At 42.5% G+C, this 288,358-nt stretch overlaps 4 protein-coding genes and 1 pseudogene across 17 annotated transcripts; 2 read left to right on the top strand and 3 right to left on the bottom strand.

Moving 5' to 3' along the window:
• The first annotated feature begins 17,280 nt into the window (after window positions 1–17,280).
• On the top strand, window positions 17,281–17,719 carry LOC309806785 (GTP-binding nuclear protein Ran-like; annotated as a pseudogene). Its single transcript has one exon. The product of its transcript is annotated as a GTP-binding nuclear protein Ran-like (transcript).
• A 5,754-nt stretch (window positions 17,720–23,473) lies between these two features.
• Window positions 23,474–29,373, bottom strand: AQP3 (aquaporin 3 (Gill blood group)). The gene is made up of 6 exons (XM_082616561.1): window positions 29,240–29,373; window positions 26,060–26,186; window positions 25,575–25,712; window positions 25,119–25,237; window positions 24,632–24,849; window positions 23,474–24,545 (listed from the first exon to the last, which is right to left on the bottom strand). Exons 1-6 carry the CDS (start codon window positions 29,345–29,347, stop codon window positions 24,377–24,379), a joined length of 879 nt encoding a protein of 292 aa, XP_082472687.1. The 5' UTR covers window positions 29,348–29,373; the 3' UTR covers window positions 23,474–24,376.
• A 9,165-nt stretch (window positions 29,374–38,538) lies between these two features.
• Window positions 38,539–50,736, bottom strand: NOL6 (nucleolar protein 6). 3 transcript variants are annotated; one of them, XM_082628404.1, is made up of 26 exons: window positions 50,541–50,736; window positions 49,275–49,481; window positions 49,070–49,186; window positions 47,474–47,653; window positions 46,967–47,135; window positions 46,614–46,748; window positions 46,373–46,536; window positions 46,166–46,286; window positions 45,901–45,959; window positions 45,717–45,818; window positions 45,381–45,496; window positions 45,034–45,211; window positions 44,754–44,876; window positions 44,051–44,199; window positions 43,824–43,899; window positions 43,444–43,584; window positions 43,182–43,299; window positions 42,946–43,100; window positions 42,691–42,854; window positions 42,145–42,297; window positions 41,834–41,931; window positions 40,928–41,052; window positions 40,716–40,805; window positions 40,143–40,337; window positions 39,925–40,026; window positions 38,539–39,753 (listed from the first exon to the last, which is right to left on the bottom strand). In XM_082628404.1, exons 1-26 carry the CDS (start codon window positions 50,592–50,594, stop codon window positions 39,604–39,606), a joined length of 3,441 nt encoding a protein of 1,146 aa, XP_082484530.1. In that variant the 5' UTR covers window positions 50,595–50,736; the 3' UTR covers window positions 38,539–39,603. The 3 variants fall into 3 exon arrangements, with proteins under 3 accessions (XP_082484530.1, XP_082484532.1, XP_082484531.1); XM_082628406.1 differs by lacking the exon at window positions 50,541–50,736 and adding an exon at window positions 50,237–50,518; XM_082628405.1 differs by lacking the exon at window positions 50,541–50,736 and adding an exon at window positions 50,164–50,235.
• A 7,949-nt stretch (window positions 50,737–58,685) lies between these two features.
• Window positions 58,686–151,338, top strand: UBE2R2 (ubiquitin conjugating enzyme E2 R2). Its single transcript, XM_082627988.1, has 5 exons — window positions 58,686–59,433; window positions 122,599–122,685; window positions 134,748–134,845; window positions 144,975–145,109; window positions 148,084–151,338. Exons 1-5 carry the CDS (start codon window positions 59,257–59,259, stop codon window positions 148,301–148,303), a joined length of 717 nt encoding a protein of 238 aa, XP_082484114.1. The 5' UTR covers window positions 58,686–59,256; the 3' UTR covers window positions 148,304–151,338.
• Window positions 151,339–152,646: 1,308 nt separating this feature from the next.
• On the bottom strand, window positions 152,647–284,288 carry UBAP2 (ubiquitin associated protein 2). Of its 11 annotated transcripts, XM_082627844.1 has the most exons (30): window positions 283,024–284,276; window positions 242,953–243,092; window positions 224,135–224,212; window positions 219,486–219,596; window positions 216,899–217,052; window positions 214,810–214,887; window positions 197,951–198,005; window positions 196,404–196,507; window positions 191,955–192,020; window positions 187,357–187,409; window positions 184,271–184,338; window positions 182,050–182,239; window positions 178,334–178,547; window positions 175,072–175,349; window positions 174,298–174,467; window positions 170,238–170,451; window positions 166,556–166,595; window positions 164,255–164,438; window positions 163,282–163,351; window positions 161,399–161,524; window positions 158,688–158,883; window positions 157,799–157,890; window positions 157,587–157,634; window positions 155,127–155,205; window positions 154,698–154,903; window positions 154,323–154,422; window positions 154,131–154,238; window positions 153,921–153,988; window positions 153,662–153,841; window positions 152,647–153,577 (listed from the first exon to the last, which is right to left on the bottom strand). In XM_082627844.1, the coding sequence occupies exons 2-30, from the start codon at window positions 243,049–243,051 to the stop codon at window positions 153,482–153,484; spliced, it is 3,525 nt and encodes a 1,174-aa protein (XP_082483970.1). In that variant the 5' UTR covers window positions 243,052–243,092; window positions 283,024–284,276; the 3' UTR covers window positions 152,647–153,481. The 11 variants fall into 11 exon arrangements, with proteins under 11 accessions (XP_082483970.1, XP_082483968.1, XP_082483971.1 ...); XM_082627842.1 differs by lacking the exon at window positions 161,399–161,524 and having other exon boundaries at window positions 283,024–284,268; XM_082627845.1 differs by lacking the exon at window positions 161,399–161,524 and having other exon boundaries at window positions 164,255–164,420; window positions 283,024–284,268.
• Window positions 284,289–288,358: the final 4,070 nt, after the last annotated feature.

The raw sequence follows: 288,358 nt of genomic DNA, 5'->3' as shown, positions 1-288,358 counted from the left end.
TGGAAGCCCTTCCTACTGATGATAATTCACATCTCTTTCTCCTCTTAACTTGCATACACTTGAGTCAAGGCCCCACTCTGGGCCCAGACAGGCTCTGTCCCACCTGTATATGCCTGTTCAGGAGGCTGTCCCTGAGACGGGGAGCTCGCTGAGGGCAGAGGGAAAACCAGGAGGCCAGAGTAGCCCAGGTGAGTGTACTGTCCACCAGATGAAGGAAGCTAGTAAAGCCCACCTACCCTGGCTCCTCATACACCATTATCAGCAAGTCAAGTCTTGCTGGGTCTGAAGGATGTCCTCAAGCTCCTACTATCTGCCAAGCATATCTGTAAACATTGATCAACTTTGTACATGCATTAATATTAAGAAACATCACTCCAAGTCTCGTTATCTTTCACGTCTGAAAATATGTCATGGTTAAAGAGTGTTGCCTCTGAAGCCAGACTCCTGGGTTCAAATCCCAACTCTGCCACTTACTAGTTATTTAATCTCTCTGGGCCTCAGTTTCCTCATCAGTAAAAGGGAGGCAATGAAGTGCTTGGGAGAGGGCCTGGCCTAGGGAAAGTGCTGAGTTTGCTGCGACTGTTCTCCCTCCCTCCACTAATCTAGTGCTTTATAAGGTGTCCCTAACAATCCAGTCTTCACACAACTTGCCAACATGATCTAAACACAGATCCAATGGGCTCTCTCCTGTATTCAAAATCCTTTTGTGGCTCCTCCTAGCCCTCAGGATGGTATCTGGCTTCTGAGCCCTGCTCACAAGCCCCTTCACACCTGTTCCAGTGCTCCAGCCTCACCATCTCCCCTCTCACTCTGCCCTGAATACCTGGACTCCCCGGGACCCTTTCTGCCTGAACCCTCTGTTCCACGGTGTGCTGGTAAATGCTTAACACCTGGCTTTCTAGAAATAATGTGTACTTCTATATATGTACACAAATTTATCATAAATTTTATTGGTACAAAGCTGTAAAATAGCACACAATTTACAAATACTACTAAAATATACAGTGTTCTTTATTGTAAATTCTACGGCATCAATTGCTCTATAGAATTCTCTCTTTGATTTTTGCCAACCCTTATATCTATAGCCAATCTATGGTTGCAGTTTATCCAAGATCTGACAAAATCACATCCTGAACAAATGCTTGATTACTATTCAATTCTGCAAAAAGTCATTCACATCGTTGACTAACGAGCATAGTTCTGACCTTAATGTTGGCTGATATTTTCATTTACATTAAAGAGTAAGACAAAAGTAAAAGAACAAAGACACGTATTTGAAACATCAGTCATTCACCAAAGATATGTGACCTTTTTTGCTGAATTGGATGATGGTCTTCAAATATTGGAAGAATGTTTCCTCAAGGCTTTGTGCTATTCACAACGTAATGGCCATAGACATGACAAAGTTTTATGTTTCATCTGCGTTAATGTTTTCTCCATCGCTTTTCTAAGTCTAGACCAGGGGTCAATAAACATTTTTGTTAAGGGTCAAATGGTAAATATTTTAGGTTTTGTAGGGCATACCGTCCCTGTTCAACTACTCAGCTCTGCCGTGGCCACGTGAAAGCAGCCACAGACAGTACGTAAACAAATGCACAAGACTGTGTTCCAATACAACTTCATTTGCGATCGCTGAATTTTGAATTTCCTCCTGTCACAAAATATCTTAACTATTAAACAATATAAAAACCATTATTAGCTCACAGGCTGGATTTGACCTGCAAGCTGTAGTTTGTTAACCCCTGGTCCATGCAATCAACAAAACCATAAATTAAGCCCTGATTTGTAGTGTTAGTCCATTTCAATGATACAGGGAATGCCCTGGCGGCCCAGTGGTTAGGACTCTGTACGCTCACTACCGAGGGCCCAGGTTCAGTCCCTGGTCAGGGAACTAAGATCCCACAAGCTGTGTGGTGCGGCCAGAAAAAAAAAATTTTTTTTTCAATGATGCAAATACTACCACCATGACTGATTATAAACTACCAACATAGGGATGAGCAGCCGTACACCATTAGGTAGTTCCTCCACCCAAAGATTCAGTAGATATAAATAACTTGAAGAGCATAAAATGTAATAACAATTAGGAAGTAATAAGTTTCATTAATTATTACCTTTGTTTAAAAATAATTTCTGTGATTATACATTTATACAATTTAATTTTTAATAATGGCTGTGTTTAACAAGTGGTTTGCCAAATTCCTGAAAACGTAACAATTGGCCCTTGTAAACCTATTGGACTGGCTTCAGAACCTCTGACTCTGTCTCTGAACCAGGCTGTCCCCCATGGCCTCCCTGGCAAACTCCCACTGACCCTTCCAGGCTCAGGGTCTACGTTACCTTGGCCCTGACCTCCCCTGGGCTTCTCTGAGCTCCCACAGCCATGTGGCCTCTCTCATATAGCCAGTAAAGGCAAAGCTACCTCACTTATTTTCCTGCCGGTTTTCCCCTGAGGGGAGACTGAGCACAAGGACCAACAATCTTGTTCACCTCTGAATCCCTAGGGCTTAGAAAATACCTGGCAAATAACAGGTTCTGGACAAATACTTGTGGAATGAAGCAGGGAAGGGCCGAGGAGCCTTGAGGAAGGAACCTGCAGCAAAGAAACAGGATTAGGGAGGTAGGCTGATGAGAGGGGCTTAATCCAGGGGTTCAGAATGTCTGGGAAGGCAGGGTCAGAATGTTGCCTAGTTGCTGTGGGCACCTTTGGGTGGGGATATCTGGTCAGGCTACTTATATCCTAAAGCACCACTCTACCCCCAACAGGTCCAGGCTCTCCACTCTCCACCTCACTCAGCCCAAATTTCAACGGAGTTTTCTCTTAGCTCCCCAACACTTCAGAAGGAATTTATAAGGGAGACTCCCTGGTCTTTGGTGACCAGATCAGGAAACACTTTGTCTTTGGTAGACGAGGACCAAGGAGATTCTCCCCATTTCACAGAGAAACAACCACGGTCCAGGGCTGGCAGGTGCCTGAACCAAGGCTTAGATATCCCAGGGCTTCCTCTTCAACTGTGAATCCCCTAAACCCTGGCTCAGAGCTACAGGCTACTTGGTTCCCCAGGTCATCCTGTCTATCTCCCTTGCCTTCGAACAAGACAGCTCTCTCCCACTGGGGCTGGGTGGAAAGACTTTTCCCCACCCTCCTGGGAAGCAGCCCAAGAAGAGGCACCTCATCCTCCCTGATCCACCATCACCTGCCCCCGCTGCAGTCTCACCTAAATCCTTCCTGCTTTCATGACACCGCCTTTCCTTCCCAGAAAGAGACCTTGGCTCCCACCTTAGAAGTGACCTCACCAAGGGATAGTTCTCCACCCCCAGCCCTTCCCCAACCCCACGGCAGAGCCAGGACCTAGCCCAACCCAGCTTGTATCTCTGCAGTTCCTTAGTGCTGTCACCAGGACAGGTCAGCTGACCTGCTGGAGCCACCTCTCCCATCTTTGACTTTTGCCTGAGATCCACCCTCGCCTACCCCCTCTCCACGACACATACACACACACCCCATCCTGGGGCCCAGGCTCCACTGTCCACCTGTCCAGACTTGCCTTCTGTCCTGCTGGCTGACACACCCAACCTAGCTAGTCCCCTGTGGTAGACTGTCTCACTCAGGTCAGTGAGAGGAGAGGTCACCAAAAGCCCCAGTGTTATGAGTGGGCAAAATGAGGCCCCCAGAGGGCCTTGAGAGTGTGGACCCTGAGAGCCGGCCCAAGGCCTCAGGGTGGGTTAGTGGCAGGGACAAGACTAGATCCAGGGCTGGATCCTATGCATAGTCTCCCATCCCTGCACAGGATGGCCTCCTTGCCATGGACAGCCAGGAGACTCAGAGGGTTCCCCGGAGGAAGCTGGGGATACGAGAGGAGTCAGAGGCCAGCGTCAATTCTAGCAGAGGACAACCTTGCCCTGCAGAATTTTGAGAAGTTGGATACCTTTGACATCACTCCCAGCTCAGTGCTGAGGGGAAGAAAACAGACCAGCTCACCCAGTAATCAGTGTTCCTTACCAGTGGCATACTACCTGGGGGTGGGGTGGGAGCAGTCCTCCCTGGGGACAAACAATAGGGGGTGCGAGACCTGCAGAGAACTGAAAAACAACCGAACTGACTAAAAGTCAGTCTGCTTATTATCAGCAGCAGCAGCAATTCTAAACAATGTCAATAATAAAAAACTCTTCTTTCAGAAAGAGTGGATCACTCACGCTGCCCCTCACTTAGTACACCACTGCTCCTAACTACACATTCACTCCCAAATTCTTGCCTATCAAATTCACATTATTTCCTAGATCATAAGACAATTTCATCCCCTTTGGAGAATTTATGGATCCTTCAAGGGCATCTTTTTTCTGAATGTCTACTTCTGAGCATCTTAAGAAGTATTAATCAGTTCCTACAAGGGTACTTGATTCATTAATTACTCATTCATTCATTCATTCATTCACTCATTCAACAGCCTTGGAAGACCTACCAAGTGCTGGTTGCCGGACGTGCCATGAAGAACAAGTCATAGGCCCAGCACTGGAGAGCTTACAAGGCATATAGGGAAGCTGGTGAGCAAATAAGAAGTCACAATGCAGAGATCAGAGATAAAAAGCACAAGGGCCTGTAGGAGTTGAGAGGAGGGGCACCTAACCAAGCTGGGAAGAAGCTTTCCTGGAGGAAGGGACATTCACTTTAACAGCTGAGATGTGAGAAAGAGTTAGTTAGCCAGGCAAAGGAGTGTGGAGCAGAAAGGATTGCTTCCCCTGGAGAGGAAACAACTCATGCAAAGGCCCAGAGGGAGCCTGGGAAATGCCAAGAGCAAAATTCTGTGTGGCTGGAGTATGGTGGGAGTGTGGTGATGGTAGAGAGGTCAGCCTGAGCCAGATCATGGACTGTTTTCTCCTTGCTCTTGAGAGCGATGGGGAGCCACTGAAGGGCTGTAAACAGGGGAGGGGCAGGGTAGGTTAGTGTATTAGAAAGCTCAGCATGGCTGTAGCTCAGAAGGCATGAATTTGGGGTGGGAAGAGTAAGAGTAGAGCAGAGAAACCGGTTAGGAGGCAGCTGCAGTAGTGAAGGCAGGAGATGGTAGTGGCTGGAACAAAGTGGGGAAAAGGTGGTTGGGCTTGTGAATGACTGACTCTGGGGGTATAGGAGCCTGAAGTGTGGAATGACTTTCAGGTTTCTGGCTAGGGCAGTGCTCCTCTCTGAGATGGGTACAAAGGAGGAGGCACAGGCTTAGTGGATCATCAGGTTTTATTTTCATATTGCTTTTTTTTAATGAAGTTTGCTTTTTTATTAGCATCTTTATGATGTCCTGATTTTATACATTTGTCGTGTTTCAACCTATTACACTCAATATTCTTTTGGTGCTCAAATTTTCCCATCTTTGGCCACTGGAAGTGTCTTCAAGTTGGTTCCAGTGTCATTTTAACGAGACCTCAGTAATCTTTTTTTAATATTAATTTATTTATTTGTTTTTATTTTTGGCTGCGTTGGGTCTTTGCTGCTGTGTGCGGGCTTTCTCTAGTTGCGGTGAGCGGGAGCTACTCTTCATTGCGGTGCGTGGGCTTCTCACTGCCGTGGCTTCTCCTGTTGCGGAGAACGGGCTCTAGGCGCACGGGTTTCAGTAGTTGTGGCTCATGGGCTCTAGAGCACAGGCTCAGTAGTTGTGGCACACAGGCTTAGCTGCTCTGCAGCATGTGGGATCTTCCCGGACTAGGGTTCGAACCCATGTCCCCTGCATTGGCAGGCGGATTCTTAACCACTACACCACCAGGGAAGCCCCTATTTTCATATTTCTGATAAGATTTTCTCAAATTCCCTCATTTCTTAAACATACCATCAAGTGTGTGAGGGTTTTTTGGTTTTATAGCTCAAGCCATCCCCCAAAACACTCTTTTTGTGTAAGGAGGTGTTACTCTGAAGAATTAAACTCAAAATCAGTGATGTAACATGGAAGAACAAATCTGAGTCCATATTGGATCTGTTTATTTTACTTTAACCTTTGTATTCTGTTGCTTTTGCTGCAAGTTAATCACTAAAGGGATGTTGCCTATAGCTGAACGTATACATAATGGCCAATCTCTAGGAATCCCGCCTTCCATTCCTGAGTTTAAGCTAAAATACCTTTGTTTAGGGACTTCCCTGGTGGTCCAGTAGTTAAGACTCCACGCTTCCACTGCAGGGGGTATGGGTTCGATCCCTGGTCAGAGAACTAAGATCCCACATGCCGTGCAGTTCAGCCAATAAATAAATAAAATTAAAACAAACAAACAAACAACAAAAAATAATCCTTTGTTTAGCTCACAGGAAACATCCTGACCAGGCCCACCTTTGAATGGCTGCAGGAAAGAAGAAATTAACACATCCCCTCCAGAGTCTGGCTGGAACCAGGAAATATTTGCAACAACTTCTCCCCTTTTTTTACTTCACCTCCTCACCTTCTCCTCTTTGGTCTATAAAAGAAACTGGCATCCAAACCCAGGCAATATGGTTCTTTGGGACACTAGTCCACCACCTTCTCAGTTTGCGGGCTTTCCAAATGGAGTCGCTACTTGTCTCTCAATTGATTGGCCTGTCATGTGGTGAGCAGTACGACCTTGGACTTGGTAACAAATTTTGGAAGAGCCAGACAGGAGCCCTGCTGCTCTTGGCCAGCCAGCCCCAGTTGGGGAATTTTCAAGTAAGGCCCAAGCAGCTGCTGGGACCACTTGTCCTGAGGATCTTCCCTTCAAAATTCTCTGAAGGAGCTCTAGCTGCCCCAGCACTTGACAGGTGGAACAAGGAATCAACATCTGGAAGCTAATGGACTCCATATAGTAGGGTAAGTCACTCCACTGTGTACAGCCGGAAACTTTATTACTCTCTGTTTGGGGATTTTTTCTCTGGAATAAGCCAAGCTATTGTGTAGTTGAGTGGGGTACCCTGCTGGAGAGAGGAAATAGTTGCTGGACTTTTACCCGATTTGTGAACTGGTTCGTTTGTTTCTTTAGATGCTAGCATTTGTGTGTGCCATTTGTGTTTTTTTGTCTTGTATTTCTGTCTTTAAAAGATGGGGAGGGCTTCCCAGGTGGCGCAGTGGTTGAGAGTCCGCCTGCCGATGCAGGGGACGTGGGTTCGTGCCCCGGTCCGGGAAGATCCCACATGCCGCTGAGCGGCTGGGCCCGTGAGCCATGGCCGCTGAGCCTGCGCGTTCAGAGCCTGTGCTCCACAAGGGGAGAGGCCACAGCAGTGAGAGGCCCGCGTACCACAAAAAACAAAAAACAAAAAAAAATAAAAAATAAAAAAATAAAAAATAAAAATAAAAGATGGGGAATGTTTCATTTATCCCTAAAGAAAGTCCTCTGGGGTGCATTTTGGATAAGTAGTCTGATTACAGCTATGAACCCATGACTAAGAGGAAGATGAACAATGTGTGACCATAGTACCTATAAGGATCTTCACAAGGGATTTATGCAGGATTATCTTGGGACCCTGTGTACCATGTACTGTCACTCTTGCCATGTTAAATATGTTGTTTGCGGTCTCCTGTGTCATTGGTCTGGAACCAACAGCTCTCCAAGGAGTCACATTGCATGGGGTTTGATTTGATGGTTCTTGTGATAGGTAAAACCCCAAGACCAAACTTGAGGGTTTATTTAGGGTTTTCTCTTTGTCCTTTGGGTTTTTCTTTTTTTTTTTTTTTTGCGGTACACGGGCCTCTCACTGTTGTGGCCTCTCCCGTTGCGGAGCACAGGCTCCTGACGCGCAGGCTCAGCGGCCATGGCTCACGGGCCCAGCCGCTCCGCGGCATGTGGGATCTTCCCGGACCAGGGCACAAACCCGTGTCCCCTGCATCGGCAGGTGGACTCTCAACCACTGCGCCACCAGGGAAGCCCTCCTTTCACTTTTTTATCCTTTAATCTTTCTAAGTACAGTACTCTGTTGACATAATTGAAAATAATTCTGTATAAGCTTATTTGTATAATGCCCTTTTCTCCTAATGCCATGATTATAGAATAATTATCAACTCTTCAGAACCATGATTTTAATAACAAAGAGGTAAACCATACTTTATTTACTCTATCCTCTATCATTGGGTATTCAGTTTGTTGCCAGCTTTTAAAATTTTTCTATTTCATTTTTTTCATTGGTAAATATACATTTGTATTTCAATGTTTTAATGGCATAAATAACCTTGCAATGAAGATCTTTGGGCAAAGCCTTTGTCTACATCTCCAATTATTTTCCCAAGGATAAATTCCCAAAAGTGAAGTAATGGGGACAAATAATACCAAAAAATCCAGGTTTATTTTAACCCTTTATATATTATTTACCTCTCAAAACCACCAGTTTTATGGTGTGAGGAAAGGATCTAATTATTGCTTTCCAGAGATCAGAAGAAGTGCTCTTCCTGTGTTAGCCCCTCCCCCTTCCCATCAGCCCCTGGCTTCTTCCACCTCCCTTGCAGAGTGGAAAGAGGAAATCAAGAGGTGACATTACAAAGCCGCCATTTTCTTTGCCTTAATCACAGCAGTGCTTTTCCTTGTTCTGTGAGTAACTGGCTTTCTCTAAGTGTCCTCACCTTCTGATGAGTAACTGGAAATGTGCTTCTCTGCTTGAACTTTGTCAGAAGTGCTTGTGCCAAGTCAGCTAAAAAGCCCTTGAGATGCTCAAAAGTAAATAAAATGAAAAGGGACACCAAAATACAACAGGGAATGAACAAGTTAATATGAGTATAGTACTTAGCACAGTGCCTGGCACTTTTAAGTGCTCAACAGACATTCACTGAGTCCCTACCAGAAGCCAGGCACTGTGCTAGGCTCTGGGGACCTGACAGTGACCAAGATGAACACAGCTACCATCCTCCCAGAGTGTCCCATCTGGTGGGCAAGACGATCCTAAACACATGATTATATGAATAAGTAGCTGATCACAAGTGTTAGGTGTCAAGGTACTGGGGGGCTATGAGAGTGTATCACAGGGGGTTAGGTAATAGTCTGAGGGAGGGAACATCAAGGAATTTTAAAAAGGGAACTAATAGTCTATTTATTTATTTATTGGCTATGCCACGGGGCTTGCGGGATCTTAGTTCCCAACCAGGGATTGAACCCGGGCCCGCGGGAGTGAAAGCACAAAGTCCTAAACATTGGACCGCCAGGGAATTCCCAATAGTCAATTTAATAACTGGAAATTTTAGGTCTCGCCTGGGTGGAAGAACTGCCAGATGTCACAGGTATAGGCAGAGAAGATTCAGGGCTTCCTGGTAAGGCCTCTACCTAGTATTCTTTCAGTACTCTGGGAATAAGTGCATGGCCCCAGGGTCCAGACAACATGGTGAAATGAAGCACCCCTGGCCAGAGCAGAGAGCAAAGGTAAAGAGCTTGGCAATTCCAGATACAGAAACCCAGAGGAGGCCAGAGGCTGGAAAGGCAGGAGCAAAGGCTCAGAGGTGGGCCCATGCTGAGAATGTCTACCCCAGAGGGGAAAGCCCATTTCGAGACCTAGGTGAGGGGCTGGAGACAGGAAGATGTTGATGACAGCGATGGGGATGGTAGAGATGGGCAGTGCTGGTGAACTAACCAGGGAAAGGTGGTGATGGTCCAGAGGACTTAGAGGTGATAGAGACTGGGACAGGTGGTAAGGGCTGTAGTGACTAGGATGACGAGGATGACAGGCACAGGTGGTAACAGTGAAAGTGACAGGGAGACGAGAATGGAACTAGCCAGTGGCAGGGTTGGGTAAAGGCCTTTAATAAAGAAGACAGTGTGGGTTCAGATAGCAACAGCCTTGGGCATGGGGCTGGGACAGGGATGGTGGCAATCTGGAGACGGTAACACAGTGATGGGAACTGGGTCGAGTGACAGCATGGTTAAGAAAGCGGCAGTGGTTGTGATGCAGGGATGCTGATGAGGGTGGCAAATGAGTGACAGGATGGGAGATGAGTGATGACAATAAAGGTGACCCGGGGTTGACACGAAATGTGGGAGGTGAAGATGTCTGTGCTGTAGAGACCCACCCTGCCCCCTCCCCTGGGCCTGTTTCAACATCAGAACTGTTTTCTAGGCTGCAGGTCCCATGACTCAGGACCATCCATCAGCTGCCCCCAGATAAGATCTCTGGGGCTTCCCTGGTGGTGCAGTGGTTGCGAGTCCGCCTGCCGATGCAGGGGACACGGGTTTGTGCCCTGGTCCGGGAAGATCCCACATGCCGCGGAGCGGCTGGGCCCGTGAGCCATGGCCGCTGAGCCTGCGCGTCCGGAGCCTGTGCTCCGCAACGGGAGAGGCCACAACAGTGAGAGGCCCGCGTACGGCAAAAAAAAAAAAAAAAAGAAAAAAAAAAAAAGATCTCTGGGTGCAGACACAGCCAGAGAGGCTGGCTGGGTCCCTTTCTTGGCTACGTCCAGGCCCATCAAGAAACCTTAGTGTTGCCTCTGCCTCCTCTGTCCTGGGCACACATCCACCCCAATCTGAGGTCCACCAAGAACCCCTAAACTCCCTCTCCTTGGAGAATACAGCTTCCACAGCTGTCCTAGCCGGGGATTTGTCTATTCCACCAGCTTCTTCCACAGCTGATTCTTCTAATGCTTTGTCATAACCATTCCCTGGAAGGAGAGAGAAAAAACGTGGGCTTCGAGGGGAGATCTGAATAATCCCATTCATTCATTTAGCAAATATTTACTGAACCCCTTGCATCATATGAGGTGCTAGCTTTTACAATCAGACCTGTGTTTCCCTGTCTCCATGAAGCTCAGTCTCGGGGACAGACAGGTAACTGGCAGTCACCATGGGGAGAGAGTTCTATTCCCTTGTAATGGAGGAGGGCAGACTGCTTTTTAAAACCTGAGGAGAGTGGGTCCCATTAAAGGAAATCTCAGGACCTGTACTAGTGACCCTTTTGCTCAGCTGAATACTTTACCAAAAAAGTTTAGAGCGTAGTGAGCCATCCAGAGGGAGAAAGTGAGGAGGGAAAGTAAGAAGAGAAAAAAAACCTGTGATGAGGCCAGAGGCTAGGATGCTAAGTAGGATAAAAGGCCAGTGAGAAATCACCACCAACGTGATTTCCAAGAACAGGAGTGCCTGATACTCAACTTGAATGTGTTGGGTTTGTGCAAAGTAAACTCCCTCCATCTCCCCAAGCCTTCAGCAGTTTGTTACTAACGTAAGACCTGCTATAAAAAGGGAATTTCTTTCTCTTTCTTTTTCTTTCTCTCCCCCCTCCCTCCTTTCCTTCTTTCCTTCCTTCCTTCCATCATCTGAATCTAAGACTGTTAGGAACCCCAGAAGAGAATCATAGAACTTCTGTGCTGGAACTTGCTTTGGGTCTCAGAACAGCCTGGTGCTCTTGACACCCAGGCCTCTCATCATACTCCACTTACTTCCCTGATCTGTTCACTGTGGCATCTGATCTCCTTCCAAGGCAGGGTCTGGCCCCCAGCTGGCTCCTCCCTGCCCGTTAGCTTGGTGATGGATGGGCTCACGGGGCCACTAAGCAGGAGACTTAGGAAGCTTCAGTTTCCCAGATGCTCCATGACCGGTATCCTACCCGACATGGCCACACCCAATTTCCAGTCTCATCTAGTACTCTAAGCTCCAGCCGCAACTGAATTCCCTCCAACTTTTCCAGGGAACCTGATCTCCTGCCACCAGGCTTTTGCACAAACCGTTACTGCTACCTGGAGTACCCCATCTGGCTGATTCCTTCTCCTTCTTCAGGTCTCAATAAAGAGGTACAGGGCTGGCTTTATGGACAGGTGACCTGGGCCTTAAAAGGGCCCTACACTTGATTTAATACTGTTGCTGTCTTGAAATTCTAAATAATTTTTGAATAAAGGGCATTTTCATTTTACACTAAGCCCCACAAATTATGTATCCAGTCCTGTAGAAATGTTTCGTTCTGGTAAAATGTCCCAATTCCCAATTTCACCTGTTTGATTGTATTTGTAATCTCCTCCACTAATTCACCTTTAAGTTACATGAAGACAGGAGCTATTTGGTAGGCTCTGGTTTCCCTTTTCCTAACAGTCCTCATTTCCATTTGGTAATCCATTTTGTTCGGGTGCAGCTGACATCTCTCTTGGGGCCAGAGATGGAACATGTGACTTAAGCTAATCCAATTAATTGGGCCATGCTTGTGACACAGGGCTGGGCATGAAACCAAGCTGGTCCAATCAGAGTGTGCCTCTGGGTATTTTCTGGAACTGTGGTGACAATGATGCTCCCTCTTCCCTGCTGGACATTAACAAGAAGCATGCAACCTGGAGCCAGGTATCTTGGATCCATAAGAGAATCCAGGTTTAGGGTGAGGCTGACGCCTTATAGAAGGAGGAGAGGAAAAACAGAATGGAAATGAGTGCTGGATCAAGCCTCACCTGAAGTTTTCCTCTGATTTTTCAGTTTTCTGAGCCAATGAATGACCACTGCTGCCCAAATCAGATCGAGTCAGATTTCCTCTTTTGTGCACCCAGATGCATCCTATATGATCTTGTATATATCTTGCTCATTATAGTAATCCTGGTATCTACCACAACCTGGCATGAAAAAGATCCTCAATAAATATTTGATGAAATAGTAAGGAAACAAATGAATTAAACCCAAGTCCTCTGGCAGAAAGACCAGAGGTACTACTTTATATATGAGACATTTCCAGGAGCTTTTCTGCAGAGTTTCTGCTGGTCTTCTTGATCCTGTATACCTTAAGGGACCCCAACAGGTCCCCATCTTTCCTGGCTAGGGCCCAAATCCCTGGGACAGGCCAGAGCTTAGTCACTTTCTGTTCATCCCCAAGCAGCTAAGCCTGCTGTGGCTTCTGTCTTCACTCAAGTGTCACTGGGCTTAGAAGCTTCCCCTGAGCCTGGGACCTAGGTCTGGACTGGTACTGACTGACCTAGTAGCTTCATGTAAGTCACCTGTACTTATTTATTTATTTATTTATTTATTTATTTATTTATTGGCTTAAACAATAAACATTTATTTCTCATAGTTCTGAAGGCTGGGGAATACAAGGTTTTTTAAAAATTCTTTTCCATTATGGTTTATTATAAGATACTGAATATGGTTCCCTGTGCTGTACAGTAGGATCTTGTTGTTTACCCATCCTATATACACTAGTTTGCATCTGCTAATCCCAAGCTCCCACTCCATCCCCTCCCTACCTCCCTCCCCCTTGGAAACCAGAAGTCTGTTCTCTATTTCTGAAGTCACCTGCACCTGAGACTCAGCCTCCTGCTCTGGGAGATGGCAGTGAGGATGTAGAGCCGTTGACTTCAGAGGGTGAGATGGCCCTGACTCCTTGGTTGCCTAGGATTCTAAACTTCTGTGACACAGACAGGCAGCTCTACCAACTGGAAATGGGGAGTTGTAGTCAATCCTGCTGTTCTCTTATTCAGCAAGTATTTGTCAACAGTTACTATGTGCCCTGCCCAGGCACTGGGACTCTCATTCACATTCTCTAAACCTCCTGCTTCCTGACCCCTTGCCCTGAAAATCTGGGTTGTGACCTCAACACCTAAAGGCTTCCCAAGCCCACATCCTGACCCCTGTGATACTCACCTCTCTACCTCCTGTCTCTGCACTCACCCACACACACACATCAGACTCATTGCACAGATGCGTGGCTTCTGGCGACCTGCAAGGAGGAGTGCCTTCGAGCTGGGTAAGTGTGTATTCAACTGTGAGTGAGTGTGTTGATGTGTACTTAAGCGTGCATGGCTGTAAGAGTATGTGTGTGTGAGGCCATGGAGGGGAGGTGTGCGTCAGAGTTTGAATGTGGAAGTACTGGGTGTACAAGAATGTATCTAAGTGTGTTTGAGCACCAGAGTGTGGATGAGTGTGAGTCACTGTCAGAGTATGAGTGTGCATGTATGAACATAGGTGGGTTGAATGTGAAGTGAGTGTGCCTGGGTGTGTTGGTGAGTGAGTGAGTGAGTGAGCGTGTAAATGCACTTGTGTGAATAGGCACACACAACCCCAGCCCCCAGAATTCCCTGGCGGTCCAGTAGTTAGGACTCCGAGCTTTCACTGCTGAAGGCACCGGTTCAATCCTTGGTTGGGGAACTAAGAAAAAATGCACAACCCCTCCAGTCCTTCACCAGTTACAGCAGACACACCCTCACAAATATGTGGGCACACCTGCACCTCTTAGGGCCAAAGGTGGCTCAAGCTATAAACCTTTAGTCCAATAAAGGGGAGACTTTGTTCACAGGCCGGGATCAGTTTCCCTTCCCTACCCCTGACTTGGAACTGGGGAGCTGACTTCCCTGGGTAGCTAAAGGCTACCTCTCCTAGGAAGGAGCTCCCTCAGACCAGAGCCTGCAGCCTGTCTCCTCGCTTAAGCCAGTCCCCTCCCTACTCCCCCCATCTCATCTGTTTCCTGCCAGGGCCTGGCAGTGACCCTGAGCAGAGAGGCAAAGGATGAGGGTGGGAGGCAGGACATTCCAGTTACTTCCTTGGCTATGGGGTGGGGGTGGGGTGTCTCCATGGAGATGAGCGGTGGACCATGTCCAGATGGTTATCAGGATTCCCAGAGTCCTCCCTTCCCTCACCCAGTCAGGCCTCCTTGGCTCTGAGCACAGTGAGGAAGCCTGGCAAAAGTCCATCACTCCTCAAGGGGCTTCCAGAGAAGAGACAGGGGCTAGAGTTCCTGGGAGTGGGCCAAGAAGACTTCCCAGAGCAAGGATCAGAGAAGCTGGTTGAGATGACTGCATCTGGTTTAAGCCTTTATCCCCAGAGAGTTCTGGAGACAGAGAAGAGTAACACCCACCCCTTCTCCACACCACAACACATCTGACTTGAAGGTATGACCAAGGCAGTCCAGGGAGGTGTCAGATTATTAGTCAGTTTTCAGCCTCTTCATAACCTCACCCCACTGGCAACTTCAGCTGTCCATAAGACCCCCCATTAGTGACCCCCAGACCTCCTGTCCTTCGGTCATATGCAGGATTGGGTAGGGGCACACAGACCCTCTTCCTCCTCCCAAAGCTACTGGAACTCCCGGTGCATTGGTGAGAGCTGGAAAAGACCCCCGGTGTCATGGTAATTGTCCTGGGAGCTGAAGCAGGATGGCAGTGAGCCCTGAGGAAGGATTTCCTGAGTAGCAAAGAAGCGAAGTTTGGAAACACAGATTGGGATTTTTGCTTCTGTCTTCAGCCACCCTGGGATCAACCCTCTCCCTCTAAACCCCTAATGCATCACTGCAACCATTCTCAACCTCTACCAGATCCCCAGAGCCCCACAAAATGGCGGGGTGCCTACCTCTCCGTTTCTCAGGAACCTGAGTTTTCTGGAGAAGAGCCAGGATGGGAAAGGGGCTCTGGTTTCATCTCCCCTGACTCCAGTCTTCCTAGGGAAAGTTGGTTCCACTTGAGTTGCAGGGATTGAGGCTAAACAACCAGGCTGACAAAGGTCCCATGGAAGCACCAAGCAGCCTGGAGCTGGAGGGGATGGCCTTGGACAGTCAGGTATCTCTCTCCAAGCCTGGCTTCACACTTTCTCTCCTCACCGTACACTGGGAGCTCACAAGGAAAGAAGCACGACAGTAATAGTATTATTATTATTCTATATTCTACAGCACTTACTGCTACATCTGGTGTTGTTCCATACATGTGTTAACTCATTCAATGCTCACCTTGTGCAACTTCTTGAGGTAAGTAGAACTATCTATTATCCCCATTTACAGATGAAGAAACTGAAGAGTAGAGAGGTGAAACCTGTCAGGAATCCAGCAGGAACAGTATATTGTCAGAGGGCTTCACTGAAGAGAGTTTAGGAAGGGACTATTTACAGAGGCGGGGCAGGGTCAAGGGATGGCCCAAGAACTAACAGTGGGCAGCCATTCCCTCCTCAACCAGAGGAGGTAAGAGGAGAGAGCAGTGTTACTGGATGCAGTGAAAGTCCTGGAAAAGGTGTGAATACCCAGACTTTCTTCCCGACCCCCTCACACCCGCCCTGCCTTCTGATTTCCTAGCTGTGCCTCGCACTTACCAAACCCACCTGGAAGCCAGAGAGCAAGAGGGCCCAGGTGACGCAGCCCACAAGTGTCAACCTCCCTGGGCACAGAGCAGGAGGAGACTGGATCTGGAGGAAATGAGACCACATGCCCAAGGGCCCACGTCTGGGAAGGGCTTGTTTGGAACGCAGGTGATCTGGCCCAGGAGCCCTGCTCCCTGAGATGTTGCAAAGTGCTGCCTGGGAAAGGGGTTCAGGGCAACCAGGTTGGGGACAGTAAGCTGAGTTCTAGTCCAGGCTTTGCTGCACTGCTCTGTGACCCTGAGTGAGACTCTGGGCCTCAGTTTCCCCTTTATGCAAGGTGAGTGCCTCTCTAGGAGAGCCACAGTGCCCAGACCAGGCAGAGTCTCTGTTCCCACTGCCATCCTCCTTCTGACCGCAAATAAGCCTGGCACCAAAGGCCAAGGCCCCAGGTGTGGAGACACTGAGTGCCTGAGGGGGCCACCCCCTGCTGCTGGGTGGACACACCCACTCCTCTGCCTGCTTAGGACTCAGACATTCTACTCAGTGTTCCAAGGTGAACCCCTTGAGGGCCCCAGTGCCTCCTTCTGATTTAAAAATATTTTTATAGTTTAGTTTAGTTTTTATTTTATTTTTTTAATTGAAGTATAGTTGATGTACTTTATATAAGTTACAGGTGTACAGTATAGTAATTCACAATTTTTAAAGGTTATACTCCATTTATAGTTACTATAAAATATTGGCTATATTCCCTTTGCTTTTTTTGTGTGTGGGGGGGGTTTTTTTTTTTGCCACACCGTGCAGCAGGTGGGATCTTAGTTCCCCGACCAGGGATCAAACCTGTGCCCCCTGCACTGGGAGCGTGAAGTCTTAACCACTGGACCACCAGGGAAGTCCCTCCCTTGTTTGTACAGTATATCGTTGTAGCTTATTTTATATGTAGTAGTTTGTACCTCTTAATCCCCTACCCCTATATTACCCCTCCCCCACCTTCCATCTCCCATCTGGTAACCACCAGTTTGTTCTCTGTATCTGTGAGTCAGTTTCTTTTTTGTTATATTCACTAGTTTGTTAGATTTTTTAGATTCCACATATAAATGATATCATACAGGCTTCTGCCATCTTTCCAGCCCTCAGTCAGACAGGCGTGGAGACGCTTCTAGAAGTAACATCACGATGGCTGCCCAAGGAGAACCCGAAGTTCAGTTCAAACTTGTATTGGTTGGTGATGGTGGTACTGGAAAAACTACATTTGTGAAACATCATCTGGTGAATTTGAGAAGTATGTAGCTACCTTGGGTGTTGAGGTCCATCGCCTTGTGTTCCATACCAACAGAGGACCTATTAAGTTCAATGTATGGGATACAGCTGGTCAGGAGAAATTTGGTGGACTGAGAGATGGCTATTATATCTAAGCTCAGTGTGCCATTACAATGTTTGATGTAACATTGAGAGTTACTTACAAGAACATGCCTAACTGGCATAGAGATCTGGTACAAGTGTGTGAGAACATCCTCATCGTGTTGTGTGGCAACAAAGTGGGTATTAAGGACAGAAAGTTAAGGCACAGTCAATTGTCTTCCACCGAAAGAAGAATCTTCAGTACTATGACATTTCTGCCAAAAGTAACTACAACTTTGAAAAGCCCTTCCTCTGGCTTGCTAGAAAACGGATAGGAGACCCTAACTTGGAGTTCATCGCCATGCCTGCTCCCGCCCCACCAGAGGTGGTCATGGACTCAGCGTTGGCAGCACAGTACAAGCAGGATCTAGAGGTTGCTCAGACAACTGCCCTCCCAGCTTAAGAGAAAGTGAAGCTGGACCCCAGCGTCAGAAGTCTAGTTTTATAGGCAACTGTCCTGGGATGTCAGTGGTGCAGCGTGTTTGCCACTTTACTGTATAGCTAAGCAGAACATGTGCTTAATCTTTGGGATGCTGAAGGAGATGAATGGGCTTCGGAGTGAATGTGGCAGTTAAAAAAAATGCCTTCATTTTTTGGACCTGCTTATTTAGGTGTCTTGGAACACAGTTGTTTCCTCCTTGGGTTTCAAATATAAGACTGCTACAGTCACATCACACCTGCACACACACAAAAAGTGATATCATACAGTATTTTTCTCTGTCTGACTTATTTCACTTAACATAAATACCCTCCAAGTCTATCCATTTTGTTGCAAAGGACAAATTTTCATTCTTTTTTATGGCTGAATAGTATTCCATTGTATATATATTTATATATATATACATATATGTAGTATATGTATAGTATAAGTAGTATTCCATTATATGTATATAATGGAATATTATTCAGCAGATGAATGAATTAAGATTAACAGATGAATGGATAATATATATACCACATCTTAATCCATTCATCTGTTGATGGACATTTAGGTTGTATCCATATCTTTTTCCATATCAATTGTAAACAATGCTACTATGAACATTGGAGTGCATGTATCTTTTAGAATTAGTGTTTTTGGTTTCTTCAGATATATATCAAGGAGTGGTATTTCTGGGTCATATAATAGTTCTATTTTTACTTTTTTGAGAAACCTCCATACTGTTTCCACAGTGGCTGCACCAATTTATATTCCCACCAACAATGTATGAGGCTTCCCTTTCTTTTTGGAAAAAACATATTTATTTATTTAGGCTGTGCTGGGTCTCAGTTGCAGCATGCGGGATATTTAGTTGCAGCGTGCGAACTCTTAGTTGCGGCATGCACGTGGGATATAGTTCCCTGACCAGGGATTGAACCCGGCCCGCCCCCTGAATTGGGAGCTTGGAGTCTTAGCCACTGGACCACCAGTCGCAAGGGTTCCATTTTCTCCACATCCTCACCAATGTTTGTTACTTGTGTTATTTTTGATGATAGCCATTCTGACAGGTATGAGGTGATAGCTCATTGTGGTTTTGATTTGCATTTCCCTGATGATTAGTGATGTTGAGCATCTTTTCACGTGCTGCTTGGCCATCTGCATGTTCTCTTTGGAGAAATGTCTATCCAAGTCTTCTGCCCATTTTTTAATCAGGTTGTTTATTTTTTTGATGTTGAGTTTTATGAGCTGTTTATATACGTTGGGTATTAACTCCTTATCAGTCATATCATTTGCAAATATTTTCTCCCATTCAGTAGGTGTCTTTTCGTTTTGTCAGTGGTTTCCTTTGCTGTGCAAAAGCTTTTAAGTTTAATTAGGTCCCATTTGCTCATTTTTGTCTTATTTCCTTTGCTTTAGGAGACTGATCCAAAAAAAAATATTGCTACTATTTATGTCAAAGAGTGTTCTGCCTGTTTTCCTCTAGGAGTTTTACTGTCTCTGGACTTTTTTTTTTTGTCTGTGTTGGGTCTTCGTTGCTTCGTTGCTTTGTTGCTGGGCTTTCTCTAGTTGCAGCGAGCGGGGGCTACTCTTCATTGCGGTGCACAGGCTTCTCATTGCAGTGGCTTCTCTTATTGCGGAGCATGGGCTCTAGGTGCGTGGGCTTCAGTAGTTGTGGCATGTGAGCTCAGTAGTTGTGGGTCGCGGGCTTAGCTGCTCCGCGGCATGTGGGATCTTCCCAGACCAGGGCTTGAACCCGTGTCCCCTGCACTGGCAGGTGGATTCTTAACCACTGCACCACCAGGGAAGCCCATGGTCTCTGGTCTTACATTTAGGTCTTTAATCCATTTTTAGTTTATTTTTGTATATAGTGTTAGAGAGTGTTCTAATTTCATTAGTTTACATGTAGTTGTCCAGTTTTCCCAGCACCACTTATTGAAGAGACTGTCTTTTCTCCATTGTATATTCTTGCCTCCTTTGTCATAGATTAATTGACAAAAAGTGCATGAGTTTATTTCTGGGCTCTCTATTCTGTTCCATCGATCTATGTGTCTGTTTTTGTGCCAATACCATAGTGGGGTTTTTTGTTTTGTTTTGTTTTGTTTTGTTTTGTGGTACGCGGGCCTCTCACTGTTGTGGCCTCTCCCGTTGCGGAGCACAGGCTCCAGACACGCAGGCTCAGCGGCCATGGCTCATGGGCTCAGCCACTCTGCAGCATGTGGGATCTTCCTGGACCGGGGCACGAACCTGTGTCCCCTGCATCGGCAGGTGGACTCTCAACCACTGCGCCACCAGGGAAGCCCACCATAGTGTTTTGATTACTGTAGCTTTGTAGTATGGTCTGAAAGTCAGGTGGGACATGATTCCTCCAGCTCTGTTCTTCTTTCTCAAGATTGTTTTGGCTACTTAGGGGCCATACAAATTTTAAGATTATTTGTTCTAGTTCTGTGAAAAATATCCTTGGTATTTTGATAAGGATTGCATTGAATCTGTAGATGGCCTCAGGTAGTATAGTCATTTTAACAATATTAATTCTTCCAGTCCGAGAACATAGTATATCTCTCTATCGGTTTGTGCTATCTCCAATTTCTTTCATCAGTGTCTTATAATTTTCCAAGTACAGGTCTTTTCCTTCCTTAGGTATGCTTTTCCTAGGTATCTTATTCTTTTTGATGTGATGGTAAATAGGATTGTTCCCTTAGTTTCTCTTTCTGTTAGTTCATTGTTAGTCTATAGAAATGCAACAGATTTCTGTATATTAATTTTATATCCTGCAACTTTACCAAATTCATTGATGAATGAATTGATGAATTCGGTAAAGTTGCAGGTGAAGGAGGCTCCCCACCTGACTTTCTCCTTCCTTTGCACTGCCAGCATTCCCAGGTGCACACCTCAGTGTCCCCACCTCCTCCCAATGAGGAGGCCAGTACCTTCACAGACCCTCCTGTGGGGGACCAAGGGTGTCTCTGGCCTCAGGGGTCTCTGTTCAGGGTGGAGTAGTCCCTCCTCTCCCCTCCCCACCCCACCCAATTCTACCCCACCCACACTTCCCCCAAGCCTGGGGGGACCACACCCAGGCTTTTAGACAAACAAAATCAAGGGGAAAGAGTCAGCAAGAAGGAGGGAGCTCATTACTAAGAATTAAGGAGGAGGTATGCCCTGGGGTAAGATAAGTGGGACTGGTCACTCAGACTCTCTTAGGTACTTAGGTAAATGACATGTTCTCTTAGAAGTACACATAGAAAGACCCAGACAAAAAGAGTCAGGCAGGGACAGAGACACAGAAAGAGACAGAGACATGGTCAGCCAGGGGCACAGACCCAGAGCCATACCAGACAGACTGAGAGAAAGATAGGTACACCCAGCAGCACCGAGAGGTGCACAGCTGCATGTGCGCACACACAAGCAGGCACACAAGGAAACGGAAACCAAGCTCAGGTTTCAGGGAGGTGGATTTCAATGCAAGCAAGTCAGAGCTTTAAGGAACCATGAGCTCCTCCAAAGATGGCTGTGGAGAGGACTAGCTCAGGAAGAAGGGACAGAGATGAGACGTGGAATCTTGATTCTCTCTCAAGTCCACCCTGGCAAACGGATTAAGCTACTTTCCTGAAGGAGATGAAGAGGTTTCTTTCTAGAACTTGCTATCAGACAGAACTGCTGGTAGGAGGCATATCTTAGAAGGGAGTAGGGGAGGTGGGAAGCTTCGCTCCTGCCCCCAGGGCTCATGCTGCTACTTGGCTTCTGTCACTGGGCAGCCAGGCCTTCCTCTTGCTCACTCGGTCTGACCTTCCATCCAACGTGTTCCCTAGGCTGCATGCTCCTCTGCTGTCTACACCTGTGGTGGCCCCCTCTTGTGTCTCCCTTCTATTCCTCCCAAAACCCTCCTCAAGTTAGGGCACGGCAAGCCATCACCCTGTTCTTCCTCCCCCCTCTCAGGAACTTCAGATTCGTGGAAGGAATCTGAGGTGGAAGAGGATATTAAATTCAATGACCTTTAAAAAACAGCCTTCAGATCTCTCCACCACCACCATCCCCCCTCCCCTGTTCTGCAGAAAAAAATCATTTTTTGACATTTATTGACTATTATCTTCCATTACCTCCTCCTCTCAATGTCTCCCAATTCACGGATGAGGAAACTGAGGTTCAGGGAAAGAAAATGACCACCCCAGTATCACACAGCTAGAGGGAGGCCAAGCTGGGCTTGAAATCCAGGTCTGACTATTTGTTCACCACTGGGCCAGAAGCCCTCCCACCACCCCCTGGTCAGGGTCAACTGCAGGAGTTGAGAATAAGAGAAGACAAAGGTCATGGGGCATGCTGGGGAGGATAGCAGAGTGAGGGTACCCAAAGCGGGACAGGTGTGGCTGCAGTGAAACTCTGAAGCACACATTCTCCTCCCATGGTTTGCCCTTTCTCCCCCCAGGGCCTGAGAAGAGGACACTCCCTCTGGCTCAGGTCCCTTCAACATTCCAGACACGCCTCTTGGGAGCTGGGGACAAGTGGGTGGAGACCTGAGATGCAACTGCCTTCCCCCAGCCCCAACTGCCCAGAGTCCAGGCTGTGCGACCCACCCCCTCTGGGCCATGGTCTCCTCATCTGTGAAGTGGCTGGGGAGCAAGAGTTGGCTTATCCTCTAAAAACCACAGTTCTCCTCCAGACCCAAGCATCCCAACATGGTTAACTCTGCAGGAGAGCTTGGGTTGGGGCCGCCTTCCCTTTTTATTCCCAGTGAAATTTGAGGAGGATTCGGTAAGGAAGGAGCAGGAGATGGGAAGGGGCACGTGATCTCCCAGCAGAGCTTCCCAGGCTTCAGTCAGGGCACCAGAGTCAGTCCAATCCCAGAACCCAGCCTTACAGGACACAGGGGTGCCTCAGACTGAAGAACTGAAGAACTGAAGCACAGGAGGCATGAGTGAATGCAGCTGTGGTCTCTGGGTTCAGACAACTGACTGTAGAGATGGTGAAAGAATGGGTAAGGCAGGGGTGACTTCCTGGAGGAGGTGATGGAGCAGATCAGGAGGATTTTAGTGAGTGGGCAGTGAGGTAGGAAGGCACGGGAGCACACAAAGTAGTCTGGGGTGGATGGAGCATTGTGAGGGGAGGTGTAGGTACCAGGGCCAGGTCCTGGAGGGCCTGACTGCAGGATAGAGGGATTTGAATTGTCTCTGGGTAGCGGGGAGAGCCGTAGAAAGAGGCCCACTTTCAGCAGGTGTTTTCAGAAAGATCCCTCTGGTTGCTTTGTGGACTGACTGGGGCAAACTGGAGTCAGAGAGGCTGCTCAGGGGGCTGTGGCCAAGGTCTAGTTGAAGGTGATAGAGCCCAAACAGCTGCGAAGTGTAGAAGGCAATAACAGGTTCCCGGTCTGATTGGTCTCTTCCAGCAACAGGGAGCTCACTATTTCTTGGGTAGCAGTCCTCTGCTTTGGGCAGCTCTGCCTGGGAGAAAGTTCTTCCCTAGGCCAGGCTTCAGCCTGCCTTCCTGGGGTAGTAGGTGGGTGCAGGGGTTGGGAAGATGTGATTCATTGTACTGGGGGGTCCCGGGAAGTTGGAAACTTGGGGGAAAGTGTGGGACGCCGAGTTCAAGCTGAGCTGAAGGAGCTCTCTGACCTGTGTGACTGACCCCTGCCCCTAGGGCAGGTTTGAGTACTACCCTCAGGGTGCCCTGGCTATCTGTGGCCAAACTCACCGAAGCTCTTTAGCTGGTGCCAGAAAAACAGCAGAGTGAGCAGAGAGATATTTACACAATTGGCATATATTTTATTTTTTTTTTATAAAAGGCAAAAGAGTACATGAGTTGAGGATTAAAGGAGTGAAGAAAAAAAAAAAAGGAATGAAAAGCCTATTTAGAGTCTCCCAACCCCCATCCCTAAAACTGTAGCATCTTATATACACACACACACACACACACACACACACACACACACACACACATATATACACTTTTTTTTTCTTTTTTTAAAGAGCAAATGTGAAACTTATGACCTGGACTTCACCCCGCCCCCCTAATGCCTCCATTGTGACAGAAACACATCACTCTGCTCCTACTTATGTATGAAGAGCCAGAGCTCCTCATCTGGGCTGTGGTCCCCTCTTCCTAGCCCTACTCATATTCCCACCCTACCTCCCCCAAAGCCTATAGAAGCCCCCTATGTAGAAAAAACAGCAGACACACACATACTAAGAAACACATGTACCTGGACCCTCCTCCACACGGAGCCCCTGAAACATGCAGACCCCTGGTGCTTTCCTCACTCATAGATAGACACAACACCCTCCCTCCCTCCGGGCCTCCCCCGCACGCCCACAGATAGAATCCTTTCCACTTGGTCCTTTGCCCTGAATATCTGGAAAACCACACACATGCACATGCACACATCTGCTGCCCATTCTCTCTCTTTGGGAGACAAAGGACTAGATTGGCCCTACTCCCTGTGCCACCAGCTTACAGACAGTGGCCAGCGGTCCTATTGGGTCCTATTTCCTTCGGGATGGAAAATCCTGAAGGGGGCTGTCTAGAGGGGTGGTGGTAGACAAGGAGCTTCTTAGCCTGGGAGGGTGGTCGTGAAGAGGGCTTCTAGGAAGCAGCCCCTGCACAGTCAAAGGATGCTCATGAGAGGGGGTGGGGGGGAGGCCCCCTGCCCATTCACATCTGCCCCTTGTGCTTCACGTGGGACAGCTTCACGTTCTCCTCATCGGTGGAGGGTGGAGGCGGTTCCAGGTGGCAGCCGATCATGAGCTGATACACGAGGACACCCGCAATGGAACCCAGGAGTGGGGAAACGATGGGCACCCACCACCAGTGGCGGCCGGTCCTGGGGGCAGACAGATGTGGTCAGGGACGCATGGGGCAGGGCAGAGGGGAGACGGGCTGGCGCACGCTGGCGGGGACTGCACTCACGTGAAGACTTCCGTGCCCCAGCCGGCAATGGCTGTGAAAAGGCGAGGGCCGAAGTCCCGGGCGGGGTTGACGGCGTAGCCAGAGTTGAAGCCCATGGAGGTGCCGATGACCAGGACCACCAGGCCCACAGTGAAGGCCTCCAGGCCACGCGGGACAGGGTTATTGTAGGGGTCCACAATGGCCAGCACACACACGATGAGGGAGGCTGTGCCAATGAACTGGGAAGTGGGGAGAACAGGGTGAGAAGAGCCCCCATCCACCTTCTGGCCCCTCCTTCCACCATCCAGCTTCCCTCCACTCTCAGAGTCTTGGCATCTCCCGTGCCCTGCTCTCCAGAGCAGTGGTGCTAAGACTTTTGCTGGTTAAATTTGCAGATTCCTAGGAATCTGCTCTAGATGAGGAGTCCTGTCCCCCAGCCAGCCCATGAGCAACCCAAGGCAGCCTGGTCCTCCTCCCTGAGTTCCTCTCACTCACCCCCAGCCCGTACCTGGTCGAAGAAGCCATTGACCATGTCCAAATGTCCAGAGGGGTAGGTGGCAAAGATGCCGGCTGTGCCATTGGGGCCCGAAACTATAAGCTGGTTGTTGGCGAAGGCCCAGATTGCATCTGGTCACAGATTAGATACCAAGTGGGTGAGTGCAGAGGCCTGAGCCCCATCTCCCCTCTCAGGCTGGGCCCACCCTCCCAGGGATCACAGGTGAGTGTAATTGCTGCTTTATTACCCTGGAGTCGGGGGTGAGAAGGTGGAGGGTTGGAGGGCCTGACTCCATGTTGCCCGACTCATTTCTTTCCCCTCATGACCCCCACCTGGGTCCTGTGCGTGAATGAGTCATAAGCCCGGGGCCTGGGCAGGCCCCAGCCATCTGTCATCGAAAGGCCTGGTGCCAGCAGGTCCCAAGCAGAGGGAGGGGGTAGTGGAGGAAGGCAGGGTGGGAAGGCTCACCATAATACAGCCCAAAAACGATCCCGGCACCTAGGAAGGCTCCCAAAGTCTGAGCCAGGGTGTAGACGAGCAGCTTGATCCAGGGCTCACGCGCCAGGAAGCACATAGCAAAGGTCACGGCGGGGTTCAGGTGGGCCCCTGGGCAGAGGGGAGATGGAACCTATTAGCCCCTGCCTGCCACAGTGGGGAGGCCAGGATTCCCCTGCCCCATACTCCCCCTCTCTGGCCCTGGTGAGCAGGGATGCAGAGAAGGGTTTCTTGGACAGAATGGTGTGTTGGACTGTGTAACAGACCAACTCGACTAATCTCTGATTCCAAGGTGAGAGTCGAAATTTCCAAGTATCAAGTTCTCTTCCAAGGACCCAAAGCTAAGCCCTGGCTATGCCCTGTTCTGAGGCGACCTCCACTCCCACCCTATTCTCCAGCGGGACACCTTGTGGGAATGCTATGGAGGGATGATGGCTGAGGGTGGGGTAAGGCCTTACCAGAGACCTGGCCAGCGATAAGGATGCCTAGGGTGACGGCGAAGCCAAAGGCCAGGTTGATGGTGAGGAAACCACCGTGGGTGCCCCGGCTGAGCACGACCTGGGCCACAGAGCCACAGCCAAACAGCTGTGTCAGGAAACAGAACAAAGCAGGGAGGGTGAGGACAAGTGAGTCTCACTCCAGAGGGCAGGGATGAAGCCAACAACCTCCCCCTGCCTTCATGGGGAGGACGGGAGGGCGGGAAGCCCTTTCCTGGAATCGAACCCCTCCTCCTCCTGCTGCAATTATACCCCGCAGAAGAAGCAGACATGCCCTCTTAGCCCCAATGTCCCAACTTTACTAATAACAGGGTCCTATGGAAGGGACTGGAAGCAAAGTTTGCAACTTCGAGCCCAGAAGATGGCTGAACCATCTCCACTGATTTTTCTTGACTCTCAGTAAGAGTGGGTGGAAGGGGACACTCTCACCTGAGCAGTTCCTCCCCCAGCCCTTCAGGTCTGGCCCATAGGGGTGGGAAGGCTCTCACTCATCCCCCACCTGCAACTGCCTCCCTCTCTGCCCCAAAGAAGAGCTGAGGGGGAGAGGGCACAAAGAAAGGGAGGAAGCCAGAAGTTCGTTTGAGTCCACTTCTCCTGAATCTGGGGTGTCAGAGTGCCTGCCTCGCCCTGCTCTCCCTCTCAGGATCTTCAGCCTCCTTGACCTGTTCCTGACCCAGAGCCTCCTCTCTCCACTCGCCCTGACCTCCCTGCCCTCAGAGGTCCAGGTTCCCCACTCAGATTTGGAGGTCCTAAAGACAGCGATCTGTCTAGTCTCACTAGCCATAGTCCAGGACCCCCAGAGCAGTGGAAGTGGGGAGATTGGTTCTAAGCTCTCTGCCGGAAATTTGGGGGGGGGGAGCGGATTCAAGAGGACTAAAATACCTGATGTCCTGCAAGTACAGAATGTGCTATTTGTGGGTTCCCCTTGTTCAAATGTAAAAATGTTTCTGTACTAGCTCCTCTGTAAAGAGCCATTGCCCTGAGCCCCCAAAGTGTCCCCCGAAGCTGCTCCAGCCCTGCCCCAGGTCTCCTCTCCCACCTCTCCATAACTAAAGTCTTTATGCCTATCCAGCAGAAAATTTCCAAAACCTGTGCTAAGGGCCCTCGTCCCTTCTAAAGGGTCAGTGTCCTGCTGTACTGGGTGGTTAAGCATTTTGATGATCATCCTTCACGAGGACCAGGAGATAGTGGGGAAGCCAGCAGCAGTGATGCAGGGCAAAGGTGTGCAGGCAGGTGAGAGCAAAAGTCAGAGAGTGTAAGTATGTATGTGTGTTGGAAGAGGCACGTGAGGGTCTGGGGCACCCTGCCCAGCTTGGCTGGCCCTGGCCTCAGCTCCTTGCCTGCCTGAGGCCCAAACCTGGCTCCATCCCAGGAGGCCTTGGAGGGAGAAGCTGTCAGAGCCAGTTCCACCACCTTGAGACTCATCTTCCTCTTCCTCCAGGCTCCCTCTCCCTCTCCTCACCTTACTAGGAGCCTCAGAGAAAGGGGCTTCCCTCACCCAAAAGCCAGCCTTGCTACTGCCACTGCAGGCTTTTGGTCCCCAACCCACAGAGGTATGCAGGTAAGCCCTCACCGACCACTTGGGCGTCTCCCGGGCCTGGCCTCTCCTCTTCGCACACTGACACAAAATGCCTCTTAGCCACCTGAGCCTGAAAGCCTTCACAGACATAACACCCTCCTTCTGTGGTCAGGGAGAAGCCAAATGATCCTGGGGCTCAGTGGGAGGCCTGACTGCTCCTTTGGGGGAAGGCAAACTGAGACTAGGGAGGAGATAGGGAGGCCCTTCTGTGAAGGGAAGACAATTTGCTCTGTCCTGGTTGCTCTCAAACAGGGGGCTGGACTAAAAATCAGACAGGGATGGGGGGACACAAGCCTCCAGGGCAGGAGGACAACAAGCATCTGCCCCTATTCCCTTCTTGGCACTTGGCACTGGAGGAGAAGAGAGGCAGATGACTGGGAGGTCTACTAGTCTGGGGAGGGGGTATGGATAAAGTGCCCCACCTGGCTTCCCCCCTTCCTGTTCCTGGAAGCCAGAGGTGAGTCCAGCTTTCCTCTCCCTATAGAATCTGCTCCACCACCACCACCCATTTGGGGTGGGCCATCCAGCCCTACTTGCCCCTAGTTAATCTTGCTAGTCCACAGGGGGCCGGCTGGTCTATGTTACCTAGGGTTGGAAGTGGGACACGGATGGGACACGGAGTACCCCATCCCCTGCAACGGAGCAAATGAACCCAGACGTAACCCAGAGGGAAACAGGTGTAACCACAAGAGTGGCCGAAAATCTGAGAGAAACTGGGACAGGAAATGGAGCCCATAACTGGTGTGTCTGTCAGACCCAAGAAGTGCAGAGTCACCCAGGAACAACCCAGACCCAAACTGGCATAACCAGGGCATAACTGGGACTGGGGAGTAACCCAGGCAAGGAAGCATCGCCCTCAGAGAACCTGTACAGTAACTCCGGCCCCGGGGAGTAAGTCAGAGTGCTTCTGCACGGAAGCTGACAGCATCTTCTGGGAGTTGCTCGGCACTAGGGGAGGAATTTTAGTGACACCACGTGCTTTGTGCCTGGGGCACAGCTGCCTTCCACCGCCTCCTATCTTCAGGATCCTCCCTCCTTCCCGCTTGCTCTTTGCTGTGTGTAGCCTCCGCCCTCTGCCCCCACCTGTGGCAAACTGTCCTTATGGCAGAGCAACTTTTGGACTTTCTAAGGCTTAATTATTCATTAGGGGCCAGGCATCCAAGACCCAAATAACCCAAGAGGGGCCCATTTGCCACTGCCTCCACTGCCTCCCAGGGCTGGGACTCTAGGAACCTGGGGAGCTGTGGAAGCCAGAAAGGGCTGGAGGTCCCAGACTGCAGAGGTGACTGCTGCCCCCAGCCTGTGGGCTGGGTCACTGGTGAGAGGGTAAAGGATCAGAGCTGTCACTGGGGCATAACAGCTGTCATTCTGGCAAGAGTCGGAACTGTCAGTCACTGAGGGGCTTAGCGCTATGGGCGAAGGGTGCTCCCGAAGGGGTCAAGTTGGGCGCGAGGGATCAGAGCTGGGAGAGGGGTCAAGGCTGTCTTAAAAAACACAGACCCTCCGGTGAACAGAGGGACTGGGAAGTGTGGGGCTGGAGAGAGACTTCTCCCTCCACTCACCACGAGGATGAGGGTCCCCAGGCACTCAGCCAGCGCCTGGCGAAGCAGCTGGTAGCGGATGTGGAGCATCTCCCCGCAGCGGGACACCAGCTCCTTCTGTCGACCCATGGCTGGGGCAGGCGGCGGTGCTGTCGGGCGGCGGACGCAGCAGCAGTGGCCGTGAGCGCCGAGTGGCGCCCTTTTTATAGGAGCCGGAGGCACGCGCCCCGCCCGCCGGCACCGCCGCCCGCCGAGCCGGGTGCCGGCCTCAGGAGTGGGCGGCCACCCCGCACTGCTCGCCTAGGGAGGCTGGAGGGGACGCTGGGTTGGGGGGACGCTGATAAGGAAGGTAGGGGTGTGTGGTGTGAGGAGACTTTAGGGCTGGTGTTGGCCCAGGGAGGAGGTGTCTGGGGGCTGAGACCAGACTGCGGGATTGTGGAGTCTGAGAGCCGATGGTGGGGTGTAGGCACGTGCAGGACGGGGGCTCGGGGGAAAAGGAGCCACCAAAGAGACTTCCTTGGGCCACTCGCAGTGAGCCTCGCTGCCATCCTCACCACGGTGGAGGGGAGAGGAGGCATGTCAGAAAGGAAAGGAACTCTGCATAATGCACTGTGGTGTCCTAAGTGGGAGGGAAACCCAAAAGGGAGGGGAGATATGTATAGGTATGGCTGATTCATTTTGCTGTGCAGTAGAAGCTAATGCAGCATTGTAAAGCAACTATACTCCAGTAAAAATCAGCTAATAAAAAAATTTTTTTTTTTTTTTAAAGAGAGAAAGGAAAGGAACTAGCCCCAGCTCTACACGATGGCTGGACCTGGCGTGTCCTCAGTCAGGGGCCAGGACGGAGGAGGCTGTGGGCCCCAAGGGAGAAGAGACCCTCTCAGAGTCCAGACCCAGGTGGACTCAGGAACACAGGTACTGAGTGCCAGCCAGAGTACACCTACCCTTGCTTCTTGTGCAGTTAGTACATGTCACATGTTGCATGTCTTGACCTGCTCCGTTCTCAGCTGTGTCCACACATGACACACTGATCAGTGTGATCAGTGCCTGATCACACTTTCTGGGCATTTTTCATGGCTTTGCTCATGCCTGTTGAACATGGCTGGGTTAACAGAGCTGTCACACGTGTACCTGCGTGCATCTTGCACATGGCTCCAGAGGCTAAGCTGCAGTTGTCCTGACATGCCACAGGCAACATGCTTGCTGGCAAGGTGAGTTCCAGCTGGTTTGTTTTTTGGTTTTTAATATTTATTTATTTATTTATTTGGCTGCACACTTGGGATCTAGTTCCCTGACCAGGGATCAAACCCCGGGCCCCCTGCGTTGGGAGGGCGGAGTCTGAACCCCTGGACCACCGGGCAAGTCCCGAGTTCCAGCTGCTTTTAACCCTCTCCTCTCCCACTCTGGCTGATCCCTGGCCAGAGGCAAGTCTGTCCCTTTAAGAGATTAAGCTGGCTGAACTGTGGGCGTGTCAGTCCCATCTCAGGGGAGGCATGGGGCAACCCTGTTCCCTATGCTGCATCTGATAATTGGGAAACTGAGGTCTGGTAGCCTGGGCCTTACTCCCACAGGACTGGGAGCAAACATGCCCTCACCCCAGTCTCTAAAGGCAGCTTTGCCAGGGAAGAGCACATTTTCCAAAGGGACTTAATCCAGGTGGGTTAAGGGCCCAGGGGAATTGTCCCTTGAGGAATGGCTGTCAGAAATGAGGGCTCCAGAGGCGACTCATGCCCAAAGAGATAGGGTTTGGCAACACACATAGGTAGATTCACAGGTGCACATGCCGGTGTGCAGCACACACACTACCCCCGAGGCTGGCAGCCACACTTGCCTATAGACCCTGAGCTTTGTTCACATGCTGCCGGGATCCCATTGCCCATGAGAGCCTAGCCATAGGCTCATATATATATGTAATCCCCACACAAGAGGTCCCCCATGACCCTTGGCCCAGGAAGAAGCACCGTACCCCCTGAACCCCACGGGCTGGGAGGGCCCAGGGTGAATCAGGGAGCCATCACTGAGTGCCTGCCGGAGGCCCCACTGCCCATCTGTGACTCCGGACAAAACCCTAGACTCCTGGTGCCGGAGCCCAGACTGTGGGAAGAGGGGAAAGCCCCCCACAAGGCTTCACTCTCTTCTCCCCACTCCCTGGTATGCTTGTCAGCCCCTCACTGCCCCAGGTGGGGCTGCACAGGGCAGGAAGTGGCAAAGTGGTTCCTCAACACTGAAAGAAAGTAGGGAACCCCAGCTGACAGAACCCCATCCTCACTCCTGCTGGTCCTGGGCCTGCCAGCAGCTGAGCCTGGCCTGGAAACCGGAGAAAAACAGGGGCAGCTCCGCCATCAGCAGGCAGAGCACACACCTCCCCCTCGCCCCATATACACATGTGTTTGCACTCAGTTCACACAGGTGTTCACATGGGCTGCACCCTGAGGGAGCAGGTCACACACATAACTGTGGATCTGTGTATCTTGCAAGTAGCATCTATTTACACATGTGCACGTACATGTACTCACACATGTGCACATGTGTGTACGTGCTCACCTATAATCCTGGGGCTGCAGCTCACCATAGAGCATCTTTGCGACCTCCCACTTCCCCAGTGGACGCAGTGCCATGCTGAGGCACATGGCTTGGCAAGTGGAACGAGAGCCAGTTCCCAATGCCCCCTCACCCCAAATCAAGGTCCATCCTTCAAGACCATGACCCCATATACTCCCACCAAACTGGTCCTTATCTGTAACTAGGGTGTACACACATGTTCATACATGTACACACCATGCATATTGGGATGGGTTAGGGTTGGAGCTGAGGAGGTATGGGTAGGGCTTCATGCTTCTTAGTGGGCCTGAGAGGACCCTGCCTGGAGGAGGGGGGAGGATGCAATGCTTTCCAAGGGTCCCTTATTCCTGTCAGCCCTCCTCGGGTCATCTGGGAATAAGAGGGGTCAGGGCCTGAGGATGCTTGTCCAGAAGCGCTGGGCTGGCTGGCCTGAGTCTGGGGGGCTGAAGCAGGACCTCATTGCACAACTGGATGCAGGTGTTGGGGTGAGGGGGCTCATTCTCATTGTAGTCAGTGTGAATGGTGCCCCCAGGAGCAAAAGATAGAAGGAAGCTCGGCTTCACAGGAAGAGCCTGAGCTTGGTGAGACAGGCCCTGACCCTGAGTCACCCGGCTTACCCAGAGCCATCTGGGCTCCCTCCTGTGCTTCGGGAAGGAAAGCCTGAGTACGGGCTGGAAGCCAGCCTGCCTGCATGGGAGCTCCAGGACGAGGCATATGTGGAGGCCCTATCTCCTCCCAACACATCTTGAGCAAGGTCTGTGTCTCACCTGTGCAGGAGGGCTGAGGGCAGGAGGGCTGAGCCCAGGAAGGGGACTGACAGCCGATCCACCCCATGGGAGGCCGTGACTCCTTGAGGTCAGAAGCTGGGGGAGTGGGTTCACAGGCAAGGGAAGGGCTGAAGACGCAAGTGCCAGCCTGTTGGACCAGAGGGACTGGCTGGGGCTCTGTAAGGGGTAGGGGTGGCACGCCCTTCAATTCCTGTCCCCCAGATTCTTTTTGCCTGTATGAGAGCAGCTTGAACCAGCAGAGAAGGAATCATGAGCCTTGCTGTCAGCAAGTGGAGTGGAGAAGAGTGTAGACATAGAAAACAAGTCATACTACAGTCCCCCTGGCCTCCCTGAACCCCTAACCTCTTCCCGAGCATTGGAGTGGGATGGGGGAGGGGCTGACCAAAACAGACAGACATACATTTTTCAAGTTTAGAAAGTACTTCCTGGGGCTTCCCTGGTGGCACAGTGGTTAAGAATCTGCCTGCCAATGCAGGGGACACGGGTTTGAGTCCTGGCCCTGGAAGATCCCACATGCCACGGAGCAGCTAAGCCTGTGCGCCACAACTACTGAGCCTGCACTCTAGAGCCTGCGAGCCACAACTACTGAGCCCATGCACCACAACTACTGAAGCCTGCGTGCCTAGAGCCTGTGCTACGTAGCAAGAGAAGCCACCGCAATGAGAAGGAGCCTACGCACCACGACAAAGAGTAGCCCCCGCTCGCCGCAACTGGAGAAAGCCCACGCACAGCAACAAAGACCCAAGGCAGCCAAAAATAAATAAATAAATTTATATATTAAAAAAGTAAATAAAATAAAAATAAATAAATTTATTTATTAATAATAAATAAAAAAATTTTTTAAGTACTTCCATTTGTGAAACAATAAATAAATAATTATTTATTTATTGTTTCACGAATGGGAGGAAGTACTCTTCCTCCCATTCGTGAAACAATCCCCAGAAGTGGGTGTATACTTTACCCTTTCACAGATGACAAAACTAACAGTTGGAGAGAAGTCACTTGCCATTGTGTTTTTTTTTTTAAATAAATTTATTTATTTTATTTATTTATTATTTTTGGCTGCGTTGGGTCTTTGCTGCTGTGCGCGGGCCTTCTCTAGTTGCGGTGAGCGAGGCTACTCTTTGTTACAGTGCGTGGGCTTCTCACTGCAGTGGCTTCTCTTGTTGTGGAGCACGGGCTCTAGGCGCGCAGGCTTCAGTAGTTGTGGCTCATGGGCTTAGTTGCTCCGTGGCATGTGGGATCTTCCCGGACCAGGGCTCGAACCCATGTCCCCTGCATTGGCAGGCGGATTCTTAACCACTGTGCCACCAGGGAAGCCCCCCCCCCATTAAGTGTTGAGCTGGATTCAAACGCCATGCGGATATGGAGGAGACGTGAAGAGGGCAGGGAGGCCAGGGAGCCACAGGTCCCTCCATGCTTCAGCACCCTGTCTAGAGTGTGCCCCACTCTTAGGCCACTGCTGGATGCTATTCCTGTTTCTGGGCCTTGAGAGTCGGGAGCTGGCTCTGGACAGGAACGGGGAGTGGAGAGCAGAGATGAATCACCCTCTTATGAGCGTCCCCAGACTGGGGGGTGGGCAAGCAGTTCCTCCTGCTGCACCAACAGTCACCCCCTGTTTCCAGGCAGACGAGATGGAGGAGAGCCTGTGAACACAAACCACACCCCGGGGCACCTCCGGCCAGATGTCCAGCTGGAACTTGAGAAAATCTACCTTTTGACCCATATCCTGGGGACTCTGTGTTCACCTTCTGGTGTCACCCTGAGCTGCCCTCGGCACTCTTTTAGGACAGCAGAGGGTCACAGAGAGGAGGCAGAGGAGTGGGACAGGAGGCCTAGGCCCTGTGCTGAGGAAGAGCCCAGAGCCACAGGGGCTGTGCTGATGCGGGCAGAGCCCTCCCGAAGACCCAGAAGCTCAGCTCCAAGCCTCGCTTGGCCACTGACCAGTCAGGTTGCCGAGCCAGCTCCCTTTCCCCGCCCCTCAGTTTCAGTTTCCTCATCAGTCACCTGCAGGTTTCAGGTGGAGTCCCCCCAACACACACACACCCAGGGCCCCTGTAAGAATCAGACAAGATTACGGATGTTTCAGGCTTTGAAAACTGTATTACAGTCAATGTAGAAGGAAAGGTTCATTCCAGAAGCTGCCTCGTTAATGAGTCACGTTTCCTCCTGTATGAATGTCGTGCGCATCCATGTGCGTTCTTGGCTGTGTATGCATGTACCCATGGAGGTCTGTGTGTACATGTGGGTGACCCTGGGGTTCTGTGTGCATATCTGTGTGTATCCCTGTCTGGGCTTGGCTGTCTGTCTGGGTTCAGTATTTATAAAAGCCAGAGATAGGAGGTGGGGATCTGTTGAGGAGTCTGGGGACAAAGTGACCTGGTACAACATGATGAGAGGGTTTGGATTTAGGATTTAGGAGGCGGAATGGGCAGGGCAGGTAGGCAAGAAGCTGAAGTTGAAGGCAGGCAGAATTGCGTAGACAGCAACCTGAACCTGGGTGGGGCCCAAGACAACTGCTCTCTGAGAGGCCTGTGGTCTGAAGGTGGCCGTGGGAGGACAGGTGGTGGAAGGCGCCGCATCTGGTGTTCCAGAAAGGTGATGGGTATGTATGAGCCCCAATATACTCTCCCCTCATCCAAGCCCAGTCTGGGTGCTAATTGCAGGGCAGCCACCCACTGCTGGCCCTAAGGGAGAGAAGTCTCAGGGGAAGGATCGAGAGGAGAGGACAGCCCGCAGCAGGAGATTCTGCAGTCAGACTTCAGGAATGACTTCCTGAGGGTCTCTAGACCTTGGGGCAGTGGAGAGGGAGACTGGGGAAAGGTCAGGATGTCATATCTATCTTTTTCATCCAAACCATTTGGTCATCAGGTGGAACAGGAGCTGGGTCTCAATGCCCCTCAATGACCCCTCAGTCAGGGTCCAACCTTGGCTTCGTCAGCCTCTAGGAGACCCCAGCTCTGTTCTGTGGAGGTTTTTAGTCTGGGAGAACAGAGGAGAGCTCCCAGACAGGGAAACAGAGACATAGGCTTGCGGTGGACCAGAGTGTTCATGCTCCCACCCGCTACCCCTATCCTTGACCTTGCTCCCCTGGGTCTAATAACAGCTTCATTCTGCTGCCTTGCACAGAAGGGAAGGGGCAAGACTGGCAGGCAGCCCAGGACAGGGGAGGGGCCCGGCTTTTCACTCCTCCCCGCCTCACTGGAGAGATCCAGAGCTCTGACCTCTCTACTCTTTTTTTATTCCTCATCACCCGACCCCTTAGCCCCAGGAAAGCCAAGGCTCAGAAGCAAGGCCTGCAGCCAGGATACATAGATTCTCTGTAACTCCCTGTGTGACCCTAGACAAGTTCCTACACCTCTCTGGGCCTCTTGCAAACCAGAAAATCCTCTCCATCCCTCTTCCAGAAACTGAAGTGGGAGAGGGAAGTGAGTCTCCCTCTGGGTTTGGAACACTCTTGTCCCCCTTAGTTCCCCAGGGCAGCCCAAGATGCCACCTTCTCTCTGCAGCAGAGAGATGGGCAGGCTGGCCTTTCCTGAGGAAGGTGGGGGTGACTCACGTGCCCCAGGCTTCTCCTCCCCTTTATCGCTCACCTAGATTAATCTGTGACTCACAAAGCAAGTACCAGATGTTGAGGGGGTTAGGTGCATATTTATTGGGGTGGAGGTGGTGGGCCTCAGACTAGCCCAATCTGACTTACTAGGTCAGGGACGGAGTAGCCCTCAGGATTTCACTGAATGTAACCTGCTGCAAGGACCCCTGGGCTTTGGGGTCTTGCTCTTTTTCTCCAAAGTAAGGAGCTGGGCAGAGGATAACAGGGTCTTCAGCTAAAAGGATTCTGATTTAGAGGAGGTTGTCAGCACAGCCCGAAGAGAGGACCCTTTGAGAATTCACTGAATGTGACTACATAGAGAGGCTTGGGAGGTCTGACAGAACTGGGGAAACTGAAGCCCCAAGAAGGGGAAGGGGAAGCCTTTATTTACAGCCATTTAAATTTACAGGAAGGAATCCAGAGTTCCTGCCTCCTGAGAGCTTTTCCTCCTGACTTGCTCTTTAAAAATAGAGCAGATTTTGCCTTTTACAGCAACCCAGAGCTGGAGGCAAAAACCTGCACAAGCAGACTAGTATATACAGATGTGCACACACCCTACTCCAACACACACAGAGCAGACAGATCACACCATACATCACACACAGCCTCCTGCCCCATCCATGTCTACCTGCAAACGCAGAGGCCCACAGGGGCAGACGCACGCGTGGCGGCGCTATAACACACATCCCCCTGCACACCCTCGCTCCAGCAGGAGTTCCTCCTAGGCTCCTGTCCTTCTCTTCCCCTGAGGTTCCAGCTCCTCATGTCCCCTCTCCCCCAAGGTCATGTTAGACCACACCAGCCCCCTCACCTACTTCCTAGAGAAAATCCAAGGAAAACAGGTTGGAGCAAGCACTGAAATTGGAGCCTAGACTTTGTGCTCCCCTCACCCCGCACCACAAGCTGGAGCAGGGAGTGCAGAAAGCATGGCGGATGTACCTCCTTGGGCTTCTGAGTCATCTGCCCTCTTCCCTTGCCACACTGGGCACCTGACAAAACCATTATCATGGCTTTTTTCTTTTCTTTTTTTTTTTTTTGGCCGCACTGCTTTGCTTGAGGGATCTTAGCTCCCTGACCAGGGATCAAACCCATGCTCCTTGCAGTGGAAGCATAGAGTCCTAAGCACTGGACCGCCAGGGAAGTCCCTATCATGCCCATTTTGTTTTCATGCCCATTTTAAAGATGGGGAGGTTGAGCCCAGCAAGGGGAAGTGACTTGCCCAGGACCACATGGGGAGGTAGCAGGGCCAAGGCTCATTTCCCCTGGTTGGGACTCTGGTATCTGCACTTTTTGGAGCCACGAGCTTACCTGGGGGCAGATTCCACGCGCTCCCTGCACTGGAGTTGTGAAGGAAGCTACGAGCCTGAAGCTGACCCTGGGATGAAACAGGATGGTTTGAAACCAGCCTGTACCCCCTGCCCCTCCCCAGAGTCCACGGAGGGACTGCCACATGTGAGGGACTAAGAAAAAGGAAAGCTGAGAAGCCAGGGACGACCACAGGGCTGGGACTGCATCTCTTGTATCTCACTGAAAATACAGCCTGGCACACTGAGGTCTGGAGTACGTGAATGAACGGCACAGGGAGAGAGATGGATACAGACCTCAGTTCACACAGCCAATCAGTGCATTCCCTATACTAATTTCAACCCCAGGCCAAGCTGTCCCATGACAGTGACAGGCAGGGACTGGCATCGGTTCACAAAGACTAACAGAATTGGGACAAAATTGGAAACCAGAGCTCCCATGTGTGGCTAAGCATCTTGAGGATGAAGCCAGATAGCCAGGCATCCAAGTCCCTCTACAAACAGGCCCCCACCTGCCGCTGAACTTGACCTCATTCAGAAAATGAGGATAATGAGGAAAAGCAGGTACTTCATAGGGCTGGTATGATTATATGATCAATTTCCTTATGTAAGATATGGAAAATAACGAAGGGTACCTTATTAGGCAGGCACTCAATAAAGCTTTTTTTTTTTTTTTTTTTTTGGCTGCATTGCATGGCTTGAGTGATTTTAGTCCTCGACCAGGGATTGAACCCAGGCCCTCAGTTGTGAGAGTGTGGAATCCTAATCATTGGACTGCCAAGCAATTCCCAACATCAACTTTTTAATTCTCAGGCCTTTCACCATCAAAACCCTACCCATTCTAGGCAGAGATCACAAATCATGATTCTCTTTTCCTTGAACTCTTCTGGTGGCCTGCCCTGTCCTCCACCTGCCTGGGCCAGGTGCCCCTTCTGCACACACCTGTATCCTACTTGGGCAGAGCACTGTACTAGGTGCCATGAAATCTTTTCAAATATGTTTCCTGCCCTCAAAGAGCGTACGTTTAGGAGACAAGGTCAAAACCATGTGGAAAAGGCAGACAAGCCAATGACATAAGGAAATTAAATGATTTAATTTTAAATCACAGTTTAAAACAAGAGAGGTTCATGCCACTGTACGTGACTGCAAAGAGAAATGAACAGGCAGTAATTGCTCTAATGTTTCAGAGGAGAGAAAGCGCACCTTAGGCTGAGGGCGAGGAAGGGTTTAAGGAGGAGTCACTGTTAGAGCTGAGTCTGGAAAAACAGCCAGGATTAGGGAGGGGCTGCTGGAAGGGGGGTGTGGACCAGGCTGAAAGGAAGCAGCACCCCCTCCCTCAGGGCACTGGGAGCTCCTGGAGAGCAGGTCTTGGGTCCCACTCACCTCTGCACCACCACTGCAGGAGCACAGAGCCTGAGGGGCTCAGACACCGGAGGCCAGGGCAGCAATCAGTGCTTTCTGCATCTCTCCTGGATGGGGGACCACCAGTCCCCCTCACCCCTTTCACCCACCCGGCCCCTTCCAGTCCTCTGTGCTTTTCCATGTCCCCACCCTGGGATGCAGTGGAACCAACACAGGTGGGCATTGTGCCCCTTCAATGCGGTGTATTCACCCCACGTAGCCCCCTCTCCACTGCTCAGTGCTGGTGCTCTGTGACTCTCAGGCAGTGCCACACCTTCTCTGAGCCCCATTTAAAAGGCCTGACAATGCACCAAAGGGCATACTGAGGTCGAGGCACACATCCTGGCAGAGGGGTGGGGACAGAGCCTCAGCCCTGGGCACAAAGCCTCTTCTCCGGGCTTCTGGGAGCAGCCTGGGAAGGAAAAAATAAAAAAGGCCCAGGCCAGGCTGACAAGTAGATGGATCTCCTGGGTTCATTCAGTGTCCCCTCTGAGCTGGCTCCCAGTCCTCTTCTGGTCAGGCCCAGGGGACTCCACAGGGCACCATGGCCCCTGCCCCAACGCTGGGGCATCAGACAGAAAATTGGGACAGGGCTTTGTTGGGAATGATTCAGCATGCTCAGGCCAGCAAGCCCTCCTTGGAAGGTCCATATGCAGCAAGGGTGGTCACGGCATTGACATCTTGCTCCAGAGGTCTGCAGTCCTGTTGTCCATCTACAGCTTGCTCCTGGGCTGGAGGTCACACGGTCCACCTCTCACTTCGGGCCTCCACAGCCTGGACCAGGCCTTCGCCCAGGATGGCAAAGTCCTCCAGGATGGCTTCTACATTGGGCACCATCACCAGCTCCCCACCTTGAGACACCACCATGCGCCCCTTTGTGTTGGAGGCCTGGGAGAATCAGAAATGTAGATTGAGGTGTCACGAGAGGCACACGCAGAGACACCAACACACGTTTCACACCTGCCACCGGGTCACTCGTGGAACCACACACAGACACGCATGCCCATGTAGAACACATGTACACACTCAGGAAAAGACAACTGTCACCAGCCAGCTCACCTTTAAGGGCTGGGGCTGGAAGCTGGTGGGCTTCCAGAGGACACCGATCACCTTTCCGCCATGCTGGTCATAGAAGAAAAGGGCCAGGTCCCCAAAGGCCTCCTAGAAAAGGGCAGGACAGAGACAAGATTACAGGTGGACACCTGAGAGCCACCTCCACGGCCCCAGCTCCACCTGGATGTTCCCTCCCCAGGGTCAGTCAGCCCTTGAGGACCTACCCTGAGCTGTGCCAGGTAGAGCTGAGGAGGATCGTAGCCCAGCACGGGCATCAGGGAGGAGGGCCCCGGCTCACTAAGCAGGCCCCGGCAGAAGGAGGCAGCTGGCGAGTCCACAGCCTGGCGGTGCCGGGGGATGTGGCGGGGAGACAGGTGGATCAGCACGTCGTACATGTCCAACGGTGGCCGGAACACTGTCTGAAGAGGGGTAGGGGGTGCTCAGCAGTGCCCACTGGGCAGCCGGGAACTGGACCACAAACCCCTCCACATGCCCACTCTGGTTCCCTCCTTCCCCTTTGTCTGACCCACCCATTATGGGCCCAAATGCTCATTTGAAGGCAGGAACAACAAGACCCAGCTGGCGGCAGCTTGGGTCCCCAGGAGGAGCGCGGGATAGAAGCGCGAAGCCAGGGCCCCGATTCTCCTGCAGGCTCCCCCACTGCCAGGCACCATGGGCAGCTGCAACGCCTTCTCTGGATCAGTCTCACCAAACAAGGGCCCCTAGAGCTCCAGACTTCCATGGTTCAAAGGCAGAGTCCCCAGAGCCTCTGGAGTCAGTCTGGGCCCGGGGCTTACCCTGATGTCCCCAGGACCCCGGGGATCCATTAGCTGCTTCTCTAGGATGGGCAAGGCTTCGGCTGCCAGGACCATGAGCTGGTGTAGGATCTGGGGGGCACACATACATCAGATAGGTCACACCTGACCACAGGTCTCTCATAGCTCAGGCTGGGCCTGCTTTTTCCTTGGAGGAGAAAACCACACATTTGAGAGCAGGAATGAAATTAAACCTGGGGCGAGGGTCCATCCTGTGTCCATACAGAGCTTTTGCGATCCTGGGGGGTAATGATGACCATGACGGGGAGTTTGGTCCGGGTTGCCAGGAAGACGCTGCGGATCTCCACCTGCTCTTCCGCTGTGGATGAGAGGGGTCTTGGGTCAGCCTACTCCTCCCCGCAGACACCTTCTACTGCCCTGGGTCCTCCTAGTGCACACTTAGCAGCTGCCCATCACAGGGATTTTCCAACATCCCCCAAATGGCAAAAGCGATGAAAGGGACACCGCATCTGCCTCAACTGGGCAGGGTGTTAAACTCCCAGCCTGGGACCAGAAGCAGAATTTTCCACTGCCTGGCACCCTAGTCTGGTTTCCGGGCCTGCACAAGCTGAGGCCTGCCCCTGGCCCCTTCCTACCCTGGGCTCCCACACACCTGGGGAATTAGAAAGCTGATACCTTCCTCTTTGCTGGGACCAGAAGCTCCTCATATTACAACCAGAAATCATCACTCACCGCCGCCCCCCGCACCCAAGAGGTCTGGGCATGTATTCTAGCCTGAACCGCTCCCTGCTCCCCACCGTAAGACTTCTCACCTGGTGTTCAGAGTCTCTCTTCCTCTTTCCTCTTCCCTTTACAGCCCCCCATGTAGCCTGCTTATCATCCCCAGTCCGCTGTGTTTCTGATCATCACGTGGACAAACCATATCTCTACAGTCTCGGAGCTCCCTAAAGGCTTGATTTGGTCCTCTTCCTCCTTAACAATTCCCTACCCCCAGGCAGTCAGGGTCAGGAGTGGATATCCGGGATAGGGGAGGCAGAGAGAAAACCTAACAGACGGACAGGGAAAACACGTGCCTGCCCTGTTCTACCATCCACAAAGGGGAGTTCCTGCACTAGTCCGACCCTGATCCTACCACTTACCAGTGAGCTCATCATTGAGGTTGACAATTAGGGGGTTGTTCTTCCAATCAAAGGTTGATATCAGGAAAAGGAACCGAAGGAAGCCCACCTGGGGGGAGCTGAGAGGAAGGGGTAAGCAAAGCATCTGGGCCAGCCACACATGCCCAGGCCCCCCACGGCCCGGAGAGCCTAGGGCCCTTGGTGTGGATTGCGGGGGTTAGAATCCCTTCTGTCCCTTGGTTCAGCCACCTCTCCCATGTGGACTGAAGCACGGGGGATGAAAGCTGGCCCCAGTGGAACTTCCTGGCTAGGGGAAAGGTGGAGGGAATCACCTGGGAGGGGTGAAGGGCTCAGGGTGCAGGAAAAGGGCAGCAGCCACCAGGTCCAGGCTCTCATCGGTGAGCTCCTCACCTAGGAGCTGGGCGCGCACCCACCGCTTGGCCAGCCGAGCCACACCCGAGAAGGCTGGGTGCTGTTGCTGGAGTCTGCGGGGAGAGGAGGGTAGTGGCCATGACAGTGAGGCCCTCAGGGCCCAAGAACAGTGTTTCAGCCCCGCTGCTGCTATTTACTCAACTTTACCCAACACTAGCCTCTGTGCTAATGCATTACACGTATCATCTCACATCTTCCTAATTAGTACCCCAAGAGGTTGGTCCTAGCATGATTCCCATTTTACAGATGAGAAAAATAAGGTTGAGGGGAGGGGGAACCCTGCTCAAGGGACACAGCCAGTGAAGTGGCAGGGCCAGGGTTCTAGCACTTGCCTGACTCCAGAACTCATCTCTCCAACCGGCCTTCCAGAGAGACAGATGGCCCTGAGAGCAGAATGGGGCCAGGAAAGGGTCTACAGACATGAGAGCCTGTGGGGGTGGCCATACCCATGCAAGGTGCTGGTGAGCAGGGGCAACTGCCTAGTGTCCCTCTCAAGGCAGAGGGAGGCGGGAGTGTCCCTCAAGGAGATGATCCCCTCGGGGCTCCGCATCTCCCTCAGGATCTGGGGCTCCCGTTGATAGGCCACACAAATCCGGAACACAAACCCATCCTGTTGGAAGAGGGGATGGCATGGGAGGCGGGCCACCCTGACACCCCTGTCCCCTCCCCCTCTGGGTATCCCTGCCCTGCACCAGCCGAACCTTGAGGACATCGGTGTGCGTGGCCGTGGCGCGGCACTGCAGCCCATGCTGCTGCGTCAGCAGCTCTGCCAGGCGCAGCTGGAAGGCAGCCCGGACCCTCCGTATGGCCTCAGCATCCTGTGGCCACTGCCCACTGCCCTCCAGGTGACATACCACTGTGGAGAAGAGTGAGAGGCCTCAGCCTGCGGCCTGGGGTGAGAACAGTCCCTCTCACCCCCTCGCAAGAGCTCCCTCACCAGTCATGGGCTCCACGTAGGCTGGACAGGGCTTGTCAGGCCGGGGCAACAGCGAGGCCCGCTCTTGCAGCTGTTCATAGAAGGAGTAGGCTGGCCGGACTGCAGTTGGTGGGAACACCTATGGAAGAAGCGGTGCTGAGGAAGAGGTCTGGGACTGGGAGGGAGTGCCCAGAGTCAAGAAGCTGGAAGGGAGAATACTGGGTGAGTGGAGCAGAGGTGGGTGTCATGAAGCAGAAGGAGCTCCCTGCCCCTTGCGCCTCACCTCAGTGTAGCGCAGCACTGGGTGAGCTCCCTGCACGGCAGACACGGTCAGCGGCAGACCTTCCAGTCCCCACAGCAAGCGGCTGAGGTCATCGTAGCAACGCACCGCAGCTGCCAGGGCCTCCTCACCTGTGCTGGAGGTCTGAGAGGGAAAAGAAAGACAGGAGGGCACGACGTTTCAGAAGAGCCTGACCCCCTGGGATACAGCCATGGCTCAGGCTGCTGCTGCAGAGCCAGGGAGCTCCCTGCTGGATGCTCTGGGAAGTGCAGCCTGGCTAAGGTGGGGCTCTCCACCCCCATCCCCACCCCCAAATCCAGCCACACAGGCTGCTTACTCTACAGTCCCTAGCCTTAACCCAAGCCCTGAACCAGGGCCCTTACCTCTTTCAGGCCTTGAATCAGTGCATCCAGGAGGCCACCCGTATAGTGGATACAGGTATCTGGGATGTCAGCATGGCTGGAAAATGGGCACAGGCACAGTGTGGGCACTGGGGGCCATGCCGAGAGCTACTGGATGTGGGCTGCTCACCCCAAAAGCTTGGGCCAGACCCTCCTAAAAGGCTCCCCAGCCCATGGCTGCCTCCTGGCATTCAGATGCTAACACTCACAGCGTTAAGAGATGAGTGACCACCTGGTGGGGAATAAGGCGCTTCTGGGCCATAGAGGCTGCCTCCCAGACCACAGCTTCCCGAATGGCTCCATCCTGGAAACGCCGAAGCTCAGAGCGAGATCCCCAGAACCGGCGGAAGTCAGCAGCCTGGGAAGAGGAAAGGGGTAGTGGTAGAGATCAACAAAGAAGGGCTCTGTCAGAAATCTCACAACAGGGGACTTCCCTGGTGGTCCAGTGGTAAAGAATCCGCTGTATACAAGGCAGGGGATGTGGGTTCAGTCCCTGGTCGGGGAAATAAGATGCCACATGCCATGAGGCAACTAAGCCCGCGTGCCACAACTACAGAGCTCGCGTGCCTCAACAAGAGAGCCTGCGTGCCGCAAACTACAGAGCCCACGCGCCCTGGAGCCTGAATGCCACAACTAGGGAGAAAAAACCCACACGCCACAACTAGAGAGAAGCCCGCGAGCCACAATGAAAGATCCTGCATGCCTCAAAAAAGATCCCGCGTGCCGCAACTAAGACCCGAAGCAGCCAAAAATAAACTAACTAAATAGATAATAAATAAATCTTGCAAAAAAGAGGAAAAAAGAAAGAAGTCTCCTGACAGGGCTCAATCCAGGTGGCATGAGGACGGTCCACTCCACTCCTTTCAATGCAAGACAGGACCAAATCACCCCTCAGACTCCAGGGCTCCTCACCTCAGGCTGGTCAGCCTCTGGACCCAGCTCGAGAACACTGGTCAGCCCCTCAGGCCGGAGGAGCAATCCCAGGGTCAGGACCCCAGAGTCTCTGTGCTTCGGTGGATCCTGGCTGATGTCCCACTGTAGGATGTAGAAAGGCTGAGCTCAATCCAAGCATCCCACAGCTTGGTCTGGAAACCCACTTTCTAGTGAGAGGGATGGTGTGTCTTTTGTATCCCTTGGGACCCTGGGTCCAACCCCCTCGGTCCCACAAACTCCCCAACCAACACCATCTCACCTCTGAGACTGGGGGCCGAGAGTGGGCCAGCAGGTGCAGCCGGGACCCCAGGCCCTGCTCCAGAAGGGTGGTTAGTGGGCCCAAAGCAGCTGAGACATAGTCCCCACCATGATCCTGCAGCTCTGGCCACAGCTTTAGTCGGTGACACGCTGCCTGCAGGCGACTCAGTGGACGGAGACTGGGGGGCAGAGAGGGACAATGAGGGGGAATCAGGTACTGCTGGCCCCAAGTATCACCACCCCCACCACCAGGATGATTTATCTGAGCACTTGCCTGAGGACCTTTGCCCCATCACTAGCCCCAGGGACACAGGACTCACTGGCATATCCTGGCACCCCGAAACTTACTGCAGTATGTGGTCAAAAGCCCGAATCATGGGTTTGGGAGTCATCAACAGCAACTGGAACCCATCGTCAGCTTTGCTGTCCAGCAACACCATAGACAGCCGTGCCTCATGCTGCACCTGGGGCCACAGAGTAAGGAGGGAACTCCCGCATGAGACCACCAGCACTGCACCCCTCCCCTCACGGAACACAGGGCCCAGACCTAGAGACGGGCCCAGACCCAGAGACGGGCCTGACTGAAGGTCTCTGGAGAGGAGTTTCTGGGATTCTGGTGCTGGCAGAAGGGACAGGGTCTGGGCTGGGACATCTGGGGAAGCCAGGAGTGGGCGACACCTGTACCTGGTGGCAAGTGGAGGCAGTGACATCAGCACAGAGGTTGAGACGGCCTGAGGAGTCCAGGAAGACAACAGGGAAGGCCTGGTGGAAGTCAGCCAGGGCCGGCTGGGAGGGGGAGAGAGAAGCCAGTCAGGGCTGGGCCTTAATTTCAGGATGCCTTGCCCAGACTCAGCACTGCCCTACTCACCAGGGAGGGATCTGAGCTGAAGCATAAACTGATCCCGTTGACCGTCAGATCTGTACTGGCTGAAATGAGCCAGAGAAGGTGGGTGTGTCAGAAGGTATCCCCCTCCCTAGGGACCCAGCCCTCGTGACACCCACCCTCCGGACAGGTGGCTGCAACTGCCTGCCTCTGGGATTCGGTTTGCTCATCTGTCTGAGGACCAGAGACCCGAACGACCCCTGATGGGTATGAGTGGGGCCCTTGGCCTTTCCGAGTCCAGCCGCCTCACCCAGAAACTGCAAGGTGCTCCTCAGGACCTGGTAGCCGCTCATGGCGGTATGGATCTTGTGTGTAGACACAAGGAAGGCAACCAGCATGGAGACAAGGAACCCACTGAATCCTCCCAGGCCCTGAGGGAGAGACGGAGGGAAAGGCCGGAGCTCAGAGCCAACCCACCACTCATTGAGACAGGGAAGCTGGGCCAGTCCCCACTCACCTTGTCCAGTTCCCGCTGCCGCAGCCAGACCTTCAGAAGTGCCACACCATCCTTCAGCCCAGAGGCTGAGCCCAGCACGGTTGACAGCAGCTGCGCATGGGACTCAAGGGTTGTGTCCTGCAGGACCCATGTGTTATAGCGGGGGGTGGGGGGCTCTGGGCTACCTGCGGGAGGAAAGGGGAAGTCATGAGAGGAGAAGTCCCCGCAACACCCTTCCCTCCAACTCCACCCTGATACTCACCATCCCCTGAAGGACTCTGCCCTCGGTACCAGGCGGTGCGCACATTGTTCTTGGACGGCAGCAGGCGGCACGGGCGGAAGAAGTCAGGTGGAGGGCATGGATGCAGACGGACAGTGACCAGACGCTCATCCTTCCCTGCGGGGAGATGGGAGATGCTGAGACCCTGCAGCCCCCTGGAGCCGGAGGAGCCCCTGCACCACCCGCACCACCACCCCCTGCCCCATTTGAGGGCCTTACACCTTTCTCTTCCAACTTGAGGCCCAAGCTTCTCACCTTGGACTTGAGGCCCCAGTTCCTCCCCCACTGGATTTGCAACCCCATACGGTGCCCTCCACCCAGTATATGCCTCCCACCATGCGGCCGCAGCAGCAGCGAGGGTTTCAGGTGGCAGCCATTGGTGTAGGAAAAGCGAACACTGCCAAAGAGTGGGTCTTGGGACAGGTGGTGAGCCAAGTGGGCCAGGTAGAGGGCACGCTTGCGGAAGTAGCGCTGGTTCAGCCCATCCTTGTCCTGTAGGATCTCCTGGAGGGGGTCAGGAGAAGAGAGAGATGGCCAGTCACTTAAGTCTTTGTTGTTGGAGAACTTGGGGGCCAAATGAAGCCAAGATCAAAGCTTGGCAACCTCATCTGCTGGCCAGGATGCTTAAGCCAAAGCTAGCAATACCACAACTCAGATGAGGAAGACGAAGGTCCAAATGGCAAATCTAAGCTCCCTCAGGACAACTGCAGTGGTCTGTTCTTTGGATTTAGAATTCAGATTTCAATGCCCCGGCAAGCGAGAGGTGGGAAAAAGAGAGGGATCAAGGGATTTGTAGGTGGTGAAATGGCAGACCTCTCCATTCCCCAAACTCTGAACCTCACCCTGGGCATGGTCAATGCCACATCCACATTGATGTCCGGCCGGATGCAGGTGCCCAGAAGGTAACTGCCCACAACAGTGACCTGGGCTGGGGGTAAGAAGCGGAAACAGCCCTTCACAGTATAGGGCACTTGGTGGAGGGGGACTCGAACCCCATCCTGGAGCCATGCCTGGTTGGTCAGCTGTGGGGACAGAGACAGTGACTTGTATTAATTTGATTGCCTTCCTAACACGTCCCCTTGATGTCTAGTAGACATCTCAAATTCAACATGTCAAAATGTTTGAAACCAAACTTCTGATCTTCCTATAAACATGTCTTCCCCATTAAGACAACTCCATACTAGCTGCTCAAGCTAAAAACATTTAAATCACCTTGACTCATCTGTTAAGAACACCCATTTCACTTTCAAAAGGTATCCAGACACTGACCACTTCTCTACTCTACCCTAGTCTGAGCCGTTTTCAGTGGATCATTGCACAATAGGTTTCCAACTAGTCTCCCTGATTTCACCTGTGTCCCCCTCCAATCTACTTTTTTTTGTTTTGTTTTGTTTTGTTTTCGGTACGCGGGCCTCTCATTGTTGTGGCCTCTCCCGTTGCGGAGCACAGGCTCCGGACGCGCAGGCTCAGCGGCCATGGCTCACAGGCCTAGCCACTCCGTGGCATGTGGGATCTTCCTGGACCGGGGCAGGAACCCGTGTCCCCTGCATCGGCAGGCGGACTCTCAACCACTGTGCCACCAGGGAAGCCCTCCAATCTACTTTTAACACAAAAACCTGGGTGAACTTTTTAATACTGAAGTTAGATCACAAACAAAATGCCTGGAGTTATTCCCCATCTCATCCAGAGCAACAGCCAAAGTCCTTGTTTTGGTGCACAAGGCCCTGCATGATATGCCCCCCTCCTCCATAACCTTTCTGAACTTACCTCCTTCTATCTTCCCCTCATTCATTCCAAGGAATGTACCAGACCTATTCTTTTTTTTTTTTTAATTTTTTAGTTTAACTTTATTTTTTTATACAGCAGGTTCTTATTAGTTATCCATCTTAAACATATTAGTGTATATATGTCAATCCCAATCTCCCAATTCATCATACCAGACCTATTCTTGCCTTTGAACCTTTGTGTTGGCTATTTTCCCTTCCTGGAATGCTCTTCTTCCCTTAGATATCTATATACCTGACTCACATTCTTCACACAAATGTCACTTCACTAAGGTCTACCTCAACCACGCTACTTAAAGTTGCCAACCACTCTCACCCTCTGATATTCCCATAATCCCCTTACCTTGTCCTTCTTCCTTTTTCCATAGTAGTTACCACCTTCTAACACTGCCATACAGTTTACTTGTCGTGTTCATTACCTATCGTCCATAAGTCTAACACTAGAACATAGGCTGCTTTGTTCACTGATGTACCCTAAGCACACTACTGCAAGACACGTGTTTGCTAAATGAATGAACACATAATTGACTGCACTCCTAGCTGAGACTCCTGGCAGTGAGAATGAGCTCCCTAGCACCCCATTCCCTTCAGAGAATAACAAGGCCCCTAAGGACCTCTTCTGGGCTTTCCAGTTCCCTCCACTACCTGCCTTACCTCTGTCTCAGGGGTTGAGGGCACCCTCATGATCCGCTGGTTGACCTTCCATAGGAAAGCATCAATCCGCTCTTTCTTCTTCTCTGACAGCCTCACTTCCTTCAGTAGCTCCTCTACCTGTAAGAAGTGGCAGGGGTGAGTAGTACTTCAGCCTCAGGGTCTCAGGCCCACCTCTCTAACCCAATCTCCAACCACCCAACGGTACCTGTAAACGAAGCAAGCTGGAATGGAACAGACTCTCAGTCTCCCGAAGGCGATTTAGCTCCTCATTGGTAGGCTCCTTGTACAGTTCTGCCCGGCTGAGCTTCACGGGCTGCAGGAGGCCCTCCACTGGAGAACCAGCCACCGAACACTTCTTTGAGGATTCCTTCTTCCCCTCCTTGCCTGTGCCTTCCAGAGCTGACACCATCACCTGTGGCCAATGAGAGGAAAAACCCAGAGTGACATCACAGATATCTAGCATCCACTGCCTGACGTGCCACCATGACAGGATGTGGGTAAAGGCTTTACCTGCTCTTGGTCTCTCTTGAATAGGAGTCAGATTGTGTAAAACTCAGAATAATTTTTACTTAAAAGAACATTACTGAGCTCTATACTGAAAACTCCTTGAGTTGAGGGTTCCCCATCTATCTGACAGCACAAGTTGCTAGGGGTAGTAGCTGACTGGGCCATGCACCAAGCAATGCCTCAGGTCCTTGTAAGTACCAGGAGCTTCCTCTTCTGCTGGGTTAATCCTGGGACTTTGCAAATGCCATCTCCACTCTTGCTCTATCCAAATCCTGCCAGGTTACACACACACACACACACATCCTGCCCCAGCAAGCCCTGACTATAAACTATATAAGTATACATTAAGTGCTCAATGATGGAAGAGCCTACTGACTCTGAAGGACACACTCAGTGAATCATCCAATCCTCATAATAATCCTAGCAGAAAACGGACACCCGAACGAAGCCCAGTGAGCTAGAGGTTCCAGTTGGTATGCCTAAACTGTGAGCAGGCTTCGAACCCTGGGCTGCGGGATCCCAAACCTTCTCCCCTACAGCCCTGGGCCCCGCCCCCCACCACGATCCCACACCCTGGAGAGCCTTACTGTAGCGCTCCAGGAGCGCCACCACGTGGAGAGCACAAAACTAGACACAAGAGGGAAGAAGATCCCGTCCAACCTCCAGGAGGACTTCGTCAGGGAAAAGACACAAGCCGCAGAAGGGGGTGGGTTTTTTTTTTCGGTTTCAAGGTGTAGAGCTAGCGAACAGAGAGAAGCTCAATTGGCTTTACTATTTCCATCCGGATAATGCCAAGTTCCATCTCCCTTAGCAAGCCATGATTGTCTCGGTATCCTGGGCTGGAAGCATCAGGGGAAATGGGGCTCTTCCAGAAGGGACCGTTCTCGTGCCCTCGCTAGAGAGTTGTTAGGTTCTGCCACCTCCGACACGTTGCGCATTCCTTCCTCCCAGATGGCTCACCCACCTCCGGCTCCCCGGCAGTTCCGCGATGCTGCGCTCCCTTATGTGCGGGTCCCATCCCTCCCGTACTGCTCCCGCACTTTGGGTTTAAAGTCCACTTGCTCTGCACAACTTCTTCCCACGTTGACAGAAATGCCCAAACCGCAGCCCAGATCGCCAGCTTTGCTGCAGAGAGCGGAAGCTAGCCTCGTGGCACAGGACTCCACCCAGTTCAAGAGCCATTGGGTGAGTGCCTGACGAGTCGCTTGTCATTGGTTTCTGTCACTCTCCAGGACCGCCCATTATGGGGGAGGGGCCAAATAGGGTTCTCCGATTTACGGCCTCCTTGCGACGCCACGCCTGAAGCCTGCTCGTAACTTGGCGGTCGCTTCCTTTTCCTCACTTCCTCCGTTTGGGTCGAAAGGGGAAGGGCGGGGCTAGATTGGGCCCTCTGGGGAGGGTTTGTTTACTTAACGCCAGTGAGTCCTTTTCTTTTCTCATCTTATCAATTAACCAATCTCGTCAGTTCTACTTCCAAAGTATATCTTGAGTTTATTCACTCTACTCTGTATTTACTGCCGAGTTCGGTGCGCATCACATCATCTTGTGCCTAGAATAATGTAACAGCTTTTTTCCAGTTTATTACATTTTCCAAGTCTACTGAAATGTTGCTATAATATTATGATGAACGCCCATATACCCTTCACCTACCCATCATAACTTAGTGTTGATGTTTTGCCAAATTTGTTTTGTCCTAATGGGTTTTTTTAGAAGCCTGAGTTTTATTTGTTTGTTTAATATTTATTTATTTATTTGGCTGCATCGGGTCTTAGTTGTGGCAGGCGGGATCTTCCTTGCGGCATGTGGGATCTTTCTTTGTGGCACGCAGGCTCTCTAGTTGTGGCGTGCAGGCTCTAGAGCACACGGGCTCAGTAGCTGTGTGGCAAGTGGGCTTAGTTGCCCCGTGGCATGTGGGATCTTAGTTCCCTGACCAGGGGTCGAACCTGCATCCCCTGCATTGGAAGGCAGATTCTTAACTACTGGACCACTGGGGAATTCCCTGTGTATTTATGTTTTATTATTTTTCATAACCATTTGAGAACCAAATGGTTCTTAAAAACCATACCTAAGTACTTTGGCCTGTGTCTACCAAGAATAAGGACTATCTCTTATGTAGTCATAATTCAATTATAAAATTCAGGAAATTTAACCTTGATTCAATGCCATTATATAAAGTCCATATTCAAATTTTGCAATTATCCCAATAATAACCTTACATAGTAGCATTTTATTTCCTGGTGCAAGATCAGGTATCTATTTAGTCATCATGTTTCTTTTCTCTCTCTTAAGCTGGAACATTTTCTGAGCTCTCCATTTTTTGTTTTTTGTGGATTTTTTTTTGTTTGTTTTTATTTTGACAACAGTTTTGAGGAATATAGGACAGTTTCATTTAATAACTTTTTCTTTTAATCTTTTTTATTGAAGTACAATACACATATAGAAAAATTCACATATCTCAAGGATACAGCTTGGATATTCACAAACTAAACATACACATGTAATCAGCTCCCAGAAAAAAAAAAAGCAGAACATTTCCTGCACCTTGCCAATCTCCCTTCATTCTGCCATCTAGTCACTGCCCCCCAACAGTAACCACTATCCCAACTTCTAATAGCATAGGATATTTTATGCAATGGCTTTTAAAGGAATTTTCACAGAAGTGGTCTTGTCCTTCTTCAATCTATTCCATGTGGTTACCAGAATGAGTATTCTGCAACTAAAATCCTATCATGCCACTCTCCTTTTAAAAACTCATCAGTGGCTCCCAATTGCACTTAGAATGAAATACAGACTTCTACAAGGCCATGATCAATATATTCCCTCACTTGCTGGCCCATCCTTTTTCTTGACACTCCACCCCTTGCTTGTTGAGCTCCAGCAACATCCACCTTCTTTCATTTCCTTGGTTGTATCAAGTTCTTTCTCACCTCAGAGACTTGAGCCAAGCTGTTTGCTCTGCCTGGAATGCTTCTTCTTGAATTTTTTTTTTCTTTTCATTCCTCAGCATTCAGTGTAAATATCATCTCTTTAGTTAAGCCTTCACTGATCATCCAACCTGAAATATGTTTTCCCTTATCTCTTCACCCCATTGATTTCCTTTTTAGCACTTTTAAAAGTGATTTTTGGTTGTTTGTCGATTGTCTATCTCTTTGTCCTTGACTGTGAGTCCATGAAAACAAGGACCAGGTCTACATGTCCAATGCCTAGCACACTATACATACTCAATAAATGCTTACTGAATGAATGAATGTGACCACTGTCAACATTCCAACCTTGTCTCTCATCATCTCCATCAAATTTTAAGTCCCCGCCATACTGAACTACTTGGAGGAGTTTCCCTAGTCTATCTTGCTTTCTTGTCCTGGGCCTTTGAACTTATTACCTTCTTTGCTAAGAATGTTTTGATTTTTTTCCACAGCTTTATTGAGATACAATTGACATATAACATTGTTTAAGTTTTAGTTGTACAATGTGATGATTTGTTACACATGTATTGCAAAATGATTATCTCAATAAGGTTAAAGTATTTAACATACCCTTCACCTCAAGTAATTACCATTTGTTGTTGTTGTCATGGTGAGAACATTTAAGATCCACTCTTGTAGCGATTTTCAAGTATATAATACAATATTTTAAAATATTGTCACCATGCTGTACATTAGATCCCTAGAACTTATTCTTATAAGTTATAAGACTGGAAGTTGGTACCCTTTAACCAACATCTCCTCATTTCCCCCACCTCCCAGGCCCTGGCAACCACCAATCTACTTTCTGTTTCTATGGGTTTGGCTTTTCTGGATTTCACATGTAAGTGAAATACTACAGTGTTTGTTTGTTTGTTTGTTTGTTCATTTTTGGCCACACCAAGCAGTTTGCGGGATCTCTGTTCCCCGACCAGCGATTGAACCTGGCCCACGGCAGTGAAAGATCGGAATCCTCACCACTAGGCCACCAGGGATCTTCCAGATACTACAGTATTTGTATTTATCTTTCTCTGACTTATTTCACTTAGCATAATGCCCTCAGTGTTCATCCATGTTGTCACAAATGGCAGGATTTCCTTCTTTATACCTGAAGAGTATTTTGATTGTTAAGGAAGGTTTCCTGGAGGAGATGGGGCTGGTGCTAAGTCTTGAAGCATGATTTGACTTTGAATTGACTGAGAGGAGAAAGCACCACTGTGGAAGTCGGAGGAAGACCAAAGGGGCCAGAGATTGGTCAACCATTCATTCCACACTGGATGATACTTAAGAAATGTCAAGCCCTGTGCTGTGTCAAGGATAAAGATAAATAAGACATGATGATCACAAGCCAGAAATCTGGAATAATGCTCTTGCGTTCACATTTCACAGGCTAGTCCCTGCTCTTACATTTAAAAGTAACCTCAGCGAGGCTCCTTCTGACCCTGCCTCCATTTATTTTTTTTAAATTTATTTATTTTTGCGGTACGCAGGCCTCTCACTGTTGTGGCCTCTCCCGTTGCGGAGCACAGGCTCCGGATGCGCAGGCTCTGCGGCCACGGCTCATGGGCCCAGCCGCTCCACGGCATGTGGGATCTTCCTGGACCGGGGCACGAACCCATGTGTCCTGCCTCGGCAGGCGGACTCTCAACCACTGCGCCACCAGGGAAGCCCCCTGCCTCCATTTAAAATTGCATCCACCCCAACAGTTTCCATCTTAGCTCTCCCAATCACCTTCATTAGTACTCACCAAAACTTGCAAGGTTATTTGTCTACTAATTTCTTGTTTTTGTCTATTTCTGTCTCAACCACTAGAATGTCAGCTCCATGAGGGCAGGACCCAGTCATTTGTGTCTCATTCACTACTGTATCCTTGGCATTTAGCACAGGGCCTGTCACGTAGCAGGCCCTCAATAAATATTTGTTGAATGAATGAATGGCTCTTTCTTAAGAGCAACTCAGAGGCTGGGCGAAAAAATGTAAACAAATAGTTGCAGTAGAGCACGGGGGTGATATGATATGTACAGATTGCTGTGGGCACATTAGACTAGGAACATTACAGCATGGTGGTTAAAAGTAGTCACACTAAAGTGGGATGGCCAACGTTCAACTTCAGGTTCTGCCATTCACTCACTAGGTGACCTTGAGTAACTTTCTTAACCTCCCTAAGATTTAGATATTCTAGTAATGACCATGTCGAGGATTTTTGTGAGAATTAAATGAGATTTACTGCATGTGAAGAGCCTGTCACATACTGATGCATAGCAAATGTTAGCTGTTGTTATCAAAGGAGGACTGCGGCTCCTTAAGAGCACTATTGAAGACTTACATGTATTAACATATGCAGAATGAAAAACAAAAACAAAAACGGTGGACTCTTTAAAAAAAGTCATTCTAGGGAGTTCCCTGGTGCCCTAGTGGTTAGGATTCTGGGCTTTTACTGCATGGCCCGGGGTTCAATCCCTGGTTGGGGAACTGAGATCCTGCAAGCCGAGCAGCATGGCCAAAAAAAAACAGTCATTCTATAAGGTCAGAATTAACCTTTATAAAGGAGATAACCTCCCCTCTCAGTTATTTCACCAAGATTTCCACATCTTTTCTTTCTGGAAGAAAGGTAATAGATTCTTTATAGGAGCCCTGGTTGGAGAATACTAGGTGATACCATAGAGATTAGGGGGTGAAGGTCCTGTTTTCTTTGCCACCAGAGGGCACCAGTCAGTCAAGTCAATCTCTACCTGTCGTGAAACTATAAGAAAGCTCTAGGAAGCTATCTCTGCCACTCATTCTTTGTGTTGTAAGTACCCACTATGCACAAAACATTATAGTAGCTTGTATATGGTTATGAGAGAGATCTGTTGTCCTTCTGGAATTTATAATCTTGAGCACCTGTGTCTGAGAGACCCTATTAGACACGGGGGGAGGGGTGGAGGGTGGGGTTCAATTTGTGATTTGTTGTTGTTGTTGTTACTGATTATCTTCCTGCCCTTGGCTGTGAGCCCATGAGAACAATTACTTAGTGTCTGTTTTGTGTCAGACAGTGTGCTGGTTGCTGAGGATCCAGGGATGAATAAGACACAGTTGTAACCTACTAATAAACAATGTCTTACCCGCTGAGATAAAAAGCCATGAGACAAGTTCCATGGAATTTGAGTTCCTCTGCCGTGAGTATGGAGTCTTAGGTACGCAACTCATTAACACACTAGGCTGTGAGCTTCCTAGATAGGTATATGTTTATTAGTCACCCATCTTAGGGTCATGGCATTGTGAATATTTAGTATGAGTTTGTGAGTTGAGCTGAGTCCAGAGACAGGCTTCTGGTCTGGGTGCCAGGTGTATGTTTCAGTGACTTAGGCTAGGGATCTGCCATCTTCTGGGTCAGGGTGGGGCTATGATGAGTTTATGTGGGTGAAATGCTTTGAAGATGAACTTTCTGCCTATTTGTCTACGCACAGCCTTGCTATTAAAAGTGTCAACATCGGGCTTCCCTGGTGGCGCAGTGGTTGAGAGTCCGCCTGTCGATGCAGGACACACGGGTTCGTGCCCCGGTCCGGGAAGATCCCACATGCCGCGGAGCGGCTGGGCCCGTGAGCCATGGCCGCTGAGCCTGCGCGTCTGGAGCTTGTGCTCCGCAACGGGAGAGGCCACATTAGTGAGAGGCCCGCGTACCGAAAAAAAAAGTGTCAACATCATCTCCCACATTTCCAGGTCAGCAATCTCCCTAAATTGAATGGTGGAGGAGGGGAAGTCAGAACCAGTCAAACACCATCCTTTGGGGAGGAGGGGCTGAATTGACTAAAATACGCTCCAATTCCAGTGGAGTTTAGTCTCAAAACTGAGGGAATAGAGTTGGGAGGCTAAGGAATGATTCTTTAAAATACTGAGAAAAAATAACAACAACAAAATGAAGGGGCTCTTTCATTGTGGATTGTGCATAGTGACTTCCTTCTAAAGAGTACAGTATAGAAAGGAGATAAAAAGAGTAACTTTACAGTGGAGAAAAGTGGCTGACCTATTCTGTCAGCCAGGTGACTGAGGTCAATATCAACACTAAGTCATGCTGATATTATGTGCTCTTGATATGATGTGATGAAAATATCATTTTACTCCTGTGATCTCCCCTTCAAAACCCCAAAACTCCAGTTTAATCATGAGAAAAACATCACAAATTCTAACTGAGGGACATTCTACAGTATCCTTGACTAGTACTCTTCAAAACTTTTAAGGTCATCAAAAACAAGGAAAGTCTGAGAAACTGTCACAGTCAAGAGGAGCCTAATAAAACATGAAAACTAAATATGGCGTCTAGGATAGGATCCTGGAACAGAAAAGGGACTTTAGGTAAGAACTAAGGAAATGTGAGTAAAGACTTTAGTCAATAATAATATATCAGGGCTTCCGTGGTGGCACAGTGGTTAAGAATCCGCCTGCCAATGCAGAGGACATGGGTTCGAGCCCTGGTCTGGGAAGATCCCACATGCTGCAGACCAGCTAAGTTGTGTGCTACAACTACTGAGCCCGTGTGCCACAACTACTGAAACCCGTTCACCTAGAGCCCGTGCTCTGCAACAAGAGAAGCCACCGCAATGAGAAGCCCGTGCACTGCAATGAAGAGTAGCCCCCGCTCGCCGCAACTAAGGAGAAGCCCTTGTGCAGCAACGAAGACCCAATGCAGCCAAAAATAAATAAATTTATTTAAAAAATAATATATCAATATTGGTTCATTAATTGTAATAAATGTACTACACTAATGTAAGATGTTAATAATAGGAGAAATTGGGTACCAGGTATATGGGAACTATCTGTACTATTTTCTCCATTTTTCTATAAATCTAAAACTGTTTTAAAAAAAAAGTCTGTTTAAGAAATGGAGGGGGTGGTATCCAGAAAATAACTTTGCCTTAAATTTTTTTAAAATAAAATTTCCTATTTATGGATCATTTACCATATGCCAGTCATTGTGATAAACTCTGTACATGGATGATCTCATCTAAATATTTACAATTGTTTATATATTAGGCATAATTAACCCTCTTTTACAGAAGCTGATGAAAAAGGAAGAGGTAATATAATGTAAATGGTGGAGCAGGGGTTGGAACCAGGGATCTTTCTGATCCCCAAATTCTAAGTGTACGGAACTCTCACAGTATCCTGGCTTTTCTAGGAAACGTTCATGGAGTTATCATAGGACATGCCTTCCAAAGAGAAAGGGGTATTCTAAATCATGGGGATTGAAGACCTCTACATCTCAATTCTGCCAGGATTATCTTAAAAGTCCCCCAGTTCTAAGTTGGACTTTCAAGCCGGAAAAGATCTGTAGGGGGTCAAAGTTCAACCAAATACGCCATTTGACAAATGGGTAAACTGGGGGATAGCTAGAGCGTTTGCCCCAAATCACACAGAAAAGGGCCAAGAACCCAGGTTCAGTCTGTATTAGTATTTCTCTCCTTATTTCTCACAACTTCCTTTGTAGTTAAGAAGAGAAGTAGAAACTGACCTATCTGCCTTCCCCATTTCTCGGATGGGAAACTGCCCCCCAACCCCCTAAGTTGGTGACACAAGGCTCTCCAAGGACACAATGGCAAGAGGACTGGACCTGCAGAAGAGATGTCAGGAAGCTTGTTTCCACCGACAAAACCCACATTGTCAGCCCATCCTTGTCAAGCACCTACTGAGTGCGGGGACGACGGACTGTGTGTCAAGGCGCGGGGGGCGGGGGGTTAGGTCTGCAGAGGATCTGGGGCTCGTAGGACGGCTGCGGGAGGCCAGTGGATACTAGTGGGGAGGAGGGCGATGACAGCTCTAGGACAGAGGTCCCTTCCGGGGCGCGCCTTTGGAACCGCGGCGTGAAGCCGCACGGCCGTCATTTTGGGGCCAAGGGCATCCCCTGCGGCCACCCTCGACCCCCACTGCCGCTTGACCCTTTTAGGGCGGGGGATACTCGCCGGAGTCACAAAGCGCCGCCACTGCGCGGGGCGGTGTAGAGGAGGCAGGGAACTGGGAGGAGGAGGAGGAGGAGGAGGGAGAGGAGGGCGGGGGAGGGAGGGGCGCGCGCACGCGCTTCGCGTCGGGCCGCCCGCCGCCGAGAGCCGCCCTCCCTCCCGACGTGCGCCCCTCCTCCCACTCTCCCTCCCTCCTTCTTCTCGGCTCCGTCGCTCCCGCGGCGCGAGGCGCTCTTGCTCTTCTCCTCCTCCTCCGCCGTCGCCCCTCCCCCCGCGCAGCCGCCGCCGCCGCGAGACCCCCGCGTGCCGCGCTCCCCCCCCGCCCTTCGGCCCCGCGCGCCCTTCGGCCCCGGCGGCCCTCGAGGAAGCGAGAGGGCGAGCGAGCGCGGCGCTCCCGGGCCGGCTCGGCCCCGTCCGCTCACCATCGCCGGCCCTCCGCCGCCTTCCTCCGCTTCCACCTCCTCTCCCCCCCCCCCGCCAAGTTGAGGCCCCCTCCGGGGGGGGGAGGCCCGGGACCCGGAGCGAATTTCTCTAACTCTCTCCACCTTTCCCCGACCCGGCCCGAGTGTGAGGAGAAGGGCCCGGCCCGGCCCGCGTCGTGTGTGAGGAGGAACCGGGCCGGCCCACGGGCCGTCTGGGGCCTGGTCCGGGCCGCCGGGTGTGTGAAGACAGGGGCCCGGTGCGGGCCGGCCGAGGGCGAGCGGAGCGGAGGGGAGGGGCCTGGTCCGGCCCGGCCGGTGCGTGAGGACTGGGGCCCCGGCCCGGCGCCGCCGTCGCCGCGATGGCCCAGCAGCAGATGACCAGTTCGCAGAAGGCCCTGATGCTCGAGCTGAAATCCCTTCAGGAGGAGCCGGTGGAGGGCTTCCGGATCACCCTGGTGGATGAATCCGACCTCTACAACTGGGAGGTTGCCATCTTCGGACCCCCTAACACCCTCTACGAAGGCGGCTACTTCAAGGTACCCCCGACCCCATCTCAGACCAGGCTTCCCCAGGCGGAGGCTGCAGCTTTCGGTAGTTTTCCCGGCCGAGAGTGGGAGCGCGGGTGAGCGGAGGGGGCTTCTCACCTCGGCAGCTCCCTCCCCCCATCGGTGGAGGCAGGAAGGCCTCGCTCGCTCACCAAGTGCCTTTTCTTTGTCATGGGGGCGGGGGCGGGAGGCCAGACTGCACCGGGAAATAGGAAAGCCTCTTTGGCTAGGGTAGTGGCTACCGGAGGAGGAGGGCGGTCTTTGTTTTGTTTCCCCAGCCGAGGGTGTACGGAAAGAGAGGTGGTCTGGCTTTCCCCTCTCGTCTTCCCATCTCTGCGCCGGCTGGAACTACCCCAGAGGGCAGAGTGACCTGCACTTATGGGATTGGACCTTTTTTGGGGTGGGGTGGGGGAGGGGTACCGGCCTGTCATTCCGGAGGCTGCCTAGTGGCCTGACATTTGGGGGGTTTGATGGGCGTCTTGCATATTGGTGGTTCCAGCTTCGCATTCCAGCGGACGTTAATGGAGAATAGGAACTCTAGGGGTGCTAAACAAGGGTGCCTGCGTTTTCTTGCCATTAGCCACTGGAGGGAACTGTAATTTAGCCCCCTTTCTGTCCTCGTTTTGTATTTACTTCAGTGGTGTTTCAAAATGCCCTTTGTCCTCACCCTGCCACCAACTTTACTGCCCCCGCTCCCCTCACCCCCCGCCTCCCGTGTAGAAATATCCACAGAGGGCGGGACATGTTATGTAGAGAGAGTTTCCCACTTTAGGGACACAAAATTGAAACCTTTCGCTCAGATGGTTAACTCTAGCAAATGGGGGGGTGGTCTTACGGATGAAAAGTATCGTCTGAGGTGGGATGGTTTCACAGAGTAGGACCGCTCCTTAACGACCATAGACATTGTTTCTGTTGTTTTCCAGGATGTTAGAACAGTGGTTATTATCATTCCTGAATCCAGTAGTTTCTTTATTCCAAGACAGATAACTTGGGTTTTTGTTTTTGTTTTTGTTTTTATTTTACCATTTTTTAAGGGGCAAACCACAGGTTGAAGGTCGAATGCTTTAAATGGTGGGGGAACAGAGAGATGAAAAGAGTGTTTAGGAATTCATTTAATTTTTTGTTTCCAAAATTAAGTAAAATAGGGCTGTGAGTCAGTCTTGGTTTGTTTCGAAGGGAGGGGCTATCTTGGCAAAAGTTTTAAATGAGTATCTTAGTCATGTAGTTAACGTGTATTTTTAAGGAGTACCCAGTTACTTTAGTTTCTACTCCTCTAAAGGTAGAAGCCTCAGTTTCAGGCTTGAAATTGGGTCTATTTTGTAGAAAATGTCAGGAATTGATAGGGGAATGTTTAATATTCATGTCTGTGATAGTCACTAAATACCTAGTTCAAAACATGTATTCAGTGTTTAGAATATTGTGTGTACCAACTGTATGCTTCATGTTTTGTGGTCACCATATGCTGTACTCCTCAGATGCAGATACTTGCAATATCTACTGGCTAACTTTAGTGAAATGAAGTTTAATTTCCAAAAAGTATCATTGTTTGGGACAATCAGTAGTCAAGATAAATGGATACTAGCTAGAATGATCTTACTCCTATGCAGTTTGTTAAAAAAACAAAACAACAACAAACTGTACGTGGAAGGACATAATGGGTTAAAAATTGTAATATTTTTGCTTAAGTAATTGGGAAGGGAGTGTGGTGAACCCTCTCAGTTTGGAATAGGTAGTTTGGAAGGAGGATTCCCTGTAGCATACACTGCTTTAAACTAACTGCTTTTTAATTTCAGTCTTATTTAAAAAGAATGGTTTGATCTCCAATTTTGTTGTATGTGTTAGATATCTTAATCTTTTTTTTACCTTTAATTGTGACATGTAAAAAAATATATGAAAATTCTTAAACAGGTTTAGTGTTTTAGTCTTGTGTAAGCATTTTGGTCAGTTTTGTTTCTTCTGCTTTTGGCAAAGGACTTTGGCTTTTTATACCAAAGTTCTTCGTTGGAAAAAGGCAAATTTATGGTCATGAGCAGTTAACACTGGTGATAAGTTTAAAACCATTGTTTTTTATTTCGCTGCTTTTGTGAAACAAGGCTTTTAGTGTTTTCCACTACAGCTGCAGTTAAAAGTTGGCACAAACCTTTCTGTACTACTGTTCTCCTTTATCAAATGGTGGTCCTTGACCATTTAATATAATTTATCAATATTTTCAAGTTAAACTCTTCTCTATTTTGCATTATACTTTCTGAAGGCAGTGGGCTGCCAGTCATTCTTTAAATTTTTCATAACGTAACTCCTTTACCTTTTACATATTAATAGGCTTCTAACTGATCTTTTTCATCATGAAATAGTTGGCTCCAGTCTGTTTTAACTTTGGCATCTGTTGTAGAGATTTGTGAGACCTGTATTTCACAAATTTGTTTTTTCATCCTATTTTTCTTTTTTAAATATCTTGAATCTGTATGATTCTTAGCTTGGCTGGGTGGGGGGAATCTAGATATATCATGGGCAAAGGTAGTTTTCTTGTGTCTGATTTTCTGCATGTTATAAACTCTTCTCTGGCTTCACTATCTTTTTGTCCAATTTCTTGATCTCATTATTCACCCAGTGAATTTCTTTGCTGCCCTGAATTTTTCCTCTGGTGTCAACCATTATAGCACATAAAGTAGGAGATGATTTAGAACACCCAGAACACGTCTGAACTTAATTTTGCTAATGTGGAGCAAGTTGGAATTTTATTATGTTACTGGAAGAATAACTTGTCGATCAAGTGAGCAGTTAGTGATGACTTTTAACACGTTCACCTCCGTTCCTTTAAAAAGAACTGTCTTTTCAAGTAAGTCCTGGTAATGCTCATAACTTAGTGTGGCTGCTTTAGTATAGAACCTCCTTGGAACTCCTGCATTATTTATCTAAATGCACAATAGCAGTGATTCTAGATACCAGAAAGTGAGAGTGACTCTTTCATGATATGAGTAACGTTAAAGTTTAAGTGATGCAGAATGTTTAAAGTATTGCAGTTTTTGTAGTTTTGGTTTTATTCAGTAATGTAAGGGAATGAAATATAGGCGTGTTCCTTTTTTGGATAACTCCCAACTAATAAAATTTAGGAAGTATTTGTGATATACTCAAAGTTTTCCTTAATAGGATCTTCTTCATCAGACTTACCGCTTTGTTTTATATTAAAGAAACTCTTCAATAGTTTTTTAAAATAAAGGACATGCATTATTTTCATTTGTTCTAGAGTAAATGAATGTATTCTTTGCATGCCACCCCCCACCCCCCCAAAAAAAAACCCACCGAACTACCAAACTTAATCTCTGTGCCTGGCGGTGGTCTTCAGATTATATATAGCACATTCTATTTTATGACTTTAAAATTCTTAACATACAGTTGTGTTTTTTTTTTTTTTAAATAAATTTATTTATTTATGTTTGGCTGTGTTGGGTCTTCGTCTTCATCGCGGTGCGCGGACCTCTCACTGTCGCGGCCTCTCTTGTTGCGGAGCACAGGCTCCAGTCGCGCAGGCTCAGTAGTTGTGGCTCACAGGCCTAGTTGCTCCGTGGCATGTGGGATCCTCCCAGACCAGGACTCGAACCCGTGTCCCCTGCATTGGCAGGCAGATTCTCAACCACTGCGCCACCAGGGAAGCCCCTTAACATACAGTTTAAACAGTTTTTCTAAGCAACTGTTAGTCTTTTTGGTGTAGGGATCCTTTTGAGAACTTGATAAATTTTCTTTGAAAGACAATGAGGACACAGAAAGTAGTTTGTATGCATTTTCAGATGGTTAACTAACCTGTTAAGAATCCCTCTTTGGGGACTTACCTGGTGGTCCGGTGGTTAAGACTTCGCCTTCCAGTGCAGGGGACAAGGGTCTGGGAACTAAGACCCGACACAGCCAAATAAATAAATAAATATTTTTAAAAAACAAAAAAAAGAATCCCTGTTTTAAGGGATTGGATTGGCAACTTTAAAAACAAAATTAAACACCTTTGACATTATAAAAGTATTGCTATTTTTTTAGAAAACAATTTTATGATGAATCAGTCTGTTAAAATTTTCTTAGTTTTAAGTTTTTCCTCAGTTGCTTTAAGAACACCTCTTAGGGCTTTTAGCTGTTACGTTTTCTGGAAGCTGAACTTGTCTTGAGTGCTGGGTGAACTAAAGCAACACTGTAAATGGAAACGTGGTTAAAGTCCAATGGTTTGGGGCACTAAATGCAATTTTAGTCCCCTATCCCCAGCCCCCACCTCTGGCAAATATAACACCTCAGTATTTCAGAGTATGCTTTTACTGTATTAAGTTGATTCCAAGATGCATATTTTTCTAGTTTCACTTCTCAAATTTGGAGTGAGTCCATGAAGTCTTAGAATTGCCATCAGCTAGCTGACACTTGTGACCTAGTTGTAAGAGACCCTTCCATTGAAATCTTCTGATAAAATCTTTTTAAATGCCAGCATCAGTGTCTTAAATTTGATAAAATAAGGATTATTTCTTTTTGAACCAAGGATTTGTGTCCTCAGTACTTTTTGCTGCTTATTGATTCCCCTTTTTCAGAGGTTTGTGTTCGTAAACAATATTTACCGAACACACATCAAAGGCGAAGCACTGTAGGAAGTGTCACTACCTTTTAGACAGTAAGGAAAAGTATTAGGACATTGATAACCTTAGAGCTTTTATGAATGATCTTCATAAAAATCTTTGTGCAGACTTTGAAATACAGAAATGTGAGGTGTAGGTGTTACTGACAGAATTGTAATGGTAATTAAAATCAGAGTTTTAAGGCCAGTTAGCGCATTGGTCAACATAACCACAGTTTGTCATGATGAAATGTTCTGTTCCATCTTTGCAACTTAGTGGTCCTAGTCTAAGGTTCCAGAAGAATCTGTTGGAGACAGGTGAAATAAAGGAGATCACCTAAGAAATTGGCCTACTTCTGCTAATATAGTTATGGGAAAATAACAGGAAGAGTTACAAATTCAGGGTTTATGACTACAGAACTCCGTCTTGCTGAAAGGTCATATTTAAACGTTTTAATTCTTTTATGTTCCTGAAATTCTTTTGGTCTGTTTCGTGTACAGCTACATAGATATCCAAATAAGACTGAGCTGAGCTTCTTTGAAAGTGTTTTGTCAGCACAGAATTAATTCATTTCAGCTTTATTCAGTGAGAAATTGTTATTCAGAGTTTATGCTTATGTTTCTTTAAACAAATTGATTCTGAAGTGAATGGATGATAGATACTAAATTGAAGACATAATTTGAGTTTGGATTGCCAAGGTTTGATTTTACATAAATATTCTTCCATATGAGAATTGGAATATTGAGATTTGGGAATATGTATTTAAGATAGAAAATGAATATCCACTTTAAGCACCTTTACTTGATTTGTTTTAATAACAAATATAAAAATGTTTTTGTTACAACCCAATAAATTAAATTTCTGTTGTAAACCTATTGGTAAGGTAAGTAGAATGAGCACTTAAAACATGCTAAAACTCTGAAGGCCGTATCTAATTGCAGATATACGCTACTATCCTTATTACAGTAATATAGATATTAGTAGCTAACATTTATTGAGTGCTTACTGTGTGCCACATACTTTAAATAGAATATCTCATATAATCCTCCTGTGAGGTGTGGCTGCTATTATATATATATGGAAACAATCATAGAGTTTGTTTAACTTGCTCGGGGTCCTCAGCTAGAAAGTTGTAATACCAAGCTGGACTACCAGACTGCTTGACTCTAAAGCCTGTGTTGTTCTCTTTTTTTTTTGCGGTACGCGGGCCTCTCATTGTTGTGGCCTCTCCCGTTGCGGAGCACAGGCTCCGGACGCGCAGGCTCAGCGGCCATGGCTTACGGGCCCAGCCGCTCCGCGGCATGTGGGATCTTCCCGGACCGGGGCACAAACCCGTGTCCCCTGCAATGGCAGGCGGACTCTCAACCACTGCGCCACCAGGGAAGCCCCTGTGTTATTCTCTTGGTGAGATCTTTTATCTCTCAGGATGTTGTTTGAAGGTATAAAAGTGGAGCTTTAAGAAAATAAAATTTATGGATGAAGAAAATAAAATTTATGGATGAGACTTCCCTGGCGGTCCAGTGGTTAAGACTCTGTGCTTCCACTGCAGGGGGCACAGATTCGATCTCTAGTCGGGTAACTAAGATTCCATATGCTGCACGGTGCGGTCCAAAAAAAAAAAAGGAAAAGGAACTTTATGGATCATTTGAAAAGGAACTATTTTTATTTTAAATTTTATAAGTTTAAAGGTCACAAGGTAATTGTCCCTTCAAATTATGGGGAGAGATTGTTATGACTTCAGCTTATAACTGTTAAATTCACTGGAAAAATTGGATTTGTTGTTGTTCTTGGACTACTTGGATTAGAGAGTAACAAATCATATTGCAGAAGGATTTTTTTTATTGGCAAATTGATTCCTTTAATAGCAACTTTCTCAATACTTTAAGGGAGAGTGGGATGGTGCTAGAGTTGAGAAATATGTCTAAAAAAAACTAATCTTGGGGTTAGAAATGATGATAAAACACCTTTGAAGTGATGGTGAGAGATCATAGCGGGAGTTAAATTTCTTAATACAATATTGGTTTATGCTTTTTTTAAAAATCTTTATTGGAGTATATAATTGCTTCACGATACCATGTTAGTTCCTGTTGCACAACAAAGCGAATCAGCCATATGCATACACATGTCACCATATCCCCTCCCTCTTGAGCCTCCCTCCCATCCTCCCTGTCCCACCCCTCTAGGTTATTGCAAAGCACCAAGCCGATCTCCCTGTGCTATGCTGCTGCTTCCCACCAGCCAACTATTTTACACTCCGTAGTATATATGCTCCTCTCACTTTGTCCCAGCTTTGCCCTCCCACCCCATGTCCTCAAGTCCATTCTCTATGTCTACCTCTTTATTCCTGCCCTGCAACTAGGTTCATCAGTACCATTTTTTTCCTTTTTAGATTCCATATATATGTGTTAGCATACGGTATTTGTTTTTCTCTTTCTGACTTACTTCACTCTGTATGACAGATTCTAGGTCCATCCACCTCACTACAGATAACTCAATTTCGTTTCTTTTTATGGCTGAGTAATATTCCATTGTATATATGTGCCACATCTTTATCCATTCATCTGTCGATGGACATTTATGCTTTTAAAATGATAGTGTCTTAATACTCTTCCAAGTATATTTAAGCACCGTAGGAAACTTGAGCAGTGTAAGGTTAAAACTTACTTTGTTGTTCTTTCAGTTGAGTCTGTTAACTGGTACTCCTTTTTTTTTTTTTTTTTTTAAAGGGAACGCTATTTATTTATTTATTTATTTATTTATTTTGGCTGTGTTGGGTCTTCGTTTCTGTGCGAGGGCTTTCTCTAGTTGTGGCGAGCAGGGGCCACTCTTCTTCGCGGTGCACAGGCCTCTCACTGTCGCGGCCTCTCTTGCTGCGGAGCACAAGCTCCAGATGCGCAGGCTCAGTAGTTGTGGGTCACGGGCCTAGTTGCTCCGTGGCATGTGGGATCTTCCCAGACCAGGGCTCGAAGCCGTGTCCCCTGCACTGGCAGGCAGATTCTCAACCACTGCGCCACCAGGGAAGCTCTTGTATTCCTTATCTCTGTTGACAGCATCTTTATTTATTTTTGGAACTATTGATACATGTAATAATTTGAATGAGCATTACACTGAGTGAAAAAAGTCAATCTCAAAAGGTTACATATTATATGGTCCCATTTATATAACATTCCTTTTTTTTTCTTTTTTAATAAATTTATTTTATTTATTTATTTTTGGCTGCGTTGGGTTCTCGCCACTGTGTGCGGGCCTTCTCCAGTTGCAGCGAGCAGGGGCTACTCCTCGCTGTGGTGCGCGGGCCTCTCATTGCGGTGGCCTCTCCCGTTGACGAGTGCGGGCCCCAGGCGCGTGGGCTTCAGTAGTTGTGGCACACGGTCTTCAGTAGTTGTTGCTTGTAGGCTCTAGGACGCAGGTTCAGCAGCTGTGGTGCACAGGCTCAGTTGCTCCGCGGCATGTGGGATCCTCCTGGACCAGGGCTCGAATCTGTGTCCTCCGCACCGGCAGGCAGATTCCCAACCACTGTACCACCAGGGAAGCCCTATATAACATTCTTGAAATGTCAGAAGTATAAACAAAAACAAGTCAGTGGTTGCTAGGGGGTTAGAGATGTTGGGGTGGGGGGAAGGAGGTGGATGTGATTATGAAGGAGGAGCATGGGGGAGATCTTTGTGGATGGAGTAGTTCTATAACTTAATTGTGTTGGTAGTTACACAGATCTACACAGACAATAAAATGACACAGAACTACACTCATATATTGTACCAGTGTCAAATTCCTAGTTCCGATATGGAGCTATAATTATGTAAGATGCAACCATTGGGGGAAGTTTAGTGAAAGGTACAGATCTCTCTTTACTATCTTTGCGAATATATGTTGTGAATCTATATTCTAAAATAAGATGTTAAAAAATTTAATCATCAGAGGAAGCCATATATTCATACGTTATTACAGCATCTTAAGATCATTGCCACAGTTTCAATCTGTTGTGTATTTGGATTTTCAAATTTAACAGTTATCTGCTTTTCTGTATTTGCTGCATGGGCAGCTGATGCTTAATTTGAGGGATAAATCCCTTGAAATAATTTGGATTATGTGGCTCATTTAGTGGCATACAAAGGATACAAAGATAAGTTAGATTAAGATATAAGGAATCTAATATTGAAAGGGTTTTAAGGGGAGAGCACTTACTGAGTTTTGAATTGATGAGTTGCCACTTTTCTTATATAACCACTTTTTTCTGAAGTTATTTTTTTTATTGGTAAATTGTAGAATAAGTTATCTTTTGAGGGAGGTCACATCCTTTGAGAACGATAGTCGTGTCCCCTAATTTTCCATGCAGTTTCAAGAAATTACTGATACCTGACTTTCTTCCTTAGATCTTAGGTGATTCAGTCCCTCGTCTAGAACATAGTGGTAAGGCTAGTGGCTCAATATGTGGATTGCTTAGTTCCTCTAGTTGTGCTTTCCCTTTCTGGAAGAAATTGGATTTTATTTGGGTTTTTCCATCAGTGACATTTTTCTATAGTTGCCAGGTTGCCTCAATTTAATCTAATGTTCTTGGTGACTGAAGGTTTAGCTAAAAATTAAGATTGAGTTCTTGGTTATATAGTAATATAGCAAATTAGGATCTTTGTAAAGGGCTCCTCTTATAATTTAAGTATTATAAAGCATTTAGGAGAGGTTAAGAATTTTGGAGCAGTGATAATGAGAGGCATTAGCAAAACCTGCTAGATATAGCAACCTTGACTTCTGTAGTCCCATGAAGATCAAGATTGCTTAATCTCATTTTGGAAAATCTAATGAATAAAACAAAACAATTAAACCCAGTTTTGTTTTAGCCTTACTTTTTAGAATATCAGAAGACATTAGATCTTTTAAAAGCAGACTAGAAGCGCATTTCAGAAGTGCAGAATTTCTTATAAAGTGGAGGATTTTGAAATACATGTTACAAATATTTTAATGGTTCTTGATACATTAAAGGAATCAGAATAATTAGAAAAGTATATTTTTATAGCTGTACTTGTGCTTTGATAATACTCTGCATGCATGCAGTTTGTTAAAGAATAATTTTGGTGACTTTTAGCCAAATATATATATATATATTTTTTTTTTCTCCCCTCTCCAATATATATAAAGTCTACTAAATATAAGATTAACTACATCTTGATCATTCTGTTTACATGTACACCTTGAATGAAATAATTAATTCTTAACAAGGTAGAGAGTAGGGAGGGAACTTTTAAAATAGGTTAAATTTCTGTGGCTTGTGAACTGTAACAAACAAGCTCCCCTGGGTTATTGTTCCAGCTACCAGATATGTCCTGAAGACTTATATGTCTGCATCTCTAATTAGACCTCCCTTGAGTTTTTGCCTGCCTAGTAGACATTTACACCAGTGTGTCCTACTTACACTAAACACTAAACTGAACTCTACCTTTCCCATAAGCCTCTTCTATATTAATTCTCCTGGATATTGGACATTGTCTACCTAGTCACACAGCCTAGAAGCTGGAAATCAGTTCAGATGATTTCTGCTTCCTTTTTCCACATATCCAGTTATTTTTAGTATCTCATGTCTCTGGTATTTAGCCCCTAATCTTTATTCCTACTCTCACCATGTAAATTCCCACTCAGTTGTCACTCACTTGGACTTTGACAGCAGTGTTTTGTGCCCCTTCAGTCTATAATGCCACCAGAGTAACCTATCTAAAGCTCTAATCTGACCTGTCCCCACCAAAAAACCCCACAAAAACAAAAACAAACAACTTATCAGTCCATCTTCCACAAAATTAAATAAAAATTCCTTTGTGTGACATATAGGGCCTTCATGATCTTGTTGCTTACTTTTCGAACTGTATTTTCTGTTCTTGCCCCATAGGTGGTCTTTGACAGTGCCATTGCCTAAGCTGTTACCTGTCTGGAATGCCTTTTTCATTTTTCAGTGTTTCTCGCATCCTCTTTAGTCCGTGAACTCCAGCTTGTATCTTAAGATCCAGTTCACTGTGAATGACCTCTTGGATTCTCTCCTGTTAATCCCCACTCTCCCTAATTAGATTGTTTTAAAATAAACCCCAGATATCATATCCTTTCATCCCTAAATATTGGAGTCCCTAATAGATAAGGAATCTTTTGAAAAACATAATTGTATTATCCTTACACTTATTAAATAAACAATTCCTTAATATTATCTCATATCCAGTCAGCGTTCAGATTTTCCCAATTGTCTCATAGATATACTTTTAAGTTAGTTTGAATCAAAATCCACAGTAAGGTCCACAATTGTATTTGGTGATGTGCCTCTTAAGACTGTAATAGATAGATTTCCTTGCTTCCTTTTAAAAAAAATAGCTTTATTGAGATGTAATTTACATACAATTCGCCCATTTAAATGTACAATTCAGTGACTTTTAGTATATTCACAGAGTTGTACAACCATCACCACAATTTTAGAATATTTTCATCACTCCAAAAAGAAACCCCATACCCTTTAGCAGTCACTCCCCATTTCTCCCCATGCTCTAGGCAACTTGTCTGCTTTCTGGGACTATAGGTTTGCCTATTCTGTAAACATATAGATTTGTATTTCATATAAATGTAATCATATAATATATGGCCTTTCACTTAGCATATTGTTTTCAAGATTCATATATGTTGTGGCATGTATCAATACTTCATTCCTTTTCATTGTTAAATAATGTTCCATTGTATGGACATTTTATTTATCCATTCATCAGTTGATGAACATTTGGGTTGTTTTCCACTGTTTGGCAGTTATAAATAATGCTGATACAAACATTTGTGTACAAGTGTTTTCATTTCTCTTGAGTATTTACCTAGGAATAGAATTACTGGGTCATATGATAACACTATGTGTAGCTATTTGAGGAACTGCCAGACTGTTTTCCAATTTTACATTCCCACTGGTAGTATGATGGTTCTAATTTCTCTACATCTTCAGCAACACTTGTTCTCTCTCTCTTTAAAAAAGAAAAATTGTTTGTTGGCAACTGAATATATTTAATTGCTGAACTGCTGTCTTCAGTTTTAAGACATTAAAACTAGACTGATGATAATTATATTTTATTCCAAACTAAAGATATTATTATAGTACCAAAAGTAAAGTTACTATGTTTCTAACCCTGGAGGTCACCAGACATTTGTTATAAAGTAATTATGGTAAGTTTTGGCCCGAAATCTGGTTAGCTACCTATTTTTTCCACATTATTTCTTCTCTGCGTTAACTCAAACATCTTTGTGCAGGACTTAGTCTTATCTCAGCTTCAACATGGAGCCACTTAAATTTAGTTTAGTAGATTTGGTGGGGAAAAATACTAAGTTCATGATGGATTAATCTTATCATGTAGGTGTTATATAGGAATATATTTTTTCCTAACAAAGATGTAACGAGGAACATTTATTAAGGGTATTCATTTATTATTTTTCTTAAAATTAGACTAGGAAAACAATTCAAGCAATATGAAAGTCTTTCTCTCCCCCGAAAAACACTTAACTGTTTGAATGTAATCCTCCAGAAATATTCTATATATCTACAAACATATCTATGCATTTTAAAACTATGAATGTAGTTATAAGTATTTTTCTGTATCTTGCTTTTTAAAAAAAATTATTTATTTACTTATTTTTGGCTGCATTGGGTCTTTGTTGCTGTGCATGGGCTTTTCTCTAGTTGCTTCAAGCGGAGGCTACTCTTAGTTGTGGTGCGCGGGCTTCTCATTGCAGTGGCTTCTCGTTGCAGAGCACTGGCTCTAGGCGCACAGGCTTCAGTAGTTGTGGCACACAGGCTCAGTAATTATGGCTCGCGGGCTGTAGAGCACAGGCTCAGTAGTTGTGGCACATGGGCTTAGTTGCTCCGCGGCATGTGGAGTCTTCCCGGATCAGGGCTGGAACCTATGTCCCCTGCATTAGCAGGCGGATTCTTAACCACTGCACCACCAGGGAAGTCCATGCATCTTGCTTCTTAAAAAAGTTTTATTTTGGAGATCTTTCCATTATTAATATTTATGGGTTATCTCATAATTTGTAACTGTTGCACAATATTCTAGTTGTTAAGGAAGTACTTTATTTATTCCCCTATTGATGAAAAATTGTTTTCAGCTCTTTACTCTGATAAGCAAGGCTGAACAGGAAATTTTTACATACCTCTGTACTTTTGTGAGTGGATTTGCTGGATTAAAGGGTATGTGTATTTAATTTTACTAGATAGTCAAATTACCCTTCAAAAATGTTAATATATATTCTGTGATGAAGCATATGGGTATTGTCAAAGTATAAAATTTGCAGTCCTGATAAATCAGCCTTTATGATGGTTGTTTCTTTTCTTTTCTTTTTTATTTATTTGTTTATTTTTTGGCTGTGTTGGGTCTTCGTTGCTGTGCGAGGGCTTTCTTTAGTTGCGGCAAGCAGGGGCTACTCTTCGTTGCAGTGCGTGTGCTTCTCATTGCGGTGACTTCTCTTGTTGTGGAGGACAGGCTCTAGGCATGCAGGCTTCAGTAGTTGTGGCGCATGGGCTCAGTAGTTGTGGCACACGGGCTCTAGAGCGCAGGCTCGGCAGTTGTGGCTCACGGGCTTAGTTGCTCTGCAGCATGTGGGATCTTCCTGAACCAGGGCTCGAACCCGTGTCCCCTGCATTGGCGGGCGGATTCTTAACCACTGTGCCACCAAGGAAGCCCCAGTTGTTTCTTTTAATTTTGAATGAAACTTAGCTTACTTTCATGTCATTGGCCATTTGTAATATTTATGCAAGTTAACTATCCTTTGTTCTTTGCCCATCTTTCTTTAGGTTTTTTTTTTTTTAATAGAATAAAGGCTGCTTGCATAAAGGAAGTTAGTCATTGGTCAGATGTATTGCATGTTGCAAATATCTTTTCTTTGTGTGTCATTTATTAATGATGTAATTTAAAATATTGTGCTTAGAATTATGTCCAATGTTAAACATGAAGACAAGTGTAGAGAAAATTGTGTTGTAACTGTTGTGACAGCCGAGAAGAAGAATTTGTAGGGTTTAGAGTAAGTTCTCTTAACATTGTCATGTGGGTTACTCATATCTTAATGAACAAGCTTGATACTAATAATGTACAAGCTGATATGGAGGTACCTGTATTTTTCTGTGTAAGTGGCAGTAACACTTTTTTTTTTTTTTTAACTCAAAATATGGGCTTCCCTCGTGGCGCAGTGGTTAAGAATCCACCTGCCAATGCAGGAGACACGTGTTCAAGCCCTGGTCCAGGAAGATCCACAGGCCGTGGAGCAACTAAGCCCGTGCGCCACAACTGCTGAGCCTGCGCTCTATAGCCCGCGAGCCACAACTGCAGAGCTCATGCGAGCCTAGAGCCTGTGCTCTGGCAACAAGAGAAACCACTGCAATGAGAAGCCCGCGCACCGCTAGGAAGAGTAGCCCCCACTCGCTGCAACCAGAGAAAGCCCGCTCACAGCAACAAAGACCCAACGCAGCCAAAAATAAATAAAAAATAAATAAATTTTAAAAAAAACCCTCAAAATATTTATACCCAGTTATAAGTGAACACATGTTTATGGTAGAAAGTTTTTAAAGTTCTTGAAACTATGAAGAAAAAAGTCACTTGTGGGCTTCCCTGGTGGTGCAGTGGTTAAGAACCTGCCTGCCAATGCAGGGGACGTGGGTTTGAGCCCTGGTCCGGGAAGATCCCACATGCCATGGAGCAACTAAACCCGTGCGCCACAACTACTGAGCCTGCATTTTAGAGCCCATTTGCCACAACTACTGAAGCCCGCGTTCCTAGAGCCCGTGCTCCGCAACAGGAGAAGCCACTGCAATGAGAAGCTTGCACTTCGCAACGAAGAGTACACAGAACTGGAGAAGCCCACATGGGGCAACGAAGACCCAACAGAGCCAAAAATAAATAAATGAAATAAATTAATTTTAAAAAATCTTTTAAAAAGTCACTTGTAATGATGCTATCCAGAAATAATACTTTGAAGTATATTTCTTCTGAAATACACTGTATTTCATCTAAAAAGTTGCATACTGTGTATCCATTTTAAAAAAAACTTAACGTATTTTGAACATTTTCCCAACTAGTCATTATTTAACCTGTCCCCTTTTGTTGGATCTGGAGATTTATTTTGCTTTCTAAAGAATACTATGTTGAACACATTTTTATATCTATATTTGTGTTTTTCACATAAGTTTCTGGTACTGGATATATTGGGTCAAAAGTTATGAGTGCCTACATATTATCATATTTAGAGAACATATTTTGAACTAGTTTTGACAAGATAAAACGCAACAGTAAAAATGCCAGTTTTCTTGAGGTCAAGGAAACCACTAAAGAGAGATGACTGTTATGGCTTGAGTTTCAAATAATTATGTATCGAAAAGTTAAAAGAACTAGAATAATCAAAACAATTTTGAAAAAGAACGAAGCTGCAAGACGCACAATATCCAATTTTAAGATGTACTGTAAAGCTACACTAATCAAAACAGTGTGGTGTATTGGCCAAAGGCACGGAATAGGGGGCCCAGAAGTAGACTTATTCAGATATAGTCAACTGATTTTTTGACAAAGGTGCAAACATACTTCAGTGGAGAAAGGACAGTCTTTTCAAATATATGATGTTGGAAAACTGGGCATCCACATGTAAAGTGAGCCTCAACCTATGTAACATATATCTTATACACAAATTAACTCAAATGGATCATAAACCTAAATGTAAAACATAAAGCAGTAAAACCTTTAGAAGAAAGCATTGGAAAAAGTCTTCTTGACCTAGGGTTTGGCAAAGAGCTCTTAGATACAGTACCAAAAGCATGATCTGTGAAAGAAAAAATTGGTGAAGTAAACTTCATCAGAATTTAAAACTTTTTCCTGTGAAGGACACAGTTAAAGAGAATGAAAAGACACGCCATGAATTGGGAGAATATATTTGCAAACCACATATCTTAGAAAGGACTTATATCCAGAATTTATGAAGAGCTTTCAAAACTCAGCATAGGGGGAAAAAACCCTAAAAAATCAACAGCCCAATTTCAAAAATGGGTGAAAGATTTGAACAGATATTTCAGTAAAGATGTTTGGATGGCTTATAAGCACATGTAAAGATGCTCATCTTTAGTCATTAGGGAAATGCAAATTAAAACCACAATGAGGTGCCATTTACGTATCTTTTAGAATGGCTAAAATAAAATAATAAAATATTGCACTGACAGTACTGAGTATTGGTGAGGATGAGGATGAGCTGAAACTAATACTTCTGGTGAGAATGCAGACTCTGGAAAAGTCTGTCAGTTTATTACAAAGTATACAATTACCATCTGTCTCAACATTTCTAGGAATTTGTCTTAGGGCAATATAAACTTACTGTTTATACAAAAATGTGTATGTGAATGTTTGTAGCAGCACTATTCATAATTGCCCCAAACTGGAAACAACCCAAATGTCCTTCAGTGGGTGAATGGATAAGTAAACTGGTATATCTATATTATGGAATGCTATTCAGCAATAAAAAGGAATCAAGTATTGACATACTAGTAATATGGATAGGTATCAAAGGCATTATGGCAGTCACATAAGATTACATTCTGAATGGGTCTAACACGATATTCTCGAAAAGACAAAACCATAGCCACAGAGAACAACAGATCAGTGGTTGCCAGGGTTTGGGGGTGGAGGAAGGATTTGACTACAAAGGGGTAGCGTGAGGGAATTCTTTGTGGATATTGGAATTGTTTTGTATTCTATTTATGGTGGTGCTTACAAGAATCTATGTACATGCTAAAACTTATAAAAGTGTATGCCGAGGAAGTGAATACTGCTAGATGTAAATTTAAAAAGTAAAAAACTTACAGATTTAATTACCTTACAGTTTTATTTGTCGATTATACCTCAGTAAGGCTGAAAAAATAAGACCCAGTAAAAATTTTAAAGAATAAAAGAAAATGTCCTTGTTTTAAAAAAAAGATGCAGAAATGACTTTGTTATAAATAACAGAGTACCACAGACTGAGTGGCTTATAAACAACAGAAATTTATTTCTCACAGTTCTGAAGGCTTGAAGTCTGAGATCAGGTTGCCATCGTGGTCAGGTTCTGGTGAGGGCTGTCTTCCAGGTTGTAGACTTATTGTATCCTTACATGGTAAGAAAGAGGGCAAGAGAGCTCTCTGGGTTCCCTTGTTTTAAGGGTGCTGATTCCATTAACGAGCGTTCTACCCTCAAGACCTAATTGCTGCCCAACGGTCCTTCTTCCTAATATCATCACATTTGGGGTTAGGATTTCAGCATGAGTTTTGGGGGACATAAATTTGGTCCACTGCAAACAACATCCAGCTTTGGCATAAAATATTACAATTTAGTTGTATCTTTAGGATAAATTCCTAGGAATAGATTTTATGGTTCAAATATGTTTACATCTAAAGACATTTGTTACAAATTTTATATGATTTTCACAAAAATTAGATTGAAGCAAGTTCCTGAAGGATATTTAGATTTTCATTTTCTTTCCTGAGTGATATCCAATGCCTGAGTAGTATTGGTATTGAATACTAACAACTTTTAAGTTTAATAACCAGTTACATAGAAGCTAGAGGAGGAGAAAAAGTAAAAGAAGGCAGATGTCAATCCATTTCAACATAAGTAAGGATTCCCAAAATTTAGTGCTTTCCATTAGAATTAAAGTATTTTGGAAAGTAGTGAATTTTTTGTCCCTGGGGATAGTCAAATGCATGTTGGATGACACCTAGGGACAGTGTTCTAAGAGGATATTAATCATCTGCATGAGTGATTAAACTGCTTTAGAATCATGTTGGAAACTTTTAGAAATAAAAGATTCCTGGCTCTATTCTCACACACTATTTTATAGATTCAGTCTTTTTTTTGTTTGTTTGGCTGTGCCTTGTGGCATGTGGGATCTTAGTTCCCCGACCAGGAATCAAACCCGTGCCCCCTGCAGTAGAAGCACTGGGTCTTAACCACTGGACCTCCAGGGAAGTCCCTAGAATCAGAATCTTTTGAGACTGGTGGGCATCTCCGGGTGATTCTGGTGTAAAGCAAGGTTCCTATTGCTGAGATTCAGTATGATTCTATGTTTTGCTCTATTTTCTGGGTAGAGTGCATTTATGTTCCAAAGGTAATGTATCTATAAGTTCTTTATTAGCCAAAAAAGGATACTTTAAAATTCATTGTTATGTAGCTTCTCTCTACCACCAAATACTTATCTTCCCCTCCTACAGGTGAAACACACACCTGTGAAATTATAAACAAATTTTTTAAAGCTTTTGAATTGTTGTTAATAGCTTGCCTAATTTTATTCGAAGGATTTTTGTGCATGATGTTTAAAAATTGAAGTATAGTTAATTCACAGTGTTGTGTATGTATGATGTTTTTAATGAGTAGTTGACAGTTTTGATTTTTGTTCAGATAAGGAAGTTGTTTCATAACATATCTAATGTATTTCTGAGTCAGTAATAAATTTCCTTAGTAAATGAGAACATGAGTAGAAAGTATTGCTAAACTGAATATTATAGCTTCTTAGGTAATGCTTTACCACTTACAGAAGGATTTGGGGCCTAAGTACACCATCAATATGTTCTTTCTCATATATAATTAAAACTGTCAATATTAACTTCAGAAATATGGAAAACATTTATTTTAAAGTTTATTATTTTTATTGTTTCATCATTAAAGATTTATTGAGCACTTACTATGTGTCAGGTACTGTTGTAGGTGCTGAGGAAACAGTGAACAAAACCCAAAAATTTCCTACTTCATGGAGCTTTCATCCTCGTGGGAGAGATAAGCAGTGAACAAAAAAGTATGTGCTGACTTAGAAGTGGTAAGTTCTAAGGAGAGAAGTGGGAAGCAGTGAGGTAGGGTCTGAAGTTGGGAAGAGGATATTAAAATTTTTCTTTGTGTGTGACATTTTAAACACCTCTGAAGAAAGGTGAAGGTGGCTTTTGGAGTAAAATCATAAGGAAGGGATGGAGCTAACCATGAGGATATGTGGAAGAGCATCTTACTGGAGAGCTGAAGAATAGAGTATTGGGGACTTCCCTGGTGGCGCAGCAGATAAGACTTTGTGCTCCCAATGCAGGGGACCTGGGTTCAATTCCTGGTCAGGGAACTAGATCCCACATGCATGCTGCAGCTAAGGGTTCGCGTGCCACAACTAAGGAGCTGTCAAGCCGCAACTGAAGGAGCCCTGGAGCCTCAACTGAGGAGCCCAGGTGCTGCAACTAAGACCTGGTGCAACCAAATAAATAAATAATTAAAAAAAAAAGAATAGAGTATTGTTCTTTAGTTTATGCCCTCCTGGGTTAATCAAGTAGAAGGCAGTGAGTAAAAGTTGAATTGTTTTCTGTTGTAAAGGCTTGTGGTTAGATTTTTTTTTTTAAGTGCTGTTTAGTGTTAACTAATTTATTGGGCTTTTATGGGCTATGATTTGAGTCTGTAAGCAGCTTTAGAGATTATAGCTTCAAGGTTGCCACTTAAAACTATTGATGATATTTATTTCTCAGTGGAGTTGGAGAGTAGGCGTTAAGTATTTTAGTGATCCTTTGTGTTTTATTGTGCTAAATCTTGTTCTCAATGTTAAAGAACAGAGAGGCAGTATAGTATAGTGGTTAAAAATATTAACTCTAGAGTTGGACAGCTAGGTTCCAGTTCAGGGTCTATAGCTGTGGTCTTGGGCAGATTATTTAACCTCGGTATGTCTTAATTTCTTTTGTAAAATGGGGGAAAGTATGGCATCTACTGTGTTAGGGATACTGTGAGAATTAAATACAGTATGTTAGTACCTGTAGAAGTACTTAGAATGTGCCTGCTATATAAAAGGCACTCAATTAGTGTTAGTTGCTACCAATGTTAGCTATACTGTTTTGAATGGTACTTTTCACTTTATAAGTTAATACATGTGCAAGGTAAAAATAATATAAAGTGATATTAGGTGATGAGTTTTATATGCATACTACGTTAATACCCCTCCCCATATCCCTGGTCTTACCTCCTAGAGGTTTTTTTTTTTTTAATTAAAAAAATAATTTATTTTAAAAGTTGTGGTGAAGTGTATATAACATAAAAATTCCCATTTTTGACCTTTTAAAAGTGTGTATTCAGTACTTAATGCCATTGATTTTTAAATTTTATTTATTTATTTATTTGGCCATGCTGTGCAGCCTGCAGGATCTTAGTTCCCTGACACGTTCTTTTGGCAGTGAAAGTGTGGAGTCCTAAGCGCTGGACTGCCAGGGAATTCCCTGATTTTTGTATTTTAAAAGCTATCTAGTTTTTTTGCTGTGGGAGGAAAAAAACACGTAATATATCATCTACTTCCCCTTTGTTGTATAGCCTCCCAATTTTGTGATAGTTTCTTGAAACTAAAATTTCTTGTTTTGAGTTAAAGCATTTTTAAAAAGTAGAAGTTATGAATGTCCCTAATTTAAAGAATCAAATGAGTTCCACAAAGTTATTACATAAAATAACAGTCCTCCAAACACCCCTCTTCCCCATTTCTACCACTCTACACGAAACAACTTCTAATTCTTTCAGCTTATTATTTTGGCATTTACCTACTTGTAAATAGTCTGCTTCTGTTGCTACTTTTTTGTTTTTTTTTTTTTTTGGCCGCACCCTGCACGGCTTGAGGGATCTTATTCCCCTGACCAGGGATCAAACCCCGGCCCTCAGCAGTGAAAATGAGGAGTCTTAACCACTGGACCTAAAGGGAAGTCCCACTACTTTTCAATTTCTAAATTTTATTCATCATATATGATAGCTCCCCACAGAAGATAAGGATTTCATTCTTTTCCCTCAACCTCCTCCTCTCTCCCTGCAGCATACATGTACATACATTCACACATACATGCACTTAGATTTCTCCAGTCTACCAGTAAAGTTATATCATAATTATAGATCTTCACTGCTTACAATCTTAAGATGTAATTAAATATTTTTCATTTCCCACATATTTTGTTTTCCATGTAATTATCCTTTTTTTCTTAGTTTTCTATATATTTACCACTAATTCTAAGAATTTTTACTAACAGCTTTGTTGCAGTATAATTCACATTATCATATAATTCACCAATTTAAAGTATATAATTCAGTGGTTTTAATATATTTAGAGTTGTGCAGCCATTATTATAATCATTTTTAGAAGATATTTTCATCACCCCCCAAGAAAACCTTCTGTCCATTAGCAGTCACACCCCATTTCCCCTCATCCTCTTCAAACTTAGGCAACCACCAGTCTACTTTCTATCTGTATAGATGTGCCTATTCTGAACATTTCATATAAATAGAATTATACAATACATAATATGTGATCTTTTGTGACTGACTTCTTTCATTTAGTGTAATGGTTTCAAGGTTCATCTGTGTTGTAGCACGTATCAGTACTTCATTCCTTTTTATTGCTGAATAATACTCCAGTGTATGGACATACCACATTTTGTTTATCCATTCATCTGTCGATGGACATTTGGGTTGTTTCTCCTTTTTGGCTGTTATGAATAATGCTTCTGTGACTATTTATGTACAAGTTTTGTGTGAACATACATTCATTTCTCTTGGATGTATACCTAGGAGTCAGATTGCTAGATCATGTAACTGTGTTTATTAGCCTTTTGGGGAATTGCCAGACTGTCTTTCAAAGTGGCTGCATCATTTTACCTTCCCACTTGGTCTCCTGGAGTATTCTGAACTTCATTCTGTATGGTTGCTTTTTCTATAGTTCACAGCTGTTATCTGAGTTCACACCCTTCACCATCATCCTGGGTATTTCATGGAAGCTCCTTCTACCTGTGTTGGAGTGGCTGTTTCCTATATCTTCTCTGTCTTCTTTGATTGATTCTTTTGTTTTGGTTTATCACATCCTTGAGTAGAGTTTTGAGGAAGTATGCATAGCAGGTAAATTTTTTGAATTCTTCGTCTAACTTTATACTTGAATTGCTTGGCAGGGTATAGAATTCTAGGTTGGGAATCACATAGCTTTAGAATTTTTAGGCTATTGCTTTTTGTCTTCTTGGTTCTAGAAGTGCTGTTTGAAATTCAAAGCCATTCTAAGTCCTGTCCGTCGTATGTGAACTGTTTTCTTCTGGAAGTTTGCGGGATCTTCTTTGTGTTCCCAGTGTTCTGAAATTTTACATTACTATAGGTACTTTCAGTCTGGAAACTCATGTTCTTCAGCATTAGGAAATTTTCTTGAATTATTTAGATGATATTTTCTCCTATTCATTTTTGCTATTTTCTTTTAGAAGCACCGATTATCAGGATATTGGATTGCCTAGATTAATCCTCTAATTTAAAAAATCTTTTTCTCTGATCTGATGTTCAATTTCTTTGTGTTTTTACTACTTTTTATCTCACCTTTATCTTCCGTCCTTTCAGTGGAGCTTTTTGTTTGTGTTTTGTCTGGCGTTTTTTTTGGAGTATAATTTACATACAATAAAATGTGCCAGTTTCAAGTGTGTGATTTGATTAGTTTTGAGAAATACATACACCCCATTTAGCCACCACCATAGTAAAATTATGGAACATTTCCATTATTCCAGAAAGTTCCCTCCCTTTCCAGTCATTTCTCCCACACCATTCTAGGCAACCACTGTGGTTTTCTATCACCATAGCTCTTAGTTTTTCCTGTTCCAGGAAATCATACAGTATGTATTCTTGGGTTTAGCTTCTTTTGCTCAACATAGTGTTTTTGAGATTCACATATGTTACATGTATGGTAGTTTGTTCCTTTTGATGAGTAGTATTCCACTGTATCAGTATACCTTAATTTGTTTATCCATTTCTCTGTTGATAGATACTTGAATTGCTTCTGATTTTTGGCTATTCTGAATAAAGCAATTATTATGAACATTCATGTTAAGGTCTTTTAGTGGGCATTTACTTATTTCTCTTGGGTAAATACCTAGGAGTGGAATTTGTTGTATGTTTATTTCTGCTGTTTTATTTAATTTCTAAGAGCTCTCTTGATATGCGATTTTAAAAACTAACATTCTAAAATAAATTAAAAAAACAACATTCTGTTTTTGAGTCATGGTTGAAGTGTCTCCTCTTAATTCTCTGAACACACTATATATAAATACATACATATAATGTAATGTATATATGTATATTTTAAAAGTTTACTTTCCCTTGTAGGCTGTTTCCTCTAGATTCTTACTTGTTTTTGATAGGTGTGTTTCATGTTAAATACTTTCCCCAGATGTCTTGTAATCTTTGGTTATCTGCTTAATGGTTTTTAGTTGAGGTATAACATATGTACAGGAAAGGGTATATATCTTAAGTGTACAGCTTAATGAACTTTTACTGTATACTCTCTCATATATTCACTGCCTAGAACAAGAGAGAGAACATTTTTAGTTCCCCAGAAGGCACCACTGTACCACTTCCAAGTCAGTACCTTCATTCTCCTATAACCATTAATTATTCTGATGACTTATATCACCACGATTTAGTCTTGCCTATTTTTCAACTTCATATAAGTGAAATTGTTCCATTTTTTTTTCTTCTCTACTTGTTTGTTATACATTCTTTAATTGGTTTCAGTGGTTACCCTGGATCAGAGTTTTTCAACCTTAGAACTATTGACATTTGGGGCCAGATAGTTTTTTGTTTTGGGGTGGAGGGGGCTGTCCTGTGTGTTGTAGGATGTTTAACAGCATCCCTGGTCACTACCCACTAGATATCAGAAGCAACCCCCCATTTCCCAGTTTTGACAACCAAAAATGTCTTCAGACATTACTGAATGTCCCCTCGGGGGCAGAATACCCCTTGGTTAAGAACCATTGCCCTAGACATTTCAGTATGCATTGTTAATTTATTACAGTTTAAGTTAATGCTTTTCAAAGAATGCAAGAGGGCTTCCCTGGTGGCGCAGTGGTTGAGAGTCCGCCTGCCGATGCATGGGATACGGGTTCGTGCCCCGGTCCGGGAGGATCCCACATGCCGCGGAGTGGCTGGGCCTGTGAGCCGTGGCCACTGAGCCTGTGCGTCCGGAGCCTGTGCTCCGCAGCGGGAGAGTCCACAGCAGTGAGAGGCCCACTCACCACAAAAAACAAAAACAAAACAAACGAAGAATGCAAGAACCATACAACAGTTTAACTCCATCCCATCCCCCTTGCCCTTTGTGCTATCGATGTTGTATATTTTAGTTCCACCTGTCTTATAAACCTCTAAGGCAATAGCATTGTAATTTTATATAGTTATCATTTTTAATCTTTGTATTGTAAAATAAGCAGAAAATCTCACACACAAACTTTTTTTTTTTTAATAAATAAGACAAACATCCTTGTAACCACGCCACCTAGGTCAAGAAGTAGAACTTTTCAGCCATCCCGGAATCCCTCTACATGTCCCATTTCAGTTATAAACCTGTGCCTCCCCTCTCCCATAACTACTGTTCTGACTTTTATAGTAATTCATTTCCTTATTCTTCTTTGTTTTATCACCAAATGTGCATTCTTAGACACTGTAGTTTAGTGTTATTCAGTTTTTTAAATTTGGTATCTTTTTAAATATCTTTTTATCTACAGTTTACCTCTCTGTCCCTTTCTTTTACTTACAGTTTTTCTGTTGAAGAATGCTTGCCAAAATGTGAATTTTACTGATTGCACACTCATGTTGCAGTTCAGCATGTTCCTTCATCCTCTGTATTTATTGCAAATTGGTAGTTGGATTCAGAGTCTTGGTCAGACTCTGGTTCAGTCTCTGATATTATTATAGGCAGTGTTGTGTTCTTTCATCAGGAGGCACATTACTGGGTTTCTCTCTTTTTATGATGACAGCAGTTGGGCTCAATGCCCAGATCTATTAAATTATTTGTAGGTGCAGAATAGTGACCATTCTGTTATTTCTTTTTCATTTATTAGTTGGAATACTTTTATTAAGAGATGCTTCTGCTTGTCTCCTACAGTTGACCCTTGAATGACATGGATCTGAACTGTGTGGGTTCACTTATATGTGGACTTTTTTCAATAAATATGTACTACAGTACTACACAATCTGCTGTTGGTTGAGTCCGTGGATGCAGAATCACATATATGGAGGAATAACTGTAAAGTTATGTGCAGATTTTCAGCTGCATGGAGGTTGGCACCCCTAACCCATGTGTTGTTCAAGGGTCAAGTGTATTTATTTATTTATTTATAAAAATTTAATTAATTAATTAATTTGGCTGCATTGGGTCTTTGTTACAGTGCACGGGCTTTCTCTAGTTGTGGCAAGCGGGGGCTACTCTTTGTTGCAGTGTGTGTGCTTCTCATGGTGGTGGCTTCTCTTGTGGAGCACGGGCTCTAGGCGCGCAGGCTTCATTAGTTGTGGCTTGTGGGCTCTAGAGCGCAGGCTCAGTAGTTGTGGCACACGGGCTTAGTTGCTCCTCGGCGTGTGGGATTTTCCCGGAGCAGGGCTTGAACCTGTGTCCCCTGCATTGGCAGGCGGATTCTTAACTATTGAGCCACCAGGGAAGTCCCTCAACTGTATATAGTTATCCAGAAGTACAAGTTGTATAGGAAAGGTAGGATAGATGCTTGATTCTTGGCTCTTATCACTTTTCAAGAGAGCAGGTTAGTTCCTTATTATCCTCTAAGAGAAACGGCTTTTTTTTTTCCGTCATGCTGCGCAGCTTGTGGGATCTTAGTTACCTGACCAGGGATTGAACCCAGGCCCTTGGCAGTGAAAGGGTGGAGTCCTAACCACTGGACCACCAGGGAATTCCCGAGAAACAGCTATTTTTAAAAATAGCATTGTGAATTCAGGGATTCAAACATATTTGCTGGTTTTTAATCAATGGCAGTTATTATTTACGCTCAAATTGTCCTGTCTTTGGCCAGTTGGAGCCTCCTCAAGTTGGCTCCTAGATAACTTGATCCACTCCAGGTAGTCTTTGTAGCATCCTTGTTATCTGGTATGACCAAGTGTTCCAGGCTTATCTTACATTTCCTGCTCCAGAGTTGTAACCAGCTGGTTTCTCCAGTCTGGGCATTGAGGGTGCTCATTGCTGTGAGTTACTGTGTCTAGGACAGTTAAGGGTGATACATGTACATCTGTATATATCTATATATCTGTACATATACACACACACATAAAGATTTTAAAAATTTGCTCTCTTCTGTATTACATCTATAGTTCCTTTTTTCTATACCAAAAATTCTGGTTCTCAAGGATACAGGGGATAATGAATTAGAATATCCTCATTATTAATTACTCATTTGTTTTATTCCACATTATACAACAGTCTCACAATAGCAATACTAGTATTACCATTTCCAATATGATTACTGAGAGCAGTTGCATAAAATGTCTTGCATATATTATCCTCATTCCCTTCTCACTTTGTATCTGTACTATACTATATCATCAGATTATATTGCCATTACATATTATAGAGTAGTCACCCCTTATCCGTGGGGGATATGTTCCAAGACCCTCAGTGGATGCCTGAAAATGCGGATAGTACTGAACCCTATATATACTATGTTTTTTCTGTATGTACATACATATGATAAAGTTTAATTTATAAATTAGGCACAGTAAGAGAATATCTGAATTGCCACTACTCTTGTGCTTTGGGGCCATTATTTAGTAAAATAAGGATTACTTGAATACAAGCACTGCGGTACTGCGACAATTGATCCCCATAACCCAGACAGCTACTAAGTGAATAACAGGTGGGTAGCATGTACAGCATGGATACACTGGACAAAGGGATGATTCACATCCAGGGCAGGATGGAGAGGATGGTGCAAGATCTCATCATGCTACTCAGAACAGCAACTCAATTTAAAACTTACGAATTGCTTATTTCTGGAATTTTCCATATAATGTTTTTGGACCCCTTGCCTGCAGGAAGCTGAAAGTGTGGAAAGCAAATCCGTGGATAAGGGGGCAATACTGTACTCTTTTTTCTTTTTAAAAAAATAAATTTATTTATGGCTGCATTGGGTCTTTGTTGCTGCGTTTGGGCTTTCTCTAGTTGTGGTGAACGGGAACTACTCTTTGTTGCAGTGCGCAGGCTTCTCCTTGCAGTGGCTTCTGTTGTTGCAGAGCACGGGCTCTAGGTGCATGAGCTTCAGTAGTTGTGGCTTGCAGGCTCTGGAGCGCAGCCTCAGTAGTTGGGGCGCATGGGCTTAGTTGCTCCCTGGCATTTCTCCTCTTGATATTTGTCTTTTAGCACGTCATTACAATGCAGATTAATCACTTCCAATTGAAGTTTAGGTGGAAGCTCTTCAACAGCACAAGTAGATTTAAGAATATGTAAATTTCTCTCATAATTTTGCTCAAGGTTTGGAAAACACTGCTGAAACTATCCTTTGAGCTCAGAAAATATATCTGTTGCAAATTTGTATGGGAATGGAGATCTCACTCCTTGTTTTAAATTTTGACCGAATAGGAAGTGAATAAAGCAGTTTAACATTACTTGTGATTCCAACTGGCTTTAGTTGTCATCAGAATACTTTAAGTTTTACTACAATATAAATTTTGCATATAAACAGTATTTTGCCTTATAATTTTATTTTAAATTCATTAAGGAACATTATCAAGTTTGTAGCAAAAGCTGATTTCCAAAGCCATTTGGTGTTTTGTAATAATGGTTGAGGCTAGTTTTTTCCTTTAGAAAAAATTTGAGCTCATTCCTGAGCTCAGAAAATCACAATAAAACATTAAGCAACTGCCAAGCCATTGATCTACTTTGTGGTGGCAAGTCAGGATATTTGGCTTCTGTTTTGGAACAGAAGATGGCTAAATCCACAAAAGCAAATGAAATATATCTTTTGTCAATAAGACATGATAGATTCAAATGTTTTCCACAAAGTACCTGCTGATGAATAACCATAGGTTTGCAATACCATATACATTTTACATTCCCACAGGTTTTGTTAATTTGTCCAACTAAGCCTTTTTCTGTTACACACATATTTTTGCCACCATCACTTGTAACATTCTTTAGCAGATTCCACTTCAGGTTGTACTGACTTCGTGTTTTCTCAAGTTTGAAAATACTGTTTCCTGTTGTAGTTTCACAGATATTCTTAGAGGTTAATTCCTTAGTCACTTCAAATTCTGTATTGACTGCTCAAATAAACAACTGAATAGTAATCAGTAACATCTGTTGACTCCTCTAGAGCCAAGGAAACCCACTGGAAACCATTTGTCTTTTTTTTTTTTAATAAGTTTATTTATTTTTGGCTACGTTGGGTCTTTCTTGCTGTGCGCGGGCTTGCTCTGGTTGCGGCGAGCAGGGGCTACTCTTCGTTGCAGTGAACGGGCTTCTCATTGCGGTGGCTTCTCTTTGTTGCCAAGCACGGGCTCTAGAGCGCAGACTCAGTAGTTGTGGCGTGAGGGCTTAGTTGCTCCGCGGCATGTGGGATCCTCCCAGACCAGGGCTCGAACCCGTGTCCCCTGCATTGGCATGTGGATTCTTAACCACTGCGCCACCAGGGAAGCCCCTATTTGTCTTATTTTTTAACTATTTTTTTTTTAATTAAAAAAATTTTTTTTGGCCGTGCTGAGAGGCATGTGGGATCTTAGTTCCCCGACCAGGGATCAAACCCACGTCCCCTGCATTGGAAGCACAGAGTCTTAATCACTGGACCGCCAGGCTAGTCCCCTTAATTGACTATTGATGTTGCTACCATTATCCTCAACTTGCTTGAACAACCGTTCTCACTGAGAAGCTGACAATCTCAAACAAGTTTATTTTCTCTGGACGCATTTCTTTGACTACTGTAATCAAACACGATTTAATTAACTTGCTAACAGTAAATGGCTTTCCTTGCTAGGCTGACAAATGACCACTCACACACTGAGTTTATTTGCAGTTTCATCTTTTGTTTTATGAAAAAATTCTACAATATGATATTCAACTTAAAATTTTCTAATTTTTCTGACTTGCTTTCCTGTGAGTTGGGGATTGTTGTGATGAGTGCAGTCTAGTAATGTCTAGGTATATTGTATTCTTTAGCATAGTTATAATGTTATTGCATAATAAAGACAAGGCTTTGCCATTTAATTTGGTGACAAAACACACTCCACTGTGCCTTAATGTGTGGCATTTGAAGTGCACTTTTCTTGTTTTGACATGATGGGTTATGCACTCGTAAATAAAATAAAAATGTCATGGTGCAGCAGCATGTGTGACACCCAAAATGCTGTTGGATATAACTATATCACTGCAGTTTCTAGTGTACCATGATGCAGCAGTTTGCAGCCATAAGGGCACCGCATATGGGCTCTGTCGCAACTACTCATTTTGCCATTGCAGTGTCAAAGCAGCCACAGACAAGTCATAAATAAATGACCATGACTGTGTTCCAATAAAACTTTATTTTATGGATAGTGAAATTTGAATTATATATATATTTTTTCATGTGGCACATGTGTTCTTTTGTATTTATGTTCCCTTTCCAGTGTTTTTCATTACTTCCTACAGTGGTATTTTTATCTAAGATATTTTCCTTCAGTCTACAGAACTTTTAATAAATTTTGTGTGCAAGTCTGCTAGAGCAACCTCTCTCAGATTTTGTTTGCCTGAAAGCATCTTTATTTTTTGTTTTGTTTTTAAATATTTATTTATTTTGGCTGCACCAGGTCTTAGTTGCAGCATGCGAGACTCCTAGTTGTGGCATGTGGACTTCTTAGTTGTGGCATGCATGGGGGATCTAGTTCCAAGACCAAGGATCGAACCTGGGCCCCCTGCATTGGGAGCACAGATTCTTACCCACTGGACCACCAAGGGAGTCCCAAGCATCTTTATTTTTTTGAAACTTTTTTTGGCTGGGTGTAGATTTCTAGGTTGGCTTTTTTCTTTCATCTCCTTTCAGCACATCTACGTTGTCATTTCAGTGGTTTCTGACTTCCTTAATTTCTCTTTTCTAGCTTTATTAAGCTATAATTGACATGCAACCTTGTGTAAGTTTAAGGTGTACAATATGATAATTTTGATATTTGTATTGCAAAAATATTACCACAATAAAGTTAGTTAACACATCCTTCATCTCACATAATTACCATGTTGTTGTTGTGGTGGTGGTGGTGGTAACATTTAAGATTTACTCTCTTCCCAGCTTTCAAGTATACAATACATTGTTGTTAACTGTAGATCACCATGCTGTACATTAGATTCCCAGAACTTATTCCTCTTATAACTGGAAGTTCATACCCTTTGACCAACATCTCATGTCTCCCATCCCACCTCCCCTCACTGCCAGGCCCTGGCAACCACCAGTCTACTCTCTGTTTCTATGACTTTGGCTCTTTTAGATTCCACATATAAGTGAGATCATACAGCATTTGTATTTCTCTAACTTATTTCGCTTAGCATGATGGTCTCAGTGTTCATCCATGTTGTCCCAAATGGTAGGATTCTCCCGTTTTAATGGCTGAATAATATTCCACTCTGTATGTGTGTGTGTGTGTGTGTGTACACACACACACACACTTCCTTATTTTCTTTTGACAAGTCAGCCATTAATACTGTTATTGCTACTTTAAGGTAATATCTTTCTTCTGGTTACTTTTAAGATTTTCTTTGTCTTTGTTTTCAACAGTTTATGGCTTGCCTGGACTTTTTTTTAATCCTGTTCTGATTCACTGAGCTTCTTAAATCTGTGTGTAGATATATTTCATCAGTTTTGGAAGAAGATTCTTGGCTATTATCTCTTCGGATATTCCTTCTTCCCTGTTCCTTCCTTCCCTCCCTCTCTTCCCCTCCCACCTCTATTTACATATGTATTGGACCTTTTATAACTAGGTTCCACCTACCTACTACACTGTGTTCTGTCCTGTCCTCCCCCTTTTTAAAAATTTTTTTATTTATTTTCTTGTTTTGGCTGGGTCGGGTCTTAGTTGCAGCACTCGGGACCTTCAGTGCAGTGCGTGGGCTTCTCTCTAGTTGTGGTGTGCAGGTTTCCTCTCTACTTGTGGCGTGTGGGCTCTGTAGTTTTGTAGCACGCAAGGCTTAGTTGCCCTGCGGCATGTGGAAACTTAGTTCCCTGACCAGGGATAGAACCTGCGTCCCTTGCATTATAAGGAAGGTTCTTTACCACTGGACCACCAGGGAAGTCCTGAATTTTATTTTTTAAATTAAATCTTTTCCGCTATTTTCCTTTAACATACTAAATCATTGTTATTTATTGGTTTATTTATTTTAAAGATTTTTTTTTTTTTTATGGTACGCGGGCCTCTCACCGTTGTGGCCTCTCCCACTGTGGAGCACAGACTCTGGACGCGCAGACTCAGCGGCCATGACTCACGGGCCCAGCAGCTCCGCGGTATGTGGGATCCTCCCGGACCAGGGCACAAACTCGCGTCCCCTGTATCGGCAGGCCGGACTCTCAACCACTGCACCACCAAGGAAGCCCCGATTTTTGTTTTTTTGATGTGGACCATTTTTAAAGTCTTTATTGAAGGATTTCCCTGGTGGTGCAGTGGTTAAGAATCTGCCTGCCAATGCAGGGGACATGGGTTCGATCCCTGGTCCGGGAAGATCCCACATTGCTGTGGAGCAACTAAGCCTGAGAGCAGACCCAATGCAACCAAAAATAAATAAATTTATTAAAAAAATAAATTCTTTATTGAATTTGTTGCAACATTGCTTCTGTTTTATGTTTTGATTTTTTGGCCCTGAGGCATGTGGGATCTCAGCTTCCTGACCAGGGATCAAACCTGCACCCCCTGCATTGGAAAGGGGGAGTCTTAACCATTGAGCCGCCAGGGAAGTCCCTCATTTTTATTTAAAAGTCCTGTTTGCTAACTCGAATACCTGGGTCATCTTTGAATTTGTTTCTGTACTTTTTTCTTCTCTTGATTATCATTTGTTATTCTGCCTTTCTGCAGAACTTTTTTTTTTTTTTTTTTTTTTTTGCGGTATGCGGGCCCTCTCACTGTTGTGGCCTCTCCCTGTTGTGGCCTCTCCCATTGCGGAGCACAGGCTCCAGACGCGCAGGCTCAGCAGCCAGGGCTCACGGGCCTAGCCGCTCCGCGGCATGTGGGATCTTCCCGGACCGGGGCATGAACCCGTGTCCCCTGCATCGGCAGGCAGACTCTCAACCACTGCGCCACCAGGGAAGCCCAGAACGTTTTTTTTCCCCCCAGTTGTATGCCAGGGCTTCCCTGGTGGCACAGTGGTTAAGAATCCGCCTGCCAGTGCAGGGGACACGGGTTCGAGCCCTGGTCCAGGAAGATCCCACATGCTGTGGAGCACCTAAGCCCACGCGCCACAACTACAGAGCCTGTGCTCTAGAGCCTGCAAGCCACAACTGCTGAGCCCATGTGCCACAAATACTGAAGCCCGGGTGCCTAGAGCCCGTGCTCTGCAACAAGAGAAACAACTGCAGTGAGAAGCCTGCGCACTGCAACAAAGAGTAGCCCCCACTCGTTGCAACTAGAGAAAGCCGGCGCGCAGCAATGAAGACCCAACGCAGCCATAAATAAATAAATAGATAGATAGATAGATTGATTGATTGTATGCCAGATGTTGCATATGAAAGAATAGAGAGGCTAAGATATTTTTCTCCAAAGATGCTTTCCCCTTACTTCAGTTAGGTAAATAGGTTGTGAGGTTGTTCTCTTCAAACCAGTTCAAGGATTAATTCAGGTTGGAGCTTGGGTTACAGTTTTAGTAAGACTCAGTCTGTCTCTGTCCTTGTGCTTCTGGTGTGCCACTATGGGCTTTTGGTTGAGAGAGGTAAATCTTGGTTTCCTCAGCTTTGAATGACTGTAGGAGATTGAATTCTGGCCTTCAGAGGTTCTGAGTTTATTTTTTTACCCTCTAACACATTGCAGCTGTAAAATCTGAAAGGAGATTATGTTTTTCTGTCAGTGCCCTAATGCCATCAAAATCCCTTAGGCAGGACTTCCTTGGTGGTCCAGTGGTGAAGACTCCATGCTTCCACTGCAGGGGCCATGGGTTCGAACCCTGGTTAGGGAACTAAAATCCCATATGCTGTGCGGCATGGCAAATAGATAGATAGACAGACAGACAGACAGACCATCCCTCCCTCCCTTGGGGAAAATTGATCATGTGTCTTTAAGCGCTTCCTGTCCTTCATTTCAGCTCTGTGTGACCACCAAAAATTGAGCTGATTTCTTTCTTTTAGTAGCGTCCTTCTGCCTGTGCCCAGTCTGGTTTTTTAGCCTTCCTCCAAAATTGGCAAATGCCCCCCAGAAAAAGAAAATGAAGAAAATTGCCAACAACTTCTGGCTCACCAAGAAAGGGCTCTCCCCTTCTGAAATTTTAGTTCCTACAGTTATTACTTTTGTAGGTTTACGAAATCTTTTTTAAAATACCATTTTTGCAAAACTGCTCCCCCAGATTATTGCAGTGGGAGCATTGGAAGCAGAACTGTCTTTTTAAAGTCTGAGTGAGTGACCGAAAGCCGACAAAGTTCTCAGTGCATGGATTGGGGGGGCTGGCAACTTTTAACTTCTTTATAGAGTGATCTGGCTGGCCTTTTCCTAATGGAACCTCGCAATGTCACTATCGTTAGGCCTCTCTCTTAGGTCTGTGAGTTTTCCCAGTGAAGGCTCTTCCATTTTTCTGTTTCTGGAGGGTAAGGGACTAACTGCCGTCATCCTGTGAGTCGCCTGGGGAAGAGGACTAGGGTTGTCAACATTTAGCATATTAACTTTTCCTTCATCCCCCCCTATTTGCAGCATGGGGCTTCTGCACCAATCTGAGCCTGATGTTGCCCAACTCAAAGACCTTCCCCAGAGAATAAGGTGCCCATGTTCTGGCATGAGTGCCCAGCTACATAAAGTAAGGGAGGGGATCTGAAAAATCTATCTGCTTCATAAATAAACTTTCAGGCAGTCTTCCTCCTCTTAGCCTCTTCATACTCCCACTTCTAGAGCAATTTGATACTTCTAGTTCTCAAGATTTTGGGGGATTGTATGTGTAAATTATGTTGGTTTTCTACTTTTCCCACCACCAGTTTAAGATTTGGCTTTCTCTGGTCATTTGGAATAATTTCTTTCTTTTCCATCTGTTTTCTACTGTCCAAAATTTAATTGCTGTTGTCTCTTTGCCAATTGTCTTTGTCCTTGTGTGTGCTTTTTTTTTTTTAATCCCTATATTTTAACTTTTAGTGGATTTTGAGAGTGGGCAAGAATAGAACTGTTGTCTGTTCAGTCTATAGCACTAAAAAAAGGTAATATGGTTTCAAGTTCATAAGGTATAAAAGGAGACATATAGCAAAAAGTTAGTCTGAATAATCTATTTTTTCTCTATTGATTTGAAATGCTACCTTTATCATAATCCAAATTCCCCTGTTTACTTGAGTCTATTTCTGTTGTTTGTTAACATTAATCTCTACCTAGTTCTACTTATTTTGGCTTAGAATATATATATATATATATTTTTTTTTTTTTTTTTTTTTTGCGGTATGCGGGCCTCTCACTGTTGTGGCCTCTCCCATTGCGGAGCACAGGCTCCGGACGCACAGGCTCAGCGGCCATGGCTCACGGGCCCAGCCGCTCCGCGGCACGTGGGATCTTCCCAGACCGGGGCACGAACCCGCATCCCCTGCATCGGCAGGCGGACTCTCAACCACTGCGCCACCAGGGAAGCCCTAGAATATATTTTTAATGTCTGTTAGGGTTATTGCCCTCTCATTACTTTTGTTTTTCCCTGAGAAATTTCTTGGCTGTTCTTCCTTATTTTTTTTGTATGAATCTTTGAATCAAATTAGCTAGCCCTCACGCCCCACCCCGATCCTGTTAGTGTATATGTTTTTTGTCGTTGCATTTTTTGTCGTTTACATTTATAAATTGGTTTGAAGAGAGTTGACATCTTGACATATTAAAATCTTTCTCTGACCTTCCATTTATTCAAAGCTTCTTTTTCGTTTCTTTCAGACTTCAGACATTTTAGGGGTGTGGGTGTGTGTGTGTGTTTTAATTGTATTTTTTTGGTAAATAAAGACTATTTTCTTAGAGCAGTTTTAGGTTTCCAGCAAAATTGAGAGGAAGGTACAGAGGTTTCCCATATATCCTCTGCCCCCATGCATGTATAGCTTTCCTCATTGTCAGCATCCCCCAGCAGGGAGGTACATTTGTTATAATTGATGAACCTACATTGACACATCACAGTCAGCTATAGGCTGTAGTTTACATTAAGGTTCACTCTTGGTCCTATACATTCACAAATGTAGGACAACATGTATCCATCATTATAGTATAATAGAGTATTTTCACTGTCCTAAAAATCCTCTGTGCTCTGCCTGTTCACCCTGCCACTCCCCAACCACTGGCAACTACTGATCTTTTTTCTGTCGTCATAGTTTTATCTTTTTCAGAATGTCCTATATTTGGAATCATATAGTATGTTGCCTTTTCAGATTGGCTTTTACTTAGAAATATGCATTGAGGATGTCCATGTTTTTTAGTGGCTTGATAGCTCGTTTCTTTTTTATCACTGAATAATATTCTGTTTTCTGGATGCATCACAATTTGCTTATCTATTTACCTATTGAAGGACATCTTGGTTGCTTCCAGGTTTTGGCAATTATGAATAAGGCTGCTATAAACATTCATGTACAGGTTTTTATGTGGACATAAGTTTTCAACTGATTTGGGTTTTAAATACCAAGGAGCACAATTGCTGGATTGTATGATAAGAGTATGTTTAATTTTATAAGAGACTGCCAACTGTCTTTCAAAGTGGCTATATCACTTTGTATTCCCACCAGCAATAAATGAGAGTTCTGTTAGTTCCTAATCCTCACCAGCATTTGGTGTTTGTCAGTGTTCTGGATTTATATATATATATATATATATATATATATATATAAATTAATATATATATATAATATATATATAAATCAATTAATTAATCAATCAATTAATTTATGGCTGCATTGGGCCTTCGTTGCTGCGTGCGGGCTTTCTCTAGTTGCGGTGAGCAGGAGCTACTCTTCATTGCGGTGCACGGGCTTCTTGTTGCGGTGGCTTCTCTTGTTGTGGAACATGGGCTCTAGGCACGCGGGCTTCAATAGTTGTGGTGCGTGGGCTTCCGTAGTTGTGGCACACGGGCCCTAGAGCACAGGCTCGGTAGTTTAGGCCCATGAGCTTAGTTGCTCCGTGGCATGGGGGAATCTTCCTGGACCAGGGCTCGAACCTGTGTCCCCTGAATTGGCAGGCAGATTCTTAACCACTGCACCACCAGGGAAGCCCAGTGTTTAGATTTTAACCAGTCTAATAGGTATGTAGTGGAATCTCATTGTTTTAACTTGCAATTCCTGTGATGTATAATGTTGAGAATATTTTCATATGCTTATTTGCCATCGGTATATCTTCCTTAGTGAGACGTCTGTTCAAATTTTTTCTTTTTTAGAGCATTTATGTTTAAGCTTCTTTGGTGTTCTTTTATTAATTAATTTATTTACTTTTGCTGTGTTGGGTCTTCGTTTCTGTGCGAGGGCTTTCGCTAGTTGTGGCAAGCGGGGGACACTCTTCATCGCGGTGCGTGGGCCTCTCACTGTCGCGGCCTCTGTTGTTGCGGAGCACAAGCTCCAGACGCGCAGGGTCAGTAGTTGTGGCTCACGGGCCTAGTTGCTCCGCGGCATATGGGCTCTTCCCAGACCAGGACTCGAACCCGTGTCCCCTGCATTAGCAGGCAGATTCTCAACCACTGTGCCACCAGGGAAGTCCTGTTCAAATATTTTGCCCATTTTTAAGTCAGGTTGTTCGTTTTCCTACTGTTGAGCTTTAAGAGTATATTTTGGATAAGTCTTTTGTCAGATGTGTCTTATGCAAATATTTTCTCCTAGTGTGTGGCTTGTCTTTTCATTCTCTTGGCAGTGTCTTCCACAGAGCATGTTTTTAATTTTGATGAAGTTCAACTGATCAATTCTTTTGTGCCTTTGGCATTATATCAGAAAAGTTATTACCAAATCCAAGGTCATTTAGAATTTTTTCCTATGTTACGTTCTAGGAGTTTTATGGTTTATGTTTTACTTTAGGTCTGTGATCCATTTTGAGTTAATTTTTGTGAAGGGTGTAAGGTCTGTGTCTAGATACCTATTTTTACACAAATCGCACACTTAATTTGCAGCACCCTTCTTTTTTTCCCCTTAATATATACTTTCCGTATTATTAAAGAGTATCTTCATCCTTTTTCTTTAGTTATTAATTTTGCACATTTAAGTTTATTGCTAAGTAATTAATCTTTATTGTTATTTCAAACAGGGTATTTGCTTCTATTTTCTAAATAGATTTTTGTATCTGGGAGTACTGTTGAATTTATTGGTGTTAAATTTGTACCAGCACCCAAATGGATTCTGTTACCATTTGAAATAATTTTCCAGTTGATTCATTTTAGATTTCCAAGTAAATCATATAACTGAAAATCATGATAGTTTTCTAATTTTTGTACTTTTCTTTTTCCTGTTAATTACATTGACTGGTATATGCAGAATAATGTTAAAAACTATAATGATAAAGAATATCCTTATCTTCTTTCTGACTTTACTGAGAGTGCTTGGGGCACTTATCAAAGATTATATTGGGTTTTGGGTTAGACATATATGCTTTACTATATTATTGAAGTATCTGGCTTTTTAAAAAATAGTCAAGAATGGATGTTGAATTCTGTTGCATGAGTTTTCAGTATCTTTGGAGATGATCATCTGGTTTTTCACTCCCAATTCTATTAACCATTGAACCATTTGATAAATAAATAAACCTGGTGGCGTATGGTTATTATTATTTAGAACCAGTTAAGGAAGGTGGAGAAGGTCTAGACTTGCCCACTTGTTTGAAATAAGACTGCCTGGAACTGAACCAGCCTCACACATGTAGAAAAACGGTCCAGTCTAATGGGCTGGGCAATTTTCAGGCCAAGATGAGTCTAACCTGAGATGAGAATATTGTCTTAACAGAGATTTACAGAGTTAATAATAGGCACTGTTTATTTTTATTTATTTTTTTGATGTGGACTATTTTTAAAGTCTTTATGGAATTTGTTACAATATTGCCTCTGTTTTATGTTTTTGGTTTATTTGGCCACGAGGCACGTGGGATCTTAGCTCCTCAACCAGGGATCAAACCTGCACCCCCTGCATTGGAAGGCAAAGTCTTAACCACTGGACTGCCAGGGAAGTCCCAGGCACTGTTTGAGTGATTAACATGTGCCTTGCCCTGTGCTAAGGGGAATTAAAAAAAAAAAAATATATATATATATATATATAGAGAGAGAGATATCCAGACTCCATTAGTTACTAGATGTGTGACCTTGTGCAAATTTCTAAAATTCTTTTTATTTATCTTCCTCTTTGTAATAAGCGTTTGATGATAATACCTATCTCATAGGTGGTTTTAAGAATTAAATGAGTTAAGGGAATTCCCTGGTAGTCCAGTGGTTAGGACTCCTCGCTTTCACTGCCAAAGCCCCGGGTTCAATCCCTGGTCAGGGAACAAAGATTCTGCAAGCCACATGGCGCGGCCAAAAAAAAAAAAAAAAAACAAACAAAAAACCAAAAACAAAATTAAATGAGTTAATATATGTAAAAAAATGTAGAGCAGTGCCTGGCACATGTTGAATTCTGTGGCTCAGTAGTTGTGGCTCACGGGCTCTAGACCGCAGGCTCAGTAGTTGTGGCACATGGGCTTAGGCGCTCCGCGGCATGTGGGATCCTCCCAGACGAGGGATTGAAACCGTGTCCCCTGCACTGGCAGGCGGATTCCCAACCACTGCGCCACCAGGGGAGTCCCGGTTGAGGGTTTTAAATAGTAAGTCAGAATTGTCCCTGGGAGTTAGAGATGCACTGATTCTGTGGATGTTGAAAGTGGTGATAGCTAGCTATAGGTATGATTATGGGAGAAACTGGGAAGAGTAAATCACCTGTATTTACTCTTCTTCTTATGATACTAGACCAGCTGTTCCCCTGATAACAGCTGGACTCATGAGCTGCTGAACTCATGGTTTAGATGCCCTTTGCAATAACCTGCATCCTGATGGCTGATAACTTAACTGACCTGCCTATCTGGATTCCTGACTACTGGTTTACTCTTTTTCCTCCAAATCCTGCTAATTTAGATTCCTTACTCCCTTCCCATTACTGATTTGACACTTGCTTCTTTCTTTTAATTAAATTTATTTTTTATTTATAAAAATAACTCATATATATATATATATATATATATATATATATATATAGTTTTAAAAGTCAAATATACTATAAAGTTTATAAGGAACAGTAGTTCCTTACCATTCCCCACTACTCAGAGAGCAACCTCTTCAGACAGGGAGGTTTGTCATGAAGTTGTCTGGTAAGAGGACCAGATACCTCTTGTAGCTGTCTTAGAAATGGAGAGAAAGTGAGTCTTCAGTTACTCCCATGGTTATGTCTAGCATAAAGCCACACCTGAAGTGAGCCTTACCCCCCAGACTCAGTCACATATATTTTTAAACCAGTTTTTTGTTATTGTTCCTAGGATTGAATTAATAATCATACTTACCAATTCATGGCTCTTTATCATTATTTTGCCTATACCAGACCTTTCCTTTTGTTGGTTGGTATGTATATATGTATCCATTTCTTTTTATTCCCATTCCATTTCTCCCCTTCTCCTATTCCTTGGGCAACCATTCAAATTTATGAATATCCTTTGGTAGGTACTCTTTTTAAAATGATTTATCTATTTATTTATTTTTGGCTGATTGGGTCTTCGTTGCTGCACGTGGGCTTTCTCTAGTTGTGGTGAGCGGGGGCTACTCTTTTATTTATTTATTTATTTATTTATCCATTCATTTATTTATGGCTGTGTTGGGTCTTCGTTTCTGTGCGAGGGCTTTCTCTAGTTGCGGCAAGTGGGGGCCACTCTTCATTGCGGTGCGCGGGCCTCTCACTATCGCGGCCTCTCTTGTTGCGGAGCACAGGCTCAATAATTGTGGCTCACGGGCCTAGTTGCTCCGTGGCATGTGGGATCTTCCCAGACCAGGGCTCGATCCCGTGTCCCCTGCATTGGCAGGCAGATTCTCAACCACTGCGCCACCAGGGAAGCCCGCAGGTGCTATTCTTCGTTGCGGTGCGCAGGCTTCTCATTGCAGTGGCTTCTCCTGTTGCGGAGCACCGGCTCTAGGGCTGGCAGGCTTCAGTAGTTGTGGCTCACGGGCTCTAGAGCACAGGCTCAGTAGTTGTGGCACATGGGCTTAGTTGCTCTGAGGCATGTGGGATCTTCCAGGACCAGGGCTCCAACTCATGTCCCCTGCATTGGCCAGGCGGATTCTTAACCACTGCGCCACCAGGGAAGTCCCAAGATTAATTTTTAACAGAGAAAAAGGCAAGTGAGTAGGTCATTTATGTAGGAACTGTTTTCCAGGACTGCAAAAAAATTTTCAAGTAGTATTTATTTAAGGCCTACCCTCAGGACTTGTTCTGGCTGTGTGAAAGAATTCTCTCTTCCAAAGCAAGTCTTAGTGTCTTTAACTTTTCTATTTTAATTCTATTATGTATTATCACCATTCTTGAATTATTTTCAAATTTTTGCTGATTATCCACCCACAACATTTTCTTTTTGGATCTTAGGTGCAGAGGGTTAAATTAATCATAATTCTCAGTTTATAGCACATTGTTGTCATTGGTCTGTGCAAATTATACCTCTCATTATTTCCTTCCTTTTATCCCCAAACTCCACTTTCATTTCTCTCCTCCTGCCATGGGCAACCATTCTACTTTACTTGTTCTTGTTCCTATACAATGTGTTTTGTTCATGTATATGTACTTTATGTTATTTAGGTATTGTTTTTCCTATTTCTTTCTATTAATTTTTTTCCTCCTAAGCAGTATATTTTATTTTCTTTTTTTTTTTTTTTTTTTGCTGTATGCGGGCCTCTCACTGTTGTGGCCTCTCCCGTTGCGGAGCACAGGCTCCGGATGCGCAGGCCCAGCGGCCACGGCTCACGGGCCCAGCCGCTCCGCGGCATATGGGATCCTCCCAGACCGGGGCACGAACCCGTATCCCCTGCATCGGCAGGCGGACTCTCAACCACTGCGCCACCAGGGAGGCCCCTAAGCAGTATATTTTAAAGATCCATCCATGTTGCTATGTATACACCTAATTGCTCATGACTGTTACTTAATATTGTAGTATGAGTCCATCACAATTTAGCTGTTGACTTTCAATGATGACCACCCAGGTTGACTCCATCTTTACTTTGTGATTGTCACTACTATATATAGTGAACATCCAGGTATGGATCTTGTTATGTACCTTTATGAGAATTTCTTTGGAATACAGAGCCAGGAGCAGAATTGCTGGATCATAGGGGATGCATACTTAATTTGACTGAAGAGTGTAGGATTGTTCTCTAGTATAGGGAATAGAATAGGGAAGAAATGAATCTGTACTCTTAACTAACAGTGTATATTTCTTTTATCTTTGCCAACACTTAACAATATGCAGCTTTCTTATTTTGGCCCATCTATAAATGTACGTACTGTCTTTCTTTGTTTAAGGCATTTTTTGGTCTTGAATTGCATTTTATCAGATTGCTTCTCCAGCTTCTTTTAGCTTATTTTTTCTGAGTACATTTTTCTCTCCTTTTATTTTTTCAAATTTTTTTAATCTTAAAGGTAACAAATTGTTGGGTTTTGGAACAGATGGATCGAGAACTAAAATAAGCGTGGTAGTATATTTAAGGAAATAAAGAATTGAAATGGTATTTGTTGTCTGGTTCTATCTGTCTCTTGCTATAGTTGTATGTATCTTCAGGTGATAATTTTGGTTCATTAGCTGCTTTTTCCTGAGGTATTCAGCTACTATTTTGGGGAAATAATTAAAGTCCAGGTCAAAGTCTGTGTACATTTCTAGGGGAAGAATGAGCCCCAGGCACCATTAAATCAGTGTCGGTCATTCCTGTTTGCTGCCACTTCACCATACAACACCACTAGACAGGGTTTTACTTTGAAACTCATGGGAAAAAGTAGTGGAAGGAGGCCTTAGATTATAATCTATGCTCCCTGGGGATCTGGAGGAGGAAAGGAAGAAAGGCTTGGAAGAGTGAATGCCGAGGGTAAACTAATCACCTTGCACCTGTTTTCCTCAGTGCTTTACAGTAGCAAGGCTTTTTTTTTTTTTTAACATCTTTATTGGAATATAATTGCTTTACATTGTTGTGTTAGTTTCTGCTGTATAACAAAGTGAATCAGCTATATGTATACGTATATCCCTATATCCTCTCCCTCTAGTGTCTCCCTCCCACCCCTCTAGGTGGTCACAAAGCACCGAGCTGATCCCCCTGTAGTAGCAAGGCTTTTGCACTGTCCTGACTTTACACTGCAAAGTGTGATTAGACTGTTGATTTATTTGGAGAAGGGGACAGGCAGTCTTATCCCAAAGCATAAACAGAGGAGAACTAAGGACAAAATGTAAAAACTTTTCACCACCCTGTTCTTTCACCACCCTCCCCGCAGGCAGTCTTTATTTTGTTTTACTTTTATCAAATTAATATGTGTATATAGTTGTGGGGTTTTTTGGGGTTTTGGGGGGTTGTTTTTTTGGTAACTTTATACCCTTTGAACATCAACTTCCTCATTTCCCCTCCCCCCATTCCCTGGCAACCACCATTCTGTTCTCTGCTTCTGTGAGTTTGACTATTTTATAGATACCTCATATAAGTGGAATCATGCAATATTTGTCCTTCTGTAACTGACTTCACTTAGCACAGTGCCATCCATGTTGTTGCAAATGGTAGGGTTTCCTTCTTTTTTAAGGATGAATAATATCCTGTTGTATGTATATACCACATTTCCTTTTGTCTGTTAGTCTGTTGATGGACATTTGAATTCTTGGGATATTTTGGCTATTGTGAATAATGTGTACATAGTTATTAAAAAATACTTCTAGATTTATGATGTTAAATAGCAGTACCCTGTTTTACCTGTTCCCTCCTTCATTTCCTCTTTTCAGTCTTGTTTTCTGATACAGCTTTTACCTCCAGATTTCTAAATGATGTGCTGATACTGTAAATGATTTTTCAATTTTTAACATTTTCTTTTGAATTGCTGTTATGGAACCTAACAGTTTAGTCATCTTATACAAGTAATCTAGAGATGATTTAAAGTATATGGGAGGATGTGTGTAGGTTAATGCAAATACTATGCTATTTTATATAAGGGACTTGGAGCACCCTCAGATTTTGGTATCCATGGGGGTCCTGAAACCATGGATACTGAGGGACGACTATTATGTAAGTATTATGTTGACTCCGTCCCCAGCTGTACAGTGTGATTACATTTCCTTTCTTGGAAAATCTTTTATTTTTCCTGGAGTTAATAATTGTCTTGTTTTCCCATTTTCCTTGGTTTCCTTTGTCACTCTCATTTATGATTCTAAATTCTCTAATAGAATTGTAAAACCCCTTTGAATACTGTTTTCCATATGGTCAAATAGATTATTCTTGATTTCGTTTTAGGTCTTTTATCATTTATTATACTTACCTTACTTTGAAGGCTTCTCTGGAAACTCCAGTCCTTTAGTTCTGGGAAATTTTATTAAATTCTTTAATTATCTTTCTGACATCTTTTCTCTCTTTCTGGAACTCCTATTACTTAGATGATGCGTTAGATTGATTCTCTAATTTTCATGTTCTCTTGTATTTTCTACATTTTTGTCTTTTTGTTCTACTCTCAATAATTTTCTCAACCTTAATCTTCACAATCTTTTGAAATGTGTTTTAAAATTTTGGTCATTTAAAAAACTTTATTACTGAAAATATAAACATAAACAAAAGTGGGGAGAGAATCTTAAAATGAACTATGATCTACCTATCACCCAATTTAGTGATTAACAGTTTGCCAATGTTTCATTTCTCTCTCGTTTCTGAGAGCAGGTTTAGACATCATGCCATTTTACCCATAAATAATTCAATATGCTTCTCTAACTATGGTTATCTTGTTATTAACTGGAAGGCTTTCTTTTTCCACGTTTACCCCTTTCATAACTTAATGTTACTGTTTTGTGAAACAGAAATCACCTGAAGATATTAATTTTAGTGTTGTTTTTCATTTCATTTGTCTCTGTCTTCTTAGTTGCTTTTTACTTTTTTTCTTCTAATTTTGCCTCTCATTTTGGAGGTTTTCCTAAAATTTCTAGTTTTCTTTAGCCCTTGATTTATATTTAAGAGTGAATCACTAAGAAGCTGCAAGTGGGAAACTGTGTGAGTGCACCTTGTTGATTAGTGGTTCTCAACGAGTTTAGATTAGGGCATCGACTTTTTTATGGGAAACCCACGAGTATCAGTATCTATAGGCCTTTTCTCTTGAGTGAGTAGTTTCTCTGGATAGGAATCCTCTAATCTTCCACCTGAGAGAGAAACGACTGGTGTCTGGATTGGGTACATGAATGGGACGAGCCTGTGGTTTTTGCATTTAGTTACAGAGTTTTATTTAATCTCCTTGTTTTTCAATAAATCTTATTTCTGCTCTCAGCTACTGGTTCTCTTGTTTAACCTTCCCAGAGTACAAACCTTCTGCCATATAGGGGTAGTCACCTGACTGAAGAGCCAGAAGAAGAGATTTATGTGTTTAACTGCTTATAACTTTTATAACTTTTATAACTGCTTATAACCTTTTATCCTTTTACTTTCAGCCCTGTCTCACACCTTGACTTTCTCTCTCTTTTTTAAATTAATTAATTAATTAATTAATTAATGGCTGTGTTGGGTCTTCGTTTCTGTGTGAGGGCTTTCTCTAGTTGTGGCAAGCAGGGGCCACTCTTCATCGCAGTGCATGGGCCTCTCACTATTGTGGCCTCTCTTGTTGCAGAGCACAGGCTCCAGACGCGCAGGCTCAGTAATTGTGGCTCATGGGCCCAGTTGCTCCGTGGCATGTGGGATCTTCCCAGACCAGGGCTTGAACCCGTGTCGCCTGCATTGGCAGGCAGATTCTCAACCACTGTGCCACCAGGGAAGCCCACACCTTGACTTTCACACTGTTTCTATCCTGAGCCTTTTCAGGTTTATCTATACACAAGAGCTTGCTTCAACCCCTCATTCTCTCCCATTCTCTCCCCCCTATCCTGTTAGGTTTCAGCCTTCTACCAGTCTGCTAAATTCATCTTTTTTCATATTGCAGTATTTTCTCAATATCTGGTCCACTGTCCTCTTATATTTTCTTTATCCTTTTGATTTTATATATATCTTTATTCTTCTTATGGTCTTTTTGTTAGGGTTTCAGAAGAGAGTAGAGGTGAATACTTAAGTTTCTTCTTCTGTGTTCAAACCACAATTAGTATTGACTTTTAAATAATTTTAGGTTAGAAAGTATTATTTCCTGTACTTGAAAGTCATATTAGGTATTATTTAGTTTATAAGGTAGTATTTAGTCTTGTGTGTGTGCGTGTGTGAGAGAAATAACTCAGCTAGCTGATTAGACTGGTGAGATTGTTAACCTTTTATGCTTTAACTATGCAAAAAATTGACTAATTGTTGAAAGGCATGCAAGCTGTTTTGCTTATAGTAGTATACAGTGACTTAAGAATTTTTTGTCGTTCAGAATTGTTCCTTAATAAGAGCTAAATCCTTAAGGGGGTAGCTTTTTTTCATTTTTTTTACATATAAGTTAGGAAGTCTTGGGTCATATTCTGTTTTATACTACTCTGAGGCTAAGACACTAACTTTTTTAGGCACTAATACTGCTCATTTAGATTTTTTTTTTTTTTGGAACTCATGGAATAATCGCATATAGTAAAAGCTAACCTATTCATTCATTGCAGGTAAAATACTTATGCACTTCCACATATCTACCTGTAGTACATTACTGAGTGATGTAAATAACAGTTGATGTAGTACCTGATGTATCTTCAGAATCCTCTCAGGAAGGCTAGGTTAGATTTAGAAAGATGGCTTACCATTATTTTGAGGTAGTGCTCTTTATTCTCCTATAAAATGTCTTCTTACTGTTATATTCTAATCGGAGATTAAAGAAAATATGAAGACAGTTACCAGGGGAACAGGTGAAGGCAATAATTATACTTCGTTAAGCTTAGGTTTTGGAAATTGATGATCTATAATAATACGGTATAAATGTTAAATTTCTAATTATAATTATTACTAAACTATTGTATTCCACTCTAGGACTATGCCATGTAATAGTCTATTTTCTTTACATTTCAGTTTATAGAAGAGTTCATTTTAATGCCTTTTAAAAACACACTATGAGTTATGGTGCCTGTATTTGGGAGCAGAAATGCAAATACTTTGAAAACCATTTAGCCTTTATAAATTCTTACTTTGAAAGTGTTCATTATCTTATCAGTATATGTAATTGCTACTATAGTGTCGCTTTGTGTATTTTATCTCTTGGTAGATTAGTACCTGCCCTAAGCTGACACACTTGGATCCTCATGAAAACAGCTGAACTAGGAAGGACAATTTATATTTAAATTTGTTTAGGCTCATTGCCCAAGTTTAGTTTAGAATTCCTGCCCTACCTTGACAGTTTTAGACCCTTGAGAATATCCCTGTTTTAACATGGAAGGTCATCATAAAATCTTAAGACTGGGATGGACTTGTAGATACTGTTTTTCTTTTTATGTCTTTATTTTGGAAAACTTATTAGAACTAGGATTTTTTTCCCCTATGTTTTTGTGTGACATAGAAGACCTTATTTAAGCTTTTTTTTTGTTTTACAGAATGATTTTTGTATTCAGTAAAACACAATTTGATTATTTAAAAATAAATTTAATGTTTAGCATATAATCCTTGTGGGTGTTCAAACTATTTTATTTTAATATAATTGCATTTTAGGAATGCACATTTTCCAAGTAATTTTGCCAAAGGAAATTCTCTTAATTGGGAATAACAGTTTCATGACATGCCAAATATTGATACATAAGCCTCTTTTTCTCCTGACATCTTAGCCTTTGGTATAAGTTTGTATTTTATTGCCTCTGATTCCTAATGGCTTTTCCCTAACATTTTTCTATCATTAGTTAGGTCTCAAACAGCAAGTACCATTTTGAGAGAGTGAGGATGCAACGTCTCATTATGTTGGCATGGCATAATATTCCATAGCACTCTTCGGCTAAGTAAAAACATTGCTGCCAATACCTTTTCTAAGTGAGTTCTTGTATGTCACATGTGTTCATTGTTGAATTCATATGTATTTGAAATCAGAATTTTCACAGATCCGTGGTTGTATAACATCAATACCCATTTTTTACTTGTTTGTCATGTCTGACACCTACTTTTTCTCTTTCTGGGGGTGGTGTGGTAAAAGGGAATATGAGTTGACTCAGTGTTAAGTTTTAACAAGCTATTCTTCAGTAATTAGATAATGCAAGATAAGATCTAGCTTCTGTCCTCTGCAATTTTAGTGAGGATCTATTTTCTGTACTTGAGAAATTTTTGATTTTGAAAAAAGATGACAAGTAATTTTATTAAGCTTTATTATTATTTGACAGAGTAAAATATGGTTTAGTGAAGAAAGGGGTTTTAAATCTTTTCATTCTGTTGTTTCTTCTCCATATGATTGTCACTGGAGGTATCGTTTGTTGATCTGCTTTCATCTTTGGTAATAAAATGTTATTGCTTGTCATTTGATATAAGAAACAGAGCCAAGAGTTAGCGATTTGCTCCTTTTTCTCTTTTGCCATTGCCACTATCAAAATCTAGACTTTTCCCCCCTTCATATCTGGTGAGTTAATTTAAACCCCTTCAGCTGTCATGCATACCCTCATCAAATACCTCCTTGTTCATTATGCCAGTCTCCTGCTCGAGAAACTGTAGTGTCTTTCTTGGTGTTTAGTTAGGTAGGAATGCAGAAGATAGTATATGTAGGCAGAATACTATTAGATTCCTTTTCTTCTTTTGATAAACTTGATGCTTCGCATATATTTCTCTCTGCTTGGCTGAATTATATGCTGTATACTCTGACTTCCCACTGGTATATACAAAAAATTTACAAATATTTATATTTGTAAAAATTGCTGACTCATTTTGCATATAGGAGTGGTTTTCTATCTAAATTTCTCAAAGTGCTGGAGAGTCCATAAAAAGACTGCTAAGTAGTAGAATGTATTTCTCTGTTTTTGGCTTGTTCACATCCTTTACCTGTTTTACTATAGACAGGTTTGTCTTTATGCTTTGATTTAGAAGCATTCTTTATGTAAGTATATTAACCTTTTGTCAGAAGTTACATACATCTTCCCTAGTTTGTGGTTTTACCTTTAACCATATTTATGGTGTATTTTGCTGTGTCATGTGGAATTGTTTAATTTTCATGTTATAAAATTCATCAATCATTTCCTTTAGCGTTTTTTGTTTGTTTGTTTGTTTGTTTTTGCGGTGCGCGGGCCTCTCACTGTTGTGGCCTCTCCCGTTGCGGAGCACAAGCTCCAGACGCGCAGGCTCAGCAGCCATGGCTCACAGGCCTAGCCACTCCGCGGCATGTGGGATCTTCCCGGACCGGGGCACGAACCCGTGTCGCCTGCATCGGCAGGCGGACTCTCAGGCACTGCGCCACCAGGGAAGCCCTCTATTTTTAATTTTTTAAGGAACCACCCTGTTGTTTTCCATAGTGGCTGCACCATTTTACATTCCTACCAGCACTGCATGAAAAGTGTTTCCAGTTTCTCCACATCCTCACCAACATTTATTTTGTTGTTTTGATTTGTAAATAGCCATCCTAATGGCTATAAAGTGGTATCTCATTGTGGTTTTGTGGTTTAGTCATTATGTTTCCTTAATGACTGTTGCTGTTGAGCATCTTTTCATGTGCTTATTGGCCATTTGTAAATTTTCTTTGGAGAAATGTCTACTTGTCTTTTGTCTGATTTTTAATCCTGTTGTTGAGTTGTATGTAGTTCACTATATATATTTTGGATATTAATCCCTCATCAGATATATGATTTGTAGATATTTTCTCCTATTCTGTGGGTTGCCTTTTCACTCTGTTGATAGTGTCATTTGATGAAACATTTATTTATTTATTTATTTATTTATTTATTTATATTTGGCTGCGTCGGGTCTTAGTTGTGGCATGCGGCATCTTTGCTTTGGCATGTGGGATCTTTTGTGGCGCACAGGCTTCTCTCTAGTTGTGACGCGCAGGCTTAGTAGTTGCGGTGTGCGGGCTTAGTTGCCCTGTGGCATGTGGGATCTTAGTTCCCCAACCAGGGATAGAACCCATGTCCCCTGCATTGGAATGTGGGTTCTTAACCACTGGACCACCAGGGAAGTCCCTTGATAATGTCATTTGATACATAAACATTTTTAATTTTGATATAGTCCAATTTACATTTTTTTCTTTTGTTGCTGTGCTTTTGATGTCATGTCCTAGAAATCATTGCCAAACTGAGTGTCATGAAGCTCTTCCCATTTTCTTCTAGGAGTTTTATAAATTTACGTGTTATATTTAGGTCTTTGATCCATTTTTGAGTTAATATTCATATATGGTGTAACGTAAGGGTCCAATTTCATTCTTTTCCATATAGATACCCAGTTTTTCTGTCATTTGTTGAAAAGACTGTACCTTCCCCATTGAATGCTTGGCACCCTTGTCAAAAATTATTCGATCATAGGGCTTCCCTGGTGGCACAGTGGTTGAGAGTCCGCCTGCCGATGCAGGGGACACGGGTTCGTGCCCCGATCCGGGAAGATCCCACATGCCGTGGAGTGGCTAGGCCTGTGAGCCATGGCTGCTGAGCCTGCGTGTCCGGAGCTTGTGCTCCGCAATGGGAGAGGCCACAACAGTGAGAGGCCCGCGTACCGCAAAAAAAAAAAAAAATTATTCGATCATATAAGTGAGGGTTTATTTTTGGGCTTTCTGTTGTGTTCCATCAATGTGAATGTCTTTATGCCAATATCACATTGTCTTGATTACTGTAGCTTTATATTAAGTTTTGATATCAGGAAGTATGAGACCTCCAAACTTTGTTCTTCTTTTGCAAGATTGTTTTAGCTGTTTGGAGTCCTTTGAGGTTCCATATGAATTTTAGGATGACTTTTTCTATTTCTGCAAAAATCATAATTGGGATTTTGATAAGGAGTGCATCAAATCTGTAGATCGCTTTCGGTAGTATTGACAGCTTAACAATATTAAGTCTTCCAACCCCATGAACATGGGTTGTCTTTCCATTTGTTTGTGTCATCTTTAATTTCTTTCAACAGTGTTTTGTAGTTGTCAGTGTATAAGTCTTTCACCTTTGGTTAAGTTTATGCCTAAGTATTTTATTCTCTTTTTTTATATAAATACTTTATTACCAAAATACATGTGAGAATAGAGCATCGTACAGCATACATTTTATTTCTTCCTTTTATTTATTTATTTTTTTGGCTGTGCTGTGGGGCATGTGAGATCTTAATTCCCTGAACAGGGATCGAACCTGTGCCCCCTACAGTGGAAGTGCAGAGCCCTAACTAGTGGACTGCCAGGGAATTCCGTATGCCTAAGTATTTTATTCTTGCTGATGTTATTGTAAACAGAATTATTTTCTTAATTTCCTCTTTGAATTCATTGCTATTGTATACTTTTTTTTTGCAAGTGATTTTTAGATGTTGATTTTTACATCTTGCAATATTGCTAAATTTGTTTATTAGTTCTAACTGTTTTTGTTTTGTGTGGAATCTTCAGGGTTTTCTATTTATAAGATCATCTCTGCAAACAGATAATTTTTTATAATTTGGAAATTTGGGTGCCTTTTATTTATTTTTTCTTGTCTAATTGCTCTGGTTAGGAATTCCAGAGTGAAGGTATACTTCTGTGTTTTCATCTAGAAACCTTTATAGTTTTAGTTTTGCAGTTAGATCTGTGATCTATCTGTAAATGATGTGAGACAAGGGTCAAGGTTAATTTTTCTATGTGGATATCCAGTTGCTCTAGTACCATTTATTGAAAACACTATCCTGTCACCCACTGAATTGTAGTGTTGTTTTCATTGTAAACTAGGTGATTCTATATATATCTGTTTTTGGATACTCTCTTCTGTACCATTTTTCTGTTTGTGTAGCCTTGTACCAATAACAGTCAATGACTATAGCGTATGGTAAGTCTTGTAACCTAGCAGTGTATTTTGGGAACAAAAAGGCTTTACTTTCTAAGCTGAAAGAAACATTTTTATATTATTCTGTTAAAAAAAATAGAGGACTACCAGTATTAATTAATACTGAGAGTTACTTCTCCTTAATTGTCAGAAGTTTACTTTGAAGAGTCCAGGGGACTTCCCTGGTGGTCCAATGGTTAGGACTCCATGCTTCCACTGCAGGGGACACAGGTTTGAACCCTGGTCAGGGAACTAGGATCCCACATGCCCCGTGGTGCAGCCAAAAAAAAAAAGAGTCCAGAAGGAGCATCAGGGATTTCCTGTTATTTATATTTCATCTTAACTTTAGAATAATTATATTAAGTATTGTAGTAATTCTAAATTAACTTTTTATATTGAGATTTGTAATCAATAAAGACATAATTTCTTGACTTTAAAGCCTGTGGCACATATTATAGCATCACTAGGTATAGCTGTTCAATATATTAATTACATACTGTTAATGAACTATTTAAGTTTGTACTAGTGGTTGGCAGACTTTTGAAACTTGCAGCAAGTTGGTAAGAAAACATGTTTTGATTGCTTTTGCTGTCATGTTGGAAACATATCCAGTAGCAGATGTGAGCTGATGACATAGCAGAAAAGCTCAGCAGTGGGAGTATCCTCATTTCACACTATCTTCAGGCACTAATCCAAATGCAACAGCAACTCTACATTTGTTGTCAGGTGACCTATTACCAAATATAGTTGTGTTTAGGACTGGGAAGCTTTTTCTTAACTTACTCATATTAATAACCAGGTAGCAGGAATAATTAGAATATATTTCTCTATTCATATTTGTTTTTTGTTATGGTATAGCTGAAATTCATATGAAAATAATTAGTGGGATAACAAAATTACTTTAATGTTGCACATTGGGTTAGCAAAATTTTGTCCTAAGCTGATGTATACTTCATTTCCATATATTAATGTTATCTAAATTAGTTTTTGGTGTTATGCATTTTAGTGTTTCTTTTTCTTTGCCCAGAAGTTTTTGGTTTTTGTAATGTGTCACATCTGGGGAGAAGATTCTTTAAAGAAGAAAAGTATTCTTTAAAGAAGCAGGGAAACGTTATAATGAGAGCACATTAAGTTTAAAAGATGAGAGGAGCTAAGGAGTGTAAGAAAGAATGGGCAGAAAAGCTAGAGCATGAGGAGACAGTGGAATTGGTGAAGCCCAGTAAATACATGGTTAGACAAAATGATAAACATTGGGGAGATGCTTCTTGGTAGACAGAAATGTGGACTGGAAGATAATCTGTTCCTAAGTTAAAAGTCATCTGCATTTGTGGCTGTACATGCATCTCACCTTTTAATTTTACAACTGAGTGATGAAATGAAATGATGCATATGAAGCATTTAACCCAATGCCTACCATTTAGTACATACGTTTTATGTATGTATGTATGTATGTATGTATGTATGTATTTATGGCTGCATTGCGTCTTCGGTGCTGTGCGTGGGCTTCCTCTAGTTGTGGAGAGTGGGGGCTACTCTTCGTTGCGGTGTGCAGGCTTCTCATTGCTGCGGCTTCTCTTTGTTGCCCAACACGGCCTCTAGGCACGAGGGCTTCAGTAGTTGTGGCTCGCGGGCTCAGTGGTTGTGTCTCGCAGGCTCTAGAGTGCAGGCTCAGTAGTGGCACACGGGCTTAGTTGCTCCGTGGCATGTGGGATCTTCCCGGACCAGGGCATTGAACCCATGTCCCCTGTATTGGCAGGCGGATTCTTAGCCACTGTGCCACCAGGGAAGTCCCAGTATCATTGGTTTTCAACAGTGATATGTTGAATGATTAAATAAATGAAAATATTAACATAAATGCTCAGTGTGTGAATAACTAAACATAGATGTCTGGTGAGTTCAGTGATTTCATTAAGGGTACGCTTAGGAGTAACCTGAGCATTTTAGAGAAAGCATATGTGGTAATGGTACAGAAAATATTTTGGAGATACTTCTTAGGCATTTGCAAGTTAGTCAAGAAAGATATAAGGAGCTGCCTTAAAAAAGAGTCAGAGTCTAAATTACTTGTAAAACAATTTGTATGTTTTAAGGTGTGACTTTTCAGATTTATTTCCCATATTTCTTGGTACAGTCATATATGAAATTTAAAACTGTACTTCATGAATAAATTTGTAAAAGGTATAAAAGACAACTCTTCAGTACTTAAACCAAAAATCACAAAGCTGAGTTTATTGCTTACTTAAGAGAGTTTTGCTGGTCAAATCACAGTCTCTACACATAGAGCAGACTGCTGATCTTATATAGGGTTTTTGAGAAGTGTGAAGTTTAAGGATTGGTGGATTTTTCACAGTCTTTGTGGGGTTGGCATCAGCTGTGGAAGCATGGGTACTTGGCTGAGACCATTACTGATTGGTTGGTATTCAGAAGTGTGTTCGTTGACAGGAGTGTGTTCCCAGTTGGCTGGCTTTCAGAAACAAGGGACCGTTACTGATAGGTTGGCTTGCCAAAACATACTCACCAATAAAAGTTGTTTAAATGGGTTTAAAGTTGGTTCTTGTTCCATGCCTACAGAACTGTCAGGTATTGCTTAAGCAATTTAAAACTGATTCTGATTATATATAGAATGGATAAAAACAAGTTCTTACTGTATGTATAGCACAGGGAACTATATTCAGTATCCTGTGATAAACCATAATGGAAAAGAATATAAAAAAAGTGTGTGTGTATACATATAAATATATATATGTGTATACACACATATATGTAACTGAATCACTTTGTTGTACAGCAGAAATTAACAAAACATTATAAATCAACTGTATTTCATTTTAAAAAACTCATTCTGGTGGCTCTTTGTTACTGTGGCAACAGAACAATCTATCTTTTGCTGCTAGCATATGAACTCCTTTTTACTCTTGGAGATCAAGGATTGTCCAGTTCTTTACAACTGTTGTTGATTCTTCTTGAAGATGAGGTTTGATCTTTGTCTCCTTGCAAGTGAAATCTGATTTTCTTTTCAAGTGTCTATAAGCATCTTTACCCCTTTATCCAAAGGAAGAGTCATTTTCCCCAACATTATTTGAAACTTTCTCCTGCTTATTTGAAATGTTGCCTTTATTGTTTTCTGAATAACTTATTCTATATCATTGATCTGTGTGTAGTTTCCTCCTTTAATAGCATCTTTGTAGGATGTTTTTCTATCTGCTAGTGTGAACCCCTCCCTGTTATTGGTTTTTATCAAAAACAGTATTATTTTCAAGTATTTTCTCTTTCACATGAACTTTATTATCACCTTGCCAAGTTCCATCATGTTCACTTGGTTAATAGTGGCATCTATTGCTATCATAATGGTATGATTATGCTAGTTATGCAAAGCACTGTAACGCTTTTAAAAAATAATTGTATATTAGTCATCTCATTTCTTAAGCTTTTTGTATGTTTGAAATTTTCCATAATATCAAATTAGAAATAGAAGTCCAGTAAACTCTTTGTGTACCCATCACTCAGCATCCATAATTAACTCATAGCAAATATGTTTAATCTATACCTTATCTACTCCTCTTCACATTATTTTGTAACTGATTTCAGACATCATATCATTTCACTTGTGAATATTTCAGAATGTATTTCTAAAATATGAGCCTCCTTTAAAAAAGTAACCACAATGCTATTATTACAGCTGAAAAAGTTAATTCCTTAGTATCCAGTCAGTGTTCACATTTCCCTTGTTCCTTGTTATAAACTTAAAATAAGTTTATAGTTTGTTCAAATCATACCCTAAGATTTACTAGGATTGGGAATGGATAAGAGCAAGTTTTATACTTAATTAAACTTAAAAAATTTTCACCGATATAATTATGGGTGAACATATATATGAAATAATATGTTTAAATTATTAATAAGGCTCTGAAAAAAAGTAATAGTGGTAAAACTGAATAATCTCAGGGAAGCACTGTAGCAGAATATTCCCCTTGATTTTAACTTCAGCTAAATTCTTTAGGATTGTAAATTCCATTGAAGGAGTTCTTATAACAATTTTAAATAGCCTTACAGGGGTACACCACCCCAGTGTTACCTTTTTCAGTTGTAACATAAGCATAATTTAGGCATGATATATCCTTTTCTTTTCCCCCAGCTGCGCCATATGGCTTAGCTCCCTGACCAGGGATTGAACCTGGGCCACGGCAGTGAAAGCGCTGAGTTCTAACCACTGGACCTCCAGGGAACTCCCAGGCATAATACTTTTAAAAATCAAAAATAGTTTTTGACTTTATCCTGGAGATGCTACTTTTTAAAATTTTGTGGCGATAAGTAGTGTTCAAGGTACAGAGGTAAAGATAAAAGCTCAAAATATTAGTAGATACTTAGAGAAAATATAGAAACCCAATTAACAATAGTAAGTAATTAATGTTTATTAATTATATATAAGTAAAAAGTAATTAGGATTTGTAAAGCTCTTAGAAAACTGGTTCCATAAGATTCAAGTTCTTAGGTTGGGAAGAATCTCTCTAGTTGTCTTTTCTAAAGCTGGTAGTGTTATAATCAAAAGGCAGGTAAGTAAAAGCTATAAAACAAAGCGAAAATGAGCAGTCTATAAAAGAGGCTTTTTTTTTTTTTTTTTTTTTTTTTTTTTTGCGGTACGCGGGCTTCTCACTGCTGCGGCCTCCCCCATTGCGGAGCACAGGCTCCAGATGCGCAGGCCCAGCGGCCATGGCCCACGGGCCCAGCCGCTCCGCGGCATATGGGATCCTCCCAGACCGGGGCACAAACCCGTGTCCCCTGCCTCGGCAGGCGCACCCCCAACCACTGCGCCACCAGGGAAGCCCTGAGGCTTTTTTTTTTTTTTTTTCTTTTTTTTTTGCGGTATGCGGGCCTCTCACTGTTGTGGCCTCTCCCGTTGCGGAGCACAGGCTCCGGATGCGCAGGCCCAGCGGCCATGGCTCACGGGCCCAGCCGCTCCGCGGCATATGGGATCCTCCCAGACCGGGGCACGAACCCGTATCCCCTGCATCGGCAGGCGGACTCTCAACCACTGCGCAACCAGGGAGGCCCCCTGAGGCTTTTTATTAAAGGTTTTCTGACATATAACCTCTGCCAGTTTAATTTGCAGTTTTTAAACAGAACTCTTACATATATTTTATTATATGTTAAACACTGTTCTAATGCATTTTATACAAGCATTTACTCATTTAATTCTCATACCAAGCTGTTTAATAAGTACTATAAGCTTTATTTTACTGATGAGGAAACTGGAGACACAAATAACTTCAAAAAACAGCTAATGAATGGCAGAGCCAGGATTCAAACCCAGGCAGTCTAGCTTCTTGAGTGGATGTTCTTTACTACTCTTTCATATTGGTGCATGTCATACGTTCTTTATAAATTTTCGTGCAACCATTCCTAGTTACTCTGCAAAGATTTCTTTTAATATAGTTAGTAGTCTAAGAGGACATTTTTGGGGACCTAAAGATTTGACTAACAATACTAAATTTTATTGATTATTTACTTTTAGAAAGGATAATCTGATTTCCCATAGAAATATGTTAAAGGAGGTTACATTTTCAACGATCAGAGTTCCAATTTTGTATGGAAATTTTTACAATCCTGTTTTATTCAGATATGCATTATATAACTATGTCATCATTACTAAAGCTTTCTAAAGTATATGCATATTCTGGAGATGAGGCTGATTAAATGAAAAAGAGGAAACCACTCCTAATTCTGTCTTTTATCCGATTCAATCCATCTTTTCGGTGCTGTCATAGAGTCATTTATTCTAAAATAGACATCTTGCCTTTGATTTTCGTTTCCTTTTTTTAAATTTTTATTTATTTATTTATGGTTGTGTAGGGTCTTCATTGCTGTGCGCAGGTTTTCTGCAGTCGCGGCGAGCAGGGACTACTCTTGCGGTTCACTGGCTTCTCATTGCGGTGGCTTCTCTTGTTGCGGAGCATGGGCTCTAGGCACACGGGCTCAGTAGTTGTGACCTACAGGCTTAGTTGCTCCGTGGCATGTGGGATCTTCCTGGACCAGGGCTTGAACCTGTGTCCCCTGAATTGGCAGGTGGATTCTTAACCACTGCACCACCAGGGAAGTCCCTGATTTTCTGACTTTATGTAGTTTCCCACTAAAACACCTAAACAAGGCTTCAACCTACCTTCATCCAGTCTTCTATCTCCTGTAGTTACCACCAGGCATCCCACTAGCCATACCTGACCACTCCACATTCTTTGCACCTGGTGCCTTGCTATTTCCTCTGCTTTTATCCACCCAGGGACCTACTCAAACAACACCTAGCCATGATACCAGTACTTTGTAGGCTTTCAAAGTATACAATTCAGTGTTTTTTTATTCACCAGGTCATACAGCCATCACCACCATCTAACTCCAGTTTATTTCATCACCTCCAAAAGAAACCTCATATCCATTAGCAGTCATGCTCAGTTCTCCCCTACCACCCCTAATGTCCTTTTATTATTCCTGTATACAATTCAGAATCCTGATTGCATTTAGTTGTCATGTCTCCTTAGTTTCCTCCAATATTTGATGGTTTCCCCATCTTTCTTTTTTTTTCATGACCTTGACAGTTTTGAAAAGAAGTGGTCAGGTATTATGTAGAATGTCCCTCCATTTGGGTTTGTCTGATGTTTGTCTCATCATCAGACTGGGTTATGGGTTTTGGGGTAAGAGCACCACAGAGATGAGCTGCGTTTCTCAGCACATCTTATAAGGGAGATCGTGATTTCAGCGACTTAACACCAGTGGTGTTAACCTTGATCACTTGGTTAAGGTGTTGTCTGCCAGGTTTCTCTATTATAAAGTTAGTATGTCTTCCTTTCCATATTCTTAGGAAGTGAGTCATTCAGCCCAGACCACACTCAGGGAATTAAACTCCACCTCCTTAATGGGATATATCTACATATATTATCTGGAGGAAGATAATATATGCTGTGAAGAAGATTTGTCCCTTCCCCAATATTTTTTCATTCAATAATTTATACCAATATGTACTCGTTCACATTTATTTTATACCTTGGGTTATCCTCCAGTACTATGAATTGCTTTACTTTTGGCCAGTAGGGGCTCTTTCAGGTTGGCTCCTATGGCTTTTTGTTGTTGTTTGCTTTTTTTTGTTTGTTTTTTGTTTTTGACATGCCTCCATATTTTTTCTGTAGCATTTCCTTACTTTCAGGCACTATAAGATGCTCCATGCTCATCTTGTATTTTCCTTGCCCTACATGTAGAATCAAGTATTTCTCCAAAGAGCCTTGTTTCTTTTTATTAGAAAATGGTATTTTGAAACCAAGATCTGAGGAACTGGGTATTCTTGTTGCTATTGGGGTGTGACTGCTTTTGGACTCCAGTTTTTTGTTTGCTTTAATTTTTATTTATTTATTTTTAAAGATATATTTATTATTTATTTTTGGCTGCATCGGGTCTTAGTTGCAGCATGTGGGCTCTTCGTTGTGGTGCACAGGCCGCTCTCTAGTTGTGGCATGCAGGTTTTCTCTTCTCTAGTTGTGATGCTTGGGCTTCTCTAGTTGTGGCGTGTGGGTTTTCTCTTCTCTAGTCGTGGTGCGCAGGCTCCAGGGCACGTGGGCTCTGTAGTTTGCGGCGCGCAGTCTCTCTAGTTGAGGCACATGAGCTCAGTAGTTGTGGTGCACGGGCTTAGTTGCCCTGGGGCATATGGGATCTTAGTTCCCTGACCGGGGATGGAACCCGCGTCCCCTGCATTGTAAGCATTGTAAAGCGGATTCTTTACCACTGGACCACCAGGGAAGGCCCTGGTTTTTTTTTTTTTTTAATAAGCAGTTTTATTGTGATTTTAATGTATATATACAATTCACTCATTTAAAGTACACAATTCAGTGGTTTCTAGTATATTCATAAAATTGTGCAACCATCACCATAATCAATTTTAGAACATTTTCCTCATTCCAAAAGCCCTATACGTTTTAATAGTCACCTCTGTTTCCTCCCAGTTTACCCCGAGCTGTAGGCAACTACTAATCTCTTCTGGACATTTCATAAATAATATGGTCTTTTGTGACTGACTTCTTTCACATAGCTAATGTTTTTGAGGTTCATCCACATTGTAACATATATCAATACTTCATTCTTTTTTTTGGCTGCACCACGTGGCATGTGGGATCTTCCCTGACCAGGGATCGAGTCTGCACCCCTTGCAGTGGAAGCTCAGAGTCTTAACCACTGGACCACCAGGGAGGTCCAGTACTTCATTCCTTTTAACTGCCACATAATATTCTAGTGTATGGACATATACCACCCTTTGTTCATTCATTTCCTCAGGTGATGGACATTTGGGGTTGTTCTACATTTTGTCTATTATGCTGCTGTGAACATTTCTGTACAAGTTCTTATGTGGATGTAATGTTTTCATTTCTCTTGGACATATACCTGGTAGTGGACTTGTGTGGTACATGGTTAACTATGTTTATTCTTTCAAGGAAATGCTAGACTGTTTTTCAAAGTGGCTATACCATTTTGATCCCTTCCAGCAATGTATAAAGCATTCTAATTTCATGACATCCTGGCCAAACATTTTGTTTGTTTGTTTGTTTAATTAATTAATTAATTTACTTTTGGCTCTGTTGGGTCTTCGTTGCTGCGCGTGGGCTGTCTCTAGTTGAGGCGAGTGGGGGCTACTCTTTGTTGCAGTGCGTGGGTTTCTCACTGCTGTGGCTTCTCTTGTTGCAGAGCAAGGGCTCTAGGTGTGTGGGCTTCAGTAGTTGTGGCTTGCGGGCTCTAGAGCGCAGGCTCAGTAGTTGTGGCACACGGGCTTAGTTGCTCCACGGCATGTGGGATCTTCCCGGACCAGGGCTCGAACCTGTGTCCCCTGCATTGGCAGGCAGACTCTTAACCACTGTGCCACCAGGGAAGCCCTGTGCTCATTTTTAAATTGAGTTAATTCTCTTTATTATTGAGTTATAAGCATTCTTTACATATTCTGGGTACATGTCCCTTATCAGATAAATGATTTGCAAGTATTTTCTCCCATTCTGTGGGTTGTCTTTTCATTTTCGTTATGGCGTCTTTTATTCCTTCTGGTATTCCTATTACATGTATCTTACACTTCTTGCAATTGTCCCACACTCCTTGGATATTCTGTTCTGTTTTCACCCCCCAGTCTTTGTTCTCTTTGCTTTTCTGTTTTCGAGGATTCTATTGATAATATCCTCTAGTGCAGAGGTTTTTTCCCTCAGCTGTGTCAGTCTTACTAAGCCCATCAAAGGCATTCTTCAGTGTTTTTATCTCTAGCATTTGTCTTTGGTTCTTTCTTAGGATTCCCATCTCTCTGCTTACATTGCCTATCTGTTTTTGCATGCTGTCTACTTTGTCCACTAGAATCCTTAGAGTATTAATCATAGTTGTTTTAAATTCCCAGTCTAATAATTCCAACATCTTTCCCCTGTCTGGTTGTGATAATTGCTCTGTCTCTTCATTTGTGATTTTTCCTTTAGGTATGCCTTATAATTTTTTCATGTTAGTTAGCTGTGATGTACTGGGTAAAAGGAACTGCTATAAATGCCTTAGTAATATGGTGGTGAAGTGTGAGGGGAAGGGGAAGAGTTCTGTTCTCCTATGATTAGTTTTCAATCTTTTTAATGAGGCTTTGCCTCTGGACTGTGAACTTTTCAAGAGTTTCTCAGTTTTTCCTCACCCCTTAGGTGGGATATTAGGGCTGGAGTTTTTTTTTTTTTTTTTGCGGTATGCGGGCCTCTCACTGCTGTGGCCTCTCCCGTTGCGGAGCACAGGCTCCAGACGCGCAGGCTCAGCGGCCATGGCTCACGGGCCCAGCCGCTTTGCGGCATGTGGGATCTTCCCAGACCAGGGCACGAACCTGCGTCCCCTGCATCGGCAGGCGGACTCTCAACCACTGCGCCACCAGGGAAGCCCAGGGCTGGAGTTTTTTCGTAAGATGTTATGGAGAAACCCTAATGAACTTTTGGCCAACCCAATATTTCTCTTTCCCTAGGTCAGTTAGGCTCTGACAATATCCTAGCAAGTTAGGCTGTAACTGGTTTCTCCTGAAGGCAGGCCTTGTTAAAATACAGAGTCCGTTGGTGTATTTCAAAGGATTTAACTCCATTCTTTTGCATGTGAATATCCAGTTGTCTCAGCACAATTTGTTGAAAAGGCCTTTCCCCCCATTAAATTGGCCTTATATTAGTACCAGACTGTCTTGATCTCTATAGATTTGTCGTGTTTTGAAACTGGAAAGTGTGAGTTGTCTAACTTTGTCTTTATTTTTCAAGATTGTTTTGGCTATTCTGGGTCCCATGAGTACCAGCTTTTCCATTTCTGTAAAGAAGGCAACAGGGGTTTCCATACAGTGATGCTGAATCTGTAGATAAGCTTGAGGAGGATTACCATCTTAACAGTATTGAGTCTTGCAATCCATGAACATATAATATCATGGATATTTAACATTTATTTAAGTCTTTAATTTCTTTTAAAAATGTTTTGTACTTTTCAGAGTGTAAGTTTTGTATTTCTTTTATTATATTTATTCCTAAGTATTTTATTCTTTCTGATGCTATTATAAATGGAATTTTCTTAATTTCATTTTCAGTTTGTTCAGTGCTGCAGTGTAGAAATATAAATGCCAGTATATTGATCTTTTATCTTGCAATTCTGCTGAATTTGTTATTCTAATATATTTAGTGGGTTCCTTTTGAATTTTCTATATACAGGAATATCTAATTTGCAAATAAAAATAACTTTGCTTCTTACTTTCCAACCAAGATGCGTTTTATTTCATTTCCTTGCCAGCTGGCCTGACTAGCATCTCCAGTACAGTGTTGAGTAGAAGTGGTGAGAGTGGACATCCTTGTCTTATTTCTGAAATTATTTCACCACTAAGTATAATGTTAGTTATAGTTTTGTTTACTACATTTCCTTTTTCAAGTTGAGGAATTTACCTTGTATTCCTAGTTTGTTGGGTGTTTTCAGTCATGAAGGGGTATTGAATTTTTGAGTTATTTCTTAGTGGTTACCCTCGGGATTACAATCAACATCATATAACTGTATATAAGTTCAGTTAATAACCATCTTAATTTCAGTGGTATACAGAAACTTTGCTCCTATGTAACTCTGATCCCTCCCCTTTATTTTGTTTTTTATTGGAAAACAAATTCCTTCTTTGTGTATTTTTTGCCTTTCAATAGATTTATAATTATTATACTATGTAATTATCTTTTAAATTAGGAAAAAAGTTATAAACAAAAAGTACATTTATTGTTTCTTTCATATCCTATACTTACCCTATGTTTTGATTTGTGCTCTTCCTTCATGTTGTTTCATGTACTGGCTAGTGTCCTTTCATTTCAGCCTGAAGGACACCCTTTAGTGTTTCCTTTTGTTTTTTTTTAAAATTTATTTAATTAATTTATTTATTTTTGGCTGGGTTGGGTCTTCGTTGCTGCGCACGGGCTTTCTCTGGTTGTGGCAACCAGGGGCTCCTCTTCGTTGAGGTGCGTGGGCTTCTCATCGCGGTGGCTTCTCATTGCAGAGCACGGGCTCCAGGTGCGCGGGCTTCAGTAGTTGTGGCATTCAGGTTCAGTAGTTGTGGTTCACTGGCTCTAGAGCACAGGCTCAGTAGCTGTGGCGCATGGGCTTAGTTGCTCCACAGCATGTGAGATCTTCCCGGACCAGGGCTCAAACCTGTGTCCCCTGCATTGACAGGCGGGTTCTCAACCACTTCCCGCGCCACCGGAGAAGTTCTGAAGACAGAATTTTTGAGGATCCTGACTCTGCCATTTTCACTGCTGTCCTTAGCTTATTTATTCTTACCTTGTTCTTTCATTCCCTTCTTCACTCCCTTTTACTAGTACTGTTAGATGAGAATTTGTCTGGATTTTTTCATATGTGAAATGTGGGATACTGCCAAGGACATTCACTGTAGCAGTATTTACAATAGCAAAAGAGTGAAAAACAACCCAGCTGTTCCAAAATAAGGAAGTAGTTTTTTTTTTTTTAATGGTTCATCTATATATCTGTATGATGGAACATTATGCACATACTAACAATCATATATACAAAGGAAAATGTTTATGATATGATACAGATGGAAAAAACAGAGTATAAAATAAAGTATATTCAAGTTTTTGAAAATAAGTTTTGTAAAGAGATAAGCATATATAAGCATCAAAAACTCTTGGAGGAGCCATATCAAAATGGAAGCATTTGTTACTTCTGGGTGGTAAATGGTGTTAAGTAAAACAAATTATCTTTGTTCTGTATTATGTACCATAAGGTTGTATTAATTATTTTTTGTTATTAAAATAAAATGTACCCATTAATGTGACACACATATTAAACTGTTTTTCATTCATGTGTTCAGTTATATAACTGTTGAGCTTTGGCAATTTAACATTAATTTTTATAAATATTTAAAGAGATAGTTAGAACACATGCTAATAATAACCCTGGCATTGGGGATAACAGAATATATATGAGCTATTTTAATCTCCATAGTCTACTGTGTAGAAAGGAGTTTTGTTGCGCTGGAGTATATCAGGGTGAATTGTTAGATGAATAACCCTGTAGTCTTACTAGCATTTCATTCTTTTTCTTTTCAGGCGCATATTAAATTTCCTATTGACTACCCATATTCACCACCTACCTTCAGATTCTTGACCAAAATGTGGCACCCCAACATTTATGAGGTAAGAGATGTCTATCATGAATTTCTCTGAAGATTTATTTAAGATACTATCCTTTAAAATAGCCTCCATAGCTCGGTATGCTGTGGTAGTTATGCTGTAGCCACAGAGAAGTATTCATGGTTTCCCATTTTTGGTTAACAGTCTGTAGTTGAATTGCTCAAAAATGGAGGGTAGTTTTTTAATACCAGTGTATATTATGGTTAATTTAAGGTTGAGGCTTTAAACCTTTGCTGCTCATTGCTAAGATTATAATTCATATTTGTTAACATTTGCATTTTTTTAAATTTAGTAGATAAAGTCATACAAACTTACTTGTGTAACTATCCTCTAGCTTCACAGCAAGGGTTTGTTTGTTGCTTTGATCAGAGATTCAGCTTTGGGACAGGAGGGTGTGGGAATTTATCCTACTATATTTGTACTGGTGTCCTTTAAGGAGTTGCTGCATACCAGTTGAGAGCCTCTTTTGGAATAAATCCAAGGTTAGGTTCTTCTACTAGACAATGCCTGGAAAAATAATTTGTAGCTTTTTTGATGAAATGTACTTAGCTTTGTGCTAATTTATAAGGATTCTGGAACAATGCATTATGTTTCTCAGGATATATGACAAGGCCCGCTAAAATATCCTTGGAGTCTACTCCTTTACCATTCTGTAATCTTTTTCATTGCAGTAGTGCTGTGAAGTTGTAGCTGAGGCCAAGGCATTAAAATTGTTTTTTAAAATTTGCAACCTTAGTCATAGTTCTTTTTTTGGTCAGGTGGTTATTGGCAAGCACCTTTGCTCCAGAAACAGAGTTACAGAGCCTTTAAAATGCTTATAGGCAAGGGATGGAGAACTTACTCTATAGTCCTGAATTTGGATCTCAGTCTATAAATGAGCACACTGGGGTAGCTTTATTATTTTTCACAACCTGCTTTTTCTGTCAGTCATTATCTTCATTTTTCTTTCCTTCTTAAAACAGGACAAACTAGTGCTCAAAAGGTGATACATAGTAACATTTCCAGGAATAGGTTCCCAGAATATTGTTTTCTTTAGTATCTTTAGTATTTGACCTAATCATAATACAAATAAACAACAATGAATATGTTGTACTATGCTATATAACAAAGTTATCCTGTTGTAGGGAGAGACTATAGAAATAATTCACTGTTCATAAGTTCAAACTGGGTTTAATACACATAGAAATATTTTTCTGTCCCTGTCCATTTAATAATCAAAAATTCTTGCCTTCAGAACTATGTGGTATAAAAGCAACTATACTCCAATAAAAATTAATTTAAAAAAATTAAAAGGAACGTGAATTCAAGAAAAAAACCCAACTATGTGGTATGTACAGATTTTTTAGATAGCAAAAGAGAAGTGAGAAGACTCAAGCTTTTGTCTCGCTACTGAGAACTAATTCACCTTAGAGCCATATATTTGCCTGTTTCCATCTCAGTTGTCTAATTCTCAAACCCTTCTCAGCAAAGAAGCAAAAAGGAAAAAAAAAAAAAAACAGAATAAAGGATTCAAGGCTCTTTCAGAAGAAGGTGTAGGTAGACACACTCCCCTTTCCACTGCTTTTTCACCAGTTAGGTAGGCTATTTAGTTCTGTCTCTTAAGATTTAGCATTGGATCACTATTTTTAAAAATATTTTTCATATTCATAACAAAAATTTCAGCAGTAAAATAATACATGTATATCTTATAAATGTGCAGTTGTTTTCCATGCCATAAAAGTTCTGTTTTTAAAGAAGTGTTAAGTCATAGTTAGGAATTAAATTTGATGTAATCAAATGAGTCACAAGAGACTCTTCTCACAAATTAATAATATGTTAATTTACTTTACTACCTTCTGGAAATGGTATCAGAATTGAACTTTTTGAGGGCCCAAGTCAGTATTTGTGATTTTAGACATTAGGGCTCATGGTTCTTAGCCAAAGGGATATTCCAGGAAGTTGCTCTCTCCTCATCCATCTTATGTTTTCACCTAGAAACACAATGGACCTCAATGTCAAATTGCTCTGGTCACCAAATTGTTTACTGCAGTTATTTGTAATAGAACTGGGGATGAAATGGGGGAACAGTGGCAACAATGTCAACAGCAACAAGACAAAAATACAAAAGGAAAAGCCTACTCAAATGCCAAAACATGTGAATTGATGAGTTTTTGTATCTTAATAACTTCATGAGTATTAAAAATATCATAAGGACTATTTTTGGTAGAAAATAGTTTATTTTATCAAGTTTTTAAAACTATAAGAGTTTTGGTTACAGTTTTATTAAATACATTCACAGACACATTACTGCAGCCCCCAAAGTTATAAATACTGCTGTGTTATATGAATGAATATAATTAATTTAACATTTGTAATATCATTGCCACATTTGTGAAATTTATAAATACCAAGGGGAAGCTTGGAGAACAAAAGAAATTTAATATGAGCTTGTCACCAATGATCATACTGCACAGTCTACTCCTTTTTGCTTCATAATATGTTGAGTGATCTCAATAATAGTTTCCTGGTTATGTTTGTTACTGTGTGCTCAGAAGTAGATAACCAATGAAGCCCATTTGCTTCACAAACTATGTATTAAAATGAAGTTTTTGTGGGCTTCCCTGGTGGTGCAGTGGTTGAGAGTCCGCCTGCTGATGCAGGGGACGTGGGTTCGTGCCCCGGTCCGGGAAGATCCCACATGCCGCGGAGCGGCTGGGCCTGCGCGTCCGGAGCCTGTGCTCTGCGATGGGAGAGGCCACAACAGTGAGAGGCTCGCGTACCGCAAAAAAAAAAAAAAAAAAAAAAAAAAAAATGAGGTTTTTGTACACTCTTCACTGTGAACTTCAGAGCTGTGGCAACTCAGAATCTCACTGCTCTTAGTATGTATTTATTTAAATAATTTTTTTGGTAATAGACTAATAGTTAGAATAGTTTTAGTTTTGCCACAAAATTAAATGGAAATTATACAGAAGTATTTAACATTTGATGATCCTTTTAGTACTAGTGAGTTGTAGGACACAGTATGGCTCTTTCTTTTAAAAAATAATAAAGATGTTGGATGTTACAGATCATTTTTCCTGTATAGTGTTTACAGATGAATTTCACAGGTGTAGTCATGAAATAAATGTTACAGTAAGATGGTGTATTTTAGGATACTTGATAGCCAGTAGGAAAATATTTTACTGTTTTACGTAAGGTTCTAGCTCTGAAGAGTTATTCTTGTTTCTAGACTCAGATGATTCTCAAGGCATTATAATCTCTGTAGCTACTGACACTGCAAGGATATACCAATTTGGCTACTATTCCACTATCATTAGGGCATGGTATTCTTAAATGTTATTGTTTTAATAATGATTAAAAATAGATCCTACTGTTTTAATATAACTCCAGCTGCCATAACAAAATACCATAGATGCAGTGGCTTACAACAACAGAAATTAACTTTCTCACAGTTTAGGAAACATAGTTTCTTTTTTTTTTTTTTTTCTCTTCTTTTTTTTTTTCTTTTTATTAGTTTCTGCTTTATAACAAAGTGAATCAGTCATACATATACATCTGTTCCCACATCCCTTCCCTCATGCATCTCCCTCCCTCCCACCCTCCCCATCCCATCCCTCCAGGCGGTCACAAAGCACCGAGCTGATCTCCCTGTGCTCTGCGGCTGCTTCCCACTATCTATCTACCCTATGGGAAACATAGTTTCTACTGAAGACTCCTCCTGGCTTATCTCTGTGTCTTCATGTGGCTTGAGAGGAGAGAGAGCACAAGCTAGCTCTCTGGTGTCTCTTACAAGGTTTTTTTTATTATTTTTTATTTTTTTTATTTATTAATTATTGGCTGCGTTGGGTCTTCGTTGCTGTGTGCGGGCTTTCTCTAGTTGTGGAGAGTGGGGGCTACTCTTCATTGCGGTGCACGGGCTTCTCATTGTGGTGGCTTCTCTTTGTTGCAGAGCACGGGCTCTAGGTGCACAGGCTTCAGTAGTTGTGGCACACAGGCTCAGTAGTTGTGGCACATGGGCTTAGTTGCTCCATGGCACGTGGGATCTTCCCAGACCAGGGCTTGAACCCATATCCCCTGCATTGGCAGACAGATTCTTAACCACTGTGCCACCAGGGAAGTCACTCTTAAAAGGTTTTAAAAAGGTTTTTGCCAAGTCTGCAGAGCAATTGCATTTTGGAATAGTAAAATTTAGGCTATGTAAGTGGAAAATGGGTCTAATTACGTATAGTTTATGATCTTTGTATTTATTTATATGGTTGATAGGCCATTAGGAGTGAAGTGGATGAGACCCACAATCAGCGCTTCGAAAACTGAAAACTCAATGTATCAAGAAGTCCTTTACAATAAAGCTGTAATTATAAATTATATTTTGAAATTACTCAGAAAAGATCAGGTAAAAGCAAAGATACTGTGTCAGTTGGGAGTCTTCAAAGAAACAGAACCAATAGGATATATGTAAGAGGAGGTTTATCATAGGAATCGGCTCACGTGGTTATGAAGACGAGAAATCCCACAGTCTGCCTTCTGCAAGCTATAGAGCCAGGAAATCTGGAATTATAATTCAGTTTGAGGCCGTAGGACTGGGAGCTGTTTGTATGAGTCCCGGAGTCCCAGGACCCAAGAACTAGGAGTTCAAATGTAGCAGCAGCCCAAGAAGAGAGAGAATTTGTCCTTCCTCTGCCTGTTTGTTCTGTTCAGGCCCTCAAAGAATTCGATAATGCCTATCACATCATCATGATGAGGGCGAGTCTTTTTTTACTCAATCTACTGATTCAAATACTAATCTTTTACAGAAACACCCTCACAGATATACTCAGAAATAATGTTTTGCCAGCTATCTGAGCATCCCATAGCCCAGTCAAGTTGACACACAAAATTAACCATCACGGATAGCTCTCTTTTTCTACCATTCCCCCCTTGTCATCCACATTATGGTCCTTCTATACTCTGTGTACATCATTATGTTCTCAGGGGGTGTAATTTGACTGGCACTACACTTGAATCCTTGAAATAGCAAGTTGTTTATAGTAAGGGTTTACGCCCTTCTTATTTCATTACACGTAGTAAAATTATATTTAGATAGAAAAACAATGGTAGCCTAGCTGGTTCTGCTTCATCTCCTCTGATCATTTAACACACATTTTTCTCTCTAATTAAATTATTATTCTTTTCTCTGTTTAGTGGAATTATCTGAGCTTCTGTGGTATTTCCGTAATTTCTTTGAGAATTTATTTTAATGTTTTTTCCACCCAAGAATCAAATAATGAACCCCCCAAAATACATAAGGATTGATTACAAAGTTGGAATACTACATTCTCTGAAGATCTTTCAAGACTAGGACAAACTGCTTTAGTTCATTATTCTTGAACTCATTTCATATAAATTTTAAATACAGAGTTTCTAAATTATAAAATATTTAGAATACGTTTTGTTAAAATGCTTTGATTTCAATATCTATGTTATAAACATACTAAAATATTAAGTTTAAACCCACTAATTTTTTTTTAATTTTGAAATAATTTTGGACTTAAGAGTTTCAAAACTAGTACAGAAAGTTCTCATATACGTACCTTTTACTCATATTCTTCTAATGTTAATATCTTTTACAACCATAGTACATTTATCAAAACCAAGAAATTAACTTTGGTACAATACTATTAAGTAAACTAGACTTCATTTGGAATAAAGTATGGCATGGGGAACCTAAAACATGTATTACTACTTGTCCTTAGCTAGGCAAGACAAACTCTGTTTCTGTATTGTGTTATTAAACCATCAGAAACAACATGCTTGAACTCTGATCTTAATTCACATCAAGGTGCTGAGTGCTGTGTTACAAGATTTTGTTATATTATCAGAATTTATTGTCTTCATTTTTTAAAATGAATTTGATGAACATTTTAAATTTACATAATTTTTACTCAGTTGTCTTTAAGAAGGGACCTGAATAAAACAAATTCATTCAAATGAATGAATGCTTGCTTAATCAGCTAATCAGAAATGTGTTATGCAATATATTTTATTTGCTTTAGCTATTAGGATAAATTGACAGAAATAACTTCCCTTTGGTACCTGGTAAAATATCTTTGTTTTCTTTCAGTGGTTTTTGTCATTAAAATAACTAATCATTAATTGACTTGTAAAATATTCTTTATTTCTAAAATATTAGAGAAAAGTTTAGTGGTAGAATGTTCCTATAAAACTTCTAAAGCCTACAATGTGAGTTTCATCTTGGTTTATATGAACCAGATGAGTAAGGTAGAAAGTAAACAGAAATCAGAAGACTTTGATCTGGTGTTGAAAGTTTTCCTAGTAAATGTAATTTAGTATTACACATTATTAAAGGTTTGAATTCTATTGTGTGCTTGTTTAGATTTCGATTTTGCTTCTTTTTCCTCGTATTTTTTTCTTTTAAAAAATGTAAATTAGGATGCCAGTTTGCTCTATGAAGATATATATACCTTAAGGATTTAACTATAGATACATTAGCCACCATTTAGAACATGATGATATTTGGGCCACCAAATTTGTCCTTTTTAGAGCTGAGCTCTGGTTTGTAAATAATTTGTGACATGCAGGATTTTATGTATTTTTATGTAATTATATTCATGGATTTGCAGATATTATGCATTCTCTCTAACTTTAAGGTATAGGGAATAGGTTTCTCTAGGCAGTGATGTCCCCAAATTTGGCAGCTTATCAGAATCTTGTGGAACAGTTGTTAAAAATAAAGAATGCTGGAGATTTTGGTTTGATTGGATTTAGATAGGGCCTAGGCTATATAGCCTTCATTTTACATCTTAGAACTGCCTTTCTGGAGGCCTAAAACTTCTCCCATTAAAAAAAAAAAGGCCGAGGGGGCTTCCCTGGTGGCGCAGTGGTTAAGAATCTGCCTGCCAATCCAGGGGACATGGTCCCTGGTCCAGGAAGGTACCACATGCCGCGGAGCAACTAAGCCAGTGCGCCACAACTACTGAGCCTGTGCTCTAGAGCCTGTGAGCCACAACTACTGAGCCCGCACGCTACAACTACTGAAGCCCGCGTGCCTAGAGCCTGTGCTTCGCAATGAGAAGCCCGCACACTGCAATGAAGACCTGACGCGGCCAAAAATAAATAAATTTATTTAAAAACCCAATTTATTGAGATAAAATTTCACATACATAAAATTAACCATTTAAAGTGAACACAATTCGGTGACATTTAGTACATTCCCAGTGTGGTACATCTAACACCTCTATTTGTAAGGCATTTCCATCACTCCAACATAAAACATATTACCCATGAAGTGATTATTCTCCATTCCCATTTCTCCCTAGTCTCTGACAACCACCAGTCATGTTTATGTCTGTATTTATCCATTCTGGGTATTTCATATAAATGGAATCATATAATATGTGACCTTTTTTGTGTGGCTTTCACTTAGCATAATGTTTTGGAGGTTCATCCATGTTGTAGCATGTATTAGTACTTCATTCCTCTTCGTGGCTGAATAATATTCCATTGGTTTGATATATCACAGTTTATCCATTTCTCTATTGATGGGCATTTGGTCTGTGTCCACCTTTTTTTCTTTTTAACATCTTTATTGGAGTATAACTGCTTTACAATGGTGTGCTAGTTTCTGCTGTATAACAAAGTGAATCAGCTATAGGTATACATATATTCCCATATCTCCTCCCTCTTGCATCTCCCTCCCACCCTCCCTATCCCACCCATCTAGGTGGACACAAAGCACCGAGCTGATCTCCCTGTACTATGCAGCTGCTTCCCACTAGCTATCTATTTTACATTTGGTAGTGTATATATGTCCATGCCACTCTCTCACTTCATCCCAGCTTACCTGTCCCCCTCCCCGTGGCCTCAAGTCCATTCTCTACATCTGCGTCTTTATACCTGTCCTGCCTCTAGGTTCTTCAGAACCATTTTTTGTGTGTCCACCTTTTGTATATATAAATAGTGCTGCTATAACCATGTGTATACATGTACTTGTTTAAATACTTTTTCACTTCTTTTGGTTGTATACCTAGGAATGGAATTGCAGGGGTCAAATTGTGATCCTGTGTTTTACTTTTTGAGGAACTGCCAAACTGTTCTATAGCAGATGAACCCCCTCACCAACCACCAGCAATTTATGAGGGTTCCAGTTTCTCTACATCCATCCTTATTTTGCATTTTTAAATTTTAATTATAGCTATCCTAAGGGGATATGATGTGATAACTCACTGTCATTTTGATTTGTATTTCCCTAATGACTAATGATATTGAGCATCCTTTCATGTGCTTATTGTCCGTTTATGTATCTTCTTTTGAGAAATGTCTGTTCAAGTCCTTAGTTCATTTTTTAATTGGCTGGTTTGTCTTTTTGTCATTGAGTCATAGAAGTTCCTTATATATTATGGACATTAAATTCTTATTAGATGTATGACTTGCAGATACTTCTGTATTTATAGGTTGTTTTTTTCACTTTCTTTGGTAATGTCCTTTGCACAAAATTTTTTCATTTTAATGAGGTCTAGTTTATCTTTTTTTGTTTGCTTGTTTGTTGCTCATGCTTTTTGTGTCGTACCTAAAAAATCCATTGCCAAATCCAAGGTCATGAAAATTTTACACACACACACACACACACACACGTTTTTTAAGAGTTGATGATTTTAGCTCTTAGATCTTTGTTCCATCTTGAGTTAATTTTGTATACGGTATGAGGTAGGAGTTCAGTTTCCTTCTTTTGTTTTTGGAAATCCAGTCCCAGCATCATTTGCTGAAGAGACTGTTCTTTCCCCATTGAATGGACTTAACCATCTTGTCAAAAATCAATTGGCAATGTATGGGTCCGTTTATGGACTCTCAGTTCTATTGCCTTGGTCTATATGTCTATCATTATGCCAGTCCTAAACTGTCTTCTTGTCTGTAGCTTTATAGTAAGTTTTGAAATCAGGAAGTGTGAGTCCTTCGACTTGATTATTCTTCTCCGAGATTGTTTTGGCTATTGTGGGTCCCTTAAATTTCCATATAAATTTTAGGAACAGTCTGTCAGTTTACACAAAAAGGGAAGCTAGGATTTTGATTGGAATTGCATTGAGTCTCTAGCTCAAACTGGAGAATATTGCCAACATCAAGTCTTCCTACCCATGAATGCAGGCTGTTTTTCTATTTATTTAGGTCTTCTTTAATTTCTTTGAGCAATGTTTTGTGGCTTTCTGTGTACAGGACTTTCACCTCCCTGGTTAGATTTATTCCTAGATATTTTATTCTCTTAGAGGCCATTATAAATGGAATTGTTTGCTTAATTTGGTTTTTGTTGTTAATATTTATTTATTTAATTGTGCTGGGTCTTAGTTGCAGCAGGTGGGCTCCTTAGTTGTGGCATGGGAACTCTTAGTTGTGGCACACATGTGGGATCTAGTTCCCTGACCAGGGATTGAACCCCCCAGCCTCCTGCATTGGGAGCGCAGAGTCTTAACCACTGTGCCACCAGGGAAGTCCTGCTTAATTTTATTTTTAGGTTATTCATCACTGGTGTATAAAAATGAAACTTTTTTTTTTTTTTTTTTTTTTTTTTTACCACGCTGCACAGCTTGCAGGATCTTAGTTCCCCAACCAGGGATCGAACCCGGGCCCTTGTCAGTGAAAGTGCGGAGTCCTAACCACTGGACCGCCAGGGAATCCCAAAATGAAACTGATTTTTGAGTGTTGATCTTGTATCCTACAATTTTGCTTAATTGATTAGGTCTAGTAGCTTTCTTGTGAATTCTTTGGAATTTTCTTTGACATTTGCAATGGAAATAGATTTACTTCTTCCTTTTCAATTTGTACACTTTTAAATTTTCTTTTTCTTCTCAAATTGCTCTGGCTAGAACTTCCAGGACAGTGTTAAATAGCAGTGGTGAAAGTGGATGCCCTTGTCTTATTTCTGATCTTAGGAGGAGAGTTTTCACCATTAATTAAGTATGCTGTTTATTAGCTGTGGGTTTTTTGTTTTTGTTTTTTTAAATAAATTCCCTTTACAATTTTAAGTTAGCTAGAAGGTAACTATAGTTTTCTGAGTGTTTTTATTATGAGAAAGTGTTGGGTCTTGTCAAGTGCTTTGTCTGCATCAGTTGAGATGCCCATCTTTTAATATGTCATTTCTAAGTACATATCTATTTTTGTCATTTCACTACTAAGAAATTTTACTTACACACATATTAAACTCTGAACAAAGTAACATACTCCTCTGGCCTAATTTTTTTTTTTTTTTTTTTTTTTTTTGCGGTACGCGGGCCTCTCACTGTTGTGGCCTCTCCCGTTGCGGAGCACAGGCTCCGGATGCGCAGGCTCAGCGGCCATGGCTCACGGGCCCAGCCGCTCCGCGGCACGTGGGATCTTCCCGGACCGGGGCACGAACCCGTGTCCCCTGCATCGGCAGGCAGACTCTCAACCACTGCGCCACCAGGGAAGCCCTGGCCTAATTTTTGTGCTCTATTTTTCATTCAAACTGTGTTCTTCACTCCTGTGGTAGGTAGAATAATGGTCCCTCAGAGATGTCTACATTCTAATCCCTGGAACCTGTGTTATGTTAGATTACATGTAAAGAGGAATTAAGGTTGCGTATCAGATGACTTTAAGATTATTCTGGATTATCTAGGTGGGCCCAGTGTAATCACAAGGGTCCTTTAAAGTGGAAGAGGTAGGGTAAGCAGAAAATGAGAGTGAGGAGATGTGACTTTGGAAGAAAGGCTCAAAAATGCAACATTGCTTGCTTTGAGGATTAGAGGAAGGCGGCCAAGAACAAAGGAATGTGGGTGGCCTTTAGAAGACAGAAAGGGCAAGGAAAGGGATTCTTTCTTAGAGCCTCCAGGAAGGAATGCATTGCTGCCCACGCATTGACTTTAGCTCTGTGAAGGGCAGTGTCAGACTTAAACCTACAAAACTGTAAAATAATAAATTTGTGTTGTTTTAAGCCACTAAGTTTGTGGTAATTGGTGTAATAATACAAAATAAATGTAACTGCCTGAACATATTTATGATGCTGGTTTCTTCAGGCAATCTCATGTCTGAATTTCCCTTAGATTATTAAAATTGTAATCATTATTGAAAGCCCATCTCAAAGCTTCCTCAACGATTAAGCTTTTTGTTTTTCTTCCACACCATCTCCCAGGTGTCCTCTCCAAATATACCTAGTTTCTCTCTCCTTGTTTCTGTAGTGCTTTTTTACCTTCCTCATGTTATCTAACAATACAGAGTTTTGGAATATAGTATTCGGTATTGGCTTTATTAAAATTTTATTCTCCTTTAAAAAATGTTCTGTTATCTTGGTGTGTGTGTATTTATGTGTAAATTTGGGTTTATATGTAAGATTTTTTTCACTTTATATGGTTACACCTCTAATGTTTTAAACATTTGAATCTTTTGTTTCATTTTAGACCTAGAGATAGGCAACTGTATCGTTCTCAGTCTTGTCTTTTCTGTTAACTATCTGTATTGCATGTGGTAGATAATCCATATATGTTTGACTTCAAATGTACTTGTAATTTAGGTCCTATAATTTAAATTTATGTACCAGAATATTATAGTGGTGAATTCTTCTATCCATATACTGAGGGAGTTATATATAATTAAGTTGTTGTGAGGCATATGTCAGTTTATATAAACCATATTTATTGAAACCAGTGATTAATATTAAAGGTGATTATAGCTTCTCTCCAGGCAGATTTTAAGCAAGATCAGATTTTTTTTTTAATGTTAGATGTGTGAAAATAAAGAGAGATTTAGTTGCTTCTCAAGACTCTTGAATCATGATTTATCATGTTTGTCTGTTTCTATTTTTAAATGATTTGTTTTAGAAGGATGGTGTTACAGACGCAGTGTTTCTTTTTTTAACTAAGAAATGTATTTTGGAGATTGGTCAAAATGAATATTTATAATATAAAAAAATGTTTAATTCTTCTTTATCATTGATTCCAAACAAGAAGAAAAAGCAGGATTGTTTACTCCCCTAATGGTAAGAAAACAAGTCTTCTAGGAGTAAAAGAAATTTCAGCGGAATTGATATTTTTTCAATAACATACTTTTGAGTGTTTACTGAATGTGATATTTGTGTCTCGTAGAATGGAGATGTATGCATTTCAATTCTTCATCCACCTGTAGATGACCCACAGAGTGGAGAACTGCCCTCTGAAAGGTGGAATCCTACTCAAAATGTCAGGTAAGGAATTACATAAGGAATAATCTGGTTTTTAGGTGGCTCTTAAGATTGGATATTATCTTTTAACAAGTACAAACGAATCCTTTCTATATTTGGTTGTTTTGTCTTCTACTGGAGCTTTAAGTAGCATGTATGCCTCATTTTGAAGAGTTGTATTTCTGGAGTAATAATGCATATGTTACTCATTTCTCTGTGTTCACTTTGGAAGAATTTTTCTACTCTGAATTCTTCCTCTTACATTATCTAAGTTCCATCCTGCTGCTTTGGATTTCATGAGTTCCATGTTTGGATTGGTTGCTTCCTTATTCTAGGATTCTTATTACTTTTTACTGAAAAGTCTTAGTCTTTACACTTGTTTATCCATTCACCAGTTGATGGACATTTGGGTTGTTTTCCTCTTTTTGGCTATTATGAATAATGCTGCTGTGAACATTGTGTGCAAGTTTTTATGTGTACATACGTTTTCATTTCCTTGGACATATACCTGGAAATGGAATTGGGGGTGCATAACTCAGTGTTTAACTTCTTGAGAAACTGCCATATTTTCCAACATGGCTGCACTAAATTTTAGAGCATTCCCACCAGCAGTGTGTGAGAATTCTAATTTCTCCACATCTTTGTTAACACTTGTTATTTTCCATGTCTTTTATTATAGCCATCCCAGATGGTGGACATGGTATTCTCATTGTAGTTTTGTCATCAGTGTGTTTCTTTTAAAATAACTGTCAAAATTTTAGAATGGTTTTAGATTTTTAGAAAAATTATGAGGAAAGTACAGATAGTTCCCATATTCCCCACACCTGCCAGATTTCTTTGTTATTAACATCTAACATTCATTTGGTTCATTTATTACAGTTAGTGAACCTGTATTAGTACATTATTATTGATTAAAGTCCATACTCTTTCATGTTTCCTTAATTTTTACCTAATGTCATTTTTCTGCTCTGAGATCCTCATGCATGATAGATAGCATATTATATTTAATAGACAGTTCTCCTTAGACAACTGCAACAGTTTCTTGGACTTTCCTTGGTTTTGATGACCTTAACAATTTTGAGGAATACTGATCAGGTATTTTGTAGAATGCACCCCAAATAGGATTTTTTTTTGATGTTTTTCTGGAGTTATGAGTGTAATACTGGAGTTATGAGTGTTGAGGAGGAAGACATGAAGGTAAAGTACATTTTCATCACGTCATAGCAGGGGTACATACTGTCATCCTGACTTACCACTCTTGATGTTAACATTCATCACCTGGCTGAGACTCTTGTTTTTAGGGTTTCTCCTCTGTAGAGTTCCTCCTGTCCCCCTTTCTGTTCTGTATAAGGGAAGTCCTAGGTGCAGCCCACACTAAGGAAGGGGGAATTAGACTCCCGCAAGGCTGAGATATCTGTATAAGTTACTTCAATTCCTCTGCACAGGAGATTAATCTGCTCTCCCCCATTTACTCATTCATTCATTTTGTTAATCATTTTTAATGATCTGGAAGCTAGTAACTCAATTAGAATCTCCATTTTTGTCAAAAGCAAAGAACTTGAAGCTTCCTGATGCACACAAGGCTTTCTTACCTGTCTCTTATCAAGTTATGTGTTTGCTTCCCACTTTCTGAGAAGAGTAGACCAAAAAGTCTATTCAAGACATATCAAATACTATTGATTATGCTGGTTACTCATTTCTTTAGGTACTTTGTTCCATCCAGTATACTTAGAAAGGATTGGGAAAATAGATATATTTTAGATTTCAACACATCTTGCCAGTATATTTTTTTAATGAGAAGAAACTGACCTCCCTTTTAAATTTAAATAAATGTGTTGATACACCTCACCTTGACAAACATCATGCCTCTGAATAATTCTCAGATAGATCGGGTATTGAGACTTGCCATAAGTTTATTATGTCTATGAAATAAGGAATCATTGCATATTCCATATACTTTCTGCTTTACTTTAGTGGGACTCTCCCTCGGCGATGATGCATTTCTTTCTTTTTTTTTTTTTTTTGCGGTACGCGGGCCTCTCACTGTTGTGGCCTCTCCCGTTGCGGAGCACAGGCTCCGGACGCGCAGGCTCAGCGGCCATGGCTCACGGGCCCAGCCGCTCCGTGGCATGTGGGACCTTCCCGGACTGGGGCACGAACCCGTGTCCCCTGCATCGGCAGGTGGACTCTCAACCACTGCACCACCAGGGAAGCCCTGATGCATTTCTTAACGGTAATCAGAGATGGAATTAATTTGTTTTAGTGAAAATATAATTCCAGCAGCCCCAATCTGTACATATCTGAATTTATTATACTCCACTATATAGCAAAATACTTTTTTTTTAACATCACTCTATGCTTTTAACAAAATTATTTATGAGAAGGGAAATGCAGTCGGCTCTATTTGTAAATTTCTCTTTGTTTTGTACTTCTGATATTTCATCACCACTAGGCAATGCACCATGGAAATATTTGGGATGTGTGGGAGGTATGCATTTCTTGTAAAGGGCAGTTGTGAAAAGGGAAGCTGGAAAGGAGAACTGATAGGATATTTCGTATGTCTCCAGGGGCATGTATGTATTAGTTTTAAGACCATTGTTTTACACAGGATCTTTTATGATCATTAGTAAAATTAGTATATCTCTACTTCATCCCCTCATATCCGTATATCACACAGTTGTTAGCTCATTATTTAGACCTTTAACTTATACATACTTATTACTTGATTTTTCAGCATCAAATGGTATACTGACACTTAGATATAAAAGAAAAGGAAACCTACCTCCCTCTTCTAACTTTTAAATATTATTGTTTCTTTATTGTCAGGGTTATAAAATTTATAATCTGTACTCTTCTGTAGCTTAATCCCAGTTTTAAAAATTGTTATTCCTGTTGTTAAATGAATTCATTGTTTGTTCCTCATTATTTTACTTCCTTTGGTCTATTACCTGGCTGAAATTTGTCCATCAGTAATTTCTCAAGGGATTGCTCCTAGGAGCTATATTACATTCCCTGAGTTGTTACGTGTTCAAAATACTATGTGCTTGTGTATATGGGAGTATACGTGTGTGTTTGCCATTATACTTCAAATGACAGATTTTAACTAGATATAAGATTCCAGGATCATGCTTTCTTTCCTTGAGGATATTATGGGCATTACTCTATTGTTGCCTTGGAGACGTTTGGCTACCCTGTTTCTCATCTCTTTCACACTATATATATAATTGTTTAAGAGGCTGGCATGCTTTCGAAAGAAACACATTATTTTATCAGTAAAATTAAACTGACAATGTAGAGAAAAGGTTTTAAATATCTTGGAAGATTTGTTGAAAAATTGAACCAAAAATGCAGAGTTGTCCTTTAAGTATGATTTTGGTGCTTGTTTTTCAGGGCTAGTAGTAACCCTAGACTAGAAGAAGTAGTAGCTCTAAGGTGTTAGTGATTCTTGCTTTTGGAGGTTGAACGTTGAATCAAATGCTTCACATACCACCACCACACCCACCCTTTGAGAAAACAAGCCTCCTCTTTTTTTTTTTTTTTTTTTGGTGCGGCTTAAACAACAGAAATTTATTATTTCATAGTTCTGGACTCTATAAGGTACCGGCAAGGTTGGTTTCTTCTGAGGCTTCTCTCCTCATCTTGTCTTCTCTCTTTGTCTTTACATGGTCTTCCCTTTGTTCGTGTCTGTGTCCTAATTGCCTCTTCTTATAAGGACATTAGTTATACTGGATTAAGACCTGTTCTAAGGACCTCATTTTAACTTAATTACCTCTTGAAAGACTCTGTCTCCAAATATAGTCTGAGGTACTGGGGGTTAAAACTTCAATATAGAATTTGAAGCCTCCCTGTTCTTTAGATGCAAAGCCCCAAACAAGATTTTTCTCATTGCATTCTCGTGCTGCTTGGATGGACAATCTATTACCGTTACCCACAGGAATTCAAAATTTTTGCCTTTACTTCTGTGTAAATACACACAGACTGTATTTGCCTTGTCTCAGCCTAAAATATTATAAACAGTTTTTCTTTTTAAGAAAGGTCTGTTTGGGGAATTCCCTGGTGGTCCAGTGGTTAGGACTCAGTGCTTTCACTGCTGTGGCCCAGGTTCAATCCCTGGTCAGAGAACTAAGATCCCACAAACCACGTGGCACGGCCAAAAAAAAAAAAAGGAAAAGAAAGGCCTGTTTCTCATTTAATCCATTCTTTTGGGGGCAGGGAACTCCTTTCATATTAATCTGCCCTTTAAAACTACCTTAGCCACTTTGGGTACCAGTACCAGCATCATTTTTTTTCTCTCTGGGTCCTCAGGTCACCTGAGCCCCAATTTAGAAGCACCTGGACTTCACATGAGGGATTGCCTTCCCTGCGTTTATGCTTTTTTTATTTAGAGGCTTCACAACCAGAACTTAGTTATCTTCAGATTGCCCCTTTGATCTTCATCCATGGCTCTAAAAGGTATTTGCATTGGAAATCGTTACCTTCTTGGACCTTTTTGTTTCTTAGTTCCATATAATCATTGGATGGTTCTTCAATGTGTTGCTTGGGGTGGGAGAGTGCATGGAGAGTTTTGGTGTTTGTGGATTTCTAGGGGGGACATAGAGTGTTTTGCATGCCTTGTGGAACGTCATCTGGAACACCTGGTGATGTCCAGAACTCTGAAAAGTCAGGAAAGTACTACCTAATGTGGGACACTTTTCCCTTTCCCATTTGTTTCTGTGTTATTTGTTTTGAGACAAGGGAGCTCCTTAAGGTAGTAAACTGTACATATTTCTCACAGGTTATTTACGGCACTGAAATATCAAGAGGCAAGATACGAGATGCCAGGGATTTTCCTTTATATCCCTTTACTACTAAATTATCCAGAGTAAGCACTTGTCTGACTAAGGGTTCTAAGCTCCATATCCAGTTTGTGGCATAGCCAAGACAGCAGTGGAGGTGGCAGAAGGTTCAATTCAGCCTGTTGTAGGGTCTTGACTGCTGAATGTCACTGTTATCTGAAAGTGGTTCCATGTTCACATGTGTTTGGACTCCTCCATGACCACCTGCACTAGTCTTTCACTTAACACCTCAGTGAACATATTCAGAAAATAAAGTTGTACAGGCTTTTGTAACCTGAAGAAGAGTAAGGAATTCCAGTTACCTTTGAGAGCCGAAGTTGATTTATATAACAAGACCTAGTGAGTAGTGAGAGTTGGCTAAAGGGGAAAGCAAGAAAAATGTACTATGCTATAACTGTAGGGATCCAGAGCGGCAGCCAGCTAGTTTCCACTAAAAGCTCAGTAGTTCTCCTCCTCTTCGAGGAAGCCAGCATACTTTCTGGAAAAAGAGATCCACAGATGTCCAGGATTACGTTCAGGGAGTGAGAGTTCCTTATGGAATTGGGAAGTTTTGAGGAGTAGGCATTAGTCAGCAAAGAATGAAGTTGGGGGCTTCCCTGGTGGCGCAGTGGTTGAGAGTCCGCCTGCCAATGCAGGGGATGCGGGTTCGTGCCCTGGTCCGGGAGGATCCCACATGCCGTGGAGCGACTGGGCCCATGAGCCATGGCCGCTGAGCCTGTGTGTCCGGAGCCTGTGCTCTGCAACGGGAGAGGCCACAACAGTGAGAGGCCCGCGTACCGCAAAAAAAAAAAAGAATGACGTTGGGAGGATAGGGCCCCCTGATGCTGCTATATGTATGTGATTAGGAGTCCACAACACCATGCCTCTTCTTGGTGAAAGAAACAAAATGTGCCTTAATCCATGTTCTGTCCAGAACCAAGTGGGAGCTTCCAGGGGGTGGGTGGGGTGGGTGGGTAGGGGGTCTCTCAGACCTTGCAGTAGAATTCACAAGTGCTTTCTCTGAGGCACCAGCCCCAGAACTACCTGCCATACCTGCTGCAGGCTCTTGGATAGGAAAGTGGTCTTTGGTAGGGATTTGCTTTCCTTTGAAGGATAGATAACAGTGTTTTCTTTGCCACTGTGAAGATGTATCATGGGACCAGATTTATGGATCCACTCCAGAGGCCACACCTTCATGTAGAAGCGTCTCTCAGGAGTAGGGTAGGGTGTTTTCCTATCTAGTCTTCTCTATAACCCACTGAAAGGGCAGGGAGCTAGAGACCGCTGCAACGATTGGGTGGCAAAGTAGGCAAGGTCATAGGAAATGGCTATGACTGTGTTGTTCCTAGGGCTCCTGTAAACCCCATTCTGGGCCAGGACTATTTTATTTATTTGCTCCCTTGATGTTTGCACATTGGGTCCCACTGCACTCAGATTGCCAGTTTTATTCTGTGCAAATGATATGTATTTTGTGTATTTAAAATTTTTCCTTTTTAAACTAAAATGTTGTGATTTGGTCATTTTGTGTATTTTAATCTGAGACCCTTATTCCTACCATGTGTTCTCAGGGGTATGTCAGTCAACGGTAGCTCCAGGGACTGCACAGCAGGAGCTGTTGAATTTGTTAGTTGCTTTATTATTTTTTTTTAATATTTTATTTATTTATTTGGCTGCTCTGGGTCTTGGTTGTGGCACATGGGATCTTCGTTGCAGTGTGCAGGATCTTTGGTTGTGGCATGCGAACTCTTAGTTACAGCATGTGGGATCTAGTTCCATGACCGGGGATCGAACCCAGGCCCTCTGCATTGGGAGCTGGTAGTCTTAGCCACTGGACCACCAGGAAGTCCCTGTTAGGTGCTTTAGCAGCATAAAGAAAAACTATTTGTAGTATGTGGACCCATTAAGCTACCACGTTTTATTTTCCCAGTCATAACAGACTTCTTTACCATGAAGTCCTCTTTAAATCTCTCCCATCTTGAAAACATATAATGAGGATTGAGTTTTAATTGGGTGATCTTCTGGTGTTACTGGTCCATCTTTTGAAATAGTGTAAATGAGAGATTAAAAAGAACCCTTCTAGGTCAACTAGAAGGGTCAGGCAATGAGCTTTGCTTCTCTATACGTCACTTTTTATCAAATTAAGGCCTGTAAAATCTAAGAATCTCAATCATTCAAACTCTCTTTCAGTATTTCTATGTATGTTTTAAGAGTCAAGAAAGTTGAAGTCTTAAAGAATGGACCCTTTCTACCTCACACGTTGCCTGGGAGGGTATGTGTATGCACTGAAGGAAAAATGCCCATCTTTAATCCTACAGAATTCCAAACTTTTGCTGCTTGGCTTCTGGGGAGACCCATAAGCCATGTCTTGTTTGTTGAGCTAAGGCCAGTTTCTGCCCTCCCTGCTAAAATTGTACTTGTGGTGACATAGTAGCTAACAGAGAAAGGGCAGGCCCATCTCACTGATGATTGTCTATATGTTGAAAAGGGACAAATACAGTATTACCCATTGGGTCATAGATGTTTAATTATGATTTCCTATCTCCCTTAAATACTTTTTTCTTCTGAAAAAATACAATAAATGAGAAAGGATTTTAAGATACTTACTGAAACTAACAACACCAAAAAATAGCAACAACAAAAAAAGAGATAATTGTTGGAATACCTTCAGGATTCAATTGTGTTTTGTATGTTCTACCAGTATTTGCAGTTTCATTTTTCCACTCTATAAAAATAGGATTAATAATACTACCTTGCAGAGTTGTTTACCATGCTACAGATGTAACACCTGTGTTAAATTATTTTGGTACAAGTGCCAGACAGTTTAAACTATGTATGATATTGCTTCCCGTCCTTTTCCAGTCATGTTACATAGAAAATATGAAATGATAGTATTCGTAGATCACAATGTAGTAAGCTGAAGATGCTCCTTTGGCCAAAAGTTATTGTTCCAGGCTCAAGTTGTCCCAGGTCCTACCTACCAATCTGCCTGAGGGAATCACATACAATTTACCTGTAACCCACTCACAACATACTGGTTGGGAAATTTTGAATAGGATATTGCATATGAATTGCATCAGGAATCTTCATTAGTGTTGGAATCCTTTGCCAGTACTTGGTGGTATGTCTACTGCTGTGGGTAGGTAGGTTTTTATGAAGGTGTGGCATGGTTGTTGTTTGAAGGTGTCCTAGAGGAAGGAGATGAACCCCATCTGAATCAGTGGAATGGATTCCCTGTACGAAAAATGGCTCTACTCTCCAGACAACGGGAGGAAGTGAAAACGTGCTGGGTTAAGAACTATTACCACAGTCAACTATAGTTAGTGCCTGAGGCTTCTGAAAGCATCATGGATTTCAATTTAGGGAGTACATGGTATTAGAAGTGAGTTTCTTATGATAGAACTGGATGATTCACCATTTTAAAAAATTGTACTTCCCAATATGGTATTTTAATAATAAACACAAGATATAAGAAAATCAACCTGGGGCCTCCCTGGTGGCGCAGTGGTTGAGAGTCCGCCTGCCGATGCAGGGGATGCGGGTTTGTGCCCCGGTCTGGGAGGATCCCATATGCCGCGGAGCGGCTGGGCCCGTGAGCCATGGCCGCTGGGCCTGCGCGTCCGGAGCCTGTGCTCCGCGACGGGAGAGGCCACAACAGTGAGAGGCCCGCATACCGCAAAAAGAAAAAAAAAAAAAAAGAAAAAAAGAAAATCAACCTGGTGAAACCACTCCTGGGAAAAGTTTCCTAATTCAGTTAACATAATTCATCTAGACCTGTGTTGTCCAGTATGATAGCCACTGACTACATGTGGCTATTTAAACTTAATTAAAATTAGTACTAAAAAACTCATTTCTTCAGTTGCATAATTACTTTTCAAAGTGCTCAGTGGCCACATGTGGCTAGTGGTTACCATATTGGATAACACAGATTATACATTTCCATCATCACAGAAAGTTGTAAAGAAATGCTGATCTGGACCATTAATCTGTGCCACAGTTGGCCCTTATCCTGCTTATCTTTCTATCAGGTTTTGTATATGTTTTCTTCTGAAGCAATCCTTATGGAATTTTTCTTTCGCTTCTAGGATATTGTCAGTCCATTTCGCATTTTTGGCAATGATGAGTTTCTTTGAATCTTCTTAGTGTAATTACTGAAGAAGTCCAGAAGGATGGAAGTGGGGGTACAGGGAGTTATTCTTACCCTAATAGAAAGGTGGGGGGTGTATATGTGGTAAATGAATTTGAACTAGATGGGAAAGTTTTCTTTGAAAGTGCCTTTGTCGTAATCTTGTATAATCACATAACAGAAACTCTCTACCCTTTTTAGGAAAAGGTTTCATCAAATCAAACATCTAATTGCCTGGTTCCCTCCCTTTATTTTTTGCTTGGGGCCAGGAGCAAAAGGCTATTTTGCAACAACAAAATCTATAACCTCGCACCAATGAGAAAAGGTAGAGAAATTTAATTTTTCCTCCCATGTTTCTCCTTACCTACATGCACATAGCTTTTAGGGGAGAAAAAAGCCTGGGAACTATTTCAAACATTTTTGGAGCTTATTGAGCTTATTTTATTTCACAGAAACTTTATTCCCTGTGATTAAGGTGTCTAGTTTTTATCTGTGGATGAAAATTTCCCAAAAGATTTCTGAGCCCTGAGAGATCAGGGATGGCAACTAACTCTCTATCACTATTGTACATCCAACATCTCACTAGATGCCTCTGGCACAATAGTAAGGGCTTAGTAAATATTTTTTGAATCAAGATTTCTGTTATTCAGAGACTAGTTCTTCCATGTCAAGGCTATTGCTTTTTCTCCATTCTCCTGCTTAACTCTTATCTTGCTTCCCTTAGAAGTATGGAAAAGAAATACATTTGTATGTAATATTGGTTTTCAGATCTTCTAAGCAGCCATGATATGAATTAGATATATGGAGTAGCATCATTTTTACCCTTTTCCACAAAAAGATTGCCTTCAAGCTAAATATTTTTTGCTTCTGCTTTTTCCTGTTGCACTTAACTTGTAATTTTTAAAATGTTATTTGAAGCTTCCAGACCTCCAATTTTTGTAGATTGGAACATGTTGCCAGTTAAGACAGTGCCTTCTACAGAGTTCATATTTTGCCCTGCAACCTAACTTTTATGCTAAACTCAGATTCCCTCTGCTTTGTCTCCCAAGTAACAGCTTGTTTCTAGCCTAGCCAGATGAGTACTGAAAACAAAATTTTGATACTCTATTTCCATTTCCCTAAAGTCTCAAATATTATAGTCTTAAATTTAAAACAAAATACTGTTGAATACTGTGAATATGAGTATTCATAGCTGACCCTTTTTTCCTGTTTCTAGGACTATCCTGTTAAGTGTAATCTCATTGCTTAATGAGCCCAACACCTTCTCCCCAGCCAATGTGGATGCCTCGGTTATGTTCAGGAAATGGAGGGACAGTAAAGGAAAAGACAAAGAATATGCTGAAATCATTAGGTAAGGTGTTTTGTTTTGTCTTCTGTTTGATTACTTCAAGTCTTCATACAGAACCAAAGTATATCCTAGAACCAAGGGTTTAAATTGAACTTAAATATCCACTCCACTTCTGTCAGATAGATTTATTGTTTGGGAAGAGGTGTCTGCCTGAGCCTAATGGGTTTGGCTTTTGAGACAGCAGGTCTGATTTCCCAGGAAACAGAACTTCCAGGTTCTAAACTAGTCAAGTTTGCAAACTCTTCCTCCTGATCACTTTAGGGACACTGTTCTGGGTTTTGAACATGTCCTTTAAATGTATCAAACACCCAGTGTATTCCAGACATTCCAGGTATTTTTGTTTTCAAATTTTTTATTAACGAAACCCAATAGATTATTGGCCTCTCTGACCATAGCAGCAAGTATCTTCTGGGAATCATCATTATCAGCAACTCTAGTATATGGTTTAACAGAGCCCTAGAATAAGAATCAGGGGACTTGGAATATACTCTGCCACCCTCATGTGACCTTTTATCAGTTAACTTTTGGAGTTTTTAAATATTTCCATCTGTAAAAAAAAGAGAAGGTATTAGGCTCAACCATTCATCTCTCAAATTATATCCTACATAGGATAATAAGATTTTCCTAACAGTACCTAACTAAGGATTGGTAGAGCCCCAAGGACAGTTGCAGCACATTCTGTGACTTTCCAAAGTCCCTCTCTATAAATCTAGTTGGCATGATACCATGTGATATGAAAAAAAAAAGCATGTCATCTGACAGCTGAATAAGTTTTCTGCCCACTGTAATCAGCTTTTTAGACCCTCTCCCTAATCCAGAGTCATTTAATGAAATTACAAGGATAGAATCTGGGCATCTGTATTTTGTTTTTACCAAGCCACTTAGGTGACAGGTATATACCAAAGATTGAAGATAACTAGTGTAAATAGTAAAGACCTGTAGAAGTTTAGAGTGAGAGTGGATTGAGGATTGGAAAATGGGAATGCTTCATAAAATAGTCAGGACTGGAGCCTGATGTTCAAGGAAAGGTAAGATGTAAGGCATAGTCTTTCTCCTTAGAGAGCTCATACTTTTGTTTGTAAACAAAGAAATGAACATGTAATATGATAAGTGCAACTATAGAAGCATAAACAAGATACAGTGGAAGGAACATATAATATGGTTCCTAGGAGAGATAATACCTCATAACCAATAATTTTTCAGGGAGAGAGAAACATGCTTGCTAAAACACGGGTGTATAGTAACAGCATGACACATCAAGAGAATTGTAAATTCTGATTTGAGAAGTAATGGGAAATTAAGAAACGCATCAGGCCTTAAAAGACACTGAAGTCATAAGGTGGGTTTGGTCCTTAATCTTAGAGGTGTTGGAGTGTCACTTAAAGATTTTGTGTGAAAGGGTAATCCTATTTGAGTTCCAAAAGAACACGACTGACCAGGAGACCGGCTGAGGTTTGAGGAGGCTGAGATGAAGACTAAACTGACGTAGTAACAATCAAGAATGAGAAAACAGATTTGAAAACATTTAGGACTTTGGAGTAGTAAGAGTTATAATTTTAGGAACTGAATACTCCATGGAGGTGGACAATGACAAATGCAGACTTGCTGAGTTAGGATTCCTATGGAACGTCAGGACGGAGACATCCAGATGCTCATATAAGGGTATAGAGCTCAGAAGAAAAGCTTAGGCTGGACCCTGATGATTTGAGAGCTGTCAGCATGAAGGGTTATAACCATGGGGATGGACAAGATGGTTCAAGGAGAAGGCTGTGAGAAGAGAGATTCAAGCCTGAAAGCCTCAGCAGCATCAGGATGTAAGGCAACAGGATCCACCAAGAGAGGTCTAATTAAAAGACAGGGAGAATAGTGGTTGTGTTTTTGTGGGTTTTTAAAAAGTATTTATTTATTCATTTGGCTGCACCGGGTCTTAGTTGCAGCATGTGGGATTTTTTTTTTTTTTTTTTTTTTAAGCTGCGGCATGCGGGATCTTTAGTTGCAGCGTGCGAACTCTTAGTTGTGGCATGTGGGATTTAGTTCCCTGACCAGGGATCGAACCCGGGCCCCCTGCATTGGGAGCACAGAGTCTTAGCCACTGGACCACCAGGGAAGTCCTGAGAATAGTGGTTTGATGTTTTTAAGTTCAGTTTTTCTAGTCCCTTGAGGGGTCGAATTTTCATACTTGTTGAAGGAAACATTAACCTTCCTGCGTTCATACAGTCAGTATTTGTTGCACAGCTGTATGTGCCCAGGCGGTGTTCTAAGCACTGGGGAAATAGAATTAACCAAGATAGACAAGGTCTCTGCTCACATTCAGGGGCAAGGAGAACAACAGAAAAATGAGCAAATGAGGAAGATGAGTAGGATAATATGAAGGAATGACAAGATGGCTGCTTTAAGTTGGATTGTCCGAATAGGCCTCCTCTAAGTGACATATAAGTTCATATCTGAGTGACAAGAAGCAGTCAACCGTATGTAGGGCAGAAGAGCAACTGGTCCTCACAGAAAAATCAACTAGGTATGTTTGAAGAAGGTACTAAAAAACCCCAGAGTGGCCTGAATGTTTTGGAATTGGAGAAAGTAATGGGTGGCGAGAATGAAGCGGTAGGCAGGTGGATCATGTGACTTTGGAATCCAACATAAGATATTTGGATTTTTCTCTAAGTAGGAGGATTATTGAGTTGTTGGGGCTGCATTCTCAGTTTATTGCGAGAAGACAAGGCGGAAAACCTGAGGTGATTTCTGGCCAACCAGCATGTGAGGTGCATGGCTTTAAACGCCCTTCAGAAGGGTCATTTTTAAGTGTCCTTCAGAATGGTACCTGATGGGCTAGAACCTTTGGTGTAGTAGAGGGTATCTTGTCACAGATGCTTTCAGGTAGGTAGGTACTAAAGTTCAGAAACCAGTAAGGAATTTTGGATTGTTTAGGCCAATTATAAATCCATCTTCCAGAGACTTATATAAACTCTCCTCCCTTCAGGAAACAGGTGTCAGCCACTAAAGCCGAAGCAGAAAAGGATGGAGTAAAGGTCCCCACGACCCTGGCGGAATACTGCATCAAAACTAAAGTGCCTTCCAATGACAACAGCTCAGATTTGCTTTATGACGACTTGTACGACGACGACATTGATGATGAAGATGAGGAGGAGGAAGATGCCGACTGTTATGACGATGATGATTCTGGGAATGAGGAGTCGTGACGTGCTCCTTCAAGGCCCCTGTACTGCCCTGCCATCTCAGGCCAAAGGGAGGGGAGCAAGTGGGGACCTAGCAGTGGCCCCTCAGCAAAAACCTATCATGGGGGTGGGGAAAACAAACACGGCTCCTGGTGACTCCCCTTATGGATCTCAGTTTGCTCCTTTTTATGGACCTCTTAATGGAGAGAAACTAATCCTCCACAGAATGTCTGAGTTCTTGCATTCTTTACCCTTCCATCACTGTATTTTTTTTTTTTTTCCTTTCTTTAAACCCAAACTCCCACCTCACTTCGTCTCTGCAAAGTGTTCACAGCAAAACACGTTTGGTCTGTTTTTAGATTCTTGAAGAATTAAATAGTCTTTCATCAAGACGTTTAATGTGTTTAAAGCTGGGAACCCATCGGGAGTTCACAAGTGCTGCATATGCTGGGTAGCAAAAGAAAAAAAAAAACGTAAAAGCCCCGCAAAACAAACTTTTTCTTAAAGCAAATTTGCCAAGTTTTAGCTGCTCATTTACATTAGTGTGTGTGCATTCGTTCAGCCCCGTGGTGGTGAATTTTCTTTCCCTTCTTAAGGCTGGGGTACAGCAGGCGTCAGGGACTTTGTTCTGAACCTGTTGAAACGTGTTCCTAAGGGCACAGGGCCCTTCAGCCTAACACAGAGGCCTCAGCTACTCTGAGGAGAGAGATCAGATTTTGTTTTTCGAAATCGATTGGGATCTAAAGCCTGAAATAAATATTCATACTTTACATAGAACTGATTGCTATTTATTTTGAAGGCAGAGTTATTTTTTTCCCCCAGGGAGTGGGGAGAGAGTGGGGATTAGTGTGTGTGTGTGGAGTCTTAGTGACGGGAACAAGAGTTAAAATCACTATGCTGGTTTTGGTTGATGCTGCTGGGGGAAAAAGTCAAACTACTGGTGACCACTGTTGGGAGAGAAAACATCTGTTTTATATATTTAACATGGCCTTTCCCTGAAAGATACACTCTCACCATGAGGATTTTTTTTAAGTAGCGAGTTTTAATTACTCAGTATTAATACTAGGTGCATGTGTTAAGATTTTGGTTTTCATTGAGCTGCTTATACTGATAGTGGTAACTGTGGATATATGTGAGACATGAGTGACCGGTTCCCGCTTTTCTCACTGGATGTGACCTGGACTTTTCTCTCCTTTCAATGTGCTCGGGCTGTGGAGTGCAAGCGGAAGTTGTGCATGGAGCTTTCCCCTGAGCTTCTTTGACTCTTCTGGCAGAGCCAAGGGAGTTGGCTGCAAGCAGTGTCTGGGCAACGCTAGATCTTCCTGCCACGCAATTGCTGCAGCCTTGATTTCCCCTGTCGATCGTGTGTTACTTCAATCAATACCGAGTTCCATCAGCCTTCACCAACCAGGGACTTCTTCAGTACTTGGCGATGATTTTTGTTTCTTATGGGGGCGGGTCAGTTCACAGGAGGGCAGTGTTCTTTCAGTGGGGAAAATACCGCTATGAACCTACTTCAGATCCCTGCGCGCTAGCGTTCAACTCCTTTTCTTCAGATCGTATAGCTCAGAAAGAACGAAAGGGTTGATGAGGGACGGGTAGGATGGACCCTAGGACACAGTCTGTGATACTTAGGTCCTTAGTTCCTCCTTCCTTTCTGATCTCAGGGTTTTCATTCGCTCTTCAAACTCTCCAAACGTTTGCCAACTAATTCCCAGCAGCCTTCTCTGGAATCCAGTCTTAAAAAAGTGGGAATGTTGAACGTGCTAAGGTTCACATGGGACACTGTTGAGCCTGGTCCCAGAATCTGTCCAAACTCCATGGCCTACTTGCACCCGAGTCAAGTGACTCCAGTCAGATTCAGAGAACAGAGCAGCTCTCCTGTGACAAAACACTGAGTGCAAACTCTCATAGAAGGACATTGAAACTAGTTTTTCGCCCCACACGTAATGCTCTGATCACCCCCTATCAATCACTCCACACTCCCAAAACACACACGCGTGCGCCGTGTGCTTGGTCTTACGCTCTCTCGGAGCCCTAAAACTAAGCCTTTTCTCTTCCTGCCAAAGCGTCTCTCCCCCAGGGCAGGCCAGATTCCTTGGCACTGTGGGAGGTGCTGTGCTGCTCAGCCCTGTCCCACAGGCCCTGCTGGCCTCTGTTTTACGTTGACTCAGAGAGCCAGGTGGAGGTTGTACCTCTCAGCTTTTGGGGTGTTACTCTTGAGAGCTGGGTTTGCCTCTGATGAGAGTAGTCGTCAGTTCCAGAAAAGACTGGGGTGTGTTGATTTGCTAGGAGGTGGGACATTCTGATAGCTCAGACTGACTTGTAAAACCCAGGTGCTGGTTCCAGAGCTCTGTCCTGCGAACACATACTATGGCAAAAGAAAACTGAAGCACGTAACTTCTTTCGGGAGTGGAGATCTCAGGCTTAGGCCACAAGCTTGTGAGTACAGTTGTGCTGATTATTTGGTGTAACATGAATTCAGGATCCATCCTGCATTTTTAGGTTCCTTTCGATTCTAGTGGAGGCCTCTGGATGCTCTTCAGGTCTGTGTAGTTTGAGGCTGGTGGAGAACGTACATCATGATTCTGTTGTTGCTTCTTGCAGTCTTCCCCTTTCATTTCACATCATTCCAGAGTTCTTTTCTATTAGCCAAGCTTTTCTGTAGTCCCTTCTTTCCTCTTCCCTGGTAATTATTTGCTTATTTGCTGGTTTCCTTATGTTTGGAAAATACATAGTAAGCAATTGAAGGGGAAAATGTGTAGTTCTCCACTGAAAATTAACTCTCTACCCTCCCATCCTGATTTTTAAAAAGGTTTACATTTACAAAGATTCAGATGCAATTTTCAACTATTCTGAAACCAGCAGGACACACCTGACTTTAATAGTTTTCTTAGCTGAAATTGTAGATGTTTTTCTTCAGTTTAACTTATGAGAAAAGATTATCTGATGCATTTTGTGTTCAATTTCCCCTTTAGTAGTTTATTTTTTGTCTTTTTCTGCCCATCTGTCTACTAATAAAATGTGAAATAAAATATACCTGTATTGCTACTTCCCCATGGGATGACCCTCTTCTTTTTTTGTGTATTAAAATTAAAAGGTGGTCTTAATACTTCCTGTTCCTTGCAGATTATGCACAGGACTCAGCTGAAAAACTGAAACAAAAACCAAATATTGCCCACCTGCCTTTTGACAGTCTGCTCAACTCACCTCCTTGCAGAATAAATATCCCCAAATCCTTACCAGCTTTTAAGAAAGGTTATTAAAGACAAAGCCATTTGTTAACCTTAATTCTGAAATAGGGCACAATCTGCCAGTTCAAGTAGGTCGGTGAAGTGATGGAGGAGTGCTCCACTGCCCTCCTTAGGCAAGTTTTCTGTTTTCATTGTCACTTGTCAACTTCCCGCTGCTAAAAGAAGGGATCAGGAAGCAATAGATCACATAATTTAGTAAGTTTCAGTTGTGGACACTTACGTTTTTTTTAAGCCAGCAGTGCTTGACCTATCTGACGAATGACCATTGATACTGGAGGTCAAAAACAGACAAGGTAAAGACTGTACCCCTGGGCTGGTTCTGGCACGCTGACTTGAAACGGGACGCTATAATACCTCGGGCAACACCTCAAGGCCTTGAGCTAGCTGCCAGGCTGGAATACAGCTGCGCCTCAGACAAGTATGGAGATCTGCCTCCTGGTGGACACGTGGATAGTTTTACAGCCCCAGTTCCTTCTGGAATTAGGAGGGAGGAGCTTAAGAGAAGTCAGAATCCTGGCCCCAGGTGAACGGTTCCTTGGGACTTTCTGGAGCAGATATTTAGCCCAGGACCCACTTACCTACTTCACACCACCCTGGCTCACTAGTCATCTGTCCCGCCACAGTCCTCGGCGGTCAATCAAGATTGCATTTGGTTGATGAAGAGCAAAGGACAGAGAGGTTTAGCTGTGCAAACTTACTCTCTCACAGGCCTGGAACTGTATTCTCAGAGTTCTTACCTTTGTTCCTTTGGAAAAGAAATTACCCTACCCTAATATTCCTGTTGACAAGACCCTTTTAGAGACTGCCTTGTCCCCTAAGTCTGTTACAGAGTTGCAAGAAAAACAAAGGTAACCGTTTATAAGCACTGTCAGGAGGGTTAGCTACCTTGTCGGCTGCGTCCTTTACCTTTTCCCTCCCTGAATGCTGATTGTTTTGGGGCAAGAGAAGGGCCCAGCAAAGCAAGGAATACCCACTGAAGCCCTGACACCCTGATATCAGAAGCCTGTGACCACATGAGCTCTACTTCAGCCCTGTGAAGTCCAGGATCCCTGGAACCATAATGAAGATGGTCTCTGCCCTGAGCTCTCTCTGAGTCACACCACACAGAGAAAGTATGCTCTCAGAACTTTATTAGGTGGAGTTTGGGCAAAAGAGAAAACCTCTGAAACAGTCGCCCACTTGGTTCAGGACGACTGGAATAGAGGAGCCTTTGCTTGGAGACATGTTGTCACTGAGATGAAAGCATATCTTTGATTTTTTTTTTTTTTTTAAAGGGGAGCTGACTGGCTGAGTATCTCTGAGCGCAAATTCAGATTATTTTAAAAATGGTCAGCCAGAGGAAGGCAAGTCTCTGGGGACAAGACCAGACCAGAAGCCGAAGCCCCTGCTCTCTGTGGAGACAAACAGGTGCCACCTCTATGTGGGTGGGGGGCAGGGCTATCTCTCTGCCATTCCCAGATCAAGGTTTGGAGGGAGGGGAACATGACAGATGACAAAAGGACCAGTTTCTCAAAAAGCAAGGGATAAAGTAATTACACAGGGACGAAAACTCAAAGAGTGGTTTACAAGGGAGCGAGATGAGTCTTCATTGGTACCTGACCCCAGTCCCTAAACTACCTCGAGCCAGCTCCTTCCAGACGCTGCCTGCCGGAGGGCTCTGTAGAAGGCCTGAAGGCAGAAGAGGGAAAGGGGGCTGCTTCTGCTACAGCGAGAAGGGGCTTGAGTGGGGAGAGGAGCAGCTGCTCCCCCCTCCCCCAAGCCTTCTACCACATTTACAAATACATACATAAATACATTACATACAACAGGGAGTCTGGGAGGCAGGCTCCCCACAGAGGCTCGGCTGACACAGCTACACGTCTCAGAAACTCTGGGGAAGGGCGCCGGGCTCCGTGTGCGCTCTCCTGCCCGGGGTAGGCCCTGCCCCGGCCCCCCCGCTCTTCAGGGTTCAGTTTGTCCAGTATGGAGAGTTGCCGTAGGCAGGTTTGGAGGCTTGCGACTTGGGCTGCAGGGAGCTGGGCTGGCTGCGCTGACCGGAGCCGCTCTGAGGAGGAGGAGAGAAGGCTGTCAAGGCTGCAGCAGAGCCCCCAGCCCAGGGCAGGATGGCCACCTGCTCCACCGGGCTCACCTGAGCGTCCTGCGGGAGGTGGTGGTGCAGCAGCTGTGAGTGAGGCTGCTGGTGGGCGGGCAGGATGTGCACGAGCGGTGAGGGCGCGTAACCGGGGCCCAGGGGCCCAGGGGAGCCCAAGGCCGAGGGCAGGCTGAACGGTGGCGGGGTCCCCGCGTGAAATCCCTGCCTGTCGAAAGTCTGCAGGGCAGAGAGACGACAGTGAGGCTCGCTTGGCGGCACTCTGCCAGCCCTCCCGCCAGCACCAGCCCTCCCTCACCTGAGTCTTGCTGTAGACGGACCCGGTCACGTCAGGGAGGCCGGGGGCGCTCGAAGACGCCGACACTCCTAGAAGGAAAAGCAGCTGTTCCCACGGCAGCTGGCCCCAGCGCCAGCCTCCCCCGGCTCCAGGGGCCCTCTGGGGCAGCCTCGCCTGAGGAGGAGTCGGGAGGAGACGACTGCTCTGGGCCGCAATCCTGGAAAGGCCTACCTTTGCCAGGCCCAGCACCTGAAGACTTGCTCTGTGCCTGCGATGATCCACCATAGCCGCCCTTGGTGTAGTCTCCTGCTGCTGCCCCCTGGCTCACGTCATCGTAACCTAGCACGGCAGGGGACAAGAGGCACGTGTGAGCTAGGTGAGCCTGTCCTTCCTGTGCCTCTCCGTGGCAGGAGCACCCCTCACCTGCGCTGTAGCTGTGCTGGCCATAGCCACTGGCCTGCTGGAAAGGGGTGGTGGGGCTGCTGAGGCTCACACCGTGCTGCTTGGCTGAGGCCGAGGGGACCTGGTGGCAGGCAAGCAGGAGAGGCATTAGTAGGGGGACAGAGCCGGGGGAGCAGGTTACCCCGGCTTAGCCTCAGGCAGCAGGTGGCACAACCACTAGGGAGGCGTCTTCAGTAGCGCAACACGCTAGATCTCAAAACAGATGGGAAAGGAACCTCGCCCCCAAGCCGGACTCATTCCTCAAGGCCAGGTGACACTCTGAGTGGGGACCTGTCCCTCCCCCCCTGCTTCTGCTCCCTGGAGCTGGAGTAACACCCCCCACCCCCGAATACTCACAAACACGGTGGGCCCATACTGGAAGGCACTGGGTACGCCTGTATAGTAGGGGAGGCCAGTGTAGCTGTAGCCAGGTGGCAGGGCAGGGTTCAGAAAGGGCTGCTGGGCTGTGTGGTGGGCCTGGGACTGGCTCTGCTGGGGCTGAGCCAGGGTGGTGGCAGGTGCAGGGGACGCAGAGTCTCCTCGGCCAAACTTTGTGACATCACCTGGGAGAAACGGGGCACTGAATCCAGTCACTGCCCCCTATCCAGCCAGGAAAAAGCCAGACTGGTCCCTGTGAACAGGAACAGGCCTGGCTGCCAGCTCAACAACAGGAAGCTGGCAGGTCTCTGCAGCTCTTCTGCGTCTGTTTCCAGACTCCTGGGATGAGCCACAGGCCAGTCCGATGACCACTCCGCCCCCATGCCTAGACCCCTGAACAAGACTAACCTGAATAGGGATTATTAGCAAGGCTCCCATCTCGACTGGCGAGGGCTGCGGGTGTAGTGAAAGGAATCCCATAGTAATCCTAGGAGAGACCAGAGAGGTTCAGTCAGCACAAGAGCCTCACCCCACTCCCAGGACAGCAGAACCTGCAGGCAGTACGGGTGCTCCAGGCAATGGCACATTCCCCAGGCCGACCAGACCGCAGGGACGTCACAGGCACACCACCAGAGGGCAGCACTCACAGAGAATTCAAAACAAATGGTGCCGGTCAGAGCTGTGCAGTGTGGCAGGCACACAGCATGCAGACACACTGACCGATCCCTCAGCCTTCCCCGGGCAGAGCCAGCGGAGGCCCAGTCACACACATCCATTCTACATCACAGATGGATGCTGGTGAATGTCACGGGCCAAACCAACTCTACTGGCTTCTCCAGTGAGAGGGATTCTGAAGGGCAGCTAGGAAAGTTAACAGGACAAGGAGAAACCTGAGGAGGAGGAGGGGCCTAAAGGGTTTAACAGGGGTCAGGTCCTGAACTAGGAGAGACCACCCACTCTGCCCTGGCAACGCTGACACTGCACAGGAGTCAGGACAAGTGTGGATGCTGAGGCAAAACACAGTGGAGCTCTATGAAGAAGGCAAGGCCTGCCCTGACCCTCACTCACCGCCCAGGGCTCTGGCAGCCCTGGACATACTGCACCCCGGGCCTCTGAGCCAAGGGAAAGCCCTCCTGCTTTCCTCGTGGGCAGCAGTGTCTAGGAAAGGCACCTACAGCCTCCTTTGGCCCCATCTCCTGGACACCTCCAGGAAATCCACGGCACCCTCCGACCAGAACCACAACAGAAGGCAGGGCTAGGAAAGCACAGTTAGTAGAACACAAGCGGGGACAGGCCTGGAGGAAGCCCAGGAGGGGGAGCTCTTTCACACAAGAAAATCCAAAGGTGGAAATGAGGCACAAAAGTACCAGAATCTAAGAAATGACCAAAGGGGAAAATGAAAGAAATGCATCTGAAAAGGCAGGCTCAGAGGTGATTGCTTCTAAGGCACAAAAAGATTGAAGGAATATGAAGCAGCCCAGGATGATTCCCAGGGCTAGAATCCCACCGAGTCATTCCTAGGGGCCCAACCAGGCACCACCTTCAGACTCATTCAGGACCACCTCCTGCATTCCATCTCTGATGCCCTGGGGCTCCTGGCTGCAGGTTTCCTGTGTCAGGGGGACTAGGGCCACTTCTGGTTTCCCTGCAAAGCCCTAGGGCTTAAGGCATCCCCAGAAACCGTAAGTTCTGTTTTCCACCCTAGAAATCTGTCATCATGTCCTCAATATCCTTTCTGGGCCCTCCAGGAACATGGGCAGCAGCTGGAGAGTCCCGCAGGCCTCTTGAGCAGCAGTGTGATTGGCTGCTGGTTTGCACACTGGGTAAGAGCTGCCCAGCTACCAACCTATGGAAACATTCCAAGCAGATGAAAGGGTCTTCTGAGAGACACGAGCTTCAGCCACTGGGGCCTGGGAGGTAGAGGTGGTTCCTGCAGCTGCCTGAGCTCTCTGTGGCCAGCCCAAGAGGGGCTAACACCAGTGGAGAGGAGTCTGAGGAAGGACACCTCACCTTCACTTGGGGAAAAGGAAAGACCATACCCAGGAGAGTTGACATTGGGGTCCAAATAGCTATTTACTCCCAGTGTGACAGATGTGGCAGATGCCCTGGTCTGCTGCAAATGATCAGGAGTCTGGGAAATGCCAGACCAAGAAGGGGATGGCGGTACAGGAGCCTGCAGGCTGTCCGGGCAGGAAGCGTGCCTCGTCCTGCACCGCTTCTGCACCGCAGTCCTGCTCGTGTGGCCGTCCCAGAGGAGGCCCAGTGCTTCATCCTGGCAGCAAGGGCCAGAATAAAGAGGCAATGCTGCCCTCAGAGCGAGGCTGCAGCAACCAGAGAGACCCTGGGGCCGGCGTTCTACACGGGACGGCAGGCTAAACCCAGAAGGGCCCTCGAAGACTGCCGGCTCCAGCCACTCACTCAGGACAAAGCTGCCATCACGAGCATCACCAATGGCCACTTCAGAAGCCAAAAAACACGAGATGGTACTTCGGGAGAGGACTTTATAAAAAGTCTAGGGGCACGTAAGCAGCGCCATGTCCTGTGTGTTTGTTTGTTTTGGTCGGGGGAGGGGTGGAACTTGAGGGAAGAGAAGGCCCCACGTTTGGTAGGGACACTGCCTACTGGGGCCCCAGGTCCCAATGATCTTCAAGATCCCCAGGCACGAGCACAGGACGCTCGAGTGCCCAGGCTGTAGGTGCAGCAGGCACAACCACCAAATGGAAGCAGCATTCTCAGCTGTGGTGCTGAGGGAAGTCCTCAGGCTGAGTGTCCGGAAGGCCAGAGAGGGTGGCAGTCACGGCCACGCGGGTGAGATGCGCGAGACTCAGAGCTTGAATCCCCCCCGCCACCACCCCAAATCCCACTCACCATCGGCAGCCGTGACTGCAGCATCTGGAGCTCGTCATAGCCATAAATCTGTGTGAGGACCAAAAAGGCTGTTAGATGCCCTGCCTTGACGGAGTCTAGCTGGAGAAACGCCCGGGATCCGAGCGGCAGAGGTGGGCTCAGGGAAGGAGCAGCAGCAACCCAAGGCCCCCAGGTCCTGCCGGGGGCCGGCCCAGAGCCCCGCGTGCGCTCACCGGGTAGGCAGGAAGCAGTCCTCCGGGGCCCACGAGGTACTGGCTGTGCAGCAGGGGAGGCGCCCCCTGGGGCAGGCTGGGGGGCGCTTTGCCTGTGAAGGCAAACTCAAATGGAGTGAAGGGGCCACCACAAGGGCGAGATTCCTCAGGTACTGTGGGCACGGCGGGTGTTGAGCCCACTGTCACGGTGCCGTCCCAGACGAGGCCACGGGCAAGAGGGGAGGGCAGCAGCGGAGAGAAACGGAAGCCATGCTGGGGGCGGGGGAGACAGAGCACGTGCCACCACATCCAGGCTGTGTTACCAGAGGGGTCCGCGCCCTGCGGCACAAAACACCGCCACCCTCTCTTGAAGGCCGCACTGCGCCGAGAGGGCCCGAGCAGCAGGAACCTCCTGCCCCTCAGAACAAAGCAGGCTGGGCAGTGCCAGGAGAGGCACAGCTGGGCCAAAGGCGAGCGAGCAGTCGCTACCAAACCACAGTCTGCTGGGCCCACACAGACTGCCCGGGTCTGGCTGCCAGGCAGTCACAGCAAGAGCAGAAGAGCCCACGAGAGCTGCTCCGTCATCTCAGCGCCAGGGATGAGCGAGGCCAGAGAAGAATGGGGCGCTACGAGCACAGAGGCTGCCAGGGATCTGCCCAGGGGAGCGTGCCCCCAGACACTGATTTCAGAATCACCCAGAACCTGACCCCCCACATTAGCTCTGGAAGATCCGGCCTCAAGAGGTGAGTGGAACAAAGATGACAAGCAAGTGGCGGCACAGCCGGAGGGAGACTGTGAGCTTCCGATGCTCGTGGACCCCCCCAGGCCTGCCCCCCTCGGCCTCTTCCCGGGAAGCAGAACGGCACCTTCGAGGGGCGGGGGAGCCGGAAAGGCCCCGGGGGGCACACACCTGAGGTCACCAAGGGCGTGGCCCTGGCACTGCTGCTGGGGGCACTCACAGCGGTACCACCCAGGCAGAGGCTGTTGACCGTGTTCATGCTGCTTGGCAGGCTGAGCCCTGAGGATGCGGCACTCGAGGCACAGGTTGCTGCCGTTGAGAAGGTGGCTGAGGACTGGAGGGAAGGGGCGCTCTCCACGCCGGCATGCTGGCAAGACAAAAGCCAGGACACATGGATCTGGGGGCAAAGCACAAGAGTGCACAAGAACCGGCCTGGCCTGTGTGCCCGCAGTCTCAGATGGACCAGTGTGCTCACCGTGGCCTCTCACACTGCAGCCATATTAGGCCATCGGGACACAACTCATCAGCTGAGCTATCAAGACCATTAAAATGGAGATTTACGATCAAAAAACCCTCCGAAAAAATCATTAAAGTTGCTCAGGCTTTGGTAAGTGAAACAAAGCACAGACACAGATGAGCACAGAACATCTCAATATGAGGTGAAAACCCACCTCACAGAAAAGCAAGGAGCCTCAGGAGAGTCGAGCCTGGGGCCACAAGCAGCCCAGCCCAAGTCAGAGCCTTCCTGGCTCCTCTGACCTGAAGTCACAGGTGGCCAAGAGAGGCCTTTGCTCCAGGATCTGGTGACACTTTGTAGGTCACTAGGGACTACCAAGCAGGGCCCGGCCCGGCCCTATGCCTGCCCGACAAGAGCCACCGAGGAAGAAGGGCAAAGCCTAGCAGAAAGCTGTGAAGAGCCTGAGTGCCAAGGGTCCTGCCCAGCTGCTAGTAAACAAGGCATCAGGAAGGGCTTCAAGGGCTGAGGGGCGGGTGGAAGAGATACACCTGGCTGGGCAAAGCAAGGGTCAAAGAGGGAAGAAAAGGCTCTGTAAGACTGAGACCAGCCTCCAAATCAGAACCTGTGCATAACAAAGAAGCCGGGAAACTCCTGGAGGGGAAGCTGAAGAAGAGGAAAGACCCGGGAGAAAGGGGGCCACCACGTGCTCTGCTTTCCACGGCACAGACGGCGCAGTGCGAGTCCCAGCCCCGCGGGCAGCCCTGCCCACCCAAGCACTAGTATCCAGAATCGGCTCAGCAAGTGAAGACCGCTGAAATTATGGTCTTCTGGGGCTCCTCAGGACCCCTGCCCCTTCCGCCTAGATGGACAGAACCAGGGAGACGAGAGCCCAGGGTAGGGCCAGGGCTGCCCAGCACCCATTCCACGGCCCCCTGCGTGGAGCCAAGGGCACCCGCCACAGGATCAGGAACGGCTCTGACCACCGCACTGTGATGGTGGCACTGGCCGCACAACCTTTCAAACCACAGGATTAAAAAAAGAAAAAAAAAAAGAACATTCCCAGACTGGGGAGTATGGGGAATCCACGGGAACTCCAGAGTCATCCAGCAAGCCTCTCCTGCCTTCAGTGGACCCTGGCGGCGTTCCTGTATCTGCCCCCTCACCTCTCAAATCTGTGAGGAAGACAAGTTGCTGGCTCGCTCGGACCATCCGACAGGGCTGCCACTCTGCCCCTCAGATGGGCCCAGAAAAGCACAGCTGCACCAAACCTTCCACAGAACACTAAGGGCAGGAGAAAACACTAGATTTCCTTTACAGACAAGGTAGGAAAGACCTGGCTCTGTTAGACTATGATATATCCGACTATTCAAAAATCAATTCATAGGGCTTCCCTGGTGGCACAGTGGTTGGGAGTCCGCCTGCCGATGCAGGGGACACGGGTTCGTGCCCCGGTCTGGGAGGGTCCCGCATGCTGTGAAGCGGCTGGGCCCATGAGCCATGGCCGCTGAGCCTGAGCGTCCGGAGCCTGTGCTCCGCAGCAGAAGAGGCCACAGCAGTGAGAGGCCCACATACCGCAAAAAAAAAAAAATCAATTCATAAAATGACAAACCTAGGAAAAATATTTGCACTTCCCATCACAAAGGGCTACCTACTAAGTCTCCCAACTATAGAAATAAAGACCACAGACCTGACAAGAAAATGAAAAATGTAAACAGCTCACCCAAAAGGAAATTAATGGCTTTCCAATATATAAAACAGATGCTCAAGCTCTTTCGATTAATCACTATACTGACAGGTCATTTTTCTATTAACACATTGGAAAAATACAAATATTTGGTAACATCATTTCAGGAGGTCATGGGGAAAGGACATTTCATTCTTTGCCAGTGAGATCTAAGTGGGTTAAAATCACTATGCAGAGCAATTTGTATAAAATGACAAATGCCTAGCAATTCCACCTCCAGGGTTTACCCTCTAGACACAGCTGCACTTGTGAAACATGTGCAGAAGGTTATACACCGTTGTTTGTACAGGCACATCTCATGTTCTTGTGCTTCTCAGATACTGCGTTTCTTACAAAGTGAGGGCCTGAAGCAACCCTGGGTCAAGAAAGTCTATCGGCACCATTTTCCAACAGCATTGGCTCACTTCCTCTCTCTGTGTCACATTTTGGTAATTCTCATAATATTTCAAAAATCTTTTCATTATTATATTTGCTATAATGATCAGTGACCTCTGATGTTACAAATGCAAAAAGATTACAGCTTGCTCAAGGCTCAGGTGATGGCTAGCATTTTTAGCTAATAATATATTTTTTAATTATGTATGTTGTTTTTGTAAACATGTTATTGCACACCTTAACAGACTACAGTATAGTGTAAACAAAACTTATATGCACTAAGAAATCAAAAGATATATGACTCCCTTCCCCACAATATTCCCACGGTGGTGGTCTATAACTGAACCCACAGTATTTCCAAGGTATCAAGACTGAAAATGGCCCTAAAGTTCCATCAGAGGAGGCCTGAGTAAATAATGTAATGCAGCAGAGCTGCATTAAAAAAAAGAACTCTGATTCAACACAGAAACCTCCTGAAGACACACTGTTAAGTGAGGGAGAAAGATAAAGGACACTATGTAGAGAATACTCCCATTTGTATTACAGGAAAAGAAAAAGGGCAGGAGGAAAACTACTATGTATGCATTTTATGGGTTTATAAAATACAAACTAGAGGATCAAGAAAATAGTAGGAAAAGGGGTACAACCAAGTAGAAAAGAGACAAACTTTTCAGTATATATCTTTTTATGTCTTTCGTTATTGAATCTGTGACCACGTTAGCAATTGTACGAGGTGATCCTGGCTGTGGCCATTGGGACTGTAAGATTTGGGGTTTCCTGCTAAGACACAGAGTGCAGCTAACCCATGAGAGCAAGAGCTCTGGGCTCCAACACACAGTGCCCGGAACAGGAGGCCAAGTCTGCAGGGCTCACAAAGGGGACATCTCAGGGCTCCCACTGGCCAAACAGGAGGCACTGGCTGGTGGGCAACTTACTCCAAGGGCAGAGATATTCACACCAATCTCTGCTATGAAGACAGTGATCTATGTGTTTTAAGACAAAGAATTATGTGTAAACTGATTTCACTTGGAAAGCTAGAGTATGAAAGCCACGAGGTTAGCCAGGTCCTGATAAAGGGTAGGACCTGAATCTTTTCCATCGCTTCATTCTACAGCGAAAGATTTGACTTCTTCAGAGGAAACAAATTTCCCCCGGTTTCCCGACTCTCCCGTTCATCTGCACCTAAAACTTCCTTCCCTACTTGCGGAACCATCTACTTCCACCTTGCGGAAGCCTGCTGTCTCCCAGGAGAGGGACACTGTGCTCTCTCCAGGCACCTTTCCTTCCACGTTCCAGCCTCCCCGGCTGCTAGCACAACACCCGCCCACTGCCCTGCCTCCTTGCACGGCCCGGCCGCCAGCCCTCAGCCCGCTCCGTCTAGACCGAGCCCTACCCGAGACCACGCTCCCAGCTCCACAGCTCAGAAGCCGCACCTCCGCAAGCGCCATCTAGGTCACTCTTCAGCGCACCAGGACACTCGCCAGCTTGTGCGTCCACTCTTGCCTCTCCACACCCACACTTCCTTCTTCAACAGCAACCTTCCCAAAGCCTCTGCCTCTGAGCTGGGGAAGACGGCCTGAGGCGGCAAGAGTGAAGCCTCCACGACCACCAGCAACCTGGACTGCAGTTACACTGACTGGGCTGTCAGTCTCAGAGACACACGCGCTCTCCCTTTCCTTTCAAGCACTCTCCCTACGGGGGGCTTCACAAAGTAACAGAGCGTTCCCCAGGAACACCGCTCTTGATTAAACTTGACTTTTAGTAGAGCCCACGCGGAAGTTAGCAACGAGTCTACTTTCCTCTAAAAAACTTGCAGAGACCCCAACATAAGAAACCCCAGCAAATGAAACCAACCCTGCCAGGTAGAAAGGTCTCCTATCATGAACAGGGAGTTCAGTGAGTTCTTGGGAACAAATTCACCACCTGACAACAAATTCAGCCCTGCCAATCATCTATCAGGTATGGAGAACCAATTCTTCCACAGGGACATGGACTTAGGAAGCAAGATGTCCTCCATGGTGCCTAGGAAATCATCTGTTCAAACCATGTACCTAGATGGAGACATTACAGCCAAGCTATGAGAGTATTTCAGATATTTAAAATCCACAAACTAAAGCCCCACCTGCACATGACTAAGCTCCAAGCTGGCTAAGCAGGGTGCTGGGCAAGGGAGCAGGGAAAACACTTACCGTGTGTGACGTGCTGGTGGAGAGCACCGTGTGCGCAGAGGAGAGGCTGCTCTGGTGGCCGGAGAGAGAGCTGGAAGACAAGGCAGAGCCCCACATGTGCACCGCCCAGCACTCCACCCAAGGGACCCACGCGTCAGGAGGGCTGCACACGGGCTTGCCCATCCCTTCACATCCTTCCTTCCGTGTGGCCTTGGAACCCAGTCCAGGTGCTCTGTGGTTAGAAATGATCTAAAGGGTCACTCACCATGAGGACCTGGGACATCCTGCCCTAGGAAGGCTACAGAGCCAGCTCAGACAACTCTAACCATTTGCTCTGCAGACTGTAAATGCTAAGAACAGGATTGCACTAAGAACACGGCCAGCCCCAGAGACCCCATTAAATCTGTGTGTGAGGGAAGAAAGTTCCTACGTTCAACCCCACATGCCAGAGACAGAGCTTCAATTCCCATCAAATGCAGAACTCAAACCAAACGCTTTTGTTCCTGGCTACAGGAGGAAAGAGGAGAAGTCTACTCAGAAGACAGGGTAAGGACCAGACAAATCCCATTCTCCTGCACCCTGTTCTGATAACTTGATCTCTGATACCACGACAAGTGCGAGGCAGTGACCTGCTCAGAAAACCCCCAGCACTCTCACCCCACATCACAGCAACGGGGCCCAGGATGCGGAGGAGAGACAAGGCTCGGGGCACCCTCCTATGGGCTGAAGAAGAGTAGCAGTGACCCCTTGGACCCACCCAATTCCCAGGGGACCCAGGGCTCTATGACAGCAGGGGCACTACAGGCCAGCAAGGCTTTCACACTCGGCGCCTGTGAGACCCTACCCAGCCACCTATGCTGCGGCCTTACTGTAAAAGGCCAGGACGTCATGCAGAGAGCAACAGTGGGTTCTGCTCACGGGAACAGCCATGTAGAAGGGCTCCAGGACTTCACCCCCATGTGCCTCGGACTCTGGGCCCGTATCTTCCACATACCTGCTAAGCTGAGAGAGGGGGCTGCTGGACAGGTCACCAGGCTGCGACAAGGAGGGCAGAGCGGCAGTGTGCTGGGGTACAGAGGGCAGAAGCGGGGCGCAGGAGGTGGTGCTGGGCAGGGAACCCACGGATGGGAGTGCGGAGGGAGGGTCTGTTGTCTTTGGAGCTGGAACAGATGAAGGAGCTGTAAGAAACAGATCTGTTTAGCGCCAGAACCAACCGTTAAGTATCAGAAATAATGTTTTGTGACACGTCAGGCTCAGTTGAGACATATACAAAGTTACACCCCTGGGGAAAATGCGCAAGCATGCCACAGGTAGGCCCTTCTCTGTCTGCTGCGACTATGGAGAGGACTGTGAGAACACAGGCCCTAGGCAAGGAGGGAGATGACATCTTTACCAGCATATACGGCCCCTCGGGGGTGAACATACTCCTCCCAACTAAAGGAACCCGACCCTGAGCCACACCCAGAAAGGGAAAGAGGCTCTAAGGTTGACAAATACAGTTACATGAGCACAGCAAGGGAGAGTGAAAATCTGGTAGGCAAACCACCCAGGGGTTAGGTCTGCTTCTATCAAATGAGTATCAAATCAGGCTGACTTTGTGAAAGGTCACAGACAGTTTAGGGCAGGAAGGGGTTGAGAGCCCAGGGTACATATACTGTGGAGAGCTACACAGGCCTAAAATCTGCAGAAGACACCCCTGCTGTCCACACCTACTTCAAAAGCGCAGTGAGCACTTCCTTCGCATGTGCTTGAACAGAACAGACCTCACAGCACACAAACGCACATGTTAGGCTTTCAGAAGAGCATGAATGAGATCAATCCTAGCTGCAGAAAAGACTCAGTTTTAGTGCCATCCACACACACAACTCAGATATGTGCTTGGAAGTAAAGCATCATTGTCTTTTCCAGTTAGGAGGAGGCAGCACCTTTCCTCAGGAGGCCCTGGGAGTCCAGGGGACACACACTGGTCTCCAAATGGAGGACAACTCGAAAACCAGAACACGCAGCAACAAGGCAACACGGCACAGTCAGTTCTTAAGAGTGGTCTTCACACCCCTGAGGCTTGCTTTTTACTGACAGTCCTTCCCAAATGACACATGTTCTTACAGAAACTAGATAAACACACCATAGATGTCCCTGGCCCCAAACTCACCTCCCTGAGTGTTGGATCACGTTAATGACAGGTTCACAGAAAGCCTCTCAAAGAACGTGTGTTTGTATGAATTTGAGTGTGTGTGTGTGTGTGTGTGTGTGTGTGTGACAGAGAGAGAAAGGGGGGACGGGGGGGCGGCGGTTGGAGAAGAGAGCACAGGAGATAAAAACCTATCTAAAACATGCACTATGTTTTACGGACATTTCACATCTCATTATCTCACTTAAAATCTCCAGTACACCTCTGTGTGCTCTCGACCCCATGCCTGGACAAAAAGAAACTTCCCACCACTTTGCACTTCCTGTGACATCCAATGTTCTCAGAGCTACCCACGTTATCTGTTGCTCTGGCGGCCCAGAAACACCAAACCCAACTCTGGGTAAATCACATGTGTCGTTTCAATTCCAACTGAGGCCCACTCCTGGTCTGGCAAAATCCCACGGCCACTCTCCAAAAATTCCTAAATAAAGAGGGTCTTTTTGACTTCCATACCAATAGTGGATACCCATTTGCTTTACTGAATGATGAATGAAAATCAGTTTCATTTTAGACTATGATCATAACCATAGATAAATTAGCTAAGAACAAAGGAAACAACTAACGGGGATTCACCTACACTCTCTCCAGTGATCACTGAGCTGTGCTGGATGTGGAGGGCCCCCTCCTTTTCTCCCAAGTGTTTATAGTGAGCAACTTTTTCTCTCTCTTCCTCACAATGTCTTTCCTGAACTAGCATGCCAATTTCTGCTTTAAATGTCTTTCACATTATTGAAGTGAGAGCCCTCTGAGCATCCTGGAACCTGGGCCTCTGAGCAAAGCATCTTTTAAATCCAGCGTACACTCTGCACTTGGGGGCGCAGTCTGACAAGGGCAGAATAATACAATACCTCCTCCTTGCTGTGGATGTAACATTTCTAATAATACCATCAGCTACAACCTGGTCACGGGGAATCTCTAGCTAAACTCTAAACCCAAAGAAATGATACCAACGATGGATCAGACACAGCTCTCAGAAAAAATGTAAAAGGACTATTTTTGCAGAATTAGCCTTTGGCCAATCGTTTTTCCATCCCATTAGCTACGCCCTTTTTCTGTCTGTGGTTTCCACCAGCCACGACAAGAATAGTTAGCTCATATACTTACTGTCTACTGTCTGCTGACTTCGACTACTACCATGTCCATTCTATAAGAAAGAGAAAAGAAAGTAAGTAAACCTGCAAAATCAAATGACAACCTAGATGACTTTCTACGGGACTTAGCCACAAACATATGAAGCATTATGAATTAAGCAAAGAACTATGGCCTATTTTGTTTTGTTTCTTAATAAAAGGAGAGGCAATACAACAAATTCTTAATAAATCTCAACAAGCTGACATTTTTTTAAAAAAACAAACTGGGTATTTAAGGAAGTAACAAGGATAAAACATAAGACCAAAAGCACAGGAAGTAATGAAACAGTCCTAAAAATTATTAAGCTGTAGGAAGGACTTAGGAATTCTCATTATATTGAAATCACCACAAGCCTTTCTGTCTCAAGCACATTCTGTCTCCTGAGTACCCCCCATACAAGAAAGAAAATGTTTCCAAATTATAACAAAGATAACTTTCATACAAGGAATTATCATATTTTATATTATTAACAAAATGGTTCTCTTCTCAGAGAAAGACGTTACTTTGAAACACGTTTTTTTCTGAACTGGGTGGGGAAAGAGTGAGTTAGGACTGTTTGGTAGTCAGTCCCCAAAAGAACAGGATCTGAAAACAACTGGTTTGAGTTAACCATAAAGCACTTCACTGGAACCTTCTCACAGAAGGAGGCATCCTCAAAAGGAAAACTTTACTTCCACAGACTGGGTGGGGAGACCCGGCAAAGAGTGACTGACACTGGAACCTACAGGGCTCAGACACTGGTCCTGGATGGGAGAAGGAAGCTGAGGAAATGACCTTCTCACAAATGTCAAAACTACTACTACTAAAAAAAAGACAAACCTTATAGCTTTTGACTCTGCCTTAACCAAAATCCAGTACAATTTCTGCTCATAAAATCTTATTTACAACACATTTTAGTCTTAAAACAATGAGATTATATATAAGAAATGTAGACAATAAAACAGAACTGCTAGGGAAAAACAAAACAAGAGTTAAAAGACTAAAGTCAGAGAAAGGGAAACACCAATATACAAAGATAGGTGGAAAGCAATCAGAGTTCTACTCTTCTGCCTCCCTCTCAACAGGGGTTCACTGTTCAGTAAATACATACACATGATATCAAGCATGTGCAGCCAAGACAGCACAAACCCTGACATACAAAGTCTTCTCAAAACTACACCAGACAAAAAAATAGAAAAGGGGAATGAAACAGCTGCCATCATACCTTAGGAACACTTCATCCCACCTAGAAAATCATTTTTTAAATTTATTTGGCTGTGCCGGGTCTTAGTTGTGAGCATGCGGTATCTTAGTTGCAAGCATGTGGGATCTAGTTCCCTGACCAGGGATTGAACCCGGGACCCCTACATTGGCAGCGTGGAGTCTTAGCCACTGGACCACCAGGGAAGTCCCTAGAAAATCATTTTTAAATACAAACAACGGAACAACAAGGTCCTACTGTATAGCACAAGGAACTATATTCAATATCTTATAATAATCTATAATGGAAAAGAATCTGAAAAAAGAATATATGTGTATAACTGAATCACTTTGCTGTATACCTGAAACTAACACAACATTGTAAATTAACTATACTTCGATTAAAAAATATTATAAACAAAACCAAAAAACTCCACAAACAATGGACAAATTGACACAACAAAGGAGCCATATTATTTGGGATGGGGGAAATTCTAGGCAGAAGCATGGTGGGAACAAAAATGAAGTATCAGATGATAGGGAGAGATCAGAAATCTGGTTCAATCAGCTGAGCAAGAAACGAGGTGAACAGTGATACAGACAAGCAGAACAAGAGGTAAAGTTAGAGCTGGAACTGAGATGTCATGGAGATGACAGATTTAAGCACACAGTCTGATTTATGTTTTAGAAACTATAGACCAGCACGTTCCAAGGCAACGGAATATTCTTTTTTTTCCCAATTATTTATTTATTTTTGGCTGCATTGGGTCTTTGTTGCTGCGCGCTGGCTGTCTCTAGTTGTGGTGAGCGGGGGCTACTCTTTGCTGTGGTGCGTGGGCTTCTCATAGTGGTGGCTTGTATTGTTGCAGAGCACGGGCTCTAGGCACACGCGGGCTTCAGAAGCTGTGGCACGCAGGCTCAGTAGTTGTGGCGCACGGGCTTAGCTGCTCCGCAGCACGTGGGATCTTCCCGGACCAGGGCTCGAACCCGTATCCCTTGCATTGGCAGGCGGATTCTTAACCACTGTGCCACCAGGGAAGCCCAGGAACAGAATATTCTGCAATAATGGAAATACTGTCTGTGTGTGCTTGGCCTTATATTGTAGTGACTAACCATATCTAGACAGTGAGCATTAAAATGTGGTGTGTCTGAGAAACTGAACTTTTAATTGTGTATTTAATTTAAATAAACTACTACTACTACATGTGGCTAGTGGTTGCCATGTAGGAAATCACAAAAATAAACTTCTTAAAGAAGATATATGAAGAATACACGGCTTTTTAAAAATATGTAAACCAAGAAAGGCAAATACAACCAAGAAAGGTGGAAAATGAGAGCAACAAAATTTTGTACAGTAGAAAGCAGATGCCAGAGAGTAACTCTGACTTAGCTGACCGGGTAAAGCCAAATCGTAAGCAACTAGTAGGGAAAACCAGAAAACCACTCAACTTACATCAAGGAACCACACCAAGCAACTCAGTAATTGTATATATCACGTAACTTTGGAAGTGGGTATGGAGGTAGGGCTAAACATAGGAGAAATGTTTTAAACTCTGTACAGCAGGGTGAATGCCCCCTTCCACCTTCTCCCACAGGCTCTAAACTTCATCAAGAGGGAAACACATGGCAAGGAGTACTATAAAAAAAACACAGATTAAGTCAATGCAGACAAAACAAATTATTCCAACGGCAGCCTTCTATCTGCACTAGGCTCTTAAGACACTAACAGACAGGTATAGGCCCTACAGGGAAGAGACTAGAACAGTCCCTGGAGAATCCAAACAAACTCAACAGAAAAGGCCGACAGGGGCTGATGAAGGAACTCCCCACCCCTAGAGATATGGCCGCCCACACTGTCCCTCACGAAAACCCACATCCAACAACCTACCGCCACAGGCAGTTAACCTTTTAGTGTCAAGTGGGCAGCCTGGAGTCACCAGACATTTGAGGAAAACATCTAACATGAAAGGTGGAAAAGGAAGGGAGGAAAAATCTCTTAAGTTGATACATATAAATATTTCCTCAGAATCTGAGAAGGAAACCTAAAAAAAGACAACGTACCCAAATTTCTGCTATGCCAATTCAATTGTTTTCATTATTTTCATGTTCTCATCCACTCTTTAAAGTAGCTCTCACTATAATGCTTGAATGTCTTTGCCTTACAGGAAAGTGAAATATTACAGACTATAGTCCCTGCCTACCCCATCCAAGCCACTCTGAACAACTCAGGGTATATCCTTACACTATCCTTATACCAAGTGCCTGGATCCATTCACACAATCCTTGTGCAAGGGTGCTTGAAACACAGGTTTCAAACGAGATGGCCACTAATGGCAAATCCAACAAACTATACGGATTCTACTTAAAAGGTTAGCCATTTCTAAAAGGAAATCTTAGCCAAAAAGCTTGATTTCCCAACTACACCCTGAGCTCCAAATAGGATTTCCTCTGAGGAGAAACCGGAAACACCACTAACCGTGATGGTTCCTGGAGCTGACTCCGATGGACTCACAGAGCTTTGGTATGCGCTCCTGTCATGCACAGAACTCTGGTCGTAGGAGGAAGATGTTGTTACGGGACTAGTGGAGCTCAACGATGAGCTGGTCAGATTGGAGGAGGTAATGACTGAAGTTGTGTGGGTGGAGTTCTGCACTGCACTGGTCACTGCTAGGGAGGTATTCAAAGAGTCACTACAAAGAATAAAAGACATGAGACATAAATTTGTGTCACTTTACAGGTTTTCATGAAGTAGAGTGATTTCATCTCTTTATTGTCATATTCTAAATTAAATAATCGTATCTGTAACTACAAATTTACACTACTGCATTATTTATTTAGTTGTTAATTTTTCTCGTGCAGGATCCAATCCAGGATCATCTGCATTACTTTTTTTTGGTAACATCTTTATTGGAGTTTAATTGCTTTACAATGGTGTGTTAGTTTCTGCTGTATAACAAAGTGAATCAGCTATACATATACATATATCCCCACAACTCCTCCCTCTTGCGTTTCTCTCCCACCCTCCCTATCCCACCCCTCTAGGTGGTCACAAAGCACCAAGCTGATCGTCCTGTGCTATGTGGCTGCTTCCCACTAGCTATCTGTTTTATTTTGGTAGTATATGTAAGTCCATGCCACTCTCTCACTTTGTCCCAGCTTCTTACCTGTCCCCCTCCCCGGGTCCTCAAGTCCATTCTCTACATCTGTGTCTTTATTCCTGTCCTGCCCCTAGGTTCTGAAGAACGTTAGTAGATTTTTTGATGATGGCCATTCTGATCGGTGTGAAGTGATACCTCATTGTGGTTTTGATTTGCACTTCTCTAATGATTAGTGATGTTGAGCATCCTTTCATGTGTTTGTTGGCAATCTGTATATCTTCTTTGGAGAAATGTCTATTTAGGTCTTACACCCATTTTTGCATTGGGTTGTTTTGCTTTTTTGACATTGAGCTGCATGAGCTCCTTGTATATTTTGGAGATTAATCCTTTATCAGTTGCTTCGTTTGCGAATACTTTCTCCCATTCTGAGGGTTGTCTTTTCGCCTTGTTTATGGTTTCCTTTGTTGTGCAAAAGCTTTTAAGTTTCATTAGGTCCCATGTGTTTATTTTTGTTTTTATTTCCATTTCTCTAGGAGGTGGGTCAAAAAGGATCTTGCTGTGATTTATGTCAGAGTGTTCTGCCTATGTTTTCCTCTAAGAGTTTTATAGTGTCCGGTCTTACATTTAGGTCTCTAATCCATTTTGAGTTTATTTTTGTGTATGGTGTTAGGAAGTGTTCTAATTTCATTCCTTTTACATGTAGCTGTCCAGTTTTCCCAGCACCATTTATTGAAGAGGCTGTCTTTTCTCCATTGTATATTCTTGCTTCCTTTGTCATAAATTTGGTGACCATATGTGTGTGGGTTTATCTCTGGGCTTTCTACCCTGTTCCATGGATCTATATTTCTGTTTTTGTGCCAGTACCATACTGTCTTGATTACTGTAGATTTGTAGTATAGTCTAAAGTCAGGGAGCCTGATTCCTCCAGCTCCATTTTTCCTTCTCAAGATTGCTTTGGGGGGCTTCCCTGGTGGCACAGTGTTTGGGAATCCGCCTGTCAATGCAGCGGACATGGATTCGAGCCCTGGTCCGGGAAGATCCCACATGTCGCAGAGCAACTAAGCCCGTGCACCAGAACTACTGAGCCTGCACTCTAGAGCCCGCAAGCCACAACTACTGAGCCCACATGCCACAACTACTGAAGCCTGTACACCTGGAGCCCGTGCTCTGCGACAGGAGAGGCTGCCGCAACAAGAAGCCTGTGCACTGCAATGAAGAGTAGCCAACATTCATCACAACTAGAGGAAGCCTGCACGCAGGAACTAAGACCCAATGCAGCCAAAAACAAATTTATTAAAAAAAAAAAAAAAAGATTGCTTTGGCTATTCGGGGTCTTTTGCATTTCCATAAACATTGTAAAATTTTGTTTCTAGTTCTATGAAAAATGCCATTGGTAGCTTGATAGGGATTGCATTGCACCTGTAGATCACTTTGGGTAGTAGAATCATTTTCCAATGTTGATTCTTCTAATCCAAGAACATGGTATATCTCTCCATCTGTTTGTATCGTCTTTAATTTCTTTTATCAGTGTCTTATAATTTTCTGCATACAGGTCTTTTGTCTCCTCAGGAAGGTTTATTCCTAGGTATTTTATTTTTTGTTGCAATGGTAAATGGGAGTGTTTCCTTAATTTGTCTTTCAGATTTTTTGTCATTAGTGTATAGGAACGCAAGAGATTTCTGTGCGTTAATTTTGTATCCTGCAACTTTACCAAATTCACTGATTAGCTCTAGTAGTTTTCTGGTGGCATCTTTAGGATTCTCACATGTAGTATCATGTCATCTGCAAACAGTAACAGTTTTACTTCTTCTTTTCTGATTTGGAATCCTTTTCTTTTTCTTCTCTGACTGCTATGACTAAAACTTCCAAACTATGTTGAATAACAGCAGTGAGAGTGGGCAACCTGGTCTTGTTCCTGATCTTAGAGGATATGGTTTCAGTTTTTCACCATTGAGAACGATGTTGGCTGTGGGTTTGTCATATATGGCCTTTATTATGTTGAGGTAGCTTCCCTCTATGCCCACTTTCTGTACAGTTTTTATCATAAATGGGTGTTGAATTTTGTTGAAAGCCTTTTCTCCATCTATTGAGATGATGATATGGTTTTTCTCCTTCAATTTGTTAATACGTTGATTGATTTGCGCATATTGAAGAATCCCTGCATTCCTGGGATAAACCCCACTTGATCATGGTGTATGATCCTTTTAATATGCTGTTGGATTCTGTTTGCTAGTATTTTGTTGAGGATTTTTGTGTCTATGTTCATCAGTGATATTGGTCTATAGTTTTCTTTGTGACATCTTTGTCTGGTTTTGGTATCAGGGTGATGGTGGCTTCGCAGAATGAGTTTGGGAGTGTTCCTTCCTCTGCTATATTTTGGAAGAGTTTGAGAAGGACAGGTGTTAGCTCTTCTCTAAATGTTGACAGAATTCACCTGTGAAGCCATCTGGTCCAGGGCTTTTGTTTGTTGGAAGATTTTTAATCACAGTTACTACTGCATTATTTAAATGATGCAACTGAAGATTCAAAAGAACCACCCCTCCCCCTTCTCAAATTAGACCCACCTAATTTAATTGACAGGCAGGGTGACATCTTTAAGAATCCTTAAGAATCTTTAAGGAATCCAGATATTGTGAGTCCATCCTTAGAAAAGGGAACTCAAGCAATTATCAGATTTAGGCTCTAGAAAGTAAAAAATTTAATAAAATAGAATCTAAAATCTGGGATTCTCTATTTATAAAATATTCCACTGAAAGAAAGTAAGTATTGACAAAGATGTATAGAAACTGCATCCCTCATAAACTACTGGTAGGAATGTAAATGCTGCAGCCTCTGTGGGAGAAGTCTGACAGTTCCTCAAGTGGTTAAATATGAGAGTTACCATATGATCCAGCAATTCCTAGGTATATATACAAAAGAAATCAAAGCACACAAAATTTTTAACTGAATTTTCACAGCAGCATGATTTATAATAGCCAAAAAGTGGATGCAATCAAATGTCCATAAACTAATGAATGAATAAACAAAATGTGATGTATCTGCAAAATGAAATATTATTTGGAAACAAAATGCATACACACTATAACATGGATGACCCTTGAAAACACTATGCTAAGTGAAAGAAGTCAGATACAAAAGGCCACTTATTGCATTTTTCTAGTTATGTGCAGTGTCTGGCACAGGCAAATTCAGAGACAGATTACTGGTTTCCAGGGGATGGGGGAGGGGGGAAATTGGAAGTGACTGCTAACAACGGGCACAGGATTTTTTAGGGTGATGGAAGAAATGTTCTGTAATTAGATACTGGTGATGACGGCACAAACCCATCACTACAGGGTGTCTTTTCTCCACCAGGTGATTTCTTAGGCTCTATTTTGTCTTACTTTGCAAAGGACTTAATTCAGTCAAAACCGGAGAGAGAAGTGGGAAGTTGTATACCTTAAAGATTTCGAATACAAGCTAATGGGAATCTGGCTACTATTTTCACTGCTTGCAGCTGATCCAAATTCAGAGAGAGAAGGTTCTGATCCAAATTCCAAGGCACCAAACTGGACATTTAATCCTGTGACATCTGCTGAACCAGGCATTTCCACTGCAGAAGCTGGGATCTGAAAAAGCAAAACCATGACGTCAGCAACAGAGGTCAGAGATTCCAAGTCCCAAGGCCTACAAAGCTAACAAGCACTGGGTTCCCAGGGCATTGTGGGCAGGCCTGAGGAACAAGGAGTGAAAGGCTGAAAGGAAGGAAAAAGGAACATGATTTTTTTTTTTTTTAAAGAGAGAGAAAGGAACAGAGCAAAGAAAAATTATAAAGTTAACAGGAGAATAGTCAGTGCCACCAACTGCTTCTTTGAGCAAAGAGAGGGGGCAGGATTGTGGTGAAGGATGAGTGAAGAAGAGGGGCCTCTAATGAAAGCATTACCTGCTCAACGAACCACTCATCCTCTGTCTACAGAACACAGCTAAATACGTAAGAACAGCAGGTCCTCTGAGTTAAATACACAAGACCATCAGATTTCCTGAGCCAGACCTGTAATTTGAATGGACAGTCCCTGTCTCTTAGCGCAAACCCATTCCCTCTATATTAGCCCAGTTGCTCAGAAATGACCGAGTCCTCATAAAGCAGTAAACTATGTACTTGAAAATACCACAGGAACTAAGTGTTAAAATACGTCCATCTTTGGGACTGTGACTTCACGATGGAAGACCCACCTTAGAAGCTGGAGGTATTCGCCGCTTAGGGAGTTTGATGTGTTTAGGCTGTGGCTGGTGAGCAGACACGGCGATGTTTTCGACAGTCATGCTGGGAAGCTGCAGAAGTTTGTTCACAGTGGAGGTACTGCTGTCTCTGGGTGCTGACTCTCGGAGTTTCACCTGGGAAGGAAAGGACTCCAACCCAGGAGGAGGAACAGTGACTGCCTGAGTCTGCTGCTGCTGTCGTTGGCTCAGTTGGCTAAGAACAGGGGATGGCTCAGGCTGAGATTTGAAGTCTAAGAAGGCGGGGGGGGGGGGGCAACAATCAATCATTTAGGCACATGAGCTCACAGCTCCCTCTTCCACCAGCACTGATGCTGAAGGGTTGCTGTCTTCACTAGTTTCTCCCAACCGTCTTCTAGCTGAATCCCAAACGTGGTGTGTGCGTGTGTCTAATGTTTAACAACTGGTATATGATAGATTGAAAAGAACACCTGAATGGGTTTGTAGCTAATGTCTTATGCAGAGAGGAGATTCAGTTTATGCTAAAGCATATAGGGTGGGGAATAGGTGTTTTATATTAACTTCTGAAAACTATTTTATTGATTTTTTTTCAGTAAGTAACATATGTGATATTACAAAATCTAAAAGGTACAAAAATACACATGAATGTGATGTGAATACAAATCACTCTTCCACCCCATCCCCAAATTTGATCCACAGAAGCAGACACAGAACCCAGTTTCTTGAATATCTTCAGATATACTGTTTCAGTATATATACATAGAGACACACACACACACATATATCTTGCTTCCTCGCAAACCACTTAGTTTTCAGAGACTGTTCCACATTAATGTGTAAAGAGCTACTTCATTTTTATGATTACAAAGTAATCCATCATACATAGGTATTGATTTTTAAAACCAGTACTATATTAATAAACTTCTAGGTTTTCCGATCTCTTGCTATGAAAAACAATGCTGCAATGAATATATTTTTACGTAAGACATTTTGGTCAAGTGCAAGTATATCTGTAGGCTCAACTGCTAAAATACAGTTGCTGGTTCAAAGAGTGACTATATTTTAAATTTTGACAAACACTTCAAAACTCCTATCTCTAGACAGAACACAAACCTTTTAACATACTGTAATACCACACTTTTATCCTTCCTTGTTTGGTTGGTGGAAAAATGGCAGAAAAGACACAAATTAAAATGATATAAGTTTCGGGGCTTCCCTGGTGGCTCAGTGGTTAAGAATCCGCCTGCCAATGCAGGGGACATGGGTTCGAGCCCTGGTCTGAGAAGAACCCACATGCCGCGGAGCAACTAGGCGCCCGTGCACCACAAATACTGAGCCCGCGCGCTTAGAGTCCATGCTCCGCAACAAGAGAAGCCACCGCAATGAGAAGCCGGTGCACCACAACAAAGAGCAGCCCCCACTCGCCGCAACTAGAGAAAGCCTGCGCCCAGCAATGAAGACCCAACGCAGCCAAAAGTAAATAAATTTTTTTTAAAAATGATATAAGTTTGGCTAAAAATCATGGCATACACTTAAGTTTTCTTTGCCTATGAACTCTGTCCATACCCTCTCTTGACCATTTTTTTTTACTTCGTTGTTGGTCTCTTTGATTTTTATTTAGTTTTTGTATTAAGGAAGTTAGTCCTTTGCCTATGATACAAATTTTTTTTTCATAGGTTGTCTCCCTTTTCATTTGGTTATGGTCTTTCCTATCATATCTAGAAAGGTCTACCTCACACAGAGTATATCAAAATCTTCCCATGTTTTTCTCTATTATTGTTCTAGATTCATTATTTATGCTTGGGTATTTCACTCATTTGGCACTTTGCTGAAGAGTGGGAGTTAGGGATCCAACTTCATTTTCCAGCCAGTTACCAAACAGAAATAAACCATCTTTCCACCATTGAGTTGAAATGCTACCTCTGTCATATAGGATAGAGGTTGGCGATCCTTTTCTGCAAAGGACAAGACAGTAAATATTTTAGGCTCTGAAGGCCATCTGTTAGCAAATTCTCAACTCTGCCTTTGTAGATTGAAAGTAGTTATAGGAAAAACAGAAATGAATGGCTGTGGCTGTGTTCCTATAAAAGTGTACTTACACAAACAGGTGACAAATCCAGTTGAAGGTTTGCCATCCCATTACTTAGTATATTTCCATCATAGATGAATCTATTTTTGGCTTGATATTAGAGGCATGTACAAAGAAGATGGGCTTTTAAAGAATATGGGAATAGCACGCTCAAATCTAAAAACTCACACCACTCATCTGTTAAGTATGCAGAAAAAAGTTAACATACATAGGAGGCCTATAGCTGCCATCAGAAATGCCAGCTTGCAGATGGGCTCTCAGCTTCTGTCTGGGAACAGGGAATTTTGGTATGTTCTAGACAAAGGATGCCTACACTCTACCTGATAAAAGGGATTCTCTGCTCCTCGATTATTTGTACAATGTAGTTTATGTTGAATACTTGCTTTCCTTCTGGGATTCTACAATTTTGGTTTGTACTAGGTGGAGGGTGCCCATGTAACCAGTCCCCCAGTAAAAACCTTGGGCACTGAATCTTTAGTGAATTCCTTGGTAGACACAACTTCAAACCTAGAGTAGTCTCAGGCTTGTAAACAGTAAACCATTTCACTCAGCAAAGAAATGTGCTTCCATGTCTCTCAATACACCCTAAACATAAACCAGACAGCTGACCCTATGGTTAAAGTAACCCCCTGCTATTGTGGCATGTGTGTGTTGGTGGGAAATGGTGGTTTAATGTCAAAAAGTCTATGAGAGTACAGCTTAGAAAACATCCAACTTACACATGATGCCTTTAAATTATAAACCACACACATTAAGGCTGGACCGAATCATGGTGGATACACGCATGTGTTAGAATCAGAAAGCAACCAGAGGATGTGATTTAAAGTGTTGTCCACATTCCACCTTCTTATTCTAATAAAGCTCAAAACATCTGCCTAGGCATTTATTCAAAGTGTTGTTTCCTTATATTTGCATGACTATTCCCATGCTTTGGCACGTCTCTTCACGGTATGTACTTACCACTACTACTACTATTAACAAATAAATGCAGGTATTTATACAATGTCAAGCTGGCTGATTTAACTCAGCAACTCTGCAGAAGTTCTACTAAAAAAGAAATATGTCTGGTCAAATCCACATTAGTGTGCAAAAGTCAAACTGCTCTGCTAATGTTCGGCATGTCCTCACTAGGGGCAAACCACCACACTTACCAAAATACACACTTACCAAAATGACTAAGGACTGAGGACTGGGATGCTGAGGGCTTGAGGTCCCAAGAAGAAGCGGTTGTGGGAGGACTTGTATTATTCTGCTGTGAACTTGGGGTGGTGGTAAACTGGCCCAAACTCGGAGCTTCCAACTGGTCCAAAATCTGGGAGCTGGTGATGTTTGCCATTTTGGAAGGTGCGAGCTCTCCAAATCCTGAACCAAGGATGGATGACTTTAAAGGGAAAGAAAAGCAAAAGTCCTCAGCAATACAGAATTTCTACAACAGGCTCTAAAACACGCCATGTATTTTCACAAGGATTTTAAAAATTATAACCTAAAACATTCTGAATTAGTAAGAACCATCTGAGTAAATACTACATGAAAACATTACTATGTAACAATATCTGACTACATAAATCCAACAGTCCTTCCTGATCCTGATATAAGAGGTTAGAGGGGGCTTCCCTGGTGGTGCAGTGGTTAAGAATCCACCTGCCAATGCAGGGGACATGGGTTCGATCACTGGTCCAGGAAGATCCCACATGCTGCGGAGCAACTAAGTCTGTGAGTCACAACTACTGAGCCCACGTGCCACAACTACTGAAGCCCGCGCACCTAGAGCCCATGCTCCACAACAAGAAAAGCCCGTGCACCGCAACGAAGAGTAGCCCCTGCTCGCCACAACTAGAGAAAGCCCGTGCGCAGCAACAAAGACCCAACGCAGCAAAATATAAATAAATAAATAAATTTAAAAAAGAGGTTAGAGGGAAGGGGAATATTTCCCCTAGATTTTAAGAAATTGATTTTTACTTAAAAAGTGTTGTCACAAGTTCACAAACACAATACTACTTTTTTTTTAAGTAAAGAGAAATACCATGAATAAAACGACAGAGACAAGCCTGAAAAACAAAATACAGTCTTTAACTTTTTAATGTTTTTAATAGGTTTAGTCACAGAGATATCAGCCATCAGGTCATCCTGCAAGATCAGATGCAGTTCGCAGTACTTACTTAAAAAGTTCGTATTCCAAAATCAGATATGAATTACACAGGTGGTATCTGTGTATTGAGCAGATTCCCTGGACACTGCTGTGTTTATTTCAAGGTGTTTAGATGACTAACTACACCAAATACGCTCCCAATGCGAATGAAAGCCTATGACTAGACAACATACAGTGGCAGATCAACTGCATTTTTACTTATCACAATCATTCAGTTTCTGGAAAGGTTAAGTCCTTTGTCAAAAATAACTTTGCAGGCACTTCCCTGGCGTTCCAGTGGTTAAGATTCCGTGCTTCCACTGCAGGGGGGCACAGGTTCGATCCCTGGTTGGGGAATTAAGATCCCACATGCCGTGTAGTGTGGTCAATCAATCAATAAATAAATAAGTAAACAAGCAAACATTTAAAAAAAACAAACCTTTCCATAACCATCTTAAAGGTTAAAAAGAGAAATGATCTGCATTCCATCAAGAGGTCAGATCTAGAGAGCGGAATTATTTCTGCTATCAATTTCCAAAGGCATGGACTATCTATCCCAGTTGTTCTAAAGGTATCCAAATTCTCCAAAACTAGGCTGTCGGCACTTATTGCACATCAGACACAGAATCTGCTTCTATTAGGACAGTTGTGCTGACGTTACTCATTGCTACTCCTGATTCTGTGCTCATGCTGCCCGCTACCTACTCTTATGTTGCTATAAATCCGCCAAAACCCAGCTCAAGCCTACTTGCTCAATAAAGGCTTCTTGGATGATGCTTCTATTCTTTCTCTCTTTTCTTACCTAATCTCTATCCTGTTTCAGTATTTAATCTTAATGCACTTTCTGTGTGTTTCACAACACGATGACATCACCGCATCAATGACTAGCATCTTGCTTTAGGTAACACTTAGCACAGGACTTTAATTCCACCTACGCATTTCAATCAATGGGGGCAGTTTACAAATGTGTCTATTGGTACACTTGTGCACATGCACTCACATATACATAAGCACACACGAGTGCCCAACTCCCAAGCACAAAGATTCTGACTGGTCTCGTGTAGAATCTGGTATAATTTTATTATTATTATCATTATTAATGTTGTTATTAACTAAAGTTTTCCAATGGTTATAAAAGTACAAGTAGGGTTGGAACTTCCCTGGTAGTCCAGTGGTATAAGAATCCGCCTTCCAACGCAGGGGACGCTTAATTCCTGGTTGGGGAACTAAGATCCCACATGCCGTGGGGCAACTAAGCCTGCGCGCTCTAGAGCCCACATGCCACAACTAGAGAGAAGCCCGCGCGCTGCAATGAAAGATGCCGCATGCCGCAATGAAGATCCCGCGTGCCGCAGCTAAGACCCAATGCAGCCAAATAAATAAATAAATAAAAATAATTTTTTTAAAAAGTATAGAGGGTTGAGAACCACTGCTCTAATATGCTAAACAAACAATTCTTACTCCAGTTTCTCAAGATGTTGTCCACAACAAAAAGCAACATACCTGGGGGATGCTGTAAAAAACAGAAACAAAAACAAAAACTCAACTCACGTCTTATCTACGCTCTCAGTGGCCTATGATTCCAGCAAGTCAGCAAGGACATCACATCAGTATACCAGTGGCAGATGGAGGAAAGGAATTGGATGGTTCAATCAAACTCAGGGGTATTACTGGGCCATCTCAAAACAGAGACAGCACCCTGCCTTGGGCCTGTCCGACTTCAAGCATGGATACCCTCTCAAACACTATCAACAATGGCACTAAAAATGTCAAGTTCCCAAGCCTGTTATACTTGACATGACATGACTATGTAGAGTAAAAGATAGCAATGAAAAGTTTACATATTCAATTCTCCATTTTTTTAGGGAACAGCAAAGGATTTTGAGTCAAGTGGGAGAGGGTGATTATCATAGATCATATTCATAAGAAATTCCATTTCTCAACTGTAGATTTCAGGTAAAACACAGCAAAGAATGAACCAAAGTAATTGTCACTAGGGAAAGCTGTGGATCTGTGTTTATAGTCCTTCCAACCTCCCCTCTGCCACCTCAGAACTGCCCACACTTGGATAGGGACTTGAGTTCACCATTCTGCAGCTACATTCTTTCACATTCTATGCTCTTTTATTCCCATCACCTCTCTTCATATGCTTCACTAAAGGTTCCTGAACTTCTTTCTGATGGGAGTTTAATTCTTATGGGAGCCAGAGTCATATACGCAGCAACAGATGACACTGTTCCACTGAAAACGCATTTAAATTTTTAAGGGCCTCTACTACATAATTTTTTGGAATAACAAATAAAAATGCAAAAAATGTAAGAACCTAGGTGGACCTAGAAAGAACTATTCTTGCATATTAGCAAGCCAATAATCACAAATATTAGCATTTAAGTAAACTGGAAAGCAAAGGAAAATTTTAACATCTTAAGTATAGAGACAGACTTGGAAACAAAATCCAAGAAAAAAAATCATTAGTAAGAAGGATGCCTAACTAAATGATTATGACTAAACTAATTCATAATTCAACTAATCATAAAGAAGTATTTTTATCTTCATCCAGAAAACTCAGTAGTTGAATTCCACATGGCATCATCAGATATGTGCTTGGAAATTATCACATCATTGTTTTCTGGACTGAGATCTAGTATAGACATTTTTATATGTAAAAAATAATCACAAGGCATGTGTCATTCTAGAATACATTTGTTCATGGGTACATTCCTTAAAATCCCATACTGAAATAAAAGTGAGTTACCAGACTCTGAGGTGGATAGGGATTGACAGCAGTGGAGCTGCCAGTCCCTTGTGCCATCTGACTGATGTGCTGAGAATTTGTGAAGACAAGGGCTTGGCCAAAGCCCTGCTGTTGGGAAGTTTCAAAGGAGTTGACTTCTGAGGCTTGACTGTGAGGAACAGGCTTCTGGAGCAAGGCTACCAGATCAACACTAAGCAGACAAAAAGCAAATGAAGAATGAGTCATAAGCAAATCTCACCAAAAAAATGAATTTGAGAAGTGAGTCAATATAAAGTAATAATAAGTTCATGCTAAAAATAATCCCAGTGACGAAAACCTTTGGAAACTGGAGTTTAAGGGAGCCAAAAGCAGGGAATCAATCATCCGCCACACACTCCTCCTCCCCAATAAGGCACACCAAGCCACAGAGACTGAAACAGGGCTTTGCAGAGAAGAGAAACAAAAAGGTGCATTAAGATGTTTCCACAGAAATGGCACAATGACAACTGATTTGAAAACCTGGAGCAACTGAGTACACTTAAACAGTTCTCTCAAGTTTGGCTTGTTTCCTTTAGAATATTTGGCTCCCTTTATCACTTGAAACCAGTCTCTCTTAAACTTTCCTAAAGGAGAGTGAATCCATATTTTTGAGGAATGAGGACCAAAGCCGTACTAGACCACTGAAGCAGTCTGACATTTATCATAAATATTCCTATAAGTTCTGCATTCTATCCAATAATATATTTACATTTATATAAATCTCATATAATTTCTCTTAAATATTTAGGAAAAAATGCACAATGTATTAACAAATACTCTGTTAACTAGAATTCTTATGATGTCCCCAGAAAGACAGAGATTCAAATTTGAGAATCATGGTATTAAAACCTGAAAGCATGAGGAAGAAGTGATCTTCCAAGTAATATACTACCTGACATGGGAATGAGCCACTAATTTCTCCACAGGATGACCTAACATGGTAATTTGCTCCATTAAATCTTTTTAAAGTCCAGTTCCCAGGCAGTTCTCCTAACGAAAACTCTCACCATGTCAGTGAGGCAGATTCTGGAAGGTCAAATAATTCAAAACTCACTTGTGATATATAGCAAAGTTCCTAGGCCTAAGTTTCTCTCCTTATCCACTACCAACTCTCATGTTCCCATAACCAGATTGAAGTTATGGAATCTAGTATTTTGGACCCCAAGGTAATGTTCTAACTTATGACAGCCTAATTCTAGGGATACAAATCCATGGTGGTTATATTACATATGACCCATCTTAAAAGTTCCATTACTAAAAAAACCAGAACCAAGTTCGATTCCAAAAGACTGATAAGACATATGCATGAAAAACAGTCCAGCACTGTCTTCTGAAAAATAACCATTGAAAAGGTCCATTTCTTATTTTTTAAATGAAAATGATCCTATCAAATTCATTGAGTACTAAATACAATGCAGAAGTTATATCCATTTAAGAAGAAATTCTGAGCAATTCACAAAATATATTGCAAGACATAACCTTTGATCGTTTTTATTTCCCTATAATGAAGTCTTATAACCATCACATTTAGCAAGAGATTGAGCATGTTGGGTTCAAAACTGTCTTCAATGCTCAGATGTCATATATATCAAAGCTCTCATCCTTCTAGATCACTGCATTTTGAAACCATAATCAAAGGTTTTTAGAGTTATTGTAAACACTAGGATGCAAATAAATGCTTTTCAATAATTCAGTTCTGCACACATTCTAACAATGTTTCTATTACCACAAAAGCTCCTTCCTTTTCTGTAATCTATGAAATCAGTAGATTAAAACTAGTAGAACCCATATAAAATGAGAAGTTTGTACTACCCTGAGAAGGTCTAAATAAATGGTATTATAGGAAGAAACCAAAGGATAGTTCTGTTAAGTTTATCTGTCAAAAACAGTATGCTTACAAAAGTAAAAAAAGAACCATTAAATAGATTTAACATTATCTCTGTCACAAATTCTAACACAAACATAACTGCTATTTTAATTCATCAGTGATTACAACAAATTAGGAAATGATGGAGGCTCTGTCAGCTCACCAAGTAAGTTAGGGATAAAATAAAAGTCTTACACAAAAAAGAGAAAAAACAGAAAGAGAGTCAAGAAAAGGGTAAAATATAGAAAGAGATCTGAGGAAGAAAACAACTCTCCTGAGGCAAGCAATTTCAATGATGCTTTGACTAGAAAACAAAAGGTGGGGGAAAGCGTTTACCTTTGCCCAGGTGTGACAAGATGCTCTGCTGGAGCAGCTGAGGAAGTGAAGACCTTTGTTTCAGAAAGCTGTTATGAAAGGATTAAAAATATTTTAATCTTATTTTAATCAAAATGTATCAAATTCCTGACAATTTTTAGTCACTGGTACTCTTATTCTAGTTCACCCAAAAGGTGGTCAAAGGAAAAAAATATACAAGTGATTATGGCACATCATTTTCTTATGAAGATAAATTTAGATTGATAATCCCACAAAAGAATTCCACATCAGCGAAACAAGAAAGTGAAGTAGTAAAGCCAGACCCTTGTGCCATAGTTCAAGTCCCAGTTTCACTATTCTACTTCACATTATATAAAATGAGAACACCAATAAAAACCACCACTAATGTTACTATAAACACCAAAAAGGAGTAGGAAAGTTTGAAAAGGCAAAATAATTGACATTCTCTTTCCCCAAACACAGATGGTTTTAGTATTTTGTTTATTAGTAATAGGTTTACTAGTCATAGATTTCCTTACTGTTTTTATCAAAATAATTTTATTGAGGTATAACTCATACAATAAACTGCGAATATTCAAACCGAATAACTAAATGAGTTGTGTCATAGGTATACTCCGTGAGACCATCACCAAATCAAGACAATGAACGTATCTATTAGCCTAAAAGTTTGCTCCTGTCCCTGTGTAATCAATTCCTCGAGCACTCACTTTCGTCCCCAGGCAACCACCGGAATGTTTTCTGTCACTACAGATTAGGCTGTATTTTCCAGAATTTTAAGTGGAATTTTTAAACATACAGTCTTTTTTGTCTGACTTTTTTGACTCAACGTAATTGTTTTGAGATTCATGCATATTGTTTTAAGGTACTTTTAAGGCACACAGGATAAAATTTCTTGAAACCTCAGCTGACACTGTTGAAAGGCAGACTCTTTTTATGTTTTCAAAGTGGGGCATGGGCTTTTAAAGGCTGATATTGTTGATCTAATGACATAATGTGAAAAATTAATGAAAATGCTATTCCAAGACTGCTGTAATTCTTAACAACGTTAAATGTCTCAGAACTCTGAAACCCGGCATAAAATCAGACTTCCTAAGACACTGATATTAAGGCAGGGGCAGAGCAGACAGTAGATGTCCATTCTCCGTAAAAACAAGAGTGCTGAACTGATGATACTGTTTCAACAAGAAAGGCTTATGCTATGCTGCACCCTAATCCAAGGTAGTATCTTAAGAATTCTAAGGAATCCATTTTTGCCTTAAAGATTCTTACAAATTAAATTAAGACAAAGAGAGAAGCAATTAAGGAGTAATTCTATTAAAAGTAACAACAGAGTAGACCTAAAGCCTTGAAAATATCAAGTTCAAGGAAAACGAGAACTACATTTATCACTGAAATCCTATCTAACCCGGTAGAGTACAGAAAATTGCAGTTTTCTTCTCCTAAGCTCTAGAAGGAATTTAGGATTTGCATTTTAGATTACTCACCTTTCAATCACCATTACTTTGTATATGTCAGAAAACTTTGAAGTAATTTTGATATTTCCTGAGAAAAGATGCCCAAATCCCTATTGTAATTCTTTTCAGTAATTATATTGTGATTCAATATGGTCTATACAGCAGAATATTACTGCCTATATGTGTGTACATTTGAACTGCTTGTTAGCAGACTTACATCATAAGACCTCATCTGAAGCACAGAAACATCCCATCAGTTAGGGATGACAGTTATTATGATATTCGTTTTAGGGATGAAAAATAGGAGGCTCAGAAAGGAAAGATGCCTCATCTGAGGTCAACAGGTCAACCCAGCTAGAATCTGAATACAGGTCATCTGCGCTCTGACAGCCTGTTGACTTTCTAACCTGCCTACTGACCCAAACAGGCAAGGGGATATAAAGCTTTAAGCTCTGGAAGCCTTTTTTTCTCCCAACAAACTCTTAGCAAAAATTCTAGTAACACAAAACATTTAAAAGGACAGCTCTGTTTGAAATAAGGTATGGTGTCCACAGGCTGCTCACCCTCACTTCCTATCATCACTGGTACCATCCCTCCACTGATTCTAATAGCCACCCATCTAGTTCAGTCTCCTCAGATTACAGGTAACAGAGAGCCCGCTGACATCATACCCCAAGGACTTATGGTTAGTATGTAGCAGAAGAAAATAAAAAACCCTAAATTTCCAAAATTCCAATCAAATGAGCATATCTTTCTTTTTCATACCCTACCCAGCTCACTCCCTAACAAGTCAGATAAAATAGTTGCTAAAAAGAAAGAAAGCACAAGTGCACTTTTGTTTCTTTTTAAAAAATGTTTGTGAGTACAAAATGGGGAGAGGGGGAATAATCTCAAAAAGAAAAATAAAATCTCAAAGTCTGGGTCACTTTATGCAATTTTGAAGGTCAATACTTGTAAACCCTTTATTCTCTGCCTTCCAATGTCAGCTGTAACTCTCTGACATGTACATACTTTTGTTCTGGGCCTTAAGAGTGAAACAGAAAAATGGTTAAGATATCTTATGCTGAACACAGAACCTAGAGATCAACACTACCCAGAAGCTAGTACAGTATATTCAAAAATGTCTGTGGAATAAATGAATACAAAAAGAGCCAGTCTAGTTGAAAGGGAATTGGTTGGGCCTAGAATCAGAATGATTTATTCAGGTTAATTTCAACTATAAACCCCAAACATAAGACTGTCTCCTTTAATAAAAGGGTTATAAAGAGTAAGTATCGTTCACAGGCCAGGATAAGAGCATCAGCTAGTTATCAGGCCAAATAAAACAAAGATAGAGAAAAAAATGATGTCACTCCTATTTAACACTTGGTTTTTTTTTTTGGCCGCACCACGTGGCATGTGGGATCTTAGTTCCCTGAGCAGGGACTGAACCCGTGCCCCCTGCATTGGAAGCACAGAGTCTTAACCACTGGACCGCCAGGGAAGTCCCAACACCTGGTCATCTTTAAACGGTTGCTTTAAAACCAAGTTTCTCAAAAACCTGAAAACACCAACTTCCTTCTGAGAAGCATCTGCTAAAAAAAAGCAACATGGTAATCACAGAAGTCTGTGATTCTAAGTGTAAACACTTACATCTTCAGTCCAGTCTTCCGTTGTCCACTCGTCCACAGAATTCTTCCAGGCCCCTGTTGACAATCACAGTTTACACCACAAAGTCATATAATGTCTGATTCCAAGTGGTTCTCTATTGTGTACGGCACAAGATATATCACATATACCATTAGCAATATAGTTTACAATCCAAGAAATATGAGGCTCAATCTATCTCAAGAAAATCAGTCATGTTTTCAAATGCAACTTGGCTAAGTACTATCCACAAAAACTCAAAAGCAATGTCTCAGATTGCTTTTGGATGATATCCAAGCAATTCTGCCTTAAGAAAGAAAGAATGGCACAGTACAAATAAATATGTTTAACAAGGAGTTCCTTATGATATATATTATTTAAAAGAGAACGCAATTCAGTATAAGGCAGCTCTGCTTTGGGCCCTCATTTCAGGTGGATTATCAAATTTAGAGAAGTATGCTTTTCTTTTTTTCTTGGCTGTATTGGGTCTTCGTTGCTGTGCTCAGGCTTTGTTGCGGTGAGCAGGGGCTACTCTTCTCATTGCAGTGGCTTCCCTGGTTGTGGAGCATGCGGGCTCTGTAGTTGCAGCACGTGGGCCCTAGAGCACCTGGGCTCAGTAGTTGTGGCTCATGGGCTCTAGAGCACAGGCTCAGTAGTTGTGGCACACGGGGTTAGTTGCTCCGCGGCATGTGGGATCTTCCTGGACCAGGGATCGAACCCGTGTCCCCTGCATTGGCAGGCGGATTCTTAACCACCGTGCCATCAGGAAAGACCCGAGAAGTATGCTTTTTATATTAGTACCACTGTATGGTTTTCTAATAGGTCTCCAGCAAAGCTAAACATTAGTCCTATTCATATAAAGTCTGTGGCTATTAACTCCTGATGAACAGGTACAGAAAATGTGCTCAAACAGTTCTTACAGAACAATCACTTATATATAAAACAATTAAATGCTTTAAAGAAAAGCATATGAGTTCAGATATGCTGACATTAGTGCTTAGCAATTCTGTATAAGTATATTCCCATTATCTTAAAGCATACGTGCAAACACACACCCAGATAAAATGCTTTTAAAAGGAAGCACACCAAGATACTAACTATAACCACCATCAGGAAGGATTGTGAATATTTTCAGTTCCTTCAATGGGAAGAAATAAGTTGAGCATCTGACTTACAATGAGGTTTGTGTGTGGGAAAAGGAAGGGTGTACCCCTGAAGGAAAAAGGCAGATGAACAGATCTAACTTCCTTGGAATCATGTCAATAACCTAATAACTAAACTGATGGTGTCACCTAAGAAATAGTCCTTTTCTATGGAATGCTTTCAATAGGATGTCCCTAATTTAAGATTGATCATGGCAAACAAAAGTAGAATCTATGGATATATGGAGTATGGCTCCTTGTAAAATACCACCCAAGATATGCTACTCTGTGATTGTAAAACGGAGATGTTTCAAACCTGAAAACATTCTCTGGTGTGTGAGAAACCTACACACACCACTTAGAGACTTCATGTATACTGTGGATGACAGGGCACATGCATTGCAGGAAGAACTCCCTGCTCTTCTGTCCCTCTCAACCGCATGTATCCTTGAAATAACAGTAAAGCTTGATAGATAAAGGTTTCAATATTTTAAAAAATAAATTTATTTATTTATTTTTGGCTGCATTGGGTCTTCATTACTGTGCACGGGCTTTCTCTAGTTGCAGCGAGCGGGGGCTACTCTCCATTGCAGTGCATGGGCTTCTCATTGTGGGGGTTTCTCACTGCGGGGGCTTCTCTTGCTGTGGAGCACGGGCTCTAGGCGCACGGGCTTCAGTAGTTGTGGCACGCAGGCTCAGTAGTTGTGGCACACAGGATTAGCTGCTCCGTGGCATGTGGGATCTTCCTGGACCAGGGCTCGAACCCGTGTCCCCTGCATTGGCAGGCGGATTCTTAACCACTGTTCCAGCAGGGAAGTCCCAGGTTTCACTATATGAACTGACAATATGATCCTTTGTTTTGGCTAATTTATCATATCTTTAAATGGCTTCCATAATTTGTCCAGAAATGTCACAAAACTATCAATTTATGTGCCCCCAAAACATCTCTTTTAATTAAATATTTTCATAAACGAAAGCAGAAAGACATAATAGTTTAAGTGAAGAAACACAAGGTGCAATTAGTCCCAGTCAGAAATCAGTACTGAAACCTGGATCTCCAGACCCCTGCACAGGCCTCTTCACACACTGTACACAAAGCTAAATGAATCCAAGGCAAGCCATCCACCTATACTTCACTATCATCTTCCTTTCTTAAGTACTAACTAGTGCCTTTCTTAAATACTTATAATCTCCAACGTTTTACTATATTTCCTTCAAGACTTTTGTCTAAGTACATGCATAGTTTTAAAAGTTTACAAGTGGACTAATTTCAAAGATGGCTGGTACATAGTGGTCTTGGTGCCACCTCCATCCAACTCACCCTGTGTTCATGCTGTCAAATTAATCATAGGAGACAGTACTCTAAAGACTGCAAATTCTATAAAAAGCTGAGGCTCATTCTAAGCAGATTTAGGAACACTCTAGTCAAGAAATAGAAAAAGCCTCAAAAATCATTCATAAAACTTTCACCTTCAAAGCAACTAAGATTATAACGGGAAACAATTTATGATGAATTTTCCTTAGGAACCTTTCATCATCAATCATCAACCAACTAATACTGGGTTAAAAGCCTACATGTAAAGAAAGCATGATGCTAGGTATCAAAGTCATATCTCACTGAAAAGACAAGTAAAAATTTAGGGGGTGATCAGGGTAGTACATTACTGAATGATATATAAATTACACACACTGATTAATACACTGGAATACACTGGAAATTTACAGGATGAAAAAGTTATGGAAAGCTAGAATGCTAAGAGAAACTATATGGGGAAGATGAATCACAGCAAAAACCTTGAAGGCTGGAAAACATCTGAACAGATATTTAAGAAGGGATATTCTGGACTTCCCTGGTGGTTCAGTGGTTAGACTCTGCGCTCCCAATGCAGGGGGCCCGGGTTCGATCCCTGGTCAGAGAACTAGATCCCGCATGCCTCAGCTAAGAGTCCGAATGCCGCAACTAAGACCTGGTGCAGCCAAATAAATAAACGAATGAATGAAAAAAATTTTTTTTTTTTTGCGGTACGCAGGCCTCTCACTGTTGTGGCCCCTCCCGCCGCAGAGCACAGGGCCCGGACGCGCAGGCTCAGCGGCCATGGCTCACGGGCCCAGCCGCTCCGTGGCACGTGGGATCCTCCTGGACCGGGGCGCAAACCCGCACGACTCCCAACCACTTGCGCCACCAGGGAAGCCCTAAATTTAAAAAAAAAAAAAAAGAAAAGAAAAAGAAAAAAAAAGAAGGGATATTCCAGGGGAGAGAAACAATGATGAGGCATTACAAAAAATTATAAAATATTAAAATTAACCTAAAGTTCAGAACATCCTTTTTTTTTCCCCAAAAATGTATAAGTTGTGGCAAAATACTTATAAAATTTACTACGGTAATCATTTTTTAAGTGTACAATTCAGTGATACTAATTTAAAACACACATTCTTATACATGATATGTAAAGAGACTGGCCTACCACTTAGAAAGGAGTATTATGAAAATAATTAAAATGCAAACTTAGACATGTAGAAGAGGATGAGAAGCTGAGTACATTTACTTATTTTATTTTTATTTATTTTTGGCTGCATTGGGTCTTCATTACTGCACACAGGCTTTCTCTAGTTGCAGAAAGCCAGGGCTACTCTTCGTTGCGGTGTGCAAGCTTCTCATTGCGGTGGCTTCTCTTGTTGCAGCTCTAGGGCTCTAGGGAGCATGGGCTCAGTAGTTGTGGCGCACGGGCTCAGCTGCCCTGTGACATGTGGGATCTTCCTGGTCCAGGGCTCGAACCTGTGTCCCCTGCACCGACAGGTGGATTCTTAACCACTGTGCCACCAGGGAAGCCCCCTGAGTACGTTTAAAAGCAGGCAGAAGACAATGTATGAAATTGTAAGCAGAAGTCCAACATGGTAAGGTGTTATGTCAAGCAACAGAGGGGAAGCCCCCATGTCAGCAGCCAGGGTCAAGCTGTCACAGTGACCCACCCTAGAGACACGGACTCTAAAAACTACATGACATTAGATACAGAAGAATACAGAGTCAGGTCCTAAAATCTTATTTTGGAATATTAAAATTTTATAGGAAGACCTCGCTCCCCATTGTAGACCTACAGACCTTCATATCAAAAATATGAGAAAAATTCAATGACATTAATTTATTTCTAGCTTAAAACAATAAATTAGAGATGTATGCTTTATGTTCAGTTTAACTTGATGTTAGCCCTCTATCAAAAGGACATATAAGGCAGCCTTGTAGAAAAAAGGACAGCAGTGATGCAAAAATCTGTGTCACCTTGAAGGCCAATGTGAAAAACACTTCCATTATCAAAAGCTGATAATTATTTTATCAAGTAGGTGTAAAAATATAGTTTACAAACATTCATCTTGAATTTTTATTAGCTAGCCTTGATAAAAATGGAAGATATTTTAAGCATTTTATCAGATTCTTAACTAAGAAATAATAAAAAAAATTCATACCTTTGAGTCCAAAAGAATTTTTGTTTGGCAGATTCTGAGCTACATTTTGAGCATTTGATGCCAGTTCTGTGGATCAATGTAAAATGGAAGGTTTTAACATATCACAACAATTAAGGTATTCATCAGAAGAGAAATTGGTCAGCAAATTAAACAAAGGAGGGAAAGCATCAAACTAAGTATATGCTGTGTGTCCAAGGAAAAAGAAACTTACTGCAATCCATGCTATGACACACTGCTATGGTCCAACTATGAACCTTAACAGCCAGACAGATCTTGAACATTCAATTTACATCAATTATACTTGTTCTCATTCCCATGTTCACCAAGCTCCCTTCCCACTTGTCAAAGAAAACATTCCAATCTGTTTAAAAGGTATGTTCTTAGTAAATTTATAAATTAGCAGTTTGACTATCCTTCAGTCTTTCTATTTTGGGTAATGTTTGATTCTGACTCTAGGGAATGGATTTGATTATTATCCTGTCAAGTCAGGTTTCTGAGTTTGTGAGGCTGTGGGCTAGACTCAGAACTCTGTGTTATCAACAAGACAATACCATTCTGTGAGGCCTCTAGAGAAATAGCCAGCACTCCATCAGATGACATCCTTTAACTGTATTTTGCATCGAACATATTCTGCTACTCTAAATGAAAATAAGAGGAATGAGAGGGAAGAGAAAGGCAAAAGGAGAAGGAAGAAGAGATGGAGGAATATGAAAAAAGAAAAATAGTAGTTAATGGACTAATTCAAGATTCTGTTTCAAACATCTGATTTAAAAATCAGTGACGGTTATAAATAAAGCCACTATAAACATCACATGCAGGTCTTTGTGTGGGTGTTTCCATTCCTCTTCAGTAAAAACCTAGGGTTGGGATTGTAAGACTGTATAGTATATGTATGCTTTCACACCAGGAACATAGGAGTTCGAGTTACTCCGTCACCTTCACTAACACTTGGAACTGTCAGTTTTCTTTTAAAGCTATTTTAATGGATGAAAGGTGGTAGCCTACTGTGGTTTTAATTTGTACTTCCCCAATGACCAATGATGATTAGCACATTTTTGTGTGCTTACTGCCATCCATATATCTTCCTTTGTGAAGTATATGTTCAAATCATTTGCTCATTTTTCATTAACTTTTTATTTTGAAATAATTATACATTCACAAGAAGTTATCCTTCACCCAGTCTCCCCCTATGATTACATCTCACATAATTCCAGTAAAATATAATAGCAAAAAAACTGACACAGATACAGAATGTGTATACCGTTCTATGTCAAGTTTGTATTGTGGTAAAATAATGTTTATGTGGTAAATAAAATTTACCATGCTAATTTTTTTTTTTTTTTTTTTGCGGTACGCGGGCCTCTCCTGTTGCGGAGCACAGGCTCCGGACACACAGGCTCAGCAGCCATGGCTCACGGGCCTAGCTGCTCCGTGGCACGTGGGATCTTCCCGGACCGGGGCAAGAACCCGTATCCCCTGCATTGGCAGGCGGACTCCCAAACACTGCGCCACCAGGGAAGCCCGATGCTAACCTTTTTAAGTGTACAGTTCACTGGCATTGATTAATTCACAATGTGATATAACCAGTATCACCATCCATTTCCACAACTTTTCATTTTTTGTTCATTTTTAATTGCTCATTTTACTAGGTTGTTTGTTTTCTTCTCAACAAGTTGTGATAATTTTTTACACATTCTGTATACAAGTCCCTTTTCAAATAGGTTTTAAATAAATACTTCCTCCTAAACTATGCCTTGCTCCTTCATTCTCTTTATTCTCTTCTGAAGAACCATGTTTTTCTTTTAGACTCATGCTTATTATGCCCTATGTAAGAAATTTTTGCTTAATCCAAGGTGGCTAAGATTTGCCCTGTATTTTCTTTAGAAGTTGTGCTTTCAGGTTTCACATGTAGAGCTATTATCCACTTGTGGTTATTTTTTATAAACAGTAATAATGTATGCCATTGAATTGCCTTGGAACCTTTGTCCAAAACCAATTGTATCTGTGGGTTTATTTCTAGATTTGCTATTATATAATTGATCTATGTCTGTGCTTTTGCCAATTCCAGTCTTGACTACTGTACCTTTAGGGTAACTTCTTGAAATCAAGGAGTGTGAATCTTTGAATGCTGTTAGTTTTCAAAACTGTTTGGGCTATGTTCGTACCTATACTTTTCCATAAAAATTTTAGAATTAAGTTGCTGACACACAAAAAATCTGCTAGGATTTTGAATGAACTTGTACTGATCCTGTATATCAATTTGGGGAGAAATAACATGTCAATAATATTGAATCTTCCAACTCATAAACACTGAGTATCTTGCTCCCTTTTTGGGTCATCTTTGATATTTATCATCATGTTGCATAATTTTCAACATACAAATCTTGCACATATTTTGTCAGATTTATACCTAAGTGCTTCATGTTTTTGTACTACTATAAATGGTATATCCTTCTGTTTATTAATGCTTCTTCAAACACTCAATTTTATATTTTACTGTAAGATTTTATAATTTATATTTTCATTTAGAAGTCTTACCTTGCACATCATTAGACTTCTTCATAAGCATCTGATATTTTTTGAGGCCACTAATTTTTTTTCCACTTTCTCTTTGTTGATGGTTTATAGAAATAATACCTGTCAACTATCTACACTGTTTAAAGCTTCCTAATTAATTTCATTAATTTATCTATAGCTTCTTTTATATCATTGCCAGAAATGACAGGTGTTTTCCTCCCTTTCCAACCCTTCTTTTCTTTTTCAATCTTTGTCTCAGTGGTTATGACCTCTGGTACAGGGGTGAATAGAAATAATGAGAGTAATCCTCCTGTTTCTCTTCAGTTCGACTAAATCTTTTGCCTTTATTTAAATAAAAAAAAAAGGTAAGAGTAGTGAGAGTAAGCCCCTTGATCTTGTTACAAAAGAAAAATATTCTACACATCACTATTAATTTTGAGGTCTGCTGTGACTTTTGTAGAAATCGGGAATGAATGTTGGGTTTTGTCAAATGCTTTTCCTTATTAAAATGATATGGAGATTCTCCTTTATTCTGTTAAAGGGGTGAAAAATACTTTTGTTATTGAGATATAACTCACATAATATAAAATCCACACTTTTAAGGCACAGAATTGATTGGTTTTCAGTATATTCACAAGGTGTACAACAATCATAACTACTTATTCCAGAATATTTTCATCGCTCCAAAAAAATCTGGCACCCATTCCTAGCCACTCCCCATTTCTCCCAAACATTCCCAGCCCCCAACAGCCACCAGTCTACTTCTGTTTCTATGTATCTGACTAATCTAGATAGTTTTTCTTACACATTCAGCCACTGAAGGACATTTGGCTTTTATGTGAACCTGTATCTTCCATTCTCTTGGGTATATATCTAGGAGTCGTCTGATTTTTTAAATGTTAAACTTGAATATCAAGTACAAACTTAATGTGGCCATGATATATTAGCCTTCTTCTAGTTTACTGAATTGATTTCCAATATTGTGACTTAAAAATTTTACAGTTGTTTTGAAGAATGAGATTAATCTGTAGTTGCAAATGTTAGCAAAAAATTTACTGACAAAGTATCTTCTGAGGATTTTTAATAGCTATAATATTAATTATAATAGATTATAAAGATAATTAATATCAATATTCCTTTTCTCATTCCTACAACAAATTATATGTTTCTTCTGTTTCCCTTAATAAGTCTCACAATAAACTTATCAATTTTATTGATACTAGTCTTTTCAAATTACCATTTTTATAACTTTCGTTGGTCCTCTCGATAGTATATTTGATTTCTAGTTAGCTGTGCTTCTGTGATGGTGGCAACTGTCTTTTTTAGCTAATTATTGAGCTATACTTTTATATTTTGGGTTATAATTCACGAAGTGTCAAATTATGTTTTTATAAATATAATCACAACAGTTAATATATGTTATTAGGAAAAAATCTTCAAAAGAGCTTTATTAAATAAATAAGTCAATTAACAAGTATTTATCTGTGAATTTCAGTAAAGAAAAAATCTTAAAACTGCAAGACACAGAAAAATCTGCAAAAGCAACTGTTGCCCTAAACCCATCTATCATCATCTACGTCTTTATCTGGCCAAATTTGTGTTCACCATTATGAATGGTAAATACTTTGTTTCAAGTCTTGCACTAAGAAATTCTATATATCCCTGACACTGAGATTTGAGTGTGGTTTGTACTGCCTTACACAGATTTATTACAGCCTCTTCTTCAGAGTGCAAAAGGGGTAAACCACATACTTTATCACCAATGAGATTTGTAAGTGAGAAACTTTGGAGGTAAGAATCAGCTAAGAGTAGTATCAGAGGTAGGACAGCTGCCTGTTTTTCATTTTTCTCCACCAGCACACTTTGATGTCATCTTTGTACGTTAACAGCTCAAACAATTAAAATACATCTCTGGTGAGAATAGACACTTACCAGTTCCCTCATCTGCACCATTCTGAGCAGCTTCCCAAACTACTGGTTTTGTCCCACACCCATCTATAGATGGAGAATCTGAATAGTCCGCAGGGTTAAATGTCCTTGGGTTTGAAATAAAGAATAAAGGCAAATCACAAAATTAACTGTACATCATCTTCCCCGAAACAAGCCCCGTCCCTTCTAAGAACCACTATAAGAAACTTCACCCTCCTTCTCCTATTTAATTACAGCCAATTCGTCGCGCCATCGGAATGCAGATCTTCTGAAAAGCAGAGGTTGCTAGAACCTTCCATACACTCTTGTATGATGCTCCTACTTTCCTAAATTGTTGTCCTCTGCATCCTAAAGCAAGTGTGGAGACCTATAATAGTTCTAGGCAGAGTAACGGCTCTAATGAAAAACCCACCCACCCCCTCCCAACTAAGCCTAGACTTAAATAGGCAATAGGTCTTTTCTTCCGAAGTCAGAATCCAATTTTGGATTTGAACCTTTTACAGTAGAAGTATATGATTCTTTTTGTTTAGATGGATATAAATAAAAAGAAAACGTTTTGTTCAGTGCCTCTTTTTAAATTAAAATCCTCAATACCCATGATTCAGATGTCTAACTAGAGCCAAATTAAATAGCACTGCTAAAATTTTCACAACAGAATTAAAAAAATTTTTTTTCAGCATTATTGGGGTGTCACTGACAAAAAGAACCACAAGAGTATTTTTTAAAGTAGACAGCAAAATCCACAAAATCGTTTAAAGCTACTGGGTTGGGCACATACGTTCATATGTTCCGGCCAGTTTGCTCCCTGTGTTTTCATCCTTCCTTTGTCCACAGGGAGCTCAGGCAGAAAACAGAGATGGCAGGAGTCACCACCTGAAGGCAGTGACCCCCAACAGTGCTGCCCTGGAGATATGGAGAAACAAAGGACTTTTCCTTTCTTGACTGTCATCCACTTATGGCCTCTATAAGAAGCTTAAAAACTTTTTATAAAGATCAGGGGGAGCTAATGTTTTAGATAACAGCAAAAAGTGAAAGAACCAGAAATAATGAATAAATAACTGATTATACCATCTATTTAATAACAATATACTCATCCTTCACTATTACAATTCAAGATAAAAATGATTGCTTTTCATAAAAAAACAAAACAAAACAAAAACATTTCATTTACTTACTATTCAAAGACAATTGCTGGATTTACCAACATAACTCTTAAGCAATGGTTTTCAACTGGGGTGGCTGTGCACCTCCCTCCCAGGGAACATTTGGCGATGTCTGGAGATATTTTTGATTGTCACAACTTGAGGAGGGGTGCTACTGGCATCTAGTAGGAAGAGGCCAGGGATGTTGCTAAACATCCTACAATGTAAAGGGAACCCCACCACCTCAACAAACTATTATCCAATCCAAAATGTCGATAAAGCCAAGGCTAGAAAACTGCTCTAAGGCCTACTGCAATACAATTTTATTTGTGTGATTTTGCTTTTTCGGTATTGTTTCTTTAAACTAGAGAAGGTAATAACTTCAAAAATAGGATGGCTAAGACTTACCCCATGCCTTGTGTTGAGAATCTTCCTGCCCCTCTCCCTCTGCCACGTCCAAACCCTTTTAAAAAATATATAGTGTAAAAATAATACTTATGTCCTACACAACTATACTTCTACCAACTTCATCCCTTACACACCTATCCAAACATTACTGTCATTGTTCCTAACAGCAACAACATTCCCAACCAGTGAGCCCAATCTGCTGGTCCCTAATGACACAAATATCTACAGTTATTGATCTCAAAGGATAGAAAAGAATTTAATTCTGCTTGTACAACACTTGTCATATTTAGCAGCTTAACCCGGGCAGGTTTTATATATATATAATTTTTTAAAATTTATTTTTGGCTGCATTGGGTCTATGTTGCTGGCCGCGGGCTTTCTCTAGTCGCGGCGAGCAGGGGCTACTCTTCATAGCGGTGTGTGGGCTTCTCATTGCAGTGGCTTCTCTTGTTGCAGAGCATGGGCTCTAGGTGAGGGCTTTAGTAGTTGCAACAAATGGGCTCAGTAGTTGTGGCTTGCGGGCTCTAGAGCACAGGCTCAGTAGTTGTGGCGCATGGGCTTAGCTGCTCTGTGACATGTGGGATCTTCCTGGACCAGGGATCGAATCCATGCCCCCTCCATTGGCAGGCGGATTCTTAACCACTGCACCACTGGGGAAGCCCCTGATGGTGTTATTACATACCATTTTTAATACTAAGATTCTGACCGATGACCAAAAGGGCAGCAAACAAGAGAGCGAGCAAGCAAGAAGAAATAGTTCTATTCAGTGACTCTCCAGTTTTTCTTAATCGAATCCTAAATTGTGGATTAAAGACCTAAATACAAGAGCTAAAACTATACAACCCTTAGAAGAAAATATAGAGCAAAAGCTTCATGACACTGAATTTGGTAATGATTTCTTGGATATGACACCAAAGACTCAGGCAAGAAGAGGAAAAAATTAGACTTTAAACTGGTGTATCAAAAGACATGAACAGAGTAAAAAAACCCAAAGAATATTTACACATTCTACATTTGATAAGGGAGTAACACTGAGAATACATAACGAAATTCTACAACTCTCTAACAAAACAAACAACCAGATTAAAAAATGGGCAAGGGACTTGAATAGACATTTCTCCAAATATAATATAAAAACAGTCAATGCGCAGATGAAAATATTCTCAACATCACTAATCATTAGGGCAATGTGGCACCCATTACAATGGCTACGAGTGAGAAACACAGAGAGAGAGAGAGAGAAGAGAAGAGAAGAGAAGAGAAGAGAAAATAAGTGTTGGCAAAGATGTAGAGAAACTGAAGCCTTTGTACACTGTTTCATGGGAATGTACAATACCGTAGCCACTGTGGAAAACAGTATGGCAATTCCCCCCAAAATTAAAAATAGACCTATATGATCCTTATAGCACAGGGAGCTCTGCTCAATATTCTGTAATAACCTAAATGGGAAAGAATTTGAAAAGGATACATGTATAAGGTATAACTGAAGCACTTTGCTGTACACCTGAAACTAACACAACATTATAAATCAACCGTAGTCCAATATAAAATTAAAAAAAAATTTTTTAAGAAAAAAAAAAAGAATTATATGATCCTACAATTCTACTTGTGGGTGTATGTATCCAAGAGAATTTGAAAGTAGGATCTTGAAGAGATACTTGTACATCCATGTTCACGTTCATAGCAGCCTTACTCATAATAGCCAAAAGGTAGAATCAACCTAAGTGTCCACTGATGAATGAATGTGGTATAAACATACAATGTAATATTATTCAGCCTTAAAAAGGAAGGAAGGGGTTTCCCTGGTGGCACAGTGGTTAAGAATCTGCCTGCCAATGCAGGGAACACGGGTTTGAGCCCTGGTCCAGGAAGATCCCACGTGCTGCAGAGCAACTAAGCCCATGTGCCACAACTACTGAGCCTGCGAGCCACAGCTACTGAGTCCACATGCCACAACTACTGAAGCCCGTGCGCCTAGAGCCCGTGCTTCGCAACAAGAGAAGCCACCACAATGAGAAGCCCACGCACCACAACAAAGAGTAGCCCCCACTCGCCACAACTAGAGAAAAGCCTGCACATAGCAACAAAGACCCAATGCAGCCAAAAATAAAATAAACTATAAAAAAAGAAAAAAAAACGGAAGGAAATTCTGGCAAATGCTACAATGTGGATGAACCTTGAGGACATTTTGCTAAGTGAAACAAGCCAGTCACAAAAGGACAAATATTTCATGATTCCACTTATATGAGGTATGTAACAGTACTCAAATTCAGAAAAAGGTGGTTGCCAAGGGATATGTTAGCCATGCTAATATAACTAAATGTATATTTAATCATGTACAGTTAACTTATCCAGTAGTTCAAGTTAAACTATTAAAAGATACGGTCTTGACAAAAATCTACCCTATCCCCAGAGACAGGGGAATAGAGGGAAATGTCCTAAAAAGTGGAAGAATTCTAATAATGCATATTAGTGGCTACTATCTATTTTAACACTGTCGAAAGGCAAAGGTAAGACTTCAGGTAAGTCTTAAAGAAGGTTGGAAACTTGGGTTTAAAAAAAAAAAACCTAATTCTAAGAAGAAAGCTTTCAATGAACAAGTTTTGGCAAGACTCCTTATAGTTAAGAGAGGTGGTAGGATGGGGGGTGGAGAGTCATCACGTAAGAAAATGAATTCTCAGGACATAAAACACTTAACTGTAAAAAAAAAAAAAAAAAAAAAAGCAAACAAACTTTAGTATGTCCATACAATGGAATATTATTTGGCTATAAAAAGAAATGAAGGGCTTCCCTGGTGGCGCAGTGGTTGGGAGTCCGCCTGCCGATGCAGCGGACACGGGTTCGTGCCCTGGTCCGGGAAGATCCCACATGCTGCGGAGCGGCTGGGCCCGTGAGCCATGGCCGCTGGGCCTGCGCGTCTGCAGCCTGTGCTCCGCAATGGGAGAGGCCACAACAGTGAGAGGCCCACGTACCGCAAAAAAAATAAAACAAACAAACAAACAAAAACAACAACAACAAAAAAGAAATGAAGTACTTATACATGCTCCAACATTGTGCTGATATGTGGTAGAACATCAATGAATCTTTAAAACATTAAGCTAGGTCAAAGAAGCCAGTCACAAAAGATCACATATTACTAGATTCCATTTACATCATATGTCCAGAACAGGAGAATCTATAAACACAGGAAGTAGATTACCAGTTGTTTACTGCTGGGATGGCGGTGGGGGGGGGGGGTAGGTGATGAAGGAATTGGGAATTAATACTTAAAGGGTATGGGATATTCTTTTTGAGGTGATGAAAATGTTCTGAAATTGATTATGGTGATGGCTGCATAATTCTAAAAATATACTAAAACCCACTGAATTATGCAGTATAAATGGGTGAATTGTATAGTATGTAAATTATATCTCAAGAAATTTTAGAGGGCTATAATAAACACTGTTACCAGTGAAGAAAGAAACAACACAACTGCTCTTGATTAAGTGCATTCATGTGCACCCATCCAGTGGCAAACTGTGTGACAAAAGGAATATTTAACAGTGGTTAAATATTAAGAAAATAGTGGTAATTTCTTTAAAAAGGATTCAGCTAAGAAATCATTAAACAATTATCTAATACTTGAGCCAGAAAGCAAGATGTACATGAAAGAAAAGAAAGGAATTTATAAAAGAAAAACATATCCTAAGGCCAAAAATTCAAGAAGTCCTCCAAGTCCCCTGGAAAAAGTCAGTATCAACTAAATATCTCCATGTTTCCAGAGAGCAGTAGCCGCACCCAAGTATGAAACACAAACAAGCCAACTATCTTAAGTAGATTTTAAAAAATCAAATCCATCTTCATGTACATTTTAGCAAGCTAACAAAATTGTTCTTTCCTATTCACCTGGCTAGTAACGCTACCGGTAACATTGTTTTCTGTGTATATATATACATTTTCCTATATTGTTATCTGGTACAAATAACTGTTTTCACCTAACAGCTCAGAAGAAAGACCTGGGTTCTTCTAATTGAGAAAAACAACATTAAAGTAAATTACCATAAAGAATAAACCAATGTTATGATAGATGCTAAACCTTTACTCATAGAGGTCTATCTAGTGACTCTGCACTACATCTATGTTGAATAACTGCTCAAGTTTTTAATTGTTTAATATTTATGTCTTACACTGACAGCCAGAGCAGAAAAGTTGCCTATTTCCCTTGAAAAAAGCCAAAACACAGAGAACAGCTAACCACCTCTAGTGGAGAAGGCAAATCTAAAGAGCAGATATACCCCCTGGGGCCGAACATGTGCAACCTAAAGAAAAATAAGAAGATAGAAAGCAATCCCTTTCCTTCACCCCCAGGAGACTGTAAGCAAGGCTTTTTTTTTTTTTTTTTTTTTTTTTTCTTTTTGCAGTATGAGGGCCTCTCACTGTTGTGGCCTCTCCCGTTGCGGAGCACAGGCTCCGGACGCGCAGGCCCAGCGGCCATGGCTCACGGGCCTAGCCGCTCCGCGGCATATGGGATCCTCCCAGACCGGGGCACGAACCCGTATCCCCTGCATCGGCAGGCGGACTCCCAACCACTGCGCCACCAGGGAGGCCCTGTAAGCAAGGCTTTGATAACAGCCAAATGCACCAGAAACTGTGGGCTCTTGAATTTATCACTGCACACTCTGGGTCATGATCTTTAAGATTCTGAGTAGTTTTAAAGTTTTTTGTACAGACAAAAGTTCCCAGATTTTCAGAGCTGGTTCAATGAAAAAATGGTTGCTGTGTTGACCACAAGCTGCCCACCTGCCCAGAGACCTGTTCAGCCCACAAAGAGAACAAGGCACCTCTGGGGCTTGTGGCTCAGAGACTTAGGACTCAGGCAAGTTGTGCCTCTTTGTCCCTGGGACAGGGTTTATCCACAGCGATAGGAATACGTCTTCCCCAATCGCAAAGTAGCATAAATGAGTCAAATGACAACAGCAAATGCCCCAGGGACTCAGTGAGAAAGAGAGCTTATTTCGAGTCTTATCCTCATATCTCATGTATTAGCTTTTCCTTAGCAAAGAAGTCTGATTATAAATGTGCCACAATAATTATTTCAGGAAAGAATTAATGGATTCTAATACCAGTGAATAAAAGTCTGATGGGAAAACGGTTATTTACACAGTCTCAGAGCACTCCCCCCCAAAAATATGTATTAATTACAAAGAATGAAGGAGTGACTTTACAAAGGAGAAACTTGGCAGAAACCACTTTCCTTAAGTAATCAAAGCTAACATCACTAGCAATGGGATAAATCTGTATCATGTACCCTCTAATATGAGGTACAGCTATATCATTCTGTGGCATTCTAGCCAAAACCTGGTAACATGAATCTAATCATGAGGAAACTTCTCAGTTTGTTAATGAAGGACATTCGACAAAACAGATACTTCCAAAGTGTCAAGGGCATGAAAGACAAAGAAAGACTATTCCAGATTGATGAACTGTCCTAGATTGAAGGACACTACACAGACATGGGAACTAAATACTGTGTGTGATCCCAGACTGGATCCTGGACCAGAATATTTGCTTTCTGTTATAAAGAACATTAGCAGGATAACTGGAAATTTTTGAATAAGGCCTATACATTGTATCAATGGTAATTTCCTGATTTTATCGTTTTAAGGTAGCTCTTTAAGACAATATATTTTTTCTTAGGAGTTACACACTAAAATATTAAGGGGTAAAATGGCATTATGTTTGAAATGAACACACAAGGGTTTCAGAAAAAAACAGTAATATATACATACAGAGAGGAAATGTAGCAAATGTAGCAAAATATTAAAGTTTGGGGACTCTGGGTAAACACTATGCAAAATTCTGCTGTGCTTTTTTATTTCAAAGTAAAATGTTAAAACCGCACCCTAAGCACTTATATGTATATTTTATATTCCAGTGAATACATTTTATTCTGTGAAAAATCTAAGTTGTTCTTCATGTTTGTACTAGCTAAGCTGATCCTTCTACACAGAATGCTCCTACCCAGATTTTCATATGGCTTTCTTCCTCCTCACTTTATTTTTTTTTTATTTTTTATTTTTTAATAAATTTATTTATTTATTTTTGGCTGTGTTGAGTCTTCGTTTCTGTGCGAGGGCTTTCTCCAGTTGCGGCGAGTGGGGGCCACTCTTCATCGCGGTGCGCGGGCCTCTCGCTGTCACGGCCTCTCCTGTTGCGGAGCACAGGCTCCAGACGCACAGGCTCAGTAGTTGTGGCACACGGGCTTAGTTGCTCCGCGGCATGTGGGATCTTCCCAGACCAGGGCTCGAACCCGTGTCCCCTGCGTTGGCAGGCAGACTCCGAACCACTGCGCCACCAGGGAAGCCCCCTTCCTCCTCACTTTAAATCCCATCTCCTCAGGGACCTCCCTAGGTCCATCTAAAGGAAACCCTATTGGCAGTTGATCACATCACCAATCATTTTCTTAAGTAAGTCGAACAGTGCTTTTACTTGATTGTCTCTCCTCCTTCCCCACTAAGCATGTGAGGAACCATGTCTTATGCACAGCAGTATCTTCAACAATATAATAGGTACCTAAGTATCAGTTGTTGCGTTAAAGACTGATATGTAACCCCAATGTCATAAACGTGGATTTTTTTTCATGGACTCATATTTAGAGGCATAATAATAATATTACTATTCAATTACAGGAAATAACCTAGTTGTTCAGCAACTTATTTTAGAGCACTGCATTTTGTAAAATACTTTTTGTACCAGGACCCAAGACGGCATTATAGAAAATTCAAGAATTAAAACTAGAATGTCAGCACCTAGTAGGTGCTCAACAATTAACCTTTCAGTTATATTATATCGGCTATATTCATAAATTAGTTAGTTTTAAAAGTAGAAGAACAGGGCTTCCCTGGTGGCGCAGTGGTTAAGAATCCGCCTGCCAATGCAGAGGACACGGGTTTGAGCCCTGGTCCAGGAAGATCCCACATGCCATGGAACAACTAAGCCCATGTGCCCCAACTACTGAGCCTGTGCTCTAGAGCCTGTGAGCCACAACTACCGCACCTGTGTGCCACAACTATTGAAGCTTGCACGCCTAGAGTCCGTGCTCCGCAACAAGAGAAGCCACTGCAATGAGAAGCCCGCGCACCACAACGAAGAGTAGCCCCCGTTTGCCGCAACTAGAGAAAGCCCAGTGCAGCAATGAAGACCCAACGCAGGCAAAAATAAAAATTAAAAAAAAAAAAAAGGTTAGCAGAGTGGCTTGATTATATTGTAACTTCTTACACAAGAGCAAGTAGTTTCATCCTGGAACGCAGAATTATATTCTTTTTTACTAACTAACATGGCACATGATGAAGAACTTTATCAAGAATACTCCCAGGGCTTCCCTGGTGGCGCAGTGGTTGAGAGTCTGCCTGCCGATGCAGGGGACACGGGTTCGTGCCCCGGTCCAGGAAGATCCCACATGCCGTGGAGCGGCTAGGCCCGTGAGCCATGGCCGCTGAGCCTGCGTGTCCGGAGCCTGTGCTCCTCAACGGGAGAGGCCACAACAGTAAGAGGCCTGCGTACCGCGAAAAAACAAACAAAAAAAGAATACTCCCAATCTGAGTTTGAGATTGACATGTACACACTACTATATTTAAAATAGATAACCAACAAGGATCTACTCTATAGCACATGGGACTTTGCTCAATATTCAGTAATAACCTAAATGGGGAAAACAATTTGATAAAGAATAGATACATGTATATGTATAACTGAATCACTTTGCTGTATACCTGAAACTAATACAACATTGTTAATAGACTATGCTCCAATAAAAAAAAAAAAAAGAATACTCCCAATCTCACAGATTATTAACATGGTCTTCAATCTAAACTCAGGATTAAGTCAGGATTAGATACTTTATAAATATCAGTTAAATTCCACATTTTGTACACAAAACACAGTATAATTTGATGGCCAAGTACCTATGAATGGTCAACACTTATAAATTTCCAAAGGTTTTCACACCAACTACCAGGCTTACTTTCCCAAAAGCAAAGCCCAGAACACTAACGACAGCCTAGCACAGCTGTTACTCGCCTCTTCTGAAGAGGCTATTTTCTCACAAAAACACAAAACTCACAAGCTACCTTTCCACAAACTTTAAATGAATCATAGAAAAATGATCTGTTACAAGTGTCACACTGATTCTTCCTCCTCCGAACACAGAGAAAACATTCAGGGAAAGGTAAAGAAAAACTGGGTGTATAAATGGAACTTAATTTTATTTCATTTGCTACAGTTTATACTTGCCATGAAATGGGAGTAAAGTATACTCCCATTTTATATATATGATTTTTTATTTAATACAGAGATTACCAAATTCTTAACATAAATTACAAAAAAAGTACATTAGCATATTAAATCCATGCTGTTTCATAATACTCTTTATGCTAACACTGTGTAGATAAGGCAAAAATTAAGGAGGAAAGGAGTGATTTATTAAAATTTTAGCAGCTTAACATTTTAGCTAATTTAATCATGAACACAGATTACTGTTCTGAGGGAGAGCCAATGTGAAGTCAGCAACAGCTGCCCACAAGTATGGTCAAAATTAAAGAATAAAGGCAATGGAGACCTTAAAGAATCATTTTTAAAGTACACACTTTAAACCATGCACTTGTTTTTTAAGGATGCATTTTAAAATCTGCATACTACCCAACAGATCACAAATAACTGGAAAGGAATAGTACAAAACAACAGTTTTAAGGTTTTAAGGTTAATTCAACACACCATAAGACATTAAATAACTTACAACCAAACTTCTGGAAAGGAACATATTAAACACATAAAACAAAGGACACTTATCCTTTAATTATGAAAGGGATAAATTATTTGTCTTGCACCACTATTCACTTATTATCAAACTGTACTTTACTAATATTCACCAAGCAAAATAACTGTTTTTGTGCATACTGGCTACTGAATGTTTTCTCTCTTCTTGCCCTGTGTTGCACTTGGGATAATGATTCTAAGAAATCCCTAGACACAGACCACTACTCTTCAACAGCTTGTTTAAACATGTTTAAATATCAGCTAATAATAAAAAAAATTACACCTCACTAGAGTTTATATATATGTGGAAGAGGGTGGACTGATTTTTTTTAACATCTAACTGGGTTTATAAACAATCTGGGAATTCCCCAGCAGTCCAATGGTTAGGACTTGGCACTTTCACTGCCAGGGCTTGGGGTTCAATCCCTAGTCCAGGAACTAAGATCTCACAAGCCACGCAGCACAGTCAAAAAAAAAAAAAAGTCAATCTGAGTCCCTTACCCACTACTTTACAACCTTCCTTAAAAGTAAACATAAGGGGGCTTCCCTGGTGGCGCAGTGGTTGAGAATCTGCCTGCCGACGCAGAGGATACGGGTTCGTGCCCCGGTCCGGGAAGATCCCACATGCCGCGGAGCAGCTAGGCCTGTGAGCCATGGCCACTGAGCCTGCGCGTCCGGAGCCTGTGCTCCGCAAATGGGAGAGGCCACAACAGTGAGAGGCCCACGTACAAAAAAAAAAAAAAAAAAAGTAAACATAAGGGGGCTTCCCTGGTGGCGCAGTGGTTAAGAATCCACCTGTCAATGCAGGGGACACGGGTTCACGTCCTGGTCCAGGAAGATCCCACATGCTGCAGAGCAACTAAGCCCACACACCACAACTATTAAGCCTGTGCTCTAGAGCTCGCGAGCCACAACTACTAAGCCTGCATGCCACAACTACTGAAGCCCGCATGCCTAGAGCCCATGATCCACAACAAGAGAAGCCACCGCAATGAGAAGCCATGCACCGCAATGAAGAGTAGCCCCCGCTGGCCACAACTAGAGAAATGCCTCACGCAGCAACAAAGACCCAACGCAGTCAAAAATAACTTAATTAAAATAAATTTTAAAAAAAAGTAAACATAAGGGGACTTCCACTGGAGTCCAGTGGCTAAGACTTCACCTTCCAATGCAGGGAGTGAGGGTTCAATCCCTGGTCAGGGAACTAAGATCCCACATGCCTCATGGCCAAAAAACCAAAATGTAAAACAGAAACAATAGTGTAACAAATTCAATAAAGACTTTAAAACTGGTCCACTTCAAAAAATTCTTTAAAAAAAAAAAAAGTAAACATAAGGAGGTGGGGGGGGTAGGATTAACATACGTACACTACTATATATAAAGTGGATTTAAAAAAAACAAGGACCAAGACTGGTTCAAGATGGTGGAGTGGAAGGACGTGTGCTCACTCGCTCTTGCGAGAGCACTGGAATCACAACTAACTGCTGAACAATCATCAACAGGAAGACACTGGAACTCACCAAAAGAGATACCCCACATCCAAGGACAAAGGAGAAGCCCAATGAGACAGTAGGAGGGACGCAATCACAATAAAATCAAATCCCATAACTGCTGGGTGGGTGACTCACAAACTGGAGAACACTTAGACCACAGAAGTCCACCCACTGGAGTGAAGGTTCTGAGCCCCACGTCAGGCTTCTCAACCTGGGGGTCAGGCAATGGGAGGAAGAATTCCTAGAGAATCAGACTTTGAAGGCGAGTGGGGTTTGACTGCAGGACTTTGACAGGACTGGGGTAAAAAGAGACTCCACTCTTGGAGGGCACACACGAAGTAGTGTGCACATCAGGACCCAGGGGAAGGAGTAGTGACCCCATAGGAGACTGAAGCAGACCTACCTGCTAGTGTTGGAGGATCTCCTGCAGAGGCAGGGGGTGGCTGTGGCTCCCTGTGAGGACAAGGACACTGGCAGCAGAAGTTCTGGGAAATATTCCTTGGCATGAGCCCTCCCAGAGTCTCCAGTGCTGGGTCACCTCAGGCCAAACAACCAACAGGGAGGGAACTCAGTCCCACACATCAGCAGACAAGTGGATTAAAATTTTACTGAGCTCTGTCCACCAGAGCAACACCCAGGTCTACCCAACACCAATCCCTCCCATGAGGAAGCTTGCACAAGCCTCTTAGATAGCCTCATCCACCAGAGGCAAGAAGAATACTGCAACCTGTGGAACGAAACAATATTGCAACCTGTGGAACGAAAACCACATTCACAGAAAGATAGACAAAATGAAAAGGCAGAGGATTTTGTTACCAGATGAAGGAACAAGATAAAACCCCAGAAAAACAACTAAATGAAATGGAGATAGGCAACCTTCCAGAAAAAGATTTCAGAACAATGACAGTGAAGATGATCCAGGATCTTGGAAAAAGAATGGAGGCAAAGGTTGAGAAGATGCAAGAAACGTTTAACAAAGACCTAGAAGAATTAAAGAACAAACAAACAGAGATGAACAATGAAATAACTGAAATGAAAAATACACCAGAAGGAATCAACAGCAGAATAACTGAGGCAGAAGAACAGATACATGACCTTGGAGATAGAATGGTGGAATTCACTGCTGTGGAACAGAATAAAGAAAAAAGAATGAAAAAAAATGAAGACACCCTAAAAGACCTCTGGGACAATGTTAAACGAACCAACATTTGCATTATAGGGGTCCCAGGAGAAGAGAGAAAGGACCCAAGAAAATATGTGAAGAGATTAGAGTCGAAAACTTCCTTAACATGGTAAAGGAAATAGCCACCCAAGTCCAGGAAGCACAGAGTCCCAAGCAGGATAAACCCAAGGAGAAACACACCGAGACACACAGTAATTAAATTGACAAAAATTAAAGACAAAGAAAAATTATTAAAAGCAACAAGGGAAAAATGACAAATAACATACAAAGGATGTTAAGGTTAACAGCTGATTTCTCAGCAGAAACTCTACAAGCCAGAAGGGAGTGTCACGATATATTTAAAGTGATGAAAGGGAAGAACCTACAACCAAGATTACTCTAGCCGGCAAGCATCTCAATCAGATTCAATGGAGAAATCAAAAGCTTTACAGACAAGCAAAAGCTAAGAGAATTCAGCACCACCAAACCAACTCTACAACAATGCTAAAGAACTTCTCTAAGTGGAAAACACAAGAGAAGGAAAAGACCTACAAAAAACAAACCCACAACAATTAAGAAAACGGTAATAGGAACATACATATCGATAATTACCATAAATGTGAATGGATTAAATGCTCCAACCAAAAGACACAGGCTCGCTGAATGGATACAAAAAGAAGACCCATATATATGCTCTCTACAAGAGACCCACTTTAGGCCTAGGGATACATACAGACTGAAAGTGAGGGGGTGTTAAAAGATATTCCATGCAAATGGAAAAAGAAAGCTAGAGTAGCAATACTTATATCAGATAAAATAGACTTTAAAATAAAGAATGTTACAAGAGACAAGGAAAGACATGACATAATGATCAAAGGATCAATCCAAGAAGATATATCAATTATAAATATATATGAACCCAACATAGGAGCACCTCAATACATAAGGCAAATGCCAACAGCTATAAAAGATGAAATCGACAGTAGCACAGTAATACTGGGGGACTTTAACACCCCACTTACACCAATGGGCAGATCATCCAGACAAAAAATTAATAAGGAAACACAAGCTTTAAATGACACAACAGACCAGATAGATTTAATTGATATTTATAGGACATTCCATCTGAAAACAGCAGATTAACTTTCTTCTCAAGGGACCACGGCACATTTTCCAGGATAGATAACATCTTGGGTCACAAATCAAGCCTCGGTAAATTTAAGAAAATTGAAATCATAACAAGCATCTTTTCTGACCACAACGCTATGAGATTAGAAATAAATTACAGAGAAAAAAACACAAACACATGGAGGCTAAACAATATGTTACTAAATAACCAAAAGATCACTGAAGAAATCAAAGAGGAAATCAAAAAATACCTAGAGACAAATGACAATGAAAACACGACAATCCAAAACCTATGGGATGCAGCAAAAGCAGTTCTAAGAGGGAAATTTATAGCAATACAATCCTACCTCAAGAAACAAGAAAAATCTCAAACAAACAATCTAACCTTACAACTACAGGAACTAGAGAAAGAAGAACAAACAAAACCCAAAGCCAGTAGAAGGAAAGAAACCATAAAGACCAGAGCAGAAATAAATGAAATAGAAACAAAGAAAACAACATCAAAGATCAATAAAACTAAAAGCTGTTTTTTTGAGAAGATTAAAAAAACTGATAAACCTTTAGCCAGACTCATCAAGAAAAAGAGGGAGAGGACTCAAATCAATAAAATTAGAAAAGAAAAAGGAGAAGTTACAACAGACACAGCAGAAATACAAAGCAACCTAAGAGACTACTACAAGCAACTCTATGCCAATAAAATGGACAACCTGGAAGAGACAGACAAATTCTTAGAAAGGTATAACCTTCCAAGACTGAACCAGGAAGAAATAGAAAATATGAACAGACCAATCACAAGCAATGAAATTGACACTGTGAATAAAAATCTCCCAACAAAGAAAAGTCCAGGACCAGACGGCTTCACAGGTGAATTCTATCAAACATTTAGAGAAGAGCTAACACCCATCCTTCTCAAACTTTTCCAAAAAACTGTAGGGGGAAGAACATTCCCAAACTCGTTCTACGAGGCCACCATCACCCTGATACCAAAACCAGACAAAGATACTACAAAAAATGGAAATTACAGACCAATATCACTGATGAATACAGATGCAAAAATCCTCAACAAAATACTAGCAAACAGAATCCAACAACACATTAAAAAGATCATACACCATGATCAAGTGGGATTTTATCCCAGGGATGCAAGGATTCTTCAATTTATGCAAATCAATGTGATACACCATATTAACAAACTGAAGAAGAAAAATCATGTGATCATCTCAATGGATATAGAAAAAGCTTCTGACAAAATTCAACACCCATATTTATGATAAAAACTCTCAAGCAAGTGGGCATAGAGAGTACCTACCTCAACATAATAAAGGCCATATAACACAAACCCACAGCAAACATCATTCTCAATCGTAAAAAACTGAAAGCATTTCCTCTAAGATCAGGAACAAGACAAGGATGTCCACTCTCCACTATTATTCAACATGGTTTTGGAAGTCCTAGCCACAGCAATCAGAGAAGAAAAAGAAATAAAAGAATACAAATTAGAATAAGAAAAAGTAAAACTGTTACTGTTTACAGATGACATATTATACATAGATAATCCTAAAGATGCCACCAGAAAACTACTAGAGATAATCAATGAATTTGGTAAAGCTGCAGGATACAAAATTAATACACAGAAATCTCTTGCGTTCTTATACACTAATGACAAAAAATCTGAAAGAGAAATTAAGGAGACAATCCCATTTACCACTGCAACAAAAAGAATAAAATACCTAGGAATAAACCTTCCTAAGGAGACAAAAGACCTGTATGCAGAAAAGTATAAGACAATGATGAAAGAAATTAAAGATGGTACAAACAGATAGAGAAATATACCATGTTCTTGGATTGGAAGAATCAACATTGTGAAAATGACTATACTACCCAAAGCAATCTACAGATTCAATACAATCCCTATCAAGCTACCAATGGCATTTTTCACAGAACTAGAACAAAAAATTTCACAATGTGTATGGAAACACAAAAGACCCCAAATAGCCAAAGCAATCTTGAGAAAGAAAAACGGAGATGGAGAATTCAGGCTCCCTGACATCAGACTGTACTACAAAGCTATAGTAATCAAGACAGTATGGTACTGGCAGAAAAACAGAAATATAGATCCATGGAACAGGATAGAAAGCCCAGAGATAAACCCACGCACATATGGTCACCTTATCTTTGACAAAGGAGGCAAGAATATACAGTGGAGAAAAGACAGCCTCTTCAATAAGTGGTGCTGGGAAAACTGGACAGCTACATGTAAAAGAATGAAATTAGAAAGCTCCTTAACACCATACACAAAAATAAACTCAAAATGGATTAAAGACCTAAATGTAAGGCCAGACACTATAAAACTCTTAGAGGAAAACATAGGCAGAACACTCTATGACATAAATCACAGAAGATCCTTTTTGACCCACCTCCTAGAGAAATGGAAATAAAAACAAAAATAAACAAACAGGACCTAATGAAACTTAAAAGCTTTTGCATAGCAAAGGAAACCATAAACAAGAAGAAAAGACAACCCTCAGAATGGGAGAAAATATTTGCAAACGAAGCAGCTGGCAGAGAATTAATCTCCAAAATATACAAGCAGCTCATGCAGCTCAATATCCAAAAAACAAACAACCCAATGCAAAAATGGGTGTAAGACCTAAATAGACATTTCTCCAAAGAAGATATACAGATTGTCAACAAGCACATGAAAGGATGCTCAACATCACTAATTATTAGAGAAATGCACATCAAAACCACAATGAGGTATCACTACACACCAGTCAGAACAGCCATCATCAAAAAATCTACAAACAATAAATGCTGGAGAGGGTGTGGAGAAAAGTGAACCCTCTTGCACTGTGGGTGGGAATGTAACTTGATACAGCCACTATGGAGGTTTCTTAAAAACCTAAAAATAGAACTACCATATGACCCAGCAATCCCACTACTGGGCATACACCCTGAGAAAACCATAATTCAAAAAGAGTCACGTACCACAATGTTCACTGCAGCTCTATTTACAATAGCCAGGACATGGAAGCAACCTAAGTGTACACTGACAGATGAATGGATAAAGAAGATGTGGCACATGTATACAATGGGATACTACTCAGCCATAAAAAGAAACAAAATTGCGTTATTTGTAGTGAGGTGGATGGACCTAGAGTCTGTCATACAGAGTGAAGTAAGTCAGAAAGAGCTACAACTACTGAGCCCGCATGCCACAGCTACTGAAGCCCGCACTCCTAGAGCCCGTGCTCCGCAACAAGAGAAGCCACCGCAATGAGAAGCCCACACACCTCAACGAAGAGTAGCCCCTCCTCGCCGCAACTAGAGAAAGCCCGTGTGCAGCAACAAAGACCCAACGCGGCCAAAAATAAATAAAATTAAACTTTTTAAAAATAAATTTATTTTATTCTGTTTTATTTATTTGGCTGCTGTGGGTCTTCGTTGCTGAACGCGGGCTTTCCCTAGTTGCGGCGAGCGGGGTCTACTCGTCGTTGCAGTGCGTGGGCTTCTCATCGCAGTGGCTTCTCTTGTTGCGGAGCACGGGCTCTAGGAGTGCGGCTTCAGTAGCTGTGGCACCCGGGCTCAGCAGCTGTAGCTCGCAGGCTCTAGAGCACAGGCTCAGTAGCTGGGGCGCATGGGCTTAGTTGCTCCGCGGCATGTGGGATCTTCCCGGACCAGGGCTTGAACCCGTGTCTGCTGTATTGGCAGGTGGATTTTTAACCACTGCACCACAACAAAGGGAAGTCCCAAAATTAAACCTTAAAAAAAAGAAAAAAAAAGAAAAAAAAAGCAGTTGTTGGTTACCAAGGATTTCCTTTAAAAAACAAAAAGAAATACAACTAGAGAGAAGCCCTCACGCCACAACGAAAGATCCTGCATGCCTGAACGAAGATCCTGTGTGCTGCAACTAAGACCCAATGCAGCCAAATAAATAAATACATAAATAAACATTAGAAACAAACAAAAAAAAGGCATCATATGGTAAAACACTTTACTATGGGTAAAGTCCAACATAGGAGACTTAATAACTTTTTGGTCAGAGCTTCAAGTTTTAAATTATTCATAGAAAGGGCCTTTCTCAGCTCATCTGAAAACAACCAATAGGTTTCCTCAAAATTACATAATCCAAACACTTCATTCATGCGCGTCAGTAAATGAATCAAAAGATTTCAGATCAACCATTCTTTCAGAGTACACTGCCATGGCTTAATGTACTGAGTATATGAACAGCCTGCCTCCTCCCGATCACAAGCATCTCTATCCGCCTTATTCTGTCTTACCTCTACCACGAGCTCTCTTGCCACGGTCTGAAGGCTTGTCCCCTTGATTGCAATCAATTCCATTCTCTTCACCTCTAACTAAGGAAGAAAAGAGCACCCCTTACACATAATCAAACCAACAGCTATTAAAGACAAGGACAGGGCTTCCCTGGTGTCGCAGTGGTTGACAGTCCGCCTGCCGATGCAGGGGACATGGGTTCGTGCCCCGGTCCGGGAAGATCCCACATGCCGCGGAGTGGCTAGGCCCGTGAACCATGGCCGCTGGGCCTGCGCATCCGGAGCCTGTGCTCTGCAATGGGAGAGGCCACAGCAGTGAGAGGCCCGTGTAATGCAAAAAAAATAAAAAAAAATAAAAAAATAAAGACAAGGACAAAAAGACTCCCTCCACCCCTCAACACAAAAAGGCTTTTTAAAAAAAAGGTTAAAATTTAACCAAAGGGTTGGGAAAACAAGAAAAACCAAACCAGCATGGCTCAAAAACTGAATGACAGCACAACTTGCTTAATTCATAGGTGAAAATTCAAGAAGAAATTAAAACGACATACCACTTTTATTTTCTGTTTTGATGTGCCCTCCTGTAAAGTAAGTTTACTTCCAAAAAAAAATACCTTTGTTATGTAACCATACACAACAAAATTTGCTCATTGGTTAAGTTCAAAGCCTGGAAAGGCATAGACTAGCAAACTGCAATACCAAGGAAACACTGAATTCTTGAGGAAATCATTGTTAGAGAAAGGTTTTTCCAGGTTACTGTCCAGAAGATTCCAACAGTCTTTTCTTCTCCTTATTCCTATATTGGCATTAATGACTCTATATAATACAGAAATTTTATGAACAATATTGGCACAGTTTGCTCCCCTCATCTCTTTTATGGCTTAAGTATGTGAGTTGTCAATGAGGCCTTCCTTGGTCAGTCTCTTTAAATTTGTCAAACCCGTACCTACAATTCCCATCTCTCTGCCTTTGTTTTTCCCCAGAGCATAATTTTCTATATAATGCCATTAAAATATTACAATATTAATGTGAAATGTTACTTTTCTTTTTTATTGTTACATCTCACTCTACCTCCCTTAAAAGATGTCTTAGAAGGGCAAAGATTTCTGTTTTCTTCATTGCTGTATGACTTGAAGACTATCCACTACACTGTAGATTCTCAATAAACATCTGTGGTATATATAAACTAGCAAAAGTCTATAAAGGAACATGTTAAATATTTATCATAATTTAGCCACTTTGGTACGCCTGCATAGGAGGTAGTGTTGTTTTGGGTGAATGATGCCAAAACCTGAGTCAAATGGAGAGAACTGAGAAAAACCTTTCCTATTCAACAACTTTCTTCTTAATCTAAACCTTGCATATATCATGAGTATCCATAAGTGGGGAAGAATAAACAGCTTTAGCTATCAGCCAACAAAAAAACCTTCTTTAAAATTAGACGATGTGGGCTTCCCTGGTGGCACAGTGGTTGAGAATCCGCCTGCCAATGCAGGGGACACGGGTTCGAGCCCTGGTTTGGGAGGATCCCACATGCCACGGAGCAACTAGGCCCGTGAGCCACAACTACTGAGTCTGCGCGTCTGGAGCCTGTGCTCCGCAACAAGAGAGGCCGCGATAGTGAGAGGCCTGCGCACCGTGATGAAGAGTGGCCCCCGCTTGCTGCAACTAGAGAAAGCCCTCACACAGAAACGAAGACCCAACACAGCCCAAAAAAAAAAAATTAATTAATTAATTAATTAATTAATTTTAAAAAAAGAAAGAAAGAAAGAAAGAAATCCAGGACACCAGTGGCTAGAGACAGAGCAGGTGCTTTATTAAAAAAAAAAATCAGACGATGCACTTGATTCATAACAGAAGGCGGTCTTAAGACACAACACAAATACCTACAGCCTAGGTCAGTGCTAATATGAAACTGTATCAGTTAGGGTTCTAATAAACTACTCAGTTGTAGCTCATTACTAACTTAACTATACTAACAAATATTGCATTGAGGAAGTGGATTTATGGGCATTCATTGGATCATTCTGTCAGCTTTTTAACATGCATGAAAATTTTCATAAAACAAAAGGTGAGGAGAAAAGTCTGTACTTACACTCTCTCCCACGATTGCCACCTTTTACTTTCCGGTTGTTGCTTCCACGTCCACGGCTCACTTCTCTCTCACTTCTCTTCTCTCTATTCTCTTTGTTTTCTGAACTTTCTTTTCCAAAATTCTTCTTCTTCCCTCCTACAGTCTCCCATGAAGTCTATCGAAAATAAGAGCATTTATTCAGAGTTATCACTCAAAGTGTGGACAATCATCAAGAGTGTGTGCATTTATCTTTCAGACCTAATTACCCATGTCTTACAGCTTGCATGCCTACCATTTTAATTCTTCTCCATAAACGTACTGTACTCTCTGATGATAATGACAGCAAATCTCGTTAGGTTCCTGTTGCTACAGAGAGCACAAAAGATTACAGCAACTAGTTGAATTGACAACATACTGTATGTTGTCCCACCACAGAGCCTTTTCCTATGCTGATAAGCATAAAGTAAATGTTATTTCCCCAAGCTCCCACTCTATGCCATCCCCACCTACCTCAGTAGTAGCCATGGCTACTGCAGACAACAAGGTAAGAAACAAGGCAAACACAATGAAAGAAAAGATGGACCACGGAATAATCTTAAACAAACCAGGGTTTCAAAGGACTTCCCCTCTGCCTCTCCATTTTCCCTATAGCCTTCTCACCTCCGAACAGGCAAATGCCTTTTGTGTCTGTATTCAGGCCCTAATTTGCTAGTTTCTGACCTTTTAAGAAAACAACATGCCAGATCTAGCCCCAACTGTGTGATTTCTGGGTTCAAGAGGTAACCAAAGGGCCTCCCTGGTGGCACAGTGGTTAAGAACCTGCCTGCCAGACACAGGTTCGAGCCCTTGTCTTGGAAGATCCCACGTGCTGCAGAGCAACTAAGCCTGTGTGCCACAACTACTGAGACTGCACTCTAGAGTCAGTAAGCCACAACTACTGAGCCTGTGTGCCACAACTACTGAAGTCCATGCTCCTAGAGCCCATGTTCCGCAATGAGAAGCCACCGCAACGAGAAGCCCATGCACCGCGACGAAGAGTAGACCCTGCTCGCTGCTACTAGAGAAAAGTCCGAGCACAGGAACAAAGACCCAATGCAGCCATAAACAAACAAACAAACAAATAAATAAATCTTATTTTTTTAAAAAAAGAGGTAACCAAAGAGATCTTTATGTAACTTTCAGACTAGAACCACCTCCTTTGGGTTCAGTCAAATAAGGAGAGGAAGTTGAAAGTCTCTATTGAGATAGAACTGGCTGTTCATTTAAAACTTAAAAGATTCACCCAGCCACCAAAGAAAAGGAGTGATGAATCTGTGGGAGCTAAAGGAAAGGCAATGGGAAACAGTATTCAAGCCTATCTCTACCATATAAAAGAAAATATGCCCTCCAATTAATGATTTGGAAATATTTCATTTATTCAGTGATTATTTTTAAAATAAGAAGGCAGTTAAGCCCTTCATTTCATATTAAAAATAAGGGAGAACTATTCTACACTGCATCCATTAGCAATGAGCTGAACACCCCCCCATAGTTTATAAAACCCAGCAAATACATGCCCAAGTGTCAGCAAACAAAAACTCTTCAAAATTTTATTTCCTCACTTAACATGATATATTTTCCCAACAAACTCACATATTTGGTAGTTCATCATGTTGGACCAGTGTTATCTTGCATAGAATTTTACCCACAAATACTGCTATACTCAAATAATGAAATATTTTCCCAATTATCATTAACTTTTATAATTACAAATTTTATTTTGCTTGTTTCCTATTAAATAAAAATATACTCATTTCAGTTTTGAGCTTGTCACAGTAGTTCATTTTAATACAGCCTGTGCCTAAAAAAGCCTACCCCTAAAAATGAGAACTTGATTAAACCTAAACAATGATAAGGAAAGCACTTTTTGATGTGTTCATCTTTATACCCCACTTAGGTGAATCATTATTTGTTTTAATCTGCTCTGAATTGGTTTCCTCAATGAAAAAATACAAATGAAATACTGTGTAATTTCCATGTAGAAATCAAAAGATTAGGGCTGACACCTGCCTCTGGTGTGGCTTTAGCTGCATCCTTCCTAAAATAAAAGGGAGGAGCTTTAGTGTGCATGCGCATTCCTCAAACTTTACTAAGCTTAAAAAAATTTTTTTTCTTATCTTATATATCTGTCAGACTATCATGAAAATGTGTCTGTAGAATATTCACACATAAGCAAATAGAGATACCAGCAAATCCTGGTTTTCTGTTAGTCTAGAGATGTAAGGAGTGGTAAAAGGTAACAACTGAGATGAAGAAACATGAGCTGTGGAGCCAAGAGAAGTTTTTCAGGTGGTGAAAATGTCCACAGGCCCAGAGAATTTTGGCAACTGTGTAAGGCTGGAGTAGATGACCAAGTTCTCTTTCAAGTCTCCAGATTCTACAACTTCATGAAGAAAACATACATAACAAAAACAGTCATTTCAGGTTAGTGTTCTTTCTGGACTTAAAACATATATGGAATGGCACCCATAATCCCCCTCTACCACCACCCCCGAATAAGGTGAAGTTGAAAATGCAATATGGAACTGGAGAGAAGTCTTAACATTGCAAATCAATTAATAATACTTACCGTGTCTGAATTCCCTTCCAGCAATATATTGATAGCTTTGTTGACATCTCCATTACAGTCATGCAGAGCCACTATGCATTCATCCTGATTTTTTCCTGTCACTTCCATAAGCTGTTGGAATTATAAGACAATGATTAGGGAAACACAAGAATGGCACTTGATATTAATTCTAAGATTCTACTATATAAAGACAGAGATTATGCAATCCTTCCACATGAAGATGGCCTTTTCAAGACTCTGAGATTACAATCCAAGATCAGGTTTACCTGTTTTGGGGGCTACTCCATGTCTTTCGACCAATACTGGTAAAGTCAAGCTATAAATCAACCCTCCTCCAAGCTGACGAAGTATCAATTCTTAATCGGCAGCACATACATGCATACCAACATTCTCAGAATACTCAGGATGAGCTATGTGACTGCTCCAACTAATTCAATGGCCTGGGACTCCCAAATTTCTGAGCTACTCAAATAGTAAGTGGAACTATATGTTTCCCAAAGACCAAGCATGAGTATGTGGCCACAATTAGCCAAACATCCAGTCCAACTGTTTGCACTGTCCAACAGTCCAGTTGACTCTGTCAATGTTCCGTACATGGGCTATCACTGCTTGGATTAGAACACTGCACATACAAAATAATTTTTAACACCCTAAAGTCTCAGAAGTAGAATTTGGCAAAGCAATCTACAGATTCAATGAAATCCCTATCAAATTACCAATGGCATTTTTTACAGAACTACAACAAAAAATCTTAAAATTTGTATGGAGACGCAAAAGACCCTGAACAGCCGAAGCAACCGTGAGAAAGAAAAACAGAGATAGAGGAATCAGGCTCCCTGACTTCAGACAATACTACAAAGCTACAGTAATCAAGACAGTATGGTAATGGCACAAAAACAGAAATATAGATCAATGGAACAGGATAGAAAGCCCAGAGATAAACCCACGCACATATGGTCACCTTATCTTTGACAAAGGAGGCAAGCATATACAACGGAGAAAAGGCAGCCTCTTCAATAAGTGGTGCTGGGAAAACTGGACAGCTACATGTAAAAGAATGAAATAAGAACACTTCCTAACATCATACACAAAAATAAACTCAAGGGGCTTCCCTGGTGGCACAGTGGTTGAGAGTCCGCCTGCCGATGCAGGGGACATGGGTTCGTGCCCCGGTGCGGGAAGATCCCACATGCCGCAGAGCGGCTAGGCCCGTGAGCCATGGCCCCTGAGCCTGCGCTCCGCAACGGGAGAGACCACAACAGTGAGAGGCCCGCGTACCGCAAAAAAAAAAAAAAAAAAAAAAACCTCAAAATGGATTAAAGACCTAAATGTAAGACTGGGCACTATAAAACTCTTAGAGGAAAACATAGGCAGAACACTCTTTGACATAAATCACAGCAAGATCTTTTTTGACCCACCTCCTAGAGTAATGGAAATAAAAACAAAAATAAACAATGGGACCTAATGAAACTTAAAAGATTCTGCACAGCAAAGGAAACCATAAACAAGACGAAAAGACAACCCTCGGAATGGGAGAAAATATTTGCAAATGAATCAACGGACAAAGGATTAATCTCCAAAATATATAAACAGCTCATGCAGCTCAATATTAAAAAAACAAACAACCCAATCCAAAAATGGGCAGAAGACCTAAATAGACATTTCTGCAAAGAAGACATACAGATGGTCAAGAGGCACATGAAACGCTGCTCAATATCACTAATCATTAGAGAAATGCAAGTCAAAACTACAATGAGGTATCACCTCACACCAGTTAGAATGGGCATCATCAGAAAATCTACAAACAACAAATGCTGGAGAGGGTGTGGAGAAAAGTGAACCCTCTTGCACTGTTGGTGGGAATGTAAATTGAGACAGCCACTATGGAGAACAGTATGGAGGTTCCTTAAAGAACTAAAAGTAGAATTACCATATGACCCAGCAATCCCAATACTGGGAAAACCATAATTCAAAAAGACACATGCACCCCAATGTTCACTGCAGCACTATTTACAAGAGCCAGCTCATGGAAGCAACCTAAATGCTCATCGACAGACAAATGGATAAAGAAGATGTGGTACATATATACAATGGAATATTACTCAGCCATAAAAAGGAATGAAATTGGGTCATTTGCAGAGACATGGATGGACCTAGAGAGTGTCATACAGAGTGAAGTAAGTCAGAAAGAGAAAAACAAATATTGTATATTAACGCATATATGTGGAATCTAGAAAAATGGTACAGATGAACTGGTTTGCAAGGCAGAAATAGTGACACAGATGTAGAGAACAAACATATGGACACCAAAGGGGGAAAGCAGGGCTAATAGTGGTGGGATGAACTGGGAGATGGGGATTGACATATATACACTAATATGTATAAAACAGGTAACTAATAAGAACCTGCTGTCTAAATAAATAAATAAGAAAAAAAATAGAATTTGGCAGCTATCACAAAACTCACTCCTGGACATACTATTTTCTCAAGTAGCCTCAACAGGGTACTATGTTTGAAATCAAAGAAATCACATTGGTGCATTCCCTTTAACAAGGGATAATTAAGCTATTTAATATTTTCAACACAAGGAACAATCACAGATTAGGCACAATATAGGTTTCTCAATTATCAGTGAACAAATGTATGATTTAAATATCTGCTGTGTTTTAAGTACCTTTAACTATTTTAGTATGTATCAGCTTCAGCTCAAAACAGTTTGACCCCCAACATCTGAAGCGATTTCTCTGTGGTCACAAAACAATTAGCCTATCGGGAAGCCAGGTCTCTTAGTCTCATAAATACAGCTCTTTACACCACATCATTCCATCTGATTTCCTCCCTGTGTTACCCAGCAAGGTTCTATACATTCTACAGCTTTCCCATGCTTCAGTCTTTGGATGTCTACTAATAAGGTCAGATTTTTATCAACGATCTGTAGTAGGTCAATACCTGTCACATGCAGTTGTTAAGATGCACAGTAGGGACTTCCCTGGTGGCGCAGTGGTTAAAAATCCACCTGCCAATGGAGGGGACACAGGTTCGAGCCCTGGTCCAGGAAGATCCCACATGCCGTGGAGCAACTAAGCACACAAGCCACAACTACTGAGCCTGCATGCCACAACTACTGAAGCCCGCGCACCTAGAGCCTGTGCTCCGCAACAAGAGAAGCCACCGCGATGAGAAGCCCAGGCACTGCAACAAAGGATAGCCCCCACTCGCTGCAACTAGAGAAAGCCCACGCACAACAACCAAGACCCAATGCAGCCAAATAAATAAATAAATAAATATTTTTTTTAAAAAGGTTTATAATAACTGTCAAAACTCCCCCAGTGATTGGATTAGTAAGAGAGAGAACCATCGTTAAAACTTAAAGCTCTGGGGCTTCCCTGGTGGCGCAGTGGTTGAGAGTCCGCCTGCCGATGCAGGGGACGCGGGTTCGTGCCCCGGTCCAGGAAGATCCCACGTGCCGCGGAACGGCTGGGCCCGTGAGCTATGGCCGCTAAGCCTGAATGTCCGGAGCCTGTGCTCCACAACGGGAGAGGCCACAACAGTGAGAGGCCCGTGAACCGCAAAAAAAAAAAAAAAAAAAAAAAAAACTTAAAGCTCTGAACTCCTGTACCAGTGCGCTTTTTTGTGTATCTGCTCTGCTACTCAGATAAAAGGTGATATAATATGTAGAAGTATGTCTCAAACAATTCATAAATCTCATTCCAGCGAGTAAGTTCTATGATTTTTAATAAATAATTTTTGTGGCTTTCCAAAAATATCACCATTAAGTCTAATGACAGCAACTATAAGCAAGAACAAAGAGTTTACATACTACAGGGCTAAAATAAAGAGTTCACCAAGGGACTTTCACTCCAAGGAATTATTGGTAGACCTCTACCAAGGTAAAGGTTATTGCTTGGTTTCTAGAATCTTGAAGGGAAAAGAAGTCTTATCAGGAAAGAAGAATGTGAAATTAAAATAATGTTATATCAGTGAAGTTCTAAGTGAAAACATCACCCTAAAATTTAATTTTGTAACTTTTCCAATCTATGTTTGGGATCACCACGATATGTGAAAAGGCAAATCAGCTCTTCCGTAACACTGAACAAAATTTTCTGAGAACTTGCCATATACTAATTATACTTTCTATGCACCGGTATATACAATGCCATTGTACTTTCACAAATGCTCATTGTTCACATGTAACACTAGTAACTCAGAAAGGTTCTACTGCCAAAAATCCTTCACTCTAGCCACCAATACAGGTATTTTGATTTTGAATCACAAGTTCAAAATCCAATTATTTACAACTAAGCAAGAAGCACAGTTTAAAATAAGAATCTCGGGCTTCCCTGGTGGCGTAGTGGTTGCGAGTCCGCCTGCCGATGCAGGGGACACAGGTTCGTGCCCTGGTCCGGGAGGATCCCACATGCCGCGGAGCGGCTGGGCCCGTGAGCCATGGCCGCTGAGCCTGCGCGTCTGGAGCCTGTGCTCCGCAGCGCGAGGGGCCACAGCAGTGAGAGGCCCGCATATAGCAAGGAAAGAAAAGAAAAAAAGAAGAAAAAATAATAAAATAAAATAAGAATCTCTAGTGAAATTATCTTTTTAAGCACAGTAAGAATAGATTACAAAAATGACAGTATCCTTTGCCAGAAACATACCTGTTTAACTTTAGCTTCAAACTCTGAATCATTTTTATCAAAGATCACTTGAGCAAGACGCATCTGTTCGGCTGTTGCCTGGAAAAGCACATACAACTGTTCAAGATTGGAGCACCAAAAATACAAGTTAGATGGCAAAATCTAGTATAAACAGATAAAAACTCTCAATCACTGTGGTAACAGAAATACTGATTAACTAAAAAAAAGGACTCTGAATTTAGACCTCCTAAATGTATAGTGTACTCCCAAAAGGTGAATAAGCACCAAATTAAATAGCATAAAGGTCCCATTCCTTTGACCAAAGGACCTAAAGTCCTGTTCATCTTCATTAGCCTTGTGACTCATTTGAATTTTCTTTTTTGAATTTTCTTTCCCCTGGGCAGATGAAGTTACAGTGTAACAGGAAGTGGAAGAACAGGAAGCAGTGGAAACAACCACTAGGATACAGGCTTAGACACAACCTTGCTGTCAAAAAGCAAAAAAGCTCTGCTATCAACTCAAGAAAGGCCAGTTCGGAAGGGAAAAGGCTGTATTTATCTAAATAAAAATTATTTTTAAAGTTACATTTTTATTTTTAACCACAATTTTAAAATGGTTTTAATTTAACAGAATTTTAAAGGAAGCAACTTTCAAACGCTTAGTCAACTATGCAGAAAACCCTTTTCCAGTTGCTTTTTTCACTCAAAATCCTTCTTAAAAAAAATCAAATTACCGAATTTTTGAGGTTTCCTTTTGTAGTATTTCTGACAATTAAAAATTAGAAAGGTATTTGTTTGTTTGTTTGTTTGTTTATGGCTGCGTTGGGTCTTTGTTGCTGTGCACGGGATTTTCTCTAGTTGCGGTGAGCAGGGACTACTCTTCGTTGCGGTGTGCGGGCTTCTCATCGTGGTGGCTTCTCTTGTTGCAGAGCACGGGCTCTAGGCGTGCGGGCTTCAGTAGTTGTGGCTCGCGGGCTCTAGAGCACAGGCTCAGTAGTTGTGGCGCACGGGCTTAGCTGCTCCGTGGCATGTGGGATCTTCCCAGACCAGGGCTCGAACCCGTGTCCCCTGCACTGGCATGCAGATTCTTAACCACTGCACCATCAGGGAAGCCCAGAAAGATATTTTTTAAATGAGGAAACTTTTGGGAATTCCCTGGCGGTCCAGTGGTTACGACTCCGTGTTTTCACTGCCGAGGGTGTGGGTTCAGTCCCTGGTCAGGGAACTAAGATCCCACAAGCCGTGTGGCACAGCCAAAAAAATAATAAAAAGAAAAAGAAAAAAGAAATTTGAAAAAGGTAACTCTTGTGCAATCAGTTAATAGTAACATACCAACCATTGCTAGCTAAAATCTTTACTAACTCCCAACATAAATATTTTTAAAGTTAAATCATTTAAATTACTGAATGGGCTTGGGGGGGAGGAGAGACCCACTAAGTGCTAATAATAAACAACTTTTTAAAAATATATTTATTTATTTATGTATGTACGTATGTATGTATGTACGGCTGCATTGGGTCTTCATTGCTGTGTGCAGGCTTTCTCCAGTTGCGCAGAGCAGGGGCTATTCTTCTTTGCAGTGTACGTGCTTCTCATTGCGGTGGCTTCTCTTGTTGCGGAGCATGAGCTCTAGGCGCGTGGGCTTCAGTAGTTGTGGCACTCAGGCTCAGTAGTTGTGGCTTACGGGTTCTAGAGCACAGGCTCAGTAGTTGTGGCGCACGGGCTTAGTTCCTCTGCAGTATGTGGGATCTTCCTGGACCAGGGCTGAAACCCGTGTCCCCTGCATTGGCAGGCGGATTCTTAACCACTGTGCCACCAGGGAAGTCCCAATAAACAACTTTTCACCTTTGCTTTTAATATAGATTCATAATAATCTCAATGGGGGTGGAAGGGGAGAGGTTGTTAGTGTTTTTTACAATGTAAAAACGCTTCTCACGAGAGCTTTCCAGTCCATGTTGTTGGTTGATTATACAAGCTCCAGCTAGCTTTGGTCTGTTCCCTCCAATCTAATGGCCAATCCTTTCATCCCAACCTATGCCTGCTGTGACCTCAGTTGTAGTGTTACATTACACCCAGAAAGACGTTTGTACAGTGTCTACACACACGGCAAATTTTACCTCAATTCTAACCAGTATATATAAGGGCCTTCTTTACACATACCCTCAAGTGAGAAGTCCCAATGCGGCAGCCAAAAGGACTAAGGTATGAAATAACTGAATGAGGTAAAAAGGAAAACCAAAGGGGAAGGTGAGTTATGTAAGACGACTTCCACATTATACATTTGAGCTTTGGGTAGTGGCAACCTTTTATGAAAGTAAACCACTGGGATTAAAAAAAGAATATATATATATATATATATATATATATATATATATATATATATATATATATATATAAAACGGAATCACTGTACAGCAGTAATTAACACAACATTGTAAATCAACTATACTTCAATAAAAATAAAAAATAATTTAAAAATTTAAAAATAATAAACTAAAAAAAAAAAGCAAGTAAACCAATGTGGCCCTTAGTGCTAAAACCCTGCATGGTTAACTTTTGCCCGTTTTTCCTGATAGCAATCACTTCTACTCTGAATTTCAAATCTAGAAATTGTACCTCATGCATATTCATTGAGCCTTGCTGCAACCCAAGCAATATGAATGTTCATCGCTTCTTACCATTAAATTTCCTTAAATTACAAAATTTTCACAAAGCCCACAAGAAAATAACAGTGACCCATAAGGTAACTATCTAACAACAAAAACTATTTATTTGGTACTTACATATTTTTCTCTTATATCAAAAACAAAATACTAATCACACTACTTTGTAGGAACACATAATCAATTGTAAATACCTATATCATAATGTTTATTGGCTGCATAAAAATCTACTGGATAGGTCTTGCATTTTACATACTCTGAATTCTTCATTACTACCCAAACACTACCTGAAGCCATTATTACACCTAATACATCCAGGATAGTTTTCTTAGAATAAATACAAAGATGTGAAACTACTAGGTCAAAGAAGTATATAGAAAATTGTTAAAAGGAGTTTCATACCATCTGCTCAAAAATGCTCTTCACAAAGGCTGCAGAACTTTATACTCAATTAACAGTGTAAAAGAGCCTGCTTCCTCAAACTCCAGTCTAAAAAAAATGCAAATTTAACCAATTAAAAATAAAAATGATCTCTATTTGGTTTGATTTTTACTTCTTAGATCATTAGAGTAATCTTTTAAAAATACACTTACTGGGACTTCCCTGGTGGCACAGTGGTTAAGAATCCGCCTGCCAATGCAGGGGACATGCGTTCAAGCCCTGTTCCGGGAAGATCCCACATGCCGCAGAACAACTAAGCCCGTGCGCCACAACTACTAAGCCTGCACTCTAGAGCCCGCCAAGCCACAACTACTGAGCCCGCATGCCACAGCTACTGAAGCTGGTGCGCCTAGAGCCCGCGCACCACAACGAAGAGTAGCCCCTGCTCGCTGCAACTAGAGAAAGCCTGTGCGCAGCAACGAAGAACCAACACAGCCAAAAATAAATACATAAATTTTTTAAAAATAAAAATAAAAATATGCTTACTAATACGGCAATGATAAAAAGACTGTAAGAGGGAGTAGTAGAGCTGAAAACATCTTCATTTTGCAACCACCACAGTAAAGCCTAATTCAAACAAGAATCATCAATGAATGCTGATTCTAAAGGGGAAAGCTTGATGAGGAAGAGGTTATTTACACATGGTCTCAAAGTGTCTCCACAAAGATTATTTTTTAGTTGCTGGCAGAAACCTCGTAAACAATAACTTAGGGGAAATGGGCAAAACCTGGACTCAGTGATCAAAATTAACATCCTCAGGGAGGGGCAGAGAGACATCATGCGACTCTACATATGGTACTCAGAAATACTCAATGTCAGTTAAACAGCATTCCTAAGATCTATAACCTGAATCTAATCAGGAGGAAACATCAAAACACAAATTCAAATTGAACATTTTTTACAGTAACTGGCCTTCTTCAAAATTCCTATTATTTCAGAAGACCAAGAAAGGTTAAGAACTGTTCCAGATTAATGAAGACTAAAAAAGCATGTCAAGCAAAGGGGATAGGATGATGCTATACTGGAAGAAGGAAACGTGCTATAAAGGACATTACTGGAGTAACTGACATTACTGGAATAAATGAAAGTTCCACACTGACAAAACTGGAATATTAACTGTAGAGAAAGAACACTGTAACAATGATACACTTATGAAATTTGATAGTGGAATTATGTTTGTATAAAGAAACATCTTTGTTCTAACTTTATAGCAAACCTAAAATCCCGTGGACAACAACAACACAGAATAAAACTAGGTGACAAGGTATCCCTTAACAAACCTCAAAATACAAACAGGAAAAGAAAAAACAACAGATACAAGATCTGCATGGTAATAATTGTGGCAGAGGCCAGCACTGGGGTGTCTGACTGGTCTAAGAACAGGAAAACCCCAAGTAGCCAAGAGGCATTTACTGGAAAGTAAGGTGGGCCAATTTAAGCACAGCACCTGGCACTGTAGGGTTTTGACAACTCCAACAGCAAACTATGTGCTAGGATTGCAGAAAGGTTTAAATAGGCTGGGGTAGTCACCATCATAAACTACTGAAACTAACCAGCTAAGGTTCCCATCAAGAGAAAATACTGGGAGTAAAATCAAAACTGGGCCACATATATAGAAAAATCTAAAACAGTCCACACTGGGGGAGGAGAACAAAGACAGAAAATCTCAGAAAGCAAGCCAACATAATTACACAGAAAAAGAGGAAACACTATGAAATTAGAAAAGCCACTCTGAACCATGTTGCCATGTAAAAGTCCAAGAAGACTCATTTCACATAAAAATGAGCAATAGAAAATTAAAGGTCAAATCCCATACAAAGTTACTATAAGAGAAAAAGAATATTAGCAGGATAATACCCCCCATAACCAATGACAGTACACCAAAAAAGGTGCCATGGGGAAAAAGCAAAACTGCTATCTTCTGTTTCAAAATGCACTAAAAGACTGAGCATGAAGAAAACAATAAAGACATAAAAGAATAACATTTTATGTCTAAGTTTTTCTAATTCAGAAATGAAAATGAAGACTAAAATAGAAGGAACAAAAAAATAAACTTAACAGTTAATGCTACAAGAGAAATAAAAGGTGAAAGAGGAAAAATACTTTAAGTAAAAAAGAAATTTAAAAAAGGAAAAAGAAAAGATAAAAGAATGGTAGAAAGAAAGTGTCAAATGTTGAATGTAGGCAAAAGACAACTCAACCTGAATCTGTGGAGAATACAAGTCTCTGAAGAAGACAAGGACAGAAAGGGAACAGTACAAATGTTTAAAGCTAAAATTCAAGAAAAATGTCTGGAAAGCAAATAGAATACTATTCAAATTTGTGAAAGAAAACAAACCATACTTAAGAACATCAACCCATAACAACCCATACTGAGAAATTTTCTAGTAAAATATCTGGACTCTAAAAATATCCATCGTGCATGTAGGCAGAAATGACAAAAGACTTACAAGGGAAAGAAATCAGCATGTCATTAAACTTGTCAAAAGCAGTGCTTTATGCAAAAAGAAAATTAAGTAACATTTTAAGATACTCAAGGAAAGAAAATATGAGCCTAGCATTTATAGAGAGCAAAACTGACTTTATGCTCAATAGAAAGGGCATAAATTGTTACCAGCATGGAAGAAAACAGGGACTGTTATTCTCATGAGCCTTTCCTGAGGAATCAATAACAGCACTGGCTTCAAAGAACCAAAATGACTAGAGATACTGACCTAAGTATTAATGGTGACTATTAAGCATATACTTATTGAAGTAAAACTAAATGAAGTGAAACTAAAACTAAATGATGTCTCAAATGGAGAAAGTATAGTATGGGCACATGAATAGGGTATGTAGATACAGTATAATATTTAAAGGGGGGTAGAGGGGGAATCTTACAAGTTTCAGATGGAGCTTATCGGCTGATTCAGGTGCCATGGGTACCAAAGGCTGTACCCTGGAGCGGTGGGTGCACCAATCTGTCCTTCAGGCTGGCATTAGCAGCCACATCATTTTTTCACTTGAGGACCACCTCTATCAAATAAAATATGCTTTGAAGGCTATTAATGGAGGCGGTCTTGTATTAAGGCTGTCACAGTGAAAAACCAAATAGTAACCATCATAAAAGAAAGCAGATAACAAGTTACTGACTTCCAGCAGAGTGACTAACATATTCTAGATAACCAAAAACGCTGGCTGTGTCATGACATAATGGAATGACAGCTGCCAATGGTTCCCAGTCACATTATGAGACAGCAAACAGCAAAAACAAGGATGGCTATGAGATCCCTGTTTGTGTCAAAGAATTGTAGACACTTACTTCCCAGGTCCATACACAGAGTGCCTCTTGGTTGATGAATAATTTTCACCAATACTAATAAAGACCAAGGCCCTCAGATGTGCAAGTGTGATCATCCTGCAAGTTACTACTATCAGTTTAAAAGCTACCACAAAAGGAGCTGAAGCAAATAAACGAAGCAGTTTCCTTAAAATTTCAAGTCAGCAGAAACTATTCAGTTAGACATTTGTTCTATCAACTGACTTCAAGATAAAGTTTAAAGTTTAAAATCCTAAATTCAGAAAATTCTTACAGAATTGGAGACTGATACACACGTTGTTGCTCCAGCAAAGGATGTAAACATTTATATCAGGACTCCCCTGGTGGCGCAGTGGTTAAGAATCCGCCTGCCAATGCAGGGGACATGGGTTCGAGCCCTGGTCCAGGAAGATCCCACATGCCGCGGAGTAACTAAGCCCATGCGCCACAACTACTGAGCCTGTGCTCTAGCGCCCGCGAGCCACAACTACTGAAGCCCGCGTGCCTAGAGCCCGTGCTCCGCAACAAGAGAAGCCGCCGCAATGAGAAGCCTGTGCACCGCAACAAAGAGTAGCCCCCACTCGCCCCAACTAGAGAAAGCCCACATGCAGCAATGAAGACCCAATGCAGCCAAAAAACTTAAATTAAAAAAATATGTATATATATATAATTGTACCATCCCCTGTTTCTGAAGAAACTAGTATTCTCAGTGTAGAAGTGATCAAAAGTGATCAGAAGTGTAATATAAAAGAAGTGAAAATCCTGTAGTCCTGAATTTGAACTATCAGCATTACTAACTCATGAGGCATTTTACTTTTAACTCTGTCCACTGGAGTGAACTATAAACAATGACAAACCCAGTAACAATAAACATCAGTTACCAGATTGAGGTCTCTAAGTGCCACTTCCTACTAAAAGATGCCAGGATTCCTTAGAGCAATGTCTGATCTAGGTACACAGCAGGAATTATACAAGATAAGTCTGGAATAACTCATCATACCAGTTTATGAAGAAACCATCAAAGATTACTAGAAAGTCAAAAAGACCTCAGGAGCCAATCTGAAGAGACCTGGCCAAAGACAGGATAATTTCAACTTCAAAAAGGGTAATAACTAGAAATAACTGAAACCCTTCAAATGCTTAAATTCACAGGTTCATAATAATATATATAATACTAACTATTCACCTTTGGAGGATGATAGGTAACCAAGTAATTACTTTAAAAACCTATAAATATACCCTTCAAATGTGCAATGGTCATGAAAAACAAGGGAAGACTGAAAAACTGTTGCAGATCAGAAGAGTCTAAGGAGACATGAAAACAAATCCTGGAACAGAAAAGAGAACTTGGGACTTCCTTGGTGGTCCAGTGGTTAAGAATCTGCCTTCCAATGCACAAGACGCAGGTTCGATCTCTGGTCAGGGAACTAAGATCCCACATGCCGTGGGGCAACTAAGCTCGTGCACTGCAACAGAAAGATCCCACATGCCACAAGTAAGATCCCGCGTGCCACAACTAAGACCTGACTCAGCCAAATAAATTAATAAATATTTAAAACAAGAAAGAAGAGAGACCTTAGTGGAAAAACTAGGGAAACCCAAATGAAGACTGTATTAATTTAATAATATTGTGCCAATGTTATTATCTTACTCTTGACAAATAATTATATAAGACAGAAGTTAGTAAACTATAGCCTAAGATCTGATTTTTGTATGGTGTGCCAGCTAAGAAAGGTTTTAAAATTTTTTAAATGTTGTAGGGACTTCCCTGGTGGTCCAGTGGTAAAGAATCTGCCTTCCAATGCAAGGGACACGGGTTCGATCCCTGGTCGGGGAACTAAGATCCCACATGCCATAGGGCAACTAAGCCCGCACGCCACAACTACTGAGCTCAGGCGCCTCAACTAGAGAGCCTGCATGTCGCAAACTACAGAGCCCACGCACTCTGGAGCCTACGCACCTCAACTAGAGAAAACCCACAAGCCACAACTAGAGAGAAGCCCGCACGCCACACTGAAGAACCTGCGTGCTGCAACAAAATATCCCTCATGCCCTGCGTGCTGCAACTAAGACCGAACACAGCCAAACATAAATAAATTTTTTTAAAAATGTTGTAATACAACAAAAACAAAGAAGGAACATGAAACAGAGACTGTGTGTGGCCCGCAGAGCATAAAATACTTGCCATCTGACCCTTTCTGGGAAAAGTTTGCCAACATTTGATATAAAATGTTAGCATTAAGGGAAGATTGGTAAATGTTGTAGAGACCTCTGTATCATTTTCCAACTTTTTGGCAAATCTTCCAAAACCCTAATTCCAAAACAGTTTTTTAAAGAAAGAAATAATAGAAACTACAGTAGAAATAAATGAAATAAAGAAGAGAAAAATCAACAAAATTGACAAACCTTTTAGCTAGAACAACCAAGAAAAGAGAGAGAAGCCTCAAGTTATTAAAATTAGGAATGAAATAGGGAACATCACTACAAACTTTAGAGGAATAAAAAGGATTATAAGAAAATAACCATGAACAAGTGTATGCCATCAAGCTGGACAACCGAGACAAAAATCAACAATTTTGTCTAAAAAGGCAAATTCCTAAAAAGACACAAACTACTGAAACTGACTCAAGAAGAACGGAAAATCTGTTAACAAGTGATTGAATTCGTCATCAAAGAAGTTCCCAGAAAGAAAAACCCAGGCCCAGATAGCTTCACTGGTAAATTCTACCAAACAATGAAAGAACATCAATCACCAATTTTTCACAAACTTTCCCGAAAAAATAGAGAAGGGAACATTTTCTAACTCATTCTATGTGGCCAGTATTACCCTGATACCAAAAGCAAAGACATCACAAGAAAAGACAACTAGAGAAAAATATCCCCCCACAAAATCCTAGCAAACCTTACCATACCGGCAACTTACCAATATGTACCATGACCAAGTTAAGTTTATCCTAAGAACGCAAGGTTGTTTAACATCTTAACGTAATATACCATATTAATAGAATAACAGACAAAACCCACAATTATTTCAGTAGACACAGAAAAAGAATTTGATAAGATCCAATACCCTTTTAGGATAAACAAACAAAAAAACCCCCAACAAATCAGAAATAGAAGGGAACTTCCTCAACCTAATAAAGTCAACTTTAAAAACCTACAATTTAACATTCTACTTAATGGTGAAAGACAACTGAAAGCTTTCCTCCTAAGATCAAGAACAAAATAAGGATGTCTGTTCCAGCCATTTGTACTGAAGAGTCTGATCAATGCAATTAGACAGGGAAAGTTCTTAGGCAATTAAGCAAGGAAAGTAGAATATATGCATGAACTAATTCTTACAGCTTTAAAATATTAGTACACACAGACACACACTCTGTCTCTCAGAAAAATGCCAAAACTTGAGAAAAACACATTAAAAGTATTATACAGGATAGGGCCAACAGCAATTTGGTAAATAACCATCATGAAACTATTCATCCATGAAGCATTATCTTTCTATAAAATCAAAAAGTTCCTATTATAAAAATTATTAAATCATAAAGTAGAGCTTCTGTTTTATCGCTAGAAAGATCTTAAGAGGTAGTAACACAGTTCAACTCCATACTGTGCCCCTAAGTAATTTACTCACGCTTTATGCTGGGTGTTACTGGCACAAACCTCCTAACTACCAGAGGTGTGTAGTATCCAGTATATCAATCATGCTGCCTCCCAACAAGGGAAGAAGCTATTTGAACAGTCTAAGAATGCAGTCTTGACGGTCTAGGCTAGTGTGGCCACAAGAAGGAAGGAATGTAAAAGGAGATGTTTCTTCTGTCACTTTACATTTGAAGACTGAGAAAAGTGACTACAACATGTACAAGAACTGGGAGAACCCAGTCTGCATTAGTCATAGGAAACCTTCGAGAATCAAATGAAAAGAGGCACAGAGAAAGATGGAAATGAGAGTTCCGGGCAAGGTGGAAAGCAGTCAACGGTACATTAAGAAAATCACCAGAACTCTAAAGCAGGTGTCTGTACCAAGAAAATAAAATAAGGGACTTCCCCAGTGGTCCAGTAGGTAAGACTCTGCACTCCCCATGTAGGGGGCCTGAGTTCGATCCCTGGTCAGGGAACTAGATCCCACATGCTGCAACTAAGAGTTCGCGTGCCGCAACTAGAGCCGGCATGCCGTAACTAAAGATCACACATGCTACAACTCAGACCCAGCACAGCCAAAATTAATAAACAAATAATTAATAAATATAAAATAAAAATTATGTTTTTGAAAAATAAAATGAGCAGAACTTTCTGGGATGAGGGTGATATTCTGTATCTTGATAAGAGACTGGGCTACAGAAGTATATGCATCCTACAAAAAATGATCTGATACACTTAAAATGTCTGTATGTAAAATTTCACATATAAAAGAAAGAGAAACCTAGATAAATATTAAACTCTAGTTAATGATATATAAGCTAAAGTGTTCATGGGTAAAGTATATTGATGTCTTCACTTTGAAATGCATCCAAAAAAATAAGATAGCATGATGGATAGCTAGTCAGATGTGGTAAAACAAATACAGCAAAAAAGGTAACTGTGAGTGTATGGATGTTTGCTGTACAACTCTTTCAGCTTCTTGTTATATCTGAACATTTTCATAATAAAACGTTAGGGGGGAAAAATTTCAGATCAGAAAAAGAGGTCTGGAAGAAGGTCAAAAAGAAAGGGCAAGGGACCTTCCCTGGTGGCGCAGTGCTTAAGAATCCGCCTGCCAATGCAGAGGACAAAAGTTCGATCCCTGGTCCAGGAAGATCCCACATGCCGTGGAGCAGCTAAGCCCATGCACCACAACTACTGAGCCTGCGCTCTAGAGCCCGCGAGCCACAACTACTGAGCCCATGTGCCACAACTACTGAAGCCCACGCACGTAGAGCCTGTGCTCCACAACAAGAGAAGCCACAGCAATGAGAAGCCCGCACACAGCAACGAAGAGTAGCCCCCACTTGCTGCAACTAAAGACCACATGCAGCAATGAAGACCCAACGAAGAATGAAGGAAGGGAGGGAGGGAGGAAGGGAGGGAGGGAGGGAGGAAGGGAGGGAGGGAGAGAGGGAGGGAGGGAGGGAGGAAGGAAGGGAGGGAGAAGCAAAGGAAAAGAAGGGGAAAACACAGATGTTAAACAGGAGCTAAAATAAAAAATATAAACAAAGACAGAGAAAGACAAGTATTATATGATATCACTTATATATGGAATCTAAAAAATAATACCAGACTTCCCTGGTGGTCCAGCTGTTAAGACTCCACACTTCCACTGCAGGAGGTGTGGGTTCAATCCCTGATCAGGGAAGTTCCGCATGCCACGCAGTGCAGCAATCAATCAATAAATCAGTCAATCAACCAGTAAAATAAAAAATAATAGCAATGAATCGATATACAAAACAGAAACAGACTCACAGACATAGAAAACAAACTTATAGTTACCAAAGGGGAAAGAAAGCAGAGGAGGGATAAATTAGAGGAGTATGGGATTAACAGATACAAACTACTCTACAGAAAATAGTTAAGCAACAAGGATTTACTGCAAGAAAAAGGGAACTGTATTTGATATAATAACCTATAATGGACAATAATCTGAAAAAATATATATATATATAAAACTGAATCACTCTGCTGTACACATGAAACTAACAATGTGTAAATCAACTGTACTTCAATTAAAAAAATACACACACACACACACACACACACATATAATAAATGGGAAAAAATCCAAGAAAGTGAACTGCAAACCAGTTGTAGAAATTCACTTACTCACTGTATGATGTTTATTAGCAGAATGTGCCTGGTTCAAGACTTCTCACACAGAAAATATGGCATATAGAAATTTCAGAGTGTAAGATATACCAAAGCCAGGGACTCTGGCTGTAATATCTTTCTGAAAAGGGATGTAGTTTCAATTAAAAGTAATAGGGCAGGGCTTCCCTGGTGGCGCAGTGGTTGAGAGTCTGCCTGCCGATGCAGGGGACACGGGTTCGTGCCCCGGTCTGGGAAGATCCACATGCCGCGGAGCGGCTGGGCCCATGAGCCATGGCCGCTGAGCCTGCGCATCCGGAGCCTGTGCTCCGCAACGGGAGAGGCCACAACAGTGAGAGGCCCACGTACCGCAAAAAGCAAAAACAAAAACAAAAAAGGAATTTCACAGGGTATAATATACACCAAAGCCAGGGACTCTGGCTGTAATATCTTTCTGAAAAGGGATGTAGGATCAATTAAAAGTAATAGGTCAGGGCTTCCCTGGTGGCGCAGCGGTTGAGAGTCCGCCTGCCGATTCGTGCCCCGGTCCGGGAAGATCCCACGTGCTGCGGAGCAGCTGGGCCCGTGAGCCATGGCCGCTGAGCCTGTGCGTCCGGAGCCTGTGCTCCGCAACGGGAGAGGCCACAACAGTGAGAGGCCCGTGTACCGCAAAAAAAAAAAAAAAAAAAAAAAAAAGTAATAGGGTAAAGGGGAAGATAACTACAATAATAGCTCTAAAGGCAGCAATATTTAAACTTAAAAACTGCCAGAGAATTGCCTGTGCTTCCTAAATGTATACAAGTTACAGAAACAAAGAAAGCGCCCCAGTTCTATTATCTTATAAAATATTAATAAGAAAAACACTCAAGTTGACAGACTTCCAGTAAAGATTATAAGCAGAATAGTTATTACCAACAGCATTTTGCTGTAGACAACAGTCTAGGGCTTCTACATATTTATTTTCATTTTATTTTATTTTTTTAACATCTTTATTGGAGTATAATTGCTTTACAGTGGTGTGTTAGTTTCTGCTTTATAACAAAGTGAATCAGCTATGCATAAACATACATCCCCATATCTCCTCCCTCTTGTGTCTCCCTCCCACCCTCCCAATCCCAACCCTCTAGCTGGTCACAAAGCACCGAGTTGATCTCCCTGTGCTATGCGGCTGCTTCTGTTGCACCCACTATTTCTAACCGTGAAGTCACTATTCATTACCATAGGTAAGGTAAATACCAATTACTAATTTATTCAGACTTAGCTTTTTCAGCTTAAATACTGTGATCCTTTGCATTTCTCTCCAGTGCTATCATCTGTCTTATTCCTAAGAGATTACAGACCATCTAGACATAACTTCTGAAAGCACAGCTGATGCACTTGACAGTGGTTTAACAAGTACAGTGTTGCAATGCTAGCATAGCACAGCGATGAAATATAAACCGTTTTAACTCAGAAACTTTAAATATTTGTTTCCTTTGCTGACTGACCTAGTCCAGAGGAAATTACTTTCAATATTGGAAAAACAAAGCACCAAACAAATTAGAGTATGATAGGCAAGTTGTCAGGCTGAGCTCTAGAATGTGTCAAGAGATCTGTACAGCTTGTGAAATCAGAGGAAAAAGCAGAATCAAGGGGTAAGTTAACAAGGTTATACACCCTCCCCTACAACAAACATTAGTGACACCCACCATACAACTGTCAAGTGGAAAAAAATTCTTGCCAAGAAAAATAGCATTACTGACTCTCTTTCTCTGGATCTCTCTTTCATTCACTTGGCTCATAGGAGCTAAAGCTACTTTCACAATGAAGAATGTGTTCATAGCTTTTCTAGTGGAGCCAAATGTTTTGTATGGATCTGTCACCCAGTAAATTTGGAAAATTTAATGAAGTAGGATTTTTTGGTTTTAATCAGCCTTATGCCCACCATCCAAAGATAAGCATTATTAATATAGCCTACTAGTCTTTTTTCTTAAATGTTTTAACAATTGTGCTATAATATTGGGTCCTTTCAATAACCGGGCCTTTTCCATCAAAATTTCAAATATTATAATCACTTCATAACTTATGTGGAATATACAATAAAAGCTCCCATTTCCTGAACACAACTTATGCAACTTCTAATTCCTTCCAACCATCCTGCAAAGTAAATATTGTGAGAATAATAATGGGAAACCTCGCTAAAATGGAATCAGGAGGCCAGAAGGGGAAGCTCTCATGCAGTACCACTAGAGGTCAATTACAGGAAAAACTACCATTGCAGGCCCCATTGGGAAAATACGTACACTGCATCCCTACAAGAAATCAACTACTCCAGCAACTCAGCTAATGGGAAACCCTTATTACCCTGAACCTCACTTTTCTCTAATGGACTTGCTCCAAACAACCCCTCCCAACTTCCTCTTTCTCTATAAAATAAGGTTCCTGTTCCTGGGACTCGCCCTTGGTTGTTTTTGTTTTGTTTTTCTTTATTTTTTTGGCTGTGTCGGGTCTTACTTGTGGCACGCAGGATCTTCGTTGAGGCATGCGGGATCTTTCACTGCGGCACGTGGGCTCTTCATTGCGGTGCGCGGGCTTCTCTCTAGTTACGGCATGAGGGCTTTCTCTTCTCTGATTGTGGCGCGGGCTCCAGAGCACGTGGGCTCTGTAGTTTGCAGCATGCGGGCTCAGTTGCCCCGTGGCATGTGGGATCTTAGTTCCCAGACCAGGGATCAAACCCGCATCCCCTGCATAGGAAGGCAGATTTCCTACCACTGGACCACCAAGGAAGTCCCTTGCCTATGGTTTTTGCCATGGCTTGCTTGCTCTGAATTGCAATTCTCTGCTATTCCCAAATAAGCCCATTTTTGCTCATAAAATAACTTTTATTTTTAAGTTCAATATTACCAACCTTCATTTTACATTTTTAAAAACCAGAGTTTTTTTATCTCCCCACATTATACTACATAATCAAATGACAAAACTGATTACGAGTTTATAAGACAAACCTATGTCCTATACGTCATAATATGATGCATTAAGAACAGATCATCAGGACTTCCCTGGTGGCGCAGTGGTTAAGAATCTGCCTGCCAATGCAGGGGACATGGGTTCGAGCCCTGGTCTGGGAAGATCCCACGTGCCACAGAGCAACTAAGCCCGTGCACCAAAACCACTGAGCCCACACGCCCTATAGCCCATGCTCCACAACAAGAGAAGCCACCACAATGAGAAGCCCACGCACCACAACGAAGAACAGCCCCCGCTCGCTGCAACTATAGAAAAGTTCACACACAGCAACGAAGACCCAACACAGCCAAAATTAAATTAATTTTAAAAAAAGATCATCATTTCTGTGGTATTTCTACCAAAAATGCATAACCCCCCTCTCATCATGAGGAAATATCACACAACCTGAAATTGGGAGACATTCTACAAAATAAATGGCCTATATTCTTCAAATACATCAATGTCATGAAACGGAGACCACATTAAAAGAGACTAAAAAAGGGACTTCCCTGGTGGCGCAGTGCTTAAGAATCCACCTGCCAATGCAGGGGACACAGGTTCGAGCCCTGGTCCAGGAAGATCCCACATGCAGCAGGGCAACTAAGCCCATGAGCCACAACTACTGAGCCTGCGATCTAGAGCCCACGTGCCACAACTACTGAAGCCCGTGCACCTAGAGCCCGTACTCCGCAACAAGAGAAGCCACCGCAATGAGAAGCCCGCACACTGCAACAAAGCGTAGCCCTTGCTTGCTGCAACTAAAGAAAGCCCACGAAGTGTAGCCCCCGCTCCCTGCAACTAGAGTAAGCCCACGCACAGCAACGAACACCCAACACAGCCAAATAAATAAAATAAATATATAAATAAATTTATTTTAAAAAAAGAGACTAAAAAGAATTGACACCTGAATACAATGTATGATCAAGGACTTAATTAGCTAAAAAGGACACTATTGGGACAATCCGGAAAATATGAATACAATACACAGGTTACATTAGATGAGCTGATATCTTGATTTTTGATAACTGTACTGTGATTACGTAAAATAAGATCCTCGTTTTTTAAAATATACACACTAAAGTATTTAGGGGTAAAGATGCATCATATCTGCAACTTATTCTCCAAAGGTTCAGGGGAAAAGCTGTGAGTAGTTTCTCCTTTGTAGAAGGACAGAGAAAAGGATAAATTAGTAAACATGGTAAATATGTTAAATCTGGGGGGATCTGGAAGAAGGATATTCGGGAATTATGTATACTAGTCTTGAAACTTTTCTCTAACTCTCCAAGCATTTTTTCTTTTTAAACTGAGGTTCAAAGAGACTTAAGTAATACATCTAATTGGTAAAGTGGTAAACTTAGGTCCCAAACCCAGGTTTATTCAGATTCAAAAGAGCTCAGCGGTTTTTCTCTTACATCCTGCTACCTCCATAGGGTATCACAGTACACTGCTACCATTACACATTTAGAATTGGGCGATAAGCATCTTGTGGAATGAAGCACACGCACCCCACCCCCAATTTCAGGTTGCTTCCTTAGGAAGTACTTCCCAGAATGGGGTTAATGGATAAATGAACATGGACAATTTTACTAATACTCCTTTGAGAAATTCTCACAAAACTTTTTTTTTTACAAGGAAAATCAGAAATCTAAGGGTCTAGGAATCCTTCTCAAAGCTCAGTGGGCAGCTTTTTTCTTCTAATTATATAAAATGAGCCATCCCCAAAGGGCCAATGGATAAACGATTAGGGACAACACTTGGCAGGAAGGGAGCCCTCCTTCCTCCATTCTGGAGACTTTGATTCTCTGGAAATCATTCCAAGGATTTTATTTGGGTGGAAGATGGAGACAGTTTACATTCCCAACAATTCACTTTTAATATTTAATCTTTACTGATTTGATAAATAACAAAATAAAATGTTTTAATTTATATTTGATTGTAGCAGGATTGTACCTATGATTACTCGTAACTTGTATTTAGGCTATTCATGAAACAAACATTTTCTTAAGCATTCATCTATACAGGGAAGGCCTACTCCATACAAAAAGTCCAAATTTTTCCCACAATAGCCAGTCTTTCTTGGTCAGTTGTGAATAAATACCTATCAGGGTAAGTGTATTTAGGAGCAAACACCAAATAAAAGATGTCTGTTGATAGCAGCAAAATACAAGGCTAACCTTATACTGGAAGATATGATGCAACCACTGAGTTGACTCCATCTTCTATGTCCCTTAACAACAACAGGGAACTTGTTAAAAAAAGTACCTATAGGGCTTCCCTGGTGGCGCAGTGGTTGCGAATCCGCCTGCCGATGCAGGGGACACGGGTTCGAGCCATGGTCCGGGAAGATCCCACAGGCCGCGGAGCAACTAAGCCCGTGTGCCACAACTACTGAGTCCGTGCGCTACAACTACTGAAGCCCGCATGCCTAGAGCCTGTGCTCCGCAACAAGAGAAGCCACCACAATGAGAAGCCCACGCACCACAAAGAGTAGCCCCCGCTCACCACAACTAGAGAAAGCCCGCGCGCAGCAACGAAGACCCAACACAGCCAAAAAATAATTAATTAATAAAAAAAAAAAAAGCCTTTCTAAGATTAAAGCACTCTTCTTAGGTAACGATGCATGAAAGAAAAGGAAGGTTTTGTTTGTTTGTTTGTTTGGCCACACCATGCAGCATGTGGGATCTTAGTTCCCAGAACAGGTATCGAACCCACACCCCATGCAGTGGAAGTGCAGAGTCTTAACCACTAGACCACCAAGGAAGTCCCAGAAAAGGCAGCTTTTTAAAATTGTATAATTCAGGGACTTCCCAGGTGGCGCAGTGGTTAAGAATCCGCCTGTCAATTCAGGGGACATGGGTTCGAGCCCAGGTCAGGGAAGATCCCACATCCCGCAGAACAACTAAGCCCGTGTGCCACACTACTAAGCCTGTGCTCTAGAGCCTGCGAGCCACAACTACTGAGCCTGCAAGCTGCAACTACTAAAGCCCGCGTGCCTAGAGCCCTTGCTCTGCAACAGGAGAAGCCACTGCAATGAGAAGCCCACGCACTGCAACGAAGAGTAGCCCCCTCTCGCCACAACTAGAGAAAGCCCGCGCGCAGCAACGAAGACCAAACGCAGCCAAAAATAAATAAATAAAAAAATTTTTTAAACTTTTATAATTCAGATATTTCTCTACTTCAGAGTATTACTTCTCCATATACTTGGGACTTGGGATTTTCACATTACATTCCAGGGACACACCTAGATTAATAATAAAGAAAAGAAGGGACTTCCCTGGTGGTCCAGTGGTTAAGACTCCACGCTCCCAATGCAGGGGGGCCTGGGTTCGACCTCTGATCGGGAACTAGATCCTGCATGCCGCAACTAAGAGCCAGCTAGCCACAACTAAGACCAGGCCCAGCCAAATAAATAAAAAAAATTTTTAATAATAATAATAAAGAAAAGGAGATGGCCTAGGTGCTAACAGGTAGGAGGAAAAAGTTCAGGATTAAATAGTTAAGAAACAACGTCCCACGTTACCTGAATCAGTATCTACTCTTTCCTATTATATACTACCTACTTTTTAAAAACAAGTTTCAAAATCCCAGGTTTCCTAAAAAAGAAAACATTAAAGCACATGTGCCCCCTTAATTTCTGTAATTTTAAACAAAGCAAACAAGAAGTCCACAAAAACTTACCTGTACCACTTGTTTCTGTAGTTGTGTTGCCTGTGTCGCTGAAATCTGTGGCTTTTCCCGAGCACCTCTGGGCCGGTCACTGCTCACCGAAGTCATCATATACAGTATATACAAAATAATGTATGCACAAAATAGAAAATCTGAAAGAAAGCAGACACAGTAAGCAAAACTTCCAGATTATAGAAAACGACAAGGATCAAATTCAGGGATAAGGAAGAAATTTGAGATAAAACATAAAGGTTCTCTAGAATGCAAATTCTCAAGAAACAAACCATTAGGATTTTAGATTTTCCTGGTAGCTCTTAAGCCAATTTACTAAAGCAGTCTAAACGCCTATGGTTTATGATTATAGCAATTTTAAACAAAAATATCAAATATCACCAATTTTAACCAGCAATTATTTTACCATTATATAACCAGTCCTCTGTATCCAGATTCAAAAAACCACGCAAAATATTAGAAAAAAATTTTTTCAGAAAGTTTCAAAAAGCAAAACTTTGAGTCTGCCACACTATCGCAACTATTTATATAGCATTTACATTATTTTAGGTATTATAAGTAATCTAGAGATGATTTCCCTTTTTTAAAATTTATTTATTTATTTTTGGCTGCATTGGGTCTTCGTTGCTTTCCCTAGTTGTGGTGCACGGGCTTCTCATAGTGGTGGCTTCTCTTGTTGTGGAGCACGGGCTCTAGGTGCGCAGGCTTCAGTAATTGTGGCACGCAGACTCAGTAGTTGTGGCTCGTGGGCTCTAGAGCGCAGGCTCAGTAGCTGTGGCCCACGAGCTTAGCTGCTCCTCGGCATGTGGGATCTTCCCGGAAGAGGGATCGAACCTGTGACCCCTGCATTGGCAGGCGGATTCTTAACTACTGCCACCAGGGAAGTCCTAGAGATGATTTAAAGTATACAAGAGGATGTGTATAGGTTATATTCAAGAAATATCATGCCATTTCTTTTTTCCTTTTTTTTTTTTTGGCCATGCCATGTGGCATGCGGAATCTTCGTTCCCCAACCAGGGATAGAACCCGTGCCCCATGCAATGGAAGCACAGAGTCTTAACCACTGGACCACCAGGGATGTCCCTATTATGCCATTTCTATAAGGGACATGAGCATCCACAAATTTTGGTATCTGAGGGAGGTCCTAGAACCAATCCTGTGCAGATACCAAGAGACAAGTGTATGTAGTTACTACTACATCAGTGGTCCCCAACCTTTTTGGCACCAGGGACCATTTTCCTGGAAGACAATTTTTCCACAGACGGTGGATGGTGGGCGGGTGTGTTGATGGGATGGTTTTGGGATGATTCAAGCGCATTACACTTATTGGGCACTTTATTTCTACTATTATTACACTATAATATATAATGAAATAACTACACAACTCACCATAATGCAGAATCAGTGGGAGCCCTGAGCTTGTTTTCACTTGCCACTCACACATAGGGTTTTGAGAGGAGTCTGCAAGCAACTGATTTATTATGGTCTCTGTGCAGTCAAACCTCTCTGCTGATGATCATCTGTATTTGCAGCCACTCCCCAGCGCTAGCATCACCCCTCAGCTCCACCTCAGATCATCAGGCATTAGATTCTCATAAGGAGTGCGCAACCTAGATCCCTCACATGCACAGTGCACAGTAGGGTTTGAGCTCCTATGAGAATCTAATGCCACCGCTGATCTGACAGGAGGCAGAGCTCAGGTGGTAATGCAAGCGATGGGGAGTGGCTGTAAATATAGATGAAGCTTCGCTCACTCACTCGCTGCTCACCTCTCGCTGCGCAACCCAGTTCCTAACAGGCCACGGACCAGTACCAGTCTGTGGCCTGGGGGTTAGGGAACCCCGTACTACATGTAGTTTTATCTGCCTCTTCCCATTTGCAGTTAGTATTTGAACCCAAAGGTGACGTTATGTCCAGACTGGATTTTACCGGCAATAATGTAATTCAAAATGTGATGTCTAGGGGACTCCCCTGGTGGCCCAGTGGTTAAGAATCCAACCTTCCAAAGCAGAGGACATGGGTTCGATCTCTGGTCAGGGAACTAAGATCCCACAGGCTGTGGGGCAACTAAGCCTGTGCACCGCAACAAAAGGTCCCATGTGCCTCAACTAAGACCCAATGCAGCCAAAAATAAATAAATAAATAAAAATTTTTGTTTAAAGAATGTGATGTCTAGAAGCAAGCTATACCTTAAGGCAAAAACCACTTATAAACAATAAACCTTCCAAACAGACAAAAATGACTAATTTTCCTTTATTTACTCAACACTTATTGAAGAGCTACTAAGTGCCAAGCATATAACTAAATATAACATGCCATCAAAACACGATTATAACAACAAAATACACTTCACACCCAGTGGGATAGCTATTATGATAAAAAAATTAAAAATAGAAAATACGTTTTGGAGAAGATGCAGAGAAATTGGAATCCTTGAATACCACTGGTAGGAATGTAAAATGGTGCAGCCACTACGGAAAACCAGTATGGTAGGTCCTCAAGAAAAAAAATCAAAAGTAGAATTACCGTCAATTCAGTAATTCCACTTCTGGGTATACACCCAAAAAAATTAAAAGTAGGGTCTCAAAGAGATAGTTGTACACGCATGTTCATAGCAGTATTAATCACAGTAGCTAAAAAGTGGAAGCAACCCAAGTTTCTATCTATAGATGAAAGGATAAGCATATATGGTGTATACACATACAAAGGAATGTTATTTAGCCTTAAAAAGGGAGGAATTTCTGACGCATGCAACAAACATGCATGAACCTTGAGGACATTATACTAAGTAAAATAAACCAGGCACAAAAGGACAAATACCCTATGACTCTACTTATATGAGTTACTTGGAATAGTCAATTTCACAGGCAAAGTTGAGTAGTGGTTACCAGAGGCTGGGAGCATGCGGAAATGGGGAGTTACTGTTACTGGGTATGGAGTTTCCACTGAGGAAGAAACATAAAAACTTCTGAAGATGGATGGTCACAAAACCATGTGAATGTACTTAATGCCACAAAAAAGTACACTTTAAAAATGGTTAGGGACTTCCCTGTTGGTTAAGAATCCGCCTGCTAATGCAGGGGACGAGGGTTCAAGCCCTGGTCCGGGAAGATGCTGTGGAGCAACTAAGCCCATGTGCCACAACTACTGAGCCTGTGCTCTAGAGCCCACGAGCTACAACTACTGAGCCCACGCGCCCTAGAGCCCGTGCTCCGCAACAAGGGAAGCCACCGCAATGAGAAGCCCGCGCACCACAATGAAGAGTAGCCCCCGCTTGCTGCAACTAGAGGAAGCCTGTGTGCAGCAACAAAGACCCAATGCAGCCAAAAATAAAATAAAAATGGTTAAAGTGATAATTTTTGTTATGTATATTTTACCCCAATTTAAAAAACAGTGCAGCAATGCCTTAAGAGTTTAATTTCCAACCTAGAATTCTATACTCTGCAAAAATTCCAATCAACGTGAACACAGAAACAAGTTGAGTTCACACATACAATACCTCATAAACTCAGGAAGCTCCTGGAATAAACAAAACCTCTAAAACAGCAAACCAAGAAGAGGCCGTTTGCAACTGACACCACAAATTACCTACCAAAATCCATTTACGACGTATTTTTCCCTTGCAGTCCTCTTGTAAAGAGGGTGAAAAGCTAAATACTTTCTCAGCCTCCCTTGTAGCTTGGGATAGCCATAGGCCACTTTTCTCGAAAATAATCTGAATAGTCATAGCGCCTTTATTCACAGTCTCCCAAAACTGTAAATACACCAACTGTCCTTCAAAGAGTGAGTAAATGTAGCATAACCATACAGCTGAATATTACTCATGAATGAAAAGGAATCAACTACTGAACAACATGAATGAATCTCAAATGCATTATGCTAGATCAAAGAAGCCAGACTTAAAAGGCTGCTTACTGTATGATGCAATTTTTATGACATTCTGGAAAAGACAAAACTAAAGAAAGAAAGCAGATCAGAGATTGCCAAGAACTGGGGGATGACAAGGGGGTCTAACACAGGAGACAGGAGGCTCCCCCAAATGACAGTCAAAAAATATCAAGATGACATCTTGACTGCTGACAGCTGACAGGAGGCCTACAGAGCAACCAAATCTAATCAGAGCAGGAAAATAGAGGGATACCAAAGAGACGCCTCCAAGAAAATGTTCTTGACCATCTGAAGAAGTTAATTTACACATATGAAAAAGTATAGGGACTTCCCTGGTGGCACAGTGGTTAAGAATCCACCTGCCAATGCAGGGGACACGGGTTCGAGCCCTAGTCCGGGAAGATCCCACATGCTGCGGAGCAACTAAGCCCCTGCGCCACAACTACTGAGCCTGTGCTCTAGAGCCTGCGAGCCACAACTGCTGAAGCCCATGCGCCTAGGGCCCATGCTCCGCAATGAAGAGGAGCCCCCGCTTGCCACAACTAGAAAAAGCCCACGCTCAGCAATGAAGACACAATGCAAACAAAATTTAAATAAATAAATTTATTTTTTAAAAAAAGAAGAAAAAGTATAGCGTTTAATCAGTGGTGGGTACATAGAAACCTAAGCAACTGTGGGAAAAAAACCAAAACAATTATTTTTCCCCATAAAAGGCAATACAGCTCAACTGTAATGCTTATATGATTACAGCAACTTTTTATTTAAATTTACTATGTGCTGAGCATCAAGCTGAATGTTTTACATAAATTTCTCCCGGTAATCCTCAACACTCTATAGAATTTGGCATAATCCCCATTTTAAGGATCAGAAATAAAACCCGAAAAGGTTCTACACAGACCAATGAGATGTAATATAGTTAAGTCCCAATCGCTTATTTCCTAGGGTACAGAGCCTACAAACCAAAACAGGTACTAAATTACAAAATAACTGTTGCCTTCATAATCCTAAACTAGCAAAACAGTAGCAAGAGGCCAGGATGGAGGAGACAAAACTCTTAATTATGAAAACAAGCCACACAACATCCAGCTGTAGACACTGCAGTCTCCAAAACACAAGACCTATGGCTAGAGACACCATAATTTGTAGCTGATCTTTAGCACGACTTACCATCTCCCTAACTTTTCCTGACAGTCATATACACTCAGAAAAACAGCAATGTTGAACAACATGAACATTTAAAATAACATCAAAGTAAACCCTTTTATATTTTCAGGAATTTTAAATCACTGCTTGAATCGAAGGTCCATTGGAACTCCACAACTAGGAGGTCACTGGTGATCACTGCCAATACAGCTTTGAAACAGTGGTGTGGAAAAAGCCAAGGTGAGTGAGGGAGAGTGGCAGTAAACTAATAATACTTGCAAGAGGTGGTAGCTAGAAAGAGATACAGAGCATCAAAGAGGAATTTTGTCAGGATGAGGTACATTGAGCAATTCTAATACATTGTAAGCCCCATGAGGACAGTGATTACATCTGTCCTGTCGCTTTTGTTCTTCCAGGGCCTAACACATGGTGTGTGCTTAATTAGTTAATATATATTTACTAAACAAAAGAGGCCTAACTATAAGCTGAAGAGGAGATAATTGAGAGGCATTAAATTGAGACAGCTATAAAGAAAAACGATTCACTTGGACAGGAAGAGAGTGCCCTCTCCTCAGGCCAACAGAATAAAGGGCAGGTATGGCAGCAGGTAAATTTTTAGGAGATTAGGAGACACAGACAATGGAGTCGGTTGTATTTGTCTTTACTTTTTTAGTAAAAGAGACAAAACACCTGCAGAGAATGCATACTAGACGAGTGGGGGGTGGAGGAATGTAAGAAAATGGCAAAGGTTTTAACTGCTACTAAGCTGAATATGAGAGGAAGCTAAAAGAAGTAAAAAGAACAGAAAAGTGATATGGAGGATCCCAACTGAAAGCAGCAACCTTGACCTTCTAGTGGCACTAATCCACATATTACCATGAAATCAACTAGACTGTCAAAAATTCAGGATCACAACTTAAATGAATAATCAAGGTAGAATTGGGTTAAGATGAACAGATCATTTGCTGAAATATCCCACAAAATAAAAAGAACTTGAGTTTCAAACTAGAAAGAGTCCACTTAAGTCACGGATGATGTCGCCAGGTGAAGAGCTGCTCGTATCTACCTCTAACACTAGGGCCTTTCTCACAAGCTTTAAGCTTCAATACATATTTGAAAACATCCCTTCCTAAAGAATGTTCTCTCTCCAGTTTATTACAACCCTGGATGCCAGATTCACAACCTCATTAAAGGTAAAAATAACACTTTAAAGTAATGTTTGTCATTAAACATGTGTTTCATTCTAATATAATATGGTGACTCAATCTTTTGGGCCATTAAGTACTTAGACAATTTGAAGAAAACTATGGACCCCCCTCCCTCAGAAAAAGGCATATCCACAGAAATTTCTGCCTGAAATTTCAGAAGGATTATACCTCATCTCTCCCCCACCTTCCCCCAAAACCCATCCATGAACAACCCACTCCACCTCCTCAATGCCCATGGATGGATGCCCAGGCCAAAAACCCTGCTCTAAGAATTTAGTAGAGCTCTAAACAGTACTTAAAGCTTAAGGGTATCCCTGGATCAAGCAAAATTTAAAACTATAACTGCTAATTTGGTCATTAAACAACATCATATAACTCACACTTTTTTGGGGGTGGGGGGGGTACTCAGGCCTCTCACTGTTGTGGCCTCTCCCATTGCGGAGCACAGGCTCCAGACGTGCAGGCTCAGCAGCCATGGCTCACGGGCCCAGCCGCTCTGCGGCATGTGGGATCTTCCCGGACCGGGGCACGAACCTGTGTCCCCTGCATCGGCAGGCGGACTCTCAACCACTGCGCCACCAGGGAAGCCCTCACACTTTTTTAATGGGCTCTGTTCTCCCTTAAAAACAAAAGGCACCTGCTTTGTTCCCAAAGGAACAATTAGGGGAAAACTCTGACCCTCAATAAACTTACACTTAGTATTTAATCAACATACTACTTATATCCTTTCTGAAGAAACTGACTGTTATCAAGATCTGCTGAGATGGTACAAACCCAATCAACTAATTGTAATGTTAAAAGAGTCTGCTGTTTTAGGTGAATATAATTAGCAGGAAAACGTATACATTCTCCCCTCTGAACCACACTTAAGAGCATGAATTGGAAATAGACTAACCATCTATGCCCTACAAATATCTGCTTGAATCAACTGGCCTAAATGTGGCACATAAAAAATTATGTACTTCAATGGAATATTACTCAGCCATGAAAAAAATGAAATATTGTCATTTGTAACAACACGGATGCACCTTAGAGATTATCATACTGAGTGAAGCCAAAGACAAATATATGATATCACCTATATGCAGAATCTAAAAAATAATACAAATGAACTTACTTACAAAACAGAAACAGACACACAGACACAGAAAACAAACTTATGGTTACCAAAGGATAAGTAGGGGGAAGATATCAATAAATTAGGAATATGGAATTAACAGATACACACCACTATACATAAAATAGTTAAGCAACAAGGATTTACTGTATAGCACAGGGAACTATATTCAATATCTTGTAATAACCTATAATGGAAAATAATCAGAAAAAATATATGTATAACTCAATCACTTTGCTGTACACCTGAAACTAACACAATATTTTAAATCAACTATACTTCAATTTAAAAAAAATAAAAATACTCCCTGGGGAAGTATAAAATAATAATAACAATGTATTTCATATCAAAAAATTTTTAATGTTGAGCCTACTAGATTGAAAATTAAATTTGGGATTTAACACTGTCTGCCACTTAAAAGATGATTCAATGGATGAGATGTCCAAGACAAAGGTATACTACAATGCCCTAACTGATCCAGCCTATCCCCTTTAGACTGTATAATATCCAACAAGGGAAGCCTAGAAACCCGTTACCAGCCTTCTCAAGGTCCTCTTTTTAAAAAGCCAGATTTCTCTCTCTGCTGCCAAGGCCTAAAATGGGGAAAGCATTATGTAAAAAACCAGCACTTGGGGCTTCCCTGGTGGCGCAGTGGTTGAGAGTCTGCCTACCAATGCAGGGGACACGGGTTCGAGCCCTGGTCTGGGAAGATCCCACATGCCGCGGAGCAACTAGCCCCGTGAGCCACAATTACTGAGCCTGCGCGTCTGGAGCCTGTGCTCCACAACAAGAAAGGCCGCGATAGTCAGAGGCCTGCGCACCGCAATGAGGAGTGGCCCCCACTTGCCGCAACTAGAGAAAGCCCTCGCACAGAAACAAAGAGTCAACACAGCCATAAATAAATAATAAATAAATAAATAAAAATTAAAAAAAAAAAAACCAGCACTTTTCAAAGCAGAATCAAACCTACTAAGTTTTTGGTTTGGCTCTGTTACTGCTCCAAGAGCTACTACAAGGCATTTGAAATTGCCGGAACCCTGCCTCCAGAAACAGAGGCTTCAAAAAAGAAAGGCAGGAGAGGAATTGGAAAACAGAAAAACAAAACCAATTCCAGTGACTAAATATAAAATGTTATATCAAGTTAAATAAAAAGCTGAAAATGGAGCGTGGCAATATATATGGCAAAATGAAAACTTCAATGTAGAACGGCCATAATATTTCATGCTTAGGGAACATGTTAAAAGTTTTAAGAATCCATTTTAGTAACAAATCATTTTTACAAAGGGATAGCAGTAAAACAAGAATATCCACTCGGAAACAATTTCCTTAATATTCTTTTGGTCATATTTCATAAGAAGTCTCCATTGCCCCTTAAAGTGGCCTATTTATTGACTTATTTATTTATAATAATAATAAGCAAGCAAGCACACACATCTGTATCTATGCTCACCTCTACCCAGATTATAACCATCAGTGCCCCAAATTCTTATTTCCCTCAGCCTTGCACTCCACCGCCATCCCCAGAGTATCTTTGCATCCACAGTTGCTGACAAAGGTTAGAGGTTCTGGGTCTACCATGAGGTAACTGCCAACAAAAAGATACAAAATACAAATGATAACACCCTGGATTAAAACCAGAAATAATGGAGTCACCTATAAGGGGTTAGTGAGACAGTTTTGAAAGGACCCTGCTTTTCAAGTGTACAATTCAGAGGAATGAGGAACATTAGTTAAAAAATAAAAGGTCAGTGCTCGTTTCAGCAGCACATGTACTAAAACTGGAACAATACAGAGATTAGCATGGCCCCTGCACAAGGATGACCAGCAAATTCGTGAAGCGTTCCATTTTTTTTAACACAACGTTGTAAAGCAACCATACTCCAATAAAAATTAATTTAAAAAAATAAAAGGCAAAAAAATAAATAAGTAAATAAAAGGCAATGCTACCATACCACATTGCCACTCACCACTCTGAGAGAAATGATGGGTAGAAGGGGCTGAGTCAGCTGCAGAAAAATGACAAAATATCTACCCCCAGCATGGAATAACCTACTTGGCAGGTGATGGCTATCAGAAAGGCCTGACTAGGTAATTCCCTGGCAGTCCAATGGATAGGACTCCGTGCTTTCACTGCCATGAGCCTGGGTTGAATCCCTGGTGGGGGAACTAAAATCCCATAATCCGCACAGAGAGGCCAAAAAACAAACAAACAAAGAAGGCTTGACTGGAACACTGTAGATATAGGGGGAAAGCCTCTTAAGAAAAAGAGAAGTTCCATACAGACTCAATTCTACACTGTAATATTAAGGAAAGCAAAAAAGACTGTAGATATGAGGTAAATCCACAATTATGAATGAGGAGACTAGAGGACCACAATCCTGGAAATCAACAAGACTTCTGCTGTAAAGAACATGTACTAATCACAGTTAAAAAAAAAAAAGTGCTCCTGAAATCAATCCTGGATAAATCTGAGAAACTGAGCAGAAAAAGACAAGAAATATAAGTTCAAAGCTTGTACTGGGGGGCTTCCCTGGTGGCGCAGTGGTTAAGAATCCGCCTGCCAATGCAGGAGACATGGGTTTGAGCCCTGGTCCAGGAAGATCCCACATGCCACAGAGCAACTAAGCCCGTGCGCCACAACTACTGAGCCTGCGCTGTAGAGCCCGTGAGCCACGACTACTGAGCCTGAGTGCCACAACTACTGAAGCCGTGAGCATAGAGGACATGCTCCACAACAAGAGAAGCCACTGCAATGAGAAGCCCACGCACCGCAACCAAGAGCAGCCCCTGCTAGCCGCAACTAGGGAAAGCCCACATGCAGCAACGAAGACCCAATGCAGCAAAAAAAAAAAAGCTTGTACTGGACTAAAGCTGTGGTCAAGAAATATTTATGAGGAATTCCCTGGCGGTCCAGTGGTTAGGACTCTGCACTTCCACTGCTGGGGGCTCAGGTTCGATCCCTGGTCAGGGAACGAAGATCCCAGAGGCCACGCAGTGTGGCCAAAAAAAAAAAAAAGTACTACAAAAAGAACTGAGGTCAAGCAGAATTACAAACATCCTAATTTATAGAACAGAGGCATTCCTAGCAAAGCTAAGTACACTTTTTAATATTTAGAGCTGCAAATTTATTATAATAGTAGCAACTGCCATCGTATTATCGACACTCCAGGAACCACTTTAACTCCAAATTATCACATTATCTGTGCAAGGTGGGTATTACGATATCTGTTTTATAGGTGACTATATAATCTATCACATAGACCTAGGCCAAGTAATACGGGAGTTGGGATGTACAGGTCTGTCTTGATGCCAAAGTTTGGACTCCTTCCACTATTTCACACATTCTAGCTCCTTAATAAGTTCTCTTCAGAAAACTGTGGACCCAAGGCATTCAAAAATTAATGCACCCCTATGGCTGTACAACAATATGAATGTACTTAATGTCACTGAACTGTACACCTTAAAATGGTTAAAAAGGTAAATTTTATGTTACACATATTTTATCACAATTTAAAAAATCAATTCACCCAACAATTTTGCCCACAATTACTATCAAATAATTAAAGAACAAGTCATTCTAATTATATTAAAGAGGCAAGACACGAAAATGAAAATATGAGGATGAAATTAGCCTTGATACTAGAACGTGATAAGGACAGTAGGAGAAACAATAATTACAAGCCAATCTCACTGACAGATGTAGCCATAAAAATTCTCAATTGAATCCAGCATTGTATAAAAAAGAAAATACACCATAACCATGTCCAGGATGTCCCAGGAATAAAGTTGGTTTAAGAAATGAAAAATCCTCACAGACTTAGAAACCAAACTTATGGTTACCAAAGGGGAAAGGTGGGAGGGAGGGATAAATTGGGAGTCTGGGATTGATGTATACACACTACTATCTTTAAAATATATATATTTTATTATATATATTATATATATATTATATATATATACCAAAAAGGACCTACTGATTAGCATAGAGAACTCTCTCCATATTCTGTAACAACCTAAATGGGAAAAGAATTTGAAAAAGGATACATGTATATGTATAACTGAATCACTTTGCTGTACACCTGAAACTAACACAACATTGTTAATCAACTATACTCCAATATAAAAACTTTTTTAAATTTTAAATAAAAATAAAATTCTGAAGAAATGAAAAATCATTTAATAAAATCACTTTCACAGAATAAAATTTAAAAATTTATGATCGGGCTTCCCTGGTGGCACAGTGGTTGAGAGTCCGCCTGCCGATGCAGGGGACATGGGTTCGTGCCCCAGTCCGGGAAGATCCCACATGCCACGGAGCGGCTAGGCCCGTGAGCCATGGCTGCTGAGCCTACGTGTCCGGAGCCTGTGCTCCGCAACGGGAGAGGCCACAACAGTGAGAGGCCCGCATACCACAAAAAAAAAAAAAAAAAAAAAAAAATTATCATCATATAAGCATTTCAATAAAGACATTACTAAAATTCAACATTCACTCAAAATAAAAATTCTTAGAAAACAAGAATACTTCTTTGACTTGACAAAAGGTTATCTATATAAACCTGCAGCAAAAACCACACGGAATTAAAAGCATTCCTTTAAGATAACAAAAATAAACTACAGGGCTTCCCTGGTGGCGCAGTGGTTGAGAGTCCGCCTGCCGATGCCGGGGAAGTGGGTTCGTGCCCCGGTCTGGGAAGATCCCACATGCCGCGAAGCGGCTGGGCCCGTGAGCCATGGCCACTGAGCCTGCGCGTCCGGAGCCTGTGCTCCGCAACGGGAGAGGCCACAACAGTGAGAGGCCCGCGTACCAAAAAAATAAAAAATAAAATAAAAAACAAAATACAGGCATCACTGCCATGATCACTTCCATTTAAACACTGATTTGGAGGTCCTAGCCAACTCACTGTGGCAATTAAAAGACACACTCAAAAGATTAGAAAATAATATTTTAAAAGATCCCACTTCCATAATAATTGTACAAACAAAAGTGTATAAACACCTGAAACTAACACAACATTGTAAATCAACTATACTTCAACAAAAAAAAGTGTAAAGAATCTTCAGCTATATTATTATAATTTGTTAAGTTTAGCAAAACTTCTAGATACAAAATAAAAATAAACGTACAAAAATTAATTACACCTATATACCAGCTAACAAAAAAAATTCTAAAGAAATTGTCTATGGCTGCTTTTGCACCACAGTGGCAGTACTGAATAGTTATAACACAGGCAAAGCAGAAAATATTTCCTATCTGGCCCTTGAGAAACGTGCTCCAACACCTATTCACTCAATAAAAGTTATCATTCTTCCTCAACTAGATTCGACAAATTCCCAATGAAAGTCTAACAAGGGTTTGTCTCAAACCTGACAAGGTGATTCTAAAATTACACACAGGGGAGCAAATAGTCAACAGCTAAGACGCTCCTTAAAACAAAAACAACAAGGCCCAAGACTGATCGTCCAGGTATCAAGGATTATAATGCCACAGTAATTACAACAGTACAAGACTGGTACAGGGAGAGACAACCCGTGCAATGGATCAGAAGAGAAAGCCCAGAAATATGATTTCCAAAAAGATGGCAATGCATGTGGTCAGGAAAGACCAACTTTCAAAGAGGCTGAAATAACTGGTTGACTATAGTTTAAAAAATGTTTTTTACTAGGCCATACGTAAAAAAAGTTAACAGGTATTTTAAGAATATACAAAAGTCAAAATTATTGATTTCAGAAGAAAATAAGGCTAATTTTTTTACCCTGTATAAAGGAATTTTTATCTAATAGTTATTATTTTCTTAAGAGAAGCCCGTGCACCGCAACCAAGAGCAGCCCCCGCTCTACTTACTACTCTACAGCCCCCTTCACTACTAAATAGGTGTCAATATAAGAGTTGCTAAAATTGCAAAGATTAGTAACTTTTTTTTTTTTTTTTTTTTTGGCCACACAAGCGACATGCGGGATCTTAGTTCCCCAACCAGGGATTGAACCCGGGCCCCCTGCAGTGGAAGAGCAGAGTCCTAACCATTGGACCTTCAGGGAAGTCCCAAAGATTAATAACTTTAAAATTAAAAACTTCTGTTCATAAAAAAGCAGCTGGCCCTGTGAAAAATACAAGCCATAAACTGGGAAATTTTTTATCAACATACATGTGACAAGAATTAGTATTTGGATTTTATCAATATTAAGAAATACTGGGGACTTCCCTGGTGGTCCAGTAGTTAAGACTTCGCCTTCCAATGCAGGGGGTGCGGGTTCAATCCCTGGTCAGGAAGCTAAGCTCCCATGTGCCTCAGGGCCAAAAAAAACAAAACATAAAACAGAAGGAGGGCTTCCCTGGTGGCGCAGTGGTTGAGAGTCCGCCTGCCGATGCAGGGGACGTGGGTTCATGCCCTGGTCTGGGAAGATCCCATATGCCGCGGAGCGGCTGGGCCCGTGAGCCATGGCCGCTCACACACACACACAAAAAAAAACAGAAGGAATATTGTAACAAATTTTTTTTTTTTTTTTTGCGGTATGCAGGCCTCTCACCGTTGTGGCCTCTCCCATTGCGGAGCATAGGCTCCGGACGCGCGGGCTCAGCGGCCATGGCTCACGGGCCCAGCCGCTCCGCGGTATGTGGGATCTTCCCGGACCGGGGCACGAACCCGCATTCCCTGCATCGGCAGGCGGATTCTCAACCACTGCGCCACCAGGGAAGCCCTTATTGTAACAAAGTTAATAAAGACTTTAAAAATGGTCCACATCAAAGAAATCTTTAAAAAAAAATACTATGATGGATAAACAAGGTCCTGTTGTATAGCACAGGGAACTATATTCAATATCCTGTAATAAACCATAATGGAAAAGAATATGAAAAATATATATGTAAAACTGAATCACTTTGCTGTATACCAGAAACTAACATTGTAAATCAACTATATTTCAATTAAAACAAAAAGAAAGAAAGAAATACTATGGGGAATTTCCTGGCAGTCCAGTGGTTAAGACTCTGTGCTTTCACTGCTGAGGGCCTGGGTTCAATACCCGGTCACCAGGGAACTAAGATCCCATAAGCCACTCAGTGCAGCAAAAAAAAAAAAAAAGAAAGAAAAGAAAAAAAACAAAGAGAAATACTATGAAACACAAAGCAACAGAAAATTATCCAATAGGAAAACCAGCAAGAGTTTGTCAGAACTTCATAGTAGATAAACAAAATAGCCCTTAAGTTTCCATCAAAGTCCATTTAAAATATCCCAAAACAGGGCCTCCCTGGTGGCGCAGTGGTTGAGAGTCCGCCTGCCGATGCAGGGGATACGGGTTCGTGCCCCGGTCTGGGAGGATCCCATATGCCGCGGAGCGGCTGGGCCCGTGAGCCATGGCCGCTGAGCCTGTGCGTCCGGAGCCTGTGCTCCGCAACGGGAGAGGCCACAACAGTGAGAGGCCCGCGTACAGCAAAAAAAAAAAAAAAAAAAAAATCCCAAAACAGCCTACAGATTTCTAGGATTATATTTCCTAATACTTTTTATATATTAGCTTTCCTTTGAATTCTACAGTACATACCTGCAATTCATATTTTAGCTTATCAATTCTGTTTCTTCTATATCTAACTTGTCTTCCTAACCTTAAATCATAAACTAGCTAAGACCAGAAATTCATTTTATTTTGTTTTGTTCCCTTCACTACTAAATAGGTGTCAATATAAGAGACATTTGATAAATGTGTTGAAATGACATTTGATAGAAGCTGGTAACTTATAAAAATTAAGAATGACGTAAGAAAGACCAAATCATAACAGACCCAATCATTCCAAAAAGGAACAATACATGAATTGAATTCTGTTTTCTAAAACAATCAGTTACAGACACCTCAAAGCAAGCAAGCAAAGCACTCCCATGATGTGAAACAATGTTCCCCTATTTATAAATCTTATACATCTCAGGTTAATGAAATAACATTATACAAGTATTTCTAGTTATCTTTTGGACTGTGTATCTTAAATTTAGAGAGGAGATGAACCATAATTCAGGATACCATTTCAGGCATCACAAGGAAAATTATGTCCCTGAAACCTATTTTAGCTAGAAAAGGTTTCACAAGCTTTTCACTGAATCAGCTATTCTAATATTATTTACTAATTTCCTTAATAGGTCCTCTGTCAACTGGAATGCTAAAGGCCACAGGCATATTACTGCACTGCCTCATACATACACTATAAATAGCAAATAACCAATTAACCAGAATATCTCACATGCCTAATATTCCGGTTTAAAACTTTTTACTCTATTTGAATCCATCTCTCACTGTCAGTATGAATACACACTTTGCATACTTTTTTGAGTTAAACGATTTTGAGATTTTATTGGTTTGGGTTTATTGTTTTGGTTGTATTATATAAACAAGGTTAACTGTTTTGTCACGATTATTTTAAGAGCTTTCTTTGAGTTTAGTGTTCTCAGATATGAATACAAACATATGAAACTGTCAAGCATCATACAAATGTGAAACATACTAGTATTTCTGAAATAAAGGGATTACTTGATTCTTTCTAATATCACTTTGAGCACTAATACTCTATAATTCTATGCTAAATATCTAAAAGTTAAACATCCAACCAAAACCTGCCTGGCTGAGTGGTATTCCCAGGGTAAAACCTTTTTTAAAAAAAATCATTTTTAGTTTACCCACTGATTGAACTGATTTCAAAACAGTTCTTTTTTTAATTGAATTATGTGAACCTTTTCTCACACATCTTTAACTATTTAATCCTCAGTGCCCTCATTTATGAAAATAAACTAGGTACATTAAATATAACAAAATGAGAATTTCTTCTTACAGCAGTGCCATCTGGTGATGAAAATCTGCATGTACAGAAATAAGCTAAATTGAATGGATGCTTAGATTGAGTTTTTTGATTTACAAGACTTTTAGTCTTAATAGTCTTGCTATTAAAGCCAAACACTTTGATGTAATGTATCTGAATTCTCACTTGTTAATCAGAAAAACCATAAACTCCTTATATTTCAAACTATAAAAAATTTACTAATTCACTGCCTCAATATAAACATTAAGACTTTATATCTCTAGGGAATTACTTGGTGGCACAGTGGTTAAGAATCTGCCTGCCAAGGCAGGGGACACGGGTTCGAGCCCTGGTCCAGGAAGATGCCACAAGCCACAAAGCAGCTAAGCTCGTGCACCACAACTACTGACGCTGAGCTCTAGAGCCCGCAAGCCACAATTACTGAGCCTGAGTGCTGCAACTACTGAAGCCCACACGCCTAGAGCCCGTGCTCTAAAGATAAACGTGCAAGTTTACAAAGTAAGTAGAGGGGGAAAAAAAAAGTGTTACTAAAATCCTCTGGGAAAAGACAGAGCTCAGAAAACATAAAGTTAACAGGATGTATGATTCAACAAATTTTCTTATGTTTTACATAAAGCTTCTGGAGACAATGAATTCATAAAACAAAGTAAAAAGCATAAGTTACTAAAATCATTATTTGACATCCTTAAAAATTACTACCAGTGAACTGTGAAAATGAGTAAGTCATGGAAATTAGACTATAAAAATTAACACCTTGGGACTTCCCTGGTGGCGCAGTGTTTAAGAATCCGCCTGCCAATGCAGGGGACACGGGTTCGACCCTGGTCAAGGAAGATCCCACAGGCCGCGGAGCAATTAAGCCCGTGCGCCACAACTACTGAGCCTGCGCTCTAGAGCCCACAAGCCACAACTACTGAGCCCATGTGCCACAACTACTGAAAGCCAAGCACCTAGAGCCCGTGCTCCACAACAAGAGAAGCCACGGCAATGAGAAGCCTGCACACTGCAAAAAAGAGAAGCCCCCGCTTGCTGCAACTAGAGAAAAGCCCGTGCGTGTGCAGCAGCGAACACCCAACGCAGCCAAAAATAATAAATAAATAAATTTTTAAAAAAATCAACACCCTTAGCATACTGCCATATGGGGAAATTCTCTGTTCCCTTTTCTGGGAAAAAAAGCTCTGTGTAGTAAATGAGAGTGCTTCTCCAATAAGCAACCCAGTTGCCAGGCCACAGGAATTCAGTTTACTCTTGTGTTCCATCCTCTCTATCACTCTCCACCCCCAAGAGCTACTATCCTGGAACAGGTTCCAAGAGAATTCTTAGAATAGAAACAGACAAGAGCAAGAGATTCTAAAAATAATCCAGTAGAATCTCAAATATACATATCTCAAGTTCTTGAGTGGCAGGAAGCACCAGGTTATTCAATCTATACAACCAAATTTTAACACCAATTTTAACCTCACCTCATTCAAAGTAAATTAAAGATGTGATAGATTTTAACAGGGGTAAGAAATGCTACTACATTTTTAACCTCTTTAAAAACAGAATCAGCAAAATACCATATAAAGCTTCCTAGATTATCTAAAGTGCAAGAATGGTCTAAAATTACTTGTAATAGAAAGAAAGTAAACCAGCAGAATAAACCAATTTGATTAAACTACAAAGACTGTCTCTGTAAAGGGACACTTTTAGAAAATGTTTTATTAACTGTTATTTTTTTCAAGGACTTTTTGTAGATAAGATACCTCAGTGAAACAGCTGCATTTTCAAATGTTCCAGAATTTCAGAATGAACTGGACATGGTTAACAGCCACCTGCACTTCTTTTAAAGTTTACATAAGTAAATACCACAAACTCATAAGAGGACCCTACCTAAAGTTAGACATTAAAAAGGCATAAAAAAAATATTGTTGGGGGACTTCCCTGGCAGTCCAGTGGTTACGACTCTGCGCTTCCAATCTGGGGGTGTGGGTCCTATCTCTGGCTGGGGAACTAGGATCCCACATGCCACGCAGCGCGGCCAAAAAAAAAAAATTGTTGGGTAAAAATTTATCTACAAACCATGTAAACCCTAACAGAAAAACAAGGATACATTTGGTCATCCTGAGATGTTACAGAACACTTGTTGATAATATGCTGAGAACTGTGAAGACTTTGGTGAAAGCACCAAGGGCTTTATTTAAGATAGTAAGTATCACAAAGTGTCAGCATTGGAAGGTACCTCTGAAACCAGGAGGTTCATAGAGTATTTCATCCACTGCATCAAGAAAAAATTATATTCCAGAAACAGCAAAATGAATGTCTTTTTTTCAAACAGAATATAATTAACCCACACAACATGAATTACTTAATCAGCTAAGAGCTCAACTACTAAGAACAGAAGCTAGTCTCCATCAAGAATGCTCACAGAGGGGACTTCCCTGGTGGTCCAGTGGTTTAGACTCCCTGCTTCCACTGCAGGGGGCACGGGTTCGATCCCTGGTCAGGGAACTAAGATCTCACATGCTGCATGGTGCAGCCCAAAAAAAAAAAAAAAAGAATGCTCACAGAAATGCTGTTCACTCGGTCCTTAGGCCAATGGAGCCAGGACTATCTTAGTTAGACTGGCAAGGATGGGTAGGGGGTCCTTCATGTGTATCGAAGACTCATTCACTCATTCTCAATAGCCTGAAACCATTAAGTAATGACAATAATATAGCAATAAATGCGTACTATTTACCAAGTGCCAGACACCACTGAAGTGCTTTATGCATACAGAATTAAGTCATTACCTTGCCGACAACACTCTGAAATACATCCTAATACTACTCCCATTTTACAGACAGGAAATTAAGACATACAAAGATTCACAGCTAGTTAAGTGGTAAGGTCAAGATTCAAACCCAGGCCATCTGGCTCCACAGTCTGTATTCTCACCCACTATGCTATGCTGCAAGCATATATATCAATTATAGATATACAATAGACTCCAACTCAGCTTCCTCTTCTTTTTTTTTTTTTAATGTTGAGCCTTCTTTTAATTAATTTATTTTTATTTTTGGCTATGTTGGGTCTTCGTTTCTGTGCAAGGGCTTTCTCTAGTTGTGGCAAGCGGGGGCTACTCTTCATTGCCGGGCGCAGACCTCTCACTGTCACGGCCTCTCTTGTTGCGGAGCACAGGCTCCAGACGCACAGGCTCAGTAGTTGTGGCTCATGGGCCTAGTTGCTCCGCAGCATGTGGGATCTTCCCAGACCAGGGCTCAAACTCGTGTCCCCTGCATTAGCAGGCAGATTCTCAACCATTGCGCCACCAGGGAAGCCCAGCTTCCTCTTCTTTAAGACGGCATAACTACTGTTGGCATCACCTTCATAACTCATACCTGATGCAAAAGATCTGGTTCTGGGTCAGAATCTCACCTAGCTTCCCAGCCTTTCAGATACCCACAGGTGCTCCCTTGGCTGTCTATTGTAATGTTTTTTGGGTTTGGGGTTTTTTTAATAGATTTATTTTATTTATTTATTGCTTGGCTGCATTAGGTCTTCGTTGCTGTGCGCCGGCTTTCTCTAGTTGTGGCGAGCAGTGGCTACTCTTCGTTGCGGTTCACAGGCTTCTCATTGCAGTGGCTTCTCTGGTTGTGGAGCATGGGCTCTAGGCGCATGGGCTTCAGTAGTTGTGGCATGCAGGCTCAGTAGCTGTGGCTTGCAGGCTCTAGAGCGCAGGCTCAGTAGTTGTGGCCCATGGGCTTAGTTGCTCCGCGGCACGTGGGATCTTCCCGGACCAGGGCTCGAACCTGTGTCCCCTGAATTAGCAGGCGGATTCCTAACCACTGCACCACCAGGGAAGCCCTGTTCTTGCTTTTTCTATTTAGAAAATACCCATTATTCTCAACCTTCTTCTGCAGAGGAAATTCATTTTTTCATTCCTGCAGAGAACAACACTGATTTGTATTAAGAACCTCAACAAATTTGGGAAGCCTAAAGCAGCCAACAAGAGGAAGTCTACATCCCCAACTCAGGAGAGAGTAAGGCAGCTACGGTGCCAAGGAGTGCCAAAGAACTCTAGTATGAGACCCAATTCCACGCAGCTAAACTTCTTGTGCCCTGCGTGCCAGGAGCTGACCAAGCTGATACTTTTATTCTCCACAGCTGCTGAGGGCAGGGTCAGGCCTCTAGCAGTTGGTGGACAAGGTTAACTCCCCTACGCCCAGGCTTGGCTGACAATGTTATCTGCTATTCTGTACATATAATCTGCCCACAGAAAAGATGAGTGCTGATGAGCCCTTGAACGTTATAGGACATCAAAAATTATTTGGTATAGTCATATTTCTCTTTTAGGTCACCTAAGGTCAGGGGAGAAAAAGTATTTAACTGCCTATGGCTGCTTCCTTACATCTGTCCCACTCCTACACTGCTAATTCCTTGGCTCTAAACCCTATCTTTAACCAAGACCCTAGTTCAGTAGCTATCTTATGATTCTTTGCCCTCCTATCCCTTAGAAGCCCCTCGTTGTTCATGACCAGTCTTAATCCCTTCTTCTAACAGCCCTTTCTCTCAGAAAAGGTGAGGAAGGGGGTTTCAGACTTCCAGTGGTTATGACTCCACGCTTCCAACGCAGGGGGAGTGGGTTCGATCCCTGGTTGGGGAACTAGGACCCCACATGCCTCGCAGCATGGCCAAAAAAAAAATCTTAAAAAAAAATATTTTTTTAAAAAAGGGAGGGGGCTTGGAGGGGGTACCTATACTATACGGCATTTCAGAATACCTACAAGTTGTAATACTGTACTTTTTATTTAGATTGCAATCAAACAAGCACTCCCCAAATAATACCAAGATATTACATTCATTAGAGGGTTACTACACCATAGACAAAGACTAGTAAAGGGTCTAGTTTTTTTTTTTTTTTTTTTTTTTCTTTTTGCGGTATGCGGGCCTCTCACTGTTGTGGCCTCCCCCGTTGCGGAGCACAGGCTCCGGACGCGCAGGCCCAGCGGCCATGGCTCACGGGCCCAGCCGCTCCGCGGCATATGGGATCCTCCCAGACCGGGGCACGAACCCGTATCCCCTGCATCGGCAGTCGGACTCTCAACCACTTGCGCCACCAGGGAGGCCCTAGTTTTTTTTAATTAAAAAAAAAAAACTTACACTGGAACTAGATTAAAATAGAATTTCTATAAATCATCCACTTACCAGAATATAATAATATTAGTGGTTTTCTCATAAATCCAGTAATAATTCTTGCTAAACACAGACACTCACACACACTTTTTTTCTTGCTCTACGGATATCAGATTCTGTTCACCTTCCTGTGTGTTATTCTCTGGTCTTACTCCCCCAGAATTAGTACCCACCCACATATACAGTGACACACCCAGAGTCTGCTTTCTGCTTTCAGCCTCCATTTCTGAAACCTTCTAAGTTCCTCACAGCTCTGGCAACAAGGAATTACTATATACCCATTATCTTTAATAACCTCTAATAAAACATAACCTGCAAAAATTCTGAATCACTGTGCTGAAATTAACACAATATTGTAAAGCTACTATACTTCAATTAAAAAAAAAAGAAAAGGAATTACTAGATAACTATGCTATTATCTCCTGCCATGTTCTGATCCTGTGGTTGCACAGTGGGCCTAAGGAACCAACAGAATGGTGAAACAAGTAAAGGAGGAGCCCAGAAAAACTGCTACTCCATGAAAACACCAGAATGTCAACCCAGGTTTGTCAGCTTACTTATTAGCTAAAAGTGCCTTTCTATCCATGTCCGATTCTTAACAGTGATATCTCCAGAAGCATCGGGAATTTCCCATCATCAAATAAACAAAGTTTAAGACTCTGGAATAGTGGATCACCATCCATCACCACTCCTCATTGCATAGTACAATCACTTGAGCAACTTCTAAAAAAATGAAACCAGGTGGGTTTCCCTGGTGGCGCAGTGGTTGAGAGTCCGCCTGCCGATGCAGGGGACATGGGTTTGTGCCCCCGTCTGGGAAGATCCCACATGCCGCGGAGCGGCTGGGCCCGTGAGCCATGGCCGCTGAGCCTGCGCGTCCGGAGCCTGTGCTCCTCAACGGGAGAGGCCACAACAGTGAGAGGCCTGCCTACCGCAAAAAAAAAAAAAAAAAAAAAAAAAAGAAACCAGGTCCTATTAAAATCAGGCTACTCAGAATAGGTAAAACCCAAACATCAGTATTCTTTTTTAAAAGTTCTCCAAACAGTTTCTAAAAGTTAAACAAAGACTTACCATATGACCAAGCAATTCCAATCCTAGGTACATACCCAAGAGAATTGAAAATATATTCACCCAGAAATGTGCACATGGAATGTTCATAAGCCATATTAGTCATAACAGCCAGAAAGTAGAAACAACCCAATGATTAATGGATAAACAAAATGTGATATAACCACAAAATGAAGTATTATTCATATTATTCAAGTACTAAAAGGAATAAAATTTCTGATAAAAACTACAACATGGATGAACCTTGAAAATGTTATGCTAAGTGAAAGAAGCCAGTCACAAAAGATCACATATGTATACTGTATTATTCCATTTATATGTAATTTCCAGAAGAGGCAAATCCATAGAGCCAGAAAGTAGATTAGTAGATGGGATCAGGAGAGAATGGGTAGATGCTAATGGGAATGGGGGGCTTCTTTTTGAGGTGATGAAAATGTTCTAGAAATAGTGATGTTTGCACAACCTTGTGAATATACTAAAAACCACTGAATTGCATACTTTAAAAGGATGAATTTTATGGTATATAAATTACATATCTATTTTTAAAAAACAAGCTCTCCACTTAAAAGCTTTTACACAGCAAAAGAAACCATAAACAAGACGAAAAGACAACCCTCAGAATGGGAGAAAATATTTGCAAACGAATCAACAGACAAACGATTAATCTCCAAAATATACAAGCAGCTCAATATCAAAACAACAAACAACCCAATCAAAAAATGGGCAGAAGATCTAAATAGACATTTCTCCAAAGAAGACACACAGATGGCCAACAAACACATGAAAAGATGCTCAACATCACTAATTATTAGAGAAATGCAAATCAAAACTACAATGAGGTATCACCTCACAATGGTCAGAATGGTCATCATCAAAAAATCTACAAATTCTGGAGAGGGTGTGGAGAAAAGGGAACCCTCATACACTGTTGGTGGGAATGTAAATTGATACAGCCACTATGGAAAACAGGACAGAGGTTCCTTAAAAAACTAAAAACAGAACCAACAATCCCACTACTGGGCATATACCCAGAGAAAAAAAACACACGCACCCCAAATGTTCAGAGCAGCACTATTTACAACAGCCAGGACATGGAAGCAACCTAAATGTCCATCAACAAAGGAATGGATAAAGAAGATGTGGTACATATATACAATGGAATATTACTCAGCCATAAAAAGGAACGAAACTGGGTCATTTGTAGAGACCTGGATGGACCTAGAGAGTGTCATACAGAGTGAAGTTAAGAAAGAGAAAAGCAAATATCGTATAATAACGCATGTATGTGGAATCTAGAAAAATGGTACAGAAGAACCTGTTTGCAAAGCAGAAATAGAGACACAGACAAAAAGAACAAATGTACAGAGAACAAATGTATGGATACCAAGGGGGAAAGGGGTGGGGAGGGAGGAATTGGGAGACTGGGATTGACACATACATTACAGATACTATGTATAAAATAGACATCTAATGGGAACATACTGTATAGCACAGGGAACTCTACCTAATGTCCTGTGGTAACCTAAATGGGAGGGAAGTCCAAAAGGGAGGGGATATCTGTATGTGTATGGCTGATTCATTCTGTTGTGCAGTGGAGGCTAACACAACATTGTCAAGCAACCATACTCCAATAAAAATTAAAAAAAAAAAAAAACCCCACAAGCTCTCCATATTTCTAATGTGTGGCCAGGATGTCAAGTCACCACTCTGGAACAGCAGCTCTCAAAGTGTGGTGTCTGGACCAGCAGCATCAGCATCACCAGATAACTTGTCACAAATGCAAATTCCAAGGTCATCCCAGACCTAGTGAATCAGAAATGTTTAAACAAGGCTTGATGAACAATAAAATTTGAGAATTGCTGCCCTCAAAGAACCTGAGATGAAAACTTTGATCCAACTGGTTCAAACGGAAAGGTGAGAAAGCTGCAAAAAGCATAATTTCGCTTAATTATTTTACTGTATGACTGTGTAACAGTCATCCAAAGTTCCAAAAAACACTGAAAAAATAAAACCACCACCTACAGTTCCACCACCCCAAAATAACTACTGTTAATAGTTTAGTGAATAGCCTTCCAGTGTTTTCACTTGTTTTGCATCACTGTAATCCAAAAGAAATGACTATATTGTACTTTTATCACAGAACATCAACATATAAACTATTATGGAAAAGCAAGGTAGCATAATAATTAGCACCTCAATTACACTATTCAGCTGAGAAGTTGGGTATATTATGGGAATATGAAAGAAAATTCTTTAGGGGCCAAAATGTTTTTGGCTCCAAGCTTTTTTGATATAATTGCCTTCTAAAATGCAATACTTCTCTTCCTTGGCAAATACAGTACAATAAACATGATTTAACTGTTTCTGATTCTACATCAGTTATTTTAGCCACATGATGGGTAATGGGAGGAATTAGTATGAACTATTCTAACTCCAGGACATACCTAGGAACTTACTTTCCTAAATAAATTCATTGTATCATCATCCTTCTTGTCCTTGGCCTCTTTCTCAAAAGTGGCAGCACTGACATATCTGCATGGCTTCTGGGCAGCATAGTATGGCCACGTTCCAAAAATAATTTCTGAACCCAACGACAATACAGTCTTTCAGGCTGTTTCCTTGTCATTTGTTTTAAAATCATCTGCATTGTTTTTTTTTTTTTTTTCCCTAATGGGGGCTTTTAACTTCATTTTATTTTTTATTTTTTTTTAAATTTTTTGCCTTATAACAAATTTAATCAGTTATACATATACATATGTTTCCATATCCCCTCCCTTTTGCGTCTCCCTCCCACCCTCCCTATCCCACCCCTCCAGGCGGTCACAAAGCACCAAGCTGATCTCCCTGTGCTATGCGGCTGCTTCCCACTAGCTATCTACCTCACGTTTGGTAGTGTATATATGTCCATGCCGCTCTTTCACTTTGTTTTTAATCACTGATTCGCTGTCTTTGCGGGGGGGGGGGGGCGGGGGGCAAGATGACTTTCCACCCAAGCCTTATACAGAGTAAACCCTCAATGTTTCTTGATTTTCCCCAGGTTGTTCTGTGGTAGCTTGAATGATTAAGAGACAACCACTGATTCACTGATGTTAGCATGCATTATATCAAGCACAAAAAAAAAAAAACAGAAAAGAAAAAAGAGGGACTTCCTTGGTGGTCCAGTGGGTAAAACTCCATGCTCCCAATGCAGGGGGCCCGGGTTCGATCCCTAGTCGGGGAACTAGATCTTGCATGCATGCCACAACTAAGAGTAATAAATTGCCAACTGAATGTTCCCATCTCAAATTCTCCTATCTCTAACTTTAGTTTGACTTGGCTCTTCCACAACCATATTCAGCTGCATTTATCCCCACCTATCCTCTCGCGAGAATCAAGTGAAGTCTCAGAGTCATTAGAACAGGATAGACGTAATGCCAATAGTCTTAGTCTGTGATGAAGACTGAGACATACTTTTGTAAATTTTTTGCCTTCACTCCCATTCTGCCACCACCCTCCAGCTCCACATCCATCAGAGAAAGATTAACTTCTCGCTAGTTGCTCCGTCCCAAGGCCTTCAAAGGGAAGGGGAAAAGCAAGGAAGTCGCCTTCTCCCTTTGGGTTATTTATTTCCTCTTCCTGAGACCCAGTCAGAAAGGGGAAGGTGGAGTTTCCCTGGTGGCACAGTGGTTGAGAATACACCTGCCAATGCAGGGGACATGGGTCCAAGCCCTGGTCCAGGAAGATCCCACATGCCGTGGAGCAACTAAGCCCATGCGCCCCAACTACTGAGCCTGAGCTCTAGAGCCCGTGAGCCACAACTACTGAGCCCACGTGATACAACTACTGAAGCCTGCATGCCTAGAGACTGTGTTCCGCAATGAGAAGCCCGCGCACTGCAACCAAGAGTAGCCCCCGCTAGCCACAACTAGAGAAAGCCTGTGTGCAGCAGTGAAGACCCAACACAGCCAAAAATAAATAAATAAAATAAATAAATGTATTTTTTTAAAAAAGAAAGAAAGAAAGGGGAAGGTGTCAAGCTATAGGCTAATCTACCTTACCAATCTTGGGGATACAAGTTCAATAAGCCAAGTCTTTCTTTTAGTCAAGTCATATTGACCAGAACCAGTTACAAAGATCAAGAATCAAAGATTTTCAGGATTTCCCTGGTGGTCCAGTGATTAAGAAAGCGCCTTCCAATGCAGGGGCCATGGGTTCGATCCCTGGTCGGGGAACTAAGATCCCACATGCTGCGGGGCAACTAAGCCCGCACCACAACTACTGAGCCCAGGCGTGCCTCAACTGCAGAGCCCACGCACTCTGGAACCCACACACCACAACTACAGAGCCCACGCACCGCAACAAAAGACCCTGCGTGTCACAACGAAGACCCGACACAGCCAAAAATAAAATTTAAAAAAAATTAAAGAATCAAAGATTTTTAATTCTTGATACTCTAAGCTAAGACATTATCTTAAACTGTAATATCAGTTTAACTCTTGCTTCTTATTTTCAAGCACAGAAAAGCCATAACAATACTCAACACAGGAAAATCTCCAAACTCCCCAAGATGTGAAAAGAACTTCAGGAAATAGCCCTATTCAACAATACTCAAAATGTTACCTAGTTCAACTCCTAATCACTTAAAAGTTTTAATCCATTATCTCACATTAATTTATTGTTTTGGTTTTTGGGCAAAGCGGCATCTCTGCTAACCCCTCTCATATAGTAATCACTTTTACTGCCAAAAGTGACTAAATCCCAACTATACTTTCACAACAGACAAAACTTTATAAATCTTCAATTCTTTTTATTTTTTTAACTGAAGCTTAGTTAATTTACAATATTACATTACAAATCTTCAATTCTTACTGAAGACAGATAAAATATTTCAAGTTCTCTCATTTTTCACATCTCTGTACAAATCATTTAAACATTTGGCACTCAATTGTTACAAATAAACAAATATTTCACAATTGATTTAAAAGGTTCAATATATCCATTATTAAGCTATTTGAAAACAGCTATATCATAAGCCAAAAATATAAACACTGATTTTTTAAGTACTTCACACCCACAGTTTTCCATTACAGTTCTTCAGCTTTCCTCATATATTCAAGATATAAAGTCTTGAATTGCTTGGCTTTTTTTTTTAAGCATATTTGTTTTATTCTAATGGCATCCTTATTATTGTTTCACTCATGCCAAAAGCAACTTTCTAAAAAATATCAGTTACCTGAAGAATGTATCCATCAAAACATAGTCACGCAATCCATTTAAATGTTACCACACCTGTCACTTATGCACCAGGCTCAGTTTTCATTCAAACCAAATACAAAATTCCTTAATAAGGAAATCTCCTACCACTACATTGAGAAAATATTCAATACCCTTTTCCTTCTCACAAGGATGTGCATCAAAACCTGTTCAACTATTCTATACATCCAGATTAATTTCAAAAACAATGGCTTAGAAAAATTACCTTCCATGTACTCTTGGAAACTGCATGTAATTGTAAGCAATGACTACATAAGCTGTATTTCTCAAAAAGAATACACTCACTGCCTCCATTTCCTCACTAAACAACTCCTTAACTTTCAGTCTGCTTTCCACCACCCTACCACTGCAACAGAAGGAAAGATACTATTTCCCCAGGTCACCACTGACCTCCACATAATTGTCGAATCTTTCTTGTTTCACTCTTTCACCTGTCTCTGGCATACAACACATTGTATAACTTTTTCCCTTGGCTTTTAAGACACTACACCACCTTAGTTCTTTTGTTCTCAAATCCTAAGCGGCATCCCATCTTTTTCCCACCCCTGAAACAACAAAATTGTTCAATTCTTAAGCACGTTCTCTCTTCCCACAGAAATTTTATGCCCTACTGGCATCAATGATTACCTTCAACTTCAAAGCAAAAGCTAAAGACTATGTCTCTCCAGAGATTTAGCCTCCAGGTAACTGCCTATTAGATAGCTACACCTATAATGGAATTCATCCAAAACTGCCTCATTTGAAGATTTCCAAAATTTTCCAAGTAACCAAGAGCATTTTTCAACTGTTCCAGAGCTCAAAACCTTTAAAGCCGTTCTTTAAGTGCACCACTTCTTCCTATACCCATATTCAAGTAATAAAGGATTTAAGGCCTTAAATCTATGCCTTCCTTTACATTCTCTCTGAAATCAACTTTCTACAGGTACCTGAATAAAAGGTCACTGTAATTAAAGCCTCAAAGGTTCTAAGAATTTCTAAGGTATCTGTATCAACTAGAATATCAATAATTGCCTCTTCTCTACTTCACTGAAATGTCACACCCTTATTTATCTGTCTGAACTATCTTAATTATGAAACTGATGTCAAAGTGGAAAGTTTAATCTTTTAGAATACTGCTAACTGTTAAATTCCATCAACTTCTGTTCACAAACCACCAACCATCACAAATAAATACAAGGTCTTTATTCCTTTCTGATCCCTACACTTGTCATTCTCCCAAATTGCACCTATTTTTTTGTCTTGTTTTGTTTTTTGCCTCCCCCCCAGACATGTTTTCTCAACAGCATACTGAACATAACACCCATTTCTCATTTTCTGTTCTTCAATGTAAACAGCAATTACTCTTTACTTGACATCCATAATAACTCCATGGTGTTTTAGGGTCACTTAACGATATACTAAACAGCCCTACTTAATAGCAGCTTGAGTTCTTAAGTGTAATTTTATAGGCTTCCTGTCACTCTTCTTAGGGTGTGCTGGTGTGTTATCAATTGCCATTTCTCAGTGTTGTGTGCCTGACCTTCCTCATAGGATGCACCTAAATTGGCAGAGGGCTTAGAGGCCAGCTCACCACGCTGATTAGAACAGCAAGTAAAATCAGAATGAAAAACTAAAGCAAAGGGAGGTGTGTTGTTTTTGTTTTTTAAACCACAGAAATCAAGTCCAACCAAACCAGTGACTAAACCCTAACATATAAAACAGATAAAAATGAAATAAGTCTAGTGGAACCAGGAACAGGAATTCAACGGCCCCACCTGCATATCCATCCCTCATTCCCCATCCAGTACAAAACCCCAGCCTTATGTACCACAAATGTGGACACTGTTTGACTTACCAGCTAGCACTTGGCTGTATTCACAATAGCAGTACTTCACATAGGTAAAGTAGTACAGTATTGTGATTAGAAGCACAGGCTTGGAAGTCGCAAAAATTAATAGATTAAGCAACCTTGACCACTTTACTCTTTCTCAAGTCTGTGAAGAGCACCAAAGAAGATAATGTACCTCAGATGCTTAGCCTAGATCCTAATCGCTACCATAAATGGTAGCAACTATCGGATTAATGTACACTGACCACTTTCTTTTCTGTTGATTCTATTTCAAAATACTGTCAATTTGGGGCTTCCCTGGTGGCGCAGTGGTTGAGAGTCCGCCTGCCAATGCAGGGGACGTGGGTTCATGCCCCGGTCCGGGAAGGTCCCACATGCCGCGGGGCGGCTGGGCCCGTGAGCCATGGCCGCTGAGCCTGCGCGTCCGGAGCCTGTGCTCCACAACGGGAGAGGCCACAACAGTGAGAGGCCCGCGTACCGCAAAAAAAAAAAAAAAAAAAAAAATACTGTCAATTTATTCAAATAATCCAAATAACTTTACTGTGGTATAATGAATATCATAAAGTTCACCCTTAAGTGTACAATTCAATGATTTTTAGAATTTACGAAGCTGTACAACTATCACCACAGGCCAACTCTCACTCCAACACCCATTTTCTCATTTTCTGTCCTTCAATGTAAACAGCAATTACTCTTTACTTGACATCCATAATAACTCCATGGTGTTTTAGGGTCACTTAACGATACACTAAACAGCCCTACTTAAGAGCAGCTTGAATTCTTAAGTGTAATTTTATAGGCTTCCTAGTCATTTCTTTGTCCCACAGATGGCTAGACCGTCAAAGTATATAAATTGGTTCATGGTAAGCTAGCTACATCCCATTACAGCTAGGATCTTTTGATAAAGTGAGATAAGCATTAGAACAATTAAACAGCTCCAGCTGCCTTTAAAAAAATGAAAGTTCTTCTGTGATAATAAAATAGTAAATGGTCTACTTTAGCTAAAAAGGATTTTATTCCTGTTACCAACACCTGGATTGTTCTGTAATATACAGGGGTATTTTTTCCACCATTACCTTAGCACACCCAGTCACAAGGAATTAAAAAGGTACTAAATAGGGACATCCCTGGTGGTGCAGTGGTTAGGAATCTGCCTGCCAATGCAGGGGACATGGGTTTGAGCCCTGGTCCAGCAAGATCCCACATACCGCGGAACAACTAAGCCCGTGTGCCACAACTACTGAGTCTGCGCTCTAGAGCCCGTGAGCCGCAACTACTGAAGCCCACACACCTAGAGCCCCATGCTCTACAACAAGAGAGGCCACTGCAACGAGAAGCCTGTGCACCACAACGAAGAGTAGCCCCCGCTCGCCACAACTAGAGGAAGCCCGCGTGCAGCAATGAAGACCCAACGCAGCCAAAAATAAATATATAAATTTATTTTTTTTAAAAGGTACTAAATAAGCTAAGAATTTTTTTAAGAGGTCATCTGATCTTCAGCAATTCAAAGAAGTATTTCACCAAGTAACTGATATTATACCAGGAAATTTCTCATCAAAATAAAATGAGATCTTGATTGGAGGGGAAAAATTGAGACATTCATTAAGTTACAATAAAAAACTGACCCAAAGAAAATGTTTAATGTGACTAAATTACATTAAGAATAACTTTGTTTCTCTTTTACTAGTTGCTACAAATAAACTACCAAGTCAAGGCCAAACAAGATACAATAATATGGTAATCCAAATAACAGCAAATTCCAATAAAACTTAATTTTGAACATTCAAAATGTTTTAACATTCCAAGTGTTTTAACAAAAGAAACAATTATAACTTCAGGAATTTGCCCATAATTGATCCTACAGGAATAACCCAGGAAAAGTAAGGCTCAGACTCCCAATACCTCAAGGAAGACTTGCCCAGTACCTGGAATCAACTGGCAGTGCTTTCCTCTGTCACTCCCAACAGCATCCTCATTCCTAACTGCACTGTCTTCCCACTAGAATTAAGCACCTAGAGAACAGGGACAGTGCATTATTCATCTGTATCCCTAGCACCTAACCGTTGCTAACAAGTAGCAACAATAAATCTTTGTTCAAGTAAACACCTGTATAGTAGCATATATCATTAACAACAACAAAAAACTGTCATTCAGGCCTAATTTGGATTAACCTACATTCTGAGCATTTCAGAGAAATAAAATGTCATGAGAATATACTATCTAAAAAAGTTTTTATAAATGTAATAGCTTAGCTTCATTCCCACATCAAAAAGGAACTTTCATCAGTGTTTCAAAACTTGGGGTGGGCAAAGGAGTAACAGAACACTTTCAGTCTTCCAATGGCCCAAGAAAACAATAAACTGCAATTTACTTAACATTTGCAAGAATTATCTTAACTAAGTACAGCAGTAGTTACCTCTTGCTTATAAGATCATCTGACTGGCAGTTACATCTGATAAATAATTGAGAAAATAATCACTTAAGAAATGGATTATCGGGACTTCCCTGGTGGTCCAGTGGGTAAGACTCCGTGCTCCCAATGCAGGGGGCCTGGGTTCAATCCCTGGTCAGGGAACTAGATCCCGCATGAATGCCGCAACTAGAAAAGATCCCGCATGCTGTAACGAAGATCCCGCAGCTAAAACCTGGTGCAGCCAAAATAAATAAGTATTAAAAATACTAGCCTAAGCTTTAAAAAAAAAAAAAGAAATGGATTATCATTCAGTAGTGTACTTCAGTGACAATACCTAAATAGGGTAAATCAGAAACCCTGATTGAATAGGGAGTTATAAAAGACATTTTCTGAACAACTGGGAAAATCTGAATGTGGATTTATATCAGATTTTTATTGACAGTATACATTATATTTTTTTTAATATTTATTTTATTTATTTTTATTCAGTGGCTGCATCACGTCTTAGTTGCGGTGCGTGGGCTTCTCTCTAGTTGTGCAGTGCGGGCTTAGTTGCCCCGTGGCACGTGGGATCTCAGTTCCCTGACCAGGTATCAAACTGGCGTCCCCTGCATTGCAAGACAGATGCTTAACCACTGGACCACAAGGGAAGTCCCTATACATTATATTTTAAATAATTATTCACTTTCCTAGGTGTAATAATGTTATTGTGGCTGTTTGTAAGAGAAGCTTTTTGTTGTAAAGAGACACTTGCTAAAAAAATATTTAGGCATAAATGTCAAGATGTTTGCATTTTACTTTCAAATCATTTAGCCACAGAAGATAATGTGTGGAGTATATACAGAAAAAAGTCAATGTAGGGCTTCCCTAGTGGCACAGTGGTTGAGAGTCCGCCTGCCAATGCAGGGGACACGGGTTCGTGCCCCGGTCCAGGGAGATCTCACATGCCGCAGAGCGGCTGGGCCCATGAGCCATGGCCGCTGAGCCTGCATGTCCAGAGCCTGTGCTCCGCAACGGGAGAGGCCAAAACAGTGAGAGGTCCACGTACAGCAAAAAAAAAAAAAAAGTCAATGTGGCAAAATATTTAGTAACTCTACTTAAAAGGTACACATTATACTCTTTCAGCTTTTATAGATTTGAAAAAAAAATTTTTTTAATTGGAGGAAAGCAAACAAAAAAGAATTAAAACTGCAAAAGGACAGAAAAACAATAAACACCAGGCAAGTACAAGTATAAGACCGTATGGCAGGAATTCCCTGGTGGCGCAGTGGTTAAGAATCCACCTGCCAGTGCAGGGGACACAGGTTCAATCCCTGCTCCAGGAAGATCCCACATGCCAGGTAGCAACTAAGCCCGTGTACCACAACTACTGAGCCTGTGCTCTAGAGACCGTGAACCACAACTACGGAGCCCGCGTGCCACAATTACTGAAGCCCACGCACCTAGAGCCTGTGCTCTGCGACAAGAGAAACCACCCCAATGAGAAGCCCGCACACTGCAATGAAGAGTAACCCCTGGCTCACCGCAACTAGAGAAAGCCCGCGCACAGCAACGAAGACCCAATGCAGCCAAAAATAAATAATTTTTTTTTAAAAAGGTATGGCACAAATATAGCCAAGGGCTTCCCTGGTGGCACAGTGGTTGAGAGTCCGCCTGCCGATGCAGGGGACACAGGTTCGTGCCCCGGTCCGGGAAGATCCCACGTGCCGCGGAGCGGCTGGGCCCGTGAGCCATGGCCGCTGAGCCTGCGCGTCCGGAGCCTGTGCTCCGCGACGGGAGAGCCCACGGCAGTGAGAGGCCCGCGTACCGCAAAAAAAAACAAAAAAAAACAAAAAAAAAGCAAAATCCAGCCGTGTGGTGTTCATAAAAGATCTACCTAAAACATCCCACAAGAATCGGCTAAAACTAAAAATTAAATCACTACCAAATGTTAGCAAGGATGTGGAGCTCTTACCCATTCCGTCTTGAGAATTAAGTTCCAATGTCTATAGTATCCATTGTATGTACGAATTAAATTCTTCTGTAGGTGTCTAAAATGATACTAGCTATGGAACATCCTCAAGAGAATTGAGAAAATAGTCACTCAACTTTCTGTGTTCTGTGGTTCAAATGTGGTGCCTACTTAAGAACGACTGTAGGGTTTCCCTGGTGTCTCAGCGGTTGAGAGTCCGCCTGCCGATGCAGGGGACACGGGTTCGTGCCCCGATCCGGGAAGATCCCACATGCCGCAGAGCGGCTGGGCCCGTGAGCCATGGCCGCTGAGCCCGCGCATCCGGAGCCTGTGCTCCGCAACGGGAGAGGCCACAGCAGTGAGAGGCCCGCGTACCGCAAACACACACACACACACACACACACACACACACACACACACACACACACGAACGACTGTACAATACTATGGAAAATAGTTTGGGATTACCTAGTAAAGTTACACACACCCCACACACAACCCAAAAATTCCACTCTCAGTTATACACAGTCGCAGCTAATTCGTTTACTGTACTTGTTTTGAGGTGGGGTGCAAATGTTCAGAAGGGGAACAAGTATAATTTGTAATTGCAAAAAACTGGAAATGAAACGAACATCCATCACAATAGAATAAGATGTGGCATATCCTTACAATGGAATACCACACTACTGAAAATGATGGAGAGTTGTAAGAATCAATGTGGATAAATCTAAAACATATAAAAGAAGTATCAGAAGAATCACAGTCCCATTTAGATCAAGATTGAAAATGGGCAATACTAAACTATATATTGTTTATGGATACATACCAAGTAAACATTATTCTAAAAAATAATAAGGCCAAAATATAGGGTAATGATAACCCCTGGGAAAGAGAAAAAGTAACACCTAGGAGATGGGGGTTTTAGGTAGCATTAATGTTCCATTTCTTGGTCATTTAACTAGTTCTTGAAAACTCTACACGTGTTTTTCTACCTCACATACCTCCTTTGGTGTGTATTCTATATTTTTCAATAAAAAATCAGTAAGTATGCAAAGTACAATCTCATTTTTTAAAAAGTATATACTTCACGTAGGGAAAAAAAGGATTTATACTAAAATGTTAAAACCATTTTCAGTCTCCTTTTTTTTCAAATTTTCTAAAATGTATTTTCTTATGTAAAATAGTGCCAGCCAGCCTGACTCAAAAACCAACTTTAAAAAGGAAATTTGTAAATTAACTTGAAAAAAGAGAGGGAGAGGAACTGGTTTGGTATAGAAAACTACTTTAAGTGAGGCTTGTCAATCAAACCTAAAGCCAGTCACTTTTTTCCCAGACCCTATTTCAGTTAAACTTTTTTTTTTTTTTTTTTTTGGCAGTACGCGGGCCTCTCACTGTTGTGGCCTCTCCCATTGCAGAGCACAGGCTCCGGATGCGCGGGCTCTCAACCACTGTGCCACCAGGGAAGCCCTAAACTTGTATTTTTTAAGCCCACTTATTCCCTTGCTTACGATCTGACAATGACAAACATTATATTATTATCAAATGAAAAATCACACCCTTCAAAGAGCACACATTCCAGCTGTGTAGACATGCACAATACACGTAGCACTATACACCTTCCCCAAGCCCATGAGATTGCAAAGATATTTCAGGTTTTCATCTGCTTGCTTGGGGAGTAGCATGTTATGGTGGCAAAGAAAGTCAGAAGGAATACAACCTCCTCAGTTGAGACTTCAGTGTTTTTGTATGGGGGTGAAGGAACAGAAGAAGGCAAAAAAAAAAAAAGAGAGAGAGAAAGAGGAAACAAGGGAAAGAGAGGAGTAAGAGGAAAACAGAAAGGAGGAGGATGGGAATGCAAAGAATTAAAGAAAGCACAGAGAGAAAGACATTAATAACGAGAAGCAACTCTGAGCTTCCAACAGTCTTCATAGGTATATCTAGGACTGATTTGATGAGAAGATTAAGACAGGTAAAAATTTTTGAGTAAATATTAAAGCACTAAAGTATTTTGGGGAGAATTCCCTGGCAGTCCAGTGGTTAGGATTTCACACTTCCACTGCAGAAGGCACATGTTCGATCCCCGATCGGGGAACTAAGATCCCACAGGCTGTGACACGGCCAAATAAAGTATTACTAGGTTGTATATGTACAGCATAACTTTAAATGAGTAAGTTCGTATGTGACATCTTACTTAAAAAGTTAATTATAACACAAGAAACAAAGTTACAGCAACAGGTCTAAATCCAAATAAATTCTCTAGTCTACAAATCCTTGAAAATATTCTCATAATGAAATTTCTGACCTAATCAATCAAATATACGTTATTTTTAGAGTTCCAAACGAAGAAAAACAAGCATTCCTAACAAACATTCCTAACAATCTTTAAAAGTAGAGCATTGCCTAGTCTAAAATGAAACACCTACTCCTTAGTCCAAGCCCTGTTTCATAAATTAATTTCAAATAGTTAACTGGGTTCCAATTTAATTGAGCTCATAACTCCAGTATGAAAATGAGTTTTCTGAAAATTGAAACTCACTGTAGTACACATGCTATGTCAGCCAGAAGTTCACGAACCTGTTCTTCAATACCCAGGCCAAGAAATTTCACAACTAAAATAATGGGACTTCCCTGGTGCTGCAGTGGTTAAGAATCCGCCTGCCAATGCAGGGGACACGGGTTCGAGCCCTGGTCCGGGAAGATCCCACATGCCATGAAGCAACTAAGCCTGTGTGCCACAACCACTGAGCCTGCGCTCTAGAGCCCGTGAGCCACAACTACTGAGCCCACGTGCCACAGCTACTGAAGCCCGCTCACCTAGAGCCCGTGCTCCGCAGCAAGAGAAGCCACCACAATAAGTCTGCTCACTGCAACGAAGAGTAGCCCCTGCTCACCACAACTACAGAAAGCCCGCTGCAGCAACGAAGACCCAACGCAGCCAAAAATAAATATTTTTTTAAAAAAATTAAAAATAACTTTCTTTTAAAAGCACAGGAGGGGCTTCCCTGGTGGCGCAGTGGTTGAGAGTCCGCCTGCCGATGCAGGGGACACGGGTTCATGCCCCGGTCCGGGAAGATCCCACATACTGCGGAGCGGCTGGACCCGTGAGCCATGGCCGCTGAGCCTGCGCGTCCGGAGCCTGTGCTCCACAACGGGAGAGGCCACAACAGTGAGAGGCCCGCGTACCGCAGAAAAAAAAAAAAAAAAAAAAAAAAAAAAAGCACAGGAGGCACATCTTTGAAAGAAACACTGTCAAGAAAACAAACGAACAAAAAAAGGTAGGAGGGGGACTTCCCCGGCGGTCCAGTGGTTAAGACTCTGCGCTTCCACTGCAGGGGGTGCAGGTTTGATCCCTGGTGTGGGAACTAAGATCCCACAGGCTGCGCGACGTGGCCAAAAAATAAAATAAATTTTTTAAAAAAGAATAGGAAATTTCAGCATACAAAGTTTGCATTATAACTGTCAAAACAAACCCAACTAATTTGGTCTTTGGGCTTAAAAAAGAAAAAAAGGACTCCATCCCTAAATACTTATTTGATAGTTGGATCAAAAATATTTCAAAACCTACCACAGGCTTCCAAAGTGATATTTCCTGTCTTTGCCTTACTTCAAGTTATATCTCCACTCTCATTTTGGGGGAAAAAAAGAGAAAACAGCTGCTTCTAAGCTCTATCAGAGATCCACCATCTCACCAGTCAACATCGCCAGTGCCACACTATTTAGCTTTTAAAGGACACTCCATAGGGCTTCCCTGGTGGCGCAGTGGTTGGGAGTCCGCCTGCCGATGCAGGGGATACGGGTTCGTGCCCCGGTCTGGGAGGATCCCATATGCCGCGGAGCGGCTGGGCCCGTGGGCCATGGCCGCTGGGCCTGCGCGTCCGGAGCCTGTGCTCCGCGGCGGGAGAGGCCACAGCAGTGAGAGGCCCGCATACCGCAAAAAAAAAAAAAAAAAAAAAAAAAGGACACTCCATATACTCAAATTAACAACTAAGAGCTAACTGATAATTGCTAACTTACCGGTTGCCTCACAAGATAGATTTGTTTAAAAGCAAAGAACTTCAGTCTGTGAATTCATGCAGACTATTTCTTTTGGGCAGGCATTAATCCTTTATAATACACTTACCCCCCCCCCAAAAAAAAGTGTCTTAAAACAACAACAAAATCTTAACAGTTGTCATTAAAAAAAAAAAAAGGACTGAGGAATCAACACTTCAAAAGTAAAGGCTTCACTTCAAACCAGTTCAAACCTTCAAGACTGGTTTATACTCTCTGTGTGTAGTTTATACTCAAGGGAGTAGAGAGAGCAACCAGTTCCCATCAAAACACAGATACTGAAATAAACCCATTCTCCTCCATGTTCTCCTACCATTTCTCACCAAACAATAAAAGTCACTCAGGCTAATACCAAGAGACACTCCTGGTGAGCACTGCACAGGCTGCACCAGTTACGAGGAAAGGGAAGCAGAGGCGTTACAGTTGTTCCAGCCTCGTTCTAAAGGCAGCTCCATGTGACTACCGCTGGTCCCTCCCACATTTAAAGAGAGAGGCCAGAGGAAACCAGAGCAGCAGGAAATAGGCAGGAGGGGCAACTACCACAACCCTTTCCCATGGCCTCATTCCCATGGCACCACTTCCAGTCATATTTCAATCACAAAAAAAAACCTCCCTTCTCTCAATCATTTTAATTATCTAAGGTCAGAAACAACAAGGAAGCAGGTGGAGAAAATCAGAGCTGTGGGAAGCAAGAGGACAGGGGCGGGGGAAAAATCTCACCACACGTGAACTAGCCTTAAGGAGGAAAAAATCAGGAGGAACACATTGCAAGCGAGCAGAAACGTAGTGTGGGGAAAACTAATCACTTCTGCCTAATGATAAGTGAAGGCTCCACAGCAATGGGAGGATAGCCCTAACCAAGGGGCTCTGCAGGTAGGTAAGAGACGCTGGTGCACTGGAAGACCCTACCATCTCCAGAGAGTGGAATTTATTCACTTTCCTGAGACAAACACCACCCGAGTCACCCAATCCTCGGGATATAGGAGAGCTTAGGTATTATGTTCATCTTCCTTCCACTTTTGTTAGACAAACTGACACTAAAAATTACGAATGTACAATTCATGGTTAAAAGTGAGGAACACACTAACTACTGACATACCCCTTGGTTTAAAAAAGTACTATCATAATCGAAGAGAAAAATATAAAATAACTGGGTTCACCCAAAAAGTGAATTATATGCCCTTCAAATAAAAGATGATCTTTGGATATCTTATGGAGACCTCAGCTCTCAATTGTAAGGGCACAGAAGAAAGTAAGCCTAAATACTGGTAGAGACACCTCGGATACAAGTAGAAACAATATCCAACAGAGGTGGAAGTAAACTACAGGACTATGTCAATCAGGAAATAACAGGAATAATGATGGAATCAACTCATAGAGAGAACAAGGATAAACGAAGACCAGAGTGGTGAGACTAGTGATGGCACCTGAAATGCGTGGACAACTAATTAGATTGAAAATCCAGGGGAAAAGGTGGGAAAGCAGAGTGGGAAAGCGATTCAACGGCAAAGAAAACTGAGATGCAATGCACCAATTAAAGAATAACATTTGGAATAATGTTATAAAAGAGAGCGCTTTAATTACAAAGCCCCTCTCAAACCTACACTAAAGAACAACTGTGACACGGCCAGACTACAGAAACTAGGACTGAGGAGGAAAACTGAGTCCCAAGTGTCTGACACCAAAGCGTTGCAGAATGAGGAGAAATAGAACTGAACTTTGCCTCAGGGTAGCCGGGAAAGGCTAGAGAGTGCAGAAGTTGGGCTCTGAGATGTCCAGTCCCAGGACTAGCGACAGGCGTGAAAGCGGAAAGGTGGTCAGCGACAGCGTGGCGCGGGAGCGCGAGCGGACAGGCAGGGAGGGACAACGGCGGGGAGAGAAAACCACACCCTCCAGGGCAGAAACCCGACGGGGGGGGAGGGGTAGGCGCCCCCTGGGGCTGGGTGGAGCCGGGCCGCCAAGGATCCGGGTAGGCAGGAAGGAGCACAGGACAACCCGCGGGGGAGAGGAAGGACAGCACCCAGGCCTGGGCAAACTGAGGACGCACGAAGCCGGCGAGGGAAGCTCGGCCAGACCTCACGGTGGGCGCTGGGGCAATATGAAGGGGTCTGGAGGAAAGAACTGAACCCAGGACTACGAAGCGCAAGCTGCAGCGCTCAGCGACCTGGAACGGGAAAGGAGAGAGAGAGGGTGCCAATTACCGCTGCTGCTCTCGCTGGACTCGGGAACCACCGCCGCCGCCGTTCGTTACCTGCCAATGTGCCTCTTACAAAGCGGCGGCGGCAGAGGCGGTCCGGCCCGTCACGTGAACGCCACGTCACGCGCGAAGGAGGAGCCGCTGCCCTTAGCTCGCTGCGGCGGCTCATCAGCCCGCCCACAGAGCGCGTCGCTTCCTTTAGCCGCCCCCGACGCCCACCGGGCGAGGCCAACAGCTCCGGGGGGGGGGGGCAGGTACGCGGATGGAGCCAACAAGGGAGATTTAACGGAATTTCTCGTACTCAGAGTAATCAGGGACGTACTACCCACCGCATCCAGGATGCCCACAAGAGCAGCGTTGTCGCTCTGTGATGACCTCTCAAGGCACCACAGGTCACTCCCCTGCGGCCGCTTTCCCCTCGTCACGTGATATGATCCAACCACTCAAGACGACTCTAGCCTCCCAAACGTTGTGCGAGGGGGCCACGACTCCCAGCCTGCTGCATAGCAAAGGCATCCACCACCACGTCCTTTCCCTCCCGGGTTCGTAGGTGGTGCGCCTGTAACTTCGGACCGAGGGAAGGCCGAGACGGAAAGTGGACAGGGTTAGCATCTGAGACTAATAACCGGGGACACCGCCAGGTGGCTGAGCGTGGTTCCTACTGGGAGATGTAGTCCCGGCGGGGGCGTGGGGTTCCGATACCACGTTGCCGGGCTCACGCTCCGCCCCGCCCTCCTGCGCGGGAAAATGCCAACGGCCCGCAAAGGTTGCTGCGGCACCCACCTGGCTTCAAGCTGCACCTCCACGGGGCGGGAGGAGCCTCGCAGCGCCGGCCTTGTTGAATGTGGGCTCGATTTCTGCACCCCCAAGCCCCTTCTGCCTGAAAACACTAACATTTATTGAAAGCCCACTCGTTGTCGGTCGTTTATACAACCACTTTTATTAAATCATAGAATCAACCCTTTGAGGAAGGGATTGTCCTGGTTTTAAGCGTAGGGAAAGCATTCGGTTTCCTGGCTGAAGAGACCCAAACCAGGTTTTCTATCTCCAAACAATGAATAACCCGCCTTGCAAAATGACCTCACCTGTTTTAACTCCAGGAATTAGGCATAAAAAGAAGATAATGGTTTATAATTGTAGCATAGTATTTTAGAGTTTAAAGTATTTTCTCATTTACTGGCCTATTTGATCCTCAAAGGCAGTATGAGACTGGTTAGACACACGGACTTTGGAGTCCACCGGGCCTTACCTCAATTCGAGCTTTTCTTTGTGATAACACCACTTCACCTGGTTGTAAAATTAAATGAGATTACGTGAACTACCACTTTGGCACAGAATAAACCTTCAGTAAGTATTAGTAATTATTTTCACACCCTGTATGCATCCTTTGGGCACAACAGGTCTAAGTAAAGGTGAGAAGGGAGTTAACATATAGTGATCTTTGTGTAGGGCACTATGCTAATTACTAACTTGCCGGTTTCAATAATAGACTAGTTACAGATTAAATTACTTGATGAAAAACACTTGAAACCTTAATGTCCTGCTCAGTTCAGGGGAAGCCTTTGTTATTCATCTGTATTGATCAAAGAATGCTCAGGCTGTGCCTTTAACAAACAACTTATTATCATGACCATTCATGTGTAGATGTATCTTATCTCTCTTTTGACAGCGAGCTAGGATTTTGTCTGGTCAATTCAGTCTTTCTCCTTTTTGTACTCCTGCCATACTGAAAGGTGTGGGAGAATTTAAGATGAAAATTACCCTTGGGAAGCAAAGACTTAATGAAAAGAGCATAAGAAAACATAAGGATGTATACAAACCTGATAACAGCTGTATCTGAGAAGTGGGAAAGAGGGTTTGTGATTGAGAGTGCTAGTCAAATCTATAATGTTTTAATTTTCTACATGGAGTAGTACTGGTGTTTTAATTAAAGATTAACTTTAAGAAAAGAGAGACCAGGGACTTCCCTGGTGGCACAGTGGTTAAGAATCCACCTGCCAATGCAGGGAACACAGGTTCGATCCCTGGTTTGGGAAGATCCCACGTGCCACAGAGCAACTAAACCCGTGCACCACAACTACTGAGCCTGCACTCTAGAGCCCACGAGCCACAACTACCAGGCACACGTGCCACAACTACTGAAACCCGCGTGCCTAGAGCCCATGCTCCGCAACAAAAGAAGCCACGCAATGCGAAGAAGCATGTTCACCGCAAGGAAGAGTAGGCCCCTTTCGCCACAGCTAGAGAAAGCCTGCGCGCAACAACAAAGACTCAACGCAGCCAAAAATAAATAAATTTATTTTAAAAAAAGAGAGAGAGACCAGAGACCATGTGTTAGCTTGTACATGCTATGTTACCTCTCCAGACCTCAATTTCCTCTCGTTAATATATTTAAAAACATCTGTCAGGCTTCCCTGGTGGCGCAGTGGTTAAGAATCTGTCTGCCAATTCAGGGGACATGGGTTCAATCCCTGGTCCGAGAAGATCCCACATGCCGCAGAGCAACTAAGCCTGTGTGCCACAACTACTGAGCCCACATGCCACAACTACTGAAGCCCACATGCCTAGAGCCCATGGTCTGCAACAAGAGAAGCCACCACAAATGAGAAGCCCATGCACCCCAACAGAGTAGCCTCTGCTCACCGCAACTAGAGAAAGCCCGCTCACAGCAACGAAAACCCAACACAGACAAAAATAAATAAATAAATAAATAAATATTTTTTTAATCTGTCTTTCTATTCCAGGCTTACTGCACTGGGTGCTTTCACTAAATTATCATTCGTCAAAGAGGAAGTCCTACCTAAGACCTAGGATCAGTGGGAAAAATAAGGGCGTCAAAGTCCTAAAACCTCACTGAATAGAGTTATTACCACCTGGATGCAATAGAACTATCCTCTCAAAATAATCTCTCCTAAGGGATTTACTACCACCCTTTTCTACCCAGCCTGACTGAGACATCGACTCTGAAACTAATTTCACATCCTGTAACTGCAAAGAACATCACCATCCCTTTCACTAGTTTTTGTTTAACTGCTCTTGGCTGGACTGAAGTGAGAGCATTTTAATGTGATGGAAAATACACTGGAAAAATTCTCAGAAGCCTGGGTTTTTTATTTTCAAGTCTGTACCCAAGGTAGGTGAGTGAAATCAGTCATTTTTAAATGAGGCCCATTTCAGAAAAAATCAGTAATAGGTGGCTGACATTTAGGAAGGTAGAATCAAAGTGTATAAATTCCAAAGAATTTTCATAACCTAGATAAAGCTAATCACAATTCAAACCTAATCTACTCACAGTAAAATAAATGGTCATAATCAAATGCATTATACCCTGCATGAAGAATGTGATAACTCAGAAAGAATAGTCTATATAGAATCTTAAAAAAAAAAAAAAAAAAAAACCTTAAGCAAAAATGTACACCATGCAGGGAAAAGGGTGACCTGACCAGCACATGGAATATTTTGATCCCTTTGGCAGATCTCTCTGCATTTGGCAGATAGAAATGGGTGCTCTATGCCTATTAGTCATAAAGATACCCTGAAATTTCCATATCACCGACAACCTTCCGATTAAAATTTGGCTTCTCATGAAGATTTTTCCACCAGAGATGTGAATGTGTTATTAACCTGAAGACCATATACCGTTTGTTTGGCTGAAAATTAGTACAGTGACAATGACAATTTACAATATACCATCAGTTTCTGAGGTATGTTTATGCCCAGATCCAGCTAAGCTGTGTGGGCATGCTGACCTTTGAAAGTAGTAAACAAACAGTTAACGTGTGAATGAGTCTGTGTGAGACCTGTGTGGAATAGCCAAAAAGACTCCCTGGTAACACTGTTGTGCCTCGTTTCTTTAAATCCAGTTCCTGGGCTTCCCTGGTGGCCCAGTGGTTGAGAATCTGTCTGCCAGTGCAGAGGACACGGGTTCGAGCCCGGGAAGGTCCTACGTGCCGCGGAGCAACTATGCCGATGAGCCACACTACTGAGCCTGTGCGTCTGGAGCCTGTGCTCAGCAACAAGAGAGGCCGCGACAGTGAGAGGCCTGCACACCGCGATGAAGAGTGGCCCCTGCTCGCCGCAGCTAGAGAAAGCCCACGCACAGGAATGAAGACCCAGTGCAACCACAAATAAGTAAATAAATAAATAAAATTAAAAGTCCAGTTCCTTCCTAACTCTACTAATTAATAACTTGTCCTTTCTAAACTTGTTTCTTCATCTATATAAAGGTGCTAAATTCTGCTTACTTTATAAGGCATTGTCAGGTTCATACAAGATACTGACTATGAAAGTCCTCAGAAAATAACTGGACCATAAGAATTGCAAGGAATGGACTTCCCTGTTGGTGCAGTGGTTAAGATCCACCTGCCAATGCAGGGAACACGGGTTCGAGCCCTGGTCTGGGAAGATCCCACATGCCGCAGAGCAACTAAGCCCGTGCGCCACAACTACTGAGCCTGTGCTCTAGAGCCCACGAGCCACAACTACTGCACCTGCGTGCCACTACTGAAGCCTGCGCGCCTAGAGCCTGTGCTCTGCAACAAGAGAAGCCACTGTAATGAGAAGCCGGTGCACCACAATGAAGAGTAGGCCCCGTTCACCACAACTAGAGAAAGCCCACGCGCAGCAATGAAGACCCAACACGGCCAAAACTAAATAAATAAATAAAAAGGAAAAAAAAGTAAGTAGTGAGATGGGACTTCCCTTGTGGTCCAGTGGGTAAGACTCTGAGCTCCAATGCAGGGGACCTGGGTTCGATCCCTGGTCGGGGAACTAGATCCTGCATGCATGCCACAACTAAGAAGTCTGCATGCTGCAACAACAACAAGAAAAAAAAGGATTCCGCATGCTGCAACAAAGATCCTGCCTGGGGCAACTGAGACCCGGCGCAGCCAAATAAATAAATAAATATTTAAAAAAAAAAAAAAGAAGTAAGTAGTGAGACAATTTATTACCAGTCTGGGGGAAAGATTTAGAGCTACACTAAACTCTCTGTACCAAAAGGTTTAAAGATAAGGGGGTAAATATTTATTGTCTGTCAGGCACAGTGCTATATATATCCATCTTATTTTTATCCCAATTACAAATATTCAAGGTAGATATTCAGATTTTACAGAACAGAGAGGAGAGGACAACTTAAATAGCAGACCCAGTATTCTAAACTAACTTCAAAGCCTGCTCTTTCCACTAAACCAGGCCACCACTCAGCTTGGTTTAGTCAAAAAACCAGACTTGGGCTTCCCTGGTGGCACAGTGGTTGAGAGTCTGCCTGCCGATGTAGGGGACCCGGGTTCGTGCCCCAGTCCGGGAAGATCCCACATGCCGCGGAGCGGCTGGGCCCG

This window comes from Mesoplodon mirus, assembly GCF_964341445.2.
Source record: "Mesoplodon mirus genome assembly, chromosome: 1".
NCBI lineage: Eukaryota > Metazoa > Chordata > Mammalia > Artiodactyla > Ziphiidae > Mesoplodon > Mesoplodon mirus.
This window is presented reverse-complemented; position numbering and strand designations above follow the sequence as displayed.

Excerpts from the sequence above, each read along its gene's own strand:
- AQP3 (XM_082616561.1), bottom strand. The coding sequence starts at position 29,347 with ATGGGTCGACAGAAGGAGCTGGTGTCCCGCTGCGGGGAGATGCTCCAC. Across the intron at positions 25,238-25,574 it reads CGTTTTTGGGCTGTATTATG|ATGCAATCTGGGCCTTCGCC; the intron begins GTGAGCCTTCCC and ends ATCTGTGACCAG. Across the intron at positions 24,850-25,118 it reads TCAATGGCTTCTTCGACCAG|TTCATTGGCACAGCCTCCCT; the intron begins GTACGGGCTGGG and ends CCCACTTCCCAG.
- NOL6 (XM_082628404.1), bottom strand. The coding sequence starts at position 50,594 with ATGGGACCCGCACATAAGGGAGCGCAGCATCGCGGAACTGCCGGGGAG. Across the intron at positions 49,187-49,274 it reads CCAGCTTGCTTCGTTTACAG|GTAGAGGAGCTACTGAAGGA; the intron begins GTACCGTTGGGT and ends CACTTCTTACAG. Across the intron at positions 44,200-44,753 it reads CAGAGGCTGACCAGCCTGAG|GCTGCTGACTTCCGCCGGTT; the intron begins GTGAGGAGCCCT and ends TCCTCTTCCCAG.
- UBE2R2 (XM_082627988.1), top strand. The coding sequence starts at position 59,257 with ATGGCCCAGCAGCAGATGACCAGTTCGCAGAAGGCCCTGATGCTCGAG. Across the intron at positions 122,686-134,747 it reads GGCACCCCAACATTTATGAG|AATGGAGATGTATGCATTTC; the intron begins GTAAGAGATGTC and ends TGTGTCTCGTAG. Across the intron at positions 145,110-148,083 it reads GAATATGCTGAAATCATTAG|GAAACAGGTGTCAGCCACTA; the intron begins GTAAGGTGTTTT and ends TCCTCCCTTCAG.
- UBAP2 (XM_082627844.1), bottom strand. The coding sequence starts at position 243,051 with ATGATGACTTCGGTGAGCAGTGACCGGCCCAGAGGTGCTCGGGAAAAG. Across the intron at positions 198,006-214,809 it reads CAAGAGAGCTCGTGGTAGAG|GGTTTGGACGTGGCAGAGGG; the intron begins GTAAGACAGAAT and ends ATTTTTTAAAAG. Across the intron at positions 153,842-153,920 it reads CCGTCTACAGCAAGACTCAG|ACTTTCGACAGGCAGGGATT; the intron begins GTGAGGGAGGGC and ends TCTGCCCTGCAG.